The sequence below is a fragment of the Peromyscus californicus genome, unplaced genomic scaffold (assembly GCF_007827085.1).
Source record: "Peromyscus californicus insignis strain IS unplaced genomic scaffold, ASM782708v3 Scaffold_6__1_contigs__length_162567912, whole genome shotgun sequence".
In the NCBI taxonomy this organism is placed as follows: Eukaryota; Metazoa; Chordata; class Mammalia; order Rodentia; family Cricetidae; genus Peromyscus; species Peromyscus californicus.
Genome location: NW_026294584.1, coordinates 94,437,288 through 94,725,645, shown reverse-complemented (window position 1 = coordinate 94,725,645; position 288,358 = coordinate 94,437,288).

Here is a 288,358-nt window from a genome sequence, read left to right as displayed (position 1 = left end):
TCATGAATGTTTCATCTTTAGAATTTTCCATTTAATATTTTGCTCCATGGTAGACGGCTCTCAAGTAAAATTGCAGAAAGCAATCCTAGACTAGAGAGCCTACTAGACTGTATAATACAAATTCAGTTAAAACTTAACAAATGGGTAGGTTGAAAACAAAAGACTAGAAGCAGATAAATACCATGTGAAAAATTGACTGAACAAAAGTAGAAATGACTATTTTAATATCATCTGGGATATACATATGAGAAAAGAAAATAATTTAAAGAATTGCATTATTTAGAAAGAGCACATTCTAGGTGTGTGTGTGTTCAGAAGAACAGAACCTCAGTGCACATGGAACAAAAGTTGGTAGAGTTAAAAAGAAACTAAAGAAACAAAGAAGAAAAGATGACAAGTGTCCATTTTACATATTCCCCTTCTTTGTAATGGCTCAAATTTTAGAACACAATTTATTTTAAAGATGTCAACATTTTAAGCAGGACACCCAAGAGGTCTACTTGATATTTTTAGAACAATCTATTTAAACACACCACAATGCAGATATCCAAGTTCCATGTTCAGTAACTGGGCCATATTGTAGGCATAAAACAAATGCAAAAGACAAAAGAATTGAAAAAATACTGTATATAATATTTTCTGAAAAGCAATGAAACTAGAAACCATAACAAAAACAAAAATAAAGAGACATCTAAATCCTTGGAAATTGTGATTTGCCAATGAAAATCTCAAAAGAAAACATTGAATACCACAAAAATCAAAGTAACACATATGAAAATACATGTGATGTAAAAGTCAGCATGGAGATGGAAACATAGCACTAAATAGCTCAGAGAAAAGCACACTTTCTAGGCAGTCAGTTTTCCACCTTAATTATGAAAGGAAGTTCTGTGTTATTTAGCATTTTTGTTCATAAAAACAAAGTGGAGCTCAGGACATAATAAATATCCATGCATGTTTCAAATAAACTGAAAACAGTAAATTGATAAAATTTAATGGCACAGAGTCATTTGCTACTTGTCAAAAAAAAAAGTAGAAGAAGATACTAAAATTGATAAGTCTCCTGACCTTAGAAGGTATCTCAGTTGGCAAAGTGCTTTGTTTCTGAGCCCCTAAACTAATAGTTTCAAAATCCAGGTATTGTAACACGCATTTGTAACTTCAGTGTTAGGAAGTCTGAAAGAGGCAGACCCCTAAGTCTTTCTGGCAGCCAGTCTTCCCTCCTTAGCAAATCTCACACTACTGTGAGAACCCATGGCATAAAACAAGGTAGGAGTCACCTCAGAAATAACACCAGAATTTGTCTTCTGGCCATGCACATATATGTGCACAGGTGCACATGCATGCCCTCACATGTGAGCATGCACACACAATACACAAACACACACACACACACACACACACACACACACACACACACACACACGAACACACAGAGACACATGAACCTGAACACACATAGAAGAAAGGATTTTAATGATAATTCTCTAGTAAAATTGACAAAGATTGAAAGCAAGAATGTACAATGGACAAGCGTGAAGAATTAACAGGTCCACATCCCAACATTAGGCTTGTGAGAGCCCCCATTGTGCTCCTCTGCTCAAAAGCTCATCAGAAATAGGGTTGAGTTTAAAAATACAAACAAGCAGGACATGATGATGCATTAATTTAATTCCAGAACGCTGGAGGTAGAGGCATGAGAATCTCTGTGAATTTGAGACGAGTAAGGTCTACATAGTTATTTTCATGTCAGACATATATGGTGAGATTCCGTGTCAAAAGAAATTTAAGAAAGATAAAGTAATCTGAATTTTGTTAAACAATTAAAGAAATTTATTCCATAATTTAAGAGTTCATATAACAGAATTATTTGGAATTTCATGACTTCACTGGAAAATTTTATTTACTGTTTACAAAAGTATAATCAATATGATGCAATCCTTCCTAGAGTCAAAGAGAGCAGTTCAAACTCTTTAAATGAGGACAATACTAACATTGTCCCCAAAACCAGATAGTTTGAAGGATGGATGCTAAGAAAAAAGGAACTGTCAAAATAGCTGTGAACTAATATCTTGTAGCACAAATCTTAAAAGTTTTCAGAGAAACAGAACAAGCCACATCCAAGCTCACCTTGCCAATTCCTCAGCTGATTTTGTTTTCTCAGACTGAAAGCCTCTGAATTCTCAGCTAAATGGATCTCAGCTGAACTTCTGCTAAAAGCTAAAAGCTTAAAAAGCTAAAGTTCCTGGTCCTCATGCCTTATATACCTTTCTGCTTCCTGCCATCAGTTTTTGGGATTCAAGGTGTGTCACTATGCCTGGTTATTTCCAGTGTGGCCTTGAACTCACAGAGATCCAGATGGATATCTGCCTCCAGAATGCTAGGATTAAAGGCATGTGCTACCACTGCCTAACCTCTATGTTTAATATAGTGGCTGTTCTGTTCTCTGAGCCCCAGATGAGTTGATTGGGGTGCAAAATATATCAACCACATTTCCCCTTGTTTGCTTAAAATAAAAAAGTTATAACTAATAAGGAAAAGTATATACAATAAGTATATATAATATATACAGTCAAGAATTACATTAACAATGTCTATTCCACAAACATTTGACAGATTCAGACAAAATACTCCATTATATACATAAACAATGTCCAGGCCATTAATATTTGACAAATTCAGACAAAAAATTTCTTTAAGGTTCTTGTTTAAAAAAAAAGAGGATATAGATAAGAGGTAGATTATTGAATCTACTCTGAAAAAAAAGAGATGTAAAAATGATAGAATAAAGGGTAGATCATTGAATCTACTCTGAAAAGAAAAAAGAGAGGATATAGATGTGGTATAAGTAAAAAGGTAGATTATTAAATCTTCTTTTAAAAGACAACTACTAGTTGTATATACTTTACATTGGATTGGACTTTCATATATTGTATATGAAATATATATATATATATATATATAAAGAGAGATTGATATTGTTAGAAAATGCTGTATATATATTTCTAATCTAGTTCAGGATATTGTACCTATACAGTTCATTTAACAATTAATGCAATTTGATAATCCTAGAATGTTATTATTACCAACTATTAGCATATAAAGAAATGAAAGTTAGTAGTTAGACATTACAATCAAACTTGCAGTCATATTAGGTATGTTTTCATGGTCAAGCCGAGATGTATTTTAGATGGACAGGTCATCTTCAAATCCTTCAGAGATCTACAGAATACAGCATTTAAAATGTTTTAATAACATATTTTTTCTTTCTTTTTTTTATGACTATGAGATATGTCTGCTCCTAGCAGCACCAATCTACTTTAGAGAAGATATGGACATTGAAGAAAATGCATATGGAGTTAACTTTCATTGTGGCAAAAGTTAGCCACTGGGCAACCAAGTGCCCTCTAACTGATGACAGTATGCTATCTAAAATAGACAAACAGGACACAAAACAAAAGACTACCAATCCTTGACAAGACAAGTATCGTTGCAGCTTTGGCAACAGGCATCCTCTGAGGCCAGGACAACATGGCACCATTGCTGAAGTGGTTTTGCAATCCAGAAAAGGTACAATGTCCCTTTTCTTGAAGGAAGCTGAACAGGCAGTAGACCGAAGGCTTCTGGTGTACAGTGCAACTGTAGCTGAAACAGTTATTCTTGAAGGAGTAACTAGACTGACAGAGTCTAACCTCTCAATGGCAGACTGGCATTTAATAAAGGAGATGAAGGTACCCACAAGCCGAGAAGAATGGGCAGTCAAACTCCAAAAACACCAACAATTTCCAGAATTTAAAATGCTGAATCATGACAGGACACAGGCAGAATTCAAGTTTATCTGGTACATGGAATACTCACACTGAATGTGAGGTCAGACTGTAGGACTTGTATACATCCTACTTCACAAATGAGTTTGTCAGACACACTAAGCCTGTAGACTGAAGATGATGCCCCAATGTGCAGAGAAACCTCTGGTGACTGTCCAGGCAGCTGGCTGTTTCTGTCATAACTCATTTTTTGGAAGTCACTTGTTTGTACTTCCTGTTTTACTAGGTAATATTATTTCCTTCTCAGGAAATATAAGATAGTTTTCTGTTGGTAATATAAGTTAGGATAGAAATTGAATTAGGTACACTTTGGACTCACCAAAGTAGGATAAATAATGGAGTATTTTCTCTGAATTTGTCAAATTGTCAAATGTTTGTGTAATAAACATTGTTAATGTAATTCTTGACTGTATATATTTTATATACTTATTGCATATACTTTTTCTTATTAGATATAACTTTTTTATTTTAAGCAAAAAAGGGGAAATGTGGTTGATATATTATGCACCCCAATCAACTCATCTGGGGCTCAGAGAACAGAACAGCCACTATATTAAACATAGAGGTTAGGTAGTGGTAGCACATGCCTTTAAACCTAGCATTCTGGAGGCAGATATCCATCTGGATCTCTGTGAGTTCAAGGCCACACTGGAAATAACCAGGCATAGTGACACACACCTTGAATCCCAAAAACTGATGGCAGGAAGCAGATAGGTATATAAAGCATGAAGATCGGAACTTTAGCTTTTTAAGCTTTTAGCTTTTAGCAGCAGTTCAGCTGAGATCCATTCAGGTGAGGACTCAGAGGTTTTCAGTTTGGGGAAATAGGATTGGCTGAGAAGTTGGTGAGGTGACATTAGCTGTGACTTGTTCTGCTTCTCTGACCTTTCAGAATTCACTCCAATACCTGGTCCCAGAGTGTTTTCTATTAATAAGGCTTTTTAAAATTCGTGTTAAATTATCTCTTGTTATTACACACAAACTTCTCAACAAAACACTGATGAATTCTGTGGTAGAGATACTCAAACTGATTTAAACACCACACAGTGTATCCATTTATTGAAACATTACATGGGACTGCATAAATATCTACAAAGTTTAGATTTTAGGAATGAATGAAAATAATTGGAAACTGAAAAAAAATCAGATTACATCATGCCGTAAACTATGATGTTGAATTTCTTCAAAGAAATGAAACAGTTTAAATATACGGTTCACAAAGCATGCATAGTTGTCCCTAAATGTCAGTAATGAAGGATTTGATCCAGAGCTCCTTCAGGTGTCTGTCCATTATTGCTCAAATCTCTGATATAACATGACATCATATTTGCATATAGTCTACAAAAATTCTCCAACATCGTTTAAATCATCTCTAGAATAGTTTTAATATCTAATAAAAATGAATTTGCTATTAAATACTTGATATGCATATTTTAAAAGTGACAGATAATTCTAAAAAAATTCTATTAGGTTGAGTTCACAGATGGGTAACACAGGAATCTGAAAGACCAGCTGTCCTGAAACCTTAAAAGTGCTGTTGAGAAACATTTGAATCCAAATTTTAAAAACATAGTGTCTTCATAGGAAGATGTCACAATAAGGAGTTATTTCTCCCCAAGTCACTCTGGGAATTCAATGGCATTCCTATGAAAATCCCATAAGGTTGTATCTTTTTATTACGAGTTAGACAAACACATTCACAAACTCAGTGGGAAAGGACTTGTTCCAGACTATCTTAACAATGTTGTTGAAGAAGAATGATTTGTAAGGAATTTCTTTGCTCTGTTCATGACTCCTGTAGAGCTGACTATATTACCCTGTTGCAATCATATGCATGCATGGTGGCCGTGAACAGAATAGCTAGTCCAGCAACAGAGATTACAATTGGGGGTTACAATTTTTGCTCACTAACATTTTCCTAGTACACAGAGTCCACTGAAGAAGGAAGTAGCAGTTCTAGCAGGTACCACTGAAGCAATTATGTGCTCCCACCACAGGAGAGTAGCACAAGATGCAAGCCTCCATTCATACCATAAGGAAAAAAAAAAAAGAATAAACAGGTGTCAGGGAGGCACCTCGGCAGGGAAAGGCAGAGCTGTGAAGCCTGAGGACCTGAGTTTCATTCCTGGGACCCACATGGTGGAAGAAGAGAACCAACTCCCTCAAGTTTTTCTCTGAACTTTGCCCATTCATCACAGCATTTTTCATCTCCCTGCTACTACCCATACTAACAAACAAATGCAATAATTTTTAATATTAAAATATGAACACAAATCTTGAACTAAAGTGAACAATATAAAACTGACAAAAATTTGATTCTGTCCTTGGTACAGAGGTTAGACAAACACATATCTCACAGCAAATTAATTTACAAATAAAATAAACTCATTAATTAGAATGCCTACAAATTATAAAGCATAGAAGAGGAGAAGTCACAAGCTTAGAGAAAAAAAGACTTGCAATCTTTCTACCCAACATAGGATTAATATTTATAGAATTTAAAGAAATCTCAAAATTTAATCATTAAATATTGAAATTCCAATCAGAAAATTGCGGCAATGACTGAATAAACATTTTTTTTTTCTGAGCAAGACATATAGATGGTAACCATGAGAGGCCCTGAAGAATTTAACCACTGAATTAAGTGAAGTTCAGAGCATGAGGAAATACTGTTGTACACCTATCAGAAGGGCTATGATTTGCAAACAGTGAGCGGCCTTGGAACTGTCTCCGTGGTTAAAGAGTACTTGGAGCTTTTGTAGAAGACTCGTGTTCATTTTCCCATGTCTGCATATAGGCAAAACACATATACCCAAAATAAAAATAAATAAATATTAAAAATAAAAAATGTTTATACCTGATCCTGAAGGCATAAGAGAGTTAGAATCTCTCGCTCACTGCTAGTTTGAGTATAAAATGAATGTATCTCAGGAAATTATTTGGTGATAGTTAATAAAACTAAGCATGTCTTTTACTACTTGATTGTGCAATTGTACTTTGGGTTTTATCCCAAAGAAATGACAATCTATGTCCACATCCAAGCCTATAAATGAATATATTTCGTTTATTCAAGTAGCCCTAATCTGGCAACAGCCCTGTCATTCCGTGAGTGAATGGTTAAATAAATTAATTGTGGTATGGTCTGACCACATAATACTACTCAATGATAGTTGATTGTTCTATTCAACAGCATTAGATACATGTCAAAGACTGAATATTTAGTGAAAGAATTCAATTGCATGAGATTGTATATGGAAGGATTCCATTCAAACAACTCTGAGTGACAAACTTTTATTGATTGGGTGTCCAAATTTGGAGCAATCTAATGCTCTTCAGCCAAGCAATGGAGCAATAAGCTATGATATGTTCATAATAGGGAAAAGCCATAAGTAAAGAAAGGGTGAAGGGATTAAAAATGCATCCATCAGTGCAGAAGGATTATCATGACATATGCTGAACAAAATAGAAAATAAATGATTGAGACAACTGCATAGGTAAGCTATGCTTATGCTTATAAGAGGGGGGATATAAGAGTATGGAAAAGAATCAGTGAATAAAGCACTTGAAACAGAGATGTGTAGACAGGAATTCAAATACCCATCATCCACAGAGAAGCCTGCCAAGCAAAGATGTCCACAGAGTCCCAGTGCTAAGGAACTAGACACAGGGAATCTCAAGTGCAAATTGAACAGCTGGATTAGCACAATCAATAATCTCTGGCTCAGAGACACCTTGCTTTAGCATCTATATTTACAATATATATGAAGACTTATTCGTACTTACGACCTTAAGGATGTACTGCAAACATCCAAAGATAAATCTCTAGTTCCATACCAGAAGGACATTCACATCATAAGTTCTGATGTCATTCACACTGTCATTCTAGTGCCAACAAGATACAACTGCTGTCCTCAGTGTGCACCAGAGAAAACTTCCTTTCACATGACTTTCAATAGGCAAAAGGGAATCAATCCTTCAAAGACCAACTTCATAACTTCTCAGAAGACCTTAACAGAGAAGCTGGGACTCAAACACATTGAGGATCTCATATCATTGTTTTTACCTCCTTATATGTTCATTCTACATGGAAATCATGTGTGTATTTGTATTGAACCATTTGAATTTAGCCCCAATTCTATAGACAATTGTGTGGATCACTTTGGATACTTTCTCCTTTGATCTCAGCTTGCTCATGCAAACACATAGAGGCTTCCTGGGAATGCATTATGAGTTAAAATAAAAGAAGCTTTCAGAACAGAACTGAGACATAAAGAGTACACATTTTTCAGAGTAACTTGTAAGAATACTGAAATGAGACTCAGGTCCAAGTGTGACAACTCTGTTACTATGTGCAGGCAGCTGGAGGGGCAGATCTGTGTTTCTTGTACAGTGTAATTCCAGTGTGACCAATGTACTTCTTAGTGGCATAGGTACTTGGTTTCTATGAATAAGATATACGGTGATATTTTATTTGTATTAAAATGTTATTTGTATGTTAATAAATAAAGTTGCCCAGGGGTCAGAGCTACTAGTAAGCCATAGGAAAGCTGAGCGGTAGTGGCGGACGCTTGTAATCCCAGCACTTGGTAGGCAGAGCTAGGTAAGTCTCTGTGTGTTCAGGGATACAGCCAGCATTAGATACACACGCCTTTAACCTCAATAACAACCATAAGGGACCTGGAGGTCTGTACAGACAGGCAGTGACGAGGTGGTCATTTGGTTGGGTTCACAACCAATGAGAAGGCAGAACAGAAAGTCTATATAAAGACTTTAACACAGGAAGTAGCTCTCTTTCAGAGAGGTAGGACCACCGCAGGAGGAAGGGTAAGGTTTTTGCTCTTAGCTCTGACCTCTTGGCTTTCTTCTTTGCATTGGTTCTGTGTTTCCCTGAGGATGGCCATCTCTAAAGTACATCAACATTTCTAAAGAACAACACATCACTCTACCTTCTAAACCATAGATGATACAACTTTATTTATTCATTTTTGTACATATTAGTCTTGCCTACTAGTGAAACCATGGATTTTGATGATTATCTAGCACTTGTAAATACAAGTTGCATACAATATATGAAAAATAAATATATATTGACTGAAATTTTGTGAGATTATTTTTCTCATCTTATACATTTTCAGGATATGGTATTATTACTATCTGTTTACTAAAATCTCAGAGATTTTAGCAAGTTAAATATTTAACAAAATGTATTTATAATCATTCTCTGTTTTCCTAATTTACATGTTTTGCAGTTAAATATTGATTGCATCCTATGTTGTAAATACTGTTTTAAATTAATTTCTACTACATGTAATTACTTAATATAAAAAGAAAATGACAAAAATTCCTCTGACATTTTGTTTAGTTTCCAAACTCCAAGTATTGTACAGTTTGGAATGATTTAATGAGAAATTTTATAGTAATATACATGAGGAGAGAAATTCAATATAATTGACTCCTAGGAATTAAAGCTAAACATGAGCACTGTGAAGTAAAATTCTCAGAAGGAAGCTGCTCATTGAATTGGACTTCCGCCAGGCTCAGGAATGGATTAGAATTTACCAACTGTGAAAATATTGGAATGTTACAAGTCTAGAGCCAGACTGTCTTGAGCCATCTTTACTTCCTTACTAGCTGGTTGCTGCCCTCTTCTGTGTGTGAACTAGAAATGCCCATTAGGAAAACCTTTAGGATTACACAAACAGACAACTAGATCTATGTTCTAAGGCTCTGGCCACTCATATTTGGTGTGGTGGTTTGAATAGGAATGACCCTCATAGACTCCTGTGCTTGAATTCTTGGCCCATGGGGAGTGGCAGTATTAGGAGGTATGGCCTTGTTGGAGGAAGTGTGTCTCTGTGGCAGAGGGCTTTGAGGTCTCATATGCTCAAGCTGTGGCTCATGTGGCACACAATGTCCTTTTGTTGCCTGTGGATCAAGGTGTGGAACCCTCAGCTTCCTTTCCAGTACCATGTCTGCCTACCTGCTGCCATGTTTCCTGCCATGACAATAATGGCCTAAACCTGTGAACTATAAGCCAACCTCAATTAAGTGTTTTTCTTTATATTTCTATGGTCATGGTATCTCTTCACAGCAATAGAAACTCTAAAACAATTGGCTTCAAAATAAACTATTTTTATACCCCTTGAGGTGAGAGCTAAGTTTTGTGTAGACAGTGCATGCCACTTAAAACTCTCTATGATTACTTTGGGAAACATTATCTCACATGTTTGCAGCCATTTCCCATTTACTTCTACAAATCTCATGTTTGACATAATATTCTAATTCTACTCTATAATATATATGTTTATCAACGTTGTCTTCTGCATCCCACAGAAGAGATATCACTGACAGAAAAAGATAATTTTCTATGCATAAACTTTATTATAAGAAGTTAGTTCTATTCCTGTAGTTTACTATAAGAAATTTCTCCTCATTAGTAATCATATAAAGAGAAAGAAAATAATACAGATGTTTCAGGAAAATAGAAGTACACTGGCCATTGTGATGTGTCTGAGCATGGTGGTTATTTTTATGAGTCAGTCAGGAAAAAATTCTGCTGTACATTCAAGTCCTAAAATATATTGTTTGGATTTTATCAAGCAGCTCTGATAAAGCACTCTGATCAAAATCAGTTTAAGAGAAGAATGGGTTTATTGCATCATAGAGAGAAGAATGGGTTTATTGCATCGTAGAGGGCACTTTCCATCAGAAAACTTAGGCAGGAGCTTGAAGCCTTTGGGAAAAAGTGACTAGCTGGCTTTCTCAGAGGACCATGCTTAGTTGGCTTTTTTACATAGTCCAGCATGACCTTCCCAGGGAAGACAACCCCCAACACACATTCATGTTACAAGCCATTCTTATCTGGATAAATCATCAATTAAGAGTGCTTTTTCAGATGACTCTAGGTTGTATCAAATTGTCTGTTAAGGCTAACTATGACAGATATGTTTATCATACCAGAATAAAAATGAAATCATGGCTAGAGCACTGGAGACTACACACAAGCACCATTCTTTGATACTCAGAAAAGGCAGAATAAAAATTGATTTCAACATTTTTATTTTCCCATCATAATTGAGGAATAACTAATAAGTAAAAATGACATATTCTTCAGATCTATTATACAGTATAATATTCTGTTACACACAAAATTTTAATTCATACTGAATGAAAATTGTATTCTGCCTGCTGTGCCAGGGAAAGAGAAATAGATTCTACCTGGAATTTCATTTTTGAAATAATAGGACTGAATAAGGTTCTGGAGGAGTTCTAAAAATCCTCTGGGGAGTCCCCATGAGACCTCTGAGGGAAACACATATGAAAAACAATCAAGATCTCCATGCAATTTTTGCATGATGAACTTGTGGATAATGAGGCCTCATGGCAGATGTATAAATATCATTACAAATTATAAATGCATTAATTAGGTATGAAGCAAATATAGTTTGGATATTTTTAGCATCTCTGTTTTCTTGGCAAGTTTAGTTTTACTTTATTAGGAAAAAAATAACTGAAGAATGATTTTGTGTAGCAGAATTGTCCTCAATATTGCATTGTCTCTGGTTAGCTTGGTACCACATTTCATTAATGTAATCTCAAGACCAAACAGAAAATACTTATAAAATAATTCATTGTTTTAGTCATTCAGCCAACTTTTGGTTAACAAAATGTTAATCAAAGTATTGGTAACTGTAATATTCATCTTTCCATCTCTTCATAGAGTCTCCCAAGAATCATCTATTACTTTGATGGAGGCTGTACTGGCTGGTTTTGCATGTCAACTTGACACAAGCTAAAGTCATCAAAGAGAAAGGAGCCTCATTTGAGGAAATGCCTCCATGAGATCCAGCTGAAAGGCATTTTCTCAATTAGTGATCAGTGGGAGAGGTCCCAGCCTATCGTGGGTGGTACCATCCCTGGCCTGGCCATCCTGGGTTCTATGAGAAAGCATGCTGAGCAAATCGTGTGAAGGAAGCCAGCAAGCAGCACTGCTCCATGGCTTCTGCATCAGCTCCTGCCTCCAGGATCCTGCCCTGTTTGAATTCTTGTCCTGACATCCTTCAATAATGAATAGCAATAAGGAAGTGCAAGTCAAATAAACCCTTTTCTCTCCAACTTGCTTTTGGTCATGGTGTTTCATCACAGCAATGGAAACCCTAAGAGGCCTTGTGCTATCCATTAGGGAATGATCAGTTAATATGATATAATAATTCCTAACAGGAATTAAATCTGTGAAGCCATTGTTTTTTTTTTATTGAGAACAGTAGATTTTATTTAAAAAAAAATTATAGTATTTTTTATTTTATAATTAACTTAATTTAACATATCAGCCACAGATTCCCCCATCCTCCCTCCTCCCACCCCTGTTAGGAAATGGAGGGGAGTGAAAACCAAAGAGTGGAACTCAGACTATTCCCGAAGTCTAGTGAAGATATGATTATAATTTTCTTAGAACACTTACAAGTGGAAAGAATTTAATGAATTTCAGAAGTTCTGGTGATGGAACCAACATGACTGATTAAATAAAAGAATAATTCAAATGCAAAAAAAAAGAATTCCTTCCCTGGTGAGATGTAAACAATGCATATTTTCTAATTATACTGTTCTAATGATGAGTCAAAGTTTACCAAAGTTGACCCCTTGGGTAACCAATGAGTTCATTTGGCTTATGGGGTGGGGGAGCTTACTCACCAGACAAGAAAGGATTTCAAAAGCACAAATCTACCTCACTGGCAAGTGTTCATTCAGTATGGATGATGACTTCCCTATAGCCTCCTAGACAAAGTCTATTCAGTTAACCTTTCTCAACCTATATACTCTAGAACCCTCTGACATAGGTGACCATGTGCAATTAGGACAAAATATATACAAATAGATGCAAGCAGCAGCTGTAATCTCAGGTAAAGCTATAGTAATCATCTTTGTCACCTTCCTGTGAGGGAATGTCAACAGTCAACAACCCATTACTAATGGACTCTTATAAGCTGACATAGCCAATCTTAAGAAGATGGTGGGAATTTTGTTCAAAGATACATGTAGTCTAATAAATGGAAACCTAGACTTTAGTGAACTCTATTCTACAAACGCAATAAATATTAAGAGCACTAAAATTAATAGCAACACATTTTCTTTATTCCCTTTTGAGTGTATCTTGATAAACTTCTTACCCAAGCTATTTTTTGGTGAACTGTGGCATTTATATTATGTGAAACTCAATGTGTCTACTGTTTTGTTAAAATATTAAATCATAAGTTATTACAATATCCTGATTACAAAACAGAAAGTCAAAGAAAACACCACAGGTAATTTTGTTTTAATTTAAAATATAAAAAGCACATTAAATGCAGGACATAACCTCTTTTTTGTATCCCTTTGACACCACTCATCTAAATCCATCTTCTTTAACGCAGATTGGCACATAGCACCAGTTTACATAAATCTCTTTTGACCAAAAATAAGAGGTATATGTATACATCTGTAGCTGAGCTTGGCACAGACTCAAACAAGTGTGTCTTGGATTCCAAAGAAGCATAGCACAGGGAATGGAGATGCAGGCATTGATGGCACTAAGGAAAGGAAAAATAAAACAGAGCATGGGTCATAATACTCTAGCAGAAGGTAGTGAGCTGTGGCTGTCATGAATGTTAAGTTCCCAGTGCTAAAACTGAAGTGGTAGAATTTTGTCCAGCCTGTCTCCTCAGCTAAACTTGGCTTTATGCAAATCATACACCAATGAAGATAATAAAAAAGACAAATTCCTAATGCTAAATTTGATAAACAATCATACTAGCTATGAAGCTTCTTTAGGCCAGCCTGTACAAATGATTTTAATACTGATTTTTTATTATATTTGCATATTGTGTGTGATATGTGTGTGGATGTGGGTGTGCCACAGAGCACATGGAGGTCAGAGTAAAACTAGACTTTTCAGATATCACCTTAAATGTCTAAACTATTTATCTCAGCTCTGATATTGGTATTTTTGAGCTTTTGCCAGTTTAGGAGAGATTACTAACATAGCACTGACCCACCACCACTTAGTTGCCAAGTCTGAACTAGGAAGAGTGAAGCATTGCTCTTTCTAACTAACTGCCTCTATTTCTACAGTTAGTATTAGAAATGTTTAGCACATCCTTCCACATTCACAAGAAATCATGGATTCATACCAGGTCATCATTCAGTGAGTGAAATACTCCATCTGTGGTGGTTTGAGTGAAAATGGCCCCCATAGGCTTATAGGGAGTGGCACAATTTGGAGGTGTGGCCTTGTTGGAGTAGGTGTGATCTCATTGGAGGAAGTGTGTCATGATGTCAAGGTGGGTGGGTGAGGGCTTTGAGGTTGAAGATTTCTGCTGCCTGCCAATCCAGTTGTAGAACATTTGGCTACATCTCCAGCACCACGTCTGCCTGCAAGACACCATGTTTCTTGCCATGATGACAATGGACTAAACCTCTGAATTGTAAGCTAGCCCCAATTAAATGTTTTCCTTTATCAGGGTTACCATGGTCATGGTTTCTCTTCACAGGAGTAGAAACTCTAACTAAAACACCAAGAGAATTAAAATAAAGGAGAAATTTGCATAGATTAGACTAAGCTTATTTTGCAAGTGTAAAGTCCAGGGAGAAGTGAAAAACTAGAAACATTGTGGAGGGGATGTTTATGTGGAGACTCTTACCCTCCACCAATTCAATTGTTGTCGTATCGACGGAGACTAGAATATTTTCTCAAATAAAGAATTGCTCATGTATAGGACATGAGTCTCTTAGGGTGAGAATCAAAGAATATTTAAGAAAATATCAAAAAGCAAGTCAAATATCTATGTCATAATATATACAGATATGCAAGAACTTTAGGATTAATGACAAAGACCTTGGATTTTAAAAAATTATTATTTATTTCATGTAAGTGAACATGTGCAGGTCACAGCACACATGTGGAAGCCAGAAGATAATTTGCAGGTATTGGTTCTTTCCTTCATCATGTGGAACCTGAGCATCAAACTTAGATATCCAGGTAGGTACTTGCTGAGCTTTCTCACTGGCCACAGTCTAAATTATTGTAACATGTTATGAATATTATTAAAGATCAATTGTGTCCCTACCATATTCTAAATTGAATGGGGACATGAGGGAAGTATTTGTTTTTATACTTTATGAATTCAGAAACTTAAAAACAACATAAGATATCTTTAATAGGAGACAATAGAGGATCCATCTCTCTTTGGAGGTCTCAGGCCATTGTCTACAACCACCAAGGAATCCCTCACCAAAGTAAAGCCATGTAGATTCCTTGAAGGTGGACCTTTGAGTTTTCAAAATAATAGGAAATTATGCTTGTTATTTTAATCAAATAGTCTCTGATGTTTTGTTATGGCAGCATAAGCTTGTGGAGATGAATATCACTTTTATAGAAAAATAGTATCCTATACAATATTTACATAACAATGAATTTTAATGGAAATAAATTCTAAATTATTTTGTATATGCAAAGATTTTGAAAAAGTTTGGAAGACAAAATTAAATGTATGACAACCAAGGAATTGGGGGCAAGAGGTTGTCACAGTTATGATTAAAGTATATATCATTACTAATTGACTTGGGCAACAAAATCCTACATTTCAAATGGAGATGATCAATGCTGGCATTTATACTCAAGTTATGAAACAATACTAAGAATAAAGCCAGATATTTAACACTAATAAGTAAGGACTTGCATAAGTTTTTAGTTAAACACATTTGGTTAAGAAAACTGAAAAACCGAACTTGAGCAAACCTGTGCAGCCATCAGAGAAAGGTAATTGGGAATAAAAATTAAATACACAGCTAACATGATGGGAAGATGTAAATAAAAGTCCATCTTTTTCTGAACTGTAGATTGAGCAGTTTCTAAGCTAAGGTACAGACTACCCATACTAGCTTGTGATAGTAAGTGCTGAAATTATGAAAATAATGCTTCCATAACGTTTCACAGTCATGGAAAAGACATAGCCCTGAATGTGAATTTGTTCATTATGTCGTTACACTGAAGCTGCATCTATGCTTGTATCTAACAAGACTGACTAGTTGGTTCGTTTGCTATGGTGTGTGTTAGTCAGGAACTCAGTGAGGTGGAACCAAAAGAGTGTGTGTGTGTGTGTGTGTGTGTGTGTGTGTGTGTGTGTGTGTGTGTGTGAATTAACTTGGCTTTTACTGTGGGACTGGGTAGTCCAATAATGTCTGTCTGCTGGAGAGCTTGAGAATCCAGCAGCTACTCAAGCAATCAACCTGGATGTTTTGTCGGACTCCATATATTATTGAACCTGTGGACAGTAGTAGCAGCAGCACCAGAGTAGAAAGTCTCCAGGAACAGAGAAAGCTGTTTGTCAAAAGCAACCCAGCCTTTTCTTTAAAAGTCTTTATGTCATGACCACTGAAAGGTTCTAACAACTCTGGGAATCTCTCTCTCTCTCTCTCTCTCTCTCTCTCTCTCTCTCTCTCTCTCTCTCTCTCTCTGTTGTTGTTTGAGACAGGGTCTCACTATGTAGCCTTGGTTGGGCTGGAACTCAGTACGTGATTAGGCTAGCTTTGAAATGGGTAATTATATTTTAATTTAAAAAATTAGACAAATAATATTTTTTAAGGGTCAGTGTTAGAATAAATGGTGTCAACTCCTATGCAAGGAAAGAGGAAGTTACAGATGGAATAGCAGGAATGGTATCATAATCAAATAGGATTTATTACCCAAAGACAGTGTGGAAAAAAAAAAAAACTTGTTTTGAACTAAACCAAAGTGCATTAAATTGAACTACAAGAGAAAATAAGTCCGTGGCTAAATTCAGGCTAAAAGGTCATTATCTCAGTGTGCTGCAGGGCCTGAGGAGATTATTGAAATTAAGTAGCATCTGAATCAAAGTGGGCAAGTACAATGACAGGCACTGTCACAAATAAGCAGCTGAGAGCTCCTAGAGGAGGCGACTGGGAAAATGGAATGGGAGTGTTGGTAGGGAGCAGAAGTGCATTCCCACTTTCAGGAAGCAGAGAGGAGGACGAGGATTTCAAGGCCAGCCTCAGCTATAGAGCATGTTTTAGGCTACCCTGTGCTAATAAGACTCTTGCTCAATGACATCCCCCCATAATGCACACAAGAAAACAAATACAGTTAACTCTTGTGAGGAACTGTTACCCAGCATGCATTCTGCTGGCTCGCCTTACTCATCTCTCTTTCTCTCTTACACATATCTACGAGAGAACATGATACTCACTTAGGAGATTTCTTCCTTTCCTCTTTACCTTTCTCCTCTAACCCAGTATCACAAAGGGAAGCCTGTCTGAGAGTTAAGCGTTTTAGGCTCCACATTTGACTCTCTTTTTATGTCTGTTGGGCTTTTGTATCACAAGTTACTACTGGGCATCTTCTATTATTCAGATGTCTGATAATGAATGGCAAGTGATGAGGACTGCAAAATCAGTTTCTAAAACCTCTCCCCCTAATAGGATGAATGTCCTTTTATTATTTACCTCTGTGAGGTTTGGCCTTGAGAGGTGACAGTTCTTACAAAATCAAAGAAAAGGGATTATATTTTATAAACCATGAAAAAAGTATTTACTTTGACCATGACAAATTTTGATCAGGTGATTCAATTTTCTCAACAAGTAAGAGTTGATTTTCTAAGAGTTGCAATTCAAAATACTCAACAAAAGTGGATAATTTGGGTTTTCATTTTCTTTGGAGTAGATTGAATATATTCCCATAGCTTCTCTTAAAGTGTATGGTAAATTTTCCTCAGGAGGCATGAACAATGAATTGAGTATGTACCCCAGATTTGAGAAAAAAAAAGCTGGAAATGTACCAAAGACACAATTCTACCTACCAAAGTCTAGCTTAGTTTACTGGGTAACTGAAAAGAATATGATTAAGGATTTACTTACAGGATGATGGATGACTTAAAAGCAAGTGCACCATCAAAAACCCCGCCCTAGAACAGATGATGTCTCTTGAAAGGTGCAGACCTGGAATTCTCTGCACAACTTCCAGGCAACTCTGCTGAAAGGAAACTTCTGTAATAAATGAAGCAATGGTTTCACATGTTGGTAGATACAAATCTGGAAAGCAAAATCTGAGAATGAGATAGGTGTATTGCCAGCACCAGGCAAGTAGTACAAGAAGTTAATTCCAAAGTAATGTTATCCCTCAACAAAGGAAGTATGGGAACTTCATTCCGGGAGCCGGCACATATTCAGATAACCTGGCCCTACTAGTAAGCATGCTCAATTTAGAAGTACATTCTTGAGATTTCTCAGTTCATTCTCATGGTTCAATAGGAAGAATAGGCCCACTCTTGGGTGTGCCTACCTGTAAGTCACCAAGCACCTGTAAAAGATAAAAGTGACAGATAGGAAAGTCTCTGGGCATGCACAGTGTTGCACTGGAATGTTGTAGTGAAAAACAAGGAAAGAGAAATTTGAAGGCACATTAACACAGAAGTCGGCTTCTGAAGGTTCCTGCCTTACTTAGTCACTAGCATTCTGCCCAGTAGTTGTTATTCACAATATAATCTTAGAGAGGGTTATCTTGCAAATTCTTATCCACCTAACTACCAGGTATAATTGCTGCATTGTAGAATTCCCTCTTGAATTCTGGCTTTCCTCACTAGAAACCTCCTTCTGATAATGAAGTTCTTCTTCAACTCTCATTCTTTTATGGCATGCTACCTGCCCATGTTTCATTCATTATCAAATTCTGAAAAAAGCAACCCAAATGTGTTATTATTATGTCTATCGCCAGTGGCCTCTCATTTTCATAGAAATCTAAATTTCATTAGTGATTCAGGTGACAATCACAATAATTGTTTGTAGCTGGGGCAGAAGCAAGTAGTTGTTCTTTCATGTTTCTAGAAGTTTAAAAATTCTCTTCCCTAGGCATCCACTATGCTAGGTCCCATCATAAGCATCTCTATGCTTACCTCTCAAATACCATATTATATTTGAAAGAATTTATTTGTTAGTCTAACACTCACAGAACACAAGCTAATACTATACTTTCATAGGGTCCTTGATAAAAGCAAGCTTTTACTATTTATTCCTGAACTACCTGTAACAAGATCCCACACTCTTAACAATCAAGAAAATCCCCAAAAGCATATCAAATTCCTGAGGCACCTATTAAGTTTTGTAATTTTTGAGCTTAAATAGCAATGTTTCTGTGAATTTTCACTGTGACTTGAGCATTGTGTCTTAATCTGTATAACTCTAGGCTTACCTTCCCCCAACTGGATTGGGAAAAAAAATGAGAATTAGTTAAAATATGTACTTGTTACACAACATGTATTGCAATGGACATTTGCTTGTGACTGATTTATCATCACAAAATGATCCCCTAAGATCGGTTTGGAAAGTGTGAGTTACAAGCTAAAGCATTTGAGACTTTAAATTCCATCCCCAAACCTTTTGTTTTGATTCTGTAACCTGAATATGTTCTCCAACTCCTTCATAGATGAAGCTACCTAATCTCTTCATCCTGCAAATTACAGGTGTTGATGAAGCATATCCATTTTAATTGAACTGTTGACCCATGTGATAATTTCACTTATTTTTCTCTTAATGGCATTTATGTTTTCAGATTGTTTAGTGCCTTTGATTATTTAGAAGAACCCCTTATGGTTTATCAAGTCAAATGACATGATTAATGTTGTACATTATCCCTTCTTTAATATGATTTTACAAGTGGGAAGAAACATCTGGTTTTAATCACTAAATTACACTGAGCATCAGTGGTGCATGGAAAGCAGCTGAGACAAGCACTGGGTGCAGGATGTCTTTTGTGATTACATCAATCTACTGGCTATTACAATTTTAGGAAGATAGCCACCTTTTAGCTAGTTTAACAAAATTAACAAAGGGAGAATAAACACTGTTAAACATGATTAAAAAGATAAGGGACTCCTGTGTCTGTTATTTTATTTTTTTTTATTTTTAACACATACCCTTCAATTTTGCTAGGATAGAACGTTGCTCTAATTTTCTTGAAGAAAAGAAGTCTACAGCGATCCTCCCAGTTCACTAAAATGTTAGCTCTTTAGCATCTGCTCCACTTTCCTGCTCTGACATCTGTAGGTGTAGTTTTGGGGTTTGAATATACTTGCCTTTTTTTTCTACACAAAAACATATGTGGTTATTGATCGAAATATCTTAAAATCTGTCCAAGTACTTACTTGGGTGAAAGGCTGAAAATAAAGCAGTAATTTGTTGCACAGGTCAGAGTATATTCTTCAAAGTCAGACTTCCTTCTGTTCACTTTCTCTTTATTAGTTGTTAAGTCAGGATCAAATTATTCAGGATTCATAAGCCTCTGGTTCCAGTCTTGAAAAAATTCAGCAAAACGATAAACACTTCACTTGATGTTCTGATGAGTAAATGGTAAATTCATAGGGCATGTGCAGCACCATATCAGACAAATATTAATTGTTTTAAAGCCATTAACTGTTTGACTTATTGGAGCTAAGTATTCTTTCTTTTCTATCAAATAAGGTTGCATTTAGATGGTTAATATAGGGCTGGGGAGATGGTTCACCAATGAAGTGCATATACTGCTGACTTGGGTTCAGTGCCCAGCACCACACTGCTGTTGTGTGACCAAACTTTACCTGAGGAGATTCAACATACAATTCTACTCACCCAGGATAGGAAGGAAGCCCACGACAGGCTGAAGTACAGACACCACCAAAGTACAATGTGGTGAGCCAATTAGTTTTATCGGGATTTCTTACAGGAATATGGATGAGTGGTTACTTATAGGAACATAAATGACTCAAAGACAGATGCGTCATCAAAGTTCACCCTAGCCTAAGTGACAGCTCATAAAAGCTGAGAACATAGAACTTAATGCACAGCCTGCAGGCAGCTCAGCAGGTGGGTGAGCATCCTTTCCAGGTGCTACAGTTGGTCTAAACCTCTTCCTGTCAGCTGGTCTGGTCTGAGTCTTCTTTACAATTTGCTTGTCTGAGAATCTTCTTTGCAGCTTTGGTTTACTTGGTTGAGAAGAACTCTCATCCTTTATTGCTTAATCTGGCAGGGAGGGGTCTAGTGGACCTATTTAGTTTCAGGGACTTCTTGAAGCTATTTTGAGTTATTTAGCTTCATGATTAAGGAACTTGCCTACAGGATGGAATTTTTCAATCTCAGAGGAAACTGCTACACAACACTCTGTTACATAAAAGCTACAGTCTATAATTCTAGCTTCAGGTTATCCACACCTTCTTCTACTCTCTTCAGTCCCCTGCACTCATGTGCACATACCCCCACACCTATACATACATAAAAATAAATATCTCAAACAAATAAACAGTTAAATAAAACATAAATGTTTTAACCTACAATATCATTTTCATTATTAAAAAAATGAGTGCCTAAGCAAAGAAAACCTTTCTCTCTTAAAGTTTATGAACTTATATTTATATCAATAGAAAAATATAGAAAAAGTAGAGTTATAGGCATGAATTATAGGCATGAATGAAGAGTCCAAGAATTTATTTCTGCACTAAAATGTGAGTGAAATATATACTCAGTTAAAGGTCATAAAAAAAACCTCCTATGGCTGACCATGCAGAATGAAGCTGGTCCTACAAGTTCAAAGTGGGCAGGTTAGAGGGTCTGTGGAGTTCATGCCCCAGATTATCTGCTTGAGCATCATTCCCTTTGTTCTACAGGTTAAGACAAACAATAAGGTGCTTAAATAAATGGAGTGGTGTACTTATGATTGCATGAACTCTTAGATCCCAAGTGGGTATTAAATATTTCCCTTACTTCTGCATGGGGCTACCAACTGAAGCTATTGTGCATTTATCAGGCAAGTCAAGCAGTATTGTGTACGTGTCTTTTGCCCAGACACACTAATAGATAAAACAGCTTTTGAAAAGCAGAAATCAAGAAAACAAGGTAAGGGTTGATTTACACATAAACACACACATATGCATACATCACACACGGACGCACTAATATCCTATCACATACATACTGTTATGCATACATTATCTCACACACATACACAAACACATACATACACATAGTCAGATACTTACACTCCCCACAAACCCCACAAAAAGTAAAATTATACCATTCAATAGACATAATTGAATGTAAATTGATGGATTTTTTTTAGAAAACATATCACAGGGTTTCACTATTATAAAATATTTATAAACTGATACATTTTCTAGGATTTGAATAAATGATGGAGATAATTGACCTGGTGTAGACAGTCAAAGATTTTATAATCTCAGTCACATGTGGGATCTAAATATGGTGATCTCATAGTAGTTGTGATAAAATATCGGGTGTCAGGTATAGGGAAAATAAGAAGGGTGAAAATGTGGAGACATTTGACATGGGGAAAAGATCATAATAAGATAGGAGTTTTAGGGTTCTGTTGTATAGACATGTTAATACTAGCAGAGATTCATAGCATTTATGTGTTGTTTAATATAACTATTAGAACCTTCAAGACACCTACAAGAGAGTTATTGATTTCTTTACTGTAAAGAAATACTAAAATTTTGAGACTGGAATCACTGATTTGATCATTATATGAAGTACACATGACTCAAAACAACATATTTTAGGCATAAATCCATACAAATGCATGCCAATCAAAATGTCCTAGTAAATCATAAAAGGAAGAAGAAAAATGAACAAAAGAACAAAGTAAATGAATCTTTTAGTCGCTAAACCATGTGAAGAACTTACATTTAAAGCATTCCCACCATCCATCCAAGGCTTTTCGTGTGCTCAAAGCAAAGGGCAAGTTTTAATATAGCCCAAAGGAATATGAATCCTTTCTCATTAGTATCAATTTTATCATTGACTTCTCATTTTGTAATCCTTACATATGTTTTCTTGCATTATTCCACGATTTATTGTTCACAGTGTAAGAAAATTCCTTAGTATTTCCTTAAGTTTGCATAAGCTTTCTAATGTTTCCCAATGGTAGATATATAATTTTACCTATTTTTCCACTTTATATGCTAACAGATGATCTTTTTGCTATATTTCATGAGATAGGATGTTCTTAAATTATCAATATCTTTTTTTTTTCCTTTTTGTTTTTTGGTTTTTTGAGACAGGGTTTCTCTGTGTAGCTTTGCGCCTGTCCTGGAACTCACTTGGTAGCCCAGGCTGGCCTCGAACTCACAGAGATCCGCCTGGCTCTGCCTCCCGAGTGCTGGGATTAAAGGCGTGCGCCACCACCGCCCGGCCAAATTATCAATATCTTGCAAATAGTAAACTTAATGAATTACTGTTTTGCATTTTTTGATATAAAAGTTTTCTCCTTTAGTAGTTTAATGTAGTATATTACATTAATTTCTTACTGGATTATATATCTGTAGCTAGAGTTTTTCTGCCTGGCCCACAGTCAGGACAAATCTCTCTCACCTGTCAGTCCCACAGCCATCAGACCCGATCAAGTAAACACAGAGACTTAAATTGGTTACAAACTGTATGGCCGTGGCAGGCTTCTTGCTAACTGTTCTTACAGCTTAAATTAATCCATTTTTATTAATCTATACCTTGCCACGTGGCTTATGGCTTACCGGGACTTTACATCTTCCTTGTCCTGATGGCGGCTGGCAGTGTCTCTCCCACCCAGCTTCCTGTTCTCTCTATTCTCCTCTCTGTTAGTCCCGCCTATACTTCCTGCCTGGCCACTGACCAATCAGTGATTTATTCATTGACCAATCAGCAACACATTTGACATACAGACCATCCCACAGCATATATCAGTTGTTATGATCATGTAAATAATTATTAATGTCCTCAGAAAGCTGCTATTTGTCTTCAAATCAGTGCTACAATGACTAATAAGAACATTTCCCCTCATTTTACTTCATACCTGAGATCCTGCCAAGGTGATTATGCTTTCACAAATGTACCACAGCTTGAGTACTTCAAGTCCCTATACAAGGGTAGTAGAGTGAGATATGGTGCCACTTGGTTGCCATCCAGAACTTGATGTTAAAATCATATTGCCAAAGAAGCCACATGCTTGTCATAGAACATGGCGAAATCAGTCTGTTACTAACCTGTAAGCTTCATCCCTATCAGCTTTCATAGTGCTGGAGGGTGCTACACACACAGAGGAGCAAGTTAATTGGTCGAATAATTTCCTCACTCTTGATGCAGCAGAGAGGGGCTTGGTCCTGCCTCAACTGAATGTACTAGGCTTAGCTGTCACCCCTCCCCATGATGGGAGACTTACCCTTTTGGAGGAGAGAATGAGGGGTGAGTCAGAGAGGGAAAGGCAGAGTGGGGAGCGGGAGGAGGGATGAGAGGGGGATCTGTGACTGGTATGAAAAATAAATTTAAAAAGTTAAAAAAATATGTAGATCTCATCCATTTCTCCATCATTGTGCAATCCCCGTGTCTTTCTTGGGGTCCTGTTTTCCAGGTAGCCTCCCTGGTGATGTGAGTAGCAGTCCAGTCATCCTTGTTCCACATCTAGTATCCTCCTATGAGTGAGTAGATACCATGTTTGTCTTTCTGAGTCTGGGTTACCTCACTCAGGATCATTTTTTTCTAGATCCATCCATTTGCTTGCAAACCTCATGATGTCATTGTTTTTCTCTGCTGAGTAGTATTCCATTGTGTATATGTACCACATTTTATTTATCCATTCTTCAGTTGAAGGGCATCTAGGTTGTTTCCAGGTTTTGGCTATTACAAACAATGCTGATATGAACATAGCTGAGCAAGTGCTCTTGTGGTATGATTGAGCATTCCTTGGATCGCACAATGACGGAGAAATGGATGAGATCTACATGAACAGCCTGGACATGAGTGGGGGTAATGAAGGGCAAGGGTCGAGGGAAAGAGAGCTTGGGGGAGCGGGTGATCCCAGCTGGATCAAGAACAGAGAGGGAGAACAAGGAATAGGAGACCATGGTAAATGAAGACCACATGAGAATAGGAAGAAGCAAGGTGCTAGAGAGGCCCATAGAAATCCACAAAGATACCCCCACAATAGCCTGCTGAAAATGGTCGAGAGACAGCCCGAACTGACCTACTCTGGTGATGGGATGGCCAAACACCCTAATTGTCGTGCTAGAAACCCCATTCAACAACTGAGGGATCTGGATACAGAGATCCATGGCTAGGCCCCAGGTGGAGCTCTGGGAGTCCAATTAGCGAGAAACAGGAGGGTTTATATGAGCGAGAATTGTTGAGACCAAGGTTGGATAAAGCACAGGGACAAATAGCCAAATGAATGGAAACACATGAACTATGAACCAATGGCTGAGGGGTCCCCAACTGGATCAGGCCCTCTGAATGGGTGAGACAGTCGATTGGCTTGATCTGTTTGGGAGGCATCCAGGCAGTGGGACCGGGTCCTGTGCTCATTGCATGAGTTGGCTGTTTGAAACCTGGGGCCTATGCAGGATTGCTTGGCTCGGCCTGGGAGGAGGGGACTGGATCTGCCTGGACTGAGTCTACCAGGTTGATCTCAGTCCTCGGGGGAGGCTTTGCCCTGGAGGAGGTGGGAATGGGGGGGGGCCTGGGGGGAAGGTGAGGGGGGCCGGAGGGGGGAGAATAAGGGAATCCGTGGCTGATATGTAGAACCGAATTGTATTGTTAAAAAAAAAAAAGTTAAAAAAATCAAGCTTATGGAGCTATGAAGCACCCCACCTATAAGAATGATTGCCCTGGAAAGACAAGCCCACTGGTGCAATAGTGACTTGAACACAATGGGAGGAGCTCCATTTTTTCTGATTAAATTAACTCCCACTTCACAAGATGCAACCTATATATGGTACCATAATCTGGCCAAAAATCTAGTGCTAGCACAGGTCAGAGGCCTTAGGGGAGAACCTACTATTACTATGCTGCTCAATGAACATAGTGTTAAACAAACCTCTAGTGACTTATATCAATTCATCTTTCAACCCCCATCAGAGAAGTTTCTATTTGCAGTATATTGTGATTAGCATAGAGACTCACACGTGGCCAAGGTTCAGAGAATAAGAGACTGCAGAATGTTCTCCCGTGTGGGACATTCACATTACATCTCCTGCTACGCAGGATTAGGGATCATTGTGAAAGAGGGTTAGAGCCAGAGACTATGGTAGCCAGAAAACCATGACTTCTGCAAATAGCAGGGAAGCTGCACATACAAACTCATAACACTTTGACAGCATGCAAAGGCCTGTGCAATCTCAAATCAGACAAATATTCCAGCACAGAGAGGAGATGTGGTGCAAAGTGAGGAACTATTGGCAATTGGTGGCTGCTTAGAGGAGGAAAATCAGTTTTCTCCAAGGTGTGGGCCTTGGGATGAGGCCACATTCTAATGGAAGGCCACACATCCATGAGTTTATAGGCAACACAGATTGAATATAGTGGATCAGTTTAAAAAAGAAAGATTACAAGATTGGTAGAGGTAGGTCAGTGGAGTGGAATTGTATCCTCAACAAGTTTTTTTTTAATTTTTTTCCTTTTATTGAAGATAGATTCTATATTCATACAATATATCCTGATTATAGTTTCTCTTTCCTCTATTTTGCCAAGTTCCTTTCCACTTTTCCCTCCCTCCAGATTCATTCCCTTTCTATCATTAGAAAAGAGCAGACTTCTAAGAGATAACCAAATATGACAAAATAAAATACAATATGATAAAGCAAAAATTAAAGATGACAAGTTATTTTTTAATATCTTTTTAAAAGTACATGTATATGCATAAGGGTAGGAAGCATATATACATGCATTAAGGCAGTTGCTCACAGAAGCCATAAGAGGTCATCCAATTCCTGGAGTCACAGACAGTTGTGGGTTATGTGACCTAGGTTCTGGGGCCTCTGCAAGAGCAACAAGTGCACAGAGCCCTCTATCCAATCCTGCCTTACAACATCTTGACAAATAGCCTTTCACTGTAATTACTGCCTGTGAGATCAACTCAATTGTTACACCTATCAAAAGTTTTTTTGTTACTGATTAATCTTCCTTGAGACACATATATTTAATTTATTTAGCCAGTAAAGTACTACTAGAGAACAGCCTCCAAGATTATAAACAATAATGTAAAAGTTTTTGTGCCATGCAATTTATTTCTCTGGGGTGGTTTCCAAGAGAGCATTGTGCATTTAAATTTACAAAAACTTGTTAAAAGTTTTGAGTGGTTGTTGCCCTTCATATTGTTGCCAACAATACCTAAGGGATGAAATTACCCTGCGCTCTTGCCAGCCTTTGGTATTGTGTGTACTGTTTTGTTCTACATTTTAGTCAGTTTCCCGGTGTGGGATGATAGCTTTTGTGCCCTGCTACGCTGCATTTTTGTATTGGCTCATGTGCACAACCTATTTGCATATGGTCACCTAACAACTATCTCTATCCCTCAATAAATGAACAATTCGCATCTTTTGCCCATTTCCTGTTTTTCTATTTTTTTCCCTGTTCAATTTTAGGAACTTTTAATATATTCTAGACTCAGATTCTTTGTCACACATATGACTTACACGTATTTTCTTCCAATCTTTAGCTGTATAAACTTTTCACAGTCAAAACATTCTATTTTGGGAAAGCACTTTTCATCTGGATCTTTTATGGATTGTGGAAAGTTCTCTTGGCCTATTTCAAAGTATTTCTTTTATTTAACTTATATTGTGAAGTTTAAAGTGAGAACATTTGACTTTGCTTTGCTTTTGCCTATGGATGTCCAGTTGGACTGGTTTATTCAATAAAGCCATGACCCCTGCTTGAGAGAATGCTTGTGAAATATATGAAGGGGATAGTTCACTATGTGCAATGTAGATATTCATAGTTGGTCCCAGAGAAATATAGATGTGATATACTATACACACACACACACAAATATGTATACAAATATACATAATATCCTGAAGTTATTTTTTCAGTAGGAAAAAGAAATGAGTGTACTAACACAAAGGTTGACTGAGGAAGTTCTGTGACAATACTGTCAAGTAATTAAATTCTAGTCCTTTTGATATGCTCTAATCGGTGATATATAATTTCTGCTCTGAAATCAAGAACCAAAAATATATCTCCATTTTCAGGTGTGTGCAATTCAGCATGCTGCGAAAGAGGGTTTCTGTAAAGTTTGGTGTGTTCATGTGATCCTCTCACTCTCATATTTAAGGTTTCATATCAAGTGGTTCTTTGGTGTTTTGGACAAAAATCTCTGAAATAAATAAGCTAAGAAAATCCCAAAATGGTTGACTGATGAAAAGGAAGCAATTTATGAAGTTTTGAGATTAATGCTAGAAACCTAAACAGAATACACTAAATTAGACAATAGGCAAACAAAGATTAATAACTGAATATATCCACAGAATGCTGGTAGGAATGAGAAGCTGAAATTTATGTGGTTACACTATTTTTTTTTGTTTTTGTTTTTGTTTTTTAGGTTCCTGTTCTTTTAATGAAATGTATTTGGGTTTATATTACCCTCTTAGATCCAATTACTCAAACACAAAAGCCTCTTCAAAAATATCCGGGGGAACTTATTTTTCTTACACGTTTAGTTCCCAGCCACAATCAAATAATCATACCAAGTTGCAAATGAATGAATGGAGACTATTGCCTAACAAATTTGACTCATTTAAAAACAAATGTAAACAGAGCCTCCGAGATGTATTGGTGGTTAAAGTGCTTGCTACACGGCATGAAGACTGGAGTTCAAATCCCCAGAACCCACACAATGCTGTGATGGGAGTAATAACTTGCCTGCCATCACAGCACTTAGGAAAGAGAAAAGGGATTGCTGGGATAATATGGCTAGCTACAGAAGCCAAATTGGCAACCCCGGGTTCATTGAGAGACACAGCCTAAATGGAGAAGGTGGAGGGTAGTCAAGAAAGGCTTCCCATATCAAACCTGGATATCATCAGGTACAGGCACACACTTGGATCTGTATCTCCTGCACATCTGTCCTCATATACATTTGATAATGCATACGCACATGCACATACATCATGCACACATAGGCATAGGAAAATAATACTTAAATGACTTTTCTATTTTTTCCTATCAAGCGTTTTTTTTTTTTTTGATTACTTCATTTTCTTTGGCTTCATCTGAAAAGCTACATATTTCTTCCATTTATGATATTCTGTACCACATCTAGGAGCATCCTTGAAATTATAAAATGGTTTGATGTTATTTTGTTTTCACTTGTATATGTTTATGTGTCTTTGTGAGTTTATGTACACTGTGTGGGTGAAAATGCTTTAGGAGGTCTATAGAGGGTATAAGATTCCTTAGAGCTGTGTTTTCATGGGGCAGTGAGATGCCAGATTCAGGTGCTGAGAATTGAATTCTGGTCTGCTATGAGAACAGTAAGCACTCTTAACTGCTGACTTATCTCTTAAGTCCCAATTTTCCTGTATATTAACTATATATTCAGATGTTTTGTTATGATATTAAAAATCCTTATGAATATATTTTTATGTCTAACTCTTCACCATTTCATGTTCAGTTTCACCCTGTTTTACAATGATTGTCTGATCTGTTACAGACCATCAGAACTTGGATATCCTTTAGAAAACAGCTTGCCATTCTTTAGCTAGGCACACTTGTGCCAGTGAATTTCCCCAGTTGGTACATGACCATGCCAGACCTGGTGCTTCCCATACACACTAACATCAAATCTGTCATTCAATACCCTTTACAGAAATGATGAGCTTTTTTGGTAATTACTTCGAGGGGACTATAAGTTTTTAGAGACAGGAACTTTGCTCTATTCATTTGTAATGCAACACAGTCCACAAAGATTACAAGTACTCAGGTCTCGCCGACTGAATACATGAATAGACATCTTTTGACCTAACACAGGTTACTTTCTTCTTGAAAACAGATTTCTTTTGTTTCTAGACAAAAAAGCATAAATAAGAACAATTTCTGATTTTAGGCCAGTCTTTTCAAGATTCCAAACAGCTCATCTCTCTGACACTTTCATTTTTCAAATGCTTTTGCAAAACTACACAATCTTTCTGTATATCATTTTTTACCTTTATGTAATTTGGGCTTAGGTTGATTGAGTTCCTAAGGATCTCCACTTTCTTATTTTCAAGCTGAAATTATTTATGCATTTGATCAATATGGTTCTCAGCAGATGAGCTTATTAGTTTTAAACTCTGGTGACCTTTATATAGTCATCACAGCCAGTGAATAAAAAAGATATATGATTTAAATGTGCTTTCTGAATTAAAGTCAATTCATCTACGTATTTGAAAAAGTATAATTAATCCAAAAAGCCATACATTTAGAAACACAATACCTTTTGTTTATATGTGTGCATATGATCATATGTGAGTAGGAATTTGAGAGAGAGAGAGAGAGAGAGAGAGAGAGAGAGAGAGAGAGAGAGACTATTAGCATTGGATTGGGCATTGCTCCTCAAGTTCTCAGGAGATCTATGCCTTATTTTTGAGTCAGAGTATCTTACTGGCCTAGAACTTTGGCTAGGTTAGCTGGATAGAAAGCGCTAATGGTGTGATTGTCTCTGTCCCTCAGTGATGAGTCGCAGATGCACACAACCATACTGTTTATGTGCGTTTGGGGATCAACCTCAGATCCTCAGCCCTGTGCAATAAGAACTTACCCTATACCTAAAATGTGATATATGCGTATCCTAAAACTGAATAATCACCTTCACTCTCCTCTCCTAGCTTTGGAGCTGTGAAAAGAAATTTCTAATCACTGGCCTCACCGTGTACTGCATTGTGAGTAGTCTAGATTTGGAATCATTTCAGATTCTTAGTCCTTTCTGAGTCTGTCTAACTGGTCTCTCTTTTGATATCATTCTCTCCTGGCAGTTGGGTTGGGTGGATCCCCTAGAGCATTGAGAGTAAACTGTAACAGCTCTGGTGTTGAGCTTCAGCACGAATCAGTGATTCTTCTGCTGCGTATGGACTGGGTCACTGTATCAGTGCTCAATATTCTTTTTTTTTTTTTTTTTTTTTTTTTTTTTTTGGTTTTTCAAGACAGGGTTTCTCTATGTAGCTTTGCTCCTTTCCTGGAACTCACTTGGTAGCCCAGGCTGGCCTCGAACTCACAGAGATTCGACTGGCTCTGCCTCCCGAGTGCTGGGATTAAAGGCGTGTGCCACCACCGCCTGGCAGTGCTCAATAATTTACAACCTGTTTAATCTAGTTTTGCTAATATGATAATAGTGTCCAAATCATGGACTCAGAAATTTTCACCTATTTGTGTTAATCTAGGTCTAGGACATGTGACAGATCCTCTCTGCCTTCACGTTTCCTTCCCATCATTTCCTTGAACATGGGGCATGCATTCAGGGCTTCTATGGGAGTTGTTGAAATGCTCAGCAAATCTGAAAATTAGGCCAAAATCTTTAGCAAGAGTTATACTTTCCACATCAGGATTCAGTGGATGTAGCTTGGAAGCACTGAGTTCCCCAGGAACTCAGCCTTAGCTACTTGGTTTATTGGAATTTTTAAAACTATATTCTCTCTCCCTGTAGTTCTACCATGGGAGTGAAAAATAGAAGAAATAGAGACCATTAGTGGTTGCATCTGACTCTTACCTTCATGGCAATGTGCTATGACTCAAACCTAGTCTGCTCTCTCCACTTGCATTCTCCAAAAAGACCCTAATTCCATAAATAACATTATAGAGCTTCATGGCTCTGTTTCCTGGCTGGCTCAAATTTTAGAAATCAATGTTTATCTCTTAGAAGGGGCCCTCAAGATGATATCAGGTCCATGTAGGCTCATAAAAGAAGGGCTTGAAATTTTTCGACAAAAATTTCATTCTACATGGTATCAAGGATGTACTGATATCATTTAGTAAGGAGCTACATGGCACACATGTGTAGCTGACCTTATAGTAGTTGTACTGATTGTAATCTGTGAACTGGAGATCCTGTCCCACAGACAGTGAAGATGCCTTCACACCTGGGATGGGGGAGATAGACAACTTTCTGGTGTCAGGTATCTCTTTCCACCTTGCTGAGGTAGAGTCTTCCTTGTTTCTGCCTCCCTGTCCCATATTTTCCTCCCTCCCTGCCACAGAAGTGCTGAATTAGGGGTGAGTGTCACTACATTGGATTTTTGTTTTTTACCTGGTTCCAGGGTTTACTTCATCAGGTTTGCACTTCAAATAGTTTTACTCAGTATCATCTTCTCACTCCGCAGGTTCCCTACTCTGTAGCGTGCATAATAGTATAATATCTTACTCTAGTGAATCCTTCCTTTCTTGCTTATTGATAGATTTTCTCCAAATTCTCACCATTGTTCTCATGTCTGTGTCAGACTCTACTTTCTATGGAAATGTAGTGATAATCTAGATGCACTATTTGGCTTTAGGCATAGTAAAAAGAATGTAAAATTGCACAGGTGAACAGTTAAAACAATCCCATATTTTTTTTATTTTATGTTTTCATACTCTCCCAAGATAATAGCATTATAATCTCTGCTTTGCTTCAGTCAAAAATTGGGTAAACATAACAGGCAGTCAGGTAGCAGCATTTGTAGAGGACAGACCTTCAACATGTAATATTGGCTTGGATTTCTGGTGATCTCAGAAATATATGGATACATCAGTGTAGAGACAAAGAGTAAACAAGAGTAATAATAATCCAAGCACCATCTTTCTTGCAAATGTATGTTTGACTTGTTAGGAACACTGAACATCACTCCATAAAAGAAGTATGTATCTGAAAAAAAATCTATGCTCTAATATTCTGGGAAATATATTGCATATTGTCTAGAATATGGGTACTGCTAGCTTCTGCAGGTTAATGTCTTGAGGTGACAGAGTCTGAAATGCTAGCAGGCCAAGGACAGAATGCATACACAGGACACAAATGTGTAGAAACTAGAGCAAACAGAGTGGCCCCTGACACAAAGCTGGTCACACTACAAACCAACATGGAAATACATATAAATAAGTAAATCTTTAAGAAACTGTATTTCTTTATGTTTCTTTTAAAGTTAGCATGTGAAACAACACGTTTCATTTTTACAAACCATATATGAAATTTTGTTCTAATTGCTCCTCCCACCCACATATTCACCATACTCTTTTTATGCTACTCTGTATCAGTGTTCTACATTCATGACACATTCCATTTACATTTTATACCTCAAGTTCCCTCCTCTCCCCCAGAGTCCATGTTCTTTCACCACACATATATACATGCAATGTAACACACAAAAAACAGCACACACACACACATACATACATGCAATGCAACACCCATACAGCACACACACACACACACACACACACACACACACACACACACACACACACACACACACTTTGCACTTTTAACTCTAGACCTATGGCTCTAAAGAGAGCATGGTATCTTTCTTTTTTCTAGCTTATTTTTGAGAAAAAAAGTTCTCTGTTTCCACTCACTTTCTCAAAAATGTCATGGTTTCATTCTTCTGTATGGAGGAATAAAGTCCAATGTCTATAAGAACCTTATTTTCTATATCCACTCAACTCTTTGGAGATGTATAGCCTGTTTCTATTTCTTACTATTGTGACTAGTGCAACAGTAAAAACAGATGTGCATGTGCCCATAAGGTATGCTGACTTAGAACCCTTTGGGTACATGCCCAGGAATGGAATGCTGTGTCTTATGGTAGTTATATTGGTTTTAGGTTTGAGGCTAGCCATCACACTGGCTTCTGTAGCAGCTGCATCAGCTTGTGTTCCATCTGTTTTCCCTGAATCCTCCCCAGTGTTTGTTGTTGTTTGTTTTATTGATGAAGAAGGCACTCCATGGGATGACATGGAATCTTAAAGCAGTTTGTATTTGCATTTTCTTTGTTTCTGATCTTGGTACTTGTCTTAGTTAGGGTTACCATTGCTGTGATAAAATGCACTAACCACAAGCGACTTGAGGAAGAACGAGTTGATTTAGCTCACAATTCCACATGACAGTTCGTCACCAAATGCAGTTAGGGCAGAAACCCATTCAGGACAGGAACTTGGAGGCAAAAGATGATAGAGAGACTAGAGAGGGGTGCTGCTTACTGGTTTGCTCTCAACGGCTTGCACAGCATGCTTTCTTATAGAAACCAGTCTGGGATGGTACCACTCACAATGGGATGGGCCCTCCCCCATCAATAACTAATTTTAAAAATGCCTTACAGATGAATTTTGTGGATATATTTTCTCAGTTGAGGTTCCCTCCTTTCAGTTAACTCTAGTTTGTGTCAAGTTGACATAAAACCATTCAGCACAGTGCTGTGGGATGTTCTGTATGTCAAATGTATTGCTGATTGGTCAATAAATAAAACACTGATTGGCCATTGGCTAGACAGGAAGTATAGGCGGGACAAGGAGGAGAATAAAACTAGGAAGTGGAAGGCTGAGTCAGAGAGACACTGCCAGCCGCCACGATGACAAACAGCATGTGAAGATGACGGTAAGCCACGAGCCATGTGGCAAGGTATAGATTAATGGAAATGGATTAATTTAAGCTGTAAGAACAGTTAGCAAGAAGCCTGCCACGGCCATACAGTTTGTAACCAATATAAGTCACTGTGTTTATTTGGTTGGGTCTGAGTGGCTGTGGGACTGGCAGATGAGAGAGATTTGTCCTGACTGTGGGCCAGGCAGGGAAACTCTAGCTACAGCACAGTACTGTACTCTGTTTTCCAAATATTAATGGGCCATTTGTGCTTCACTTGAAAATCGTCTACCCAGTTTATTAGCCCATTATTGATTTGATTATTGCCTTTGATTTTATTTTTAGAGTTCTCCTTAATGATATGGATTAACCTCCTTTTTGATGTATCACTAGAAATAATATTTTCTAATCTGTAGGCTGTTTTCACTCAGTTGATGGTTTTTGTCAACATAGAGAAGCTTTTCAATTTGATATAATCACATTTGCCAATTCTTAAGATTATTCTGGTGCTATTGGAGTCTTTGTCAGAAAGTCCTTTTCCATACCTATATCCTAAAGGATTTTCCTACAGTGGTTTCAAAGTTTCAGTCTTATATTCAGTACTTTGGATTCATTTTAAATTTAATTTTGTTCAAGGTGAAAGATGTGGTCTAGTTTCATTTTTTTTCTTACAAGTATATATTGAATTTTTGTGTATCACTTATTGAGAAGGCTACCTTTTTCTCAACATAATTTTTGTCACATTTGCCAAAAATTAGGCAGCTATAGGTATGTGGATTTTTTTGCAATTTATTATTATGAAAATATCTCTTAGAATTTAAAATAATGGAACCATTGCTGGACCTCACAGTAAAGTTAAAAATACACCTTTAGATCCCTTAAGATTTAAAACTGATACCCTATTATGTGTTCATCCCATTTGTTTAGCCTACCATCAGATGAACAGTTTAACAAAAAAAAACTGACTTTTTTTGGATTCCCAATATAATCAATATTTATAACCCGAGCTAATTCATAGTTTAATCTTAAGATATATATTCTTCCATTATCCTGATCCAGAGAGCAATGTGTGTGAGTGTGTGTGTGTGTGTGTGTGTGTGTGTGTGTGTGTGTGTGTGTGTTTGCTATAATAATAATTTGATGACAACAGAAAACAGGAAGAAAGCAAGTTTATAAAATAAATATCCATCATGAATTTTGCAAGCTAAGCATGGATAGTGCTTGAAATCATTTTTTTTGTTATCTTGATCAACTTGTATCAGTAAAATTTCATCCCTTATAAAATTTGGTTAAAAATTTCTAATAGTAGCCGGGCGGTGGTGGCGCATGCCTTTAATCCCAGCACTCGGGAGGCAGAGCCAGGTGGATCTCTGTGAGTTCGAGGCCAGCCTGGACTACCAAGTGAGTTCCAGGAAAGGCGCAAAGCTACACAGAGAAACCCTGTCTTGAAAAACCAAAAAAAAAAAAAAAAAAAAAAAATTTTTTCTAATAGTATTCCTCATTCCTTCCTGTTATGATGCTTTTTTTGTGATATTCAATAAACACAGAACAAAAACAACTTCGTTAGGGACAGATTCACAAGACAGTGTTGAGGGAGGCACATATTCACACATTCAGACTCGTATGACAGACAGATAACAGACAGTCCAGAAACCATAAGTTACAGACAGATATAAGACACAGGGAGACAAGTGAAGAACACAGATTTGGGCTCCCTCTTGTTAAAGTTATTGCAAATGTAAATCCCTTGGTTTATATCCTTAATGAGGCAACAGCACATTTGGGTGCCTCTAGGGCTATCTTTAATGCATTTAATCTATGTGTGGATTTATTCTGTTTGCTTTATTTTAATGTGTTGACCTACATGTCTATTTTTGTGTAGTGTCATGCTGCTTTTTTAAATCCTGGTTCTGTAGTATAATTCCAGATTAAGTACTATGGTCCCCCCCTGTATTGATTTTTCTTTTTCACCTTGGATTGCTTTGAATTGTTGAGGTCTTTAATGCTTTCATATTAATTTTAAGATTGTTTCTTTTCTTGTTTATGTGAATTGTTTAAATGAAATTTTAATAGAATACATTAAGTCTATAGGTAACCTTTGGTAATATAGCAGTAATTTTTAATTCTTATTTTAAAATTTTTTGCATATTAGTGTTTTGCCAGAATGTGTAGTTGTGAACCACATATATGTCTGGTGCTTGAGGAGGGCAGAAGAGTTTATCAGATCTTCATGGAACTGGAATGTAGTTATAGATAATTCTGAGCTACTACCATGTGAGGGCTGTAGACCAAAACCATGTTCTCTTGAGAGCAGTAAGTGCTCTTAACCACAGAGCAATCTTCCCATTCTCTGTAGCCATACCTTTGATGTTGATTTTACTAAAGCAAGAGCATGAGAGAACTTTCCATCTTCCAAAGTCTTCTTTGTGTCTTAAATGTTTCTTTGGTTAAATTTCCTTGGTTAGTTTTATTTCTAGGTATTTCTGAAGTCATGGTTACTAGGAAATTTTTCTTTCTTTCTTACAAAATTTACTATTGTTACTAGAAAGGCTTTTGGGCTCTATATGTTGATATCATACCTTGCTATTTTGTTAACTGTTCAAAAAGTCTAAGGTTGTTATGGAAGAATCATTGGACTCTTAGTATAGAACCAAGTCCACCTTTAAAAATACCTAAGAGTTTTTGTTTACCATTTGTATCCCTTTTATTTCTTTGTCTTTCTCCATGTTCTATCTAAAAACTACACTGAATACAAATAGCAAGAGTGGACACCCATGTCTCATTCTTAATTTTGGATAAAATGTATTAATTGATATCCACCCTGTAGATAATATCAGCAGGCTCTGTGTTTGTGTTATGTAGCTTTTATTATATTGATATGTGTTCCTTCTATTCTTACTTTATTCAGAGTTCATATTTGAAACGGATATTGAGCATTGTTGAAGGCATTATCTGTATCTGTTGAGAGGATCATGTGATATCCATCCTTTAGTCTTTTCATGTGTTCTATCATAATAGTGATGTGACTAAAATTCAAATTTTCATCTCTAGGATGAAACTGACTTGAGCATGGTACATGATCTTCTTAACTTGCTTTTGAGATGATGTGAAAAAGGAAGAAAATCTATTAAGAATGCTCCTATCTATGTCTATTGCAAAAGTTTTCTGTGGTTTTCTTTTTTTTGATATATTATTAATAGATTTTGTTGTCAAAGTAAAACTCAAAACTTTTAGAATGAGTTTAGTAGTGCACTTCTCTTTAATTTTTGGGTAGAGCAGTAATAATATTAATCTTTCTGTAAAACAAAACTTCTGTATAGTTTGTCAACCTTTAGCATAGTGTCCTAGACAGATCTTTGTGGGAGTGTGTGTGTGTGTGTGTGTGTGTGTGTGTGTGTGTGTGTGTGTATGTTTTGTTTGCTTTTGAGACAGAGTTTTAAATTTCTTTTTTTTTTTTTTTTTTTTTTTTTTTTTTTTCTATTTGCTTTTACATTTGTTTATTTCTTTTTTTTTTTTTTTTATGGATTTTTTTTTTTCTGTGTATCAATTCCTTGTTTTTATTGATACCTGTTATCATATATAAATATCACCATCAAAAGACATTTTGCATATCACATAATATGATAGGTTATTACGCACTATATGAAAATATTTTTCTCCCCAAGAAGCTCAAAATTTTACAAACTTTTCCAAATATTTGGTTATTACCTTCTTTTCTCTAGTACAGTAGGAAAAGTATTTGAAATTCAGTTTGCAGGTTGTATGTCTATCTAAAATTAAGACCTATTCTAGGTAGGGAAGCTTAATTAATTCTACAGACAGAACCAAACCTGTTCTATCCAGTTAAGAGTGGCGAGTTGCTGGGCCTAACTTCCACCCTCCCTCTGCATGCTTTTCTTCTTCAATAAACTGCTGATTACTGATACTTGAAGCCATTGTTCTAAGACACTGCTTTCTTTTCCATTCTTTTTTTTTTCCCCCTTTTCTATTTTAATAAAAAGGAAAAAAAAGAAAAAGGTTATAACTAACAAAAGAAAAACTATATACAAAAGTACAATGACTATATACAATATATACAAGTAATAAATGTCTAAACAATGTCCCAGCTGGATCAACAACAGAGAGGGAGAACAAGGAATAGGAGACCATGGTAAATAAAGACCACATGAGAATAGGAAGAAGCAAAGTGCTAGAGAGGCCCACAGAAATCCACAAAGATACCCACACAACAGACTGCTGGCAGAGGTCGAGAGACAGCCTGAACTGACCTACTCTGGTGATGGGATGGCCAAACACCCTAATTGTTGTGCTAGAAACCCCATCCAACTACTGAGGGATCTGGATGCAGAGATCCATGACTAGGCCCCGGGTGGATCTCTGGGAGTCCAATTAGCGAGAATGAGGAGGGTTTATATGAGCGAGAATTGTTGAGACCAAGGTTGGATAAAGCACAGGGACAAATAGCCAAATGAATGGAAACACATGAACTATGAACCAATGGCTGAGTTTTAAATTTCTTATACTGACCTGTTCTTATCTCTATCTATGTCAACAAGAACAAAGTTGAACTACTTCACAGTTTACAAGAATTCACCACAATATCTCTTTACATTCAGTGCTGGTGATCAAACCCAGGGCTTTGTATAGGTTATGTAAGTTCTTTAACACCTAAATTCCACCTCTTGTCCCAGTAGTTGTACTTTCTGGAGTGAAATTAATAAATATACTATAATTTTTGACAAAAGTTGTATCTTTATAAATAAGGCGTTATTTGAAGTTCCCTAAAAATTCTAATTAGCTTCCAAGTTGAATGTATAGTTCATACAGCTATGAAAAGTCTTTTTCTCTGCCTTCTCCCCCTCTTCTTTTCTTCTTCTTCTTGTGTATTTTTGATACAAGGTCTCAAGTATCCAAGGCTGTCCCTGAACTCTTGATCTTCTTGTCCCTCACAAGTACTGAATTTTCATATATTTGCTACCATACTCAACTTGAAAGTTTTAGTCTTAAAATACCTTTTTATGTGTGCCAGAAGTGGAGAAGGAACAATTTCTTCACAGCAATATAGTAGAAAAAAACTGCATAGAATGTTAAATTTTTCCATCAATACCAATCATTTCATTAATTTTATTATAGCAATGTATTCAATATATAATATAGAATTTTCTCATTTTCCTATCATTTTATCTGAGTTATTTAGATTTGGCTAACTTTTGCATCTATTCACACATAAAAGCTTAAAACAAATATTGAAATGAAATTGTACTTCTATTCTTGTATTGCCTAAATTTGGGACAATAGGAAAGAACTATTAATATCAGTTATTTGTAGTAGGTTGTTTTGTTTTTTGAAAAAGGATTTTGTTATTTAGCCCAGATTGCCTTTGAATCTACTATATGTTATAGGGTGGCCTTGGACTTCATAATATTTTGGACTTAGCCACATGAATGTTAAGATTATGAGAATATATCACCATGACTGTACTATATTACTTGATGTGGTACATTCATGGAAAGAAACAGTTAAAAACCTTTTGGAAAATCATGTGTCAAAGCATAAATTCATCTTCAAGTTGACATTTAAGAATATTCCTATGCTCTTAAATAGAAACTGACATTCCCCTGTATAATGTTCTATTCATTAAAAATTCTTATTATTGTTCGTTACTGATATCATGTTGACAGGTAATGAGATTTTTAAATTCTTAATTTTATAAGAAATGGAATAATTTCCCATGACATATCAGATGCACACATTAACTTTCTTCTAAGGGAAGAAAGAACATGAGAACTATTTTCAGTAGCCCTGTACTGTAAAAGTCCAGACGTAAATAGGTGCTTCTATAACCCAAAGGCATGGGTGGGCAGAGATAGGAGGCTCTCAGAATATTGTTGACTGCTAGCCTAATTCTAGTTCCATGAGTAACCCTTTCTCAATAGAATAAGATGTAGACTGATAAAACAGGACCTACAAAATGCCCCTCTGCCCCATGCACATATATCACTTGCCTAAATCACTAATTTCACCTCACAACTTTACACATGCACAATCAAAAATAAAGATAGCTAAGTTGTTACTTTGTCATGAAGAAAAGACATTATTGTTTATATGCAGCATTCATTTCAATGTTCCATTCACTGTAATTAATGGCCAGTATTCTTTCCTCAAGTGTTAGAATCACCAGTCTTTGAGCATGCCTTCAAGAATATCATCATCTGTAAGAGGCGCAGGCATGTGTCAATATATAGTATTGCACATGTCACTGGAATTGTTGACAGACATCGTGTATTAGATAGTAAAGAAAGTCTTAAAACAGATGTACTAAAAATACAAGACAATTCTTTGCACATGGAACACTGTAAAGTCATTAAAAATGATATTTGGTTAGGACTTCAGGTTCTAGGCAACACATTACCAATCAGAACATAAGATATGTAAATATTGAAGTACCGGGTAAGATTATAATGTATGGCATTTTGAGTACTTGAAAATAATGAGGTAAAACTCAATGATGTATAATTATCTAATCAATATGATGATTTTCTTGGTATGTGACCAACTTTAGTCTTGAGATCAATTATAAAACTAGATGATAGTCAAATAAAATCTCTACTCTCTAAAGAAATTAAATAGTAGTCAATATATCCAGGACTTGAGGGGATCCTGAAGAATAGTCTTTCCCTATTGTTTTTCTTCTTGGGTTATTTTTTTATTCTTGTTGTAAACTTTGCACACTACCAGGAAACAGCTATATAGAGGCTACAACAGATACATGATGAATGTACTTCAAGGTTTAGGAAGAAGAAAATTGGGATCCAGGTCAATTAAAATTGGTGGGTCTAAGGGACAAGATTAAAGGACCAGAGAATAGTGAAGCACACATGCTAGCTAGACCTTCAATGTGAATTCAGACCTTGATTTATTATCAAATTCTGAGAAGGTGAGAGACATGGGAAGCAGCCATAAATCTGGCTTACAGACCTAAGAGAAATATAATGGAACACCTGGACTTGACAAGGAACATCATGCTTGGTCAGTGTGCCTGACAAGCTACAGCCTAGGAGTAGAGAAAATATGAGGAGCAGTGGCTCCTTCATCTTTAGTCCTATGCAGGCCCAGGACTTCAAGGGCTATAATTGCTGGTTGGACTAACTGGCTTCATAACCATGCCCTCCTCTTGTCCTCATAGCCACCCACTTAAACACTATGCTTTTCACAGAGACTTGAGCTGCCAACCATGGACTGTCATGCTCAATAAATTGTGGGCAGACCCCAAGCATCCCATATTTGAATGTAGAAAATACCATGCATGCTGCATCAAAAAATGTAATGACCATAAGCCAGGAGAAAGGACAAGACAATGTAAAAGCCACAAAAATTACAAGGATTTGTAATTATTAGACATGGACTTTCAGTAAACTAGACCTCATATGGTTCAGACATGAATAGAGAGAGCACAGGACAGAAACAGGTTCTTAAAGGAGATAAACAAGTTCACACCCACATCCTGGGTGTGCTGACACTGACTATACTGAAAACACTGAATCTAAACCTTCTGTTTGTCACTAAGTTTAGATTGATCAGTTTGTTATTTCTATCCATTTATTGCACACCCTTAATCTCCATATTTATATGTGATCTATAATATTTTTCTATATTATCTGAAAGATCATTCAATCACTTTTTGCATTTATAGAAGGAAATGAGATGATATTTAAAAGAGGCACAAGATATTATATGTCATGGTGCCATGAACACTTCTCCACACATTTGCATATGTAACTATATTCTTTAATAATTCTGATATTTTCATGAAATGTGATACATTTATTTCATAAAATTATGATTAATTTCCACTGTATATGTATCTAAAACATGTTTTCTTTATGTAAGAAGTTTAAAGAGAATCTTATATCTAAATTTGGAATGAAAATGATATTGATATCAAATGATTAAAAATTTGAATATAATTTGTGAATTCTACAAACTCATTAATTTAGTAGTTATTGAAGAATCAAAAAGTTCTTTCAAATACATGAAAACAGATTCCTTAGGAATTGTTATAACAATGTAGTTGTCCGAGAATGGAAGACTTAATCTAAGGATGGAGAAATTCTTCACTGAAGTGGGGGGGTGGGATGAATTTAAGTTAACAGACTCATGTGAACATCAAAGCACAGTCCATAGGTCATCAGATGTAATTAAGTGATTTTGAGTCCCTTACTCGTGTATGTATTTTTCTAAGTAAGGCCATAACTCTTGGCAAAAGAAGAGTGCAGAAGACCCTTCTAGAAAACATAGCAGGCTCCATGTGCCTACTTCCAAGGCACAAATGAATTTTATCTTTACAAAAGTGCAAGAAAATATAGTTTTAAATGTTTATTTTTAATTGTTATGCACGTACACATGTGTGTGTGTATGTGTATGTCTGTTCTGTCTGTCTGTCTGCCTGTCTTTCTGTCCAGTGTATGTGTAAATATAGGTACCCATGTATGTGTAAAAATAAGATATCACCTTTCTGGGAGTTGTAGTTACAGATGATGTGACTTACCCCAAGTGGATTCTGAGCAACAAACTCAGGTTTGAACCACTGAGCTATCTCTCCAGACAAAGATAATATAAATATTTTAAAATATTTAGTCATCAAGTTTTATTTGAAACAGGATAAGAAAAAAATCTTAGATCAAATTAAGCTTAATAGGTTGGGATATTTGGGTTACAATGGTTAGAAAAGTGTTTTCTAGTTAATTGCCACATATGGGTGAGTAGCCTATGGACACTAAAACAGTCTAATTGGTTGGAGTTTTGGGGTAGTTTTATTTTTATCACTTAAGAAATTTATTATGACTACTACTGGAGGCCGTGATAACATTATAACCACATGATATTTTACATGTTTATTTCTCAATTTCTAGAAAATTATTGTCTCAGTAGTTAAATTAACACATTTTCTAATCTCATGAGTTAATTATATTTAATCAGGAAAAAAAACAAAATAATAATTCTTGGAATGAACAGAAGAGGGCATATATGAGATGGATAATAAAAATATAAAGTACAAATTTTATATTTTCCATGGTAACCTAGGAAAGGAAATACTTGTAGACTAATTCTCAGGTTGCATAGTCCCCATAACTGGTGACAATAAGTATAATTTCTTTGGATCTTGCCTCAGTCCTTTTATTTTATCTCTTAGTAGAAAGTTTAGAAGAGAGACTATCATATGTGGCTGCGCTGCATCACATGAGGAATGTTGGTTTGTTCAAAAATATACATTTACAAACTAATTTTTCTACAAGATTGTGAAGCACCTGGGTACAGCTTTGGAATACTCTCCGATATTCCAAATAAATAACAACTTGGTTTTTTTAACCTCAGAAATAAAAGCTAGAATTTGAGCAAGTGTTAGATGTGTTGTGTCTTATGCTTCACTGTGGCTGTGTATCATGTTTATGAAGACATAATAAATAGTCATAATAGAAAAAGGGTAGTTGGAATAAAATAAAGTGGTCCATCAGGTGCTCAGCCCAAGTTTATTACTGCAATGGACTTGGGTTATAATTACCAATAGAGGAGAGAATAAATGTAAGTTATTTTTATGTAAAAAGCATATTATTCTAAGCCAACATAATAACAGAGTTTTTATGAACCACAATAATTGCACTGAAGAATCACAGAGGTGCATTCTCCTGAAAGACGAAGGTAGGTGTTGATAAGCTACTATAGAATTTTACAGGCACAATGAACAAAAATAATTGTCATGGTAAAATAATATAACACATTAACTTTTGTTGCAATGCATGAGAGAGATTAAATTATGAAATTGAAAACACTTATTAAGTAACAAGAAGCATTTATATCACTTTTAATGTCTACATTTTGAAATGACATGTTTTCACTGAAATTCTTATTTTCAATAATTTTTATTATCCTCCTTGGTGGTACTTGGGAAATGGTTTCTGTCATGAGGCTGTTTCTCTGTAATAGTTCAGTGAATTAATTTAGGAGACAATAATAGCTATAGGTGTTTATTTCAATATCCTCTTTATGGAGCCCTCAATACGATTTGATCTGAAGTCACTATGATTTTATCACTGTATCTAATTTTACCTTTGGAAATTTAGATTAAAGTCCAATGTTACTACCAACTAATGTCTTGTAATAAATAAGTAACCAATAATAATTACATTATATGAATTCACATTGGAAAGAAATGGCAGACTTTTAAAAATGAACCCAGCATCAGGCTTATAGCACATATCATACACACACTCACATACACGTATGTATTTATATATGTATGTATTTTGTAAACCATGTGTTGTTGTCCTCATTGCTATAATTCAAGAACAAAATGTTACATATTTTAATAAAGTTATATAGATTCCAAAATACAGCTATATAAAGATGAACTGTATGGGTTTGAAGTAAAATGACTAGCACTAGGTACTTGGATATATCCACTTGAATATAGGAAGTGTATACTGTTATGGATGAGAATACAGTGCACCATGAATCTGAGGCAAGGGGATCACAATTTTATGGTGACCAAATTTAAGGCTAGCTCATACTACATAGGCTCTGCCTCCGAAACTTATCAATTATGCAACAAATAAACAGAAAAAACAAAACCCAAAGATTTCTGACATATTGAGCTTGCAAATAGAAATAAAAACAGAAATCTATTTTTATGCCTATCTCTAAGAATATTTTCCAGGTAAACATTTGGAAACTCACTGTGATAAGCACTTGAAAGCTAGCACTGCTTAGGCATTCCATCATGACACTCCTCTAAACTTATGACTGAAAGGAAAATGGTGAGATAGTGGAATTGCCAGAATAGAAAAATACTACACAATGCTACTTTAAAAAATGTTCAGTGCCCACATAGAGGACTCAATCATATCCATGATGAAGCAAGGAAATCATGTCAGAACATAGATAAGAAGATTAAAACGTGACCAAAAGAATCAGCTATGTGGATGAGAAGTTCCAAAACACCAATGACTGTTTGAGCAAGAAAACTGAATCTGAAAAAGAAGCAGAAGGGTTGGATATGATGGGCAAGCCATTCAGTCAAATGGAAAATGCAGTGGAAGGCATCATCAGTAGATGACATCAGGAAGTTAAGTCATTCCTATCTGTAGATGTAATATACTGTACTTGGAAGACATATAGATACCCACAGAATACTGTTAGATCTGACTGGAACTTCTAAAACATAACAAAAGGATAAAAAATTCATTTATCTTTGTACCAATAAAAAACTTTTGAGAAAGATATAAAAGATAAAATTTCATAAAAATAGCTTAAATAACAAAAGATTTGATCATATATGACTGTGTACTAAAGGTAAACTATTTTCTTAACTACAGTCATTGTAAGTAAATACCAGTTTTATGCTCTTAAGATTTTTTAAAACAAATTAATTATATTGTTATAGTTGTGTTGTCGATTTTAAGAGACCTATAATCACCTTGGAGACAAGAATTTAGCCCACACTGTGAGGGATTATCTTAGTAAGGTTAGCCTAGTGATATGCCTGTAGGGAATTATCTTTGTGGGTTAAATGAGATGGGGACACCTTCCCTCTTTGCCTTGCCTCAGACCCTAGGTTGGGATTCTGAACTGTAGAAAAAGGAGGAAGTGGGTTGCATACAACATTCATTAGTCTCTTCCTGAGTGTGGAGGAATGTTTGTGTGTGCTTCTAGATCACGCTCCCTTGACTTCTCTTCAGTGTTTGGTATAGCCTTAAGCCACAATAAACTCGGTCTCCTTTAATTTCTTATCACAGCAACAGGATAAAAGACTAAGATATACATTTTTGGAAAATCTCTTTCTCAACTTTTTCACGTGTGCTTAATCCATTTTTAATTAGTATGTCACATTGTTATGCTTTGTACTTTGTGAGAGGAGAAACTTACAGTTATGGTGAACCTATTTACATCTATCAGGTCAACATTTCTATACTGCAAACAATGACACCTGTCATCTGCTTTTCCTGTTGTGCAAGTTACTGGTAGTTTAAAATGACATTCCTTGGTTTAGTTTGCCTTATATTTCTTTCATCTTCTCTATTTTTTCCTGCTATATGTAATGTGTACATACATATGTATAAATGTTTGCATATTTTTATGTCCGTTACTTCTGAGACTCTGATCCTTGCTTGATACTTTTTAGTTTTGAACTAACATAGGTCAAAAGGGAACAAGAAAAAAGAGATGGGGATTTTTTGTTCATAGTGACTAAAACAACATATTTGCATATTTGGATGGCATGTTATTCTAGACAGTATTGTACATTTGGGGGAAACTAAAACTAAACTTAGATAACTAAAAGTTATCTAAGAATTAAAATGAGGTTCTAATTTGAATGTATCTATGTATGATGTAAGAAGACTCAAGAAAGGCAAATCTGTGAGTTAGCATTCAGAAAAAGACCCAAAAGATAGGATAACAAGAAGGCTAGGTGTGTTGGAGAGGAGTAAGTGAATCAGGGCAAGAGCAAGAAGATCTGAGGTCAAAGGAGATGGTCTTTTAGAATGAAATTGAAATGGGACTCCATTGGAGGGATCTAAAAATTGAACAACGTGAACACTTGATCCAGTACATGCCTCGATAAAATTTGTGAAATTATTATATTACAATAGGAAACTAATCTTGAATCACAGTAAGCATTCATCAAATTAAAACAGAAAAATCTATGCAGCTTACTTATATTGGGGAAACTCTTGCAACGAATAGAGAAAGACACCTCCTTTCTTTCCTCTGTTTGATTTTTGAACTTAGAGTCTAAAAATTAAGCAAAAAAAAAAAAAAAACCTGATTCTATTCTTTCTGAAAGCATCCAGATAATTTTACTAGGAAATGAAGAATTTATTTGAAAAGAAGTTTTGCCAAGTGAAGTGAGGCGAGGATTTTAGACACTTATATAGAATTGATAGCATTTAAACATTTCTCTTGCCGGGCGGTGGTGGCGCACGCCTTTAATCCCAGCACTCGGGAGGCAGAGGCCGGCGGATCTCTGTGAGTTCGAGGCCAGCCTGAGCTACCAAGTGAGTTCCAGGAAAGGCGCAAAGCTACATAGAGAAACCCTGTCTCGAAAAACCAAAAATAAATAAATAAATAAATAAATAAATAAATAAATAAATAAATAAACATTTCTCTTTGTTGCTTTCTTAAAATACCAGAGAAGGGAATAATCTAGAAAGAAAAGTAATAATTATGTATACAGTATGATGTTTCTGCTAATAAACCTTTAAGTTTTCTGGGAGAAAAACCTCATAAAATTCTAGATATGAGCAGGAGTTGCATTAATGTTAGTTATCTAATAATGACAAGTAGTGTCACACTCATATGACACAGTGCATGAGTTCATACTCCTATACAGGGGGAAATAACCATCACTACCCCTGGGATTATGACTTACTGATTGCTTAGAGTCAAGGAGAAGGTCAATGTAAAAAAAAGGGAAAAATTATTTTGGTTTGTTTTCTGACAAATAAATCTACAATGTAAAGATTCTCTGTAGAAGATACATTAAGAAAATATCATTTATCTGACAATTACATTATAAATCCACTTGTGATTTCAAAGGAATGTATAGTCTACTAAACTAACTCAAAGACATGAATGGAATGCAATGACATGTGTGTGGGAAAGCAACATGTAATTTATTTTTATTATTTATAATGATAACAGACATCAAAAATTATATATGTAAACCAGGTTCTCAGTTTCCTAACAGAGTAATAATACATCTTCCACTATCACCATCCCTACAAAGTTTTGTATTTCTGGATAGATTTGTTCTAATTGATTATTTGGGTTTTTTTTTAATTTTTTAATTAAGAAATTTTGTATTTATTGTACATATCAACCACAGATTCCCCTGTCCTTTCTCCTCTCACTCTTCAGCCTTCACCCTCAATCCACCCCCCATTCCTACCTCCTCCAAGGCAAAGTCTCCCATGGGGAGTCAGTACAGCCTGGAACATTCAGTTGAGGCAGGTCCAAGCCCCTCCTCCCTGCACCAAGGCTGTGCAAAGTGTCTCACCATAGTCACTAGGCTCCAAAAAGCTGGCTCATGCACTAGGGACAGATCCCAGTCCCACTGCCTGGGGGCCCTCTAAAAAGTTCAAGCTAAACAACTGTCTCGCTTATCCAGAGGGCCTAGCCCAGCACCATGGGGTCTCCTTGGCTATTGGTCCCCAGTTCATGGGTTTCTGCTGGTTTGGCTAGTTTTCTCTGTACTTTTTCCAATTATGGTCTCGATATCTCTTGCTCATAGAATCCCTCCTTTCTCTTGTCTATTGGAGCCCTGGAATATACCACAAGGACACATGCTCAACTATGTTCATAGCAGCATTATTCATAATAGCCTGAACCTGGAAACAACCTAGATGCCCCTCAACTGAAGAATGGATAAAGAAAATGTGGTACATATACACAATGGAGTACTACTCAACAGAGAAAAACAATGACATCATGAGGTTTGCAGGCAAATGGGTGAAACTAGAAAATATCATTCTGAGTGAGGTATCCCAGACTCAGAAGGACAAACATGGTATGTACTCACTCATAAGTGGATGCTAGATGTAAAGCTAAGGATACCCAGACTGCAACCTACAGCTCCAGGGAGGCTCGCTAGTAAGGAGGACTCTAGGAAAGACACAGAGATCGCCCAGCGATGGAGAAATGGATGAAATCTACATGAGCAAACTGAGAGTGATGGGGGGGTAATGGAGGGCAAGAGACAGGGGAATAAGAGCTTAGAGGAGTGGGAGGTTCGATCTGTAATGGGAACAGAGTGGGAGAACAGGGAAAGAGATACTGTGATAAATGAAGGCACCATGGGAATAGGGAGAAGCAGAGTTCTAGGGAGGTTCCCAGGAATCCACAAAGATGACTCTTCCATAGACTACTGGCAATGGTCTAGAGGGTGCCTGAGCTGACCTACTCTGGTGATCAGATGGCTGAATACCCTAACTGTCATCGTAGAACCCTCATCCAGTGACTGATGGAAGCAGATGCAGAGATCCATGGCCGGGTCCCAGGTGGAGCACCAGGACTCTTATTGATTATTTGTATACATGCAACAGGGGCTGGACATGTGGCTTATCGGGTAGAGTGCTTGCTCAGCATGGAAGAGGCCCTGGCTTCTATTCCCAGCACCACTTAAACCAGGGGTGGTAACAATTCCTTTAATACCAGTATTTTGTAGGTGAAGAAGACACACAGAGGTCAAAGTCATCCTCAGCTGCATAATGAGTTTGAAATCAGCCTGGACTGAAAACACCGTCTCAAAATTTACATGTAAATAAATGGATGAACAAAGATAAATTAATAAATAAAAATACATGGTTTTTCATGTCTGAAGGCTATATTGAAGACCCCAGAATTGTGTGTGAACCTCCGTAACAAAGTATAATAAAGACATTAAGAAAAAAACTGTAGTTTAATGTTGAATTTTATTTATTCACCTCAAGGCTTTCAGAGATAATTTCATTGTGATAACTTTATTTTCATGAATTACATATATCAAACTTAGATTATCTATATTTATAAAGATGTATAGACATTTATTTTTTACCATAATAATGACAGTGCAACAAGGATTTTCTTATTTTACTTGTTCTGTCTTTGATCTTGGAAATACTTGGAGTACTCCCGTAAGCGTATGTGTATTTGCTTAGCTTTGTTCTCCATGACTCTGGTTTTCTATGTGTTCTGCTTCATCTTAAAATTAGCCAATTTTATAAGGAATCTTTATTGTAATTTCTTTTTGTATTTATGTGTATGTGCACTCATGCGTGTGGATGTGTGCAGGCATCTGGGGTGTGTGTGTGTGTGTGTGTGTGTGTGTGTGTGTGTGTGTGTGTGTGTTTTCATTTTGGGGCCAGAGATCAGAGATGGTGTTGGGTCCTATGTAGCTGGTATTACATGCAATTGTAAGATGCCTTACTGGGAACAGAGCTCTGGTCCTTTGAAAGAGTAGCAACCACTTTTAACCACAGTGTCATATCTCTATACCTCTGCAAAGAATCTTAATGGTTTTTATTAAATGATGATATTAGAAATCAAAAGCTGTGTACTAGATGAACTCATTTTCACAAGTTATAGTTGATTTCAGGTTTTCTAAGCTCACAGAAGACAGTGCAAGTGATAACATTTATGTATATGTTGTATACATAAGCAGCACCATCTCTTATGTGCTGAAAGGGAATTCACAGTGACACTTCCAGCTACAGGTTGTGACTTCATGGATTTATTCACTTTCCCTTATACATCTGTAATTTTTTTTTAGTGCAACTCCAAAGGTTTGGCTCCCTTCATCTATCATCCATGTATTCTGTGTTCAATTCAAGAACTTTAAAATCATATTCCTATGCTTATTATCTGTCCCTATCTATTTTTTCTCTTCAGTCTCACAGAACCCACTCATTCGAAGAAGACTTAGGTCAGCATTCTTTCACTCTAGAGCATCTTCAGTGTTTGTTTTATGCATCCATAATATACTTAGATTATTTTATCTGTATTCCACTCTCTGTTAAAGTCTGGCATCCTCTGATATTCTCAATGCTTTTTAAAAATTTGCATGCAATAATGTTCACTTTTCATGCTGTAAACTTCTATGGGTTATATAAAATGCAAAGCCCCATGGAGTCACTCAAATGGAACATCTTCACTGCCCCAGGAAATTTACATATTGGATGTTCCTTTCTCAGTGAAAACTTGAACCAGCTGCAAAACTTTGTACCTTGCAGAATGTGAGGTAATTAGAACTAAACAACATATTGCCTTTGTGGGCTGACCTTAGCATTATGCATTTAAGGTTAATCCGTTTATGTGATTTCATAGTGTATTACTTTTTATCAGGTAATTTTCTGTCCTGTAAATTCAAAATAGTATACTCATTAATCTATTGATACATTCATTAATCTTCTGGTATATTAATTGATGTATTGATTGATCAACCACGTTTTCTTACAAATACATGTGACTTAATTTTTTGATAGACATTATTACATGAAGCTTTTTACGGTATATGTTTGTGGGTAAGTTTATTTTCAATTACAATTTTTCTTTACAGATTTAGTTTTCATACAGGTACACATCTAAATATCACAGTCCATGAAAATGGAGTTATAGGTGTTTGTGAGCCTCTATTTGCATGTTGGAATTGGAACCTGGGTCCTCTGGAATAGCAGCCACTGCTCTTAACCACTGAGAAATCTCTCCAGCCTCCCTTCCCACAGCCCTGTGATAACCCACTTAGTTCAATTAGGGATGCCATATGTGCATATGTGGGCCATTCACCAGAGTATCTTCAAAGAATAATGATTCACCCTCTCTCAGTAAATATCAAGTACCAAGAGCTCTTCTTTAGAAAGCAGGGTGCTGAGAGCTCCTCCCCATCTATTGTAGAATTTTGGCTAGTTTGATCTTCTGCAGGATTTTTAAATTAGTTGGGAAATATCTTAAATTGTAAGGATGGATCCTCTGCTAAGTTCATGTCTAACTCTACAGGACACTGAAGCATCGTTTTCCAAAGAGTTTTCAATGTTTTGCTTTCTACTGTTCAGGGAATGAGATCACCTGTGGTTTCCCCATTCTCCTCAGCCAATGATACTGCTGTTGCTGCCTGTGTTGTGGGGTGATAGTGGTGATGGAGCTTCATGATTCTAATTAGTACAAATATGCACCACTGTTACTTTATTTAAACTTCTATTAGATACTTACAGAGATTTATAGGCCATCAGCATTTCCTCTGGAGAAGTATCTGTTCAGGATATTTGGAAATATGAGGATTTTTTATTGTTTAAGTAATATCTTATGTATTCTTTGAAAATGTCATACAAACATTCAATGTGTCTTGATTGTGTTCATCCTGAACTCTTCACCTCTAACACCGACTAAACATTCCCTACACTTCTTTCCTCCTACTTCCTGGTGTGTTTGTGTGTGTGTGTGTGTGTGTGTGTGTGTGTGTGTGTGTGTGTGTGTGTGTGTGTATAACTGAGCAAAATTACTGCTGGTCATATGTCAAAGTATATGGTGTCATCCCCTGTGGCATGGACAATCTACCTATGGCCAAACACCCAAGGAAAGTGACTCTCTAGTCCCTAGGAGATATCAACTCCCAATAGCTCCATTGATAGTTAAGGGACATGGGAGTCATTTGTGAACCCATGGTGGAATTTCAGTGGATTTGACCTTATATAGGTCTTGTACATATATACAAGGATCCATAGCACTATTAGTTTTCTTATATCTGGGATATAAGGTTTATTATTATAATGTATACTAAAAATGTTAACTCTCTGTCTGTGGTTGTTCTTCACTCTGCTAAGCAAGTAAGCCACAGAGCATTTTTTATTTAAAAATGTAACTTATACTTTCTTCTTTATTTTGTTATCATAATTTACCACCAATATCATGTAAATTTCCTAGCATGTTTCTGTCAAATGATTCATTTATACATTTCTTTTCACATGTAGATCGTTTGAGATAAATTTGGGATACATAACGTTCTTCTATTTATATATAGACAGTTTGTAGATAGATATAGATAGATATAATACAGAATGATGATAGATAAATAGAGATGAGAGGTAGATGGATGGGGTAAAGATGCAATACAGACTGATGATGGATAAAATCTCTTGCCTTTTGCCTCAGGATTAGACCTGCCCTACTGGTTATTAGTCCTATTCTTCTTAGACCACCCAGTTAGAAAGATTTAGAAAAAGCCAAGTGACAGTGACCCTGGTGATTCTAGAGAAGGCGCAGCTACATTTGCTAGGCACCTAAGTGTAAAGAGCCATCACGATTTTTTTTTTTTAGCTATAATCTTCTCAATCCATTCCACTTATTTCAATGCAAAATATTTTAGATCGTGTTGCTATACAACTATTTCAATATCAGAAGCTTAAGAAATGAGGCCTTTGTTTTTTGTTGTTGTTGCATTGTTTCTCTTTTTGGTTTTGGTTTTTCATTCCACACATGCATTGAGAAAGGAGGAAGGACAGTCACTGGTCTCTGAGTTAGCTTTCCTCTTGGACAGGGCAGAGCTACAGTGCAACATTCCATCCCACTGTTGCAGATGCTATGCTACTTTTCCTATTGTAGCTCAGCCATTTCATTTCTAAGTATAGGCAAACAGCACTAGTTGTACATCCCATGACCAGCATTACAGACATATACTCTGTGGCCAACATCTGTCACCTTGAACAAGTAAGAAGATGAGACTTTCTCAATGACTGTCAGATCAAGCACACACTATTTGCTTCTGGATTCCAGTCATGTTCCAACAAGCCAATTATTTTATGCACTTTTGCATACAAGGCAAACCAAAAGTGCTCAAGGGTGTTTTGCTAAAGATCACACATACAGTAAACTCTAGAATAAAAAGATAAACACAGATCTACTTCACTCCAAATTAGTTTTCATCACACTAAATCAAGTCACCTCTTGTAGGTCCCGTTGGACAGGCAGTTGTGAAATAGAATAAAGTTCAAATTACTTAGAAAATGACATACCAACCAGTCCATATTCTCAACTCTGACCCTGGATGTGTAATTTCTCCTCAAAGATTTCTCTCTTGATTCCAACTCTGTAAAAGTTCATAAATAAGTACAAGTATTTAATAATGAGAAACTGACCCCTTCAGAACAACACACAAGATAACTCTTGATTCAGTCAACCCTCTCACATCTCCGAAGGGCGAAAGTGTGTTAGTGTAACAGATCTGCATGCTATTAAATCATATCTGCATGTGAGGTTCATTGATTCTCATACTTTAAATAAATATTAGGACAAGTGAATATTAATTTAAATACGTGTTATAAATACAGCATTAGTTATATATATATGGGTTTCATTTCCCATAGATTATGTCTATGTATTTGAAAAATTAATATGTCATTGGTTTCCTTTATTGTCTTTATTTTGGATTTATTTATTTGTTTGTTTGAGACAGAGTCTCAAAATGGACTGGCTTCAAACTTGTTATGCAGCTGAATAAGGCCTTGAATTTATAATCTACCTGCCTTCCCTTTTCAGATGTTGAGATTAAAAATGAATATCATCGCCGGGCGGTGGTGGCGCACGCCTTCAATCCCAGCACTTGGGAGGCAGAGCCAGGCGGATCTCTGTGAGTTTGAGGCCAGCCTGGGCTACCAAGTGAGTTCCAGGAAAGGCGCAAAGCTACACAGAGAAACCCTGTCTCGAAAAACCAAAAAATAAAAAAAATGAATATCATCATGTTTTATTTTTATGGTATTGGAGAGAATACCCAGGTCATTGTGTACAATAGGCAAGTATTCTACCCACCAATTTTTAGTCCAAGTTACAGTCCATTTTCCAAATTTTGTTTCAAGTTGAAAGGTCATATTCTGTACTTAAGATGTACAACAAATATATGCATCTCTTCTATGAAGATAAATAAGCCAGAAATAACAACTGTAGCTTACAATACCACCATATCCCTTCAGTCACAAACATGTATTTAAAAAAAGTTATCCCAGTAGACAAACAGTAGTATTTCAAATGGTACTGAACTCTCTCTCTGGGCTACTTGGTATCTCCATGCTTACTAAGTTCATATTACCCCAAGAGCAACAAAGCAGAATGTTTTGAGCAACCATGTGTAGAAACTTATCCTCAGTGGTATGATAAATCCAGGTATTCTAAAATACACATTGAGAAGTAAGAAAAATGACTGGTCATGGATTTGTCAAGCCAGTTCCGAGCTGTTACAGGTGCCTTTTCTTACTGATGCTTGAAATGTGGCTTCTGTATCTGTAGCCATCTACTGTTGAATTATATCTATAAAATTATAGGAGAGAAACTAACATTAACTTTCTTATTTTTATTGAAAAATTGTCTTTTTGGACATTTGTGAGCACCTCTTACTGGTGATAATGGAAGTTATAGGTTTCAGTTGTGAGACTGATAAAATGATCAAATAATGACAAAAATTGACTAACAGTCCATACATTTTATTCACTATGGACACACTCACTAAGGGGGCTTGTAGAAAAGTGATGTGAACTTGATAGGCATCTGTCAGGTGCAAGGTGAATGACAATGACATGTAATATTAATTTAATTATTTAGAGCAAAACTAAACATTGTCATTGTGTCAGTTATAGTCTCTGTGTTGGAATTAGACCCACAGGAGTTCAGGGCCTAATTAACTAAAGTCATGAGGTTGGCAGGGATTCATTTCTTCTGGAGGACTCACGGTGAGATCTCTCTTTACGTTCAGCTTAAAGAACCTATTGCCTTTCTTGCTCCAGAATCATTCCTCCATATTAAAGGTGAGTAGTGCAGTCTTTGATGTTATCCTCATACCTTTGTCCTTTTCAATAAGAAGATGTTACACTTGAATCCATTGCCTTGTAGGAATTTCTGTTATTTTAATTAAAATCTTGCCATTCTGCCAATTGAAATTCCTCCTACTTTGATGTGTTTATTGTTTTTAAAATATAGAAAATTTCTGGTTCTATCACTTTAATGATTTTTTCAAATCTATTTAAATTTATGGTACAAGGAACATCTGTTCATTTTATATCACAGCCAGAATCAAAATGTACATTTTTAATTCCTTTTTCCCCATCTAACTGCTCCATTTATGAATCAGAATTTGGTAGAAGTCATCTGCAGCTTTTGTTCTGGTACTATTTATCATTAAGCTCTGCATAATCACACCATATTTTCAACATTTTTTAAAGATTTATTTTTATTTTCTTCGGTGAGTGTGTGTATGTATGAGGGGGGTGTCAGGTGTCGGCAGAAGCACAGAGGACAGAAGAAGCTGACAAATCTCCTGGAGTTGAAGTTATAGGTAGTTGCAAGCCTCCTAATTTGGGTGCTTAGAACCAAACTTGGTTATCTGGAAGAGCAGCAAGAACTTTTTTTTCTGGGCTATCATCTGACCCCTTCCACAACTACTTAGTCTATGGCAGATATAAATAATACTTGTATATCCATATGGAATCCACTATTTTAACATGTAAGAATTCATAAAATCTCAATTATAAGCTTCCAGAGAAACCTTTATTCCCCACTAAGTAAAACTAGTTCAGACCATTCTTAATTCGGGTTTTATTGCTGTGAGGAGACACCATGACCATGGCAACTCTTATAAAGGAAAACATTTAATTAAGGCTTGCTTACAGGTTTAGTTCAGTTTCACCATGGTGGGACATGGTGGCATAGAGGAAGACATGGTGCTAGAGAAGGAGTTGAGAGTTCTACATCTTGTTTTGAAGGCAGCAGAAGCAACGCTGTCACTGGCATAGCTAGACCATAGGAGAACTCAAAGCCCACCACCGCAGTGACAAACATCCTCCAGTAAAGCCACACCCACTCCAACAACACCACACCTTTTATAGTGCCACAATGTAGCATGAATTCTAACTGGTCTTACTAATAAAAACTCAGAGTCAGATATCAGAGTGAAAGATGAAAGATCAGAAAAGCAGAGCAGTCAGCCCAGCCACTAGAATAATTGCTTACCTCTAGAAATCATCAGACTGAAAGGGCTGAGTTCCTGTCTCCATCCTGCCTTATCACTTCATGTTTCCTCCTCCCAAGTGCTGGGATTAAAGGAGTGTGCCCTCCAAGTGCTGGGATCAAAGGCATGAGATCCCAAGTGCTGGGATTAAAGGTGTGTGACACTACTGCCTGGTCTATAGTGGCTAGCTCTACACTCTGATCTCTAGGCAATCTTTATTTGATAGAGCACAAACAAAATACTACCACATTTCCCTGTTTGTATAAAATAAAAAAGAATGAATGTTATAACTATGCATGTACAATAAGTGCAATAACTATATACAATATATACAGACAATAAATACATCAACAATTTCTAGTCCATAAACATTTGACAAATTCAGAGACAATAATATATTTTCTATCCTGACTCTTGGTGAGTCCAAAAGGTTGTTCCTAGTTCACTTTCTATTCTAACTTGCATTACCAAAGTTATCTTTTAGTGTCTCTCAAACTTATGTATTTTACACCTCTGTAGTGAATTTCTTTTCTGAATCTTGTAACAATGAAAACTATAACTATAACTGTAAAGCCTTCAATTCCATCAGAGCCCTGAGAAGGAAATAATATTATCTGAGTAAGCAGGAAGTACAAGCAATTGACTTCCAAAAAATGTGAGAAATAACAGAAAAATCTTGCTGCCTGCACAGTCACCCAATGTTCCTCTATAACATTGGGGTATCTATCTTCAGCCTATAGGTCTAGCATATCTGACAGATTTTTCTGTGAGAAAAAGATATTCTGAAGGACTTCTCTACCTTGTTTTGGCAAAGTTCGGCAGTCCTTTGTTTTGTGTCCTGCTTGTCCCATTTGGACAGCACACTGTCAGCAGCTGAGGCAAGGGCAGTTTCTAGCCCAGTGGCTAACTTTTGCCACAAAGAAAGTAAACTCCATGTGGCATTTCATTGATGCACATCATCTTCTCCTAAGTAGATTGGTGCTTCCAGGAGAAGATATGCCTCCTTGTCATTAAAAAAACAATTTGTTATTAAAACATCTTAAATGCCACGTTTTGTGTATCTCTGAAGTGTTTGAAGATGATCTATCTAAAATATATCTCTGTTTGACTTGAAAACATACCTAATATAACTACAAGTTTGATTGTAATAGATGACTAACTACTAATCTGCATTTCCTCATTATCCTAAACTAGTTTGTAATAATAACTTTCAAGGACTAGAAATTTGCATTACATCATTAACTGAGGTCTATAGGTACAATACCTTGGAAAGAGTAGGAATGCATGTACAGTAGGTTCTAACAAAAAACAATCTCAAATTTGTGTCAATTTTTAAAGATCCATATCAATGTAAAATATTTAAAACATGTAGCTGCTTTTTTAAAGCAGATTCAACAATCTACCCATTTATCCTATAACTTCTAAACACCCTTTTTTTTCAACACTAAAACCTCAATCTTAACACCTTTGTTCAGATTTTTTCCTGACCATTGCAAACAACTTGTGATCAAACCCCCTGAACAATGACAAATATCCATAGCCCATTAAATCACAAAAAATCAACCCACCCTACCTCTTGGGAATGTGGGCATTAAGTTCTCTAAATTTAACTCCTGCTATCTGGGGGTGATGACATCTTTAGTGCATCCTGAAAAGAAAATTTGGGTTAATTGTCAAGTTTTGGGAAAGGTAGCTATATCATTTGTTGTCCAGACTCTTTGTAAAGGGAAAGTGCAGGGCTTGTGGCTAGAATGGTCTGTGAGACTGGATCATCTCAGCTAGCCACCTTGAGATTGTCCTGAGCAGTTCATTGTCCAAAGCTGATTTTTAGAAGGTTTTTTTCAGCTTAGTGGCATTATCATATTCCATGTGGAATTATCATTGTGGGGTCCCATCCCTTTTGGAGACTTCAAAGTTTACTATTAAGCATGGTCATGGTTCATTGCACAAAACTTAAACATTTTAAGTGTCATATGCAGCAGATATCAAAGAAGATCAATATTTGATATGTACATTCAGAGTACAAAAACTTAATTTCTGGTTACCTGATGTGACTCAAACCTGAAATCATGTAAAGGAAGCTAGATAAACCTTTTTTATAATTAGTTAATATTCTATATGAACATTAATACTGTGACAAAAAGTTTAAAATATATATTAATCTTAAAATTTTGAGATAATATTAATACCTTATGAAAAAGTTTTAAAAAATCAAAACAAAAGCAAAGGATTGCGAAATTGGTGGCAATAAAATAGTCCCCAAATTTTAGTTTTTCTTCTATCTCATATCAGGTGGTCCTTCTGACATGAGACAGTGATTTAGGATTCTACTTTAACAAGCATGCTTGGAGTAAGCCACAATCCAACTCCAAAACCACCTTAAATTTTTAATTGGCCTAGGACTACAACAAGACCATTTGCATTAGGTGTCTGTGGTGAACAGCAGAAACAAACATTTGGGAAGATTTATGAAATTTTATCCATTTGGAGATGTGATATACCAATAGGACAATTTACTCTTCTTCTTGGGACATTTTTTCTGGATGATTTGTCCTTTATCTTCACATGTCTCATTTGTCCAGTGATTTTCAGATTCCTTAGCCTTCATTCTCCTGAAAAGACAAAAACAAAACAAAACAAACAAACAAACAAAAAACAAAAACAAAAAACAACAACAAAACCCAACTTTCCCCAGCCCTAGTTTTTGGGAGGTTCTCTTTTGGCAAGTTATATATGATCAAATGAAAAGCATCTGTTAGTTTTAAAGTTAGTTTAGATTGAACAGCCATGCTGATTGATAAACTATCATCTCGTCTAATTAAGAGGTCTCACTTGTTCAAATAGAACCTTTATCAATTTTGATGAAATCCATAGCTTTTGTTCTGGAAACAAAAGCAAAACCTCTTCCCCAATCCAACACATATCCTGGTTTCCATTCTGAGGTCAACACATTTTTATAGTATACAGGCTGATTTAACTCTGTGGTTTTTCCTATTATCCAATGTTTCTCCACAGCGTTATTCCTTTCTCATTAGCACTGAGAAAATTCAAAGTTAATAGAACATTAAGTAATTTATTTTTGGGGGAGGGGGTTGTTACCCCTTTCTGTTTATTTAGCATATCCTTTAAAGTTCAGTTTGACCTTTTTATAACCCCTTGCCCTGTAGGACTATGTGGTATAGCTGTAATATGCTTTATATTGTAATAAGCAAAAAAATGTTTCATTTTACTAGAGATATATGCTGTAGCATTGCCAGTCTGAATTTATACATGATGGCCATAACTTCTAACAAATGTATGATTACAGAATCAGACTTTTCAGAACTCAAAGCAGATGCCCGTTGAAATACTGAATAAGTATCAATGATGTGTTGTATATATTTTAATTTTCCAAATTCTAAGAATTGAAACACATCCATCTGCAAGATTTCTTTTCTTTGAATACCCTTTGGCTTACTTCCAGCAGGTAGTGGAGTTTGGTGTATAATGAATAAGTAGGACATTTCTTTATAATTTCTTTGGCTTGTCAAGTGATGGAAAAATCTTAAATTTTATTTCAAATCCTTTCTATTGATATGGATTTTTTGTGAAATTCTGAGACCTCTTATATATTTCCTAACAATAGTTGATCAATTTCATCATTACCTTGTGCTAGAGCATCTGGCAAAACCATATGGATGTGTGTTATATATAAGCAATGATTCCTATTCCTGATTATTTTTATAACTGAATAAGTAAATTCTGACTCATAAAGAATAAATTCAGCAGTTTCAATGTATAAAATAACTCTTTCCACATATTGAGAGTCAGTAAATATGTTAACAGGATCTGTAAAATCCATTAATGCCATCAGAATAGCATATAATTCTGATTTTTGGACAGAATCATAAGGGCTGTGCTCCATTTTACTTAAATTTCCTGATTTATAGCCTGCCTTTCCTGATTTGCTTGCATCAGCATTAAATATACAGCCTCCAGAAATTGGTGTTCCCCTTACAATATGAGGAAGAATCCAATTAGTTCTCTGTATAAATGTAACTCTCTCACTTTTGGGATATTTGTTGTTAATCTCTCCCAAAATATTACTGCAAGCTCTTTGTCAAGGTTCACTTTCTGCCCATAATTTGTCAACTTCATCATTAGTGAAAGGTACTACAATTTTTGCTGGGTCTATTTGACAGTGTCTCAATTTTCCTTTTAGAACCAACTCAGACTTTTCCACATAAGTTTTTATTTTTTTTCTCTGTTTATGTGGTATAAAGATCCATTTTAAGATAGTATATTCCCTCTGAAGTAATATTCCTGTAGGAGAATGCATGTGTAGAGGCTGAAATAATCAGACTGCAATCAAGCTTTGGATCCAAAGGATCCACATGTGCACCCTGTACTTTCTGTTCCACAAAAGACAATTCTCTCTCAGCTTCAGCTGATAATTCTCTTGGACTACTTAAGTCTTTTTCAGCATTTAAAGGTTTGAACAAATTACTCAGTTCATCATTTTTACCCCAATAGTGGGTTATAGATTGGAAATATTTCCTAGTAATCTTTGAAAGTCATTAAGAGTCCACAATTTGCACCTTTGGGGGTCTAATTTTTTTGTACATCTGTTTTATATCTTAAATAATTAGTAGAATCTGCTCTTTGTATTTTTAGGAGCAATTTGTAATCCCCAACAAGGCAAATTTTTCTTTACTTCTTCAAACATTCTTTCTAAAATATCTACATTTGAATGAGCCAGTAAAATATCATCCATGTAATGATAACCTCTAGATTGAGGAAATTGCTTATGTAACATTTACAATGGCTGACATACAAAATATTGCCACAGAGTAGGGCTATTCAACATGACCTGTGGGAGAATCTTCTATTGATTATTATACATAGGCACCTTGAAGGCAATTTTATCTCTGTGCTTTTGTTGTAAAGGTATAGTGAAGAAACAACCTTTTAAATAAACAATTCTCATAGGTCACCCTTTATGTAATAGGGAAGGCAAAAGAATTCCATACGGTATAGAGCCCATTGGTTGAATCACATTATTAAAGACTCTTAGATCAGTTACCATTCTCCATTTTCTAGATTTCTTTTTAGTAACAAATATGGGAGAATTTCAAGGGCTGGTTGATTCTTCAATATGCTGAGCATTTAGCTGCTCCTGTACCAGCAGTTCTATGGCCTGCATTTTTTTTTTATGTTAAAGGTCATTGCACAACCCACATAGGTTTGTCCATTAACCATTTTAAAGGTGGATTGTTAATGTTTTTGAAAAATCAACAGCTATTTTGCCTTGTTCTTATTCAACCTGAATTGTTGATAACTGTTCTTTATAATACCTTCTAAAATTTTTTGCAGAAACATATGATAATTATTGGTTTGTTTCTAAGATTAGAAGAATGTTATTCTGAGTATACCATTGCTGTAACAAATCATGTCCTCATAAATTTATTGCTATGTTATCAACATATGGCTTTAATTTTCTTCTCTGACACTCTGACCCTATACATTTGACCCATCTCATGTTCAGTTTTACCTGAGATAAAGTTCTAGTCACTAAAAGATGAGCATTTACCTCCTGAAGAAACCAATTTGGATGCCAAGATTCTGGTGCAATTATTGTTATGTAACACCTGTTTCTATAAGAGCTTTAATGAAGTCATTTATTAATATTTTTAATTTTGGTCTTTGTTCATTTATAGAAGTTTGCCAAAATATTTTCTCCTGAAATTTTGTTTTCTATTCTATATTCTATAGCTTTTCTATCATCCAGAGCAGTATGGCATTTTACAATAGGCATTAGGTACCCATTTTTTTTAAGATAAAGTTTCTTTGTATAGCTTTGGAGGTATCCTGGAACTTGCTGTGTAGACCAGACTGGCCTTAAACTCACAGAGATGCACCTGCCTCTGCCTCCCAAGTGTTAGAATTAAAGGCATGTGCCCCAGTTCCTGGCTGGTATTAGGTTCTTTAGTTGAATTTGTGCCCCCAAAATTGGATGCCAGATGAAGCACAAATTCTAATTGATCTTAATAATGAAAACCTGGAGTCAGATATCAAGGTTTCAGAAAGCTGAAAGATCAGAGAAGCAGAGCAGCTAGTCTCTAGAAAGACTTCTTATCTCTAGGAATTCTCAGACTGAAAGGACCAGGACCAGCTCCTGTCTTCATCCTGCCTTATCATTTCCTGTCCATGCCCAGCCATTTCACTTCCTGTTTCCTCCTCCCCAGTGCTGAGATTAAATGCATGTACCTCCCAAGTACTGGGATCAAAGGCATGAGATCTCAAGTGCTGGGATTAAAGGTGTGTGCCACCACTGCCTGATCTCTAGTGGTAGCTGCTCACTCTGATCTCCAGCCAAGCTTTATTTGTTAGTGCACAAACAAAATAACACCACACCATTGCTCATGGGGGCAGTTTTCTTTTCAACCACCACATTCAGTCCAACTTCAAATGTCTCCATAATCTATTACAATCTCAACCTCATTTAAGTGTAAAGTTAGTCTCTGCTGAGATTTATGCAATCTCTTAACTGTAATACCCTGTAAAATCAAAGTCAAAAAGCAAATCATATACTTCCAACATAAAATGGTGCAGAATGGACATTACTGTAATAAAAGTTTTCCTGGGTCCTGGCTGGCCAGCAGTTGGGACAAATCTCTCCTACTAATGTCCCCCAAGTAAACACATAGAAGTTTATATTAATTAAAACTGTTGGGTCACTGGCTCAGGCCTTCCATTGACTAGCTCTTACATTTAAAGTCAACCCACTTTTGTGAATCTATATGTCACCATATTTTCTGTGGCTTTACCTGTATGCCATTACTTGCTGTTCCCTGGACAGCAGGCTGGCATCTCCTGACTCAGCTTTCCTCTTCCCAAAATTCTCCTTGTCTGTTTAATCATGCCTATATTTCCTGCCTGGCAACATATCCTTAGATCCAAATTTTGAAGTCAAGATACCTTTAAAATATACTTATTAGTTTAACTGTGTAGGCTTTTTAATCAAATGTCTTTTACAGTTAAAAATCCCAAAGACAATATAATCTGAACACTGTGTATGATTTCCATCTTTACATGGCTAATTTTTTATGTTATCTTTACTGTCTCTTTAAAGACTTTATTATTTAAAACTATTTATTTATATAGCTGTCTATATTTAGTTTCTTCTCTCTTCCAAGCCTATATACATTTTTACACACACTGTAAACCATTTAAAATCTTATTCCATCTGAATCTGCCTTATTGTGAACCTATTGCTTTAACCTGCTGTGGCTAGTACTGAAGTAGCAGCCTTGACTCCTGACTCTGCCCATCTCAGCTTTTCAACATGGTGGAGATAATTCACTGCCAGCTCTGGGAGCCATGCTGTCCACTGACTCTGGGAGGCAGTGAGGCTATGATTCTATCAAAGCAGAATGTAGTCCAGAAACCTCTTGTTTTTTAGGAGCAAAAGCTGTATTCACCATGTACCATGTTGTGTGGCTTGCAGAAACCTCCCTGTAACTCAGCGAGGAATCTGCCAAGCTGTAGTTCCAGCCTGCATCCTGTGAACCTGCCATATCCAGGGGACACATAACTGTACCTATGCCTGCCATGAGTGACATGAACTAGGAAGGTGCTCTTAGCTACATTTATAATCTCTTCTTAACCTCTCTCAGGTTTTAGGTGGAAACTCTTGCCACCACATGTGAGTGCTGTTTGTAGCCAGAAGTTTTCCTGTGCCCCTCCTGGTCTGCAGCAGCTCAGACCCAAGTAAATACACAGAGGCTTATATTAATTAAAACTGCTTGGCAATTAGTTCAGGCTTACAATTGACTAGCTCTTACATTTAAACTCAGCCTACTTCTGTAAATCTATATATCACCACATTTTCTGTGGCTTTCCCTGTATGTTGTTACATGCTGCTCCCTGAACAGTGGGCTGGCATATCCTGACAGCCTTCCTCTTCCCAGAATTCTCCTTGTCTGCTTATCCCACCTATACTTCCTGCCTGACTACTGGCCAATCAGCATTTTATTAAACCGGTGTACAAAAGCATTATCCCACAGCACATTACCTTTCCAAAACATAGGGAAGGGAGTATGGTCATGAAATACTGGACCAAAGCAAGACAAAAAAACAACTGGGCAAACTCCAAACTCTGCATCTCCGGGTCTGATGTCAAAGTGCCCTTCAGATCACAACAGCTTTTCATACACATGTTACTTTTCCCTTCATATACTTGATTCTTATGTTATATTTATAGACTTTTAGTGATAGTTTGAGTAATAATTTTCTGCTGGACTATAGACTACATGAAAGTATTAGCTGTATTTCTGGTTTTCACTTTTCCCAGAAGTTCCTGCCACAAGACCAATTAGTGAGAAAACACTAACAGATATTTAAAGAAAAATTAAATATGTGAGTATAGAATGTTAAAAATTAGTTATTTTATAATTATACTTGAAAAAGCAAACTGTGAAGAATTTGAAAAATTCAGCCATTAAGTGTTTGAAAAGCAACTTGGATCTTTACTATATGAAAACTTTCTCTCCCTTTACTGTGGAAATGGATCTCAAAATGGGGACAGAAAATTACTCTTATTCTCCATAATTTGTACAAAAAGGAACACATATATTTATTATTTAGGGCATTTGAATTACTGTAAAAGGTATATTTTTTTTCTTTTTGATTCTTTTTTAGGTCTATTTTTAAAAATATCTTGAAGATAATTTTAGTTCATTTTGTCTTATTTTTTCCAAAGAGAGAGACATTACTCCTCATTTGAAACTTATAGACACACATACTATTCCTGGTGTCTTATGGCAACCTAAAAATATATGGGGGGCAGGGGTGGGCAGGACTACTTGCTTTCATCCTTTTAAATGTTTTCTCAAATAATTATTTCATAGTTATTTTCTAGATGTTGTTATTATTCAAATATTACCCCAATTAGCAAGATTAATTCAACTTTTCAAATATGATTTATAATAGTATTTTGAGGGGGCTTATTTGACCACAATGCTATTGAACTACTCACTGAGTTTTCTGATTGTATTACTCATTCATTTACTGCATTCCTTCACAAACTTGAACATGTACATATTCAGCTACAAATATATACTAAATTTTCTTACTTGTTGGATACTCTGGGAATCATTACAGAAGGAAAAAACACTAATTAGGACACACACCTAATTATGAAGTGTGTCCCATTTTGTTGAAATATCAATGTCTGAAGCCATTATATTTCTTACAGAAAGGAGTAAATTATTCTTACAGAACTGAAGAAGAGGACATAGAGCTGCTTCAAGTTAAGAATCAGAGGAAGGTTCCTTTGGAATAACTTTCAAATATTAGCAAGGAGAATGAATGAAAATTTGGTTCAAATCCAGAAGCATAATTTTATGAATGCTTTGTGCAGTATTTTATTTTTTAACAGGGATAAAAAATATTTATTAATTAATTTTATTGATTTATTTTACATACTGATCAGTTTCCTGCAGCTGAAGTTTTCCTGTGTTCCACCTGGCCCTCGGTCAGGACAAATCTCTCTCATCTGTTGGTCCTGCAGTGGCTCAGACCCAGATGAACACACAGAGGCTTATATTAATTTGGACTGTATGGCCTAATGGCTCAGGCTTCTTGCTAGCTAGCTCTTATATCTTAAGCTAACCCATTTCTGTAAGTCTATACTTTGCCATATGGCTCATGGCTTACAGGTACCTTTACACCTTGCTTTTTCTTCTGGTGGCTATCAGTGTCTCCTCTGTTCTGTCTTTCTTAACTCTTATCTTTCCAGTTAGAGTGTCCTGCCTAGCCTTATTTTGCCTCACCATTGGCCAAACAGCTTTGTTTATCATCCAACCAGAGCAAAACATATTTACAGCATACAGAACGGCATCCTTATCAGTTTCCCCTCCCTTTTCTCCCATTCCCTCCCTGAATCCCCCCCTCCCTCCCCAATCCACTTCATTTCTGCTTCTGTTCAGAAATGGGCAGACCTCCAATGGGTGTCAACAAAGCGTGGAATATCAAGTTGAGGTAGGACTAAATTCCTCCCCTTGTATTGAGGCTGCACAAGGCAACCCAGTATGAAGAATAGGTTCCTGAAAGGCAGCCAAAGCATTCAGGACAGGTCCTGATTCCACCACTAAAAGTCCCACAGGTAGATGAAGCTACACAACTGGCGCACACATGGGGGTGGGCCTATCTCTGCCCCATGCAGACTTTCTTGCTGTTGGTACAGAGTCTGTGAGTTCCTCTGAGTCCAGGTTAGTTGTTTCTGTGAGTTCCCTTGTGATGACCTTGAACGCCCTTACTCATACAATCAATCCTTCTACTTTTTCTTCAACAGGATTCCCTAAGCTCAGCCCAGTTCTTGGCTGTGGAACTCATGTTTCAATCTGTCACTGGATGAAGGCTTTCTGGTGACAATTGGGGTAGTTACCAATCTGATTACAGGACAAGGCCAATTCAGACTACCTTTCCATTATTGCTAGGAGTCTTAGCTAGGGTCATCCTATTAGATTCTAGGGAGTTTTGCTTGCACTAGGTTTCTACCTGAGTCCAAAATGCCGTCCATCAAGGTGTCTCTTTCATTACTCTCCCTTTCCATCACCCCCTTAGTGCAACCCCTCATGTTCCCATCCCTGCCAGCTCCTAGTTTACCCAGGAGATCTCTACTATTTCCCATTCCCAGAGTAATCTATGTGTCCCCATCCCCCTTGAGGCCCTCCTTGTTACCTAGCCTCTCTGGGGCTGGGGCTTGTAGCATGGTTATCCTTCACTTTACACGTAATATTTACTTTTGAGTGAGAACATGTAGTGATATTTTATTTGTGCTGAAATGTGGTGATATTTTATTTGTGCTTTAATAAATAAAGTTTGCTTGGAGATCAGAGGAAATAGGAAGCCATTTTAAGTAGACAAAGAAGATAGACATCGGTATCACATGCCCTTAACCCTATCACTTAGCAGGTAGGATCTCTGTGTGTTCAAGGCCACACTAAAAAACAGAGCCAAGCATAGTGACACATGCCTTTAATCCCAGTACCAACCATAGAGTTCAGGAGGCCTGTATAGACAGACAGAAAGTGACAGAGCTGTATAGGAAGAGGAAGTGAGGTAGCTGGATTAAGAGAGCCAATGAGAGGGCAGAACAGCAAGGCAATAAAGTGTGGGTAGACAGGAAATAACTCACACTTAGAAGCTGCAGAGTTGGTGAGGTAAGGTTGGCTGGTGGCTTTCCCTATTTCCCTGATCTCTTTAAGGCTTTTACCCCTTATAAGGCTCCGTGTTTTTTATTTAATAAGACCATTTAGAAAATTGTCTAGAAGAATATACCATGTTTGTCTTTCTGGGTCTGGATAAATTCATTGAGGATGATTTTTTGTAGTTCCATACATTTGCCTTCAAATTTGATTTTCAACAACTGAATAATACTCCACTGTGTGAATGTAAAATATTTTCTTTATCCATTCTTTGGTTGAGGGGCACCTAGGTTATTTCCAAGTTCTGGCTATTATGAATAATGCTGATAAGAACATAGTTGAACAAGTGTCTTTGTGGAATTATTGAGCATTCTCTGAGTATATGCCCAAGAGTGGTATTTACCCAGTGGGTCTTGAGGTAGCTTGACTCTCAGTTTTCTGAGAAAGCTCCATATTGATTTTGAAAGTAGCTCTACAAGTTTGCATTCTCACCAACAGTGGAAGGGTGTTTCCCTTATACCATATACTCTCCAGCATAAACTGTTAATACTGTTTTTGATCTTAGCCATTCTGACTGGTGTGAGATGAAATCTCAGAGTCATTTTGATTTCCATTTCCCTGATAGTTAAGGATGCTTAACAATTCTCTAAGTGTCTCTTGGCCATTTGAGATGCTTCTAATGAGAATTCTGTTTTAGTCTATACCCCCTTTTTTAACTGGATTAATTGTTTTTTTGATGTCTAGTTTCTTGAGTTCTTTATATATTTTGAAGATAAATCTTCTGTCACATGTGAGGTTGGTAAAGATCTTTTCCTCTCTCTAGGCTGTAGTTTTGTCTTATGAACAGTGTCTTTTGCATTACAGAAGTTTTTCAGTTTCATGACGTCTCACTTATTAATCGTGATCTTGGTGCCTGCTACTGGTATTCTGTTCAAGAAGTGGTCTCCTGTGCCAATGTGTTCAAGGCTCTTTTCTACTTTCTCTTCCATCAGGTTCAGTGAAATTAGATTTATGTTGAGGTCTTTGAAGGGTGATACATGTGCATTCTTCTACTTGATGATATCCAGTTATGCCAACACATTTGTTGAAGATGATTTCAGTTTTCCATTGTATAATTTTGGATTCTTTGTCAAAAATCAGGTGTCCATAGGTGTGTAGATTTAAGTCAGGGTCATTGATTTGATTCCATTTTCCACCTATCTTTTTTATGCCAATACCATGCTGTTTTTATTACTATAGTTCTGTAGTAGAGCTTGAAATCAGAAATGATAATACCCCAGGAAGTTCCTTTATTGTATAGGATTGTTTTAGCTATCTTCATTTTTTTGTTCTTCAGATGAAGTTGAGTATTGTTCTTTCAAGGCCTATAAAGAATTTTTTGTTGGTATTTTGATGGAGATTGCATTAAATCTGTAGATTAATTTTGGAAAAGTGGCCATTTTTGCTATGTGATTCTTTTAATTATATATTGTCTTCTTCATGAGGAATGACAATACAACCAAATAAATTGCTTTCTAATACTACAGCTAAGCTAAATCTATTTGCTTCCTAGGAAACTTACAAATTATTCATGAACTGATTGTGCTAAAACAACATGAATCTATTTTTAGAACGTTCTATTCAAAGATTTGAAATCAAGATTTTTGCAGAGGCTTATATCTGCTAGATGCCTCATGGGAAGATCTTTATTTGTCATATTCAAGTTGAAGAATCCATTGCATTCCATGGTTCTTTATCATCTCTCTATAGTCAAAGTGAACAATGCAGTCTTTAATTCTACCCTCATATCTACCTTTCTTATAGAAATATAACTCTGATTGATTCATCTTTAGGATCCTGTTTCCCACAATGGGTATGTCTGACTTTCTTCAAAGCATGCCTTTATCTCCCAACCTACATATTTAAGTTTTTCCTGAAATATCTTTAATAAAATTCCAAATTCTTCTTACTAAAATAATAAAACAATATGTTCTCCTGCTACTATAAAGACTGTTTTAGATTATGTATGCCCATCTGTCTTCTCTAGTAAAAATATCTGATCTCAAGCCCCATAGTCATTTATGCAAGTTCCTTGTAAGCAGCAAGGTAAATCATTCATAGGATTTAATGACTTTTTCATTGATATATTAGTGATCAACATTCAGTTTGCCAGGGTCTTCCCTTTGGCTCCACAAAATCCATAGCCATTTTTAAGATGAGCAGCTCAACTCTTTAGTTATTAATTCAGAGTACAAAAACTTGTTCAAGTATATGGATGTAGTGGAATACATAAGAAAATTTGCTTCACAAACATGGACCTGAGTTCAAATCTTCCGGTCTCATATAAAAAGCTAAGCATGGTGGACTATGGACCTGTAAACTTAGTGGTATGTGTCAGTGGAGAATGACTACTTGTGCTTGGTGGCTCATACCCAGCCCCTGTTTCAATGGGAGACCCTCTCTCAATGGAAGAAGACAGAAAATGATAGAGCAGGACACTCAACACCATACTAATTCTGTGGGGCAAAGATACACTCACCAACACCATACCCATTCATGCACATCCAGCACCACCCCCACACATAAAAAAGATCAATAAATATAAAACCTTGTTCAATTCCTTTTCAGAAATATGAACTTTCATCATTGAAGTCATGTAAATCAGGTATGTTTGGTACCCTTGTTATGAATCTGTCATGACCTACCAATGTATAAACCCACTGAAGATGGAACAGAAATTATCTGCTTTGCAATCAATGAGACCATCATAAGATACCCATTGCCGGCATCCTCACTAAATATTAGAGATAATAGGACAAGGGAAGTCACAGTCCCAAGCAATTTTAAAATCCAACTGACAAACTCTATCAAGTATAGAGGTCTAAGAAAAAGCTGTAGTTCTGGGTTCCACTCCAGAGAATCATGCTTTACACACTAAGCCTCAGAGCATGGGGTTCTTAGTTGATTCCCACAGGTGTGTGGTTCAGACCTCTGAAAAGGCAGGTCCAAGCCCCTTCCCACTGCAGGTCTTTGTACTTACTTATTTTCTCTTGATTGAAGGATGACATGTGTTCATATCTGTCATTTTTATCAGCCTGTCCCCCACATATTGGGATTTTGCTAATCAAGCAATTTCTTTCATTTTGTCCTTTTTATACCATTTCCAAACAAGGACAGAAACATTCCTCCTGAAATTTTGAAGAATGTTCTGGAATTCCCATGTATTTCCCAATGATTAGGCAAGAGGTATATACAGAATGGGGTACTTAGCATGGCTTTTGCCTTCTGCAGAGAAGGCCGAGGACGTAGAGGACACAAATGTGTGTGTGTGTGTGTGTGTGTGTGTGTGTGTGTGTGTGTGTGTGTGTGTGTTATAAAGTCATGAGCAGGGCTTGGAATCTTACTTTTTCAAAATGTCACAAAGCAGTCTTTGCAAAGCTGGCTGTGTGTGTTTGTGTGTGTGTGTGTGTGTGTGTATGTGTGTGTGTGTGTGTGTGTGTGTAAAGTAAAATGTCATTCATTTCTTATGTGGCTCTCAGCACTGTTTTAAACACTTCCCCACAACCTGATAACTCAGTAGTACAATTTTCCTTTTCATGAATATATTTATTCTTGGTTGCTCCTGCACAGTCTATCAATGCCCATATTTCTGTCTCCCTGTCTTCAAAACAATCCAGCTCTTTTCTATGATGCTTTTGAAAAAAATGTTCTAGAGCTTCAGAGATAGCTTAGTGATCAAAAGCACTTGCTGCTCTTCTAGAGGACTGGTGTTTGGTTTCCAACTCTAGCTCTAGGGAAGCTCATGCCCTCTTCTGGCTTTCTCCAGCATTTGTATGCACAGATGCATACAAACATGCAGAGACACACATGCATGAAAACCAAAATAATAAATATTTTCCTAATTGCTCTAGATTCTTCTCATACCCAATCTGAACTGTTCATGCATTTTACGCATTTATGTCACAGCACCCCATTTTCTGTTAGTAAAGCTTATATTAGCTTTCTGTAGCCCCTGTAACAAAATGCCACAAACGTAGTGGCTTAAAACAACAATTCACACATTTGTATTTTTAAAGCCGATGACACTATAATTATGACATTAAAAGATTTGCATTCCTTGGAGATAGAGGTAAAGCTCAGCACTTACAGCTCTTGCAGAGGACCAAGGTTTATATCTTAGCACTTGAGCCCAGTTTGGCTCATAACTGTCTATAGATCAGTTACAGGGAGCTGATACCATTTCTGACCTCCACAGGCACCAGACACTGACGTGCAAACACCTACACATATAAAATAAAATAGTATTAATGATGTGCATTCTTTTCAGAGGCACAGAAGAGAACCAATTCCCTCCACTTCTCAGCCTCAAGACACCTGAATTTCTTAGCTCAGATCTTCCCCGGTCGGTAAAGTACATATTTCCAGCTTCTAGTTCCATCATCACCCATTCTTTTTTGTTGTAGAATAACTCTCCCACTCTTCATAATCCTGGAGACACATATGAATTCATCAGTCTCACAGGAAGACCCCTCAATCACAAGATAGTTAACATAATCCATTTGAAAACTGAGTATTTTTCAAATAAGATAATTCATTCAAAGAGCACAGTGATGAAGGCATGGACATTTGTTGGAGAGAAACTTAGAGATATATATCCAGTATTTGAATAAATTCCATACCATCATTGGTAATTTAGATAAAAAATTAGAAAGTGTATTGACATTTAATGAGCATGTAGCATGTTATTAATATGTGGCAGTCATATTGAGTTCTATTTTAACATTCAGAAAGATCATGTGTTGTTAAGGAAATTTGTTTAACTTATGAAATATATAATCTCTGCTGCACATTTTTTAGTTCTCATAAAATACAATCAAGCAACAAGTATATACATAATGGAGATGGCAAAAGATGTGACACTATATTTTTAAATTTTAGCTATTATTTGACTGCTTTATCAAAAGCTTTGGATGCACTTTTCAGTATAAGAAAGCTAGTCATTATTAAAGTTAACATGTTTATGTAATAGCAAGTAAAGACTACTGAAACAGGAATTAGTCAAAGTTTCCCATATAAGTTAGTTTGTTTTTATTTTTCATTTATTTTAATTAATTAATTTTTCATTTTTTAAGCATGATCACAGTTTCCTCTCCCTCCCTCTTCTCCTCCTAGTGCCCCCCAAACTCCCTTCTTCCCCTACCCCCCAATCCACTCCTTTCTCTTCAGAAAATGGCAGGTCTCTCATGTATATCAGCCAGCCATGGGATATCAAGTTGCAGCAAGACTAGATACTTCATTTCCTATTGAGACTGGATGAGGCAACCCATTAGGAAGAAAGAGTCCCAAAACCTAAAGTCTGGTGAACTGGGCTCATACCACATTTTATAAAATTCATATTTGTTGGAAAAGAATATTAATTTTCTAATTAGAGATTATTTGGTTAAATTTTAGTAGCAAAATTACACACAGCCGTAATTAAAAATTAAATAAACAAATCCTAAGAACAGCAATATTGTTTTTGTCATATACATGTAAATATATACATGTCTGAATATTTCTAAATACAATGGAAGGTCAAATTCTTTGTACTCAGCAATACTGTAGTGTGGGTTAGATTTGACCTTCTGCTGATTTTATCAGATAACTTGTTGATGCTGTTCCCATGTAGAATAGATATATGCAGGCTCCTACACTCAAAGCAATTCACTACTAGTGAGAGGATAATGTCTACACATTGATTTAGCTCATAAACTCTTGGGGTTGACAAGGATGATATCAGTAGACTTTACATACCACAGTTGACATAGATAAGCAAATTATTTTAGAAGTCCCTAATAACAGAACATACTTTCATAGTTGTGTCTGGCTACTTCACCTGCAGCCAGTCATGGCTTGTACATGTCTTTGAAGATGCTTTTAGTGTATTTGAACATCCTGTCTTTCAGTGTCAATAGGAAAGTACCTTCTTTACTTTGTACAGATTTATTTATATTTCTTCAAATGTGTTATCTTACTTTGTATTGTATCATCTATTTTTAGTTTTCTGTAGCATACTGTTGAGAAAATCTAATAAATTTATATACTATACAAAAAATACTATTTAATTCTAGAACCTCTTAAGCTACAAATGTACATTTTTACCACAGAATAACATCAATTTAAAGCTTATATGAAATATTCATTTAGGTGATCATTCCATTTTCCTAAGGAAAATTAAAAACATAATAATTGGGTCTAGAGAGATGGCTCAGTATTTAAGGGCAATTGCTGTTTTTGTAGCACTTAATTTCAGTTCCCAGCCGCAAGTTGGGCAATTCACAACCTCCTGTAATTCCAGCGCCCAGGAATCTGATGTCCTTTATGAACCCTGTTGTGAGTTGCACAGTGGTACACAAGCACACAAACATACACACATTTTGATATGTATGTACATATCAAAACAATTTAGTAATTATTAAGATACTAATTCCATTCTCGATATAGGAAGGACTGTCCAACAAACTATTCCTCATTCGTTTGGACTGGAGGCAATCCGAGCAAGGCATAGTCCTTATCTGTCCCATATTGACTGTGGAGAAGAGTAAACACATCAGTGCTCCTCCACAGAACCTAATGCTTTTCATATGCTAATTGTTTTGGAAGAAGCAAGAAGTAATTTTGTTCCCTCTCCCTGGGTGTGGCCACAGAGCAAGCCTGCTGTGGCCCAGGGACAGGATTCTTTTTTTGCTGCTCAAGGTGAAGTTGGCTTTTAAACACTTCCTCACAGAGCTATATGGACAGAGTCACAGTCAGTTACTACTCAGCAGCCCTGTCACCCTTGCTTGCAGTCCTTCTACTTTTGATATTTACTTCGTTCTTATGATTTTTAAGTAAAGCTTTCAGGTTGACAGGCATTTGGCGTCCTCTGCTTCTTGGTCTCGCTCTTTCAGAAGAAGTTTTCAGGAAAGCCCTTAGCCTCCTCTGAGGTCTGCCATATGACTACTGGTTCATTGAAAAACACTGATCATTTTTAGTAATGTGAATGTAGCATGAGAGCTCATTTGTTGATCACATTTAAAATTAAATTATTTTAAATTAAATTAAATTAAAATATCTGCTATTAAAAATAAAACATCGATTACACTTTCAAAGATCAGCACATATGTCTTGGATATTTTTCTCTTCCTGTAATAAAATACCACAATAAAAGCAACTAAGGAAGAAGCAGTTTATTTTTGCTTACAATTTCTGGGGAATACAGTTCACCATGATGGGAAAGGTATGGCTGCAGCCAGGGAAGGCATTGGCGTCAGCAGGAGAAGGGGCTTGGCTGGTCACATTGTTTGTATACTCATGAATCAGAGACTGAATAGAAACTGGGATCAAGAGGTAAAGTCGCAACGTTCTCTATCAAAGTTCCACCTCCTAAAGGCTCCACAATATTCTTCAACACTGGGGACCAAGTGGTGAAATTAGGAGACTGTGAGAAACATCGCACATTTAGTAAAGCACAAAACTCAAATTCAAGCAGCTCTTCTGCCAGACGACAAGATCAACATGAACTGCAGACATTGTCCTCCATTTAGCATGGGTAATTGAAAGCAAAATAAACATCAATACTGATAACATTTTGTAATTTGTTGCCCATCTGTGTACGTACAAAGTAGTTATTGGGCCCTTATAATAAAAGAGAAGCTTTCCCTTCTAGGGCTAAACAAGAGATTTTATGGAGATGGTATGTTTTAAAAACCATTGTAACTCTTACTGAAATTGCTGTTTTAATGAACTGAGTGCATCCAGTTTCCAAGGATGCAAGAGAAGGGGATCTGGGGCACAGAGCTATAATTAACTGCATGTTTATTTTCTTAAATTAATGTGTGATTCTCACTTCCTTCTCAGAATGGAGTCACTGGAACTATCATTAGGCTGCAGTTACAATCCTATCATTACAGGAATAATAAGAAACACAAGCTGGAATCTGTCATTCTCTTCAATTTAGGTGTAATTTAGTGGTAGAAGCAGAAGTCATTTTTGGATGAATTCAGTAATCTGTACAACATGATACCTGCACACATTTGTAAATACACATGGTATATCTTTTCATTTTGAATTAAGACTGATGGTAAAGGTAGTAATTTGTATATAACTAGCATATTTTGTCTGGATTTATTTTTACAAATTTAATTATGATGTCATAGAACAGATCTCTTCTCTGTTTTTTTTTTTTTTTTTTAATTTACTCATTTTCACTACAATCTTCAAAATGGATGGTTGGTTTCTCTGAAAGGCACCTCTTTTGTGTGCTGCTTCTTAAAGCCCTTCTCCTTTGCCTGTCTTTCACTGGAAGCATTCTCTCACATTCCTAGCTTGTGACATTCCTGCATCTTCTCATCAACCATGGCTTTTCTGATATAGGATTACTCTTTGATGACTTACACACACACAATGAAATGTATAAAGCTTTATCTAAAGATCTCTTTAGATGAGTCTAAAGAGTCATGTCATAGAATATGAATATTTAATATTACCAGAATATAATACCACTTGGGCTGCAACAGTATAAAAGGAAAAATTAGGTTACAAACCAGAGAGATGTTTTATTTGTGAAAGAATGCAATCTGATGCATACGCAAAGGGGTGAAAAGAAAGAAAAAAAGTTTACAAAAAGAAGTCTGTGTTTGGGAACAAAAGAAAATGAGGGAAGAAAAGAAATAAACTTGGGCAATAGACTCTGCCAAATTGGCAGATGATGGTTTCATACCACGATGGGGATTCCATCTGCTGTGGTAAATGTGAAATACTCATTGTAGGCTCATGTGTTTGAACCCTTGTTCTCTAGCTGGCCAGACTGTGTTCAGATGTTGTGCAGCCTTTAGAAGATGGAGCCTTACTAAAGGATGTGGGTCAGTATGAGGGAAGGATATGATGCTATAGCTGATTACACTTCAAGCTTGAACCCCAAGTTTCCTAGTTCAAGACAGATATGTGATCAACTGCATCACAACCTCTCACCACCTGTGACATAGCTCCACTCTGCCATGTCTTCCTTGTCAGGGTGACTATAGCCCTCCAAAAATGAGTCAGAGTAAATCCTTGCTTCCTAATATTTCTACCAAAAATTTTGTTTCAAATGTTTGAAAAATAACTACTGTATCATATTGAATGAAATGGAGAATTTGGGTTGGTGATGCAGGCCTGTAATTACCATAATGTGAGCACTGGCATCTCATAAATCAAGATCATGAATCTGAGAGCAATCTGAGCCACACAGAGTTAGAGGTTAGTCTGAGCCATAAAGAAAAGTCCCTGTTTAAAAAGAAATACATTACAGGTCATGAAGAAAATTTTGAGATCAAGCCCTGTCTTGGAGGGAAGCACCTTAAAACACAAGATGTTCAAAATGTCAGTGAAATGTTTCATCCTACAGAGATATTCACTAAACTCAGGAATTAAGAAATTCAAAGTATTCAAGAAGTCCTTGGAACTGACTGGACTCACGAGACTCCTTTCTCTTCAAGCCCATAAGAGGAATAAGGGATTGGGAGACATGTTTGTTAGAACAGCAAAGGAGACAAAGACAGCAGTCTGGAGAGGGATATCATTTCTTGAAGGGAAATGGTTATGTTGACATGTGTTTCACAGCAGTAAATGATTTTAGAAAGGATGAGAAGAAGCTGTGGAGAACAAAGATAGAAATACTTCTAGATGTAGTTGTATTTGGAATTCTGTGGAAATGTAGCATTTCCCTGAACAAGCCACTGGAGGAATGTGCAGTCAGAAGGAACTGCAATTTCAGTGTCAGAGGTAATGACAGTGCAGAGGATCCTGGTCATAAATTACTAACTGGAATATTGGAGGGATCATGCAGGTTATAAGTTTAGTGAAAAAAAAAAGAAACACTACATGGAGCTGGAATTATCCCCAGTCCATCCATAAAGAAGAACCAGGATAGTTGTTCTAAGGATTTCATAATCAGAAATACAATTTGTGGCAACTACAGGGCTTATTAAGGGGCCCGAAGAAGATGCTTAGGGACACATAGCCTTGGTAACTTTACAGCAATAATGATGCTGGTTCTGGGTGTGGCAGTCCCATCTACCTCTCCTATCTTTTGTTCACTTTCTTTGGGAAGATAAATCCTATGTAACATCTTTTGCTGACACAGAAAACAGAAAGCTTAGAATGAAACATTTTAATTAAATTGATTTCTTGGTGTGTGTGTTTCTGTCTGTCTGTCAGTTTCTGTGGGCTCACAACAAACAAATTACCAGTGTGGAGACCAGAGGCTGTCTTTCAGGAATTTGTTCTCTCCTATCACTTGGACCCAAGGAGTGTGCTTCTCCTTCCTTGATGGTCATTGGACACTGGTGGAGGGTGGAGGGTGCAGAAGTGGGGAACAGGGTGAAGATGTCTGTGGATATTATGGAGATAGCTCTCCCAGAGATGATTCCAGTGAGACAACTCAGTTTTATTGCAGAGTATGGGAAATACATAGGATTGGGAACCCTGGGGACAAACCTTAATTTGCATTAGGTCACAGTCCTATCATATAGCTGTATTAGTGGAAGCACAGTTCTATAAAAATGTCTAGAGCTTATACATAACTACCATTTGGGCTGCCAGAGAACAGCATTTGCAAGGAACTAGGTCACGGGTCATCATTTGGATAAGTCAGGCATCTTGGCCTACAAACATCCTCCAAATAAAGGCAGGTAGAGAGTAGGAAGTCTGGATGAGGAGGGACTCCTTCATGTTGCCACACTTGGAGAAAGCTGCTGAACCATGGTAGACTTAAACCTGTGACCGGTAGGGACTCCCAACATCTCCCCTGTTTTATTTTTGTAATGGAGAGGTGTCATAGTAAGCCCTGAGGAAATTTTCATCTGTGTTGAAAGACTCCAGGGCCTGATAATGAACCATGACCTGATTGTTGGCAATTTTAGTAATGGTGGTAATCTGTCACTGGAGAAACTGAATAAGACAGGGGGCAAGCATCAAAATTAAACAGCATAATCAGAGGACTGATAAAGGGTATGAGCCAGGAAAAGAAGGGGTTATTGAACCAGCTCAGTTGCTCTATGGGCTGGAATTTTGATAGCATGACTTTGCAGAGTTTTTTAAGAATGTTGACATTAGTTTCTTCAATATCTGATCTGTTTAAATAGAAGCAACATTCTTTCCCCAATACCAAGCAAGTCCCCCATGTCCAGCAGTTATTAGATCCAGTGCTCTTCTGTTTTGGAGCACAACCCTGGCAAGAAAGTTAATCAATCAATACCGGAATTCAAGGCTGTCAGTCTTGGGTGTCATTGCATGATTGCATCTGTCTCTGAAGTCCTCAGCCAGATGATGTGTCTGGACCATGGCAAGTGTTGTAGCCCTGGCTGATCCAAGGGGGATGACAAGTCCTATCCCTACTAGTAAACAAAGAAATACCTCTCCTCTTTGGCTTATAGCAGCAGTGTTGCTTCTTCTTCTTCATGTAGACAGAGCTGTGGAACAATCACAACAGGGGTGCAAAACCCTGGCATGGGGATGTCTATGCAGGGGGTTATCTTTCCCTTACTCCAAAGAAGGGGAGGGATGGTGCATGTCAGTTTGAAATGTGTGATATTAGTGAGACATTAGCAATGAGTAGGCTTGTTCCAATTGGATATGCAAACTGGATAGTGGGACAGCTGGGCAAGCAAGAGAATATCTGATCAGCAAGAAACAGTGAAATTTTTGTGGTCCCCGGGTATCGGAGAACGGTATTAACCAATAGAGCTGTCTGCAGAAGTCTATTGCTGGATGTGCAAAATGCCCAAAAGAAACAGATGCATTAGGGTAGGTAGTGAAAGGGAGAAAGTGAGCAATGTATTGAATATGCTATAGCCAGAGTTGACTGAGCACTTCTTAGTTGTGTCTTCTGTTTAGAATATTTTTATGGGTTAGCGTGGACTGGGAGGCCCGCAGCAGCTGTTGAAAAATATGAATATCAGCAGAGGGGTGTACAGCATATCTAACAACATACAGTTTTCCCACAACTCCTGTTTTTTGTCTTTCATTCCAAGGGTCATCTATAACTGTGAGACGGATATTTAGGTTTTGAAACAGGAACATCACCCTGTTTGGGGCAGTCCATTGAACTAATCTCTTGGTTTTTGCCCTTGTAGGTTTCCTGAAGAAAAACAAAACAAAACAAAACAAAACAAAACAAAACAAACAAACCACGACAACAACAAAAAAAAGCCAGTGGCTGGTATTGGGTTGAGAATTAGGAGGTTGAGCAGTGGCATATCATGCCTGTAAGGGAGAGAGAGGGAGGCTTGAGGTGGGGGTGGAGGGGTGGGCATATGGTTTGGGCTGTAGCCACCAGGTCATGGGGTAGGGGGTTGGAGGTGGGGGAGTGAATAGGCAGGGGTTAGGGGGTTTGGAGAGCAGGCGGCGGGGATGGAACACAGTGGTAGATATTTGCCTGCCTCAGGCCCCCAACCCTATCTCCGGATTCAGTAATCACTGTTGAGGAATGCTGTAACATTTGGGGCACCACCACTCTGCCCCACTTTCACGGGAGGGCCTTCCAAACAGTCTCTTAGCCATGAAATGGTGGAAGTGCTCCCAGCTAAGACCAGTTGCCAGTGGACCCCACCTCCAGCTCTGCTTGCAAGGGGAATCACCTGTGGGCCTGCAGTTGCTGCAGTCAGGAAATAAGCTGTGCACTCCACTCCCACCCGCCATACCAACCCCCACCCTCAACCCTCCCATCCCCGTGACAATGGAGACATAGGCTTCGACCTGCAGGCATGGCAGCTGGGACACACAGGCTCTGACCCTTAGACTGCAGTCGCAGAGACAAAAGCTTGAACCTGCATGCATGCAAAAGTGAGCACAGTTGAGAACAGGTGTTCCCACCACAGGGGAACATCTTATCTTAGCTGATAGAAGCAGAATTTCCCATGACAGAGAACCAAAAGCAAAGGAGAGAGGAAGTGAGACTAGAAACTTGTAGGTCCTCTAGTAGAATAGCCAAGCAAAGAATGATGCTACCCCATGGCCAGGGTGGTATCCACAAACCCCTCATGCATCTAGAGAGTCCCTGTTCACCGGGCCAGCTGTGATTCTCCTTCTTCCTAGAGGGTCCTTGGCTACTGGAACACAAGGATGGAAGGAGCAGAAGCAGGGAGCAGTATTCCGAAGACTGTGACTATAAAGGAGTAAAACTCAGGGTATCAGGTAAGGCTTGGATGCTGTGGGATGTCCTGTATGCTGTGAATATATTGCTCTGATTGGTTGAAAAATAAAACACTGATTGGCCAGTAGCCAGGCAGGAAGTATAGGTGGGATAAACAGACAAGGAGAATGCTGGGAAGTGGAAGGTTGAGTTAGAAGATGCCAGCCCGTTGTCTGGGGAGCAGCATGTAACTGCACACAGGTAAAGCCATGGAACACATGACTACATATAGATGAACAGAAATGGGCTGAGTTTAAATGTAAGAGCTAGTCAGTGGTAGGCCTGAGCTAATGGCCAAGCAGTTTTAATTAATATTAGCTTCTGAGTGATTATTTTATAAGCAGCTCTGGGGTCTCTGGGGCTGGGCAGGACTGGAGAAAACTTCAGCCATACTTGGAGGCAAGTGCCATTACCCCATCAGCCATCTCATAAGCCCCCAAAGGCAGTGTTCTTTAAAAAACATCTATTGCTGTTTCTATCTTCTTTATCTCCCACCAATGGAAATGCTCAATATCGTGAGAACTTTTCCTCAATTCTTATATTCGTAGGTATCCTAAGACAGTCACTCTTTCTAATTCCCTGAACCTTGGATATTGTACATAGGAGTTATTTGCCTATTGTTCAGATATTTTATATGATTTAAGATTCCTTCAGTCCTCCATGGAAATATACCGCGGTGATCTCAGTACTTGGGAGGTAGAGGAGGATGATTAAGAATTAATGGCCAATGTGGACTACATAGCAAGATCCTGTCATTAAAAAAAGAAAAAAGGTGTATTTTCAACTCTGTGTGATCTAGTGCTCACTTCTTAAATGCAAGACCTACTTGACTTCTGTATCTTGAACTTAACAATTTAACTAGAGTGGTGGCCTGCAACCTCCTGTAATCATCCTGTCTCAGTTTCTCCAGTGCTAAGATTTCAGACACATGCTAGCATTTTACATGAATTCTCAGGATCAAAATTCAGGGCTTCATGCACGCAAAGCAAGTACAATACTGGGTGAGCCATCTTCTCGACTCAATACCTGCTAACTTTAATGCAGCGTGTGTCATTCTCTATACAGGATGTTTACAGAAAATTGGCTCAAAACTAAAGTTTTCCCAAGGAATGAAATGAGCAAATGAAAGAAGTTTTGAGAAAACAGTCTACTACATTGAACAAAATAATAGATTGAATAAATATAAGAAAATAATTAAAATAAGTCATAATTATTGTTCATTTGAGTAAAACACAGATGCACATTAAGTAATAGGAATAGTTAGTAGACCAATGACCTCTAAAAAGCCATCTTTGGTCCAGGTAATTCTCATGTGAAGCATACATTGATCCCATCTTTGTGTCCCACATTGGAGATTTAAGACACATATTTAAGGTCATTAAGCAATCCTTAAAAAAGCACCCAAAATAAATGAAGTTTCATGATTACACAGCCTTCCACACAGAAAAGTTATATAATAATGATAATAAGTCTCTCCTTTTCTAGAACATTTCTACAGTAAGTGCCTGCTGTCATTATCAAAATTATTTGTTCTCTAGTGATCATTATTGTAGGAGAAAGTCATCATTACTTCTCCCAGTCTTACCGATTGAAAAGAAAGGTCAAGTGATTTGTGAAGAGATTGACAGGGGATCTGAAAATAAAAGCAACCACTTTTGAAACCCTTAATGTGCAGAGAATGAAAAGTAAGAGTCCAAATAAGAAAAGTGTTATATCCCTGTTCAGATGGGAAATACTCCACTCAACTATATTATTATTATTGTTATTACTATACAGGAACCTAAAGCATTCCATTTGTTAAAATTTAAGTTTTGTAAAGGAAAATGGTTGCCATAGTCATACTGCTGTGGTTTCTAAAATATCTGGTTGCTTGAGTATTTCACATTCCTTTTCTAGATTTAGATAAAACAGCTAGCAACCCTCATAGTTCTCTTTGAAACCTATAACCCATCACATCAAAGAGAGTACAATTAATAAACTTAATTTTATTTTTTAAAATAAATCTTTCTTTATGCCTAGCTATATTATAGGCCCATATAAAAATCAACTCTAATGACAAAACTATACAAAAAATATGATCAAGAACTTGGCTTGTATAAAGGTTCAGGTGTAGTTATTAATATAAATGTAGGAATTTCAAGCAGTATTGCTTTGTAAATGTTGACACATGGCAGTGGGAAGAGGAACAGAAGCAGGAATGAACAGAAATAGTGAAAACAAGAGAAATCTCTGCACCGTAGGTTTCAAGTCATCCATTGCATTCCACTTTATTTCAACAAGATTTTACAAGGATCAAATTAATCATAAATCATAGAATTAAAAACCAAATATCAGTTGCTAAATTTGTGTATTTTTGTCCCTAGGAAATCAGAGAACTCAGCTGTGTAAATTCACACTTCATAGCACTTGCTGCCAAGGCTGATGACCTGGGGTTGATCCCCAGGACCTATATTATACAAGGAGAGAAACAAGTCCTGCAAAATGTCCTCTAATATCCACAATGAACTTGTGACATATTAGTGTGTGTGTGTGTGTGTGTGTGTGTGTGTGTGTGTGTGTGTGCCATACAATAAATAAATGCTATAAAATAAACTTGAAGAAATTTTTGAGTTGCAAAGAATTAAGGAGGTGTCAGGTACCTGATTTGTGCCAGGACAAAGAACTTCACATTATAAAATTGTTAAAGGAACACATCCTGCCACATAGTGGCAGTCCATGCCTTTAATCCCAGCATTTCGAGGCAGAGCCAGGCAGATCTCTGTGAGTTCAAGGCCAGCCTGGTCTATAGTGTGAGATCCAGGACATGCACCAAAACTACACAGAGAAACCCTGTCTCAAAAAACCAAATAAGTAAATAAATAGTAAGTAATTAAATAAATAAATAAATAAATAAATAAATAAATAAACACATTATATTTCCAGCCTAATTTTAATATAAAATGGTAACTACATATGTTGTGGGATATTCAGTCACACTGGGAAACCTAAGATTGTGTTAATAAAGTCAATCTTGGATTAGAGGGCAGAGCCAGCAACCAGTTGACAGGAATTAGCCATAGAGAGTATGAAGGAGTCAGGAAGATGGATAGAGAGATGCACAGAAAGGAGTAGAAAGGGACTTAGAGTTTTATAGTCTTTTTAGGACTGGAACAACTGGAAAGACTTTCTCTTACTGGGTCTCTAGGCAAAAAGGAGGTTAGTTGGTTAGTTCCCTGAAAAGTCTGAGCTATCAGGTTTTCACCTCAACATCTGACACCCGAGTCCTTAATGGTAAATAGAATGATAGAGACTTCATTAAATGATGCATTTGATGGCAGCAACAAAGCCGGGGCCAGTGGGACCAGAAATCCAACCAGGCCATGACCTGAGCAACAGGACACTGACAGCAGGGCCACAAACAGCAGTTAAAATATCAGTAAAATAGTAGCTACTAAGCCAAAGGAAAAACAACGCACTTATATGAAAGCATAAATAGATTAAAATTTTGCCCTTTAATTCTGCCAAGATAAAAACACACAAAAAATATATTTTATAGCATATTCTATGGAAGACTGTGTGCCAAAATTTATTGGAGAGAAGGCTAGAACACTTTGAGAAAAAATGTATTATTATGTAAAAGTTTATTACCACAATTGTTTGCATGTATATTAAAAAACACAGTAATGCTTAGCATTATAAAGAAGCAAAATATATAATAGTAAATAATAGGTCATATATATATATATATATATATATATATATATATATATATATCTTGAAGAAATAGTAATAAGCCAGGATATGAATTAAAGTAAAAACATAAGAAAAGAGGATTTTCAATGTTACAGCAACAGTATAGAAACTGAATATGCAGATAGGTAAATGTGTCTGTTATTTTAATGATTATTCCCAAACAAATGGAATGATAAAGGGTAATTTTGAAAATAATATTTCAATAAAAATTTTGAGTATATATTCATATTGATACTGAATAAACTATGGAAGTAAAAGCCTGTAAAATTTTAGAAGATAAACTAACATTATCTCTGTTCTCTTGAACAAGAAATAATTGGCTATTTTACAATCAACAAACTTTAAATTTTGCTTTTAACATCTATACATAATATAAAATAGAGAAGAAAACAAGGAATTAATAAATAGAAGTGTTAAAAGAAAAAGATAATTTGTTTGTAGAAATATAAAGTGATATTTCAAGTTTTTAAAGGAATAAGGAAAGAGTAAATCAGTTTTTAATTGAAATTAAAGTATATAAAATTAAGCATGAAATAGAAGTTGAGTGCTTATACAGTAAGAGCTGAGCAGCCAAACAGAACAGGAGAGCACCATGAAGGAAATTCCTATTCCAAAATCAAAATCATGCAAAAAATTGGAGAAATATGAATTAAACATAAAACTTGAACATACAAAGGAAAAATTGGCATGTGTGTGCACGTGAAAATTATTCAGTCAACTTATGTCACATTTGGTGCCCAGGTACCTGTGGCTAAATGAACTTTGGCAAGAAAATTGGAAATTTTAATGAGAATCGGTATGTGCAAAGAGGGATATTATCAAAATGACCAAGGAAAAAAGTATTTCAGACAGTGTTCATCAAGCTAATTCACCAGTCCTGAGATCAGGGTAAGAAGAAATAGAGTTCAGTACTAGAAATAAAGGCATTCTGGGAACTGACCATTGAGAGCACAGATAAAGCGTTGCTTAAGGATAATCTTCAATCAATCCTGCTCTATCTTTGTTAAGATTTAAGAAATACTAGAAGAAATGTGAAAGGCAAAACAACAACAAAACAAAACATAACAGCAACAAGACACCTAACCACTAGTCATGGCTAATAACACATATTGCTCTGTGGTGCACAAGACAGTAATAGGAGCACGTGAAAGGGAAAGACAGGAGGGTGGCTCTAAGTTTGAGTCTCTCCTGAGCCACACAGTCCGACTCTGCTTAGGTGCCATTTTCTTCAGTGCTGTAATCACCGACAAGTTGCCTTTGCCCCAGTGAGTAGCTTCCCACCTAAGCTGGGCAAGAAACTCGAATAAAACTCAGTGGAAGTAATGCAAAAAGAAAGATACCAAATTATGAGAGAATTTGCTGAGAACAAAGCTTCGATTAGGAGAGAGAGGTTATTGAGAGAGCATAATAAGGAATAATAGTGATTAAAATCCACTATATAAATTTATGAAGCTGTCAACCAGTAAAAATAGTCAGAAGTTAGCCAGGCAGGGGTGGCACACGCCTTTAATTCCAGCACTCGGGAGGCAGAGTCAGGAGGATCTCTGTGACTTCGAGGCCAGCCTGGTCTACAGAGTGAGGCATAAAACTACATAGAGAAACCCTGTCTCGAAATACCAAAAAAAAAAAAAATGGTCAGAAGTTACACCCATAAAATCTCATCAACAGGACTGCCTAAAGGATGAGCTGGACAAGGCCAACAGGGAGAAATTATGTAATTATATTATAATCTCAAAAATTAAAAAAATAACCAATATGTAGTATACTTTCAATTTTTGGTACATTAATAACATATTTGTAAAAGTCCCTGTCAAAACTTAGCAAATTATTTACTTGTTGGTGTATGCTCTTATTTTAATTGACAATATTCTATTTTATGAAGTGAAGTATTTAAAATTTTTAAGTATAGTTCAATTTACAAAAGTTCAAATATATATATATAACAATATATAAAGCTTAAATATATGTTAAATTTTTATATATCAATAATTTTTAATATCCTTAGATTGGTAAGTTAATGGTTACATACAACATTTACATAGAGTGAAACATATTTTACTTTGGGTCATTTAATTCAATATTTTGAAAACATTTTAATTTGATAAAGATATCTTACAATGTAATATATAAGTTTCAGATACACCCTAAATTTTATGCATAATTTGATTGTAAGACAAGAGAATATATACCTATACATATATATGTACATATATATACAGTTTGAAATATACATATATACACACATATAAACATATGAGATTATATGCATGAAAATATTTAATTTAAAACTTGTTAAAATTAGGCTATATTATTGATTGTCATTAAATGCTCAAATATTTGAGAGCAGTGAACTGTTTGCAATTATGATTGTAAAACATATATTCATTAATTATTACATGAATCAGGAAGCAAATTTTATTCTTCAAATCTGTTCATCTTTTGTGATCATTATTCTTCACAATTGTTTTTTTGACAACTTCATCCATGTATATCATATATACTGGTCACCCTCATCCCTCCACCCTCTCCCCTCCTCACACAACATCTTCCCCTTTCCTACCACCAAGTATCCCTACAACTCTCTCCATTTCTGTTTTGTTTCTGTTGTTGCTTTGTGACCCAATGAGATTTATCAGGGCTCCTCTCACAGCCATGAGTGTGAAGCTAGTCTCTGGAACATTTGTACATCACTGGTGGCTACATCATTGCAGACAATGACTTCTCTCCTCAAGGAATCCTCTACTGTCACTAGTTCCTCTAGCTGTGTGAGGCCCCATTGGCTCCTCCCCCATCTATGACTGAAAGTTGAGAGGCCCACTCTTGTGAAAGGCATGTGCCAATGACCAGAACAACAGTAAGATCAAAAGTGTCATGACCATATCATGACCATAAGACAGCAATTGATAGCCTTCCTTTCACAATAGTTATGACGTCCTTTCCACCTCATCTTCCACAATGTTCTGTGTGTGTCTTGGAGGGGATGGTATGGGTGTGCTATTTAATGCTTAGCACTCTGTTGTCACTTCTTTTCAGCATCATGACCAGCCATGAATTTGTGCATTAACTGTTCTTTGCTAGAAGGGAAGCTTCTATGACCAAGTCTAAGAACAGCACTAGCCAACTGGTAAAAACTAAATATTTAAGAAGCATTTTGACAGCACATCAATATAGCAAATTAACAGTAGTATGTTTATTCCTGGTGCCACTCCAGTTAAGAGTGTTTGATGACCAAGTAAAGGAATAAATATGATCATGCCTCGAACCCTATCAGAAATCAGTCATTTATCCCTGTAATAGTCTTGCCACTAAGCATCTCTCACCTGGCAAGTTGGTATTGTAGCTTCCCAGATCTAAAACTGGAGAAGTTCTTTGCTGGCTTTTGCCCCTGAAGACTGCATGGGAAATTGTAGCACTATGAAAGTTAGCCAGGAGGGAAGAATCTCTTAACTCAGTCCAAACATGGTTTCTCCATATTCTGTTACTAAGGTGTGTAAAGGAATACAGTGTTTTCAGCAACAGGGTCATATGATTATGTTTTAGTAGGCACCCAAAGGGAATTCCATAACTTGTATAGTTTTGACAGTCTTTGCAGTCTTCCTGAAGAAAAAAACCTCTGGAGATGCACCAGATTTGGCACTGGGAATTTTTTTAATGTTTTTAATAAGCCATGGCTTTAGGGAATGATATTATCCACACTGTCTGGTACCTCTACTGAGAGTTTGTTTATTTTGTTTTGCTTTTTGTTTTTATGTTTGTTTTTTTCTAAATTAGCGTGTGACTTCTTCACATGCACCTTTTTCTGGTAAACCCTTCAGCCATAGCCCTGTCTTCTAATAATCTCCTATCTCCATCTTGTGTAAACATTTTCACTCCAAGCATTCCCACCTATATTTTCATAGCACTCATGTTCTACCATAGTATCTGCTAATGTTGTGGGAGGCCTTGGCAGGTTTAGATCAAAGTGCTCCATAGTGGATGACACAGACCATAGAGAGAGAGAGAGGGAGAGAGACAGAGACAGAGAGAGACAGAGGGAGGGAAGGAGGGAAAGAAGGAGGGAGGGAGGGAGAGAAGGAGAGGAGAGAAGGAGTGAGGTAGAGGTATGTGCTACCTGGGGTAGTGGGGAGAGAGTAAAAAGGGAGGAGTTTTTTCTTAAAGGGGACTTTACATAACATGACATCTGGATGCTGGGTGGGTCCCCAAGAGGTAGGTCTGAATACAAACAGTCCCAACTTGAGGTTTCTTTCCCCCCAACCATGGCCCCTATCTCTCTTCTAGGTTTCTATAGGCATTCAATTGAAATGGAGAAATCTAAAATTTGAAAGCCGTGATCCACACATAAAGGAGAATATGTGACATTTGACTTTCTAGGCCTGGGTTACCAGAAACCAAACACAAAAAGAGCAGCAAGTGCTCTTACCCGCGAAGCCATCTCTCTAACCCTCCATGAATCTTTTAAAATATAAACAGTTGGTCCTTGATTTATCTGTTCTACAAAGTTGGATATTTAAATTTACTTCCTCGCAGGCAAGTACATCCTTCTCTGAATTTTATATTTATGTGCAACCCAGAAAAAGAAGTATATTCCTGTCAGGGATTTCAAGCGCAATAATAATTTACTCCTTAATATTTTAAAAAGTCCATATAAAAGTAAAGCAAATTACTACTTGTGAAGATGTGATGTGTTACTACAATCACTGAAAATGTTCTTCTCTTATATCAAAGGCCTGTTTGACATATTAACTTATATTTACATTTAAATGGGCTGCTTTTCTTACTAAATCATTCCCAATCTGTGGATATTTTTAGTATGCTATTAAATTAAGACATATAGCTTTGCAATTTTTACCCAAAGAAAGCCAACAAGAGACATAGACTATTAATATTATTCATTTTGTGACAATGTCCCGATCTACTTTTAGATTTTTAAAAGTACAATAAAATCTGTTTTATGTTCTTAAATCCTGTCTTTATCCTCTCCTGATCCATTTCTCAGATTTCTTTATATCTTACAGCAATAATGAACCATGCTGCGTGAATAAAACAAGATGGACATTTGTTTTATAACCATGTGCCTGCTCTTTAAATACATCCTCGCTCCCCAACCTGGTACATTCAATTACCCCAGGCTAGCCTCCATACTGCTGTTTTATTTTTTCTTAGATTAATACAATACCAATTTTATGAGGGCATTTTCATTCATATCCAAACATGAATATGCTTTATCTCAGATAAAATATTGTATAATTTGGAGTTGTTTTGATTTTTGTGTTAAAACTGAAGTTTTCTAAAGTAAGATAGCCCTGTCCCATGCTATACATGGAACTTGACCTAAAATTGTATTGTATTTTGAATTAAGTCTGGGAATCATAGTTATCACAATTCACTGAATTATATTGATGAGGAGTCATAGGTTAACAATTCTCATTTTAAACGACTGTGGTTGATTGTGCCATTTAAGTCATATAGTATCAGATTTTATGCACAGCAGGTAAAGAACTGGATTGAAATGAAGTCTCACCTACTAAATTATTATGAAAATATCTCTTACATTAAAAAATGGAGATTTTACTGGACCTCAACAACCAAGTTAATAATAGAGCTTGAGGTCATTTACTCTTCCCTGCCTTAAGGGAACATTGCAACAACCAACTTTACTTGTTTTGGAATTTCCCTGTAATCAGCTTTTATAACTGGAGCTAATGCTTAGCTGTAAGCTGTAATCTTAAATCATATAGTCTTTTAAAATCCTGATCCAAAAGTAATTCATGTGTATATATGTGTATTATCATAATAAATGCTGTAAACAGTGAGTATAGGATGAAGACATTAGAAAATGAACATCCACCATAAATGTTGAAGACAACATACAGCTATTACTCAATAACATTTTCTTGCTATTGTTATCTGGGTCAATTGGGATACACTGGAGTCATTAAAGTATGTTAAAGTTTTTGGTAATGTAACCCTCATTTCTGTACTGTATGATGCTTTTTGTACATCAATAAAGGAGAAAGATCAAATGCCATTATTAAGGACACAGACACACAGACACAGGGACAGACACATTTATAAGACATCCTTCAGTCAGGCACAGATTAGGACTCACACAACAGAAAGACAGGAGGGCTAAAGATATGAAGAGAAAGAACACTCAGATCAGGACTTATTGTTGGTTAAATAACAACATGAGGAATTATGTACTTTTACGTTTTTTCCTTATGTAGCACAAATGCATCATTGGTGACTCTGAGTTTATTAACCTGCAAATTGATGCATCTAGGTGCCTCATGTGAGGAAGCTCTTATGCGTTGTCTCGTATAAATATCTAAATATCTTAGTACATAACAGACACACATACTTTTTAAAAAATAAAATAAATTTTGCCAATGTAATTATGAGAAACTAGGAATAGAGGAATTACTGTATTCAAACATTTTGTGTATCATTATTTATAGCAAGGAAATAAAATTACTTCCTGTTTCAACATTTTAATACTATTGCTATAAAAATACTCACAGTCTTCAGAATTAGCTTGTGTTTTGTTTGTAAGTTTTCCTATGAAGGGAATAAAAGTTAAACTAGCAATATACATATTAATATATACATTTGAATATTTAAATGTGCATAATATGATATAATCATATTTTCTTTCAAAGTAGTCTTTAGAAGCTCATAGATGAATATTCATGAACAGATAGAAATAGAAATCCAGCCAATAAATAAATTGATCCATAAATAATCTCAAAAACAGATTAACAACTCAACATCTAAGCAGAATTAATATTGATATAGAAACGACAAAAATGCTTTCTAGTTTTTCCTTATAGCAAGTATGCTTTATTAGTGAGCCAGTGGTTAAGATGGCTCCTCTTCCCCATCTGTCTCCTGACTTACCAGCCTCAGGATGGCAACAACCAGGACAATGCATATATTCTTCCCTTCCATGTGGGATTTATTTTAAATCTCTGAAATACTATTGCATGGGTAGTGACTTTATATGCTAACTGAAACCCTAGAGAGATAGCATTTTGCTTAGAGATGTGATATCATGAAAACACTAGAGAAAACAACACAAAGCCTGTGGACATTAAAAATGTTATAGAACACTAGAAAGGGAGCATCTGTTAAGATCAGGAAAACTGCAGTTGTGCATTGAAGGAAGTAACATCTTCCATCATATTAGACATGGTATAGCTTTTGTAGAAAGAGAAATAGCTTGTGAGGTGTGTGTGTTGGTATTTTAGTTGAAGTGGAAAGAAGGAATCTCAGTTAAGGAATTGCTTCAATCAAACTGGCTTGTAAGCAAATCTGTTGGGTGTAGTATGAATTGTTAGAAGGTCTTATTAATAAAAAACAAACCTGGAGCCAGGTATTGGGGTGAATGCTGAAAGTTCAGAGAGACAGAACTGGCCACAGGTAACCTCACCTTGCTAACTTCTCAGCTGATCTTTTTTCCTCAAACTGGATGCCTCTGAGTCCTCATCCAGAATGAATCCCAGCTGAACTGCTACTCAAAAGCCTTAAAGCTTAACCAGGCTCTAGTTTCTGTTTGTTCATGCCTTATATACCTTTCTGCTTCCTGCCATCACTTCCTGGGATTAAAGGTGTGTGTTACTATGCCTGGCTGTTTCCAGTGTGGCTTTGAACTCACAGAGATCCAGACAGATCTCTGCCTTTGAAATGCTAGGATTAAAGGTGTGTGCCACCATTTTCTGGCCTCTGTATCTAGTGGCTGTTCTGTTCTCTGACCCCAGGTAAGTTTATATGGGTGCACAATATATTGGGGAACACAGTATCACCACAGTTGGGGTATTTTTCATGATTGGTAATTGAAGTAAGAAGTCTCAGCCCACTACAGATGATGTGATTCCTGGACATGTGATCATCATGGGTAGTATAAGAAAGCAGGGTGTGTAAGCTAAGGACAGTAAGACATATTCCCATGTTCCTTCATGGCCTTTTTTCAGTTCCTGCCTTGGTTTCTCTCAATTACTTCACATGACTTGGAATTATAAGATGAAATGAACCCTTTCCTCCCCAACTTGCTTTTGGCCAGTGGTTTCTATAGAAACAGAAAGGTAAACCTAAACGACATTAAGAAAGACAATCTGTGACCAAAAAAAATGATATGGATTCTGGATGAAAATGGTGGATTGAATTCATTGATTCTCTTTACCAAATGGACTTTCCAGTGCCAGAAATGAGTTACATTTAATTGAGTTGTTGGTCAAAGGGGACCCATGGGAACCCCCAAATAACCCCAGCTGTTACAAAAGTTGCTTTCCCCAAACTCCAAAAAAAAAAAAAAAGCAAGGCCCCATTGCTAAAGATAGCACCTACACAACTCATTGAATATTGATAAGTTGAGCTGGTACATACATAGAGCCCTCACCACTATGGTAGAGACAGGAAGGTACTCTGTACACTACCAAAGCAGAAACCTAAGCATTAACCCAGCTTCAAATCTTTTGTTTTACAATGGTGTCTTACCAGCAACATATGCTAATGCAATTGTGGCACAAAGCTAGTGGGGGTAACTAGCAAATGTCTGACTTGACCTCAAGCCCATATCCAGAGCTGCTTGGGTCTCCATGAACCTGGACTAGATATCCCAGGAACTTCAATTAAAACCCCAAACTACTGTTCTACAAAAAGATCTTAGTAATAAATTATTTCTAACAACATTCTGTTATAAATCCAGGTCAGTGCTTTATTAAACCATTATCAGAGAAGATTCCTATTGCAGCAGATGGAAATAAACACAGTGACCCATAGTCAGACCATGTGCAGAGGGTGTGAGACCTTGGAACATTCAGTCCTAATGAAATATCTCCAATCAAGTCCATCCCTCACAGTTCAGGGAACCCAACAGAAGAGCAAGTGGAAAGAGTGTAAGAGCCTTCGGGAAGGAGAATACCATAGAAACAAGGCCCTCAACATCAACAGGATTAATTCTCATATGAACTCACAGATGCTCGGGCAACAGGCACAGGGCCTAGAGCTGAAAGGCGATGTGGACGCATGCCCCATCCCTAACCCATAAGCTATCTCCAACTGAAAATCATTTGCAAATGAAAATTTAACATTCTCTAGGAAAAGTCTCAGTAGGGAAACAAACTACTCTTAAGGGTAGGCTGCATGCCCAGCAGTAGATGGCCAACATAAAATGAAGTCAATGACATCTCTGGAAGTATTTTGTCTCATGATATCATGTCTAAGCTTTTTCTTTCTCTACTATTTTATCTTTTATTTTATTTTTAAATTGTGTGTATGTTATTTGTTTTCTTTCTCTTTTTTAATCCTACAGGTCCCTTACATATATATTATTTCTTTCAGTTTTGTGTTTTGAGTGAAAAGGAACTGGGAGGAGTGGAGGAAAGGGAACCATCATCAGGGTATTTTATATGAGAAAAAATATATTTTTAAAAAAGAAAAGGTGTATGGATGATGTCTACAATGTCCTTTCAATAAGATCTAAGAAAGCCAGACTGGATGCATCATGAAGAAGATCCATAAAACAAGTCAAGGTGTTCTATAAGATTCTGAACTGGCTTCAACTTTGGGAAGTGTGATATACCTCAACAGTTCAGTTGTTTTATGGTGGGATGAAGACCAAACACTATGATCATGATCATGGCATTATCCTAATAATCATTGTGTATATAGTTTATTGTCATAAGCTGTTTAAAGGTCATTAGTTGAAGGCATCTTTCCCATTTCATGTTTGCAATAAATATTTTATTCTCCCTATGAAAGCCCATGGTATCTCATCACTCATGGTATTCATGACTAAAAACAGATTGAACACATTGAAGGACTTGAACTAGATTTTTAGCCCTGTGGTAAGGAATTTCAAAAGCTTTATTTGGAAAATGTGTTAAACAAGCTGAGAATAAGGTTTGAAGGAAAATAACACTCAAGATTGGGATGTTAATTGATTTAGTATTTAACCAGCTTGAACTCATCTACCTCTAGACATTATCATACATCCTGGAGGCTAGGCTCACTCTTCATTGTCTGTTATTGCACTGGGACTCTGAAAATCCTTAATCAACAGTTTTGTGTCTAGATTTAGCCAATGATCACTAACTAACTTGAAAGAAGATGCAAGATGGACGTAGTGCTAGAAATTATTTGTGTGCCTTCTGCATCATCATGAACATTTCCCAAGTTATCCAGCTGTGAGAAGAATTCTCTACCAAGCCCTAGACACATTAGCTCTTCACCTCCTACCCCTACCTACCTACAAATACATGAGAAAGGTGGTTAAGTCTCAGGAACATGAGTGAAGCTGCCAAACAGATCCAATCTAGTAAATTCATTCTTGATGACAGAAATCTTTTACATGTGGAACAAAGGTGTTCTGTTCTTATATCTAAAAATAACGGAGGTTTGTTACTCTTTTGCTTCTAGATAATGCTTCAACCATGGTATAATAGATGTCCTTCCTGACCAAAAGCCCTTCGATAAATGAAGAAGGAATAAGGAAACTGCATTAGTATTACTGCAGCAAGTGAGATTTAAAACTGAGGACACTTTTGATGTTTTCTTTGAAACCAAAAAAGAAAAAAAGAAGAAAAGAAAAAACAAAACTATCCTGTTATCTTCAGACTTGAGAGAATTTACTGCTAAGAATCAATGACATAATAACATTTTAAGTAATGAATGTTGAGTATGTATAAAAGCTCTTGAAAATTAAAATAAAAAATCACAGAAAGACAATGGAAGTTTTAGAGCACAAAATAATTTATAATTATGCAAAGGTAAGTGAAATGATAGTGTACTTAAAAACAAGAAATATAGAACTCATTGTTGCAAATGAAACAGACACTTCAGACCTACCTAGTTAGAAAAAATGGAAGGGAAATTTAAGTTCTGTACTGACTCGTCATTACTCAAAGAAACTTATCTTAATTCTAATTCTAAGTAAGTCAAGTTATAATTCTTTGCATGCCAAAATTATCAATTAAGTGTATTTCAGAATTAAGACAGTTTCAAAGAAAAAAAAAGGTGCTTAGTAAATATACTCAGCTGCAACTTTCCCCAGAACATGCAGTATATGCTGACTAAGTCAGACATAGGCAAGTACTAGATGTGAGAGAGAAAGAATCATCAGGCAGACTGTGAGTTACATGGTATTCATGGGATCTGGACACTTCAGAGGGGAGCAAGGAATAAAGAAAGACGCCCAAAACAGAAGAAGGCTAGGAACTCAAATCCTTAGAAAACCTTGATTTCCATAATAATTTGAATTTACAGCTACCTGGTTGAGTAACTGTAATTCTTACAATCATTAGTGTTATTGTTTGGAGATATGGTCTTAATCAGACTGATGTCAAACTCAGAAATGAAACTCAAAACTTTATTAAAGAAAAAGCTTATAATGACTTTTGTGTGCTTTAAGGAAATTTAATAAATTAAACACATTTCACTCACAACTTAGTTAAGAAAAGATGGGGAGATTAAACAATTTATTCAAACATTGATAAAACTATGAATTGGGGGAAATGCACTAGATATGTAGAAACAGTGAGTTGCTTGGATGAGAACATAATTGCAGTTCTTTCTCTAGGGGTGTCTTAGCCCCTGCAGTTCCAAAAAGTAGCACAATGAACACACATCTTGCATCCAGTGTTAACTCAGAAGGAAAACAAAAAGGGAAGGACTGGGCGGAAGAAGCCAAGCTTCAGTCCACACCTACAAACTCCATCACTGTGCTAACCCAGGAACCAAGAGTAAGTCCAGAGATAAGATGTTAGAGTTCTTTAGCAGTGTGTCCTCTGTTGAGTAGATAACCCCACACCCTTGGGCACATGGACATCTAATTATCCTTCAGTGAGTCATGGACAAAGATGAGGAGGAAGAGTAGGAGGAGGAGGATGATGATGAGGAGGGCATATGAAGTTAAGAGGGGATTGGGGGACATATATCCAGGAGAAATCAGGGCAGCAAACAAGTGAATATGATCAAAATACAGGCTATGCATGAAGGAAATCATCAAAGAATAAATGTAAAGGTATAAATTAAGTGCAAATGTTAGTCAGAAAGGAGAAACAAAATAAAAACCCCAAAACTACCATCTTCAGTGTCTAGCTCATGCATGATGGCAAACTAGGGATAGCCAGGCATTAATCTACAATAATGATAGATTTCTTTGGTCCAGGGTTTCATGGCTAAATGTATATCATGTGTGAAATCTGTGTCATCTTTCTATCACCATGAGGAGCATTAGTAATAAACAATTTAAAAGTTTGGCTCACAGTTTCAAAGGTGTCAGTCCATGGAGACACAGCCTTGTAGTTTGGACAAGCAATGCATAGTAGGTTGTGATGTGAACACATGGAAGAGGTAGATCAGGAGCAAAAGAATGTCAGAACTTAAGTCTTAAGACTTTCTTTAAGTGTGTACTGCCAGTGATCTAATTTCCTCCCACCATCACCCCACCATCTCATACAGAATCGTGCCATAGGCTTGGGTTTGAGGCTTTAGGATATGGGGGGCATTTAAGGTTTAAACTAGAAGAAAACCAAACTCTCTACTCTTCTACTTATCTTATTAATAACTTTGACATTTTATTATATTTATAGCTTTGTCCATAGTACTTATTACACTTCATTAACAAACTAAATCTGAGAAGATAAGCATTGGTAAGAAGTATCAAGAAGCTGGAGCTTATTCAACAATACACTTATTATTATCAAGGACAAGTATACACACACACACAGAGAGAAATAAAAGTAAAAACAAACCTCTTCAAAAACAAGTGCTTAGAGATATTCTTTTACTTCTAAGAAATACACAGAGATATTAATAAAAGAAGCAAAACAATATAGAAAACTGCTTCTAACAGATGCTGAGCAATGAAACTTCAAAGTAACACTTAAAATATTTGCAAAGAAAAAATCTCATCTTCATAAAAATACCTTTATAGATGTTAAAAATACTGATAGCCAATTTAAAAAATATTGTCAGAGACATGTATATTATTTTCATTTATGTCTACAGGTATGTGAATTCACCTTGTCTATATGTGTAGCACATGCAGGCAAGTGGCCAACAGAGGCCAAAAGAGAGTATCAGATGTCCTAGAACTGGACTTGAAGACAATTGTAGTCCACAATCATGTGAGTGCTTGCAAGTGACCTGAGTTCTTTGCAAGAATAACAAGTAGCTCAACCATTAAGCCCTCTATCCATCTTCATACTTTATATAAATTATATCACCTATTGTGTATCACAGAAACAATGTGTTTTAGATTTTTTACATGTAATTTTAGAGTGTCAATATTAGGGAAGTCTATTTTTGGGGGGCACAGGTATAGTTTATTACCTTGAACATTATAAAATAGAATCACAGCACACCAAAAGACAAGAAAGGGACAAATCCCCATCCCCTCCTTTTCTTCCTGTCTCTGTCTCTGATTCTGTCTCTCTCAATTTCTCTCTCTCTCTTCTGATTAATCAAGATGGTGTTACTCATGAAGCTACTAGCTTTTAGAGGAGAGATGATCTCTGCCAACACATGGACAGCCAAAGCACTTTCTCTAAGGCAGTGGGGTTCCATCCACCTTAAGAATTTCTCTTTTGATTTACAGCCATAGTTTTATAGGTAGCTGGTTCCACATAATTGACCCAAGGGAAGTAAGGATAACTGTGAGTCCCATTCATTTGTTTTCAAAGCTAAGATGTACAAGTGAATTCAGAAATGGGAAATCTACTTTGGAATACAAATGCTTGTAGTTAAAACCAGATCATCTTAGAGTGTCAAAGAATTTGGCTTGTATTATTATGAAATAATACAAAATAATTATTTTAAATCAAAAATTAAAATGTCACTAGGCAAACACATGGTTTAGGAATGAATATAATAACACACTCTTACTTATGATACTTATAAAAAAATTAAAACTTTTTAGTCTCTTTTTTTAATGTTATTGAAAATAGATTTTTTTTCTCTCACATATTATACAATTAAGGTTTCCCATCTGTCTACTCTTCCAAATTCCATTCCACCTTCCCTCCTATCTGGACCCACTCCCTTTATGACTCTCATTAGAAAACCAACAGACATCAGGTTGTAGTAGTGCACACCTTTAATCCTAGCACTCAGGAGGCAGAGGCCGGCAGATCTTTATGAGTTCATTGCCAGTCTAGTCTACAAAGTGAGTTCCAGAACATCCACAGAAGGCTGTTACACAGAGAAACCCTGTCTGGAAAAAAATTTTAAAAAAGGGAAAGGAAAAGTCCTGACATGACATTATCAAACAAGGAACCTCCAATGATGCCCCTGAATTCTTGTTGATTGGCCGTCTACTACTGGGCATGCAGCCTACCCTTAAGAGTACTTTGTTTCCCTAGTGAGACTCCTTTGAAGAAAATTAAATTTTCATTTACAAGTGGTTATCAATTGGAGATTGCTTCTGGGTTATGGATGTCTGCTAATCTTGCAACTCTAGGACCCCTTCTGGTGTAGACACATGAAAGCCCTGTGCATGCTGCCACAGTCTCTTCGAGCTCATATGTGTGTTCATCTTGTTGATATAGAGGACTTTGTTTCACTGATGTCCTCCAAACTACATGGCTTTTATACTCTTTCAACTTCCTCTTCTAAGTGGTTCCCTGTACCCTAATGGGAGGGCTTTGATGAAGATGTAAACAGTTTTTTTGTCCCACCCTATTCTGTAGCCCTTTCCAAATAATCACTCAGAGGCTTAATATTATTTACGAATGTTGGCCAGTAACTATGGCTTAGTACTAAATAGCTCTTACACTTAAATTAACCCATAATTATTATCTACATTTAGCCATGTGGTTTGTGGCTTATTGACTCATTTTTTTTACATGTCTTGCTTCCTCAGCAGCTGGCTGGCATCTTCCTGACTCCACCTCTCTTCATTTCCTTTGGTCTCTGTTTGGCTCTCTTGCCCATCCTTATTCTGCCTGGCTATAGGCCATAACAACTTTTTAATCAACCAATGCTAGGAGCACATATTCACAGCATACAGAAGGATCCTCCTACAGCATGAAGACTTAATCTTTAGGAAGGAATGTTCCAATTTCTTTCACCGACTGTATTTTATCTCCCTGTGAGTCTCCCATCAGCTGCAGGAAGATGGCTGAATAAGTCCCTCATCTATGAATGTAACAGGATGTCATTAGGAGTCAATTTATTGCTACTTTATTTCTTTTCAGAATAGCAGTTTTTTTGTTTTACTCAAAGTTCTTGGACTATGTAGTCTCAGTTTCATGGTCACCCAAGCAGCATTGTGTTGTGCTCCATCTCTTGGAATAGATCTGAAAACAAATAAGGTATTGATTTATTATTCCCACAAATTTGTGCCAACATTGCACTAGCAAGTGTTGCTTGCAGGACATCATTGTAAACCAAAAGGGTTGTGACTAGGTTAGTGCTTAGGTTTCTCCTTTGGTAGCATTCATAGTTCCTTCTCATATCATTGCCACTAGACCATAGGGGTGAAAGCTCTATGTGGGCACTAGATAGAAGACCTTCAGGTTCAGGAAGTCATGGCCTTGTTGCTTAGGCAATGAGGCCTTGTCATCAGTTTGTAGTGAGCAACCTATAGTCTTTGCAACAGCCTGGGTTGTTTGGATGTTTTCATGGGACCAACCTGACTAACATTGAGATTAGATATAACTCATCGCTTAGATATAATCCATTACCAGTTTTAGAAGCTTCTTTTAGTGACAAGAGATGACCAGTTGGGTCTTCAATTGAATTCCATTGATCAATATGTCTGTTTTGTGCCAATATCATGCTGTTTTTATTACTATAGTTCTGTAAGACATTTTGAAACTAGGGGCAGTGATTTCTCCAACAGTTCCTTTATTATTCTGGACTATCCTGGAATTTTTTCTTTCTTTTGTTTGTTTGTTTTTTTTTGTGTGGGTGTGTTTCCATATGAAGTTAGAGATTGTACCTTCAAGATATTTGAAGGATTGTGTTAGAATACTGATAATTAATTTGAATCTATAGATTGCTTTTGGTAGGATGGCCATTTTTACTATAATAATTCTACTGATTCATCAGCATGGCAGATTTTTCCATCTTCTAGTATTTTCATCAGTTTCTTTCTTCAATGCCTTAAAATTTTTACATACAAGTCTTTAACTTGCTTAGTTAGCATTGCTCAATATATTTGTATATTTTGAGGCTATTGTAAAAGGTGTTGTTTCCATGATTCCTTTCTCATTCCATTTGTCATTTGTATATAGGAGAGATACTGCATTATTTTAGTTAATTTTTTTTATCCAACTGTTTTTCTGAATGTGTTTGTCAGCTATGAGAGTTTCCTAGAGGAATTTTAGGGGTCACTTATGTATACTATCATATTGTCTGAAAATAAAGATATTTTTACTTTTTTCTTTCTAATCTGTATCTAGTTGATCTCCTTTGTTTGTCTTATTACTATATCTAAGACGTCAGCTATTATATTGAATAAATATAGAGAAAATGTCCAATGGCATCATGTTCAAGATTTTAGCAGAATTGCTTTGAATTTCTGTATATTATAGTTGATGTTGGCTATGTATTTGCTGTTAACTGCCTTCATTGTGTTGAGGTATGCCCCTTGTTTCTATAAGCTCTCTAGAACTTTTATCATTAAGAGGTTTTGGATTTTGTCAAATGCCTTTTCTGCATCTTCCAAGATGATCACACCCTTTTTTTTCTTTCTGTTTGTTTACATAGTGGATCACATTAATTGATTTATGTATGTTGACCCAACCCTGCATCTCTTGCATAAATCTTACTTGATCATGAATGGTCTTTTTGAGGTATTCTTAGATTTATTTTGCTAGTATTTTGTTGATAATTTTTGCATTTATATTCATAAGGGAAATTATTTTGTTGTTGTTGGGTTTTTATGTGATTTTGTTACCAGAATAAATGTGGCCTTGTAAAATGAGTTTGGCAATGTTCCTTCTATTTGGATTTTGTGAATAATTTGAGGAGTATTGGCGTTAACTCTTGAAAGTCTGGTAGAATTCTTTGTTAAAACCATCTGGTCTTAGGTTTTATTTTTGTTGTTTTTTTGTTTGTAGAATTTTAATTACTAATCATATTCATTAGGAGTTATAGATTTGTTGAAATTGCTTACCTGATCTTGGCATGTATTGAGAAATTTATCCATTTATTTTTGATTTACCAACTTGTTTGGGTACAGGTTTTTAAAGTATGCCTTTATGATTCTCTGGAATTCCTTGGTATCTGTTGTTATAACCCCTTTTAATTTCTAATTTTGTTAATTTGGATGTTATCTCTCTGCCTTGTAGTTAATTTGCATAAGAGTTTTTCAGTCTTTACAGATTTTCTCAAAGAACCATCTCTTTGTTTCAAGGTTTCTTTCTTTGTACTGTTCGTTTTTGTTTCTATTTTATTGATTTCAGCCTTGAGTTTGATTATTTATTGCAGTTTACTCTTTTAGTTATCATTTCTTCCTTTGCTCTGGAGCTGTCAGGTGCACTATTTAGTGTTAAGTTACTAGTATGAAAGTTCTTCAGTTTTTCTTATGTAAGAGCTTAGTGCTATGAACATGCTTCTTAGAATTGCCTTCATTATGTGCCCTAAGTTTTTGTGTGTTGTGTATTCATTTTCACTGAATTCTAGAAAGTCCTTAATTTGGATCTTAATTTCTGTTTTGACTTTTTATTTTTTTCACTAGTGAGATGTTCATTTTGGGGGAGCTTGTAAACTTTGTGTTTCTTCTGTTGATGATATCCAGCTTAAATCCATGGTAGTGATATAGGATGCAGGGTGTATTTTGATATTCTTTTATCTGTTGAGATTTGCTTTCTCTCCAGGCATATAGTAAATTTTTCATAAATTTCTATGAGGAGCTGAGAAGACTTACTATTTTGTGTTTGGGTGAAATGTTCTGTAAATATGTTAGATTCATTTAATTAGTAATGTCTGTTATCGCCAATATTTCAATGTTTAGTTTTATCTGGTGGCTTAACCATTGGAGAGAGTGGGGTATTGAAGTCTCCAGCTATCAATGTATAAGGAACAATATGTGAATTAAGCTATAGTAGTATTTATTTAAAAAACTTGCATATCCTTGTGTTTGGGGGAATGGATGTTAAGAATTGAAACATCATCTCAGTGAAATTTTTCTTGAGTATATTACCCTTGAGTATATAGTACCCTTCCCTATCTCTTTTGGTTAGTTTTGGTTTGAAGTCTATTTTGTCACATATTACAATGGCTACACCAGCTTGCTTCTTAGGTCCATTTGCTTAGACTATTTGTCCAATCCTTTATCCTTAAGTAATGTATATCCTTGATGTTGAGGTATGTTTCTTGAATGAAGCAGAAGATGGATCCTGTATTGTGTATTCATTCTCTTAGTCTAATTCTTTTTATTAGGGATTTGAGAATATTGATCTTGAGAGATAACAAGGAGCAGTGTTTTTTGATTCCTGTTAATTTGTTGTTGTTGAGGTGTGTGTATATGTGCGTGTGTGGTTGACATATTGTGCAACCAAATAAACTTATCTGGGGGTCAGAGAACAGAACAGCCACTATATTAAACATAGGTTTAGGCAGTGGTAGTACACACTTTTAATCCGAGCATTCAGGAGGCAGAGATTCATTCATCTGGATCTCTGTGAGTTCAAAGCCACACTGGAAATAGCCAGGCATGGTGACACAAGTCTTTAATCCCAGGAAGTGATGGCAGGAAACAGAAAGGTATATAAGGCATGAAGAGCAGGAACTAAAGCCTTTTTAAGCTTTTAGCAGCAGTTCAGCTGGGATCCATTCAGATGAGGACACAGAGGTTTCCAGTTTGGGGAGACAAGATTAGCTGAGGAATTGATGAGGTGAGGTTAGCTGTGGCTTGTTCTGTTTCCCTGATCTTTCAGTGTTCACCCCAATACCTGGCTCTGGGTTTGTTTTTATTAGCAAGACTTTTTAAGATTTATGTTATGTGTGTGCGTATGTGTGTGCGTGTGCATGTTTGTGTCTTTCCCCTCTTTGGATTTGTTGGCATGGGGTTATTTATTCCTTGCATTTTCTTGAGTGTGGTTAAACTCATTAGGAGGAGTTTTCCTTCTAGTACCTTCTGGAGGTCTGATTGTAGATAGATATTGCTGTAATTTTTTTTATTGTAGAATGTTTTATTTTTTCTATCTATTTGATAGAATGTTTTGCTGGGTAGAGTAGTCTGGGCCAGCATCTGTTATCTCTTAGAATCTATAGAATATACCTCCAGTTCCTTTTGGCTTTTAAAGTCTCCATCAAAAATTCAGGTGTTATTCTAATATGTTTCCCATTATATTTTACTTGATCATTTTCCCTTACAGGTTTTAATATTCTTTTTTTGTTCTGTATGCTTAGTGTTTTCATTATTATGTACCAAGGGGAATTTCTTTTTTTGTCCAGTCTATTTGGTGTTCTGTTTGCTCCTTGTACCTGGAGAGGTATTTCCTTTAGGGTAGGGCAATTTAATCTACTATTTTGTTGAAAATATTTTCTGTTCCTTTGTCCTGGGCTTCTTCTCCCTCATATATTCCTTTGATTTTTAGTTTGATCTTTTGATAGTGAACCATATTTCCTTTAATTTTTGTCTAGGAAATTATAGATTTACCATTTCATTTGACCAATCTATTTGTTACCTTCAATTCCTGAGAATCTCTCTTTCATAGACTGTATTCCTTTAATGAGGCTTGCCTCTGAAGTTCCTGTTTGAGTCCCTATATAGTTTTCCTATGTAGGGACCTTTATTTTCACTTTCATTCCTTGAACAGTTTCACTCACTCCCTTCCATTCTTATGAGTTTCTTTAATAGCTTTATTAATTTCCTTTTTTAAAACTTTGTCATATTCATAAAGACTATTTTAAGGGGCCTGGCAGTGGTGGTACATGCCTTTAATACCAGCACTCATATTCATAAAGACTATTTTAAGGGGCCTGGCAGTGGTGGTACATGCCTTTAATACCAGCACTTGGGAGGCAGAGCCAGCAGGCAGATCTCTATGAGTTGAAGGCCAGCCTGGTCTACAGAGCGAGATCCAGGACAGGCACCAAAACTACACAGAGAAACCCTGTCTCAAAAAAACTAAACAAAACAAAAACAAAAAAAGAAAACCACAACAACAAAAAATTATTTTAAGGTCTTTTTCTTACACATCAGCTATATTAAAATATTCAGGGTCTGCTGTGGTAGGGTTGCTGGCCTCTAGTAGATATATATTATCATGGATGGTATTAATTTTGTCTTTATGCTGGTGTCTAGGCATCTGGTTTGGGAAGACTATAATCCTAGGTTCTGATATCTGGTCTGGTCTTTGTTGGGTGGGTGTTTTCTTCCTTGGTTTCTGTTGTCTTCTCTGGTTCTTAGGAAAGTGTGGTATATATATTGCCTGATAGAAAATTTTTATGGGATCCTGATATGTGTTGGCCTTGGTGGTTCCAGGTAGACTGTGTTTCTGGGGATTGGGGTTGAAACTTAGGAATGACAATGGGCTAGGAGAGGCAGCTAATGGGAGGAAAGCAGGGTATTCCATGAGGATGTGATTTGTCAACTTGGAATGGAGGTAGCGTGAGGAGAGGCAACAATGGATGATCTGGTACAGAGCTTGGGATGAGACTTGGGGGTTGGATGAGGAATAGCAGAGAGCAAGGTGAAGATCTGCAGTTAGCTGGTCAAAGTAGCCTGAGAGTTCCCAGGGAATGTCTGTTGGGATTGCTCACTGGGGTAAGGCAATGAGTGGAAGTAAGGAAGATTGGAGGGGGATTCCTGTGATCCACTTAAAAAAGTGGCAGAAGAGTGAGGAGAGGCTGTAACATGCAGCCTGTTGCAGAGCTAGGAATGGTACTGAGAGATTGGATTTGGGATAGTTAAAGGAGAGGTGAAGATCTGCATGTAAATACCCCTTTTTCCTAACTGAAGTAGCCTCTGGGTTCCCATGGAATGCCTGCTGGAGTTGTGGGATGGGATAATGCAATGAGTGGATGGAAGGAAGATTGGAGGGCAAAATTTATGTGATCCACTGAAGATGGGTCTCGAGAGGCTGCATTAGATGTTCTGCTTCATAGCTGGAAAGATTTGGGGGTTGGACTTGGAAGAGAGGAGCAATAAGTGAAGATCCAAGGTTAGGCTACCTGCTTCCCTGGCAGGAATAGCCCAAGGGTTCACAAGGAATGTTGACCAGAGTTAGTGCCTGGACTAGAGCAATGAGTCAGGGCAAAAGTGTTGGAAGACAAAGAAGGCCTATGTAATCCCTTGGATATGGGGCAGGAGGTGAAGTGAGGATGCAGGAGGAGTTTTGTCACAGAACTGGGGATGAGACTGGGGGGTTGGATTTGTAGCAGAGAGAGAGTTGAAAATCTGCAGTTAACCTACCAGTTTCTCTGGTTGGAGTCTTGATTTGTTTATTTGCTTTTATGTGTCTGAGTTTTTGTCTGCATGTGTGCTCATGTACCACATGTGTGCAGTGCCTGAGGAGGCTAGAAGAGGATGTCATATCTCCTAAATGGAGGTAAGAAGGGTTGTGAGCTGCCATGTGGATATGGAGAACTAAGCCTAGATCCTCTGCTAGACCATCAAGGGCTATTAACCATTTAGCCAACTCACCAGCCTCCTTAGAAAATATTCTTGAATTGTGTAAGATTAAATGTAGATCTGACACTCTGAGATAACACAATCTTTCTTAAGAAACTGCTGCAATGTGATAACACAAACCTTCATGAATAGAAGTTAAAACATGAAAACAAAAGAAAGCTTGATGATTAGCTTAACTGCTAAGCTGACACTACCTGAAATAGACTAGGAGAAGTATCTCAATGGAGGTTGTCCATATTGGGTTGACCTGTACACATATCTGTGGGAGATTGTCTTAATTAAATTAGGTGATGTGAGAAAACTCGGCCTACAAGAGGCTGCAACGTTTCCTAGGCAGAGAAAGTCTTAAACTTTCTAAGAGTGGATACATCAAGCTGACCACAAGCAAGTGAGCAAGCATGCATTCATTTCTTACTGCTCTTGGCTGTAGATATGTTGTAACTTGATCTTTGAAGTTCTTGACTTGGCATCCCCACAGAAATGAAATGTAATCTGATGGCATAATCTGAAATGAATCCATTTATCCACATGCCTTCATCATCTCAGGATATTTTATCACAAAAACACAAATGAAATGAAAGGAGAGAGAAATTTTATGTGTGGCAACAGATTCAGGTGAGCAAAGAAAATTTAATATGTGACCAAAAACTCTGCACATTCACATCACAGCCTGTATTGGAGCATCAGATACCATTTAATTAGTAATGGAGGCAAAGTGAAATATAGAGGGATGTTTGAAAGATGCCATTCAATAGATGATGTTTCAGTTTATAAACTTGATTGTCCCATCTTTTATGCATAGCAATACATTTACTTCCAGGGTGACAGCATGAAAGCAGGTAGCAGGCATGACACCATAATGCAAAGGTTGAACTATGAGCATAGAGTGGAGAGGAATGGAAAGAGGAAGGGATCAAGAGAGGGAGGGGAGAAGAGAGGAAAGAAGAGGGGGGGAGCAGGCAAATAATAGTGTAAGGCTTTGAAACCTCAAAGCCCATTGTCAATGAGTACTTCCTCCAGCAAGACCACACCTCTGAGACCTCCCAAAAACAGCATTCAAGTATTCAAATTATGAGATTATGGGATATATTTCTCATTTACACCACTACAGAATTGTGTCAACACCCAAGTGAGTCATGCCTTCTGAATGGCAGGACCTAAGTATCCTTTCCCAACTTGGCTTATGATCACTATCAAGAAGGAAGCTTTCCTTTCAAGGCAAGACTGAAAAGCCTCCTCTTGAGGGAAATTGGCCAAAAAAGGAAGGTCATTCTCTTAGGACATTTCCAGTCTCTATTCTCCAGCCTCACACATGTACTTAATAATTATAATGAAAGCTTCATACTATCGTACTAACAATTTAGGAAAGCCATTAATGTGAAAGACAGAATAATAAATGGAAAGAGAAACTCAGAGGGCAAAGTCGCAATGCAAGTGAAGGCTAACAAATGAAAAATGGAAGTCCATTGTCATGTCGCTTCCCAAGATAATGGGATAAAATATTGCAAAACTGTACTAGATATTCTTTCAAGCCTGAAAGAAATTGTGCTATGTGTGGCATATACAGGAAAATGGAAGAAACAAGCCATGTAAGATAAATGTTAAAAAACAAAGTGAAGGTTTTAGAAAAAAATTCAATATATATAAAATCCTCAAATTGTGAGATAGCAATAAAATCGAAAGCAGGATTGCAGAATAAGAAACATAAACACATGCCTAAAAATGAACAAATATTTAGTACACATGCACTCCTTCCTTCATGAGTTTTCACAACATTTTTTAAAAAATTAAAAATACTCAACAATCTGTGAGCTTATTTTCATATATTCTGTAGGTGTCATTTTCTACCTCATGCTGTATGTTGAGAATTCTTAATTTCCTGATTTCCAAAAGAGTTATGATTATAATTTTATAGAAACAAATACAGAGATCTACATCCAGACATTATGCAGAAGGGGAGAGAGATCTTGAAACATACAGCTATAAATGGGGTGATTCCATCAAATCTTTCCCCTGAGAGATCAGGGGACCCTGTGGAAAATTGGTGGGAAAAGTGTCGGAACCAGAGGGCATGGATGGCAGTTACCAGGAGAACAAGGTCTTCTAATCAACTGAGCAAAGCTTACATGAACTTACAGAGACTGAAGCAGCAAGCAAAGAACCTACACAGGTCCGCACCAGATCCAAAGGGCCCTATGCTTTAGAACTCTGCATCAAGAATACCATCTACAAAGATCTTTGGAGAACAATAAATAATTAGGCTAATTTGGGAACCTGCAAGAAATGTTTTGTTTTAATTATGTTTGACCCCAGGTAAAAATAAACAGTAAAAACCACCTGAAAAATTCAGAATATTAATTATAAAAAGGATATAAATTTAGTTTTCTATTGATGTGATAAGACACAATGACCAAGGTGACTTATTGCAGAAATTGTTTATTGGAGTTTACAATATCAGAGGGTGAGTCCCTGACCATTATTGAAGGGAGCAAGGCAACAGGCAACAGATATGTAGATGAGAGCTTATACCTTTATCCACAAGCATCAAGGAGAGAGAAAGAGAGAGAGAAAGAGAAGAGAGAGAGAGAGAGAGAGAGAGAGAGAGAGAGAGAGAGAGAGAGAGAGAGAGAGAGAGAACTAACTGGATATGGCACAGGCTTTGGAAGCACTCTTACCATGACACAACTCCTACAACAAGGCTACCCTTTCTCCAACAAGGAAATACCTTCTAATGCTTCCCAAACAATTCCATCAACTGTGAGCCAAGTATTCAAATATATGAATCTATAGGACCATTCTCATTTAAGCCACCACAAACATGCAGAAAATTCTGTTATAAGATTCAAAAAGTGACACATTTTCTACTGTTTAGAAATCCCATGATAATTTAATTTGGACTTAATCTATGTATTTGTAATTTTCAGGTTAATAGTCTTGCTCTTCTAGATGAGTGATTCAAGTTGCTTCCAGGCACCCTAACAAAACACTGCAGGCTGTATCACTTAATCACAAACAAACAAACAAAACACCTACTCTATATAGCTTGGAGAGATGACTCAGTGGGTAAAACTACTTTCCATGCAAGAGTGAGGACCTAAGTTCAGGTGCCTAGGAGCCATATGAAAGTCACACCCAGCAATTGGATTGTAATCCAGATGCTCCTAAGAAAGATGAGATGGCAGGGAAAACAGGGTGTTCACAAACTAACTGGCTTGGCGTATATGGTAGGAAGCTAAAGACGAATGCATGGATCAAATACCTGTGATTGTCCTTTGACCTCTACCCATGCACATTGCACACATATGGCCCAAGTTACAAAGAACAGAATAATGAAAAGACATCTTTGCTGAGGTTCATCACTATGCAGGCTGTGAGATCAAGATGTATCCCATTTCTGGTTTCATGTTCAAATATCATTCTCTCAGAATGCATATCTGTCTTCTTTAACAAATCTATTTTTAATCAAATTCTCCTAAGTGCTATGAGTTAATTTGAGAAATCATAATCATGTATTTGAAATATTCTGACTTTATGTCAATGTTATTTTTCTTATTGTTGATGATCCTTCCTATCTGATTATTAGATCTTATACATACTTGTAGAAAATGGTATTTTTTATCCTTAACCATTACTTCCGCATTTACTATGTACCTTTATCTTTAAAATGTATGCATTGACAAAAGCATAGTGTATCAAAAGAAGCTTCTATGGTGAGGTTGAGAACTACCTGAGACTATGAAAATGTATAAGTGGTCAAAGTGCTGTGAAGAAGAGACAGAGTGCTCAGCTTCAAAAGGGACATCTGTATTAATCACACCTTCACCAAAGCTTGGGGAATAGCATGGAAGAAAAATGAGAAGGAACATAAGAGCTATCCAGAACTTTGGTGTAGATGGTGTGAGTGATTCTAGGCCCATTTATTGAGGTGCTTTATGTAAAACATGAGGTAGGATGTATGAGGAAAATGAGTTAAAGATATGATCATATTTAATTGTATACCTGCATGACATTCTCAGTAATAAATATGACTTTTAAAGAGGAATTAACACAGCATATGGCCTTTTATGTTTTGTTCTGTTTTTTTAAGCATGGCTGTGAAGTTTTTAACACATGAAATACTCCTAACATACATACAGTTTCCTCCAATATGCAGCAACAGTATTTAATAGGATAAAGGTTATCACTTTTTCACAGTAATATTGTGTATGCATAGACATTCATTATGTAACTAATTTAGTCCAAGTCCTTACTAAGTATCTTAACCCATAGACATACCAAGGTCAACATCACAAGTAGGGCCACTGAGTCGTTATTTTTCTCTTGGATTCATTTCCCCATGCACAGGGACTCATCCTTGGGTGCCCCCAGGATTATTTCTTCTCTGACATCTCCCCTACCCTTCTCCTGGCTTTCAGGTCAAATGGCTTTCCTGCAACCTCTGCTTTGCTTCTCTGAGCTTCCTGTAAAACTCTTTACCATTCCGTACCTGATTCATTTGCCCTTTCTTAGCCTAAAGACCTACCTATATGGAGAACAGAAACATAAACATTTCCAGTGAGATGGCTCATCAGATGAATGCAATTGCCTCCAGGCCTGACAACTTGAGTTTCATCCCTATAACCCATGTGGTGGAAGAAGAGGCTGGATCCCCAGGTGCTGTTCTGCTCTGACCTCCTGATGCCATTGATGGCATACACACCCACACATAAATATTTCCACTGTCACAAATAAATAAATGCAACTCCTGTCCCACGGGATCCAAAACCCTCTTAGAGATATATATGCAGGCAGAACACAAAAGTATATATATATATATATATATATATATATATATATATATATATATATATATATATATATATATGCAAATTTACAAGTCGGGTCTGAGGCTTACAACATTGCCCCTAAGTTTTCTGTGTATATTAGCAAGATCGTACTGTGTTAAAACACAAGCAATAGATGGTTGGTATTCTGACAAAATTAAAAAAAAAATAAGTTACACCAGTCAACAACTCTGGTCCAAAGTATATAAGGGCATCAACACATGTGCACCATTTAGACTTTCTTGACTGTTTTTAATTGTGTATTTGTGCATGAATGTGTGTGTGTGTGTGTGTGTGTGTGTGTGTGTGTGTGTGTGTGTGTGTGTTTATGTTTGTGGGGGTAGTGGTGGTCAGTAGCCAGTAGAGAGCCATGAACACAGCAGCTGAAGTTACAGTTGTTTATGAGCTTCCTGACACTGGCACAGGGAACAAAATTAAGATTTGTCTGCTGAAAGAGCATTCAGCACTCTTCACTGCTGGGCTATCTCTCCAGCCCTGTGTGCAGCATTTTAGAAAAAAAAAAAAAAACTAAATAGCTTCTTAGATACTGAAAAGAATAGAGTAAAACAAGTACTCTGTAAATTAAGATTGTGTCTTTACTTATTTTTATTAGTAAAGTTTCAGTTGCTACCATAAGCATTTTGTGCATTTCTTCCTAAACTTATATCTCCTATACATGTTTCATCGGGTATAGATTCATGAATATTGTACAGGAAATGTTTAGTCTTTTATATTATGCATGATATCTCTTTTACTATTCTCCCATATTCATTATAAGACATAAAATAATTACCAGTACTTTGGAATGCTCAATCTATTCTAGAAAAACAATTCAAAAGCATCTCATTTTTGCAATTTATAATGTTTTCAAGTATAAAACTAATGGTGGTAACTTTTATTATTATTTGCTACATATTATGAACTGTTATCACTATAAAAAAAAGTGTGCCAGGGTGACAGTCTCACAAAAGACTTCAAGGGAGCTGAGCAAGCTAAGAATCTGCCTCAAAGTTTTCATCTGTGTTGGGGGACAGCATTTTATCAGAGTTGTTGACTGGTATAACTTATTTTTTTTAATTTTGTCAGAATACCAACCATCTATGGCTTGTGTTTTAACACAGTATCATCTCGCTAATATACACAGAAGACTTAGGGGCAATGTTGCAAGCCTTAGACCCGACTTATAAATCCCACTTATAGCAGGTATGAATTTTCTGCTTGTGGAGAAGGCATGGCACTCACTGTGATTATACAGGTCCTTCCCAAATGCTTGCCTCAGGAAGATCTGGAGATAGTAGAAGAGGGTGAGAAACACATCCAATGTTGGTAAGGAAAGAATAAGTTAAGATGATCATTTTCTGTCTATACCAGATGTTGCTTCTATAAGACATTGCTCTCTAGAGGCCCTTCCCTAACATGAAACCTGGGGGAACCTCCATTACTTATTCTTCCCAGTGTGGAGTAAGGAGTCTTCAGACCTCACCACATTCAAAAATTAAATTTGTCTGGAGAATCAAGTTGATTATGCTCCATATAAGAAGTCAAACCATGGTTGACTCCCATGGTTCCTGTCACCACCAAAGTTTGTCTGGATTCTTGGGGTCTTGTTAGCCACCTGAGACCATGTTGGTGTCCAAGATTTATGCTGCTGCTAGAGTCCTACTAATTTGGGTGACCTCAGTTGCCATTGGGCCAAGGTGTTGTCCAGACTCAAGCTGCTGCCGAGAGCCATGTCTGAGTCTGTGATCCTGCTGAAGCTGGGATCTGTGTTGATGTCTATGTTCTGTGTTACCACAGGTAACATAAAAACCACGCATGATGAAATCCAAGATCCAGGCTGAGCAGACCCTGCCTTTTACTGGCCCTGGGAAAGCTGGCCCCAATGACCCAGGCACCTTCAAACTGGGCCCCTCTACTTGGGAGAGATGGCTCCACCCTCACTACTGGTGTGGGAGAGCTGGCCCTGATAGTGTGGGTGTAGGAGAGCTGGCTCTGCCCTACTCCTGAAAGGGAAGGCCCTAAAAACCAGGCCTGACCAGCTCTTCTACCACTCAAGCCCACATTCAGAGCATTGGATTGCCCTACCCTAACATCTACACCATCTGTCACCTACTAGAGCATGTGAGGGGACTGGTCTTGCAGAACAATACCCACAAGATCTCCATTACTTAAAGAAGCCATTGGGATATTCGAGAGAAGTTTCAAAGAGGGTCCAGAGATGACAGTGTACCAGAAACCAGAGGCCTCAAATCACACCAATGACTCATTACAAGGAACATTTGCAAGGAACGCTGATAGGACAAAAGGGAAGACTGCATGACACACTGTGGCTCTCAATGACACTAAGACAAAGGCAGAAGTGTTGGAGAGGCAGGAAAGATGGAGGTGAAAAGAAGTTTTTGCTGTTGTTGTTGGTTTTTATTTTTAATTTTTGAATTTTCTTTAGGAGGGAATGCTGCAAAGGTCAAGGTTAGATATGGAAGAATTGGGAAATGAATGAGCAGAATTGGGGTACAAGATGTGAAATTCCCAAAGAATCTGAGAGGACCAAGCAGACACCATAACAAACTGCTCAGTCTTCTCTCAGAGATCAGGCCTCAATTTCAGTTTCCTAAGACTGAGTAAGCAGTTTCTGAGGAAGAGTTACAAAGGACAATCAATCTCCAACACACACAACTGTAAGAGTGAGGAGGCCTGGTACATGCAGTGCCAAGCCTAAGCCAGTTCCCACAATCAGTGCATACTAGGCCAGCCAGCCTGAGACACAACAGCTCAATGTAAAAACCAAATAAGGAAAAAGCCTGGGACTTGTCCATGCCTTCCCCAAAATGGAAAAGCTGTAGCTTTAATCAGCCCCTGACTAGCCCTAGCCAACTAGAATGTACTAATATGATTGCCACTTGCTTAAGCCAATCATATCTAAAATGACCTAACTGCCCTAGGAACTCCCCTTAGCTGTGCTTAAGGAGCCTATGAGCTCCTCTCTGGGTCATCATGATTTTGCCTTTGTGTGGGATGGATAGCCCCAGCATGCTGGTAATAAATGCTCTTGTTGATTGCATTCCTGGATGGTGGTCTTTTGTGGGACTTTTCTAGGACTCTAACAGAGTCAATTAAGTAATTATGCTAAAAAAGAAAAAAAAATCAGTCCATGCACAAATGAAATGTTATAAGGTGTTATAAATTCAGCTCCTGAGAAGGAGTATTTGATATTATCACAAAACCACTTACCAACTCAGGCCGTAAAACCTCATGAAAATGTAAATAAAAATTCAGCTTGGTAGTAATAGTTCTTTTATTGAAAAACACTAGAAATTGACTAAACGGAGATTTAAAAAATTGCATGGAAAATTCAGTGATAGAGTATGTGTCTACAGCAATTGGCATCAGTGCCCACTTTTTAATTTTGTGTATTTGATTTTATCTTTTGACTTCGAATAATTTGTTATTTATAAATTTTCTTGTAGACTTAAAAATTATAAATTTGCTTAATGTAGTTGCCTCAGATATCTCCTAAGAGTTGTCTTTTTTTTAATGAAGGATTTAACAAAAAATTCTGACCATTGATTAATCAACATACTCTTGAAATTGTTCCTTCTCTTTTTGTTGAAAATAGACTTTTCCCTCTCATACTATATCCTGATTATGCTTTCCCCTCCTCTTACTCCTCTCACCTTTTTCTCCCCTCTTCTCCTAGCTGGATCAGCTCCCTTTCTGTCTCTAATCATAGACTAAATAGTTTTCAATTGAATAATAATAAAATAAAATATAACACAATAAAATAAAATATGGTAAGATAAAAAAGAACTAACACATCAGTTTCGAACAAAACAAACAAATAGAAAGAAAAGAGGCCAAGAAAAGGCAGAAGAATCAGAGACCAATTTGTTCACACTTTCAGGAATCCCATAAGAAGATTGAAGTAAAAATCATTCTGCATAAGCAGAGGGCCTGGTGAAGATCCATGCAGGCCATGTGTGTGTTGTCCCAATCATACGAATTCATACAAACTTTGACCATGTTTGAGAGCCTTGTTTCATGGTGTCCTTCATTGTCTCTGGCATTTAAACTCTTTCTGTCTCCTCTTTCTCTGGGTTTCCTAAGCAACAAGTGAAGGTATTTGATGGAGACATCCCCTGTAGGGCTGATTGTTCCAAGGTCTTTCACTATCTGCATAATGTCTGGCTGTGGGTCTTCTGCTGAGGGATATCTTTGTTGTTTCTAATTTCAGGATATTATGAACAAAGAAGCAATGAACATGGTTGGGCAATTGTCTCTGTATTAGGATCAAGCATCATTTGGCTGTATGTCCAAGAGTTGTATAGCAAGATCTTAAGGCATGTCAATTCCCATCTTCCTGAGTAAACAGCACAATGATTTTCATAGATTGTACAAAGTTTCCAATCCCACAAGCAATAGACAAATTTTCCCTTTGCTTCACATCCTCTCCAGCATGAGTGTCACCTGCTTTGTTGATCTTAGCCATTCTGACAGTTGTAAGAGAAAATCTTTATTGGTGAAATTATTAAGGCCACTCCACGTAGTTAAAAGGAGATTTATTTAATGGCATAACTTACAAATTAAGGGATAGGTAGGTTGCGGGGTCTGGGGAAGGTGTATCACAGTCCAGCGGTGTTCTCTGGAGCTCTGCTTGGTCCACCTCCACTATCCAGGGTCCCGGCCCCGAGCCCCGATTGGCGCCTGCCCATCCAGATCTCGGGTCCCCAGGCGCCTCCCTTGGCCCCGCCTTGTAGGCGTGACAGTTGCAGAAGTCTCAATGGGGGTTGGAACTTCCAGATCAAAGCTGGAATGGCTACCCACTACATCTCTCCCTTTTTGTCTAAATAAGAAAGTTCTAACCTAATACAAGACTATATACAAAGGAATGGTTATCAAATATTGTCCAGGAATAATGAGGGATAATGACCTAGATAAGATGGAACTACAACCAATGCAAACAATATCAAGCAAGAAACACATACTAAAATCCAGAGAAGTATAGAGCATAGGTAAATGGCATGTTACAAAGATCATTCCAAAAGGTGTCCTATCCTAAAGAACCTGAATCTAATACTTAAGATGTTCTATCTGCTAAGTTGTAAGTATAACTGCTAGTCTTCAATCCCATCAAAGACCTGAGAAGGAATATAATGGTACCTGAGAAATGGTAGATGGATGCAAGCAACTTTCGGGAATCTTGCAAGAGTAGACCAAGACAGCTGGCAGCCTGGACAGTCACCTAATGTTTCTCAGCATTGTTGGTGCTGGGAAGTGGAAGGCTGAGTCAGAGAGACACTGCCAGCCGCCATGATGAGAAACAGCATGTGAAGATGCCGGTAAGCCACGAGCCATGTGACAAGGTGTAGATTAACGGAAATGGATTAATTTAAGCTGTAAGAATAGTTAGTAAGAAGCCTGCCACAGCCATACAGTTTGTAACCAATATAAGTCTCTGTGTTTACTTGGTTGGGTCTGAGAGTCTTTGGGACTGGGGGGTGACAGAGATTTGTCCTGACTGTGGGCCAGGCAGGAAAACTCTAGCTACAAATGGCGTCCAACGTGGTGGCAAGAGTTTCCACCTAAAACCTGAGAAAAGATTCTAAAACGGAGCTAAAAACAGCTTCCTAATTGTCTCTCTCAAATGAGTGGCAGCTGCTGGTTTGAGCTACTGGTGGGTTCCTAGTTTGCATGCTCGACCTGCAGTATGGCGGGAATGAAGCTTCTGCAAGTGGCACATTAAGCTGCATGGTGGATTTAGCCTTTGCTAGTACAAAACAAAAAAAAAAGAGGTTTCTGGGCTACACGCTGCTTGGATAAAAGCATAGACCCACGATAGCTCCCAGAGCTGGCAGTAAACCACCGCCATGTTGGGAAGCTGAGGTGGGCGTAGCCAGCAGCCACAGTTGCTGCAGTTTAAAGCAACAGATTCACAATAAGACAGATTCAGATGTAATAGTTTACAATGTGTGTAAAATACACGTAGGCTTAAAAGAGACAAAAAAGGTGGTATATACAGTTAGATAAACAAATACATAGTTTTAAAAAAAAGAGTCTTTAAAGAGACAGTAAAATTAATATAAAAAATAAGCCACGTGAAGATGAGTATTACACAGAGAATCTGGATTATGTTGTCTTTGGGATTTTTAACTGCAGAAAAACATTTGATTGTAAAAGCTGTTGAGTTATGCCAAAATGTATATTTTAAAGGTACCTTGACTTCAAAATTTGAATATAAGGATATGTTGCTTTGGAAAAGAGTCTCTGCTTTTGTTCTCACAGAAAGCCAAAGGCTATGGATTTATTCCAGATTAAGATACATCAGGTTTGACCAACCAAGACCCCCTGAAAGGTCTCCGATGACACCATGGCCCAGATGATCCAACATCCAGAATGGTTTGAAGGCAGCTGGCTCAGACAATACACCCTCATGGACTATTCCATAATCCTAAAATTTTCTTTGTTTCCCCATAAGATACAGCGCCCCCTTCCAGCAGGAAGTAGTAAGAGAAGCTACACCCAAATTCCCAAATTATATGTAATTTTACTTTGTTAAGGTTAAAACCTTCCTTTTTGGGAAAAAAAGGGGGGGGGGAAGTGCTGTGGGATGTTCTGTATGGCAAATGTGTTGCTGATTTGTCAATAAATAAAACACTGATTGGCCATTGGCTAGGCAGGAAGTATAGGCGGGACAAGGAGGAGAATAAAGCCAGGGAGGAGGCTGAGGGTGGGAGCCACCCAGGCCTTTGGAATTTGCCCCACGTGAGCGCCAGATATTGGTGAAATTATTAAGGCCACTCCACGTAGTTAAAAGGAGATTTATTTAATGGTGTAATTTACAAATTAAGGGATAGGTAGGTCGTGTGGGGTCTGGGGAAGGTGTATCACAGTCCAGCGGTGTTCTCTGGAGCTCTGCTTGGTCCACCTCCACTATCCAGGGTCCCGGCCCCGAGCCCCGATCGGTGCCCGCCAATCCAGATCTCAGGTCCCCAGGCACCTCCCTTGGCCCCGTCTTGTAGGCGTGACAGTTGCCGAAGTCTCAATGGGGGTTGGAACTTCCAGATCAAAGTTGGAATGGCTACCCACTACAAATCTTTTTGTCCTAGTGGTTTTGATTTGTGTTTCCCTGGTGGCTAAGGATGATGAACATAACTTTAAGTGTTTCTTAGCTATTTAAATGATCTCTTTGAACATTCTCATTTATATATGTACCTCATTTTTTGTGCTTTTTTATCTTGATATCTGTTTTTTGGACTTCTTTATATATTTTGGATTGTTAACAGATAATAAGATAAAAATCTTTTTGCAATCTACAAGCTGCTACTTGGTCCAAATGACTGTCACTTGCAATGCTGAAACTTTTCAATTAAGTGATTTACCACTTATTAATTGTTGATCTTAGTGTTTGTGCTAAAAGTGTTGTGTTCAGAAAGTCTTTTCCTAAGCAAATAATTCCTAAACTCTTCCCCACTTTCTCTTCTATCAGGTCCAGTATACTTGGATTCATGTTGAGGCCTTTCTCCATTTGGAGTTGAGTTTTTTTTGCAGGATGATGAATATGGATCTGTCTGGTTGCTGCTACATCCAGCACAATTAGTTGAAGATGCTCTCTTTTTTCTAGTGTGTATTTCTGTATGTTTTTTTTTTAAAAATTAAGTGTCAATAGTTATTTAGATTTATGTCTAAGACTTCAATTTAATTCCTTTGTTCAATGATTCTCTCTGTTTTTGTGTCAATACCATGCTGTTCTTATTAATATAGCTCTACAATATCACCTGATACTGGAGTTAGTGATACCAGCAACATATCTTTTATTATTCAGAAAAATTTTAGATCTCCCGAGTTTATGTATTTCCATATGAAGATGAAAATTGTCCTTTCAATATCATTAAAGAATTATGTTGGAATTTTGGTGGGGATTGCATTGAATCTTTAGATTGCTTTTCATAGGATTACGATTTTTACTATGTTAATCCTATTGATTCATCAGCATGAGAGATCTTTCCAGCTTCTAGTATCTTCATCAGTTTCTTTCTTTAATGTTTTAAAATTTTTATCATATAAGATTTTTACTTGCTTACTTGGAGTTACCCCAAGTTATTTTATATTATTTGAGGCTATTGTGATGGGTGCTGTTTCCCTGATTTCTTTCTCAGTTCATTTGTCATTTGTATATAGAGGACTATTGGTTATTTTGAGTTCATTTTGTTTCCAGGCACCTTACAGAAAGTGTTTATTAGGTTTATGATGTTCCTGGTGGAATTTTTAGGATCCCTGTATAGTATCATATCACTGCAAATAGAGATATGCTGATTTCTTCCTTTCCAAATCATATCGTTTTCATCTCCTTCATTTGTCTTATTGCTCTAGCTAAGATTTCAAGTGCTATATTGAATAAGTATGGAGAGAGTGGACAACTTTGTCTAGTTCTAGATTTTAATGGAATTGCTTTGAGTATCTCTCTATTTATGTTGATGTCTGCTTTGGGCCAGATGTAAACTGCTTTTATTATGTTGAGATATGTCCTTATGTGCATAATTTCCCTAGGAATGTTATCATAATGGAGTGTTGGATTTTGTCAAAGTCCTTTTCTAGATCTAATGAGATTATCATGTGTTTTTTTTTCTTTTAGTTTGTCTAACTGTTGGATTACTATTATCAATTTACACATGTTGAACTATCTCTGCATCCCTTGGATGAAGCCTACTTGATTACTGTGAATGATATTTTTTATATGCTCTTAGATTTGGTTTCAAGATTTTTTTGAGAATATTTACATCTATATTCACAAGAGAAATTGATTTATATTATCTTTCTTTGTTGCATTTTTATGTGATTCAGATAACAGGGTAAGTGTAAACTTGTAATAGGAATTGGACAATGTAACTTCTGTTTATATTTTATGGAATAATTTGAGGATTATTGGCATTAATTCTTATTTGAAATTCTTGTAGAATGCTGCACTAAAACTATCTCATTTTGGGCTTTTTTTATTGGGAGAATTTTAATTATTGTTTCTAATTTATTAGGAATTATATGTCTGTTTAAATCGCTTATCTCTCCTTCATTTAATTTTGATATGTGTTATGTATTGAGAAAAATTACACATTCATTTTACATTTTTCAATTTTGTAAAGTATAGATTTTTAAAATATGCCTTTGTGATTCTTTCCTATCTCTTCTGATTAGTTTTGGTTTGAAGTCTGTTTTGTCAGATATGAAAATATCTGCACTAGCTTGATTCTTAGGTCTATTTGCTTTATATATCTTTTTTCTATTCCTTTACCCTTAGGAGAAGTTAAGGCTTATTTCTTGGTTGCAGATTAAGGACAGATGCCGTTTTTACATACATTCTATCAGTCTGTGTTTTAGTTATTGGGCTGAGACCACTGATGTTGAGAATTATCAGTGAGTAGTATTTGCTGATTCTTGTTAGTTTATTGTTGTTGTCAGTGGTGGTGGTGGTGATGTGAGTGTGTGTGTGTGTGTGTGTGTGTGTGTGTGTGTTGTGTTTTTCCTCTTTTGATACTTTTAACTGGGATTACTTATTCCTGTGTTTGCTTAGGTGGGGTTGAATCTTTATGCTGGAGTCTTGTTTCTAGTGCTTTCTGTAGCACTATATTTGTACAAAGATATTGCTTAAATTTGGTTTTAACATGGAATGTCTTATTTTCTCCATCTATTGTGAATGTAAGTTTTACTGTCTATAGCCTTCTGGTGTAGCATCTGTGGTGTCATACATTTTGCAGAACATCTGCCTAGTCCCTTCTGGCTTTTAGAGTCCCCACTGAGAAGTCCATGTAATTCTAATAGGTCTGCCTTTATATGTTACTTGGTGTTTTTCCATTGCGGCTTTTAATATTCTTCTTTTGTTCTGTAAGATTAGTTTTTTGATTATTATGTGGCAAGGGGACATTATTTTCTTGTCTAGTTTATTTTGTATTCTTTAGGATTCTTGTACCATGATAGACATCTTCCTTTCTTTAAGTTAAAGAAATTTTCTATGATTTTATTGAAAATATTTTCTGTGTCTTTGTCCTGGGTTTCTTCTCTTCTCTATTCCTATGATTGTTAGATTTTCATAATGTCTGAATTTTCTGGACATTTTTTCCAGAATGCTTTAGAGTTAGCACTTTTTTTGACTTAGATATCCAATTCTTCTATCATGTCTTAAATGCCTCAATTTCCCTCTCCCAAATCTCATATGAGGGATGAGGCTTGCCTCTGACATTTCTGTCTGAACTCCTAAATTTTCAGTATCCAGATTTTCCTCAAGTTGGGTTTTCTTTTTTTTTTTTTTTTTGGTTTTTCGAGACAGGGTTTCTCTGTGTAGCTTTGCGCCTTTCCTGGAACTCACTTGGTAGTCCAGGCTGGCCTCGAACTCACAGAGATCCGCCTGGCTCTGCCTCCCGAGTGCTGGGATTAAAGGCGTGCGCCACCACCGCCCGGCGTGTTTTCTTTATTGATTCTATTTCTACATTCATGTCTTGAAACTGTTTCATTTAATTCCTTCCATTGTTTGTATTTTCATAGAGTTCTTTAAGGGTTTTATTCATTTCCTCTTTAAAGACCTCTATCATATTTGGAAAGATTATTTCAATACCTTTGTCATTTCCTTCCACTATGTTATAATTTCAGGGCCAGTTACAGTAGGGTTTTTGGCCTTTAGAAAAAACATATTGTACTAGCTGTTATTGATTGTGTTTTCACACATGTATCTAGGCATCTGGGTATGGAAAGATTATAATTCTAGGTGCTGCTGTCTGGTTTTGCAGGGTGTGTACACTGTTCCTTAGTTTCTGTTGCCCTTTCTGGTTCTTAGAAGAGTGTGGTGCCTGTGTGTTGCCCTGGAGGAAATTCTTTTGAGATTCTCATATATGTGGCCATTGGGAATTCCAGATAAAATTTGTTTCTAGGTATTGGGAGCTGACACTTAGGAATGGGAATAGGCTGTGGTGGGCTGAAGAGCTCCCCAGGAGGGAGGAAAGCAGGGTGTTCCACAAGGATCTGCTTATCCCTGGGAATGGGAGCAGAGAGTGAGAAAAAGCAGCAAGAAATTTTCTACTGGAGAGCTAGGAATGACAATGGAAGAGGTAAGACATGAAATTAGCCTACCTGCTTTGCTGGCTGAAGTTGCCTATATTTTCCCATGGGATGCCTGTTGCAGTTGGAGACAAGAATAAAGCAAAGAGTTGGGTGCGGAGAATTGTGGAGGTAAAGATCTGTGTGATTTACTGGAGATGTGTAGTAAGAAGCAAGAATTGGGAAAACAGCAGGTCATCTATTGCAGAGCCAGAGAATGAGACTGGAGTGTTGGATTTGGAGGCGAGTAGGGAGAGTTGAAGATCTGCAGTTAGCCTATGTGCTTCCCTGGCTGGAGGGTTCCCAAGAAATGCCTGCTGGTTTTGGCTGCTGGGATAAAGCAATGAGTGAAAGAAGGAATGATGGGAGAGAAAGACTGGGTGATCTACTGGAGAAGGGGAGGGGTTGCAAGGAGTCTTGTAGGTCTTATAATTAATATCTTTTGTTTTAAAATCACTGCTTAATTTTAAGAAATTAGAGTGATGTAAAGGTACAGAAAGTTCGGTTTTTTCCTTTTTTCTTCCAAAACTGGTAGTGACCACTAAAAATAGTTTTTATTGTTTTTACTAATGCAACATAGAATATGGTGTATGTGCAAATTGCCTGTCACTAATCTAAACCATAGAAGAAAATATAATTTATAAAAGTATGTTATTATGAGTAGCAAAATCGTAGATGATAATATCTCTAAAAGTCACCTGACTGTTAATCATTCCAGTACATACAGGAAACTGAGACAGCTGAGGTAGAGAGCAGGTATATATTCAGCTTTTTAAGAAATCTCCATATTAATTACCATAGTAATGATAGTTATTTGTAGCAGAGACAATTGCACAATGCACATTCATTCAGGACATTAGCAATATGTAATTTCCAAAATCAACTCATAGAATCAGCAGAGTAACAGAAAAAGAAAAGGTGCCATATGTATCCATCAACCATTGTTCAGTTGTAAAGATTATGAAGAAATTATAACACATAAAAGAGATAGAAACTGTCCAGGGGAAAGAATAATGATAACGGTTGGGGTGAAAACTATAAGAACATTTGGTTTTAGTGAAATACATCCAATGAATATTATATACTCCCAGTGCCAGATACAGTAATACATGCTAATAAAATACAAAACAAACAGAAAATGAGTTACATAATCAAGTCACTATAGGAGAGAGCAAAGGGAGTGATTTAAGACAAAGATATAAGAAAATATTTTCAGAGAAACTATAAACAAGTATTAAGCTTGTCAACTCTAGCAATAAACATCCTAAAAACCAAAACAAGAAGATATGTATGTGCATAGATACATGTACAATATGTGCCCTGAAACATTTAAAGGAAGTTATTTTTGAATAAAGTCTGTAAGACAGTTACTATGTTTACTAAGACAGTTGCATAACGCTTGGATGTTTAACAAATTAAGGAGAAAATAAAGTATTGAAGAAAAATAAAAGAATTGTTAACTTGAAGAGTCACTACTGTGCCACACAGTTGTTCAATGTAGACAAGAATAATTTCACAGGTACCTATGAAATTATTATATCTCTTTTTCTAAAATATATAGCAAACTTGTATGTGCCTAGGACATTGTTCGCCTTATCTTGCCCTTGTTCTGTACAATTCTAATAAGGGCTGTTTGTAACCTAACACACTAAAGAATAACACAGCTTTAGTAGGAAACTCAGAGGTAAGGTGGGCTAAAAAAATTAAAATTAAAGACAAATGAAAGAATAGCATTAATAGGCAATGTTCTTACAACTTCATATATGAATCTATGTCTTTCCTACTTTTTCATTGTTACCCATGTCTTTCTTAGTTTTTGATAGTTACCCACATTATGAAAAGGCTAACTGAGGAATCTTTGCAACAGCCTTTATGGCCTAGGCAGCTATGTCTTAGCCCGCAGGTAGCTTCAGGAAGTGCCATAAACAATGATGTACCATCTCAAAGTCTCTCTGCCCAGTCTCCTGCTCCTGGGAGCTGCTCTATTTTTATGAAAACAGATTGACAGCTCCAATCTGCTGAACAGTAGTTGGTAAACATATCCTGTCAGACTTCTTAACAGAACAAGAAGCACTCACATGTTCTGATCAGATGCTGGATTTCTGATAATACTAGATAACACACTCTATCAGGCATGGCTAATGAAATGTGTATTATGAAATTCACAAAATTGCCTCATAAGATGTTTGCATAAGTGATACAGAAGGGTTACATTTGAAATATCTTCTTCCTTACATATCTATTTGGCCCTCTTCTGTGTTCACCTTAATATATGAGAACTGCTTTCAAATTCTTGGAAAAACTAACTCAAGCTACTGGTGATTTAAAAGATTTACTTTATTATTTATTTTTGGAAGTGTGTGTGTGTGTGTGTGTGTGTGTGTGTGTGTGTGTCTGTATGCACACCAACATGTGTGTGCATTGTGTGGATGGAATAGGGTGTTATATCTTCTGTATCTGGAATTACAGATGGTTGTGAGGCACCCAAAGTAGATTCTGGGAGCCAAACATTCAGCCTCTGGAAGAGCCACAAGTGCGTCATTGCTAAATGTCTCTTCAGTTCCCTGACTTAAAATGTTTAAAAAAACAACCTCATTATTTTATAAAAGTAGAAGAAATAAAAATGTTTGGGAGTGTTCAGCGCATATTTCTTTTCATTTTGGATTTAAGATAATCCTATTAAAAGGTATATCTCTTTGTTCTTCTCTGAACCCACTTTATGTTTAACATCTCATCCATCCTCTTTGATGTTCCTTCATAGAACATAATTATGCCCATTATCTAAAAATAAAATCAAAGAAAACAAGAAGTGTGCAGTTCTTTTCTTAATTTAATCCTAATGAAACACCCATTAAAATTTTGCCTCTGATCCACAGCATTTTCTAAAATGATTATGTCATGAATTTGTCAACCAATCATATTTTCTCAATTTATCCAAATGAATTTTTATGTTGATATTATTCATTACGTTTTCATGATAGTGAATCTTTTCTCACAAAATAGCAATAAATAACTGTGAAAGTTTTGTTTTAATTAACTTTTTTTAAAAAAGCTTTTTTTCTATCTTTAATTGTGTGTGTGTGTATGTGTGGGTGGGAGGACGGGGCATGTTCATATACCTGCAGTCTCCTGTAATGAGTGGAAAAGAGCATCAGATCCCCTGGAGCTGGAGTTGACAGGTGGTTGTGAGCTGCCAAAGGTGGGGTCTGGGAATGGAACTATGATCCTCTGTGAAAACTGCTACTCTTAGACCAGCCCCAGGCAATGAGGATTTTCTAATTATTTATGACTTTAGTATAAGGTATATATATATATATATATATATATATATATATATGTGTGTGTGTGTGTGTGTGTGTGTGTGTGTGTGTGTGTGTGTATACACACATATATATATATATACATATATATATATGTATATATATATATATATAGAGAGAGAGAGAGAAGCAGTTTTCAGAGGACTGTAATGTGATATATATATATATATATCAATGTGTGTGTGTGTGTGTGTGTGTGTGTGTGTGTGTGTGTGTGTGTGTGTGATATATTGTAGCTGGAGAGTTTCTCTCTAGCTCCCGCCAAGCCCCAGCAGTCCGACAGCCCACTTACAAAATAAACACACAGACTCTTATGTTATTTAAACTGTTTGGCCTAATGGCTCAGGCTTCTAGCTGTCTGGTTCTTGCATCTTAAATTAACTCATTTCTATAAATCTCTACCTTACCACATGGCTCGTGGCTTACTAGTATCTTACATGTTGGTACTCATGGCGGAGGCTGGCAGCACCTACTGACTCAGCCTTCCTGTTCTCAGAATTCTCTTCTCTGCTTGTCCCTCCTATGCTTCCCGCCTGGCTACTGGCCAATCAGCATTTTATTTATACAGAGCAATATCCACAGTTTTATATATATATATATATATCATATACCACATTTTACACATATACACATATACTGCAAATATATGATGTGAATTGGAAACCAATATACCCTGTTTTCCTTTGATCTTTTGATCTAAAAATTTCAATAACTACAACATTCACTGAAAAGGTTATTTTTTTCTCCAGTGGATTTTTGTTCCACTTTTTTAACTCAGTAGCTTGTCATGCAGGCCCATGCAGACCTGATTCTGGTTCTGGCCTTTTCAGTGAACTGTTTATTTTCGGTCAACACACACTACAACATTATGGTGTCTTTAATCTATCCTCGGAAATGAGACAGTTCCATCTACTTTACTCTCTGTTTTTCTTCATTATTTCTGTTTCTGGTTATCTAACATCTTTCTCTTTTCATGTAAAACTTCTAGTTAAGTATTTGTAATAAGTTAATACTTGTATAAAATAACTGTGGTTCTGATGAATTTCATAGTGAAGTGTAATTCAGGAAAATGGTATTCATGTTTTATGTACTGTGAGTTCCAAGTTCCCAGGTTTCCTTTTATTTGTTATGTGGGAATTTATCTAATTTTGCTATCAGTTTTAGGTTTTTATAAAGTTTTATTTGAGTTTGCAAGTTCAGTTTAATATAAATGACATAGTGTTTATACTCTGCTTTCCACATACCCATCATCTTAGTATTTCATTGTTAAATGTATTATTGAGTTTAGGGACTTTAGATCCTCTTCTTTAAGATCCTCAGTATTTCCTGTTTAGTTATTTGGTAAAGTATTCTTTTTTTAAAACTATGAAAGATGTATGTATATGAACTCAGTCACACCACTTATAATGTTTAAACATCTTATACTTATTAATTCAACTCAATAACATTTGATTAACAATTTGGAGGTTGTAGCCGGTCAATTTTGACTTTAGTGTCAGAGTCATACCAGTCCCACAAAATGGACTGGAAAGTGATATACTTTTCATGTCCTCAAACATTGTGTGAAATATGTGAATTAACTATAACTGATGTAATTGTCCAGTGAAATTTTAAATGAAAAAATAATTTCACATGTGTACTTAATACTTAAATGTATAAATGTATTAGTTACCTACATTATTTTAATTGAATTGTGATAATGCTTGTTTTTCCTTTTTATCAAATTATTCTACTTTTATTTTTAAAATAAACTGTATTTATTAATATACAATGATTGAATTTAAAATTCTTGTATGATAAGAAACCAAATAAGCAAATTTCTCAGTGTTTTTACATTCCTGGTAAGTTAGTCCAGTCAGACTTTGCTTTCGGCCACCAGCTCACAAATAATGGCATGGAGACATCTTATTAATTAGAAAATCTTGCCCTGTAGCTTAAGCTTTTCCTAACTATCTCTCATAACTTAAATTAACCGTTTTACATTAGTCTATGTTCTATCACCTGCCATTGCCTCTCTTCTAACTTTCATCCCTGTTTCATCTCAGTGTCTTCTCTGGAAACTCAGCCTTTCTTCTTCCCAGAGTTCTGACTTCCCAGAAGCATCGCCGACTTCCTGCCTAGGTATTGGCTGTTCAGCTTTTTATTACACTAATCATAGCAAATACATCTTCATACAATATACAAATATCCCACAACATGTTAGTCTTTGAGATTTAGGGACAATAAATCTTTATTTCCAAGTCTTCTCAGAGTTTTGAATTTTTCACATTGTGTCATGTCTATAAAATTGTATTTATCCCTCCTTCTGTAACTACTGAAATGTGATGGATTTTTTGTTTGGTTGGTTGGTTTTTCGAGACAGAATTTCTCTGTGTAGTTTTGGTGTCTGTTCTGGATCTTGCTCTGTAGACCAGGCTGGCCTTGAACTCACAGAGATCCACATGGCTCTGCCTCCTGAGTGCAGGGATTAAAGGCATGTGCCACCGCCACCCGTGGATTTTTTAATATGATTAATTAGGTAGATTTATCTTTCACACTCTCTCCCATGATATTTTATAAATCTTGATGGAAGTTTATTAAATTTTTCTCTTCACAGCCACATTTTTTTTTTAATTTGGTTTTTCTCTTTGCATTTGAAGCACAATAGCAAATACTTGGCAAATTGTAAAAAACAAGTATATTAGACCCAAATTTCTGGAGGCTGGTTAGTGTTTAAGTTGAATTTTCATCTCATTTTATTATAGTTATTGGAGCAAGAATTTAGATAATTTATTACATAGAAATTTAATTTACTTCATATAAGCATTTAGTGGTATAAATACTTCCACACTTAATGTAGAGAAACTAGGACATTTCATTAGATGAGATGCAGTTCTAGAATGTTCCCTTTCTCCAGTGGTTGTCAACATCATAATGACAGCTAATGTAGAAAACAAGGAAATGAAACAAAATCATGAATATTTATGTACACATTCAAGAAAGGAAAGAACAAAGCCACAATTCTTCACTGATGGCATGATTATGTATGTGGAAATTCTGAAACAATCAACAGAACCATGGGAATTGCTGGCTATGGATATATTTCAGGATCCCAGATTAATATAGGAATTTAAATGCCATTCTAAGAGTTAGCAAAGAAAAACTGGACTTAAAAATTAAAACTGTAATTTAATTTATAGAAAATTAAAATTTTGAATCATTTATATATAATAAAAGATATACAAAATGTACATGAAAAAATCTGTATTACTTGATAAAATAGACCAAACAAAGTGTATATTAATGCTCTGACTGTCTATGATTGTGGGCAAAAAAGTTTAAACTTCATGAAAATGTGAGGACTTCTTAATCTGATTGACACCTTCAACACAATCTTGAAAACAGTATTAACAAAACATTTTGTGGAGAGTACAAAAAATATTCTTCAGATTAAATGACTTAAAGAGTATTGATGTGTTTTCTCATAGTTCTATAATCTAGAAGCAAATATCAGGTTAATAGTCAGGTTGTGGTTTTTCTCTCTTTATAGACTGCAGATAATGAAATTTTTATTATTTGTTGATATGGCTTCTCTTCATTGGGTATGAAGAAAAGGGGGTTCTATTTCGCATTCTTTCATAGTAAATATTTTAAATTATGAGAACAGTTTTGTTTCTTTATGCAATTTAAACTTAAATTCCTATGTGTAAATGCAATCTTGTTTGGGCCTTCTCCAAATTAATTTGGGTGGAAGATATTATGGGCTGTTGCTCAGTCCTGAATAACACTGAGCTCTAAAAATTCCTGATAGAATTCTTAATGCAGATTGCTACACAAAAGAATGTATTGCAGAAATTAGCCCTACTATGTGATTTAAAGACAGAATACAGCCATAGAAAGAGTCATCTAGTTTTCTAGGTATTGTGGCATATGGAGAAAGCTGTCATTAGATGAACAGGCCTATTTAGAACAATCAAATTATTCTTTAAGTTACTCAGGTGGTCATTATTTGACTATGCATTTGGCCAAGCTTACAGAGAGGCATAACACATCACCATGAAAATGATGCAAGCTGTAGGCTTTGTTAACATTAGTTTATCAGTATAAGTTCATCAGTAACAACAAACTAATAAAAGACATCAATGTAAGACATTAGAAAGAGGAAGTTGTGTGAGGGAGACAGCGCTGGTGTATCTTATTTCTTTTCCCATTTTCATGCATATTTCTTTTTCCCTAACTCAAAAATTGCTCCAAAACTAAACACCTAAATTAAAAAATATAATGTATTTTGATAAAGGTAGAATAACTAACAGACATAAAATTTAAAAAATCATAGAAGCTATAAGTTCGAAGGCATTAGCAGCCATGAATGCAGGCAAGTACTCGACAGGCCCCCATAACCCTGTGACAGCATTGTACAAAGTTAGCCCTGCCTGCTCCTCAGATTGCTCCGGAGGATTCACTCTTGGACGTCGTGCAGAGGAAGTGAGCTCGAGCAGAAAATTGGAATCTTTCTTGGCCATGAAATCAGAGCTTGAGTTCCAAGGCTTCAAGAATAGCTGGAAATTGAGGTGTAATTTTGAAAAGGATTTGCAACTGAAAACAAGGGAGTGTGTCAAACTGCTTGTGGAGGGTGCACAGTTGAATTAGTTGATGCTTATTGTGCGCATGCCCCATCTAACTCTAAGCCCTGCCGGAGAAAACAGTGGCTTAAAAGCCTGGCAGGCCTTTTGGTTGCTCTTCTAATACAACATTGATACTTGTGCTCCAATCACATTAAAAGGATTCTGACAAATATTTCAGTTCTTCTTTAGAGATCCATTAAAGTCTGCTTTCTCAAGGCATGGTTCATTCTTTAAGAGCAAAATCCTGTAAGAGTAATTGCTGAAACCAAGGCTCAGGAAATATGTTAGAAGAGAGGGCAGAAAAACCATAAGATCCAGGAAGACTCCTACAAAATCCGCTGACAGGCTGATCATGCCCAAGTGGTCAGCGTCTCCCTCCCGCCCCACACCATTAATTGAACTCAGTAGGAAATACTTAAGTACTCAGGAAACAAGGAAGGAATCCTTAACAAAATTCTAAAACGATTGGTTGACAAGATCAGGAAGTGACAACTGGTATCTTTCATGAAGATAACATTTCATTCTCTTTATAAGAGAATCTCATCTAGAGTTTCTAAAATTATTCCTCTCTTCATTCTTCATAGCTAAAATAACGTAGAATCGCATGAAAACATTGTGAAGAAAAAATAGACAAATACAAACCAAAATAAAAAAAAAATTAAAAGCCAGAGGGGTGATGTTACCAGCAAGGTTGAACTGATGGTACATGACCAAAGGCTTTCACAAGAAGAATAACGTTAGGGCAGGCCAGATGGATATGGGGGTAAAGATACTTTCCTCCAAACCTGAATAGCTTTCAATCCCCAGGACCCACAGGGCAGAGGGAAGGAAACAATTACAACTCCAGGTTGTCTTCTGATCTCTACCTGAGTGCATTGGTGTATGTATTTGAACACACTCACAGACACTAAATAAATAAGTAATATGTTTAAAAGATAATTCTGAAACCATACATAGACAATAGACTCTTCCTGGGAACTAAGAGATTTATGTAGAGGGTGGAGGGACTCAAGAGGCTGCCAAGATTTATATGCTCATTTTGAAAGTACATACATGCAACTAGGTGGAAGAGCCATCTGGTATCTTCCTGGTCTGAAGCCTGGAAACGGTTCTGCTCCTCAGAAAGCTTGGCCACAGACTTGCTTGGTATTTTGGGTGCATTCCAAATTACCTGATAAAGTATTCAGAAGAAATTATGTGCACTGGTGTCTTGGCAGGTAGGCCCCTCTTCCTGTCAATAGAGATCTTGTCTAGGGGCCTGAAGGTTATCCTGGCTTTAGGCAGCTACTTCCTTTAGCTGTAGTTCTGACTTACTATTGCTTGTGTGGAGACCAGGGAGAAATTGGACAATTCCTAATACCCAAGGAGCTACTTATCATCTGAACCTCCATTTCTGACTTATCTGCTTGCACTCACAACCCATATGAGAAGGCCCAGTCTCAACTTGGCTTCTTCTTGCTGAAATAACTATGTTAATCATCCAGAACTTTGTCAGATACATGCCCATCTGAGCCATTAGTGCAGGGCCATGGATTTTTTTTTTTTTCAAAATAGGGTTTCCCTGTGTAGTTTTGGTTCCTGTCCTGGATCTTGCTCTGTAGATCAGGCTGACCTTGAACTCATAGAGATCCACCTGGCTCTGCCTCCTGAGTCCTGGGATTAAAGGTGTGCGCCACCACTACCCGGCTTGGGGTCATGGATTCTAGTCCACAACAAAGTCTATGGAGAATCTGAATTTGGCTTTATCCTCATTTTTTGCAAGATCCTTCTACATGTTATAGTAATTGTTGGAAGACTTCTACCAGTCTATATCCAGATAAGATCCAGTGGAGGCCAAATAATGGCATTCATTGAAAAGTGCAGCAGAAAACATAAAGGCAGAGCTGACTCAGCAGAGCATATGACCTTAAAGTATGCTGGGGAAGATACATAATCAAAGAAGAAAAAGTAATGTAAAAATGCTTAAAGATGATTTATAAGATATATGAGATGAGGTAGCATGAAAAGATCTATGCCTGGGTATTGGGAGATCAATAGGAACTGGAAGTAAACATGGACAGGGAAGAAGAGAAAGGTGTGAGGCTTTGAAACTGTCATTCAGCACTCCTCCGGTATTGGTTGGAAAGTTGGGAGTTCAAGGCTATCCAAGATACATAGCATGTACCAAGTCAGCCTGAGTTATATAAAACCATCTCTCAAAAAATCAAAACAGAAAATGAGAAAAAGAAAAATATAAAGGAGAGAAAGACATAGTGAGGTGATGAAGGGAGAGAAAAGATAGGGGGAGAGGGAATGAATGGGAGAAGAGGCATGGGGAGGAGGGAAGAAGGGTAAAGCTTATATAAAGAAATATTACCAGAAAACTTTCCAGTCCTTTGTACATATAGAAATATCTTCATATAGAAAAGGTTAAAAGTCACACTTGGAATTCAAACTTAGTAAAATCATTCTAAACATAAATGAATTATCAATGTCAAAGAGAAAACCAAAGGAGTAAAAGAAAATGAGAAAAGAAACAATGGCTCCTTTGAAACTTCCGGCGCCTCACTCACCAGGCTTCTATCCAGGAAGCACAGGAGAATTCTCAGATGCTGGTTTCCAACTTCTAAGAGAAGACAAGGTTGCTAAGCAGCAATATTTCCCATCATTCAGAAGCAGTGTTTTTCGAAACAAAGAAAAGTTATGAGGATTCTGAACCAGACAGACACTGTAAGAAAATCTAAATATATTTTGTTAATCTAAAAAGGAAAAAATGTTGATGGCAAAACAAATACATCTGAAGGTTTAAGACCCATGAATCCATACAGAGCCAAACCCAGAATATCCTTAAAATGAAATAATGTACACACATACATATAAATTAAAAATCATAAAATAACATTAAAAAATCAAGATTTGCATAAGGCAGAGTTCAGTTAAAATATAATTGTTTTCAATGCAATCTGTTTCATACAATACTGTTGTGATTAAAGTGTCTTCTCTCAGACTCATGGAAAACGTGCAAAAAACCCTGTAATTAAAAATTTAAGGCAAGAAATGAAAATAAATTACTACAAAAAAATCTGTTAATCACAAAGAATTACACTAAAAAGCAGAAGGATGGACTAGCAATACTCTAAAAAACCAAGAAATAAGCAGTTAAGTTATTAATAGTAAAACAGCAAAGTAAAGGAGAAATAAGTATACCATTTTCACCAATGAGTATATTAGTTAGGCTGAAACTGAAGAAGTTTCATAGAAACTAAAATGTATTTTTAGAATTCAAATGTTTCTCTGAGATAGTAACACAATAATCTATGTTAAAGTAAACAAGAGAAGATTCACTGTCTTCAACTGCTTATGGAACATAGTGCAAGATAGATTATGTATCAGGCCCCCAACTTCAAGTGATTGTTGAGATCAAAGGCTACAATAAGTGTCCTTTGACCTGAAGCTATAAAACTCACTGAGTAACAAGAGAGACTTAGGAAAGTTAAGGGAAAAAATGTAAAGTTTAACAGCCACTAATAGGTAAGCAAAGACTTTAAAATGCATCTTAAAAGTACATCATAAGAGAAATAAACAAGGAACTGTACCATCCTAAAAATGTTAAGACAAGGCAGAAGCAGAAGGCAAAAAAGTGTATGAAGAGAGAGAGAGAGAGAAGAGAGAGAGAGAGAGAGAGAGAGAGAGAGAGAGAGAGAGAATAGGAAATAGTATAAAAATATCACAAAATGTCAAAGGGCAAAAGATCCTGGGAAAGTTAAAGAAAGTCAGCAATCCTCTCTCAAGAACAAATAAATAAAAACTGAAAGCAGAGATGGCACAAAGCTCCTGTGAAGTCTGCACTGTACCAGACTGTTACAAACTCTTACATATCAGGGAGCTTCATAATGTTGAACAAATGTGTCAATCTCTGTTAACACACAAATTATCTGGGGTGAAGCCAAAAGAAATAGAAATAGTGGAAATACTCATAACAAGTTATCAGTCAGTAATTAAAAGTAGCCCAAGAAAGCACAGACCTGGGGCCAATGGGACACTCACTGTGCTTCTACTTAAAGAATATATGGCAAGTCTCTCAAACGACTTCAAAACATTGAAACCCATACTAGACACAGCCCCACAACCACAAAGGTAACTGTAACTCCAAATGCCTAGTGGACACAGGTGTAGTAGATCTCATCAACATAGCAGCAATTAAATGGCATATTTAATTGATAATAAGCAAGAACATTTACAATTCCTTTCCATAGTACAAAGGTGATTCGGTGATTTCAAACCAATAAACATAATAAACCACCATTATCATAAAAAGGAGATAAAAGCAAAGGATCTTTACAGAATATGCAAAAGAATTTGACACAATAAATAATCCTGTCTTTGTAAAAGACAAATTGGGTATATAGGAATTTGTCTAGTAACATTTTTTTTGACAGAGTTTCATCAGTAGAGCTGACCAAACTGGAATTCTTGGTGAAGACCAGGCTGACGTCAAACTAACAAAGAGCCTCCTGTCTTGGTCTTCTGGATGCTGAGCTTAAATTTCTACCATGTCTGGCAAAGTATTTGACTAAATACAGTAATGAAATATTCTTCTTTTAACTTTGTACTTTTATTATCTTTCTCTTTTTAATGTATATTCTATAGAATTTTGAAAGTCCCAGAATGGATAATCAAGTAATAAAATACACATTACATTGAAATTTGAAAGAAAGTATTTAAACTGTACCTGTCTAAAGATAGTGTGATTTTATACGTCAACATCTTAAAAACTCTACCAAAACATGGTGAGACCAATCAAGAAAATAAACCTAGTAACAAGGTATAAAACCAGGAGCCAAACACCATTAGCAAAAGTATGAATTTGCTAGATAAATGTTAACATCAATTTATCTGAAATAGAAATAAGAATATAATCTCATGTCAGTAAAAACCAAAATCACTTAAAATATATTTGATAAGAGAGAAAAAAATCTACAATTAAAAACTCTAGAAATGAATGAAGAGTTGGTGAAGACACCAGTAAATGGAAAAAGAGTCAATGTTTGTGTTGTAAGAATTAATAATTTTGTGTATGTTCACAATGTGCAAAGAAATTTACAACTCTTTATAATCATTCTCATAGTGCCAATGGTATTCCTCACCAAAATTTTAAAAGTCCTAGATTTTATAATGAACAACAAAAAAGCCAAAGCAATCTTGAATGAAGAGAATAAAGCTAGAAGCATTAGATTATTTGGCCTCAAAAAATACACGGTCATAGCTATCAAAGAACACAGAAATACAAAATATACAAGATTATAGCTACCTGGCAGCATAAATATCATCCACATAAACAAAGAATAATCCTCAGAAGTCATCTCATGTACTTGCAAGAAAACTGAGTTTTGATGAAGTTGCCAATGAACACAGTGCAGATTGGTCTATTCAATGAATACTGTTGAGATTATCAAAGGTCCACATACAAAGGAAGAGAATTAGGATTTTATCTCTAAGTATGTATAAAAGTAAACTGAAAACAAACTAAAATTTTAAATGTAAAAACCAAAATTAGTAAAACTTCTAGAAGAATTAATGCAGAAAACCTTTATGGATTTAGTGTAGATAAGGATGTTTTGAACAAGACCATAAAGGCATATTGATAAAGAGATGTACAGACAAAGCTGTCTTCATTGGTGCAAACCCTGAGCAATATTGCTTAGCAATACACACCTGTGGCCTTCTATTTAACCCTAAACATCATGCTATGCCCCTGAATATGTGTGTAGAATCAGAAAGTCATGGGATTTCTTTGATCCTCTTCCCAATATGGCCATATTGAATACTTTTCTACATTTCAGGAGGAGGAGAAACAAAAGGAAAAGAAAGAGACTAAATGGGACTAGGTAGGGGTGTTCACACCTTTAATACCAGCACTAAGTAAGCAGACATATGCAGATCTCTGTGAGTTCAAGGCTAGTCTAGTATACATGGCAATTTCCAGGACAGAGAGGGCTACACAGACCCATTTAAAAAAACAGCATTAAAAAACATGGAATTGGGAGAATGTGACTATATGGTTCCTATCTTAGAGTTAATAGCTGTATTAAATGAAAAATTAAAATATCTTATCAGCAAGAAACAAAATAATTAATTTGAGTTAGTAAAGGCAAAATTACAAAATAAACTGAGGAAAATAGTAGGAGTCTTAATTAGACTTTCTATTGCTGTGAAGAGATACCATGACCGTGGCAACTCTTGGAAGGAAACCATTTAAGTGAGGAGGCCCCTTACAGTTTCAGAGGTTCAGTCCATTATCATCAATGCAGGATGCATGATGACATGCAGGTAGACATGGTGCTAGAGAAGTAGCTAAGTGTCTAACAGGAAGTTGATTGAGACACTGGGTGGTATCCTGCGCATAAGAAACTGCAAAGCCTGCCTCAGTAGTGACATATTTCCTCCAACAAGGGCATAGCCATTCCGACAAAGCCACACCTCCTAATAGTGCCACTACCTGTGAGATTATGGGGCCAGTTACATTCAAACTACCACAGTAGGTAAAGACATCAACAGATTTTTTTTTAAATAATGATAAGCAAATGACCTAAAAATGAACAATAAAATGTTCAGCATTGCAAGTTATTAAGAAAGTACAAATCCAAACCATGATGACATAGTTAACAATGTTATCAAAAAAAATAAAACTAAAAAGGGATATTATTTAGTGTAATTTGTTTTATGTTCTATCATGATCATATTATTATATATGTTAAAATAGGTGGAAGAGTGTCATTACTACACACACACACACACACACACACACACACACACACACACACACACACTTCAGTAAGAGTCTAAGCTGATAGAAATACTAAGTTCTCCAACTGGGCCATTGAGAATTAGAGCCTATGAATATGCACAATTTTTTCGTGATAAATCAAATGTAAAATAAGGACACTGAACCACATTTCTTTAAAATACTGCATACATTTTGAACATACTGAATAATTTTCTAAAATCCACAATTGAGCCAGAAATTGTATTTCATAATAAAAGTTCCACTGTCTTTGATGTGGAAAAGAGGGATATGAAGTATATGACAAAATTGGATGTAGGTATGGGAGTGTGAGTGTGCTAAATTCAAAACTCACTTCTAGAGCAGAGTATTATGACTCTCTTTTCATCATTAAAAATTAAGTCACCTGTGTTTTCAGAAATGAGTTAGTTATATAGATCAAATCAGGTACCTAATACTATCTTGCTTAGATGTACAACATCTTTTAAAGCAGGCATACAAATGTATTTTCCTTTAAATAAAAATCCAGCATTAGTACAAGCTGTAACAGGCTAGGAAGGTCAAATTTGATCCTTGTCATCTGTGAAATCCCTCACACAAATGATGCTTTGATTTCAGAGAGGAGTGTCATTCAGGCCAACATGATGCATTTATGCACTGATGTGAGTTGCAAGCCAAGGTTTGCAAAAATGATTTTAAAAGTTGCATGTTTAATTCTCTCTAAATATTTACATATTTTGCTGGTATTTTCTCATAGCCAGACAATATTCAGGCTGGTGCCCTTCCAGAACCCTCAGCTCTCTGCAACACTGAAAGGCCATTGCATGTGATTAGAAGCAAGGGATAAGACCACTGGCCAAACAGATGGTGAGACTAGTTAATTGACCCACTTGAGGAGATGATGAGCTGCTCAGACTCTGTTTTCATTAAAGGAAATAAATAATAAATTGCATCTGTTTCCACAGCTTAAAAGTATGAAATGGTTTTTTGATTGGTTATTACAAAAAGTATAGCAAGGTATTTATTTGAGGCACTGCGTAGCTTGCATTCATTTATCCCTCCATTCTCAGAAAGCTTTTACAAACCTGTGATATTACTGCACTGATGTCACACCCTGAGAATCTGAAACACTGAATAATGAATAGGATCGCTCAAAGTAAGAAGTGAGCTGGGTCCTACAGTAGGCATGTTCTGTCCAAACATTTTATCTAGTCACACTGCATCCTGGCTTAAAATCCTGGAAAATTTTGAAACACAGATTTAATTAGAAAAGGTAAAGTGGGTCAGTTTGGAAAATATAAAATGATATGAAAACAAGGCAATAAATATATTCCTCCAATTACAAAAAAAAAATGTAGTTTCAGGTTTACTTGGTAAAGTACTTGTTGGACCAGCAGGTGGACCTGAGTTTAGATCGCCAGGACACACCTGATTCTGTGACTGTGTCCTACGGTGAGATGGGAGCCATGAGTGATGAAATGCCCTATCAAAAGCAAGGAGAAAGATAAGATTACATGCAAGGCTCTTCTCTCACTTCCACACACATTGCATAGCTCAGCATGCGTGACGTGACTCACAGATAGGTACACATATTCCATATACACACATACATAAAAGACCTTAAAAAGTATTTTATATTTAAAAATATTTTATGAAAGTTGTTTATGTATTTTATTCATTTATTATTTATTTATTTGTGTATATGGGTGTGTGTGTGTGTGTGTGTGTGTGTGTGTGTGTGTGTAAAAACCTGGACCAGAGAATGAGTTCAATCCCCAGGCTTGGCCTTTACCAAATGAGCATTCTCAGTAGCCCCCAAAAAAGTACTTTAAAATGGGTTTTCATCAAGTATATACATTTGATCTTTCATCTGTGTTCTTTCTTTTTAAACAGTGATTTTCTGGGGCTTGGAAATGGGCCAGTGGTTAAGAGCACAGGCTGATCTTCTAGTGGGCTCAGGTTTATTCTCAGCACCCACATAGTGGCTTACAACCATCTGTGACTCCATGTTCATGGAATCTTGTTCCATCCTATAGCCTCTGAGGGCACCAGGCACACACAAGGTACACAGGCATTCAGACAAGCAATACATCCATCCACATAAAAATAAACAAGCAATTCAAAATGAAAGAAATATATTTTAAAAGACTGAGTCTCTTACATCAAAAGAATAAGCTTTCTAGCATTTAGGTGTAATAGGTAAAGGGCCTCAAGGTGAAAACTACTGTTTTAACACAAGATAAACAGAAACATAGAAGTCAATGATGTTTCTGGAGCTCATCAGAAGTCTGCAGGAAACCCTGAACCTATAATTCTTAGGCACTGCAAAATGCAGAGAACAACATATAAAATCTGTTTATCTGAAACCAAAGCACTCTTACACAAAGAATAGTTTGGGCAACGTCTGGAGGCTGTGCTTGGTGCAGCATGGAAGGGGGAAATTCCTGGATGTTACAAAGCAGTGTGCAATGGTTTTCTGGCCTTTCCTTCTCTAGAATCAGAACAGGTTCTCATGGGTAAGAACCAGTGCGTGTGTGCCTCTGTGTGTTTGTGTATGTGTGTATGCATACATGTGTGAACATGTGTATGTGTGTGTCTTATGTACATGTGTGTGCATGTGTGTATTGTGTGTGTAAATGCCTGTTTGTGTATTTGCTCATATGTGTATGTGAACGCTTATATGCACATGCATATGTGTGTGCATGCATGTTTGTACATGCATGTGTGTGTGAATTGAAAGCCAAAACAAGACAAAAAGAATCCCATAAACACAACTATGTTTTTGAAAATGTGAGAGTTAAGCAAAAGGCATCATCAAGAGGCCAAGAAAGTTCTCTGCAAGCAGCACTACTCTCATGGAGGACAGGGTTTATAAAATTATTTCCAACCAGGAGGAGAGCTGTTAAAACCCACTTTCTTGTGGCTTTTCTGATTCACTTAAGAGAGAAAGAAACTGAAAGAAATATTTATGAAGGTCACAGCTCCAAGACACAAGAGTACTAAAGGAGGCAAGGTTAAGCATGGTGTTATGGAAAGCTAGCTCTCCCCTACATCAATAGCCTCTGAACCTACTCATCTACTGTATAGGAAACATGGTTGGCAGGAATGGGATTCCAAGGTTCAGATTCTTTGTAAGAAGGAATTCACAAAGGAACAGAATGATAAGGGAGGTCAGAAAAGTAGAGACAAGAGGCCTGTGGGAAGGTTTTAACTGTCCAGTGAAGAGTAAATCTGGTCCAACCTGTAGCTGAATTAACACAATCCCTGTGGTTCAGGCCTTTCTGTACCAGTTCGTGTTATCGGATACAATATACCCACAATTCCAAGAAATAAGTGAACTGTCTTTTTGAAAAGACTAGAAATTACAGTCTGAAGGGGAAAAAAAATCATGCCACTGAATGTGAGTTAAAAGTGATACATTGAGAGTCAGGGGGTGATGGCATATGCCTTTAATCCCAGCTGGAAGCAGAGGCAGGCAGATCTCTGTGAGTTCGAGACCAGCCTGGTCTACAGAGTGAGTTCCAGGAAAGGCGCAAAGCTACACAGAGAAACTCTGTCTCGAAAAAAACAAAAACAAAAAAATTACGAATGATATAAAGGACAGGTGAAACTAGGGAGTCTACAAGGACAGAGAGATGGAGACTTCAAGAATGTCAATTCAGAACATTAGGACTTGGGAGATGGTGCAGTATGTGACACTCAACTGCACTAGTATAAAGACCTGGCACAAGTTTGATCACCAGGACATATGTAAAAATTGCAAAGCACTCTAATGAATGACTTCATTCCTCAGGCTGGTGGCAAAGGCAGAAGGATCCCTAAGCTCTGGCCACCCATTCTAGCCTGACTGGTAAGTCCCAGATTTAGTGAGAGACTTTCTATCAATAATTAAATTGGAGAACACAAATGAGGATGCTTTCTGACCTGCATACCCTCAAGCATCCATGGGTATCTGCACATACATGATATAATGTGCATTTCAAGAGGATTTTTCCATTGAAATGCACATTATATTGAAATGCATATAAAAATATATACCCAACAAAAAACCAGACAACAAATGTAACATGCTGCACGGATACAATGTCTGTATGCTCCTGAGGATATATCAAAGAGGCTGATATTTTACGAATCAAGACTTACAAAAATAGCCAGGCTGTGGTGGCTCACACCTTTAATCCCAGCACTCGGGAGGCAGACAGAGCCAGGTGGATCTCTGTGAGTTCGAGGCCAGCCTGGGCTACCAAGTGAGTTCAAGGAAAGTCACAAAGCTACACAGAGAAACCCTGTCTCGAAAAATCACACACACACACACACACACACACACACACACACACACACACACACACAAAAAAAAAAAAAAAAAAAAAAAAAAAGACTTCCAAAAACAAAACATGAGACACTGAATGGTCTGTTGGTGAACTCGGCTTGATTCAAAAGCACTGGAGTGAAAAGGAATCACTGAAGTGGCCCATTTTAAGAATTTTGTCAGATTAATTAGGTGCCGAAACACAGATCCAAAAAATTAAACAATAAAACACAGTACTCAGTCCATATATAGGCATATCATGCTTGAACTTCAGAACACCCAAACAAGGGAAGAAATCCTTAATGGCTGGCATGCAGATCAGGGTAGGTTGCCTTCCTAGTGTGGAGGAGTGCTTGGGTTAACTCACTGTCCTAACAACAAACAAAAGCAAAACCAGTCTACTAGTGAACATTCTGGCCATCTGCCATAAGCTCATATGTATTACAGAAACTCTATTGCAGATGTGAAATACTTGTGAATTTATAATTATTTCAAGAACCCCATAATTAATTTCAGTGCATCTACACCATTTCCACCCATCCTTCCTCCATTTTCCCCTCCTCACTCTCAGATTCGTGGCTTCTTCTTGTTTAGTTACCGTGAACACATCTTATACATGTTGTATATGGATATATGCATGTATATGTTGATATATATGGCCTGCTATGTCAATATTTAAAGTTTATAAATAATGAAATCTGCTGATTTTCTCTCATCAGGACACTCTGAAGACTGTCCAATTTCTACTCTTCTCCTCACTATAACGAATTAGGTTATTTCTATGCATCAAAGAGGTGTTTGGAATTTTTTCCCTCTCTTAAATCTGTCTGAGAGATATAGCAGTACACACACCATTTCTTTTATTTTCATTTCACGGGTTACTTAAGCTGTTGCTAACATCTATTGATGATTAATATTTGCTGATCTGTTCTAAGCTTCTACCACTCTCTGCTCATTTGGTTCTCAGGGGGCTGTGGGGTGTACACTATTAATATTTTCATGTATGGATGAAGTTATAGTGACAGAAAATTAACTAATTTGGTCCTCACAGTTAGGAACCATTGGGTGTGATAGATGAATCTGATTTGTATTGTTATAGAATTTATGCTGTTGACGCATATGTATAGTTACTCCTCAGTTTGAGGTGAAATATATCACAATACTGTGTAGTCATTACTCATTTAATAAACTTATATAGGACATGAGTGCACAGAAGTAGCATGCATGAATGAATAATGCTGGTATTAGATATTTTTAATATGCCTTTTTATCTGAAACTGTGACATTTTATGGTGAATAATACTTTAGTTTTCACAAAAGTATGTCTTATTTTCTTCATTTTGTGAATGAGATATTATGTTGTATAAAAGTGACCCATCTCCACTGTTATATAATTGAAACTACATGGAATTTTTCATTTTTCAACTTTTAAAATCTGTTATTTGAGAGATTCATACATGTATAGACTGTATTTTAATACTCCCCATCACTTCCTTCCCTGCTTCCAATCTCTCCTAGGAATGTCTCCCTCCCAACTTCATATTCTTGTCTTTTTCTTTATAACCAGAGTTAGTTTGGATGAGGAGTCATTCACCAAAGTGAGGCCACTGTACAAGAGGCCACACTCCTGAAGAAAACTGTTCTCCATTTCCAAACTGCCAGTAGTTTTCAGCTTGGGGTAGAGTCTGATGAGTCCCTTTACAGTTGTTGGAATGCTCACTGTCTTGTTCTCCACAGGTCTTGTTTAGGCATCACAGCAGTTCTGAGTTCACGAGAGCAGCTGCCCAGTCAATCCAGAAGACACTGTTTCTCAACGGCTTGCCCTGAGCTCTGGATCTTATCATCTTTCTGTCCCTCTTTCCAGTTGACTCTTGAAATCTGGGTGGGAGGGGTGAAATAGATGTCCTGCTTCGGGTTGAGCACTCCACAGTTACTTATTCTCAGAACTTTGACTAGTGTGTGTCTCCGTCTTAACCATTGTCCACTGCAGCAAGTGGCTTCTCTCATAAGTGGTGAAACTTAGTTTTTTTTTAAGCATTCAAAGAAAAATCAGAATCTCCAGCATGTCACTGATTTTGTATGTATATATGAAACCATGTGAGCCAATGCATTCTGAGCTCCAGATGTTCTGAACTGTCACTCACGAGTACATTCTGTACATCTTTCTTGAGAGATCCATGCATGCTAAGGGAGTCAGATAGCTATATCTGTACAGGGAAAGATACTGGTTTTTTGGTCCATTTGGATTTTCTCTACAATACTGTCAATTTATCTTCCTGTTCCTCCTCATTCTTCTCTTTCTTATTCTCCTTTTCCTTTGTTTTCTCTTCTAACACTTTCTTGCCTTTAGAGCAGTTTGAAAAGTGAAAATCTTCTTAACTCACAAACAAAACAAGGAACATTTATTGGCTGTTCATGAGAGACATTCTATGCTCATGGTAGGAATGCTTTCAATGCCTTAAGGTACAGTGAAATTACACACTGTTCTACAAAGAACTTCAGAAGCATACTCTACCATGACACCACCTGGAAGCAGGTGATTCAGAGATTTTTCATTGGCAGTAGCCTGATATCCAAAGAGCTTATATGAATCACTGTCTTTTCCTATTAATTTTCAATTTGATCTCGGAAGACTTAAAACCCATGGCAAATAAGGACATTCTGGATTTCCAGTTCCCTGCATCTTGACATCAGGGACTGGTTACAAATTTTCTGAATAGAGGAGGAGTCTAGTCAGCATACAACTGGGCAGAAGGACATTCTCTTTCCCTTAATATCTGTCACTTGAATACAAGATCATCAGTGATACACTTTGAAGGTCAGTAGAAAGAGGAATCTAAACCTGTAAGGGAAGTCAGATCACTATAATTCTGTTTCATAAGATATATTGATGAACCTTAAAGTAAAGAATGGATTATAATTCACCAAGCAGTTCTCTCCTCCTTCCTCACGTTTTAAACATTGTAGTATCTCATTATGTAGCCCAGGCTGGCCTTGTGGTCTCCAACATCCTGCTTCAGCTTCCCAGGTGTAGGGGATTATTGATCTGTCCAATAATTGTCATTTATTTTTAGATTTTGTTTTATTTTTAATTGTGTGTGGGGGGGTATGTGTATGTGTGATAATATGCATATGAGTGCAGTACCCTCAGAGATCAGAAGAAAGCATTGGGTCCCCTGGAGTTAGAGTTACAAGTAGCATGTGACGTGGGTGCTGGGAACTGAACTTGGATGCCAGGCAAGAGCAGTATGGTCACTTAAGCACTGAGCCATCTCTCCAACAACATCTGTCTCTGTTTGTTATTTGTAAATCCTTCTATATTCTTACAACAGGCAGCCATTCTTGCTTCCTACATACTATTTTTAAATTATATTTACCTATATTCCATCCTTAGTATTTTAGGGAGGCTCTAATATCTTCATCTAAGTACGGCAGATAAGTCAGAAGTGGATCACAAATTTTAGTGGAAATTTTCTCCTTTATAAAAAAATAAATTTATAGATCTCACACTAGTATTGAATGATAAAGTGGGAAATCATGCTGCTGACAGTATGGATCTGGTTTAGTGGTAAAAAGGGACATACATAGTGGAAGCACAGACTGGACTTAAGCAATTTATCTCAGATCTTCACATGCACTAAATAAATAAATAAATAAATAAATAAATAAATAAATAAATAAATAAATAAATAAAATGTAAGATTGCAAAAAAGAAAGTGACATCAGGTTGTAGACAAAAGGGAAGCCTTATACGCTGCTGGTAAGAATGTAAAGCAGTCCAGCATAGTCTAAGTCAGTATTTGGTTTTTCCCCAAACTGAAAAGGAACCTAGTGTGAATCAGTTCTGCCACTCTTGGTTATTTACTCAAAAGGCTCCAAGTCATTGCTTACTTGTGAAAACCAGATCCATGTCTGATAAAAAACATATACCAATAACAGCTCTTAATATTTATTAAATTATGAATCTGTATCATCAAAGATTCTTGGTTTCCTAATTTATAACAATTTCAAACTACTTTAGATATCTGCATATTATTTGAAGACCATGCTTTTTTAATTTTAATTTTATGTGCATATATGTTTTGTCTGTGTATGTACACGTTCTATAGGCATGCCTGGTACCTGTGGAAGCCAGAAGAAGGTGTTAGAACAGCTGGAACTGGCGTTCTAGATGATTGTGGGGCACCATGAGGGTGTTGGGAATGAAATCCAGGTACCCTACATGAGCAGCCACTACTATTAACCACTGAGGCATAGCTCCATCCAAAAGATCTGACATTTAGTAACTATAGAAAAATTTTATTTTAACAACTCACAATAAAATCTTTACTCTTGTATTTTTAATTTTAAATACTTAATCCAATGTGTTGAAATAATAATAAAACTTATTAAATATATAAGACATGGCACTTAGTTAACTAAAATAGAAAGTTTTGGGAAGGTTATGCATATCTTCAATGTTCTAAAATTAAATTGTAAGGCAAATATTACATCAGAATTATCATGGCAATTTGTAACATCATCAGCATTTGTATTTCAGTTCCACCGTGAAAGTAGAATTAGCATCTATCCACATATCATGATTTTACCAGCTCTTGGTATATCTGTTTCTAAAAGGCTTGTCCTGCAAATGTGTTTACATTGAAAGCTTTGCTTACATGTGCAGTATAAATACAAGCTGAAACCAATGAGGAGGTGCCAATGTTTTATTCATTTCTATATTAGCAGCAATAGTTAAAATTTGTACTTTCACTGGAGATGATCAAATTTATTTATATTTTCTTTAAGTAGCTACATTTATCTTTGGACTTCTTCAGTTTTAGGAGTTATATTTTTGTTGATTCACAAATGATATATGTGCCTTAATTCTTGCTATGGAGAAAGAAATGAGAGGATTTTTTAAAAAAAAAAAATAACATTAGGTATTGAAAAAAAGTTCTTTTCTCATAAATTGCAAACACTAACATCCATTCACTCAAAATCAAAATGCCTACAAGAAGAATATTTGTGCTTAATTAACTTTACTGGTCACGAATTGTAACTTTATAGCAATTAAAAATAACTTACATCATATGTATGTTAAATCTGTGTCTTTATTTGTGGATATCTGTCATTTACTCTTAGAGAGTGACTTTTCCTGAGGATATAAAAGAAAACATTTACAGACTACAGATAGATCACCAATGACAGATCAAAGAAGCAATTCCACTCAAGTCCAATTAGTTGAAGAATTGCATTTATTGGGATTACTCACGGAATCATGGGTGACTGGAGCCATCACTACAGACAGATCATTAAAAATCATGGTGATAAGGAATAAAAACTACATCCCTGAGACTAGTTCCTTAACTTCAGGAAGCCCTCGAGCAGAAAGTCTTCTGTCATCATTACTTGGGAGAGAGGCCTTGGGGCTTTCATACTGTCTGAGATTCCAGGTTCCTGTTTTCTGAGATTCATCTGCTATGTAATTTTCATGGTCCTCCTCAGACTTATGAGCCTCTTTCCCAGAAGGAGCATCTCAATTCAGAGAAATTGCCATGCAGTGGTTTTATGTTTGATAACACAAGCTGAAATAGAGCTGAGAAAATTGTTAACTTTTTATAACAATAAATCTAGATGGCTCCAAATTTTTAAAGCATATAGCAATATGGCAGGATGGAACAGCCACCTAGTACTGGGCTACAAACCCCAAACTAAAATGTTGTGAGTTTGTTAATATCATAATGCCAATTGCTCAATTTGCAGTAGTGGATAAGATGCCTCAATACAGAACTAGACTGAATTGTACATGTAGCAAGGAGAGGTGATTTATCATTAGGGAGCACAATGGAAGAATCAGTGCATGTAAAATCATTAAGTGGTAACCTTAAGGAGAAGGATCCTGAGGATCAACAGAGTTCTTGCTGGATACTAACAAGGGTGAATAGATTTCACCATGTACAGGAGATTAAGGCTGAAGAGTCAAATTGCATGTTCCAGGTGATCAGGATTCGAAAATAGGCATCTTGCTAAAATGAGTTACTTAGACTAGAAATTTAGCACCCTAAATAAAGGTTTTAAAACTATATTTGAAATTGAGCAATTGTGTAGATTGAATGGTCCTGTGGTCACATTTGTGGTGATATTGTGTTCCCCAAAATATTGTACACCCTAATAAATTTATCTGGGGTCAGAGAACAGAACAGCCTCTAGATACAGAGGCCAGAAAATGGTGGCACACACACCTTTAATCCTATCACTTGGGAGGCAGAAATCCATCTGGATCTCTGTGAGTTTAAAGCCACACTGGAAACAGCCAGGCATGGTGACTCACACCTTTAATCCCAAGAAGTGAGCCTTTAATCCCAGGAAGTGAGGGCAGAAAGCAGAAAGGTATATAAGGCATGCAAACCAGGAACTAGAGCTGGTTAAGCTTTTAGGCTTTTGAGCAACAGTTCCGCTGAGAGGCATCCAGTCTGAGGAAACAGGATCACCTGAGGAATTGGCGAGGTGAGGTTTCTGTGGCTTGTTCTGCTTCTCTGATCTTCCAGCATTCACCCCAATAACTGGCCTCAGGTTTGATTTTATTAATAAGAACCTTTAAGATTCATGCTACACACATTTGTATATTAATTCATGTAAGCGTGCTCAGACCACTATTGGTGGCACCATTCCCTTGTGAAGTGGGCCTGAACTGTCTGCCTGCCAGTCAGTAAGCCTGCCTTCAAGCTCCTGCCGGATTTCCTGACTTAACTTCCCTGAATGATGGATCGTGACTTAGAATTTTAACCATATAAAATCTTTCTCTCTCAAAGTTGTTTTAAATCAGGATTTTTAATCACACCACAGAAATGAGACTAGAAAAAAATTTAAAAAGGCATTTTTAGCACCCTCCTGGTAACACGTCTGGTTGTGGAGACAAAACACTGGACAAAAGCAGATTAAGAAAAGGTTTATGTTGGCTCTGTGTTCCAAAGTTCAGCCTATTATTCTGAGGAGCTTGAGGCAGCTGGTCAGTTCTGAAGAAGAGGGAGATGGATGCTCATGTGCACCTGTCTTTCTCCTTTTTGTTTGTTGTAGGATACCAGCACATGGAGGGATATTGCCCACACTTAAAATATGTTTTCTCACTTCAATTAACATAATCTAGGTAACCTCTCATAGGCATGAGCAGAGGCTTGTCTGGTGGTGATTCTGAATCTGTCAAGATGACCATCATTATTAACCATTGCAAGAAACCTTTGTCATATTTTTCTATTTATATTTTTATTAAGGATCTTTTGCTTAGATTATCATTTCTGGTGCTGGACGTTTTCACTGTCACATTGACTTTTATGTATAACATTATCATTGTAATGCCTGTATACTTTCTATGCTTTCTCCCTTCTTGATTTGTGTGATTTTAGATGACCATTTTTATACTGCACATTGTAACCTTTGATTTTTCTACTGAGTATGGGAGACTATCAATTTACAACATTGTATAAAATGTTGACATTTATTGTTAGGGAAGTAGTGTTTGACTTTATAACTTTTGTTTATGCTTTGTAATGTAGCATGTTTTATTTGTTTTTTTATTTTTATTTTCTGTGTGGTTAATAATTGTTGCTTAAAGTTCCTATTTCTAGAGGTCATAAGCAGTTTAAAGTGCATATGTGCAGATAGATACAAATATTAATTTTCAGTTGAGAAATAATCAGCTTAGACCCATAAAATAGTGATGTTCTCAGTCTTGATGCTTCTTTGTGCAGAGGGTGATATTAAATGCAAAGACATGTAACATTAAAAAGAGTTGGAGAAGGGTGACTGCTGAGTGCTCAGTCTGGAATAGAACATACATCATCACCATATCCAAAAGCAAGGAATACTGTAGATCAGGGGCTTTCTTGGAAGAGAATTGACAGAAAATGCAGAAAATATGTAAGATTTGGAAAATGAACATGAGAGCTATGAGACACTGTCTTCTGGACATGACATGGCCATCGAATCATGAACTCATGGAAGCCATGGTTACCTGAATAAGACTTATGCCACAAGGGATGAAAGTGGGATGAGAAGTAGTTGAGAAGAGAGTTCAGCAGGGTAGGAGGCCAATAAGATAGGGCATGATGGGACAGCAAGTATGACCATACACATTATATAAATATATGAAATTATCAAAAATATAATGCAATAATCAGTTAAATGACCCCAAGTCTATATTGGGGTTTACTGTTGTCTTTGCTCTTTATTTAAGCTTAATAATTAGTCTTACATACTGCCTAGACATCAAGGAATGCATCTCTTTTTATCTTTTTTCCCTCAATTTGTCTCTTCATCCCCTTCTCAACTTGAATTATTATTTATTATTACTATTATTATATTAACAACATTATTATTTAATGCATTATCTCATACATAGTTTGCTGAGATCAAAGAACTTTTAGCTGTAAATACACCACTATGAATATGCTCAACTAGATTAAACAATGACAGCAGAGCCAAGAAAAATCTTTATATCAAGTCTTTATAACATTGTGTTCATAAAATTTCAAAACTCATTTACATCTTTACCAGTGAGACTTGAGTATTTCTAAAGCAAATTTCCTTTGATGGGAACATTACATTCCCATCACTAGTAAGTGCTTGTTAGATTCTTCACTATCTCCAACAGTTAACTGTTGATTATCACTTAGAAGGTTAAATCTTGCAGTGACATCCCATTCTGTTAAAAGGGAAAAGAATTTCTTTATTATAGACACTAATTATAGACTCTAATTAATTGCCAAAGTTTTAGCTGCATCTATGTTTCTAAATTAAATGATACATATCCTCAATTAATTTTCTCTGAGTCAATACTTGTCTAAAAGAAAATATTGTATAGCTTTTATTGGGAAAAAAATCTCTTCTATATTGCATTTTCCTCTCTCTCTTGATATGTCCTTAATTTGCATGTAAATCAAGCAGGTATCTCTGATGAACATGCTCCATATGTGGTCCTCAATCAAGAATAAGAATACTTTGAGCTTTGTCTATGAATGACATAAGTAATATTCAGGATGCATTAATGAATTATAAATGGAAACCTCCTGGAGTAGTTTCCAGAAAAAAAAAAAACTTAATGAGGATAACTAGATACAATATTTCTGACACATGAACCATTTATTTACTTTTTAATTGCATGCTATTCATTTATCTGTGCTTCCTTCAAAATATTCTGTTGCTTCTTTCACTCTTTGCTCTCCTAAAACTAGATAGGAATAAAAAATTGAGGTGTGAGGGTCATCGACTCGGAGGAAGCCTGACAAAACTGTGTGTCAAAAAAGGGTTTGTGAGAGCATTGTGCAAGCTCATACCAGACAAAATCCAAGGATAGGAAGAAGAGGTGGGTGTTATGGGAGATTGGATAGCACTGTGAATAGACTGTGTTAATAAAGTCAACCTTGGATTAGAGGGGGGGAGCCAGCAACTAGTTGACGGGAATTAGTCATAGAGAGTACACAGGTGTTGGGGATAGATAGAGAGATGCACAGGAAAGAGTAAGGAGGAACTTGGAGTTTTTACATCTTTTTTTGGTTTGAGACAATTGGGAAGAAGCTTTCTTGCTGGGTCTCTGGCCAAAAGGGAAGGTCAGCTGACTGCTTCTTGGCTTCTCTGAGCTAACAGGTATTCAACCCAATATATGACTTCAAAGTCTTTAGTGCTAAAAGAATGATAGAGACTTAGTTAAGAAACAACAGGTGGGCTTGATGTCCTACTCCCAACTGAGGACCAGATGTCAATTGATTGCTGATGAAGGACATAGAGTTAATTTTCCTTAAGGGTATGACCTCTGGTGTGTCAACCAATCTCCACTGGATGGTCACTCACCCAAAAATATATGAACAACACAAATATGACTCTGTGGTATTGAAAAAAATGAGGATACAAAATTTGTTTAGGAAAAAAGGAAGTGGGAGAAGGTTGGATCTGGAAGGAGTTGTGGAATGTTGAATCTATTCAAAACATATTGTATAAAATTCTCAGATTTAATAAAACTATATTAAAAACCAGTTACCAAGCTTTATTTACTCTCACCACGGACCTTCACCTTGAACTTTCCTCTACTCAGACATAGCATGTTTCTTTTATTCTAAACAGAGGAGGAGCCATGGATTCAAATACCATCGGGTCACCAGCCCATCCACTGGAATGTTGACTGAAATACCATGTATTGGTCTTGTGCAGTTTAATCAGAACCCTGAATGTTCTGATTACAATAGGCAATAGATGTGCAAAAGAAGCTGTTTCACAGGTTTCTTTCTTAATTTCTGGTTTCAAATTTTTCCATCCCTTTTCCATTACATTCCCTGAGCCTTGTAGGGATGTGAAGGGAAATGAGGGGGTGTAAGAGGAGTTGGAGGGGAAGAGCAGAGTGTGAATATGACCAAATTACATTGTATGATGCATGAAATTCTCAAAGAAAATATAAATAAAACCTGTTCCATGATCAGGACGCAAGTAAGAATATCTCTTTGTCTTTTAAAATGATTGTTATACACCAGTTATACATAATAATAGGTTTCATAATGATATTCTATGCATATTTGTAATATTTTTATGAACATAAACACTCCAATTAGCATTTCTTTTTGTTTTATTTAATTTTTATTTACATGCATTAGTGTCCATTTATGGGCACTATGTGTATACAAGTACCTGCAGGATCCAGAAGTGGGTGTTGGATTTCCAATAACTTGAGATTTAGGCAGTTTTGAGGCATCTGATGTGAATCGCAGAACCAAGGTGGGATCCTGTGCAGGAACAGTATGGATTCTTGCTTCCAAGCCATCTCTGCAGCTCCCATTACCATCTCTGTCCACCTCCTAGCCCTGCTCACTCTCTTCTTCACAATGGCCTCTTCTACTTTCACATCTTTTTTTATTGTGACCCAGCTAGTCCATTAGTGTTGCTTATGAGCATTGGTAAAGTTTCACCCTTTTTTTTCTCACATGTTAAAACTAAAGACTTAGGAGACTTATTAAAAACTATATGCATTTGTTTCACTTTCACATTTATGTCTTCTCTGAAAAGTAGCTGTTTTATAACTGGAAGATGCTTAGTAAGTTTAATTTAAAATAAAGACTATTTCTAAAACAGTAAAAATTTTAGTCATGTTTAGAAATATTTAAACAAATGAAAAATTTTTAAAATGAGTTATGTAAATTTGTTGTTTTTAATAAGCTTATCATTGGCTGACCTGTAGTAATGAAAATATAAGGAAGAGACAAGAAACCCCAGTAAGAGAAATTACTTCAATGAAACCCTGCAACTAGAGATCAAATTAGTCTATCTGTTAGACTCTTCGAGAGAGAGGTTCCATGATGATCTATTACTAAATTCCTGGAATCCAATTTGTAATAGCCACCCCTAAAGTAAAGATAATTAAACTATGAATTACCTCATGGAAACTTTCTAGATGGTTCAAAAGCATAGAGAAAGATACAAATCTGCTAAGCAGAACCAGAGAACAGAATGAAAACCTCATAAAATGACTGTCTTTGGGGAGTTTGATGTATACTATTCTGTACAATTGTTCAGCTTTTTGACTGAGGTGGTCTTGGTATATTGAACCTACACCTGTTGAGTATTTCACTCTTCTCCTTCCCCAACATTAATATTCCAAACTGTATATGGGTCCTGCACATGCAAGAGTTTTCCTTCACACTACATGTGATGTACCACAGACAATGCTACCATCACGGTTGTTATTATTCTTTAATACAGCAGAGCAGTTCTCAACATGTGGGTGGCAACCCCTTTGGGGGTTGAATGACTTTTTTACAGGGGTTGCTTAAGATCACTGGAAAACACAGATATTTACATTACAATTCATAACTAACAAAATTACAGCTATAAAGTAGCAACAAAAATAATTTTATGGTTAGGGGTCACCACAACATTAGGAATTGTATTAAAGAATTGCAGCATTAGAAAGGTTGAGAACCAATGCTCTAATAATACCTTGTTTGCATGGGGGTGTAGGAAGCTGTTTCTCACTTAGAGGAAAGACACGTACACCACACACATACAAACACTTGCACATGCATATACACATATATACAAAAAATCTTGCACAAAAATATACATACATACACTCATGTTACACACACTCTCTCTCTCTGTCTCTCTGTCTCTCTGTCTCTCTGTCTCTCTGTCTCTCTCTCTCTCTCTCTCTCTCTCTCTCTCTCACACACACACACACACACACACACACACACACACACACACAGGAGCACAACACATATACCTGCACACATTCATTCTCATCCCCTACTTAAAGAAGCACAGGTCTGAGAGGATCTACAGGTATTGACATTCAATCCATAACCCACTGTCTTTAACTCACAGAATAGAAGAAAAATTTTAGACCATATCAGCGTGTTCTCAATAGGAAGTGCTTTCTGAGGGAGGCTGTAATTAGGACTGCAGAAAACCATTTGATGTCTGAAAGGTTGGGCAGATTAACCTCCTGGGAGCTTCAGTTAGAGAGGTTTTCTGGCTACAAGCCACACATAATAATCTTTAGGCCCGTGGACTACTTAACCTTAAGCCCCTGCCAAACACTGCTATTAACAGAAATTTTAATTGAGCACCTCAAACTCAGAAAGTAAACAATCAATGCCCAGTCATACAAAGCGGAAATGTGCCTTTAAAAGGCACAACTACCCTCATTTGAATTTTGTTTTATGCACTTAAACTGGCGCACGCCTTTAATCCCAGCACTCGGGAGGCAGAGCCAGGCGGATCTCTGTGAGTTCGAGGCCAGCCTGGGCTACAGCGCGAGATCCAGGAAAGGCGCAAAGCTACACAGAGAAACCCTGTCTCGAAAAACCAAAAAAAAATAAAATAAAATAAAATAAAATAAAATACCTTAGAATTTATTTTGACTAAACAGTGACAATCACTTTTTAATACATTTGATAGAAACTCAAGAGAATACAATGATATTTTAACTTGATTTATTATAATTATCAGTGAATAATTCTTTAAAAGATTAGAATATATTTTGTTTATTTGCATTAGTGTTTGTCAGCATTTAAATCTGTTCCCTGTGTCCACGCAGTACCCATAGAAGTCAAAAGATGACACCAAATACCTGGAAGTGGAGTTATAGATGGTTGTGGGCCATGTGAGAGCTGAGAAACAAACCTGGGTCTTCTGAAAGAACAGCAAGTTCTATTTACTACTGAACCATCTCTCCAGTCCCCAGGTAATTTAACTATATTAAACTCAATTCAGGACCTGAAAAGAGGACTCAACAGGTAAGTGTTTTTGCTGCTCTTCTAGGGGACCAGGATTCTGTTTCCAGCATCCATGTCATGGGATCATAACTGCCTGTGGCTCCATTTGCAGGTGATCTGATAACCTCTACAAGTCTCCACATCACCTTCACTCATGTAGTGCATACACACTCAGAGACATGTAGTGCATACATGCTGAGAGACACAAATAAAATAGGAACTTAAAATCTAAAAACAATTAATTCAATTTCATTAATAAAATATGGAAACATGTGAGAAGGGTCAGAAAATATTATAAAAATGCCCCAACACAGAAGTCATCATTTTTCATAAAAGATCAATTTAAGTATGTACATAAGTGCTACAGTTGAAATTCACACTCACCTGCTTTATAAACATTTTTATTGTGTTATGGCTTTAACACACCCTCATGCTAGTAACTTTGTCCTTGTTTTAAGTGGTTCACATAGTTATCACTGAAATTGTTCTTAATTAAAAAGTTTCCATGTTTTCCATAAGAAAACTTATGTCTAAGGGAAAATCTAGTTTCCAGGATCTGTCACTTATTTTTTTTTAAGTAGAAAAGTAAAGTTTAAAAGAATACTGAGCTTGGGTCTTGCTGATTCTGTAACATCACCAGATGGGTTAGGAAAAGAGGTTGAAGGAAAAAGATGATGAGTAAATATGTTTATGCAAAATTAACCAAAGTCTGATGAATTGCTTATTTTTTTTCCTCATAAAACAAAGTAGTGTATCTCAACCACATGACAAAATTTGTAATTGGCTCTCACTTTGATAATTTCCTGGCGTCTATTTTTCCTGGGAGACTGTGCTTCTTCTTGTTCTAGAGCTTTCAGGTATGCTGTTAAGTCTCTAGTGTGAGATTTCTCCAACTTATTTATGTGGGCATTTAGTGCTATGAATTTCCCTCTTAGTACTGCTTTCATAGTGTCCCATAAATTTGGATATGTGGTGTCTTCCTTTTCATTGATCTCTAGGAAGTCTTTAATTTCTTTCTTTATTTCTTCCTTAACCCATTGGTGATTCAGTTGGGTATTATTCAGTTTCCATGAGATTGTAGGTTTTCTGTAGTTTTTGTTGTTGTTGAAATCCAACTTTAGACCATGGTGGTCTGATAGAACACAGGAGGTTATTCCAATTCTTTTGTATCTGTTTAGATTTGTTTTGTGGCCAAGTATGTGGTCAATTTTAGAGAAGGTTCCATGGGGTGCTGAGAAGAAGGTATATTCTTTTTTGTTAGGATGGAATGTTCTGTAGATATCGATTAAGTCCATTTGAGTCATGACATCAGTTAAGTCCTTTATTTCTCTGTTAAGTTTCAATTTGGGAGATCTGTCCAGTGGTGAAAGTGGGGTGTTGAGGTCTCCCACTATTAATGTGTGGGGTTTTATATGTGATTTAAGCTTTAGTAATGTTTCTTTTACATATGTGGGTGCCCTTGTGTTTGGGGCATAAATATTCAGAATTGAGACTTCATCTTGGTGGATCTTTCCTGTGATGAGTATGTAATGCCCTTCTTGATCTCTTTTGATTGATTTTAGTTTGAAGTCTATTTTGCTGGATATCAGGATGGCTACACCCGCTTGTTTCTTAAGACCGTTTGATTGGAAAGTCTTTTCCCAGCCTTTTATTTTTAGGTAGTGTCTATCTTCGAATTTGAGATGTGTTTCTTGTATGCAGCAGAAAGATGGGTCCTGCTTTCGTATCCATTCTGAAAGACACAGGGATCGCCCAATGACAGAGAAATGGAATGAGATCTACATGAACAGCCTGGACATGAGTGGGGGTAATGAAAGGCGAGGGTCGAGGGAAAGAGAGCTTGGGGGAGCGGGAAATCCCAGCTGGATCAACAACAGAGAGGGAGAACAAGGAATAGGAGACCATGGTAAATGAAGACCACATGAGAATAGGAAGAAGCAAAGTGCTAGAGAGGCCCACAGAAATCCACAAAGATACCCACACAACAGACTGCCGGCAATGGTCGAGAGACAGCCCGAACTGACCTACTCTGGTGATGGGATGGCCAAACACCCTAATTGTTGTGCTAGAAACCTCATCCAACTACTGAGGGATCTGGATGCAGAGATCCATGACTAGGCCCTGGGTGGATCTCTGGGAGTCCAATTAACGAGAATGAGGAGGGTTTATATGAGCGAGAATTGTTGAGACCAAGGTTGGATAAAGCACAGGGACAAATAGCCAAGTGAATGGAAACACATGAACTATGAACCAATGGCTGAGGGGTCCACATTGGATCAGGCCCTCTGAATGGGTGAGACAGTGGATTGGCTTGATCTGTTTGGGAGGCATCCAGGCAGTGGGACCAGATCTTGTGCTCATTGCATGAGTTGGCTGTTTGAAACCTGGGGCCTATGCAGGATTGTTTGGCTCGGCCTGGGAGGAGGGGACTAGACCTACCTGGACTGAGTCTACCAGGTTGACCTCAGTCTGTGGGGAAGGCTTTGCCCTGGAGGAGATGGGAATGGGGGGGGGGGCGTTGGGGGGAAGGTGAGGGGGACGGGAGGGGGGGAGAACAAGGGAATCCGTGACCGATATGTAGAACTGAATTGTATTGCAAAATAAATTAAAATAAATTTAAAAAAAAAATTTGTAATTGGTTATTGACTATTGCCTAGAAGTAAAGGTTATTTAATCAGTTAAGTGGTGAATAGAGAGCTAAACTTAATCTCTGAATAATCTATGCTTCTAATGCAATGTTGACCACTAAGCATTGCCAAGGTCCATTGAGTGCAAAGAATTCTGAATTAACTTCTCTCTCTGTCCTGGCCCCGCCCCCCACACACACACTCGTTTTTTCTGGTCATATGAGTTCCCAGTTCTGAATTTAAATCTATGACACTCTGATGCATGCACCAGGTGCTGTTAGCCTCTGGAGGATTTTTGGTTCACAGGAGCCATGTAGCATACTATTAGTGTGAAATGCATCCTTTGCAGCCACATGCAGTACTGGGATAATCTATCAGCCTCTCATAAACCTACTTGTCCTACTTTTCTTTCTGTTAATGTGATAATCTCCATGACAGACAAAAGCCACTTGGAAATAAAAGGGGTTTCTTTTGCTTACAGTTCTAGATCACAGACCATCACTGAGAAACTTCAAGGCAGAGACTGATTCAGAGGTCATGGAGGAGTGCTGCTTACTAGCTTGCTCCCATGGTATGCTTACCATGATTTCATGTAGCACTGGGGGCCTCATGTGTGACCCACCCACATGGGTTGGGCCCTACCACATCGACCATCAATCAAGAAAATGCATTATGAACTTTTCTACAGATAACCTAATGGAGGTGTTCCTCGGTTGTGGTTCTCTCTTCCCAGCTATGTCCAGATCAGTTAGGCATTGACAAAACCAACCAGCACACCACGTTCTCAGGTTCAGTGATTTCTGCTTGTGACAAAGAGAACCAAGTTTTCCCCACAAGTACTTTCTGCTTCATATTGTCTCACAAACTAAATTCACTGAGTGTTGGCCAGTAACTGTAGATGATTCCCCTTATGTGTACTTTATTCTATTTAGGGAATGACAGGAGTGACTTGAGCACTGTGTTTTACCTCAGTAATGTCCCTATGAAAACATTCCTTTCTTTCATTTTAGTTAATTATGTAATATATTTAGTGCAGCCATAAATTGCCGCATCTTGTCAATCTGTGTGTGTGTTTGTGTACCATGAAGTATGATTGAAAGTCAGAGAATGGCTTGTAGGAATTGATTGTCTCCTTCCACTGTGTGGGTTTGGAGACCTGAACTCAGTTCATCAGGCTTGGTGGCAAGCCCCTTTGTTTGCTGGGCCACCTTGATTTCCCATTGGTTACTTTTGTTAGAAAGTATTAAAGCACTAACTTAAATATTTTCCTTGAATATATTTCCTACTGAATTTTTGTGTGGAAAATTCTACCTATCAATTGTAAAATGATAGTGTCATAGAAGAATAGGAATAAATTAGCAGACTCTGAAATCCGAGTACAAATTGGCATTTCAGTTAACAATACTTGAAAGTGACATTATTAGAAAATGTTGGTTTGAGACAGTTTTGACATTTTATCACTAACTTGTCAAAACAGTATCATGAGCACATCCAGCCTGTATTTTCAGGAGCATTAGCTGACAGCTATTAAGTGCCTTTCTTGAGAGCAGACAAGAAATCAATTCTCTGATCAATATCACAACCCACAGATTCTGATTCAGCTACGAAGTAAGTGGGTTTTGTCTAAATACGAAGATTCACAGAAGTGTAATCATTAAGGTCATTAGTACAATCACTTGTAATCACATATGCTATCAATTATTTTAGCTCATTTTAAAAAAAAATTTCCATAAAAAGGTGATTCTTCTCAAATCCATGACTCCTGATCTTCTGAAATGGCATGTTAACGATATACTTTTTTGAAGTAGGAAATTTTGTATGACTCAGTGTGTAATGACTTCACCAGAATAGTAAATGCAAAGTTCCTGGTACACACAGAATGCCCAGTAAATGCTGGTTGCAGTTAAATACATTAACTAGAAATGCTCCTGACTGATTTGTTGTTTGTTTAATATATTGAATTTAAGGTTAAAAGAAATAACTGTGTTCTTATTTTTCCTTAATTAGGCATGTGTGTGTGTGTGTGTGTGTGCGCACACACACACACACACACACACGCTCCCATTTGAGCATGGATTTGTGCAGGGAATTCAGATGGTTGAGGAAGCCAGAGGCATGGAATCTCCTGGAGACAGTTATCGACAGGTATGAATCCTGTCCAGGACACTATGAGTTGAACTCTGTATGAGCAATATGAGCAATATGTGCTCTAAAATACACTGAGCAATCTCATCAGTCCATATAACTGATGTTAAAAAAAAAAAGTCAAAACATAGACATAGAGAAGGAATCAGACTAAGGTGTGTGGGGGGGGAATTAGCAGAGTTAAAATATGTGTAGAACATGTATTCTCCTGTTAGACGGGAGAGCTTGTTGACTAAGTATTTGGGGTGATGTTTCTAGGATGAAGGCACAAATATCAGGCTTATTTAAGCTCCTAAAATTATCCTACAAATTTCCTGAATTTTAAGAGTGGTTGTGGACAGAATTCTGGTGCAATTTCTTATATTAAGATTGGAGTCATTCAAATCATCTTCCAAATCAACTTGATAACCTCCAGATTCAGTGAGCTGCCTAACAAAGAGCAATTGGTTAATTTACCTGCCACTCTTTGTTGGGGGAACATTCAAAACTTTACTAATACATCTTCTCTGTTATTAATTTCTGCAGAGCACTTTTTTCCTTTGTATCTGTAACTTTTTTTCAAACCTGTTCTTCATCACCAAATGTTTAGGTTTGTCACAAATAAAGGAAAGTATTATCACTTTGATAATGTGACATACAATATCTGAATTAGAAATATCTAAACGTGATCAAACCCTCAGTATTTTTTAATAAATTCTTCACAGAAAAATTATCCAAGGTCATTTAGATACCATTATTTTAATGCATTTAATTTTATCCTAAACTCTGGTTTAAAAGCAGTAGGCTTTTGGGACCCTACTCACCATACTGGGTCGCCTTGCCCAGCATCAATAAATGGGACAGTGCTTAGTCTTACTGCAACTTGATATGCTATGTTTTTTGATACTCATGGAAGGTCTGCCCTGTCCTAAACAGAAACAGAGTAGGAGTGGTTTGGGTGGGAACAAAGGGGGACTTGGAGAGAAGGACTGGGAGGAGAGGAGGAAAGGAAAACTGTAGCCAGGATGTAAAATTAGTTAATTAAAAAAAATATCAACATAACCCACATAGCATTTGTATCAAGGAAATACACAGAGATCTATGGTAAAACTGGATTACAGGGATGCTCATCAAAATTTTGTAACAATATCAACCAAAAAACAATATAATTGGGTGTGATGAGAAGGCTCATTATATCAAAGCATTTGCCATGCAAGCTTGGGGACTCCAATTCACACACATGATCCATGGTGCAGGAAGAGAAGCATTATGTATTGTCTTTTGTACTTTGCAAGTAGTTCCCCACATATGCATGCTCATCATACACATAGAATAATAACAAATAAAATATTTCTGTAAACATTAGATAAGTCTTTGATAAGGTAAACAATGGAATGTAAAAGAAAAATGTGAAATTATTTGCTAGCAGTATGTGTCTGCACTGACTTAATACAAGATGATGTAAATAAAGTTGGAACAAAACAAAATGTATAGCTGAATTTATTAAGAAGAATGTAAGGTGACAAAAAGTAATAGAAAAATACTAGAAATTACGATGAGAATTTGTCATAAAGTCAGAACTGTTTATGTTTTGCATTTTTTAATTTAAAATAAGTTATATGGGAAATATACATTGAAGATGCACTAAGCTCACTCCTCAGCAGTGCTAAATGTCATCATTTTGAGACCTAGAGTTCATTTTTACCTTTTTCCTATCTGGACAAAAATCTATATATGTGGAGTGGTGGGGAAAGAAACTTTTCAAAGTTATCCTTACAAAATCAATTGCATCAAATTAAACTGTTTATAAACATGAAAGGGAAAGCAACCCCTTGGATAACTGAAGAGTGAAATGTCACCAGGATTTTTGACATTTTGAGATGATCATTGGTAATTGTTGTGAAAAGTTCCATAAATTTGTAAGCCAATGTACTGTAAAATGCTCATTATGCAAATCAGAAGGCTTACATCTTCACATGTAGCCGATGTGTTTATGCCCAAGTCTAAAGTATTCATTTTTTTTTCTCAACAGCAGAGCCAACTGCTCCTCCTTCTAATTGTCTGCATGTTGAGAAACTGTTCATACTGCCGCTCAAACAAACCCACCAAGGGAACATTAAACAAATGTGCCTATTCCCGATATCCAAGGGATATGGCAAGAGGAAAAAGTGTGAAGATTAAAAAAAATCTTGCACAAAATTTCAAAGTAGAGAAATAGCATTTAAAAAACTTGAAATCTAGTACTCAGGAAACCAAAAGTGAGAGAAAAATATTTCTCATGTAAAGCTTGGCACTTTGCAGACTAACTACAGTGTGGCTCCAGTGTGATCAGACATTCACCTATATGTTATATGTGAGGAAAAACAAATTTCCATTTCTTCTTGGATGATAACTACTCTTGAATCATGGGACAGAGCTGGCAGATACAGTGTGAATTATAATTGGTCTTATTAATAAAAACCCAGAGTCAGATATCAAGGTGAAAGCTGAGAGATCAGAGAAGCAGAACAGCCAGCCACTAGTTCTTACCTCTGTGAAATCTTCAGCCTGAAAAGACCTGACTCCTGTCTCCTCCACCTTAAATGCCTCTCTCAGCCTGCCATATCATTTCACATCTCAACCTCCTTAGTGCAGGGATTAAAGGCATGAGTGCCACAACTGCCTGGCTCTGTTTCTCTTTTAGACTGCATCAATCTTGTGTAGCCCAGGGTGGCCTTGAACTCACTGAGATCTGTCTGCCTCTTCCTGCATCCCAAGTGCTGGGATTAAAGGGGTGTGCCATCACTGCCTGGCCTCTATGGCTAACTAGTGGCTGGCTTTGCCCTCTGATCTTCAAGCAAGCTTTATTTGTTAGAGCATACACAAAATATTCCCACGAGCAGAGTCCTCCTGACATGCATCAATGCTCAAACTAACATGTGACCAGTTATTTGGACTCACAGATAAAATGATAACCTTAGCCTTAGAAACTGATTCTGCTCACTCTGTGGTGGAGTTTTACTTGCAGAACACGTGTGCTCAATCTTGACATGGTAATCACTATATGGTGAGTGGATTCGCCAACCTGACTTCATTTGCTGAAGAAGGCAAGTATCTTACACTCCTCATGACTTCTGAAGAGTCCATGAGACCTGTCAAGTGTGACCGCTCTCCTTTCCCAAGTAAAGATTGATGCCTCTCATGAATTGGTAATGTGATGTCATTCATTGGCAGAGTCCATGATTCAAACTACTTTCCTGGAGTAATAAATGAACCTACTGTAGACCTGCTCTGGTGCCCTTTGGGCACAAATTCCTTTTAGGGAACATTTTCTTAGATGATCAAGTAGGGAGATAATAATTTCTGGGCTATATCACGCTTCTAATCTACTAAAGAAGAGAGTTTTCTCTAGCAGTATTTAAAAGCTTAGTGAAACTGATAACATGTTAATATTTACACTTCTTCAAACTTTCAGTTTCCAGACAGTTTTCCTGGCAGGATGTATAGAAATGTGAATGGGGGAAATAATTTCAAGACGTTGACAGGAAAGGGATTAAGAAAGCAGACCACAGCCACAACAACAATAGGCATGGCATCCTACAGTGGTGGAAGTCAGAAGAAAGTGGATATTTACAGGAATCATAGAATCAGCTGGACACCTGTAATGAGGGTCCCTTGTGAGAGCTAAAGGATGGGTTTGAGTGGAAAAGAAAGGGCTGATTTTGAGAGCTCAGAAATGCAGCCATCCCAGATAATCACAGGAATTTTAGAATGAAGCAGCCCTGTGAGTCTTAGGAGTGCAGTGTCTTAAAGAATTAAGTTCACACATTGCATGCCTGTGAGAAGATTAACTCACCTGGTGTGATCAATTACTGGCTAGGAAGTGAGGAGAAGGACATCGGATCAGTTGTTAGATTGAAATCAAGAAATTCATGATACAGTAGAGCCAAAAAATCTATAGGGGGGAGCAGGGAGATGGATCAGTGGGTGGAGTGATTGCCAAGCAAATGTGCAGACATGCATTCTGATCACAGCACACACATGCACACAGCCTAGAGTGGTGGTCCATGTTTGCGACACCAGCACAGGGAGTCAGAAAGAGGAGCATCCTGGATATTTGCTGGTCCATAGGTGAGTGCCAGGTTCTGTGAAATACCTTGTTGAGGAACCATAAAGTGGATATTGATAGAAATAGACATCCAATATCAACCTTTGGCCTCGACACAAGCACATGTGAGCACACATATACACAAATACATGTAGCTAAAGTTTTCTCTAGTACCACCCGGCTCCCACAGTCCTGCAATCCTGCAGCCACTCAGACTCAAATAAACACACACAGGCTTATATTATTTTTAAACTATGGCCATGGAAGGCTTCTTGCTAGCTAGCACTATATATCTTAAATTAACCCATTTCTATAAATCTATACCTTGCCACATGGCTTGTGGCTTACTGGTACCTTTACATCTTATATCTCTAGGTGGTGGCTGGCAGAGTCTCCTTGCCTATCCTTTCTCTTCCTGTCTATCTATGTGGATTTTTGGCCTGCCTCTAAGCTGCCATGACATAGGCCAAATGGCTTTATTTATCAACAAATCAGAGCAACACACCATACAGAAAGACATCCACAGCAAATGTGCATATATGTACACAACACATGAAAATACTAGAGAAATCAATAGGTGAAGATAACTTTAAAGAAAAGAAAACTATATAAACATACAAAATAGACAAGAACATAAAAAAATTGTCAAAGAACATACAATTTCAAGTAAAATCTAAGATATATCTTAAGAATTGTGTACAATAAACAATATAATAGTGCTTTGGAAATACACAGGTCTATAGAAACTTTCTATAAGAACCTGATCATAAAATACTAAATTTACAAGCTTTAAAAACCAACATCTAGGGATAGCAAGTTAGCTCAGCAGGTAGAGGTACTTGCCTCCCAGCCTGACATCCTGAGCTCCATCTCTGGACCAGCATGTGGGGAGAAAGAACAGACTCTCTTATTCTGTCCTCTGACCTCGTTTTGGTCCTGGGTACACATACCCTCCCCACCACAGACACTAATAAACAATATAAAGCAAAGAACACCATTGCCTAAAGAATGTAGCTTATCTGAAGAAGCAATAGAGCCAAATAGATTCTCTGCAAACCAGTGGTCGACAGGAACCTACTGAAAGATGAAGGCTATCTTAGCTTAAACTTGAGTGAAAATCACAAGAAGTATAATGTAAATAACTGTGTGAACAAAGTGAAATCAAAGGAGTTTTTTTTTGTTTTTTTTTTTTTTTTTTTTAATGAGAAGCCATGTGTGCTGAGTCCTCCCTGGTGACTGTGTTCTGAAAAAATTGAGCTAGCTAGTAAATATCCTTAGCAATGATGGATGCCCGAGGCCCCAGGGTTTATTCCCATCAGACACTTTGGGTAACTTTCTGTACTCTGAAATCTGTGTAAATACGAATAACTTCTAGTTTATCAATTCTTTGGAAAATTTAGAGGAAAAAGCATGGAAAATAGATGTTTGAAAGAAACAATCATATGCATTTTACATAGAAGCAGTAAGAGTTTAAGAAACTATTCCCAAATCAAAGACATGACAAATTATCCTGATTTGACCATTGCATATCACACAAGTCTCAAACAGCCACACTATGTCCCATAAACGTGGCCACATATTTTGCATTAACTGAAGAGGAAGATGTCCTGTCAACTTCTAGCCTACAGGTTTTCACATCCTAGTAAAGTCCTACCATAGCAAGGACCCTTCTTTATAATTTAACCCAGTCATTTTCAACATATATGCATAAATGAGTTTACAAGTAGGTTGTATGAATTATAATGTACTGAAAATTGGCACATATCATGTCCCTCTAGTAAATGATATGGGTAGAGTCAATCCTGTAAGTGGAGAAAGCTCCACATACTGATATCAAGTAGCCTGACACACTGCAGGATGCTGGTCCACCTGCTGACAGGATCAAAGATCCTCAGTGTGGTGTGCCTGGGGGTGGCTTTCCATTTTCTTCTCAACTTTCTTCCTTGCTTCATGAGATGAGAGAGATGTGGGCTTTCGAATTTCTCCCTTCTGTTTCCACACATGCTGTCTAAGCTTAATGCATCCCAAGGCATGTCCCCTGGGCAGAGGCCCAGCTGTCTGCTTTGTTTCCCGTCCTCAATGCTGACAGCACACAGCAAGTGGAACCTACAGCATCTAGTCAGCAAAGCCCAATCATCTCCAGGCAGATGCTGTGACTGCTGAGTCCTGAGCACTTCTGTGTCCTTACTCTCATTGTATGAGCTTCCTTATAAGTGTTAAGAGTGTTATTTTAATATGAAGTTATTTCATCCAAGTTACTTTATCTAAAAAACAACGCATTGGTACCCATAATTCAATTCGGCTTTCGCAAACTGAGATTTTTAGTGTTGACATAATATTTTTAAACTCTTATGTATTTTTAATTGCATGTATGAGAAGTGTGGTGTATGTAAGTGAGCACAGGCCCCTTGGAAGGTAGAGGCACCAGCTCTCCTGGAGCTCTCATTATAGGTGGTTGTGTTTGACTTGGGTGCTGGAAACCCAACTCAGGTCCTCTGTTAGAGCAATGCACTCTCTTCACCGATGAGCCACCTCCCTCGCATAAGTTAAAAAAAATAAAATAAAATAGTATGCACATTTTTTTCACTTTTACCACCTTTCGATATCTTAATCAAGAATCCCTGGATTCATATTACCCTAGTGTCCATTGGGAAACACCATGTGTAAAATTTTTCAAAATTGGGCATATTACAGTTGATGCTGAACTTGCAGCTGGCATAGTTCCTTCCATAAGCCAGCTATGGAGTAATTAATTCTTTAATAACCAAATCAAAGAGATTTCTTTAGTACCAGCTGGGTATCCAAGTCATGGAAGCTTCTCTGTAGAGTCACTGAAGCAGGAATTTTACCCACTAATAACTGACCTCCGAGAGACATGTGCAGCTTGTTTCAGGTAATGAAAAACACAGAATCTTTTTTTATTTTGTTAGTGTTATACGGCTACTAAGCTATTTTAATGGTACAAATAACCCATAATTATATTTTACAACATTCATAGCACAATGTGATCTGCTTTAGGTTGCACTGTTGTGACTTGCTATGTTTATTTTGTCTCTTACTTAGATTCAGTTATGAGGAAATGCACTTGACAACTGTGAACAGTAGCCATTTTTCTATATCTCATTTTGAGTCTTTTATATATCTGCACTTAATTGTCTTTACCTTTGAAACAAAGATATCCCTTTCCTTTTCCATTCTAGTAGAAGTTGCAAACTATCAAAATCCTTAATAAAATTTTCTTTTACATTTTAATTACACAGCCAATGCCACTGGAACATGCTACAATTGCAACTTCAAGTTTTACTCCTTCATATTATGAGGTTGTCTTTCACATGGTGAAAATATTCAGGAATCTAACACAAATGGACTAATTATCTCCCAGTGTGCCATCCACAATACACACAGTAAAATAGGACTGTGTCAACATAAGTCATGGTGACATTCTTGGTATTTCATCATCTCAGATCTATCTTCCTCACCCCAGTTTCACTTCTGAAACATTCTTACATTGTCTCTTTCCTTCTTATACACTATGGTACCATTTTTTCCCTGTGGGTACAATAACAAAGGTCTATTCATCCTTAGCAGAGTATTGAGAACAGACCAAAAAAGCAATTACTCCTGAATCCATCTTGGAGAAATTATAATGAGCTTATAATAGTTACTTATAGGAACATGGTTAACTCAAACAGCTGTATTAAATAAACTGCCAACTAACAGGCAGCTCTCCAGTAGAGTCCCCTCAACACCAGAAATTGGTTTCTGCTTATATAACCTTAGGGACTGCCTTTACAAGTTTATTAGTCAGAATTCTCTAGAGTAGTACAGTTTAAAGGATGATCTCTCTCTCTCTCTCTCTCTCTCTCTATATATATATATATATATATATAGTGCACTCATTAGAATCCTTCCAGGCTATGGTCCAACTAATCCAATGCTAGTGGGTTTTGAATTGAAAGTCTAAGAATCAGGAAGTTGTTCAGTCCACAAGGCTGGATGTCTCAGCTGATCTTCAGTAGATGCTGGAATTCCAAAGAAGTAGGCTATAATGACAGTGAAGAAATGGATGTTCTAGCAAGGCAAGAACAAACAGGCAAAGAACAAAGGCTTCCTTCTTCCATGTCTCTATCTATATCAACAGGAATATCAACAGAATGTCCCTTTTCTAGAATAAAATGTCACCCAGATCAAAGGTGTGTGTCCTCCTACCTCAAATTCTCAGACTAGAAGTGAATTCACCCCCTTCAAAATAAGTAAAATCTCTGTCACTGGTGTGCCTTCCATTCCTGGATTGTATTCCAGATGTAGTCAACTTGACAACAAAGAATAGGCATCATATGAGGCTTATACCTTTCTGAGCTTCCTGAGCCTTGTAAAGTTCATTCTATTACCAAGTCTGATGAGTTTCCTTTACACTCCAGGAAGGAAGGATTCAGTTTGAAGGAGCAAGGTACACAATACCCTCACATAGACACATGTATAGATAAACATACACACAGAAAATAAAATAAATTGTTTTCGATTAAGGTCTAGTGCAATATGGCATTCTGGATCATAGCAGATTCCTTCTGCTAGAAATTCTAAAGTAGATGCATGGGGTGGATTAACTAATGGTCTCATTCTATTGTCTGTTTCCTTTCCAGACAGCTCAACCACTGAGAAATTAAAACATGAAAAACCAAAGAAAGAAAACCTCGCTAAAGCTGGTATTTATATTTAAAACACATATTTCACTGTACACTCTAATGAATTTTGGGGTCCCTACATTTGTAAATTTTCTTTTTTACTGTTTGGTTAAATTCTAAATACATGCTTTCTTCTGATCTGCATAATGAGTTAAACCACCTCGTGTTATCTTTATGCAAAAAGCTTCCACAGTGGATGCACTTCCCTTCACAACAGAGAGAACTGGAAATGTGAGGTCATGCTAATAGTCATAGGTACTTCATTTGAAAGTTAAATTGCTGGGCCTCTGAGTTTCTTTAGCCCTTTCAAGGGAAATCATGGCTACTAAACCAGGGAGTTTAGCTTTTCATATTTCTGGTATAATCTTAATCTGAACAGAAAAAGAATAAAGCTATGAACTTCCGGTGTGTGTGTGTGTGTGTGTGTGTGTGTGTGTGTGTGTGTGTGTGTGTGTGTGTGTGTAAGTACGTGGATAAAGGTCAGAGGTGGATCTTAGATGTATGGCCTCCAACTTATTTCCTCAAGACATTGTTGATCACTGAACTGTGGAAGGCCATTTTTCACCTGTGCTAGCTGGCCAAAAGCTACAGGAATCCTCCAGGATCTACCAGATTTCATATGGGTGCTGGTTTTCTGAAGTAAAATTTTATGTTTGCACAGCAAGATATTTTATTCACGCAACCATCAGCACAGACCCTAAACTTACAACAGTGGGTGGAGTAGTGCAATTAAGTCTTCATTTTGATATATGGTATTCAGGGTGCTTAGATTCGGGTCAGTGCCAGATGATTGTGAATGCACCTGGTCTGAGGGTTTACCTACCTACTGATACATTGTCCTGAAAGCAAAAATGTGCCCTTTTTGGCTCCTTCATAATTATCTTATCTCCTTTAAGTAAAAACTTAAAACACTGCTAGGATTTAATTTTACCTGTTGATTGCCTGGGGCAAGGCTGGGAACACCAGGGTTTTGTTGGAAAGAAGTAAAGGACAATACCATTTCTGGAATATTTAGATGTCTGATAGAACAAAAACCAGGGACATCACCCATGTGTCTTCTTACCCATTTGACCAAGGGTCATTAGTGAACTAGTTTCTGCTCTTCAGACCTCTGCTGATGTATCAGGACTTTCACTATTGATTGATGGTTACATTGCTATGTATGTGTGTTGTATTCTACAGTGGACCATGCAAATTAGATAAGCACATGTTAGTAATTAAATCCATACCTATTTGTGGCCACACAGCTTACTGGCTGATGTATTAGTTAATTTTCTCTTGCTGTGACAAATAGCTAATAAAAGCAACCTAGGAAAGATACGTTTTTACTGAAAGTTATGATGCAGTTCTATATGGGGAGGAATCATAACGGCAGAAGCTTCAGGCAGTTGACCACATTGCACCTACAGCAACAAAGTAGACACAGATGAATACTGTTGCTCAACTGGCTTTCTTTTAACTAAATTTGAAACCACATCCTATGGAGTGGTGCTATTTACGTTTAGGATGAGATTGTCCCAACCCTGTTAACCCAATCTAGATCATCCTTATGGACTTGCCCAAGACTTATTTCAAGTTGAAAATCCAGACTAACCTTCACAGAGGTATTACAGAGATGATGTTTACTATTTATTGTTGTCATCCCAGCATTTCTTTAATAATGTCCTAGGTCTTTGAGAAATTTATCTCACTGTCAGTTTTTAAGACCTGATTAATTCTACCCCAGCTTCAGCCATCCATGACTTTGGTATAATTTAGATTTCTTTCACTGTGACAATATATCAGAAAAAAATCTACTTCAAAGACAAAAGTTTTATTTTAATTTGATGTTTTAGAGGGTACAGAACATTCTCATTTGGCTCTGTGGTTTCTAGACTAGTATCAGGGAGAAAGAACATCCTGGTGTAGAAGGGGTGGTGGAGCAAAGATGGTCACTCAGATCCTAGCAGGTGAGAAGGCAGAAGAAGAGGAAGAAGAAGAAGAAGAAGAAGAAGAAGAAGAAGAAGAAGAAGAAGAAGAAGAAGAAGAAGAAGAAGAAGAAGAAGAAGTAAAGGAGGAGGGGAAAGAAGAGGAAGAAAAGTAAGAGGAGAGGAAAGAAGAGGGAGAAAAGTAAGAGGAGAGGAAAGAAGAGGGAGAAAAGTAAGAGGAGAGGAAGACAAGGAAAAATAGCAGGTAGCAGGGAGGAGAGAGAAAGAGAATATAAACCTCAAGAACAATTTCCAGTGTTTTACTTTCTACAAGTAGATTATACTTTCAAAAGTATCTGACACCTTCCAATAATCTACTCAATTATAAATCTACCAGTCTCTTGATTTGCTGATAAGATCTGAGTCCCCATGATCCAAAGAGTTCCACTTTCAACCAAGGTTGTAGTATCTGGCCCATTGGTGGCATTTTAGATCCAAACCAAAGACTCTTAATTCTCATGAGAATTATTAAGGCTATCTTTCAAACAATTGTTTATAAAGAGATATCTGGACTTGTGCTGACAGTTATGATCCTCAGATAACTCTCTGGGAATTTCCTATGTTCTGAAATTGGAACCTCAAGTCATCTAAGTTACAAGATTGCAAGCAATTCTGATTCAATTAGTCTTTCCATTCGTATTTCAGATTAGGAAATACTTACCTAGCCATGATCATCCCCAAATTATTTCACCCTCTAAATGTCAAACTCAAAAGCTGTATTCCTTGCCTTCTACCTCATAGTTTTATTTCTTCGTGTTCTCCACTCATGGACCTTAGACTGTGTGGAATAACACCCCTCCCCCTTTCTTGCTTCTCAAAGTAAAGATCAGTTGAACATCCATCTTTCTTGTCTTCTAAGGTTACCATTATGTATGTTTTTTAAAGTTTTTTTTCATTTTACATACCAATCACAGTTCCCCCTCCCTCCCCTTCTCCCATATTCCCACCTCTCTTAATCCCACTCTCATCCACTCCTCAGAGAGAGTAAGGCCTCTCTTGAGGAGTCAACAAGGTCTGGCATACTAAGTTGAGGCAGGACCAAGCCCCTCTTCCCTATGTCAAGGCTGCGCAAGGTATCCCATTCTAGGTAATGTGTTCAAAAAAGCCATTTTATGCACCTGCAATAAGTCCTGGTCCCACTGCCAGAGGTTGCCCAAATGGACTTAGCCACATAACTGTCACCCACATTGAGAGGGCCTAGTTCGGTTCCATGCATGTATGTTCTTACATACAGCTAAACTGCACTCCATGCTTTACTTGAACCACAAAGATGTGGATAAGAGAAAACAAGTGGAAATAGAGAAATCAAGAAAGCTTGCCTGACTCCTGGGACAATGTAGCTGCATTGTTAAAAAAAATAAACAGTCACCAACACACTTCCAGGTTTTCAAACCCGGTGCTGTCTTCAGTATCACTTGTTAATCATCTTCCATCTATTCTAAAAACGCAATTCACAGAATAAAAAGACCAATAAATGGAACCTCTAATATATTTTTTTCTAGTAGAAAACATCATCATCTCTCTTGTTTGAAAGAGAACTTGGCCTTTTGCATAATTTTCTACAAATGTTTATCCCGTGTACTAACTTAGAGCCATTAAGCCACATGCAGACTTTGTTGATAAGTGAGGCTAACATCTTCCTCTTAAATGTATCCATGGTTGTTCTTTCTGAGTGTATAGTTTTAAAGCTTTCTTTTTAGGAAGACAGACATTTGAAAATGAAGCACCGAGCGTCTTCAAACTGTATTTCTCTTAGTTTTTCTCGTAGCTGAGGGTTGACCTGAAGAAGGGGAGTCAGGGGAACTCAAGCCAATGAGGACAGCAGGATGAGATCTTTAACATTATCCCAGTTGTAGACCAGAGTCAGGTACCTGTAAGATGGCCTGCTTCCTAATACTGGGTTGTTTCTTCCCCATCCCCATGACCTCAGGGTCAAAAGCAGAACTTCAGGCTTGAGGGTAAGGCCTCTTACCCGCGATGCTATCCCACTGGCTCCTTTTAAATTCACTCTTTTTAACATGCATATCTGAATTGGTGACAACCAAAAATCCCAACTTCAATAATAAGAGCATACTTAATAGCAAAATAATCTAAGTAATTATATGACTGTATCTTTGCAATATCTCCCTGTTGGAAGAAACCCTAAAATGAGATACAGTACAAACATATTTGAATAAAGATAAATTAGAAATGTATTAAATGAGGGCCAGAGAGATGGCTCAGTGGCTAAAAGCAATTTTTCTTGCAGAGGAGACAAATCAGTTCCCAGAAGCCACTTCTCAGCACATGACCTTCTCTGACCCTCGTCCCAGGGGCTCAGCACCCTCTCCCGACCTCCATAGGAACCAAACGCATATGTCCTATGCAGACATGCATCGAGATAAGACACTGAAACATATAAAAATACCTAAAAGAAAATGTATTAAAAGTTATAGTAATGTTTATAATTACCACTTCTAATTTGGTCAAGTTACTTCTAAGTTCTAAATGTTGGCCTGTTCCTCTTACTAAGACTGTCTAAATTCTCCATGATAAATATGCATTACATTTGCAATGGGAAGGATAATTTGCATTTATAATGGATTACAGTTTGTTTCTGCTCATGTTTCAGTTCTTAATTCACATTGTAACTATCAAACAAAACCTTTTCCACTCTGATGTAATATAGCAGAACAAATTTTGTCAATGTCTCTTTACAATGTTAACATTTCTCTGGATTTTCTAGTTCATTACTTTAATAGTATGATGTCGACTATTTTTTAAAAGAAACATCTACCTTGGGTGTTTCATTCATGATGCGAAAGAGAAAAGGCATATTTCTTTCTGAATAGTATAAAACAATAGCTTGATTCTGAGTGAGAAAATGAGCTTGTTATTTTTTCATTTTTCTTCTCTTGTATGAGAAAATGCCAGAATTTCCAATATGAAGAATAAGGTGAAATACTGCCAGTCTCTTATTATATGATTTGAAATATAGTATTTAAAGCAGAATAATATGGTGGGAGTTACCAAAACGGAAAAACTAGGATTTAAGTCTGCCCTTCTGCAGCTGAGGATGCAGCTCAGTTTGCCTAGCAGGTTGAAGACTTTGTGTATGATCTCCTTAAAAACATATCCAAAATTCCTATACCAATGTCCCAGAATTGCCTGTGTAAAGTAATCAGCATCGAGTCATCTTTACGGGGGAAGAACAGAACCTAAAGTAGAGATGAACAAAGACTGATATAAATATATAATAATTAATAGTTATCATTAGACCATCTTGTCCTTGAGGCATAAAACACATAATTTCAGAAAGGAAGACATTTTGATAATGGGAAGCAAAGTCACCATATGCCTAGAGATTGAACTGTGTGGTGTAGAGTACTTCAGAATCAGTCTCTAGAGTCTGTCTTCTAAATTGGCCTTGAGGGGGTGGATTCATTATCTATTTCTGTATAAACTATTGGAACCAGTGTTAACCCTAGGTTATTGAGCTGTTGTGTAACTTTTCCTAGGTTGACCATTCATTCCACATAAGATTCCATGAGAGACCCAAGGACTTCCACTATTATCTAGTTTGGTGAATCAATGTGTACTGTGCTTACTTGCAGAAATATATGTGATTCAAGGGAAGCTTCGTCCCTGAAAGACCCAGAGTGTGGGTAAAGACTCAAGAAACTGCAACCCCACAACCCCTTTTACAACTCACAGGCAGTTCCACTAAACAGTTCCCCAGAGATTCCTCCTTGCTCATGCAACCTTGGAAACAGGCTCATGCAAATCTTGTAACATTCTGAGCTTCCTAGTTTTATTCTACTTCTTTGAGAAACAACATGACCAAAAACAACTTTGGAGAGGAAAGATTTTATTTGGCTTACCCTTCCAGTCCATCATTATAGGAAGTCAGGGCAGGAACTCAGACAGGAACTTGAAGCAGAATCCATGGAGGAACACTGCTTGCTGACTATTTTGCAGATCTGTGCTATTATTCCCACACAGTACAGGACCACCTGCCCAGGAAAGTGTCACCCATAGTGGATTAGGCCCTGCTATATCAGTTGAAAACCAAAGCAGTCTCTCAAAGACATACTCACATCTGACCTAGGCAAGTCCCCAGTTGCAGCTTCTCCTCTAGGAAAACTCTATACTATATCTAGTTCAGTTGGTCTCAAACTTCCTAATGCTCTGACCCTTTTATACAATTCCTCATGTGGTGACACCCAATCATAACCCTATGCTTTATAACTGTAATTTTGCTATGATTATGAATCACAATGCAAATACCTATGTTTTCTGATGGTCTTAGGTGACTCCTGGGAAATGGTCATTCGATCCTCAAGAGGAGTCATGACCCCCAGGTTGATGACCACTGATATAGTTGATAATTAATAAGTGATGTAGGGCTGCTCTCAGTAGGTTTTCTTAGTTTCTTGAGAGAGTTGCTTCCCACCAGCAAAAAAAAAAAAAAAAAAAAAAAAAAAAAAAAAAAAAAAAAAAAAAAAAAATTCAATTTGGAGGAAATAGCTACAGAACCTAAGCCAACATGAGCATTGCTCTTGGCATGATTTTGTGTTTCTCAGGATATTTTCCATGTACAGAATTCTGAAATGAGCTAAGACTTCTCACCCTAAAACTTCATTCTCTCCTAAACTGGATTATGTATCATGCATGCTAAAGCTTTGCCCAGAAAAATTCAGTGAAGATACTTATCAACTTGTCCCTCCTTAGAGTGTGTATGTTACAACTCTCCCACAGAATAACCTACCCTGCTAAACCTCACATCCATCAACACTCTTCTTTCTTTATTTTTGATATTAGAGTGATACTGTGTCTGAATAGCTTTCGTCTAAGCAGAGAGAATGAGAATGTCGCAGATTCAACAGCTTCATGAGTAGAAACATCCAGTGATCTGTGTGTAGCTGGCCCATTATCTCCATATTGTTTTAAACTGGTATTCATGCATGGAAGGGATTGGTTTTCTTTCATAAAGAAATCTTATTTTAGGAAATACAAACTTAATTGTCTATTATCCTGGCCTCTGCTACACCAAGCTCATAATTATATGGTTGGTTCATTATATACGTTCCTTTATTAATTATTAAAGATAGGAGTCTCATGTGACTTACTCTGGCCCTCAACCTTCTATGTAGCTGATGATGCCCTTGGACTTGTAATTCCCTGCCTTTACCCACTTAGTGTTGGAATTATGGGTAGCAGCAGCATCTCTGGTTTGTATACTGTTCAGAGTTGAACCTAGGGCTTCATGCAAGCTAGGCAAGTGCTCTATCCCAGGAAATATGAAAGGCTTTCTGGAGTTGTGTTTTCATGTGGGATATACTGACAGAAGATATTTTGAAGTCACTGTCCCTGGGTGGCTTGATTAATCTGCCACTAAAATGCTAATCTTTTTGGGATTATAATATAATTGACATAAAATTCTCATTTGTCCAGTGAGATAGAAGTGGCCACCTGATGTAAATAACACACTTGAATCAATTATCCCAATGATATGGATGGGATATTTGGATCTTCCTGTGACAGAGTTCAGCATTGCTCCAAGGAGTAGATAACTCAGAACCTCTTAGAGGCATAGAGCAGGTGGAGTCAAAGAAAGAAACAAAATGAATTCCATCCCTCAAGTGTTTTTAAAATGCAAGGAATATGCCGACATCCTAGTTATGAAAGTTATTCACCCTGTCAATTTTCTGACTTTAATATATTCAATATTCCAGGAAAATGCTGCTTGGTGTCTGGCACCTGTAAATACTGATTTCTTGAATTTATGTTTGAAGCTGGGTTCCAGAATTCTTAATTACAACAATTTCAAACAAGTGTTTGTGCTGACTGTTATGTTCCCTACCCTTTAAATTGACAAAGAAAGTATGTCTGCATAGCTATGTCACTGTCCAATTTTATGGACCTGTGAATCGAAAGAGGAATTTGAGGTGGCTTGTGAAAAGATAAAAATAAAAAACACTTGGATTATGCAACCTTTTCCATAGACTATGAATAATTTTGCTTTCAAAAAGGTCTCTGTCTAAAATGTTGCATCCATGGCATCACACATAAAATTAAAAAAATGGAGAAGTACAGGAGTTCTAAAATAGTTGATCTAGTTTATTTTCTATTGCTTTGATAAAGCACCCTGAATAAAAGAAGCTGAGGGAGGAAAAAGAGTGTATTTAGATTACAATTCCAGGTTAGAGTCCATCATTGAGAAGCCAGCCCGGATCTTTAACAACTAGTTACATCTTGTTCATATCCAGGAGCAGAAATGATGTGTGCATCCTTGCTAGGTGGTTATTGCCTGCTCTCAGCTAGCTTTCTATACTCTCAGACTGTTCAAGGTCCTAGTCCTTGAAAAGATGCTGCTGTCAAGGAGCTGAGTATTCCTACATCAATTAGCAATCAAAACAGTGCCCTACATACTTGCTAATGACCAACCTGATATAGGCAATCCGTTATTGAGATGCTTCCTGTGTGTTCTGAGTTAACAGTTAACACTCATCAGCACAGATTCATTGTTACTGATTTTTTAAAATACTCTCCTTAACTTTTTACATTTGGCTGCATATGACTTATTCTGTCTTTTTCCATATCATATTAAGTTTCCCTCACTTGTGGTCATACTACAAACTCTTTGAGCTGATTGTATTTGCTCCATGTTCATAAGAAACAACATTTTTATTTAATTTCCTTTTTTATGTTCATCGCAAATTCTATTTCACTTACTTACAGTTATAAATTGATTTATTTTCACATTACATTCTGTGTCTAAGAAATGACTAAAATTAAGCTTGTATCGACATCACTGATATCTTTCCTCAATCGTAAATGGTGTACGACTAAATTTTTATTTTATGAAAGTAGCTCAAAACTTTTTAAAATATGGTACTGAAGAGATGTCTCAGCAGTTAAGGGTACCCGTTATCCTTGCTGAAGACCCAAGTATAGTTGTAGCCCCAACATTACGTGATTTAGGACAGTCTGCAAGTCTGGATCCAAAGAAAGTGATGCCTCTCCAGGGTTCTGAGGCACACACACACACACACACACACACACACACACACACACACGCACGCACGCACACGCACACGCACACTCTCTCTCACACACACATGCAATGAATACACACATATGCACATAATTTTAAAAAAACTATAAATTAGTCTTTAAAGAAATGCAGTGTGGCTCATAATGCTGGCAGCACTGTGGAGATAGGATAAAGAGACATGTATGGTAGTATTGGGCTTGCTTTCCTCCTCTTTAGCTTTCTTTTCAGTGAGGACTTTGTCTGTGGTATGGTGCCACAAACATGTAGGATGGGTATTCTTACCAAAATCCCTCAGAGACATGTCCAGAGATTAGGTCTGTCTCTCCTACCTGATTCTAAATCCAGTCAAATGGACAATGTCTTAGTTATGGTTTCTATTGCTATGAAGAGACACCATAACTATGGCAACTCTTACAATGAAAAACATTTATTTGGGACTGGCTTACAGTTCAGAGTTTTAGTCCATTATGGTCATAGCAGGAAGTATATTGGCATGCAAGCAGACGTGATGCTGGAGAAGGAGCTGAAAATTCTACATCCAGATCAACAGGCAGCAAGAAGTAAATAGGCTTGAGCCTCTGAGATCTCAAAGCCCACCCCGTAGTGACACATTTCCTCCAACAAAACCACATCTACTCCAAGAAGGCCCTACCTCATAATAGTGTCACTCCTTATGAGCAAGCACTCAAACACATGAGTCTATGGGGGATATTTCTATTCAAACCACCATGATTATTAACTACACTGTTAGACAGACTACATCCATTTGACATATAAGAGAGGCTCATGAATTTCTTGGCAATTGGGTGCCAGCAGAAACACAGCCATCTTGGATTTTCAGAGTTATTACAAGATAAGAAAAGGCCACTTCACTCCAGGACCGAAAAGATATGAAGAGCATTTGATTCCAAGGCATCTTAATAGTTACTATTTCCCAGTTTTACACTAATCAATCTAATCATTATCAGCATGAGGAAAACATGTACATCACAGGAGACAATTCCTTCTTGAGTCTGGTCACTTATGTAATAGTGAAGTCAGTGGCCACAGGTCTGACTGATTTTTTTTCTTGTGTTTTGTCTAATTTATTAATCATCTTGTCTGACAATTGTCAGCTGAGCCCTCATTAGTTCTGGACAATTGTCAACACTTGAATTCCCTTTAAAAGAGGTCTTTGACTATATGAGCAATACGTCAATAAGTTTTCAATGAAAAGATGTTTTATGGACTGTATTTTATAGTCAATAAAAAAACAAAAGTGAAAAGTCATGAAAAGTATTTATCCTTTCAAACATATTTTTAAATGAGACAGTTTATGCCACTTTTTGCTTACAACTTTAGTAAATTACAACTAGTTCTTTCTCAGTCATGTAAATAAAATTTAAAAAAATATGTACACCAAGAAACATAATACATATGTATTTACAATATTGTAGCAACTTTACCTTAAAATATATGAATTAGACAGTGGGACTGGGTCCTGTGCTCATTGCATGAGTTGGCTGTTTGAAACCTGGGGCCTATGCAGGATCGCATGGCTCGGCCTGGGAGGAGGGGACTGGACCTACCTGGACTGAGTCTACCAGGTTGATCTCAGTCCTTGGGGGAGGCTTTGCCCTGGAGGAGGTGGGAATGGGGGGTTTGCTGGGGGGAAGGTGAGAGGGGCGGGAGGGGGCAGAAAAAGGGAATCCGTAGCTGATATGTAGAACTGAATTGTATTGCAAAATAAAAAAAAAAAATTAAAAAAATATGAATTGATAAGACAGTTGTTAGTTATAGATGGAAAAGAAGTAGATAAATAAATAAGTGGGTGTATGTATTTAAAAGTTACTATATACATTTTCAATTTTCTTATCTCCATTTTAGGCTATTATCTACTTTAATTTATTTTCTAACTCAGCTAAAACTAGCAAATACTCCTCAGGACTAAAAAAATGTTTCTAAAATCCAAAATAATTAAAGGCTAAAACTTCTGATACAGATGAAGCTGAGCAAATTTAAGGAAAAAAATCTCAATAATGCATGTTGAAGGGAAATCCGGGTCAATCAGACATCCAACAAATCCCATCTAATCAGAAGCCAAAGAATGAATCTTGCCATCTATTCTCTATGTTAAGAATAAACCCTTCATCCACCAGTTATAAATCTAAAACAGTCACCCCATGAGCAAAACCAATAATATCTTTTCTAGATGTCTTTCTGAGTTAACATTAAAATTATTCTAAAGTAATAGGAGTCTTATTCCATTCTCATATCTACATCTTGGGTTTTTAAGCCATAATCATAATCTGTATTATTATTTAAAACAATTTTTAAATTTAAGTATATTTTAAATTAAGTATATATTCTTCTCATCCCCCAAGCCCTCCTAGATCCTCTCCCTCTCCCTATCTACATAACAATAAGTTATTTCTCAAAAAAGCAAACAAAAACCCCATTACTGCAACAAACCCCCAAAACCAAGAAAACAAAATAAAACACCACACAAAAAGAAAAAAGAAACCCAAAGCAAACAAACAAAAATCCAAACAAATCTACAAAATTGTAAGCAAATTAAAGCACATAAAAATATTGTATAGTCCATTTTAAGTTGCTCAACTATTGAACATGAGGCCTGCCCTGGAGTGGTTGATATGCCCAGTGACACTCCATTGGAAAAAAATTGATTTTCTTTCTCCCAGCAGGTATAGATATTCAGTTGTTAACCTTTACCCTTAATGGCTAGGTTTTTACCCATTCATTCACTCATTCATTCATTCATTCATTCATTCATTTTTTAATATAACACAATAAAATATAATAAGATAAAACTAAAAGGATCACATCAAAGTTGCAAATGGCAAACAAAAAGAAGGAAAAGAGACCAAGAGAAAGCATGAGAATCAGAGACCCACTCATTCGTACACTCAGGAGACATCCCACTTAGGGCTCAGTGTTTCAAGGTCTCTCACTTTCTGTGTAATGTCTGGTTGTGGGTATCTATGTTTGTTCCCATCTGCTGCAAAAGGAAGCTTCTCTGATGATGGCTGCACTGCACAAGGCACTGATCGATGAGTATAGCAGAATATCATCAGGACTCATTTTCCTTCAGGATGATCCAAAATTCATAATACTCTTTCTAAGTGGAACACTTTCATAAGAATTTAATAATCAAAAAGTTTATTTCTAGTGTACATATTATGAAAATTGCTGATCCCAAACTCATCTAGATACTTTTTAAACTTTATATATTTATTTGTTTAATGTGTATATACATACGTGAACCTGCATGAGTTTATGTGTACCACAGGTGTGCAGGTACCTGTGGAGATCAAAAGAGGATGTTGAACCTCTACTAAAGCAGCGTACACTCTTTACAACTGAGCCAAATCTCCAGCCACTTCATCTAGACACACTTAAATAATTGGATCTTCTTGATCATAAAGTGATTAGAAATACTAATTTATATGAACTAGAAAAATAGTTTTATGAATTCAAATGGATCACTTATCTCTAATTATGTGAACTTATAAGCATTTTACCTTTTCTTGCTTTGTTTAGTTCTGTCTGAATTCTCTGAAGTCATTTAGCTTATACATATCTTCGATCCATTATATTCACTCACTGCATTACAACCATAGAAAGGATTCAGGAGAAATTTACTTTCCCTAAGTAAGAATGTTGCAGCAATGTTATTTTCTTTTCAAAATGTGAATAACCCATTTGTGAACTATCTGCCTTAAGCAAAGGAAGAAATCTCGTTATGTCAACCACAGATGATATCTTTTATTCAGTAACCACAGGGGCTTATTTCCTGTGCAGCAAGCAAAATGATTTTGTTTTCAAATTCATTTTCTATTAAAACTAGATTTTTATAAGCAAGTCAAAAGATTTCCAGGAAGAAGGACCTATTCTCATAAATATCTCCTTTGTTTATATAAATAATTCTTCATTCATTACAATGAAGACCTTTAATCTAGTCCAATCAGTTAAAAATACATAACGTTCCATTAGGTAATGTTATAAGAAGTACAACAGACATACTGTCATTTTTAATCTACCTTGATTTCATGAAAAATAAGAAAAAGTTAAAATGTATGAAGTAATTTATTTTGTGGGGAAAAAACCCACAGTTTTCTTACAAGAATCATTCTTTCAACCAAAATAGCTGCGAATCATAAGTAAACTGAAATTCCAAACTTTTACAAAATCTGGCAATAGAACTCATCAACTGAAATACATCTGTGATCAAATACAGACTAACAGCTGTGAGTTACACAATCTAAAATGATCCTTTTGACATATTCACATGGGCTTTACTTATGAGTTTTAAAAGAAGATTTGTTTTATTTTAAATTATGTGTATGTGTGTGGCTGGGAGTTCATATATGCTTATGTGAGTACAGTTGATCAGAGTCCAGAAGTGAGCAATGGATTCCTTAGAGCTGGAGTATTGCTTGTGAGCTACTTGACATGGGCCATGTGTTTCGAACCCTGGTCCCGTACAAGAGCAATATGCACTCTTTTTTTTTTTTTTCGAGACAGGGTTTCTCTGTGTAGCTTTGCGCCTTTCCTGGAACTCACTTGGTAGCCCAGGCTGGCCTCGAACTCACAGAGATCCACCTGGCTCTGCCTCCCGAGTGCTGGGATTAAAGGCGTGCGCCACCACCGCCCGGCTGCAATATGCACTCTTATGAGCCGTCTGTAGCCCTTAAGTGATAATAGCTGTGGATCTTTCCTCACGCATGTCCTCTATACTTGTACCATATATTATTTAATGCTGTTAAATGTATTTGTATAAAATATTAGTGACTATTACTAGTACTATTTCCTGATTAACATATGCCTTTAAAAAGAACTTTATTTAAAGTTTAAAAAAATTAAATAATGAAAATAACAAGTCCTTCCCAAATGTGAACAAAAAGGAATGTTTCCTTATTGCAATTATTTATTAAATTGCATTTATTTATTTGTGATTATTCATAGAAAAATAACACGAGTTAACAAAAAAAAAACCATCGAGAATGCCCCTCACATTTAAAGTTAACTATGATGAATACAAACATAGTAAAATCTATGGCAAAGTTATTGGAAGGAGGGCGAAACAGAAGTGTAGATTTACACGTTTCACCCCAATAGAAAAAGTGTTCGTGTCACCCAGGCTAGCAGACACAAGCAGAAAGCCAAGTGAAGTAGCCATGAATCTCCCTCAACAAGATCCATTGTCCTTTACTCATCAGCCTATGTTTTAGCAGACATTTTCAATAGCTGGCTTTGTGAGGAACTGGAATATATATATATATATATATATATATATATATATATGAAATTCTCATATTTTTCTCTTTGTTGTTAGCCTGTGTTAAAGAAAGTTATTAAGTCAGACTATGGAAATAAATCTTTAATACTCTGGTTAAGTTTTACTTATCCTTTTCTGCAAACAATGAATTTTGCTGAGTTGTCCTATCTTCCAAAATACAAAAAAAAAATATAAGTGAATGTGTCTAAAATCCAGCATTTATCATTTTTCCATTTTCACATATGACATCATAGTCTAAACATGCTCATAACTGAAAGCATAGTCTGAAGTATTTAGTCTTTTCAGAAGTATAAACAGTTAGATGATTTTTGGCATATGTATCAATCTATTAGCTCTGTCTTTAGAAAAAGTGTGGCCTGGGAACTAATGAAATAAGATCAGATATGCAGACATGTAGTGTGAAAAAACTGACAGATATTGAATAATCATTTTTATATTAGTGTGATTAAAAACAATGGATTTAACAAAATAAATTACCTTCAGGATGTCCAAAAATCAAACAGACTTGAAGTATACACAACACTCTGGATTCATAACTTTCACAGCATTTAAAAAGCCAACCACTATGATCGATATATGAATTAACCTTGTAAGAAAAAAACAAAGAATATGAATTCAAATTGGCCTCAATAGCTGTAGAGGCTTCATTGACTCTTAGGGTAGCCTGTCAAGGTCTGGTTACAGCAACACAGTGAGCAGAGGGAGGAAGAGCGCAGGTTAGAGGCTTCAAACTGGGTTTGGAGCAAAGGATAGAGAAGGGGCAGTGGTATTTCACCAAGTCCAGAATGGGCAAGATAGTGCTTTCCTCTAGATAAGCTCTGTTTGAAACTGCAGGGATCCATTTTCTGGGAGGGAAGGGTATGTTAAACAGCTTTTTCCTGCAATCTCAAAGAGGCTAGCTTTCTGGAAGGTTAGTTAAGCTTAGTTAAAGGCCTTTTTTTTTTTTTTTGAGGGTGAAGGGTGGGGGTCATTTGGTGAGATCAACATATTAAGTACTCATAGAGAGCTGGGTAGAATGGTATCTTAGTTAGGGTTCCTATTGCTGTGAAGAGACACCACAACCATGGCAACTCTTATAAAATAAAACATTTAACTAGGGTGGCTTGCTTAGAGTTCAGAGTTTAATCCATTATCTTCATGGCCGGAAGCAAAGCAGTATGCAGGCAGACATGGTGCTGGAGCTGAGAGTCCTTACATCTTGAGCCAAAGGAAACAGGAAGTAGTCTGAGACACTGGATGTGTCTATGAGACCTCAAAGCCCACCTCCACAGTAACACACTTGCTCCAACAAGGCCATACCCACTCCAACAAAGCTACACTACCTAATAGGGCCACTCCCTTTGGGATTGATTTTCTTTCAAACCACCACATTCCACTCCCTGGTCTCCAAAGAAATGGATTCAATCCAACTTCAAAAGTCCCCATAGTCTATCACAATCTCAACAATATTTAAATGTCCAAAGTCTCTATTGATAATCATGCAATCTCTGTCATCCTCTATAAATAAAAATCAATGAACATCACATACTTCCAACATGTAATGGCACAGGATATACATTACAATTCCAAAACTTAGGGAAAGGAGCATGGTGAGGAAATACTGGACCAAAGCACGACTAAAAACCAGCTGAGAAGATTCCAACCAAACTCTGTATCTGATGTCAAAGTACTGTTCAGATCCCCAACTCCTTTCAGGTTTCTTGACTGGAAGACACTTCTTTCTCTCAGGCTGTTTCCTGGTTATACTCCCTGTTAGCATCCTTCCTTAGCAGGTGTCTTAGGACTCTGCCATCCTGGAGTCTCCAAGGCAATCTAGACTTCAACTTCACAGCTTTACACAATGGACTCTCTAGGTCTCAAATCAGGGACACCCCTGACATATGCCTAGTCTTGATGGATTTCCTTAGTCTCAGAGGCAAATTTCATAACCCCTTTCTTATGTACCTTGACTCTAAAGCCAGGACCGTGTAGCCCAGGTGGCAAAGTCTGCTGTTTGTTGTAGATAGAGCATGGCCCCCTCATTCAATTACATCTTCATCAGCTTTCTGTTTTCCATAGTTACCTTCGATGCCAAAACTTGGCTGTCACTGATCTTGCTCTGTAGACTAGACTGACCTCAAACTCAGAGATCACAACCCTATGCCTCTGGACTGCTAGAATTAAAGGCATGGACCAACACACTAGGCTCTAAACTTGTCTTAATTCCTTTTGACAAATTGAAACTTAGCTGGGTGGGATCTTGCCCTGAGGTCATCACTTCTTTTATTCCATTTCTTGAGCTGTTTATCTCCTTGAACACAGAACTTAGTTCCATTCCAGTTACTGATGTTCCTTTCTCCTTAAATTTACATTTTGTAATTTACGTTGCTTAGTTTGCTCCTTTTCGTTATAAATCTTCATTGAAGTTACCACTAATAACCACATGACAGAGTCTATGCTAGGCTATTTGAGATTTCCTCTGCCAACACAATTAATCCCAAACTCTTCATTTTCAAGTAGGCAGACTTTCTGTCCAAGGGCAAAAGGCAGCCACTTTCTTCACCAAAATGAGACAAGAACAACGTCTAGGCAACATACAAAAAATTCTTGTCCTCTGAAACCCCTTGAGCTACCCTCCCACCGTTCAAATAATTCTCAACACCATTGTCTTCCATGTTTCTACTAGTATGGCTGTTTAGGCAGTGCTTAAACCATTCCACTGCTTTCCTAACCCAAAGTACCAAAGTCTATATTACTCCAAACATGATCTGGCCTATCATAGCAATACCTGAATCCCTAGTACCAACTTCTGCCTTAGTTAGGGTTTCTATTGCTATGAAGAGACATGAGAGATGAAAACTTTGAGAGACATGAGACATAAGAACTTGTTTATAAAAATTCAAGACCTTATAGGGAAATAAAAAGATATTCATTAATTTAAAATGAATTGTCTTCTTTGTAGAAAACCTAAATGCTTGCATAATTTATGATCAAAACATTTTTTGTACCACTTTGATTCAGAGGGATGGAATAAAAAACATGTCAACTATCAGGCTGATTCTCCAACTTTGGTGGTTTGAAAGAAAATGGTCCCAAGGAAGTACATAATTAGGAGATATGACATTGTTGGAGTGGGTGTGGCCTTATTGGAGGAAGTTTGTCACTGTGGAGGTGGGATGTGAGGTCTCATATATGCTCAAGCCATATCTGGCTACATGCTACATTGCTTACTGCTATGACAATAATAGACTAAACCTCTGAACTATAAGCAAGCCACTCCAATTAAATGTTGTCATTTATAAGAGTTACTGTGGTCACAGTGTCTCTTCATTATAGACAAACAGCCTAAGGCTTTCAAACACCCAACCTTAATCTATCCAGTCACCTTACAGGAACTGCCAAATGCTCAAGACTGTGTAAGAGCTGACTGGACTCCTGTGCAAATGTTAGATTTGAAGAAATTCAAAGAAGCTGTAGTATCATATGGCATGCATTTCCTATTTGTGAAGCAGATGTTAAACTTGTGGTCAATTTGTAATAGAATTATCCCTCAAGACTGGAGATATTTGGTTAGAGCTGTCTTAGAAGCTGGTCCCCAATTACAATGGAGGACCTGGTGGAAGGACGAGGCTAAGACATTGAACAATGAAGTAGGGCTAGAGATGTGGAAACCTCCCAAGATCAACTTCTTGGAGAGGGAGATTATGCTAATGTAGATAGGCAATCTCTATATGATGACCACACTCTGGCTTTATGACAAATGGGAGCCTTGAATGCTTGGAACAGAAATGAAAAATTAGGAAAATTGAGTCATTTGCAAAAGTTTTACAGGGCCCAAAAGAAACCTTCACTGATTTCTTACAAAGGCTGTCTTCAGCAGTAAATAGAATGATACCAAATTCAGAAGCTAGACAGATAATGACTGAATCTCTGGCTTTTGAAAATGCTGATGCACAATTGCAAAAGTGTAGCTAGGCAGTTAAAGGCAAGATCAGCAACCTTGGAGCAATGGATCTGAGATACAATGAGTGTTGAATCTCATGACCATTATGATACGTGGATAGGAGAGTTGATTTCCATAGGTTTGAAGAAAAATAATAATGTCAGATGTTTTGATTTTGGTAAATAAGGTACCTAAAAAGGGGCTGTAAACACGGCATTCCTAGAAACAATGTTTTTTTCAAAGAACAATAGCAACAGATTGCCCCTGTCTTCTGGATTAGGCAGAAGGTATGGCAAAGGCAAACATTGGACTAACAATAACAGATCAAAAAGGGACAGACATCATAATCTTTTACCTCTTGCAGGCCCCCATGTCAAATTCGGTTTAGTCCTTTCCTTCAATCATGGAAGAAACCCCTTCCCAGAACAATTAAAGAATCTAATGCCTATTGTAAAAAACAAACCATGGCCAGGTGGCAATGGTGCATGCCTTTAATTCTAGCACTTGAGAGGCAGAGCCAGGTGGATCTCTGTAAGTTTGAGGCCAGCCTGGTTTACAGAGCAAGATCCAGGACAGGCACCAAAACTGCACAGAGAAACCCTGTCTCAAAAAACCAAAACCAATACAAAACAACAACAACAAAAAATACTACTCTGGATGTTAGAACAGCTATAGAAGAGAGAATGAAAAATTCAGGAGAAACCATAAATCAAAATTCATTAAGATCAGATCTAGAATCTCCCTAAAGTTAGGGTTGGGGAAGGGTTTTGTTTTTGTTTTTCAGGAAAATTAAAAGAGCCATCTTGAAGAATTTAAAGATGTTTGAACAGATAAACATTCAAAGACGAAGAGAGAACTACCCAGAAAAAAGTTACCAAGAAAAAGAATAATCTGACAAAATTCGATCTTTGAAGTCTCCAAAAAGATAATGGAACCCCACAATCACAATTCCATCAGGATGATGATCATGCCACTAAGATGACAAACACCACCCAAAGATTGGCTTTGGACTACAAACTACTCAGGACAATTTCAAGATGGCTAGCTGAGATGATCCAGCCTCACAGACTACTAGAGGAAAGACTTGAGACAAGCCCTTGCACTTTCCCATTATGCAGAGACTGGACAAATGATACAGCCAACTCTCCCAGGACTTGACAATTAACCCTATTTTTTTCAGATGCGATTAAAGATGTGACTACCCCCAGACAGCAGGAAGTAATATTAAGAACACAATACCCACATTCCCAAGAGGTTGGGTGGGTGGTTTTTGGTCGGTTATTCAATGGATTATGGATAAGTGTCATTGTTTAGGATGTTTGGTTACAAGTAGTTGATTGATAATGGTCAATTTAAAAAAAGCTAAACAAGGTGATTAGACTCAGGGTTCTTGTTTGAAAAAAAAAGAAAAAGAAAAAAGAGGATATAGATAAGAGGTAGATATTGAACCTACTCTGAGAAAAAGAGATAGAAATAATAGAATAAAAGGGTAGATTACAGAATCAACTCTGAAAAGATAAAACAGGAGGATATAGGCATGTTAAGATGAAAAGGTAAATTATTGAATCTACTTTTAGAAAGCAACTACTAGTTTTAAATATTTCACATTGGATTGGATTTTTGTATATTTTATACAAATTATGTACATTGATACAAATTGGAGATTGATTTTGTTAGAAAATACTGTATATATATTTCTAATCTTGTTCAAGGTATTGCACCTATACAGCTCATTTAATAATGTAATGCAAATTGCTAGTCCTTGAAAGTTATTGTCCACTAATTAGAATATAAAGAAATGCAAGTTAGTGTTCAGTCACCTATTACAATGGAGCATGTAGTCATATTAGGCAAGCATTCAAGGTCAAAGGGAAATATACTTTAGTTAGACAGGTCATCTTCAAACACTTCAGAGATCTACAGAAAATGTCATTTAAGATATTTTAATAACATAGATTCTTTTTTTTTTAATGACAATGAGACATGTCTGCTCCTGGCAGCACCAATATACTTCAGAGAAGATGATGAACAATCAAAGAAACTCCATGTGGAGTTTACTTTATTCGTGGAAAGTTAGCCACTGGGCAAGAAATCGCCCTTGTCACAACTGCTGACAGTATGCTGTCCAAAATGGATGAGCAAGACACAAAAGAAAGGATTGTTGAACCTTGCCAAAACAAGGTAGGAAGGCCCTTTAGAAAATCCTCCTTCACAGATGAGTCTGTCAGATATGCGAGGCCTGTAGTTCAAACATGGATGCCCTAACAGTGCAGAGAAATCTTAGGTGACTGTTCAGGCAAACAACTATTTTTATCATTTCTCACATTTTTTGGAGGTTGCTTCTTTGCACTTCCTGCTTACTTAGGGAATGTTATATCCTCCTTAGGTCTCTGAGGGATTTGAAGATTAGGTAATTATGGTTTTGCTTGTTAAACAAATTCAGGAAAAAAAACTCACTGAAGAGGTGTAAAGTGTATAAGATTGAAAGACATCAAAAGTTATTTTTGGCTGAGAGTACAAGTTAGGATAGAAAGTGAATTAGGTACAACATTTTGGACTCACCAAAATAGAGGACAGAGCCAGTCACTAGATTAGACATAGATGTCAGGCAGTGGTGGCACACACCTTAAAGCCCAGTGTGGGGAAGCACATATATAAGGCATGAGGAAACAGGAATTTACTCCCTTTAGGCTGAGAATTTTGTAGAGGTAAAAACTGGTGGCTTGCTGCTCTGCTTCTCTGATCTGTCAGCTTTCACTCTGATATCTGGCTCTGAGTTTTTTGTTTGTTTGTTTGTTTGTTTGTTTGTTTTTTATTAAAAGACCATCCAGATTTGGACAACATTAAACATCACTTGAAACTACATTTTTATCCCCATATCAGGCCAGTACATTGAGGTTCAAATTTCTTACAGGATTCTCCTTTTGAGTGGGGATACAAAAATGAAATTTTGTTGTAAAGTTTTATATCTACATTAAAATCTTCATAGTAACTCTTCCAGTGTTTCTGTAATAATATTGCACTTTCAAATGGCAAGATATATGAAAAATACAATAAATTTAATGTTTTTCCAGTAGAGATGGTTAGTGCATGAGTTTTGATGAGCTTAACACATTTATGATAACATCAAAAGAAAGACATGATAATAATAAGTGGAGAAGCAGCATTTGGTGAAATATAAGGGTATTTTATGAAAGGAAAAAAGTATCAAACTAAAAATGGGAGACTTTTCCTCAGTGCAAGAATAGATTGCTTACAAATGACACAACTAATAGCCTTAATAGTGAAATGTTAAGTAGACTTAAAATATTAATTCAAATTTTCAGTAACAATCTTTTCTCCTAGGTTAAGTAACAAGAGAAGGCTCTTCATTTTTATACCTAACATTCAACATTTTACTTAACATTTCATCAAGAATAACTGGAAAAGAAAATGAAAAATAAAAAACCTTATCTGTTCAACATAAACAAATAAAATTGTTTCCATTGGTCAATTACAATTAGATAATTGCACACTTAATCCTCCAATTTCTCCAAGTGTTTCAAAGCTAAAATATAAAAACATCAAAATTTTCAGAAATACATCTGAAATGAACACTCAACAAAAACTTTAAGAAATTCCACTGAATGTAAGATTAAATGAGGAGGATCATTAGGAATAAGATTTAAAAAGAAGGTTCAAGATTAATTGGTGCCCTGAAAACTAGAAAATATGACTGCAATTAATAATTTAAAAATGTGAAAGAAACATAAATTTCAGTGTTAGATATCCATAAGAAACTAAACTATCACCATTTTCAGTGGACTTTCACAGGAAGCCTGGAGATTGACCTGCACTTTATTATTATATTATTATTATCATCATCTCATATTAAAATAAAACAAAAGTAAAACAATTTCCAATGTATAACCTAAAAAAATAAAATTTTGGAAATAATTCTGTCATTAAAGTATGTATTTTGTTAGCTTGAGGACTTGAGTTAAATTCCCAAATCCCATGTTTAAAATGTGGGGCATGATGGTGTGTATTTGTAGTTTAAGTGCTAGAAATGTGGTGAAAAGCACATCCCAGAGACTCACTAGCCAGCCAATGCAGCCTACTGAACCAACTCTAAGACAAGGAGACACACTCAAAACCACAAGGTGCATGGTGCCTAGGCAGACACTGTAGAGGAACCTTAGGCCTTGACATGCACGCAAGCATCATACACTTGTACCAGAACACAAAAATGCACCTACATATGCATGCACATGCATCTACACACACATATCCACAATAACAATAAAGTATTAAAATTCTTAGAAAAAAATGCAAAAATGAATCTTTATAAATGTGGATTGGGCAATATATTCTTTGATAGACTGCCAAAGGTGATATGGGTATGCTACATAAAATATTAATAAAAAGAAAAATACAAAATTGTCATTAGTCAAAAGCAAAATAAAGTGTTTCAGAGATGACTCAATGGTTAAAGACATGTACTTATGTTTTCTTCAATAAAAATATGGTTTAATGTCTTTTATGGGTTACAGTACATCAGTCAGAATCTATTTAAATGTCCATTTTTAAAAAAGTACTATAGCACATAATTGGAAAAGGCTTTTAATGAACAGATTAATCACTTAACTTTTTTATTTAATTGTACATGAGTTCTAGTATGAGCACTGACTAGATCCATTTCCTATGTAGAAATAGTTTGACAAAAATATTCCCTTAGTCATATTAAGTTATGTGCAGAAATATGGGTATAACTAAATGAAAAATCTACATTTTCTCAGCTTATTAGCTTTCATTTGCTGCATATATAACTAAGGCATTAAAAAATAGAAACTCCTTTAAAGAGCCAATGAAGGTACATCTGCTAGAAATATGGTTATGCAGTCTCAATAACAATAAGTTTATACATACTATTAAATAGGAAATCAAAGACTACATAATGTTTTATAGTGTTTTGTCTGTAATTATTTCCAAATAGATACAACTTTAGTAGTAAGATGTTTCTGGATTGAACTTAAGTGACCAATGCTATTGCAGTACAACTTGCTATGGAGTTACATAGGATAAAGATAGACAGACAGACAGACAGATATTTTTTCTTGTTTTGCAGGTATTTCTCAATGTTCAAGGCCAATGTCTAAATGGAATGCAATCACTAAATGAGTAATTTAATGTGCCCCCTAAAAGAAACTGATATTTTTAAAAAGATTTCTTGTGCTATTTTTACATACATGTGTGAGAGGGGACTGTTTGTGAACATGAGTAGTATATCTAGAGAGGCCAGAACTCATACCATCCCCATAAACTGAAAGTATAGGTGTTATGAGACACCTGAAGTTGGTGCTGGGAAATGAAATCAGGTCCTCTGCAAGAGCAGTATGTGCTCTTGTTACTGGGCTTCAAGGCCTGACTTCTAAACCTGGAACACACAATACTGAATAAGAAAACCAACTCTTTCAAGTTTTCCTCTTGCTCTATGTCTGGAACATCATCAGCCATATCTGGGACAGGTCTTGAACCCACTGAGACCCCACTGTGCCTCCACAGGACAAATGGTTGCCAGGGAGGAGGAAAGGTGGTGGAGATCCAAGATAACATCTTATTCACAGAATTTTCTGGTGAATAAGAAAACCAACTCTTTCAAGTTTTCCTCTTGCTCTATGTCTGGAACATCATCAGCCATATCTGGGACAGGTCTTGAACCCACTGAGACCCCACTGTGCCTCCACAGGACAAATGGTTGCCAGGGAGGAGGAAAGGTGGTGGAGATCCAAGATAACATCTTATTCACAGAATTTTCTGGGTTACCCTCAAGTTAGGACTTCAGCTAACATGACTCTAAAAATTTAATTTTTCAATTTGATGTAACAAGTCCCTCAGTGTTTTTTAATGGCTTGTAGTCATTTTGTTTTATGAAATACAGAGATGTTCCATCTATTTAATAAACAGCATAGTAAAATTTATGAGATTCCCTATTAGCAACCAATATGCTAATTATGTAAAACAAAAACAGCAGATATTGTAATGTCATGAAGAAAGAAAGCTAAAATAATACATCAGAACATTCTTTTATCATTAATTAGGTTTTAGTGTTGGCTGTCTATATATTAAAGTGATATATTTTAAAGATGGCATTTAGTATTAGTCTTTTTTTATTCATTTTACACAGTAATTGGAACAATGATGCCACAAGCATCCCAGGGCATGTCAGAAATGAGGCACTTTGCATGTGAGCCTTGTGGTAACACCTACTTAATAATGAGAAGTTAGATAATTTCTTCCAAAGATTAGTCACAAATAAGGAAAATGAAGTAGAATGTGAAATAAACTATATTTAAACACTGATTATTTACATAAAATATGTAAATAATTTTGTTTTCTATACGCAAATCTTCGAATATGATTATTTACATAGAAAACCCCAAAGTGTCAACAAATAAACTTTTGAAATGCAGAAAAATGCAGCTTATAAGATCACATGGCAAAACTCAGTTGCTTTCCTAGTTATCTCAATAAACAATTGAACCTTTGATTTTTTTTATGCTACCTTGAACCATGAATTCCCCTTTGGAATGTGGGACCCAAGGAATAGATTTTATCCAAATGTCTAGTTAAGGCTGACTCTGCAAATCTAGACATTGCTGATAGAAAAAGAATAGAGCCCTCTAACAATCCCTCTACAGAAACCATTGTTTCATATTCTTACATGCCTGGATCTTACTGCCCTTACCTTGTGCTTTCAGCATGGTAGCTTCCTAGTCCTTATTTATTTTGTTATTAGGTGAACCACATATACCGTAAGAATAACTATGTCAGAGTAGATTCATACTGCTTGTTGCCCTCACTGCTCCATGCAACCAAAGTTTCTATGTAATTCTAAACTATCATTTTCATCTCCCCCAAGATTAGACTTCAAACCCATTTGGCCTTTAATTGTCATTCTCTCAATCATACTGTATATGGAATGGGAAGTGACAATGTGTAATGTGCCCCAAAGGCTCCTGTGTGCTGCTGCTGTGAGGTGGCAGAGACTTCAGAGGTAGGAAGTCCTCAGGTAACCAAGGGCAACAACTCTTGAATGGAACTAGAGGATTCTCTTCTTTCCTTCTTACATCCTAGCCTAGAGGTGAAGAATTAGCTCTGCCCAGAATTCCTGACATATTTTGAAACTAAAGGGTCAAAATAAAAGGTGATCCCTTCCCACCTTCCCAGTACTGAGATTTCAGTGTCTAGCCCTAACACATAGCTTCAGTTTTAGCATGGGTTTTGGGGATTGAACTCAGAACCCTGTGCATGCATGGTAATCATATTGTCCACTAGGTCCTCCTTCCAGCTCCTACATAAGTGGAGAGATAACATCAATTTGTAGTCTGCTTTTTTTTTTCCTGTTAGCTTCTTTGTTTGTGTATGAAAGCAATAGTGGGTGATGTGTTACCTTCTTTTTAATGTCATTGGAGAAATCTGAAGAAGACTGGTGTTAAATGCCTTTAGGACTTATTAGGATGTTATTAGGATTCAACAGTGACACTACTGGTTGATTCTAGGCTTTTCTGTATTAAGTGGCTGACAACTACCAGGATTCTTTACTCGATGTGTATTCTGCTTCTCTGTTTCAATTGGTCAGTGGATTCCATGTGCTTCTAAAAGTGTGCTCCTTCATCTTCATATTGGTTATCTACTTTCGTAGTTCATATTCTATTAATTTTTATCTAAAATAATAATATCCTCACTCATTTCTGTCAGTAATTTAAGACACCTTGCTTTGATTCACAGTCTAAGTGATAAAACTATATATAATTTTGATATTTTAATGTACCAACTTTTGTCTGTTTCCCATTTTTTTCTCTGTCATATTTTCTTCTCTATCTTATCTGCTATTTAATCTCCTACTAAGGACTATTTTCACTATGCGTATTTGAGTCAGGCTAATATGTGCATGTAACTGCAGTGTCTGCAGAAGCTAGAAGAGAGGGTCACAATCTCTGGAGCTGGACATGTTTCCTAGGAATAAAACTGTTGAGCCTGTCAGCGGTGGCGCATGTCTTTAATCCCAGCACTTGGGAAGCAGAGCCAAGAGGATCTCTGTGAGTTCGAGGCCAGCCTGGGCAACAGAGTGAGTTCCAGGACAGGAACCAAAGCAGCACAGAGAAACCCTGTCTCAAAAAACAAAAAACAAAAAAAAAAACCCAAAAAAAACCCAAAAAACAAAAAGCCAACTGTTGCGTTCCAGCAAGGGCTCCTCTTTTTTTTTTTTTTTTTATTCATTTTACATACCAACCACAGATTTCCCTCTCATTCCTCCTCCTGCTACCACCTGCCGCCCATTCCTTTCCCCCATCCCCTCCTCCAACAGGGTAAGTTCTCCCACGTGGGGACAGTTAAGCCTGGTACATTCAGTTGAGGTAGGACCAAGCCCTTCCCTGCTTTATCCGATGTGAGCAATAGGTAATGGGATCCAGAAAGCCAACTCATGCACCAGAGATAGATCCTGATCATACTGTCAGTGACCCCTCAAGCAGATCCAGATACACAACTATCTCCCAGAGGGTCTAGTCCAGTCCCATGCAGATTCCACAGCTGTCTGTCTGAAGTTTGTGGGTTCCTTTGAGCTTGGTTCAATTGTCTCTGTGATTTCCCCATTATGATCTTGATGCCCTTTGCTCAAATAATCCCTCATCCCTCTATTTGACTGGACTCCCAGAGGTCAGCCTGCTGCTTGTTTGTGAATCTCTGCATCTGCTTCCATCAGTTAGTAGATGAAGGTTCTATGATGACAGGTTATTCACCAATCTTTATTAATGATTACCAGGGTAGGCCAGTTCAGGCACCCTCACACTATTACTAGTAGTCTAATCTAGAGTCATCCTTTTGGATTCCTGGGAATTTCTCTAGCACCAGGTTTCTCCCTTACCCCATAATCTCTCCCTCTATCAAGATATTTCTTTCATTGCTCTCCCACTCCATTCTTCTCCCAGCTTGACCATCCTGTTTCCTCATGTTCTCATCCCCTATCCCCTACCCTTTATTGCCTCTCCCACACCCAGTTTACTAATCAGGATCTCTTCTGTTTCCCCTTCCCAAGATGATCTGTATATCCCACTTAGGGTCCTCCTTGTTTCCTAGCTTCTCTGGGGCTGTGGGTTGTAGTCTGATTATCCTTTGCTTTACATCTAGTATCTACTTGTGAGTGAGAACATACCATGTTTGTTTTTCTGAGTCTGGGTTACCTCACTCAGGATGATATACCATCTTACACATGTCAGAATGGCTAACATCAAAAACACTGATGACAGCTTATGTTGGAGAGGATGTGGAACAAGGGGAACACTCCTCCACTGTTGGTGGGAGAGAAAACTTGTGCAGCTACTTTGGAATTCAGTATGGCTGTTTCTCAGAAAATTGGAAATCAATCTACCTAAGACCCAATGATATCACTCTTGGGCATATACCCAAGGAATGCTCAAGAATACCACAAGGACACCTGCTCATCTGAGTTCATACAGCATTATTTGTAATAGCCAGAACCTGGAAGCAATTTAGATGTCCCTCAACTGAAGAATGGATTACGAAAATGTGGTACATATGCACAATGGAGCATTACTCAGCTGAAAAAAAATGACATCATGAAATTTGCAGGCAAACGGATGGAATCAGCAAGTGCTCTCAACCTCTGAGCCACCTTTTCATCTTCTAGCAGTGATATTTGTATGCTGCTCTAACTGAGCTATGAAGTTACTCACCTACAGAGGACCCACTACAGGCAGAGTATGAAGTTCCCTCCCTCACTCTCCCCCATTCATGTCCTGCCTTATTATACTCCACTGGCAGTTTTCAATAGCACTTCCGTATTCCTTCAAAGTTTACACATCTCTCAATTCACACTTTAACACTGAACTTCGCAACTTTAAATTAATGTTCAGATGTCAAGTGATAAACTGTGAAATTAGCATATTATCCTGCCTTCCTGATTCTCAGATTTGTTGCATTGGGTTGTAGGGTCTGTTTCTGGTGCTTTCTTTACATTTGTATAACATCTGTGCTTTCTGTTGAGTTTCAGGGCAACAAGAATCTGACTTTTAGAGACGCTCACATCCTGCTATCAGAGTAGAATGGACATTTATGGAACATTGCACGTGTTTTTTCTTTTTTGTTCATTGTTCTTTGCTAGATTTCAAAGCACATTGCTGCTTTGGAGTCGAGTATTATTATTTTCTTTCCCAGTTGGTGTCTTTTTCTGTAGCTACCTCTAGAGTTATGTTCATTAGCTTTGCATTAAATTCAAATTTCTTTTATTCACCATTTATCATTTTTATAGTGGTAAAAGTGCCTATTTGAAATATAATACCTTAACTGTTTAAAATGGGTTGTAGTGTGCTGTTAACTAAATGCTTATGGTTGTGAGTTCAATTATGTAACTTTTCTCCTGCAAAACTGAAACCAGCACTTATTGGTAAATAACCCCATTGACCACTCTCCCCATAGCCATTGGTAAGAACCTCATTGTTTCTCTTCCTAAGCATTCTAGATCCCTGAAGGTAAAACAATTCCAGTTTTACCTTTTATGACCATGATATGCTTATTCTGCTTAGCATAATATCCACTGGATTTATATCTCAGAATAAATGACAGGATTTCCTCCTTTTTACAAGTGAGTAATATTCCATTATCTGTTCACACCCATTCTTATTATGCAGTAATCAGTCTTCAACATTCAATGACCTCCACCCCTTGACTACTTTTGAGTGACAATTCAAAAAATTTTAAGGTCCTGTTTCCAATTTGAGGGATATGTATTTCTTAATGGGACAGGTGGTACGCTAGTGTATTCCTATCAGTCTTATAATTTTTAAATGCCTATGAATGATCAAATGTACACTTTCTACAAATACAATCAACATATTGTTCTTTGTTCTTTGTTACTGTTGCTAGTGTTTTAAATTGGCTATTCTAAAGTGTGAGATAACTCATTTTGATTTGCATTTCCCTGGTTATTATGCTTGTTAAGCTTTTTAATCTGTGTTACTTGCTTAATATTTGAATTTGACTAATAGTTAATATTTCCATCTCATGAACTCTTTTGCTGAAAGTTGTCTTAAGCCTATATGTTTTCTCTTCCTTGGAGAGATTATTAATGCTGTGCCTATTTACTGTTACCACATTTGCATCTCTCACCCTCCTCCCCTGTTGCACATCATTAAGAGAGTGACTTCTCTCTGTCTCCTTTCTGTCTATGTCTTCAATTCTCTCTGCCTCTACTCTGGTTTGCTTTTTATTTCTGTGATAAAGACCATGATCAAAAACAACTTGAGGAGGAAAAAGTTTTATTTCAGCTACCCCTTTCAGGTAACATTCTACACTGAGGGAAGTCAGGGCAGAAACTCAAGGCATGAGGCTGGATGGTGGGAGGTGGGGTGGGGGAATTAGAGACAGCACTGTGTACAGTGAGCACACATACACACACATACACACACACACACACACACACACACACACACACACACACCCTCAGATCAGTCATTAATCAGGAAAATGCCTTACAGAATTGCCTACCGGCCAATCTGATGAAAGAAAGCATTTTCTGAGCTGAGGTTCCCTCTTCACAAAAAAGCCTCTAGCTTGTGTGAAGTTGACAAAAATACCCAACCAGAGTCTCTCTGCCTCATCTCTGTGTCTCTTCTCTTTGTCTCTCTATCCCTCTCTGTGGAAAAATTTCTAAACAGTCTAACTAAATAAGAAACATAGAGCCAAATACAGGGGTAATAGCCAAAGAAATCAGAGAAATAGTGAATAGCCACGACTAGCCTTAGCTTACCACCACGCTGTAGCTTTCCCAGAGAGCTTCTTCCAGTCTAAACTGTGCTTTTATTGCCTTCCTGTTCTGCCTTCTCATTGGCTCTAAGCCCAGCCACATCACTTCTTTGTCACTGCTTGTCTATACAGACCTCCAGGTCTCTATGGTTGGTACTGGGATTAAAGGCATGTGTCAGCACCCTTGGCTGTGTCTTTGACCACACAGAGACTCTGCCTGCCATGTGATTGGAATAAGGGCATGTGCTATCACTGCCTGACTTCTGTTTATGGCTCGCTATAGCCTCTGATCTCCAGGCAAATTTATTTATTAACATACAAATAAAATATCACATTTCAGCACAAATAAAATATCACCACACCTCTCTGTCCCCTTGTCTCTCTGTGTAGCACGAATCTTAAAAGTTCTTATTAATAAAAACAAACCCGGAGCTAGGTATTGGGGTGAATGCTGGAAAATCAGAGAAGCAGAACAAGCCACAGCTACCTCACCTTGCCAGTTCCTCAGCTGATCCTGTTTCCTCAGACTGGAAGCTTCTGAGTCCTCATCCAAAATGGATCTCAGCTGAACTGTGCTGCTCAAAGCCTAAAAGGTTAGCCAGTCAAATGCTTCTAGTTTCTGGTCTTCACACCTTATATATCTTTCTGTTTTTGCCATCACTTCCTGGGATTAAAGGCTCACTTCTCGGGATTAAAGGTGTGTGTCACCATGCCTGGCTGTTTCCAATGTGGCCTTGAACTCACAGAGATGCAGAGGAATTTCTGCCTCTGCAATGCTAGGATGAAAGGCGTGTGCTACCACTGCCTATCCTCTATGTTTAATATTGTGGATGCTGTGTCTCTGACCCCAGATAAGCTTATTAGAAGCATAATATTTCGGGGAACATAATACCACCACATCTCTGTCTTTCTTTTTTATCTTTTTCAACACACATGCTTTAATACCACTCCTTTCCTTGATTCCTAGTCACTTGAAATCTTCTCAATTCTAATAGTTCATATCAAACTTTTTGCATTCAAAACCCCATTAATTTACCCAGTTTTGTCTTTTCCTTTGGCTGCTTATTAGAAAGCTTAGTGTTCCGAGGAGTTAAAGAAAATGTGTTAATGTTAAGGTTGGTTTACAAGATGTCTTACTAACTCTCCAAATATATGTGCTGAAATAGAAGCTGTACTATTTTTTAATTGACACAAGGGACATTTACAAATACATGTATTTTAGAGGATTTCAAGAATCCTCTAAACCCCCAGAGATCTAATAGGTGGCACATATATTACAGTATTTTTATTTATATTAATTATTTAAATGAGCAAATTTCTAGAGTAAATATTGGTTATTATGCTATTCCAATATCAGTAGGTTCTCATCTATGTAAAAGTGTTGCAGCCTCTCTCTCTTTCTCTCCATGTACACAACCTAAAGTTTCTTTTTTCTATGACCATGTAACATTTTCTTTTACCTCTTGAATTGCTGCTAAAAGTAATACAATCAGTCATATTTTTTAGACGACAGCTTTTTTCTCCATCATATTATTACTAATATCTTACTAACAATAACTTTACCTATTAACTTTTTTTTTCTTTTCTGACCCTCAAGTCTAGAAACTGGATTAAGTGTCTTGTTCTCAGGAAAACTTTCTTTCCTCTTCCTAGAGTGATGTTCTGTTTTTGGACTATTTATGACATTCTTACTAGTTCTACTCTGAGTACTCAGAACAGCAGCAGCATGATAACTGCACACTGTACTGCAGTCTGTGCGGTTGTTACTGTGTCAGTTTTCTGTAAGTAATATATATATTACTTACAGAATGGAATGCTGCTGTATCAGCTTTTCCTGGAGAGATACAAGGGAATGTCCAATTGTCCACAACGCCAGAATGTATGACTTGGTGAGATGCATGAGTTTATTGGGCATTTTTCTGAACAGGTCTTAAATGCTGTGAGCATGCTACAAGCAATTGACTTTGGAGTGTCAATGTAATTTTAGAAAGTGGGTACAGTTGCACATAAACCCCAATTAGGTGCACCATCCCTAAGTCCCATCCCATCATGGATAGTCACCTCACAGAAACTGTATCACAGAATCGTGGTTTTAATCATTTTCTAATCCACATTGGCATCTTCCAAGATCACCTACAGCTAGGGGAAGCATTAAAGCTGTAATCCCAGGTAAGAATCTTGTGCTACTCTAGTTGTCAGGGTTACCTGGCCAAAGTGCAAGATGGCAACTTGTTATGATCAGAGAGAAAATCACCATACAAATGTCTATCATGAACAGTCATTAAATGCTGTGAGCATGCTACAAGCAATTGACTTTGGAGTGACAACATAATTTTAGAAAGTGGGTACAGTTGCACATAAACCATCAACAAAGAGTTAGGATTGAGAATATTTATTGTGTGGTAATGTACAACGTATCATAGACTTCAGGACTTTATATAAGAACAGGGCCTCTCATAAACCTGCAATGAAGCCCAGAATGCTTGAGTTTTACTCCATATTCCAATTTCTTTTTCTGATACAAAAAAGTGTTCATGCTTATACCCCAAGGAACTCTCTCTTACGAAATGGTATATGTCAATCAACTTAATGTTCATGTTAAGCTCATACCCATTTATCTCTCAGTTCTTGCTTTGATCTAAGACTCCATAGACACCATATAAATAAAATAAGAGCCAAAACCTACTGCAATCTGCTTCCTTCCCTAGTGGCTCCCAGCATATGCTTGGTATCAGGATGAACATGGCAATATTGTTCAAGCCCTGGAAACTTCTAGAATGTAAAAATAAAATTATGTACTCCCTCATGAGTAAGAGATGTAGAAATTCTACATGGTCTGGCTAGAATTTTATTTCCTCAGGGAAGAGATAAAAATTTTTGTTTTAATATTTGTATGTATTTTGGATGGCTTCTACTGTTTTACCCTCATGCTTCACCAAAATAGAAGGCAATAATGGTACTTGTGATCCTTAAGGACTCAGGTTACAAGCCTGCCTTAAGAACTCAACTTTCTACTCAATATGAACTGTTTTTTATTTGCACAAAGAACTTATTACATTTTTCTTATAGTAAAAAGTAGTATGGCATTCCCTTGCATATTTCTATATCTATGTCTACATTTATGAACTAATGTGTATTTTAATAATCTTTGTATGAATTTGGACTTCATTTTCACTTGCAACATTTTATTCCTCTGCTTTACTTTGAAATGGAACTGACTTGCCTTGGAAACCCACTATCATCCCCTATAAAGCACCTTATTAATATCAAGAAGGTCACTCCTCAGTCAACACCTTTCATTGTTGTATGTTCACAAGGTTCACATTTGCACTTGGTCCATATTCAGTGCTTTGGAAATAGGACTCTGGAAGAGCACCTATATCACACGGAGAGAAGTTCCTCCAAGACTAAGCACATTCAAGAATTAAAGAAACCACAGCTGGCATTCTGTTTCTATGGTCACAGTGTGTTGCATGTCTGCATTGTAGCTTAAAACTGTGCTGCATGTGTATGAACTTGACATGGCAGTGTTTTTAAAGTGGGAATAGACATGCATAACTTTCTCTAAATTTGTTTTCTACTTTTATTTTTGCAGGAGTTCAGTTGTGCTAATTTCTTTTTAGTTTTTTTGTTTTGATTATTTTATTTCTATTATAATACATTAAGTTTGCTTATTTATGACTCTTCTATATACTGTTAAATTATCTCTCTCTTTGGCCACCCTGCTCCAATGTTAAAAAACAATTTATTTGTGCATGGAAAGATAGCTCCATGATTAGAGGAATCATGTGCTGCTCTTGAGAAGAACTGAGTTTGGTTTCCAATACCCACTTTACAGCTCACAATAGTCTATAATGCCAACTTCGTGGGATCTGAAGGCACCATGCGCAAGGTACACAGGAAGACATGCTGACAAATGCTCATATGCATAGAATAAAAACAAACAAATCTATTGAAAAAGGGTTAATCAAGTTAGTATTTAGATATGAATGAAAGCACTGTAGTTGTGTGTTTTATATATAATGAATTGGAATTCATTGTGGAATGAACCTTCAGTTTTTCAATGGTAAGATCTCATTACTTGAGCTTATAGAGGACTGGAGCTTCACCAAGCACACTGAGTCCCTGTGGTGGTTTGAATAAGATTAGCCCCCTGTAAGTTCACATATTTGAATGCTTAGTCATCATGGAGTTGCACTACTTAGAAGGATTAGGAAGTGTGGCCTTGTTGAAGAAAATATGTCATTGGGGTTATGCTTTAACATTTCAGAAGCCCAAGTTGAGCCCAGTGAATTTTCTTCTCTTCCGGCTGCCTGCAGATCTAGACATAGAACCCTCAGTTAGCTCTCCAGCATCATGCCTGCATGAGTGCTGTGATGCTTTCCACAATGCTTATAATGTACTAAACCTCTGAAACTGTAATCAATCGAACCCCAATTAAATGCTTTCTAAAAGTTGCAGTGGTCATGGCATCTCTTAACAGCAATAGAACATTGACTAAGACAGCTAATATGTAAATTATACCCCCAGCATCATTTCTTCAACTGCCCAGTCTCTGATTCCATTTCTTTCAGGATGCAAGTAGGAAAATATCTTCTTTAAGTAAATGAATAAGTGCATGTGACAAGCACCAGGACTGAAACTTGGGAGGATGCACTTTCTCCCTCACAGCTGCTAGAATTTCTCTTTTATCATTATGATAAACACATCTAAAAATGACACTGTCTAGCTAATCCCAGGAAAACCAAATGCACAGCAGAGCCATCCAGATGAACCTCTCTTAAAGTAACCAGTCCCAGCTGACCTGCAAACCAGTGCAATCCTCATCCATGCATAGGATATAGCCATTGTGTTGTAATTGCTAGTTGGTACAAAAGAGTATTTAATCCACCTTTTAAAAAACCAGCCTGTAAAGCAAGGCCTGGAAATCATATAACAGATACAGATTATTGCTAAGTAATAAACATTAGTATTAGATGTGAGTCAGTTAAATCAGCAGCTTCAGTCTGCTACAACTTTAACTTTTGGCTTTTTGTTTATGTAAACTACATATATACAACTCAAGATCTTAGCACCAAAAACATTTCTCAAATCAGTGGTTCTCAACCTTCCTAATGCTACAGCTCTTTAACACAGTTCCTCATGCTGTGGTGACCCCAACCATAAAATTATTCTCTTGCTATTTCATAATTGTACTTTTGCTAATTTTATGAATCATAATGTAAATATTTGATATGCAGGATATCTGAAGGGGTCACAACTCACAGGATGACAACCACTGTCTTAGATGATGGCCTTCAACATTGTTGATATAACACACCCCAAATACCTATGTTATCTTGCTTTTAAAAAAAAGGAATAGGAAGTATGATTTTGAATTCAGTCTCAAATATCCACACATTCAAACACAAAGTATAAGCTAAAATGTAAAGTGTCATCATTTCTGCACAATGCATTTTTAAAAGTAAGTTCTGCATTGGAGTCTGGGAGATGGCTCAGTAGATAAATAACTTCCAGACTAAGACCTGAGTTTGATCTTGAGAACATGAAATGCCAGACGTGGGGGCATGCATCTGTAAACCCTGCACTTCTACAGAGACATGAGAGGTGGAGGCATGGAAATTCATAGAGCATAGAGGTAGAGAAAAGAGAGGCCCTGCCTCCAATACAGGGAGAGAAGTCATTGCATAAAAAGTTTTATCTGGTTTCCACATGTAGGCTTTGACAGGCATTCACCAGTACATACAAACAGAAGAAAGAAAGAGAGAAAATTTTCATTAGAGTTGCTTTATGAAGCTAAAACTTTATTTAAATTCAAGCATGATTGTGGTGGTATTGTGTTCCCCCAAAATATTGTGCACCCTAATAAACTTATCTGGGGTCAGAGACAGAACAGCCACTAGATACAAAGGGTAGAAAATGGTGGCACTCACACCTTTAATCCTAGCATTCCAGAGGCAGAAATCCATGTGTTCAAGGATACAGCCAAGCAAGTGACTCACGCCTTTAATCCCAGGGAGTGATGGTAGAGAGCAGAAAGGTATATAAGGCGTGAGGACCAGAAACTAGAAACATTTGGCCTGGTTAAGCATTTTGGCTGGTTAAGCTCTCAGGCTTTCAAGCAGCAGTTCAGCTGAGAGCCATTGGGATGAGGACATAGAAGCTTCCAGTCTGAGGAAACAGGATCAGCTGAGAAACTGGCAAGGTGAGGAAGCTGTGGCTTGTTCTGTCTCTTTGATTTTCCAGTATTCACCCCAACACCTGCCACGGGTTTGATTTTATTAATAAGAACTTTTAAGATTCCTGCTACACATGATTCTTTATTTACATTATAAATTATTGTTAATTGATAGGTTCTTACTGGAATTCAGAATACAATACATTTGGGAACTGACATAGAGTGTGTAGATAAGTACCTTAGTAAAAAGTCAATAAAATTATTTGTGTTAGTGCCTTAACTTCATAACATCTGGTTAGACAATACACATCCTCCCCCGTATTTCTAAGTTTTGCACAGGAATACTTTTTATAGATAGTATTATTACATGGTGCAACTCTAAAGAGACAGTTAAAATATTTTTGTAACATATAGTGTACCTTCAAGAAAGATTCTGTTTTGAAGATTTCTCCAAATAATAGCTTACTTAAATATCTCAGATGCAATTTAACCTTCATGGCACATGTAGATTTAGAAGGTTTTTGCCCCAGAAGGGAAACTCCCAGAGAGAGTGTTAACCTTTTAGGGGTAATAATAATCACACTCAGCCTTTCCATAAGAGTAACCTAGCTTTGGTGTCTGTTTTAAAGCACTCATGGACTGCTTAGTTAGCCTTGGCCAACTTAAAGTCCCTAGGGAGGGAAATTTTCAGTTGAGGAACTGGACATATCTGTGGGACATTTTATTGATTAATAATTGATGTGAAAGGGCTCAGCCCACTGTGGGTGGTTCTATCCCTGGGCAGTTGATCATGAGTTGTACAAGAAAGCAGGCTGAACAAGCCAGGAGGAATGAGCCAATAAACAGCACTTCTCTGTGACTTCTGCTTCAGCTCCTGCCTCCAGGAATGTGCCTTCATTTCCTGCCATGACCCCCCTCAGTAATGGATTATAATGTACCAAATAAATCTTTTCTTGACAAAGTTAATTTATGTCATGGTGTTTATCACAGCAACAGAAACACAAATTAGGAGAGCTCCTTTACTCTTTTTAATTTCTTAAAATGACTTTTCCTGTTTGGAACTAATTGCTATTATTGGTCATCAATGTTTCTTTCAGGTGTCAAATATTAAATTTATAATATTATGAAATGGTCATTAAAAATGTTAGCCTGATCAAACCCATTACTGTTCAAAGGACGACAGAGTTCAAAAGGTATCACTTACCACCCTTTTCAGTGTCCTCTCCTAGTAAGCAAATGTAAAAACACATTCAATCCCCATGTGTTAATTGTAGACCTTCTATGATTTTGTAGGCTAGTTTGGTCATTTTGTTACTGGCTTTATTTTCTCTGGATTCTGGGATGATCCAATACCTAGTTCACTCCATGCAGCTGTCTATCATCATACTAGAGCATTCTGTGTTAATGGTCTCTATTGTGTACTCACACTCAAGTTCTAAAGTTTAATTTACCTCTCCTCAACCAAAATGTTATAAATATCACATTCATCTGTATGAAAGTAATGCATATCTATTTTCTTATGTAAAAATTTCCTTATCATTATAGAGTATTGAAAGAACAGTCCCACAACCCCCACTATCTAACTACATGAATTGAATCATAAATGTATATGTCTAAATCCATTCCCATGAAGGTGAAAAAAGGTATATATTATCTTATATATTGTGTATGTACTCCATGTTGTATGTGTTCATTTCTAATATATACATAAATGCATGTATTATACATGGTTATACTGCAAAGTAAGCATAGTCTTATAAGAGTAAAATGTTCCATTCATTTTTAACCTTTCATAGTTTGCATTTAAAGACAAAACATGCTTTGTTGCCACATCAAATAACTCAATATAGTTAAAGGAAACTAATTTATATAAATAATTCTTAATTGTTTTGACAGGTATTTTACAACAAACATTTTTGTGTATGCACAGATGAGGAAGTATTTGTTGTTTTACATGTAAACAAATGTACATTTAGGTATAGAGTATAAAGAAAAGACAACAAAAAAGGCTAAATATTGGGGCATGAAGAGAGACTGAATGTAGGTAATGGAAATGAGTTATGAAAGAGGATATAAATCTAGTTATTTTTCTGGTCCTTATTCTGTCATGGATTTTTTGGTTTGAGTGGTAGATAAGTGTATAAGATATACTTGGCCAGGCAGTGGTGGCACATGCCTTTAATCCCAGCACTTGGGAGGCAGAGGCAGAAGGATCTTTGTGAGTTCGAGGCCAGCCTGGGCTACAGAGCGAGATCCAGGAAAGGCGCAAAGCTATACAGAGAAACCTTTCATTGTGAATGTGAAGTCTAACTATATAGATGTATACTGAAATGTATAGACTTTGGGTCTTGTTTATTTCAGTATGTGGTCCTTTTTAATTTGCAAGTTCATTTTATAATAACTTTTATAAAAAGTGAAAACAAATATAAACAATAAATAATAAAGGTATAATTTTAGAAGGTTTTTTCTCTTTTCTTTGTTATTCAACATTTCATTTGTATACAGGATATATTGTGATTGCAGTCATTTTCCACTGTGCTCGGGCTTCCCCATTCCTTACCTTAGACCCCTTTTACTTAATAGGTCCTCAGTAGCTACACCATTCAAGAAAATGACATACCTTCCTTCAACCAAAAGAGTCATTGTCTCCTAAGGAAAGAATTGATCCTCATAGGCATTTCTCTATTATTGGCGGGAAGTTGGAGAGCCTAATTGTGTGCAGGCATCCATAATTGCTGAGTGTCTATCACTGAAGCATGAATATGTTATCTTCATGGCCACCTTTAATGAGACTCTTCTAATCTCTGATTCCTAAATCCTCCCCAGCCCTTAAATTCCCTTGCCTTCCATCTAGGATGCTCCATGACCATTGAAAAGGCAGGGGGAGAGATGCTGATACAAGTGTCCCCATTAAAAACCAAGCATTCAGCATTGTGTTATTCTCAGGATCTTGATCAGCTAGAAGCCTTTGATTTGACTGTCACTCTTTATAGAAAGGAGCTTCTCTTCTCCAGGCTGAGCACCACTAGTCCGTGGGTATTGTTTTCTGTATGGGAATACACTGGGAGAGTATTTGTACAAATTTATAAAATATATTCATTAAGGACAAAAGCAGGGAACAAATAGCAATAATACTTTATATGAGCAAGGAATAAGTATGATGATGAAGATATTTTTGACATATTTTTTTCAATCTCTTTATCATGACATTTTTAAATTAGCAAAAAGTATGCAGAAATGTAATGCTGGGTCTATGCTTATCTACCAATATATGAAACACATATATTTGAAATATGAACTAGGATTCCAAGTATAAAAAGTACTTATTAACACTTAAAATGTGATGCAATCTCAATAGATTAATGAGTTGATTTATAAATTATAGGTCTTTACTTATATTTGTGAATTGAGGAGAATATCCCATAGGCTAGTATATTTGAACATGTGGTCTCCAGGTAGTTGCTCTGTTAGACAACGTCACTGAACTTTTAAGGGGTGGAAATTTACTGCTGAAGTGTGTCAGTGAAGGCAGTACTTGACATTTCATAGCCTGACCCTATTCTCTGCTTTCTCACTGCACCTATAATGTGACCAGCCTATGCTCCTGCTACCTACCATGACTTTCTCACTGCACCTATAATGTGACCAGCCTATGCTCCTGCTACCTACCATGACTTCACTGCCATGAAGAACAAAGTAGCTTCAGATTGTAAGTCAAGCAATCTTTCTTTTCTTGAATTCCTTGTCAATTATGTGGACAATGAGAACAATAGTTAACACACATACCCAAAAGGCAAAATATGGTACCTGAATAAACACTGTTTTTGCATCCATAAGAAATTTCAAACAATGACAGATTGGTAATGGAGGTGGTCTATTTGGAAGATATTAAGATTTTGTATTTTATACTGCGTGTTCTCTTTTTTTATTTAATTTTTTTATTTTTATTTTGCAATACAATTCAGTCCTACATATCAACCACTGATTCCTTGTTCTCCCCCATCCTGCCCCCCTCACCTTCGTGTTCTCTTAAGGAAAGCTGTTATACCTTCAGAGGTTCAGCCTACATTCAGAGTTTATTCAACCGTACCATTATGAATCAATATGTGAGTGGTGATGTTTACCTCTGCTCTATATTTTCCTGTTTTCTATACCAAGCTATATTATCTGGATGTCTTACAGTCAGCTGATTTACAATCTAAACTAAATAAAACAAGAAATGGCACAACAAACCCCTCCTCCTCCTTTCTGGAGCAGAGGAAAGTTGTAATACTCTACTGAGGAATGAAGAGATCAATACAATAGTCATTTCGAAGAGAATTTGCAGTTTCAGATTTGTCTATAGTTTCTCTTGAGACAGGAGAAAGGAATTTTTCTCAAGCCAAGTGATGCAGATTTTAATAGTTTCCTCAGCTGTCTTGACATGTTGAATCTTCAGTTTAGGGAACTTGTAGAACTCAGTGCCCCACTGAATCTTGAAAACAGAGTTATTTTGATGACAGATGTGGAACATCAAAACAGGAGCATGTTTTCTGTGCCAATTCAGTAGTGCACAAGTACTTCATTGGACACTACTTATATATTAATAAATAATAACACATCTAAAATTCATTAAATACTCATTGCTTCTGGTATGCAGAGATAATATTAGAAATGTCCTACTGGAAATCCAGAAGTAAGAAAAAGCTTCTCACTTTCCATTAAATATAACCTTGCTCATGCCAAATGTGTTTTGAACCAAGTTGCGAAATCATGTAAGGACTCACATTATCATGATAGGAAAGAAGAGAATCAGTGTTGGGTTTTGCCACCTCCAAAAGCCATCTGGACAGATTAGCATTTTGCTAGTTAGAAGTGCCATGTTTATATTTAATCTATCAAGTAATATCTCAATGATATTTTATCTTTCTTCCTTCAGTACCCTGAACTTACAAGAGCCTCACGCTGCAGTTATTGAATGGAAAGCCAGGAGCCAAGACAGACAGGACCACTCATCTCATAATCCATTTCACTGCAGGGTTCCCAGCTCAGTGTGGTCCAAACTGTAGAGGATAAACAAATGAAAATTTATTACTCCAGTATGACATTTATTAGGTTGTTTTACTGCAAATGATTGGAAGACTTTTATTGCTTGAGTCTGAGTGAGAAACTGCGGGCATTGCACAAATGTTTACAGAATATAAGATGCTGTGTGCTTACAAGCCAGACTGGATGGGCATTCCACAGAAAGAGGGAAGGTAAATTATGTTTACCAAGCTATGACTTTGCAAGAGTTCCATTGCAACTGTATTAATATCAGCAAAATTTATCTTAAAAAACATAATTGACCTCAAATACAAACTTGATCAAATTAAAGGATCACTGTATAGTTAATTGTGTAAAATATATTATGAATTAATCTTAACAGATAGTATCAGTATCGTTCTTTCAGATGACATAAATGGTCTCAATGACATGATAAGTGTGACAGGCTACATACATGTCAGTAGGATTAATTGCATATCTTTCGTTTAAAATTTTTCCAAAGCAGATGTTTCTGAAATTCCTTGTATGTATTTCATCATGTACCAGCTGATTTTATTTTCCTAGTTAGATATTTTTCATGCCTTTAAAACTGTACTAATGGGATTTATATCCATTGTATATAGTACATTATTAAAAAGACTCTCAGATGTTTCTTGTTTGCAAAACTATTTTTATTATTACATCATCTTGTAGGTGACTTTCAAATGCTACACTTGACTCGTTAAAGAAGAGTATGCTTGCCAGAGATCTAATGGCCTCATGACCAGAGAAAGCCAATAAAAACAAGAACTGGAAGGTATATTTTTATGTTAAGATTTTTATTGATTAATACAAATTCTATGGCCTATTACATAGTGTCTATCACAAAGAAATAAAATACTCTGAAAGAATAACAAGTTATCAAGTAAGTTATCAATAGTTTTATAACAGCAGGGGATTAAAGGTATTCACATATTTTAAAATTTATTAATTGTTCATCCTGAGTATAGTGTATACATGTTCATTTATATATATATATGTATACATATATATATACATATATATATATATATATATATGCACATGCATGTGTATGTTTGTGTGTTGTTTATGCTATGGTGCTTCTGTGGAGGTCAGAGGACAACCTGAGGGAGCTGGTTTTCCTTCTCTACTATATAGGTCTGAGGGATTGAACTCAGGTCACTAGACTAAGCAGCAATCTACTCTAATCCATTTCATAGGCCCAAGTATTTATCTTTTATTCAATGACATGAAGTCATATCTAATATTTGGAATTTACTTTTAATGCTATAATGTTGGATATTTTTAAAAGATTTTGTCTTTGTCAAGTGTGAGTGTGTATGTGTGTGTGTGCGTGTGTGTGTATACATGTGTGCCTACATTTCTGCATGTAAGAATTTCTGTCCATTGGAGCAGGAGTTACAGACAGTTGTGAGCTTGGTTCTAGGAACTGAACATGAGTCCTCAGGAACAGCAGCAAGCACTCTGTACAGCTCATTTTTCCAGACTATCCTCCAACTTTAATTTTTAAATGGAAAATATTTTCAAACTTACATTAGAGTTGAAAGAATTAATGTGAAACATTTATACAACTAACATTTGCGTTCTTATGCTAAGAATTTCATACTTTATTGCTTAAGAAACACAGGGGGAGTATATCTGGGGAAGAGGGGAGCTGGGGAAGAACTGGGAGGAGTGGAGACAAGGAAAATAAAGTGTATGTATCATTGGTTCATATGATTTATATAAAAATGAAAGGCATGATTATGTTCACATTACATATCATATATATACATATATATGGCAATTTACATATCGTGTGTGTGTGTGTGTGTTATATATCTAATGTCCATAAGCAATTACAAACTAGCTTACTTGTTCAATAACTTACAAAATTAGATTCATTGACCTTGTTTGTGTACATGGAAATTCTGTTTGTGAAGCTTCAATGATACTGATGCCTTGCTGCAACATTGATCAGAATTTTAAAATTTCTGTATGTGGACTATTTTAGATCCTAAATACAAGCATTCATTTGCCAACGTCTGACTAATTACACAGAGTATAATAGCATAACATTCTTCAGATCCATCCAACTCTTTGGAGACATTGCTTTTATTTTCTATTGAAGCAAGGACAATATTATACTTTATGGATATCTATGTATGAATGTCTGCTTATGCATACATATGCCTATATGTGTGTAGCTGGGGTTTTCTCCAGTCCTACTCAGACCCACAGCCACTCAGACCCAAATAAACACACAGACGCTTATATTATTTAAACTGTTCGGTTTAATGGCTCAGGCTTCTTGTTATCTATTCTTATATCTCAAATTAACCCATTTCTATTAATCTGTAAATTGCCACGTATCTTGTGGCTTACTGGTACCTTACATCTTGCTTCTCTTGGCGGTGGCTGGCAGTGTCTCCTGACACAGCCTTTCACTTCCCAGAATTCTCCTCTCTCCTTATCCCACCCACACTATACTTCCTGCCTGGCTACTGACAAATCAGCATTTTATTTATACAAAGCAATATCCACAGCAATTGTGAATATTTATTTATTATAAATATCCATGTGTCTGTTGGTAAGCTTTTAAACTGTGTTCACACCTTGGTTGGTATGGAAAAAAGAGGATAAATACCTTTATCTTCTTGATTTTATTTAATGTAGATAAACACATAACAGTAGAACAGATGTATCATATTCAATGCAATGGTTCCTTTTTTTAGTTTTATGATCTATTTTTTCTATGTAGTTTCTCTAATGACCACACAAAATTATACCTGTTCCAGGCAGTTCAATATCTTGAAACTCTTGACATATGTTTCATAGGATTCCTTCTGAAAGCTAGGAACTGAACTCATAATGATAAGTTCACAATGGTTTTGTGATTAATGGTATGAAGTATTTTCATGAGTGCATTGGATCTGTTTATGTCCTATTTTAACAAATGTCTACCCTGGTATATTGTCCATTTGTAAAAATTAGTTTACCTACTATTTTGTTTGTTTGGTCTGGTTTTGCTCCTTAGTTGTATTACTTCATCTTATTTTGAGTTATAAGTTATTTATTAATATACTATTTGTAAGCATTCATATCTGGCATGCTAAAAATATTAGTTCTATTTCTGGAAGCCCCAAATCTCATCCTGTTAGTTGTTTTGTTTGTTTTTGTTTTGTTTGTTTGCTCATTTAATCTCAGAGGTGTAAAAACTGTCAGTTAAAACACTGAATATTCCTGTTCCTATCCCCTTTGCTAAAATCTACTGGTTTCACCTTGTCTTATATTCTAGAGTTCTCATCAAAACAGGCCTCACAGAACCAGTCTGGTCTGTATTTTTTGACTTGGTGTTAACTTCATGGACTATTCCCGTTTATCTAACATTGCCTTCAACAGCTTTGTGACACATCCTAGCATCTGGATAGATGCTATCATGGGCTATTTGGGTTTAGGCACTCACGTTTTCACTTTCCCAAACTACTGGCTACCAGTAACAGAGAGACTCCTTCCCTGGGTTTTGCCTCCCATGAGTTGCCCTCTTATCAGCAGCCACCCACATCATGTGACTGTTCTACTTTTTAGTTCTAAGTTTGATGTGCCCCTAAATGGGGCATATTTCTAAAGGGTTATTCCAGGGTCAGAGCTCTACATGGCCTCAGTATGATGTGACCAGCTCTGTTTTTCCTCACTTAGTCTTTTATTGTCATTAGATATGTCCCAGTGTCTTCCTTTCCACTGCAAAAATCTCTCCTCAGTTTCTACCAAGCAGCTCACAGAAGACATTTAGATGCACAACCTTCTCTTCTAAAGTTTCATCACTTTCCTTTTTCTGATCCTGAAAACCCCAGTGCACTGGCCTTTGTAGGTATATACGGGAGTATTAGCATGTTTGTGCCTAATGGGAATTGTCTTATTTATCCTAAGAGTCATGACCTCTAATCACCCCAAGGATCTTGCTGCAAGAGAGTATTATCTCATTACTCATAAGCTTTGCTGTTAATGTTCAATGTGGTGATGTTTTATTTGTATTCTAATAAATAAATAAAGCTTGCTTGGAGATCAAAGGAAAAAGGCAGCCATTATAAGTAAACACAAAAGTCATGCAATGTTAGCACACACCTTTAATCTTATCACTTAGGAGGCAAGGATCTGTCTGGATCTATCTGAGTTCAAGGCCACACTGGGAACAGAGCCAGGTGTGGTGGCACACACCTTAAATTCCAACACTAGTTATCCATATAAATCTGAAGGTCTGTATGGACAGACAGGAAGTGACAGAGCTGGACCGGAAGAGGGAGTGATGTAGCTGGACAGAGATTGCAAATCAGATGGCAGAATAGAAAGGCACATAGGCGTGGGTAGACAGGAAGCTGCAAAGTTTGTGAGGTGAGGTTAGCATATAGCTGTTCCTATTCCTCTGTTCCTATTCCTCTGATCTCTCTCAGGTTTTCACCCCTATATCTGACTCTGTGTTTTCTATTAATAAGACTGTTTAGAAATTCGTCTACAGCTCAAGCTACAATTAAGTTGTAAAAAATACTCTGCCAAAATAACCTAATTCCTATTTGTCACTTTTTTTCTATGCAGTAAGTAAAGTCTAATTGCACCAATGAGATTAGTTTTCCACCATATTCTGATGATTCTAATCACTGATGTATGGTTAAAGTGTACACTGAATTTAAAATACAACATCAAAGATCATTAGTAAGAATGATGGTGGTTACTGATCAAATTGTATACCACTTTATATTAAATTTTATAGAATCTCTATTTTATATAAATAAAAATTAAACAAATGATGGAGAGGAAGAGGACAACTCAGCAGTTGAAAGCATTGACTGCTTTTCCAGAGGACTGAGGTTCAATTCCTAGCACCTCCATGACAGCTCACAAACATCTATAACTCCAGTTCTAGGGATTCTGATATCCTTTTATAGCCTCCAAGGGCACCAGTTATGCATACATTGTACAGATGTATGTACAGACAAAACATCCATACACACAAAATAGTAATTAAAAATAAATTAAATGAAGCAAATGGAAATAACAACAAATATCACCAGTTTTCACAGTTTTATATTGTGTGAAGTATCATTTTTTAAAAAAAAATACTATTTCCTTTGCTTTAAATTATGTGTCTGTGCCTGTGTGAGAGTATGTGCAAATGAGTGCAATTGCCTTAGAAGACCAGAAGAGGTGAAGATACAGGGTTGTGAGCACCCTTGTAGTTTTTGGAAACTGAATCTGATCTTTTGGAAGAACGGTAAGCGCTCTAAACCACTGAACAACCTCTCTTCCCTCAAAGGTTTTTAAGGTTTGAAGATACCTTTAAAAATATATAAAATGTCTGTAGAATTATTTGCTTAATCACTGTATTGTTTTCTCTGTGAACTACAAAATTCATGGTGTTTGCCTAAACACAGCCCCATGAAATGACATTTACTTTGCATGACAATTTTCAAATGACAAAACATAACAATTTGTTCAAAATTATGATGAACACGAAATCTGGCAAAATGCAAAATGTAATTAGAATATCCATTTGAAATATACTTATTAATAATCTTAACACCACATGGGAGTTTTCAGAATTTCAACACTGTAATTAAATTAACACTGTTTATGCTTTCAGTATTTAAACTCTGAAATTGCAAGCAATAACCATAAAATGAAGTAATAAATAATGATAATAACTAATTACCACAGAAATGGAACAAAACCATAGTAATGATTACAGTTTTTATTGACAACAGCTCCTTTATAGCACTCCAACTGACTGGGTGATTCTACAAAGACTATTTTTATTACCAACAGAACTTTTGGTCTCTATCATTAAATAGAACAAGCAGGGCCCCAACCACCTCCAAACACATGACAGTACTGTCAGTTTAAAAAAAGCACCAGGTCTCACTCATTTATTTTGTGACCTTCATAAAGACTCTAGTAAATGCAATGATTAAAGACCAGTTCAAAGCAAATCCCTTTAATAATATGTTATTCAAAGAATAATTGCTGTGATTTTAAAATCCAAGAGGAAAAAAAAGTGATTGTGCACACATAGACATGGACATACACACACACCCACACACACACACACACACACACACACACACACACACACACACACACACGTTCCATGATTCTCCCTTCACAACAGCCACAGAGGTTGTATTTTTGAACCACATATTATAGAACTATCCTAGAAGTCATGGAACTGTGAAATAAAGCTTGTAAGTTATAGATTCTTGGTAATGGAGGAATCTGTACAACCCCTGGTGAATGGTTTCCTGTTAGACAAAGAGAAGGCATTAGGGGAATCTATTATTTGAAATAGAGTAGGTCTGAAAAGCAATGTAATTCCAGGTATATTGCATATTTAAATGTGACAAGCAAAAGAGCAGTGTTTCTAGAAAAAAAATAGAATAAAATAGCTGTTACCTCAGAGTTGGTGATGATTTCTTCAATACAATGCCAAAACAACTAGCACTGAAAGAAATATGGCTAAATTTGATTATAAAAGTTTGAGACAATCAGTGCACCAACTCAAGGATAAAATCAAGAAACATATTATGAGAAAACATGTTAGCTGTGATACATACAGGAACATATGTAATGATGGTCTTGCTTGCTTGTTCAGTTTGGTTTTGGTTTGGTTTTTGATTCTTGAATGTGCTACACTCCATAAAAAGACAACACAACGTAAAGCAGAGGAAGAGACTCAAGCAACTATTTATGAATAATACAACATTTCCAATGTTAATAACCACTGGACAATTAACAAAATCTTATAAATACAGGGTATACTATAATGGACTCCAGCATGTATTTGATTGACCTAAGGATCCATGTGCACACTTATGTTACTAAGAGAGGAGAAAAACAAGTGCTCACAGAAGCTAAAAGGAAACATAAATTGCGGTGCTACCTTGTAAATTACTCAACACAATTCATTAACATTGATTATATATGCATATAATTGAATGGTGATTCTACTCACTAAAATAACATTAAAAATAATTACATTCCCATACTGGGTTGCCTTGACCAGCCTTAATACATGGGGAGGTGCTTGGTCTTACTGTAACTTGATATGCCATGTTATGTTGATAATTATGGAAGACATGTTATTTCCTAAACAGAAAAGGAGTGTTTTGGGGGTGGTAACAGAGAAGGTGGGTTTGGAAGAGGGACTGGGAAGAGAGGAGGAAGGGGAAACTGTGGCCAAGATGCTAAATAAATAAATAAATTTATGATGTAGTATTTTTTAAAAAATTAATTGCATTCTTATATATGCTAAGAGACAGGAACAAGGAGTAAATGATAGTGTTATTTATTAATATCTGAGACTGAAAAATAAAACAGAAAGTGGAAACAAATAAACCAAACTCAAAATCCATGTTGAGTGGACTTGGTAAATACATTGGGAAATAGATACGCAATGCAATAGTGTACTGCATTGAATTGTCTGTGAGTGTTGCATGTATAGGTATATACATGAGTGGATTTATTTGTTCATTCCCATGAACAGGCCAGTGGATGACATCTATAATTCTGCTCTATTATTCTCCATCTCATTTCTATGAGACAGGGTCTCTCATAGAACCCAGGAACTTACCATTTTATGGGTTGTTATAACTGTCCAGAAAGCTGCAGTAATCTTTCTGTCAACACACCCTTACTGGTGTAACTGGTTTGCTGACATTCTTGGCATGTGGGTGCTGTGGATCTCAATTCAGGTCCTCATGTTTTTTCCAACTGAGTAATCTCCACAGCCAGTACAGTGAGAATGAGTGACATATGACTACCCAACATGCAGAAACAATCTCACAACGTGTAATTTTGAGTGGATGACTCTGTAGGTGACTTGTCAAAAGAAAGTTTCAAATAACATAGCAAATAGCAGTGATGGAAGTTAGACCAATATTTTCTTTCTGTGTAGAAAAGCAGACTTTGACCCAGTGGAAATATCAGAAAACTTCTGGCTTTTTCAGAGCTGAGTGGTGGTCATTGAGTTGTTCATTTAAGTTATGGGCACCCTTTTCAGATTCATGTGCTTCAATACATATGATATTATTATATGTTTTAAATTATATCAATTTAAAACCTATATTTGTGACATACAGACACATTAATGAAAGGTAATGCACTCTAACCTTCAATATTCAATAAAATTCAATACCAGTAATCATATAGGCCCTGCTTGCTGATGATAAAAGAGAAAGAAAAAATATAGTACCCATTATTAAATACAAAGCTTGCTCTTTTCCATTCGCTTTGAAAAACATCATGTTATTTTTGAGTTAAGATTTATAGGTGAAATGTTCAATATTTCTTCTTTGCACCTACATAATATAAGAAACTAACCTAATGTTTTTAATTCTTTTTTGTTTTTGAAAACTAAAAATTGTCAATTATGAAAGTACTATGTGGTGGTTTGAATGAAAATGGCCCCCATAGGCTCATATGTTTGAATGCTTAGTCACCAGAAAATGGCACTATTTGAAATAAAAGAATTAAAAAGATTATGGGGGTTGCCCTGTTTGAGCAAATATGTCCTTGGGAGTGGGTTCTGAGATTTCAAAAGCCCATGACAAGCTCTGAGTCACTCTTTACCTATAGATCAGTATGTAGTTATCAGCTACTACTCCAGCACCTGCCTGCATACCACCATGATCATGTTGCCCACCATGATCATAATGGGGTAAACCTCTGAAACTGTAAACAAACCCCCAAATAATGGTTTCTTTCATGAGAGTTGCCTTGGTCATTGTGTCTCTTCATGGCAGTAAAACAGTAACTAAGATATGTAATTATATTGTGTTCCCCAAAATATTGTGCACCCTAATAATTTGTCTGGGGTCAGAGAACAGAAAAGCCTCTAGATATAGAGGTCAGAAAATGGTCGCACACACACCTTTGATCCTAGCATTCCAGAGGCAGAGATCCGTCTGAATCTCTGTGAGTTCAAAGCCTCACTGGAAACAGCTAGGCATAGTAACAAGAGCCTTTAATCCCAGGAAGTGATGACAGGAAGCAGAAAGGTATTTAAGGCATGAGGATGAGGAACTAGAGCCTGGTTAAGCTTTTAGGCTTTTGAGCAGCAGTTTAGCTGAGATCCATTTGGATGAGGACACAGAAGCTCTCCATTCTGAGGAAACAGGATCAGCTGAGGAATTGGCGAGGTGAGGAAGCTGTGGCTTGTTCTGCTTCTCTGATCTTCCAGCATTCACCCCAATACCTGGCTTCACATTTGACTCTATTAATAAGACCTGTTAAGATTTGTGCTACAAAGATATATTGTGAAATGTCTTATTTTGTAATATTAACTCTAATAGTGGGATTATTACATAAAATATCCTAACAAAAGAAGAAATGGTTTGGACTGACATACAATCTATGTGCACATTACATCAAGGTGATAAAGTTAACATTGGAGCAGCTTCAAGCAATTCTTCATAAAGCATCTGCAGTTGGAAAAAGGGAAACACGAGTGTTTGTGTTCATCTTACTTTCTCTTTTTAGGCAAACTAGAATCCTACCTCAAGGATGCCACCAGTGGGCAGACCTTCTCACTATAAATAACCCAATCAAGAAAATTCCCTGCTGTCATGCATAGAGTTCCTTGCACAGAGTGCATTGCTGGGAATTCTAGATCTCATCAAGTTGACAATTAAGATTAGCCAATGTAATTCAACTAAAATTAAGTGAATTTATGATACAGATAATGATTGTTGTTTTAATTAGGGTTTTCATTGCTATGAAGAGACACCATGAGCACAGCAACTCTTATAAAGAAAATATTTAATTGGGGTGGCTTGTTTACAGTTTCAGAGGCTCTGTCCATTATCATCATTACAATCAGGAGCATGGCAGCAGGCAAGCAGATGTGTTGCTGGAGGTGAGAGTGCTACATCTTGCAGGCAACAGGAAGTTGACTGAAAGCTACACTGAGGCAAGCTTGAGCAAAAGAGACCTCAAAATCTACCCCCAAAGTGACACACTTCCTCCAACAAGATCAAACTTCCTAACAGTGCTATTTTCCCCAAACCACCACATTACACTCACTGCCCCCAAAAAGCTTATAACCATATTATAATACAAAAAAAAAAATGCATTCAGTCCAACTTCAAAAATCCCCGTAGTCTATAACAGTCTCAAACTTATTTCAAAGTCCAAAATCTCATTTGAGATGCATAGTAATCTGTTAACTGTACCCCACCCCCTGTAAAAATCAAAATCAAAAAGCAGATCACATAATTCCAACATATAATGGCACAAGATATACATTACTATTCCAAAATACAGTGAGGAAATACTGGACCAAAATTAGACCAAAAACTAGCTGGGCAAACTCCAAAGTCTTCATCTCCATGACTGATGTGAAAATGACTCTGCACATCTCCAACTCCATTCAGCTATGCTGACTGTAACACACTTCTTTCTCTTGGGCTGATTCTACTCCCTATTAGTAGCTCTCCTTGACAGGTGACCACAACTCTGGCATCTCTAACGTCTTGAGTTCTCCATGGCGACCCAGGTTTCAATTTCACAGCTTCACAAAATGGTTTCTTTACTAGGGCTTCATTCAAGGCCACTGTTGACACATGCCCGGTCTCAGAAGCCTTCTTTAGATGCAGAAAAAAAACTATAACCCTTTCTTTTCTAGGTGCAGAAGCAAATTCTATAACCCATTTCTTCTATTCTTAACTCTAAAGCCTGAACCACATGGCTGAAGCCGCCAAGTTCTGGTGCTTGCTGGGGCTGGAACATGGCATACTCATTCAATTGTATCTTTATAAGCTTTCTGTCCTTCACTACTTGAGCTTGGCTGTCCTGAAACTTGCTCTGTAGACCAGGCTGGCCTCATACTTGGATATCCATCAGCATCTGCCTTCCCAGTGCTGGGAGTAGAGGTATGCCCTAGCACACCCAGCTCTAAGCTTTTCTTTAGTTTCTTTCCACAAATTTGAAACTTTGCTGCGTGGGATTTGAGTTCACCACTCTCTTTATTCCATTTCTTAATCCTTTTATATTCTTAAACATGGATTTATCTCTGGTCCACTTCCTAGTGCTTTGTTCCTCCTCAAAATTTACTTTTTATAATTTATTCTGCTGAGTTTGCTTTTTTTTTTTCATTATAAATCTTCATTAGAGTTACCACTAATATCCACATGACAAAGTTTATATTAGGCATTTTGAAACTTCTGCCAATGGAATTAATCTAAAATTCATCACTTTAGCCTCAGGCCAACTCTTCAGATAAGGACAAAAGGAAGTCACTTTATTCACCAAAACTTCACAAGCATGATCTCCAGGTAACAAACTAAAATTCTTCTCCCCTGAAACCTCTTGAGTGAGCCCCCTACAGTTCAAATAACACTTAGCACCACTGTCTTCCATGCTCTTACTAGTATGGCCCACTAAACAGTGATTAAAGCATTATGCTGCTTCACAAATCCAAAGTACCAAAGTCCAAATTCCTTCAAACAAACACATGGTCCAGCCTATCACAGCAATAGTCCAGTCCTTGGTACCAACTTCTGTCTTAGTTAATGTTTTTATTACTGTGAAAAGACACCATGACTATGGAAACTCTTATAAAGAAAGCATTTAATTGGGGTGGCTTGCTTACAGTTTCAGAGGTTTAGTCCATTATCATCATGACCTGGATCAAGGCAGCACATAGCAGATGTGGTGTTGTAGCTGAGAGTGCTACATCTTGCTAGGCAGGCAACAGGAAGCTGAGTGACTATCACACTAAGTGAAACTTCAGCAAAAGAGACCTCAAAGCCTGCCACCATACAGTGACATATTTCTTCCAACAAGGCCATACCTCCTAATTGTAGCTAGAGTTTTCCTGCCTGGCCCACAGTCAGGACAAATCTCTGTCACCCACCAGTCCCACAGCCGCTCAGACCCAACCAAGTAAACACAGAGACTTATATTGCTTACAAACTGTATGGCTGTGCCAGGCTTCTTGCTAACTGTTCTTATATCTTAAATTAATCCATTTCTGTAAATCTATACCTTGCCACATGGCTCGTGGCTTACCGGCATTTTCACATGCTTCTTGTCATGGTGGCGGCTGGCAGTGTCTCCCTCTGCCTTCCTGTTCTCTCAATTCTCTTCTCTGTTAGTCCTGCCTATACTTCCTGTCTGGCTACTGGCCAATCAGTGTTTTATTTATTGACCAATCAGAGCACATACAGACCATCCCACAGCACCTAATAGAGCCTAATGTGGGGATTTCACAAGACAACTCCACATAGTTAAAAAGAAGGTTTATTTTGGGGTAACTTTCAGCCAGTAAAAAGGTTGGTTACAGGATCCGGGAGAGGTGAGGTGCAGTCCAGCAGGGTTCTCTGGAGAACTCTGACTTGGTCTTCCATCCAGCATCCAGGATCACAAGGAACCAAGAGGCTCAGCACATCCAGATCTTGGGTCGTAAGGGCTCCTATCTCGGCCCCACACCAAGGACAAGTCATAGGTAGGTATGGCAGTTACCAGAAGCCTCACTGGAGATAGTACTTCCAAGTCAAAGCTGGAACAGATACCCACTGCAAGTGCTGCTCCCTTTGTGGGTCATTTTTTTTCACACTACCACAATTGTTTAATCTAGTCACTTTTTAAACATTTGAATCAAATAATTTTGTGTTTGATACTTGTGTGTAGGCATATGTGTGTGCATGTATGTGTGTGTGCATGTGTGTGTTTGTGTGCTATAATCACATGGGTACCTATGAAAAGCCAGAAGAGCATGTTCCATTTCCTTGAGCTGGAGTTGCCTGGTCTGTAAACTGGTAACTGGACTAGAGTTTTCTGTGATATCTCCAAGTCCTGTAAAACACTGCATCATGGTGGTTGTCAAATAGCACTTGGACCTCCCATCCTGATGGCTACCCACTGAGGATAGTACATGGATCATTTTGACAAATGGAACTATTTTCCAGCATGTCTTGTTTGGAGTAAAATATTCACAACTCAGAAAAAGTTGATATTGATATTATAATATTGATAATTCCTAGACATGAATGTGGTAATAGAATATTTAATCTACCCATGATTAGTAAATTGTAAGCTTCATGGCTTCTTTATTTAAATTTATGATATGGATTAATTTAGGTCCAGTATCACCAATAAATAACTTTTATAATTTTTACCTCCTAGTTTTACAGCGTTTTGCTTTTTTTATTGTTAACACTTTAGATGAAGATTTAGCTAATTTGTATGGATATAATTCTTATAGTTCAAAAGGTCACAAGTTTTCTGATAATCTCTACTTTAGCTTTTTAATTCTATTTCCATTCTAAAACCAATTTTCAAATCAAATATACTTTAAAATTATTCTTCTCAATTTAAAAATGTATGAAACTCTTCAACTTATTTATAATAAGGTCTTTTTTTAATTCTCACAAATATTTAGGATTATATACTTCTGTTTGTTTAAAAAAAGAATGTATTTTTGTCTAATTAGTAAATGGACTCTCCTAGAGTACATGTTTATTCTCACAAAATTCTCAAAAATATATAGCTTTGTCAAGAAATATACTTGAGTATAAATCAGTATGGAAATGTGAAATTAAGCCCCATTGGAACTCCTATCAGAATGACTTAAAGGATAATGATTGACAGTCCTCCTGATACGTAGAAACACAAAGCAGATCCTTCAGTTTGGATGCATGTGTCTGCATGTCTCATGTTACATTACGCTGCACTGCCTAGTATCTCACCAGAAGACAGGAAAATTGAAGAACATCCAGTGCCAAACAAAATGTAGTGTTTTGAAATTGGCAGTACAAACTTAACCCAGCTTGGAGGCAGGCATGTTTGATATCATCATTCCTGTGTTTAGAATGCTTGCTCATCTAAGATGTCTTATGCAATTGATGCCCAATATCTTTAAACATAAATTTAAAACTCAGGTTTGCAATTAAAGCTAGAGTCTTGTACAAGATAAACCTCTCTAGTTCACTAATACTAGAAACTTCAAACTCAAAATGTGCCAACTAGTCTTTAGTGGATAAATGTTGGCACATTTTTGTCTATCTCATATAGATTTTAAATCCACTTTTACATTTCCCATTTCTTTATAGGTTGCTGTTATTAAAACTTTTCTTCAACTACTTCTTCCATCTTAATAATTTACTTTTGCTTTGCCCATTTATTCAATCTTTATGCAATTTTTATACTAGGTGTTTCTACAGTCTTTATAATTTAAGTACCAGCTTTATAGCTTCTTTTTTCATCTTATAAGCCATTCAAATCCTCCTCTTCATTTTAACAGTGGTTGCTCTCAACTGTCTAATTATTTTTCATTAATTCACTTCCCTTAAAATGCTGAGGACACTACTTACATGCTTTTGGTGTATTTTAGGAGGAGGAGGAAGTGTTGTTGTTGTTGTTGGTGGTGGTGGTGGTGGTGTATGTATATGTGTGAATGTGTATATTTATGTGTGTAAGTGTGTGTTAATATTTCATAGACATAAAGTTTCCCATAGTTTTTCTACTATCTTTATAGCCTGGCAGGGGTAAACCTACTAACTGATTCTATTATATATTGTTTATTGTTATTTGTTAAAAAACTAATCAGTAGAGCTGGCAAAATGGAACACAGCACAAAGGAGCTTGCTACAAAACTGCATGACCTGAGTTTGATCCTCAGCACCCACAGGAGAGAAGGAGAAAACTGACTCCTGCAGGCTGTCCTCTGACCTACACGTGCATGCCATGTGGAACTAAATTAATAAATGTAATTTTATGCTCATCATCAGCTGTCCACACAGATGGTATGATGACCTTGATCTCTCATGGTCTGAGCCTAATAGAGGCTCCAGGAATATAAAACTAAAACTGTCTAAAACACATTTGATATACAATTTTACAATTAATCAAGATTTTTAAACTTTAGTGTGCTTCATAATTACACACTTATCTGAAACACATGTTTTGAAGTCTTAACACCAGACAGAACTTCTGGTTCTGAATTTGAGCCAGAGAATTTGCATTTCTTAAAACTTTCCAGGTGCTGCTGATGCTGTTTTTCATTACTAAAATAATAATTGAGTTTGACATTGGCACTGCCATTAGCACAACAGAAAGACAGCTTCATCTCAGACCAGGGTTTGCTTAGTGTCAGGCAAGCAGCTTTCAACAACATTGATTATCCAGTTAATTTCCCTAAAATAATTCCAACAGTTTTCACCACAATCAGCTTTATATAGCTACATGCAAATAACTGTACATGAATGCTTCATGAGAGAATTTTATTAAGTATTAAACCAAGAACTTTTTATTCAACCTAACTGAAATATACTTCCCTCAATTCCAAGCTACTCTATTCCCAGGAGACTGACACACAGCAGCTACTTCAGTCTGTTTCTTCACCATATAAATTAGTCATGATATCTGGAGCAAAGTAGCATATAGGATATCTGTCATCTAGCTACCCATCTATGTACTATCTGTTTATCATTTATCTATTTACATCATATATATATACATATATATATAGTCTCTAATCATCTATTAACTATTTACTATATCTATGCTGTCATGTGTACAGAGATATATTTTATCATCTATTATCTTCTCCTAATCTATCATCTATATTTCTGCCTTCTCTTCTTACTTTTCATGTATATATATATATATATGTGTGTGTGTGTGTGTGTGTGTGTGTGTGTGTGTGTGTGTGTAGCCAGCTCTCATATTATTTGTGTCAGTTAACAATTATCTATCATCTCTCTTGATATTTATCTTTCTTATCTATCATGTATTCAGCTGCCAACTACATATTTATCTATAATATACCAATTTATCAATATACCAATTATCTATCAATCAATCTACTTAAATCTTTCTGTATATATGGATTGTGTATGTGAATACACACACACATATATATAATATATACATAAATACATATATATACTATATTTGGTGAATGTAGTATATATGTACACATAAATATGTATATGTATATATATATATATATATACACACACGCAGGACTTATATATATAAAATCCTATGATCTGGCTTGTATGATTGTGAGGATTTGTGTCTTAGTACTATTATAACTATTGTATTGCTATAAAGAGACACTATAACCAAGGCAACTATTATTACAGAGGCATTTAATTAGGGGCTTGCTTACAGTTTAAGAGTGTTGCACACTCCTCCAACAAAGCTCAATCTCCTAATCCTTCCTAAGAGTTTAATAACTAGGAACTAATCATTCAAATATATGAATTTATGTGGGCCACTCTCATTCAAACCACCACATTGCATGCTCTAAACCCCACAGACTTTAGCCATATCAAAATGCAAAATGCATTCAGTTAAACTTCAAAAGCACCCATACTCCTTCACAATCTCAACAGTATTTAAAATTCCAAAGATCCAAAGTCTCCTCTGAGTTTAAGACAGTCTCTTAACTGAAATCGACCATAAAATTAAAACAAATTCCGTACTTTCAAAGTACAATGGCACAAAATAGACATTATCATTCCAGAAGGGAGGAAAGGGAGCATAGTGAAATATTACACCAAAGTAAGACCAAAAACCATCAGGACAAACTCCAAATTCTGCAACTCCATGTCTGGTGTTAAAGGGCTTATTAGATGGCTCTGCCCTTCCAATTTGCTGACTGTCACACAGTTCTCTCTCTTGGGCTGGTTCTACACCATTAGCAACTCTCTTTGGCAGATATCCAATGGCTCTGGCATTTCCAACATCTTGCGGACTGCAATGCAATCCAGGCTTTGCTTTCACAGCTTCATTTAATGGTTTCTCTGGGTCTCTCTTATGTACTCCCCTGCCATATACCTGCCTTGAGTGGCTCTCCTTAACTGAGGAAGAAAATTCCAGTACTCATTTACTCCTGTCTCCTTCCTGACTCTAAAGCCAGAACAACATGTTCACAGATATCACATGCTTTAGTTTTCTGGGGCTGGAAACTGGTCCTCTTCTTGAAATAGATTTGCATAAAATTCCTGCTTCTACTTAGTCCTAGTAAATCCCTCAGGCCTTTCCCTTTCATACTTGCTAGATTAGCTGGGTAGGTCTTGTCCAGAGATGACCACTACATTCCATTTAGTTTCAGACTCTTTAAACTTTTCATCTCCATGAGCACAGGACTTGACTACAACATTTCATTTCTTAGTGGTCTTTTCCTCTTCAAACTATACATTTTGTATTTCTCTTTGCCTTGCTTGTTTCTTTTCACTGTAGAACTACATAAGAGTGTCCACCAATAACTATCAATACTAGGATATCTTAAAATCTTCTCTATTAAAAACATTAATGCAAAACTCTTCAGTTTAGCCTCAGGTTTGCCAGGGTCCCAACAGACTACCGAACAGTCCTTGAAGGTAGGAGTGAGGATTAAGAAATGACAGATAGGAAAAATAGAGACAGAGGACATAAAAAAGACAGAGACACAGAATAGCACTGGGATGGTTCTGGGTCATTTGCACAGTCGCCTTCAGTTTATTCTTCATGGGATTGTTATATACCAGCAAGGGAAGAGGCAAACAACCTCCCTCTCTCAAGAACACTATGGTTCAAGATACAAAGTACAGACAAGTGTAAACACTTCCTTAATTCTAAAAAAAATCTAGTAGCCATGTCTTATGGCAAAATATCCTGTAATTAGGCCTCAAAGTATAAGACACCTGGTAACAATACTTTTAGCCAAAACATCCTATTATGCAGCCTTGTAGGGCAAAACAAGCTAGAACTGTCTGATCTTGAGTCAAGATGAAATAAGGCCACACTATGGAGTCTCTGGGGGCCCCCACAGATTCCCCCCTCTTTATAATATAAAGCGTCCCTTGGACCCCTCAGATGACTCTGCTTGTCTTAGGTCTTCTTCTTCAAACAGCCAGTCTTACACATCTTTGGCACATGAATTCCATCATTTATGCCCTGTCTAAGGTTGAAAGGTGGCAAAAAGGACTTACCTGTCTTTGCCTACCAGTCTCTGGAAAAATCTCAAATGAGGTGCAGAGTTTAACTCTATGCAGCTCTGATCAATTTTCCATCAAGAGTTCACAAGTAATTTGAATAATCATAGCAATACACATGCTCACATGGCTGCAATTTTCTAATAAAGAAGTAAAGGATTGACCAGGAATGGAACGACCTTTTTAAATTGGTCCAGGATGTCTACAGCAGTTTAAGCTGCACCAAGTCTTTTTGTAATCAGTAATTAGGACTTATTAGCATCATATCAAATTCCTCTCAGATGAGCCCTAACTTTTTTCTCATCTGGCAACACTTTCATTTTAAATAGAAGGGGCTACTCATATTTAGCATGGCATTTCAAATGAGTTCTTTAACCTTTGAACTTCTCCTAACAACTGTACTACTTCAAATAAAGCATTCAGCTTATGCTCCTTTTTTTTTAACATCAATATTTTCTTGAGTTCCCAGGATCATAGATTTATTTTGAGACACTTGATTCACATACCCTGCCATCTGAATAGATTGAGACAATTCTACTGCAGCATTAGTGGTGATAATATCAAGGAAATTAGGGCAATAATTTTGGCAATAACCCTTTGTCATCATACCATGGCTCACTAACATTAACAGGTTAACACCATGATTCTAGCATGATTATTAACAATGGACACACAATTGGTCAAATTCCAATTCTCACAAATTCAATCCAATCAAGGGACCAAAAAATGTTTTTGTCATGGGATAAAGTATGAGTAACTCCATAATTCTGAACCTTTTCTTTTCCCTCTCCGAAAATCCAATGCATTGCTGTCAGGAACTTCTAAAGATATGTTTGAGTTTTCCAGTCTCTGAGTACCAAGAACCAGCAGCAAAAACTTTATGCCAACTCCTCCTCATCAGCACATTTTAAAAAAATTAAAATAAAGAGAGCATAATGAGGTGACTGAGGATATAATTTCCCATTTCTTTATATATTTTTAAAGCTGTGTCTTGAGTCTGGGTAGAAAAACAGATTTCTCCTTTCCTATACAAAACAGTTCATGAGTCTCCACAGTTGATAAAGTATGCGTAGGTGAAATCAAAACCCCAATTGCCATTAAACTGCTCCTGCCCATCCCATTTCTGAGGTCTGAAAAGTTCAAAAAGCCAGTTCTAGTACCAGTTATAGCATTCCACTGAAAGCTCAAGATTAGGATCTGGTTTGCAAGCTGCCCTGAAGTCTGTGTAATGCAAGCCATTTCCATGCACCTTGAGCATTGTGCTCTTCAGTTTTGGGTTTATCCAAAAATGTACCCAAACCCCAAACATGAGGAGACCCACAAAAACTTGCCACAATTCTTTTGATTGTAACAACCCAGTTTAAATAAGAGTCTCTGAAACTTCACTCTCAGGTATAGTGGTGCTTTCTGGCCAGTAGCCTCCCCCTAGGAAATCTTCTCCAGAGCAAAGATGGTATCATAGTAGCTAGGCCGGTGCAGATAGTCCTGGTCCATCTGTGCCTCCTACTGCTGGCCTATCTGCCCAGAGCCCTGGTGTCCTGGGACCTGAAGGCTCTCTACTGCCTCATGCCACCAGGGTTCAAGGTGTAGCATAGCTGGGTCCTCTCCATTCAGTACCCCAAGTCCCATAGGAAACCTAGCCTCAGTGAGCCACAGCCAGTCATGGCTGCTACACCCTGGCTCCATTACCTTCTCTATTCATGGCCTTGCCTCATCTGTGCTGTCATCTATGGAGTCTCTGTAGGTCCCCACACAGGTAGTTTTAGGACAGGGGCAAAATGCAGCCACATTTTTTTTTTGTCAATGTATCACAAGAGTTGTTTCTAGACCAGCCAATAAAAATCTTCACATCTGAAATCACTTAATGGGTACTTGCTTACATGTGATATATGATATGATGGTAGACCTTCTTTTGCAATGGTGGCTGCAGTTACATGCTCCCTGTGATGGTTGATAATACATGAAACCAAATCTGAGGAGCCTTAAAATTCCAGAATGTCCAATTTCTTCTGTGCTTCTATGTGTTGTGAAGTGTCATGACTTCTTGATGAATGAGATAAACCATAAAAGTACAGGGAGACCACCAATTTCTTGTGAGTAGAAATTTAGTGCAATCTCTGAAAGTAGCATGCTACTGGCTGTTGGTGTGGGTGACATGAATGGAACTGAACTCAGCTCTCTGCCAGGGGTAGAGTAGTATTGTCTATATTGGGGAGGAACTGTCATGAGAAAATGCCAAGGGAATACTATCCTCTTTACTTGCCTCCAGTTTGACAAGAAAAGTAGAAGGAAAGGTGAAAATGGATGAGATGGACATAATGGCTTTTTTTATATTTGACAGGTTGATATAAGGGAGAGAGTATAATTGAATCTGTGCCAAAAATTTTTCATTGGTATCCAAAGGCTTGGAACCTATGGGAAAAATCAGATGAGGGAAGGGAGGAAGTGGAGCTGAAGTGATGAAAATATACCTATAAAAACACACATACACACACACACACACACACACACACACACACACACATACACACATATATTTCACTAGTACACATTGAATGTGGTACTGGGATATATAAGAATACTGTTATATAAGAATATAATATTCTTTGAGTATATCTGTCCCATTCCTTCTTTGCTTTTTCTTTATTAATGGTCTCTGACCCCTTTGGTGAAAGGCATTTTGTTTTATTTTATTTTACACTTTATTTCTAGTATGTGCATGTGTGGTCAGAGTACAACTTTCCAGCATCACTCTAAGAGTGCCATATTATACCCCAACAAAAGCAAGTGAGAGGGAAAGAGTCTGTAACTGTTCATAGTTCATGGGTAAAGTCCATCAGAGAAGGCAGGTATGATGGCAGGAGACTGAATCAGATTCTCACATAGTGTCTATAGTAGGGAAGCAGAGAAAATAGAATACTTAACTTCTGTTCTTTTTATTTGCCCAGGAATGGTTCCACCCAGAGTGAATGTGTCTTCTTACTTAAAATTTTCTAATCACTACAGTCCTTCTGTACCCAGAGACTTGTCTCCTGGGTTATTCTTGATGCCGTCAAACTGACAATCAAGATTAATAAGTTTGATAATCATACTAGAAGTTGAAAGTTTCTTCTATTCATACTGCTGTCCCAGCATTACTCTTTTGGTGGAAAGACTGATAGAATTAATGGAATATCTGTATTGGATCTTGCTACTTTTTATTTAAGTATAACCTTAGCTCTTGAATCCCAATTCCATTTGCTATTTTTTAAATAGACATAGGTTGAATCAGAGAATCTGTCCAATAAAAGTGAAAACTGTTCATTATATGAATGTCGTTATATAAAATTCTGAATTTCTTAATGCTTAAAGAATCATCTGAAAAAAAAAAACAGAAAAGAGCAGATAAGAAATTAAAAAGTCAGTATCAAGCACAGGGGGGCAGGGAATAGCACTTTGAAGATACATAAAATTGTTGGGTAAAATTCCTACTGCCAGGTGAGCTACCTCCCTATGTGTTGTTGGGCAGAGAGGCACGGAGCTCTCTTGTCACAGTAGAGGCTACTTTCACTGCTGTTAGTTACATTCATTAACTAAAGGGTAAGTCCTTATTATTGAAGACACTCCAAGCTTCAGCTGCAGAACATAGAAAAATAAAACCTGCACTGAGCTGAAAGCACTCTTCCTATTTGGATGCCCATTGTAATGTTAGATGAGGCAGGCTGCTCATGGAGAATTGTCCTTCAGAATCCTGTTTGGTTATGGACCTGTATACTTCACTACCAATATAGTGTATACTGAGATATTCTCGTGGGTACAGCAGTGGAACAACTGTTGTGGGTACAACACTTTAATTCTTTTGATATGTAAAACCTACCCCATGAATAAGACATAAGCAAAGGAACTGGAAGACAAGATCCTGTGGGTGAGGAAGTCATGATCCCCATGTGGAAGCTACAGCTATTGTATGATTTGTTAAACAGTTATAACATGACTGATAAATTGCCTTCTAAACATGTCTTTTCATACTAATAGATTATTGGTATAGTCAGCCAAGTTTATAGAGGAAAATCTCTTTTTGCTATGGGTCATACTAATTGTGAACACACAGAGCCAATCAAACTCCTGAGAAAAAAAATGACACTATGGTGATGTAGTGGTCCAATTCTTAGCCATAAATGAAAAACCATTGTCACACATCTTATCACCCCCTCCAAGGCCTAGGGAACATCAGAGAAGAGGGGACAGGATTATTGTGACAGATGGAGACTGTGGTAGAGTTCTGCATAGCTATTTTATCTAAAATGACACATTTCCTCCTAGAGAGGAAGAAAACTCACAGGAAGTTAATAAATGTTACATAATTCAGGAAGTTCACAGAACAATATACAAGAAGCTCAGAGGCTTGTATACTTCTTGAAGATACTTATCCAGTTTCTATATACAGGAAATAATTTCTGAGAGAGACTCTTCAGTGGAGATATTTGCTAGACAGGCAAGGAGATCCAGGGATGGAGCCAGCATGAATCTTCACTCTTGCTGGGTGGATGTTCTGGTGATGAAGCTGCTTTGAAGTCACTAAAGCTCCTTTATCTCTTTTATGAAACTCCAAAGGAACTCATTGGCCTACCACCTTAAGCAGACTCTTTAGATTGTCACCTGTGGTCTAGGGATTTTTAGATGATCATGTGTCCCATGAAAATTCATGCAGCACCCATGTGGGGCGTTTACCCAACCACCCTCACAGTTCCCCAGAGTTTTCTTGAGTGCGAGCAGCAGGAAATATTAGATAGTAGGATTTATTGTGGAGAATATTGTGGAGATAAACAGATAGAAAATAAAGGAGAGCCTCAAGAGGGCCTGGAGCCTATTCCAACGGGCCCCGACTGTCTCTGCCCCAGGGTTTTTATAGAGACGCCAAGGGATGCAGCAAAAGACCTCCTTCCCCAGCACAGTCAAGTGCAGACCATCTCAGACACCTGCACCCAGGCCCGTGGTCCTAATCATCCTCTATGCGGACCTGCTGGGTAAAGCCATGAGGAACCTGAGAACAGGCTCCCACAGGTCCCCCTTTCTTAATATATAAAAAATAACTATTAATGGCTTACAGCAATCTCCATAGCTGTTACACCTCCCAATATGGGAGTAGAGGATGATAAAGATGGCATTTCTGTTTTGAATTAGGTCCAAGGTGATTACAGCAGTCTTAGCTGCCTCAAGCCCTTTCTAAACCAAAAACTCTTAAGGCGACTACAAACTTAAAGAATCCCTTAGCTTCATCATTACCATTAACAGGTTAACATAAATATTGCTATACATAGTCACAATTCTCTCAGTCTTACAACTCAAAGCAAACTCTTAACAGAACCATTTGAATTAGCATATATGGTGCTATATATAGTTAACAATTTTCTCTGTCTTACAACTTTAACTCAATCATTGAATTTTCTTGCTAACAGAACATAGGAAAAGCTTCGATGTATTCACAAACAAATATTTCCTTAACTCCACAAAACCAGGGTGCATCAATATCAATAGGGTAAACATAATTTCTGCAAACATAATTCAACCTCATAACTCCTCCTTTTCTTTATAATTTTTTAAACAAAATCTCAAACCTAGTTAGAAGAACCCAAACTCATACAATTCCTACAAACCCATATTGAAAAGCAATCTTTTCAATCTAACCATTAACACTTTGAAAACTTAGCAAAACATCCAAAAGCAGTTTCTTAATAAAACTCTTTACACTTTAAAAGTAGTCTCTTAATATACCCCATTTGCATTCCTTACTAACAAAAACATGACATTAATCAACTCAAACAACTTTTGAAATTAGACTAAGGAATATTAACTCTCCCCCTTTTATTTATAATTTAAGCAAAATCTCAAGCCTAGTTAGAAAACCCAAACTTTTCCATTTAAACAGTTCCATTTGTAACACAAAACCAGTTCTGTAAGTAATTTCATTTTTACATACAGTTCCACAAAACAATTCATGAATCACCAATTAATAAAGCATATATGCATACACAAAACTGCATCTTGATTCTAGGTAGAAATAATAAATTTCTTCATTTAAACAGTTCCATTTTTAACCCAATTCCAGAAAACAGTTCCTAGGTCATTACTATAAGTAAACTCAAAATTGTCCCATTGCAATGAAATCTCTATTGTTCATTTCATTTCTTAAGTCCCAAAATTCAAATGATAAATTCTGGTACGAGCCTTCCAAATATGAAGAAATCCATAACCAAAATCTTTTTGTAGTTTTATCTCATTTTAAGTTCAAAAAGTTCAAACAGGGGCTGGAGAGATGGCTCAGAGGTTAAGAGCACTGGCTGCTCTTCCAGAGGTCCTGAGTTCAATTCCCAGCAACCACATGGTGGCTCACAACCATCTGTAATAAGATCTGGTGCCCTCTTCTGGCCTGCAGACATACATGCAGGCAGAACAATGTATACATAATAAATAAATAAAATCTTTAAAAAAAAAAAAAAAAAAAAAAAAAAGTTCAAACAAGAAATAAATTCTGGTATTAGGCTTTCATTTCAAAATATGAAGAGACGTTTTTCAACCAAAACTTTTTGAAGTTAACAATTTCTGTTCAAACAAGCGTCTCTGAACTTTTATTCTCAAGCCAGAGACCTTTTTAGGTACAGTAGTATTCTAAACCGCACCGTTTTTGATGTTAGCTCAGGTTTTTCTGTGTTGCGTCGATTTTCCACGGATCTCAGCTGCGGATGCCTTGTGCTGGTTCTGGCATCTGCCATTCTTAGCTTCTTAGCGGATTCTGGAGCTTTTGAAACCATTCAGACTGCCTACTTTGCAGTTTACTGGGACACTACCTTCTGTGTGTCTCAGGTTCTTTCACCATATACATTAAGAATAGATTCACACTTAACATTTACACTTTTTTACAAACTCACATATAACATATTTTGCCTTGCAAAGCATTTAGACTCACATTCAACATTTACATTTTTTTTTTACAAACTCACATAACATCTACTTATTTATACTCCTTAAGGAAACTCTAGAACTACTTTAGCAAATATATTTCTTATTACTTATATACTTATATTCATTCCATCTTATTTCTTATTTAAACTTACATTTACAACTAGCATCTTTACTTCTTACAAGCTTATAACTACATGTCTTAAGACTACCTTAGATATTTTTTGCAAGTTTATATTCTTAAAGGAACTCTATAGATCTATTTTACAAACTTATATAGGGCTACCATTACCATATATTTAACTTAGCAAACACCTAAAGATTTCTTAACACAGATCTAACAAGAGAATTTTTACAAACTCACATATCTTATTTTCACCTTTTTCTATTTCTTACTCTTAATTATTATCACTATCTCTATTAGAAAGATTCTCTTAACTAGACAGGAAGTACGTACATCATTTCTAAAGTTTAGAGTTTATAGTCAGCTTTGTTATAAAGCACTGGGATTTAGTGAGTGTTATTGTTATAGAATTGAGATAGTTGTTGCTAGGGGACTGTAACCTTCCCGGGATGATGCCACACTCCAAAGTTGCCAGTTCTCTCAGCCATTCAGGAACCAGCAGAGATGCACTGTCAGAGGTAAACAGTTTTTTAACTAGAGGCTGTCCCTTCACCCAAATTCATAGTAGTTCCCCTAACTACTTCAATTCAGACAAATGTTTCTATTACAGCAGTACTTTTCGTTTGTTCTACCAAAAAATTCACTTCATGCTGAGGGTGAAATTACCATATTTAGCTGCTGTAAAGCTCTTTGCCAAATACTGCACAGATATTAGGTGATATAAAGTATTTTTCTAAAAGAGCTAGTAAAGCCACAAGTGGCACAGCTCCGAACTGTATTTAGTATTTTCACTTCATTAGCTTTAACTTCTGATGTTATTAGCAGCTGTAATATTTAGCATTGATTTTTTATAAGGAACTTTCAGGTGAAGCAACTCTTTTGTAAGACAGCTAGATTTTCTGAAGTTTGTTTCCCGTCTATAAAGCAGTCATTTTTTGAATGCCTGTTTCCTTGTCTCCTTATTAGATTTGCAAAGGAATTACTCATTGCAGGCAGTTTGTTTAAAAGGTAAATAATTTTTAATTTCACATAAGTTTCTTCATATCTAAGACAACGTTCAGTGTATAAACTGCTCTCTCTTGCTTTCTTAAGGATTTTAAAGTGGCTTGTTTGCTCTTATAGGTAGCTTTCTGTCATCCAGCTAGGGTAAAAATTTGCACAGCTATTAGGGTAAATAAGGCATTTTACCAATGGAGCCCCAAACCGCGAAGCACCTAGTTCCAATCCTTTCAATTTTTCATTGGCACTGATACTTAAACTCTTAGATGATTTTCCTCCTTATTCTTTTAAAAGCTGTATTTTAAGTTTACCATGAACGTATTTTCGAGCTGACAAGTGTTTCAGGGCAATGTTGCCATCTTTAGCGGAAAAACTACCTTTCCCAGAATGCATTTCTCTTATATCAGTCCATAATAATATCAGTCCCATATCAGTCCCTTATATCATTCTCCTTATATCATTTCCCATCAGTCATTTCCCATAGTTCTTTTCGGGTCTGAGAGCCAACTGGTTCTCTTTTACCAGACTTGCTTGCAAATTTTCCCCAGGAGGTTTGAACAAAGTTTTTTGCTTTTGCAACGGGAGATTTGAACAAGCATTTTACATTTTCAATTATGGGACATTGGGAGGGTTCTGGTCTCTCCTTAGCTGGCTTTAACAGGTGTCTCTCCTTCATTTGACACTGGCCCGGATCAGAACCGCACCTGCCTCATTAGCCAGCATTGAGGCTGGCATTTCTGATAGCAACTTTCCTCAGGGCTTGTGTTTGTCTTAGCCAGTCAGTGAAAAACATTCACAACAGTTTTTCCATAGCTCCTTCGGAGAGATTTTCTCCCACTGATCTATCTCATTTTGCTTGTTCCTTCCTTCCCCAGATGCAGAGCTTCAGCTATCTGTCTGCAGCTCTGTACCTCTGCTAGCTGCCTTTGGAGGTAGGGGCTTTTTTTTCTCCCCCCAAATCTGCCTCAAATTCTAGCAGTTTTTTTCAGGTCATGCATTTTCTGGGGAGGATTTTGTCCCTTCTGTTTCTTCAGAGTCTTTCTCCAAGACAGTTCCCAGTTTGGTATCAGTTTATCCCCTCTACCCCAGAAATAGTTTCCAACACTACAGTGGCGACTTTCCCTGCTCCTGAAGGTAGGGGCTTTTTGTCCGTTTGTGTTTTCAGGGTCTGGTTTGCGTACAGACTGAAAATCTAACAAGGGAGTTTTTTGCCATCTCTAAACTCCCATTAAGACAGGTGTTTTGTTTCATTAGGCCTTCACCTGGCCCAGTCTCCCAGTGGGTTGTGTTTGTCTGGGTGCTCAAGGACAGAGCTTATGCCAGAGGCAATCACCCCTTAGGGCTACACTCCCTCATCTCAGGGAGTCAGTTGAAACAAAGCTTTTCTCAAAGAGATGCTTTCTCTGACAGAAAAGAAAGCTTTATTCCTGGATACTTCTGTTCTGCCCTGACTGGGCTCTTTCCCCAGACAGCGTTCTGACTCAGCAGCACAACTGCTTCAGACAGTTCAGCTTTACTGTTTTCCCAGAAAGGTCCTTACTCTGATAGGAAAGCTTTTTCTCAGATTTCTTTTTGCAGCTGTGGACCTATCAACCCGGGACTTGTAGGAAAGTGGACAACTGTGCCGTTCCCACTGGCTTTAGCTTTGTTCATTGGCAATCTTCCCCTGGGTCCTGCAGCTTCCTGCCTCAGCTCTGTGCTCCAGGAAGTTTACCACTGCAGGAACTCTTGTATCCCCAAAATGTACTCCAACTCAGAGAAGCTGGCCAGTCGCCTCTGGGTTTTTGCTTGAGGATACAATGCTAACAGTTTGCATTGCTTCAGTGGATCTTTGCATTAGGACGATTAGGAGCACATTTTCATTCTGAAAAGTTCACTCAGAAACAAAACCCTTAATGACTCAGCTGGTTGTAACTGAAAAGCTTGGCTTTTTTTGCTTTTCTCAGGTAAAGTTTCTTGCCCTTTTGGGCTCTCTGTAGCTCTTTACCCACACTCTCCCAAGCGTTTCCCTCAGGGGACTCTGACCCACTGTCTTTTACTAGCTTGAAGAGACAGAGCTTAGAAGAGAGGTTTTTAGGAAATTGTCCCTGCCTCCTGCATTGCAGGGAGGATTTTTAAAGCTTGAAAGAGAATTTAGAGAGGTTTGTTGTTTTCCCTTAGAGCTAATCACAGGTGGTCCTTATACTAATATCTTCAAGTGATTCTAATTTTTGCCCTTTAGAGAAAGTTAAAGGCTTTAGTTTTTAAGTTTGAGAGCTTTTAGTTTGAGAAAGATTAAGGCTTTTTAGAGAGATTTTTTCCCCCCAAGTTTTTCAAGAAAAGCTTTATAGTTAAAGATTTTTTTCCCCCCGGAGAGAGAAAGACCAACTTTTCCCAAAACTTCCCAACTTTAAACTTTGACTTCTTACACCCCCATTTTTGCCTCAGGGAGAAAACACTTTCTCCTGCTGCTTAGACTTAGCATTTCAGCTGTCCCCAGGTCAAAAGCTTCCATAGGAAACTTTTTCTTCCTCATAAGCTCAAAGAAGAGCTTTTTTACTACCCGTAAAGCCCAAAGAAAGATTTTTCCCCCAGTTTGCATTCAGAGCCCCCAAAGTTAGAAAATTGAGTTTTTCCATCTAGTTGCCTTACTTATTTTTTCCTACACAATCTTACACTTCTAAGTTTTTCCTACACTATATTACTACCCTATGACTTATACTTATTTTTCACAGATAGAAATTGAGAAAGGGATAGAAGATAGAAAATTTTGACAGAAGAGAATTTCGCTGCAGCATTGGACATCCTTCCAGTCCACTTTCCTTTTCTCTCGAGGATAAAACCCCTGCCTCTCAATAATATATATATATATATATATATATATATATATATATATATATATATATATATAATATATATTTTCCATAACACCGGCATGCCTTATCCACTGGCAGGGCTGACTCAACACTTTCGCCAAAAACTCTGTAATAAAACTATTATTTTCCTTTATCTTTAGTCCCTATTACTTTGTCTTTAGTCCCTGTTCATTTATCTTTAGACCCCCTTTTTTTAGTCCCCCCTTTTTTTTCTTTAGTCCCTGTTCATGGCGCCATTCTGTGGGGCGTTTACCCAACCACCCTCACAGTTCCCCAGAGTTTTCTTGAGTGCGACAGCAGGAAATATTAGATAGTAGGATTTATTGCGGAGATAAACAGATAGAAAATAAAGGATAGCCTCAAGAGGACCTGGAGCCTATTCCAACGGCCCGACTGTCTCTGCCCCAGGGTTTTTATAGAGACGCCAAGGGGTGGAGCAAAAGACCTCCTCCCCCAGCACAGCCAAGTGCAGACCATCTCAGACACCTGCATTCAGGCCCGTGGTTCTAATCATCCTCTATGCGGACCTGCTGGGTAAAGCCACGAGGAACCCGAGAATGGGTTCCCACACACCCACACATAACAGTGATCTTTATACCATCAAACACCAAAATGGGTTTATTCAATGATATGTTTTACCAGACAAGGGAGAGAGAATTGTAGTGGGTTCCAGCTTTGACCTTGAAGCACTGCCCCAGTGAGACAGCCGGTAACTGCCATGCCTACCTAGGACCTGCCTCTGGGGCATGGCAAGGACAGAAATCCTTAATAATGGAGATCCAGACATATTGGCCCTCTTGGTTCCTCATGATCCTGGATGCTGGATCATAGACTGAGCAGAGTTCTCCAGAGAACCCCGGTAGACTGCACCTTACCTCTCCTGGATCCTATAACCAACCCCTTTACTGGCTGTGTTACCCTAAAATAAACCTCTTTTTTAACTATGTGGAATTGCCTTGTTAATCCCCACAATAAAGAAGCAAGATGGTCTCAGAACTTCCTAGTCAATGCTTTCTCATCAACCCTTTAGACCCTGCAATGTGGGCTTTTGGAACATAAACACTATCTTAATCCATTTTTCCATGTTTATGTACCTCCATTCCCATGGAGGAGTGTGGCTGACTTCCCTTTTTCCCACATCTCTCACTCACATTTAGCATTGCACTGCTCTTCATGTCTTTCTAGCTGATTCTTAAATGCTTAGAAATAGTCTTTCTAAAACTCTCCTTGAATCTTCCCATGTGACCTACTCTCATTTTACTGGCTTATGGGCCCAGACAAAACAAACTATGGGTTTGGAAATTACGAGATTACACATGTGGATACTAAAATCACTAAAGAAAGGCTAAAGCAATTTCTCTCACTGTTTAAGCATTCCTATTTTGCCCCTGGAGACTTCAACAGTTCGATATAATTTCCAGGTTTACTCTTGAACCCTTTCCGTTTGCAGGGATATCATTTCCCACTCCTCAATGGGCTGTTAACACCATGAAACAGCCTAGATATTTGGGAGTTCAGCAAGTACTGATATTGAACTGAATAATACTACAGAAAATAGAAAATAATCTCCGATATCAAACTGCTTCAATCACACATTGCTCTGTTGGAAGTAAAAGACAGACTTTTCCCCGGGTCACAGTTGGTGTTGGTTATGCAGCTGTGAGAAGGAAATGTGTATTTGCTCACTTTCTTCAACATCTACCACTTGACTCCTCTAAACAGTAAATGTGTCACTTCTTGCATTATGGGATAGGACTGGTATAAGGAAAGCTTCGTCTGTGTCTATGTCAGGTTCATAGCTATGCACAAAAATCTCCGTCTCTCACCTATGCATGTCACAACCTCCCTCTTGTCTCAGTTCCTGACATGATGTTTTCCAGATTTTGAATTAAGAATTCTCAGGAAGAAAAGAACTATGAGTTCTATTTATATGTATTTTTTTTATATTTCTGTGTACATGTATATATGTGTATGCATCTGGTATGTAGGTAATATACACACAAATATGTATGTAGAAACATATGCATGTGCATGCTTGCAGGGGGCAGAGAAGAACATCAGGTGTCCTGATCCATTTCTGTCTGCCTTCTTCCTTTGGAGATATCGCTCCATGAAGCTGTAGCTAGAATGTCAGCCACAAGCACCAGAAATCCTGTTATCTCCATTCCTCATAGTGCTGTGGTTATGGGCTTACACATAGCACAATAGGCTTCTGATATGTATATGAGGATTTGAACTCAGGTCCTTACCCTTGTCCAGCAAGTGCTCTTACCCACAGAGCCATCTCTCCAGCCCCTTAACAGACAATGCAGCACATTAGAGTATCACAAGCTTAGACTTCACACTTATTGGATATTTCTTCTCAAAATACAGTTTATAAACCAACTAGCAGTGCTGTGGGATGGTCTGTATATCAAGTGTGTTGCTGATTTGTCAATAAATAAATCACTGATTGGCCATTGGCCAGGCAGGAAGTATAGGCGGGACAAGGAGGAGAATAAAGCTGGGAAGTGGAAGGCTGAGGCAGAGAGACACTGCCAGTCGCCAAGGTGGCAAACAGCATGTGAAGATGCCGGTAAGCCATGAGCCACGTGGCAAGATATAGATTTATAGAAATGGATTAATTTAAGCTGTAAGAACAGTTAGCAAGAAGCCTGCCACAGCCATACAGATTTGTCTTGACTGTGAGCCAGGCAGGGAAACTCTAGCTACATAGCATAGTCAAAAATTTAGTTATTTTTCCATCTGCACTAATTGAAATAATGATGACATAAAGACACATTTACAACATAGAATAGGAATAATCATTTCCCTATTTCAATAGGCTAAGGTAGCTTCCAGAGGTCCGAGATGAAATGAAATGCTGATCTTACATATAAATTTACATTTTTAAATCTGATGAAGACATAAAAACAAATGCTTCATAACTGTAGTTATTAGCTTGCTAGTGAAACTCTAGCAAAATATCATAGACTGTGCTTTAAATAATAAAAAGGAACTTTCTCATAAGTCTGACTGAGGAAGTTAACTGTCATGATAGGCACAGATGTAAGTCCATAGGGAACCCTTGGAGACAGTGAAATAAACAGACCAGTTTATCTAGGAAGAAAAAAGCACTCCTCAGAATGTTTGTGACTGAGAGATAGGATTGAACTGAAACACCAAAGTCTCATATGCAGAGAGGGCCCTGCATAGATCCTTCACATAGCATCTGCCTTTTGGATGGACTTTTCTCATACATGATCTATTTTTCTAGGTGTAACTCTGCTGAAGTTTTTCCAGGAACTTCTTTAATACATTAATATGTTAACCTGGATTTTTCTTTCTCCAGAAACAGTCTAAAAGAAATGTGTCCTTGGGCCTCACAAGGCCTTGCTGGTTGGATTAAATCTGCATCATCTGTAAATTTCAGTCTTTCCTGTGTGTGCATGCTTTCCCACTCTAGTCTTTCACCCAGATTTCCTCCGGGGGAAAAAATAAAAAGAAAAAAAGAATAACCCTGAAAAGGGCACCTATATGAACTTAGTATTACCACTTGTTTAAACACTGTGTTTTCAAGTGAGCCATCTTCTGAGACACAGAGGGTTTGGGATTCAATATGAATTCAAAATTCAGCATATACAGCTAGCTTGTGGATCTAAATTCTTGCCAGAATTGGGGTGGGGGGAGATACACAATGGAGACACAGAGGCATGGTGATTGTAGTTCTAGGTGACCCTGGGCTACAGAGTTAATCCTTGTCTCAAATAAGTAAATAAGTACATGAAATCAAACAAAAATCTAAAACAAAAAAACTATGCATAAAATAAATTTAAAAGCATAACATCTTTTCTGGGAGTTTTGGCCCATACTTCTGAGTGAGAAATTACTTACAGTGTTGTTCCTAGTTGGCAGTGTTACAACTTACAAAAGATGAAACAAAAGCTGGGGAATTTGCATATGCAGATTTAACACTGGGGTTCAATTACTGGACCTGAAATGGTCAGTTCCTGAGAGATTTATCTTTTTCCTGGTGGGTCATTTTCATTCCTATAGGAATCCTAATTCCTAGCCACCTTCTCTTATAATAGCCCTATGTATTTGCAAGGAAGAAGTACTTTCATGAGCTTGTTTGTGATATAGGGTTATAGAATGGATAAATTAAAAAATAATGAGCTGTTTTCCTACTGGGGTAAGTAGTTATGGCTCAGCAAGGATGCAGGTGTAACAGAACATAAAATTAGAGGGTTACAGTACTGTGAGTTTTGCTTATTTCTGTTTCACAATAGACATGCTTATATACAACCATTGTTTAGATAGATGAGAGGTAAGTAAGTAGATAGATATGTGTAGAAAGGTAAGTAAGAAGACAGAAGGATACATGGTGATAGGTAGAATGACAGATACACAGTTAAATGGATAAGTGACACATGATGATTAATAGATAGATGATAGGTAAATAAATGATTTATAAATGGATGACATACAGCTAATGGATGATAGATAATTAGATAATAGGTGATAGATTGATAGATGATGTATAAATAAATGATAAATAAATGTTAGAAAGGAAAGTGATAGATTGAGAGAGATGTTATAATATATAATGTAATGATCAATGATGGGAAAGAAATATAAAATGTAAATAAAAATAAGTGACCTAGATTTAAAATACTGAAATATACTTGATAAGTGGAAGAAAGTTTCAGACAATAAGGTGCATTGACACAGGTTGGCTGTTCTGAGTAACAAAGATAAGAGGAAGTTGGAATATTGCAAGTTCCTAGACAAAATATCTTGATCTGTCTTATGCCCCCATTAGAGCCATTTATTACCCATCCCTATATGTGATCTCATGTTTGTGAATATCAAGTAAATCCTTTGGAATAAATGAACAAATCCCTAGCTCCCACCAAACCCAAAGCTATGTTTGTTGACAGAGAACATCTCAGGTTTATAAAAGAATTCCCTGCTTTGCCACCTACCTGATGTTTCCCACAATATCTATCAAAAGTGTCCTCACATGATTTTTTTTATGTTATTATATAACTTCTGAAAACTATTACCATGTTAGAACAGGTATTTCAGGGAACTTGAATCTGTGTTCCTGTGTCTTACTCACCCACATTTGGCTCCAGAAAAAGAAAAAAAAAATCTATGTCATCTTTGATATAAAATTGTCTACAGATATAGCCTTGATGCTCATATAAATTATCTGTAGAACTATATACTAAGATACTATTAGCAGCATTGTAAAATATGTACAATGCTGATTGCCATCTTTGCTCCAGGTTCAGCCACGAGACCTTGTGGTAAAGAAATCAGGCAGAGAGTGACAGACCAAGAGATCCCAGGCTCTCCTCACACTTCCACCTATGCACATGAGTGAGCATACACACAAGCATTTCTTGATTGTAACTGGCTCTTTGAACGATGTTTGAATATATATCCTATGCATTTAAAACACATGCCAATAAAATATGCAGGTAATATGCATATACTTTTATAAAAATACAAAATCATATGCTATAAGAATAAAATTTGTGGCCCCAGACCCCATCCCTGGGCACCAGCCACTCCAGGGAAGACCTGCCCAACTTGGCCCCAGGTTCTGGCCACCCGGCAGGTTCCCTGCTAGCCCCACCGGGAAGGATCCCCTTCTCCAAGACCCCTGGCAGACCCTGCAGTCTCCACGCCCTGCCCCCACTCCCATCCCCCTGAGCCCCAAGCCTCTTCCTGAGACTTAGAGGCTGGCCCCCAGCTCCCATCTTGCTCCGGACTTCCCTTTTGGAAAACTGGTGAGTACCCTTCCTTGCCCCAGACCCCATCCCTGGGCACCAGCCACTCCAGGGAAGACCTGCCCAACTTGGCCCCAGGTTCTGGCCACCCGGCAGGTTCCCTGCTAGCCCCACCGGGAAGGATCCCCTTCTCCAAGACCCCTGGCAGACCCTGCAGTCTCCACGCCCTGCCCCCACTCCCATCCCCCTGAGCCCCAAGCCTCTTCCTGAGACTTAGAGGCTGGCCCCCAGCTCCCATCTTGCTCCGGACTTCCCTTTTGGAAAACTGGTGAGTGCCCTTCCTTGCCCCAGACCCCATCCCTGGGCACCAGCCACTCCAGGGAAGACCTGCCCAACTTGGCCCCAGGTTCTGGCCACCGGGCAGGTTCCCTGCTAGCCCCACCGGGAAGGATCCCCTTCTCCAAGACCCCTGGCAGACCCTGCAGTCTCCACGCCCTGCCCCCACGCCCATCCGCCTGAGCCCCAAGCCTCTTCCTGAGACTTAGAGGCCGGCCCCCAGCTCCCATCTTGCTCCGGACTTCCCTTTTGGAAAACTGGTGAGTACCCTTGCCCCAGACCCCATCCCTGGGCACCAGCCACTCCAGGGAAGACCTACCCAACTTGGCCCCAGGTTCTGGCCACCGGGCAGGTTCCCTGCTAGCCCCACCGGGAAGGATCCCCTTCTCCAAGACCCCTGGCAGACCCTGCAGTCTCCACGCCCTGCCCCCACTCCCATCCGCCTGAGCCCCAAGCCTCTTCCTGAGACTTAGAGGCCGGCCCCCAGCTCCCATCTTGCTCCGGACTTCCCTTTTGGAACACCGGTCTGGCTGAACCAAGTGTGCGGATAAGGCCAGTAAGGAAGCACAAGGAGATGGGCAGACGTCAAGGCAGAAACATATACAACAAAATGAATAGCAATACAGCATCACCAGGCCCTAGCCCTCCTCCAACACCTAGACCTGAACATCAGAAATTGGAAGAAGCAGAAGAAAACAGCCTTATGAATGACATCATGAAGAAGCTAGAGGCTTGTGTAGAGGAAAAGACAAAAAAATGTGAAGAACGCTGTAAACAACTAGAGGAAAGGGCAAACAAATTAGAAGAAATCAATAAAGTCCTGGAAGAAAACAATAAAATACTGAGAGAAAATCAAGAAAAATCAATGAAACAAATGAAGGAAACAGTCCAAGACCTGAAAAGCGAAATAGAAAAAATGAAGAAGACACAAACAGAGGGAATGCTGGAAATAGAAAATCTGAGAAAACGATTGGGAACTTCAGATGCAAGTATAATCAACAGAATGCAAGAGATGGAAGAGAGGATCTCTAGCGTTGAAGATACAGTAGAAGAAATACATTCATCAGTCAAAGAAAACACTAAAGCCAACAAAGTCATGAACCAAAATGTCCAAGAAATTTGGGACACCATGAAAAGACCAAACCTAAGAATAATAGGGGTCGAAGAAGGAGAAGAATACCAACTCAAGGGCACAGAAAATATATTCAACAAGATCATAGAAGAAAACTTTCCCAACTTAAAGAAGGAAATGCCTATGAAGATACAAGAAGCTTATAGAACACCAAACAGACTAGACCCCCAAAAAAAGTCCCCTCGCCACATAATAGTTAAACAACTAAACGTACAGAATAAAGAAAGAATACTAAGAGCAGCAAAGGAAAAAGGCCAAGTGACATATAAAGGCAAACCCATCAGAATAACACCCGATTTCTCAATGGAGACTTTGAAAGCCAGAAGAACCTGGACAGATGTAATGCAGACACTAAGAGACCATGGATGTCAGCCTAGACTAATATACCCAGCAAAACTTTCAATCACCATAGATGGAGTGAACAAGACATTCCATGACAAAGCCAGATTTAAACAATACTTATCCACAAACCCAGCCCTACAGAAAGCACTAGAAGGAAAATTCCAACCTAAGGAAGTCAGATACACCCTCGAAAACACAGGCAACAGATAAAGCCACAGCAGTAAACCCCAACGTATAGAAGTACCCACACATCACCACCAAAAAATAACAGGAATAAACAATCACTGGTCATTAATCTCCCTCAATATCAATGGACTTAATTCACCTATAAAAAGACATAGGCTTACAGAATGGATACGAAAGCAGGACCCATCTTTCTGCTGCATACAAGAAACACATCTCAAATTCGAAGATAGACACTACCTAAAAATAAAAGGCTGGGAAAAGACTTTCCAATCAAACGGTCTTAAGAAACAAGCGGGTGTAGCCATCCTGATATCCAGCAAAATAGACTTCAAACTAAAATCAATCAAAAGAGATCAAGAAGGGCATTACATACTCATCACAGGAAAGATCCACCAAGATGAAGTCTCAATTCTGAATATTTATGCCCCAAACACAAGGGCACCCACATATGTAAGAGAAACATTACTAAAGCTTAAATCACATATAAAACCCCACACATTAATAGTGGGAGACCTCAACACCCCACTTTCACCACTGGACAGATCTCCCAAATTGAAACTTAACAGAGAAATAAAGGACTTAACTGATGTCATGACTCAAATGGACTTAATCGATATCTACAGAACATTCCATCCTAACAAAAAAGAATATACCTTCTTCTCAGCACCCCATGGAACCTTCTCTAAAATTGACCACATACTTGGCCACAAAACAAATCTAAACAGATACAAAAGAATTGGAATAACCTCCTGTGTTCTATCAGACCACCATGGTCTAAAGTTGGATTTCAACAACAACAAAAACTACAGAAAACCTGCAATCTCATGGAAACTGAATAATACCCAACTGAATCACCAATGGGTTAAGGAAGAAATAAAGAAAGAAATTAAAGACTTCCTAGAGATCAATGAAAATGAAGACACCACATATCCAAATTTATGGGACACTATGAAAGCAGTACTAAGAGGGAAATTCATAGCACTAAATGCCCACATAAATAAGTTGGAGAAATCTCACACTAGAGACTTAACAGCATACCTGAAAGCTCTAGAACAAGAAGAAGCACAGTCTCCCAGGAAAAATAGACGCCAGGAAATTATCAAAGTGAGAGCTGAAATCAATAAAATAGAAACAAAGAGAACAATACAAAAAATTAATGAAACAAAGAGTTGGTTCTTTGAGAAAATCAACAAGATAGACAAGCCCTTATCCAAACTAACCAAAAGACAGAGAGAGAGCATCCAAATCAACAAAATCAGAAATGAAAAGGGGGACATAACAACAGACATTGAGGAAATCCAGAGAATCATCAGGTCATACTTCAAAAACCTCTATTCGACAAAACTGGAAAACCTAAAAGAAATGGATAACTTTCTGGATAGGTACCACATACCCAAGTTAAATCAAGACCAGATAAACTATTTAAATAGTCCAATAACCCCTAACGAAATAGAAACAGTCATTAAAAGTCTCCCAACCAAAAAAAGCCCAGGACCAGATGGTTTCAGCGCAGAATTCTACCAGATCTTCAAAGAAGAGTTAATACCAATACTCTCTAAATTGTTCCACACAATAGAAACAGAAGGAACATTACCAAACTCCTTCTACGAGGCTACAATTACCCTAATTCCTAAACCAAACAAGGATACAACAAAGAAAGAGAACTACAGACCGATCTCCCTCATGAACATTGATGCAAAAATACTCAATAAAATACTGGCAAACAGACTCCAAGAACACATCAAAACAATTATCCACCATGATCAAGTAGGATTCATTCCAGGGATGCAAGGGTGGTTCAACATACGAAAGTCCGTCAATATAATACACCATATAAACAAACTCAAAGAAAAAAACCATATGATCATCTCACTGGATGCAGAAAAGGCATTTGACAAAATCCAACACCCCTTCATGATAAAGGTATTAGAGCGATCAGGAATACAGGGAACATACCTAAACATAATAAAGGCAATTTACAGCAAGCCAACAGCCAACATCAAATTAAATGGAGAGAAACTCAAAGCAATTCCACTAAAATCAGGAACGAGGCAAGGCTGTCCACTCTCCCCATACTTATTCAATATAGTACTTGAAGTTCTAGCCAGAGCAATAAGACAACATAAGGAGATTAAGGGGATACAAATTGGAAAGGAAGAAGTCAAGCTTTCCCTATTTGCAGATGACATGATAGTATACTTGAGCGACCCCAAAGATTCCACCAAGGAACTGATACAGCTTATAAACACCTTCAGCAACATAGCAGGATACAAGATCAACTCAAAAAAATCAGTAGCCCTCCTATATACAATGGACAAAGAAGTGGAGAAGGAAATCAGAGATACATCTCCCTTTACTATAGCCACAAATGGCATAAAATACCTTGGGGTAACACTAACCAAGCAAGTGAAGGACCTATATGACAAGAACTTTAAGTCCCTGAAAAAAGAAATTGAAGAAGATGTCAGAAAATGGAAAGATCTCCCATGCTCATGGATAGGCAGGACTAACATAGTAAAAATGGCAATCTTACCAAAAGCAATCTACAGATTCAATGCAATCCCCATCAAAATACCAACACAATTCTTCACAGACCTGGAAAGAATAATACTCAAATTCATATGGAAAAACAAAAAACCCAGGATAGCCAAAGGAATCCTGTACAATAACACAACTTCTGGAGGCATCACGATCCCTGACTTCAAGCTCTACTATAGAGCTACAGTAATAAAAACAGCTTGGTACTGGCATAGAAACCGACATGTGGACCAATGGAATCGAATTGAAGACCCTGACATTAATCCGCACACCTATGAACATATAATTTTTGACAAAGAAGCCAAAAGTGCACAATGGAAAAAAGAAAGCATCTTCAACAAATGGTGCTGGCAAAACTGGATATCAACATGTAGAAGGCTGCAAATAGATCCATATCTATCACCGTGCACAAAACTTAAGTCCAAGTGGATCAAGGACCTCAACATAAATCCAGCTACTCTGAACCTGCTAGAAGAGAAAGTAGGAAGTAGTCTTGAACGCATTGGCATTGGAGACTACTTCCTAAATAGAACACCAGTAGCACAGACTCTGAGAGAAACAATCAATCAATGAGACCTTTTGAAACTGAGAAGCTTTTGTAGAGCAAAGGATACGGTCAACAAGGCAAAGCGACAGCCTACAGAATGGGAAAAGATCTTCACCAACCCCACATCTGACAGAGGACTGATATCCAGAATATATAAGGAACTCAAGAAATTAGACATCAAAATGCCCAACAGTCCAATTAAGAAATGGGCTATAGAACTAAACAGAGAATTCTCAACAGAGGAAACTCAAATGGCCGAAAGACATTTAAGGAATTGCTCAACATCCCTAATCATCAGGGAAATGCAAATCAAAACAACTCTGAGATACCACCTTACGCCTGTCAGAATGGCTAAGATCAAAAACACTGAAGACACCTTATGCTGGAGAGGATGTGGAGCTAGGGGAACTCTCCTCCACTGCTGGTGGGAATGCAAGCTTGTACAACCACTTTGGAAATCAATATGGCGCTTTCTTAGAAAATTGGGAATCAATCTCCCCCAAGATCCAGCTATACCACTCTTGGGCATATACCCAAGAAATGCTCAACCACACCATAAGAGCACTTGTTCAGCTATGTTCATATCAGCATTGTTTGTAATAGCCAGAACATGGAAACAACCCAGATGCCCTTCAACTGAAGAATGGATAAACAAAATGTGGTACATATACACAATGGAATACTACTCAGCAGAAAAAAACAATGGCATCATGAGGTTTGCAGACAAATGGATGGATCTAGAAAAAATCATCCTGAGTGAGGTAACCCAGACTCAGAAAGACAAACATGGTATGTACTCACTCATAGCAGGATACTAGACATGAAACAAGGATGAATTGTCTGCTACTCACATCACCAGGGAGGCTACCCGGAAAACAGGACCCCAAGAAAGACACAGGGATCGCCCAATGACAGAGAAATGGAATGAGATCTACATGAACAGCCTGGACATGAGTGGGGGTAATGAAAGGCGAGGGTCGAGGGAAAGAGAGCTTGGGGGAGCGGGAGATCCCAGCTGGATCAACAACAGAGAGGGAGAACAAGGAATAGGAGACCATGGTAAATGAAGACCACATGAGAACAGGAAGAAGCAAAGTGCTAGAGAGGCCCACAGAAATCCACAAAGATACCCACACAACAGACTGCCGGCAATGGTCGAGAGACAGCCCGAACTGACCTACTCTGGTGATGGGATGGCCAAACACCCTAATTGTTGTGCTAGAAACCTCATCCAACTACTGAGGGATCTAGATGCAGAGATCCATGACTAGGCCCTGGGTGGATCTCTGGGAGTCCAATTAACGAGAATGAGGAGGGTTTATATGAGCGAGAATTGTTGAGACCAAGGTTGGATAAAGCACAGGGACAAATAGCCAAATGAATGGAAACACATGAACTATGAACCAATGGCTGAGGGGTCCACACTGGATCAGGCCCTCTGAATGGGTGAGACAGTTGATTGGCTTGATCTGTTTGGGAGGCATCCAGGCAGTGGGACCAGATCTTGTGCTCATTGCATGAGTTGGCTGTTTGAAACCTGGGGCCTATGCAGGATTGTTTGGCTCGGCCTGGGAGGAGGGGACTAGACCTACCTGGACTGAGTCTACCAGGTTGACCTCAGTCTGTGGGGAAGGCTTTGCCCTGGAGGAGATGGGAATGGGGGGGGGGGGGCGTTGGGGGGAAGGTGAGGGGGACGGGAGGGGGGGAGAACAAGGGAATCCGTGACCGATATGTAGAACTGAATTATATTGCAAAATAAATTAAAATAAATTAAAAAAAAAAAAAAAACCCAAAAAAAAAAAAAAAAAAAAAAAGAATAAAATTTGTAAAATTATTGTTTCTGAACTCTGAATATTTATTTCAATCTTTTCTCTGTGTAATAAGATAGAATCATGATTTAAGGTATCTTAAATGTTCACAAGAGAAAGGATACTTAGCCAGTCAAATTTTCTTGTTTATTGTGAGAGTCTTAAAATTGTTTATAATAATAGATTGTTATGAAATTTGAAAAAAATAATGTATTTCAAACACATGAAGTATTCTAAAATTATTTTATTATTAAGCACAGAAATTATTCCTTTTTATTTTTGTAATATGTGATGTCTCATGTAGTCAAATACATTTCTTGTATCACAAAAATCTTATTTCCATAGTTTTATTTTTCCAACTTTTTTAAAGAAATGTAGGGTTGGGGTGTGTCTCCTGCTCTGACTATTGCTTTGTTAATCTGTCCCATTTGTGTGGGCTTACGGGAATGAAGGGAGGTGTTTTTGCTGTCACTTCTATTTTTCAGAGTTCTCCTATTTTGCCCTAAGCACAAATAGATTCTTAAGAAACATAGGTTTTTCTCAGTTGACCTAGACAGCAACAAAATACTTGTCTAATACATACAAAGAATCCTCTTATTTCGTACATTTCATAGAGGTACTCAAATTAGTGGCACTTTTACATTCCCATGATTGGACCCTTTCTGTTTCTTTTTTGAAGTTTGTTTGTTTGTTTACTTATTTATTCACTTTATGCATATGTGCCTGTATGTGTGAATTTAGATTTGCCACATACATGAAGGTTTCTTCAGAAGACAAAAGAAGGCATTACTTCCCCTGGAACTAGATAAATAGGCAGTCACGAGCTGCCTTGTGTTCGTGTTATGAACTGGGCCTTAGTCTTCTGAAAGAGTAGTGACCATGCTTGACTTCTGAGCCATCTCTCCAGGTCCCTTTTCTGATATTTTGTGGCAAAATATTTAGTAATTTCTTGAACATCAGATTTTCAAAGGTATTTTTCATCTTATAGGGATGAGAGGAGTACAGAGTACAATCATACTCTCAAATATTATGTATTCAATTGTTTTCTTTAGGCACTTAGACATTTGAAGGAATTATTTCATTAATACATAGAGGCCCATAACTTCATCATTATTATGATCTATCCATGAAATATTTCATTCATTTCACTTAATATACAACTGCAACCCTATCTGTGATCAATGCTGCTTTCAGATTTCCAAAACACAGTGATGTGTACTCTGTGTGTATGTGTGTGTGTGTGTTTGCATGCACGCTGGTTCCTGCCTGTCTTGGCATGTATGTAGAAGTCAGAGGATAATGGCAGGTGATAGTCCTCACAGATCACTTTGAGGCAGGGTTTCTTAGTTGTCTGCCCTGCATACATACGGCCACCAGGCCTGTGAGCTTCTGAGGATCATCCTATCTGTATCTGTCTTTCCATTGGAATGCTGGGATTATAAATATGCGCTACTGTGTCTAACTTTTCAAGCTGAGTTCTGGGATTTGAATTCAGAACCTCATGCTTTCACTGTAGACTTTTTACCCACTAAGCCATCTACCTAGGCAACAAGTAGTGTTTATAACAGAAACAAAATTATTAATGATAAATGTTAAAAACGGAGGCATTTTATTTTATTAATTTAAATAATTCTTGTTTCTAGAAAAGTGACACAATGACCATGTAACATTGTGAAAGTTACAATGTTACTTTTTGAGTTTATTACTCTGCTTAACATTTCATATTCTCCATGATAGGTTAATTGGTTCATCTCTAAGGATCCTTGAAAACCAACTATATAAAAAATGGACCTTGAGGGCTTTTAAAAAAATGTATTTTCTTTGTCATGACCACAATTTAATTTCTCCACTTATTGGGCTGATAAAGTTGAAGACAAACTTTGAAAAACATACTGGAAAAGAAAGTATGTATGTTCTTAGGACAAAAGTCATGTAAGTTACAGAATTGCTGATCCTTTTAGGGGACTTTTATTTATACAGATGTAATCCGTTTTGAAAACACATTTGGCATTCCTTATTTAATATAGAATGTTATTGTCAGCTGTTCATGTTGACCCCTTATTTCTTTGTTTTATATGCATCTTCCCTTAGCTTCACAAAACATTTCAACTTCTATAAATCACTATGGAAATACTGTGAATTTTTCAGTATTCATGCGTGTTTAATGCACTGTCAGTCAAGATGTCAAGTGGAATTATACATTGCATAAAATATGAATGCAAATCGTGGTAGTTTTATAAATCTTCCAAACTAGTTAGGGAGTAAGAAGAGCAGGTTATTTAATTACTATATTTTATGAAGTTAACTGCTCTTACAGAGAAGGAAGAGAACTAAAAGGGGTCATGACTGAAAAAGTTAGACATACCTGTTGTAATAATTAAGGTGAAATATGATGATGTGAACTTAGGTTTAGGCAATATAAACAGGAATTGCTGTATAAAGTCAAGCAATATTAAGATGAAAGATTGGCAGAAAAGATTGAATTAGGGCTTAAGAACGTATGAGCAAAAATGTCAGGATAGAGCAGTATTTCTGAGGAAGGTCATGGTGATATTAGCTGAAATAGATAATAAAGAGAAAAAAAACTTTGTAGATAGTTTGAAGACCATTGCTGTTTGGAGAACATAAATACTTACTACATTCTTTACTTGGATATATTTGTGTGTGTATGCCATATTACACAGCACACATGTGAGGATCCAAGCAAAACTTACTAATGTCTGTTCTTTCCTTTCACTACATGAGTCCCAAGGATGGAACTCAGGTGATAAGGTTCGGAAGAAAGCTCACTTACCATTAAGCCATTCTGATGGTCCTTCCAGATCTTTCTACTGCTTTTGAATTGTGTTTATCATGTCTGATAATTATTATTTTTATTTCCTTTGGATTCTATATGCATGCAGTACTTTAATTCGTCCCTTCATTTTTTTTTGCTTCTGTACTTAGAAATGGTTTCTTGTGTGTGTGTTGTGTGTGTGTGTTTGTTTGTGTGTGTGTGTGTGTGTGTGTGCGTGTGTGTGTATCTGGGTCTTTTGTTACTCTATATTTTAGTCAAAATCTTTGCTATTTCAATGTAAGATAATAATCAATGTGTACTATTCTTCAACACCTAGTTTTAATATTTTATCCAATTAATAAATTTTAATCAAATAATTAATGTTGTGCATATGGAAGCCAGAGAGTGACTTATAGGACTAGATCCTTTCCTTCCACGATGTAGATCCTAGTATATGAACTCTAGTCACTGGGCAAGGTTGCAAGGTCCCTTATTCATTGAGCCATCTTGCTGGCCATGCATACCTATTTCATGATGTGTTTTGTAACAGACTGTGATGTTTTGTTATTTTCATTCTTATAGTCAGTCTTCCTTTTGGACAAATGATTTGCTGTAGTAGTGTTTATTAATTCTCACGTACTAATTCTATTCCATTGTAGATTTTTGCTTCATACAATGCAAAAAATGTTGTATCAGAAAACACACGGAATCACTCACCTTCTAGTAATAAGGTAAGCTAAAGTTTTGAAGGATGTCAAAAACTTGTAAATAGAGCATTATAGAGGTCTCCCTAGATCAACATAAATTCTTCTCAACTGGTGCATGCATGAATTACATTCAGGGAATAGTGAATACCTAATATGATCTTTTGCAATTAGTATTAAGACCGTTTTCTGATAGTGATTCACATTCATTAAGTTAAAATGTTTCATTTTGCATCATTTATGTTCATGATAGTATTGGCATTTGTACCTGAACCACAGGGCTCCCATAATAGTTATTTTTTTTCGTATATGAAAGTTTGTATAAGAGAATGCTGTTAAAATGATAATACATTTTACATAAATACCTGTTTTAAGTTTATTTAGAAGCACTGTGTGTGTGAACAGGCTTTCTTTAAAAACTGTTGCTTTTAGTCTCTGAAAATAGTAGTTGGAAGCTTGAACAACCACAACAGATGGATAACTGATGGGCTAGGGATTTCCACAGGGGTAGTTATTGTTAAAGAGTAAATTTTTGTTTGGTTTGATTTTTGTTTGTTTGCTTGTTTGTTTTTGGATTTATATTATCAAGTTTAAGGCATTCTATGAAATATCGCCCTAGCATTTAAACACTCCAAAGCAGGCTGAAATTGGATTGCTGATAACTACATAATCAACATACACAGGCTTCTGATATTTAATACTAAAATAGACTATAAAATGAAATGTCATTCCTTAGTAACATACATGAGTCACAGAGCAAATCTGTACCATTATATAGTGAAGTGATGTCCCAAGAAGGAGGACAAGCATGGAGGTATCCTTACTCACCAGGTCAGGGAGACTCAATTGTTATAATTTTTTATGGATCATGAATTCATACGTGTAACTTATTCTCATCACTTTCTCCATCCACCCAGAGAAACAATACAAATGATACAGCAAGAGTGATTTTGAGAAAGAAAATTGTTTATGTGTTTAGGGGTTAGACAGTTGAAAGGTCACTGGTATGTTAGAAAATTACTTTCAAAACAAGAAAGGTTAGTAGTCTGGAAAAATGCCCTGCTAAAATGAATAGCTGTATTCTAGAGTACAACAGTCTACCAGAAACAAAGAACACTTTACATGGGCACATCAGAAATGCCCAGGGAGAGTGAATGTTCCATCACACTTGAAACTAAAAGTGACCCAGAGGAATTCAGGCTGGGTTTAGGTCTCCATTTGCTAAAGAATATCTGTCTGTCTGTCTACCTAGCTAAATATAAATTTATATTTATATGTATATATATATATAATCTCTCTGAAAGAGGAGAGAAAGATAGGTTATTTTTTGTTTAATTGTGTGTGTCTGTGTGAATGTGTGTATGGGAATGCACAGGATTATACACCTGTCCTTAAAATGTGAAGGCCATAGGTTTTTGCCCTTGTCTTTCTCCATCTCTTTCATGTTTTTTATTAGAAAGTGTTTCTTAGTGAATCCAGAGCTGACCATTTGGGCTGGGCTATTTGGCCAAGCTGTTAAAATTCTCCTGCCTCCACCTCCCACCAACCATATACCTGTCTGGCTCTCTTGTAGGTGCTGTGGTTTAGCAAGCACTTTATTCATTGAGTCATCTTCCTGAATTTCACAACTATTTTTTCTTTTTTTTTTCCCCAGATATTTAAAATACTTGGAAGAAAAACACTGAAGTCATGAACTGGCAGTGGTTTAGTGACAACGAAATCTGTAGAAACACAATCTCTAAAACTATTATTCAGTTTTTATTTAAGATGACTAGAAATCCAAATTCTGTTGCCAGAGGCATTACTGCTTCCTACCTAATCCTGAAGCCACTTCTAAAATATTCACTCAGAGGCTTAATACTAATTAAAAACTGTTTGACCCATTGCTCAGGATTATTACTAACTAGCTCTGACAACTTAAATTAATCCATTTTGATTAATCTATGTGTTGCAAAGGGGGCCGTGGTGTTACCAGTCTGCTGTCATCTTGCTCCTTGACTAGATGGTGTCTGCTCGACTCTGCCCTTCTTTCTCCCTATATTCAGTTTGGTTTTCTTGCCTAGTTATATGCTATTTTGCCACAGACCAAACCATCTTTATTCATTCACCAATAAAAACAACACATATTCACACCATACAGAAGGACATCCCACATCAGAATTCCATTTCTATTTTCCTTTGCATTAATCCAAATGATTACTAAAATACATACAATATTCCACCTATGCATTACAATAAAACCTTTAAATTCATCAAATCAGTTTGTATAAATATATACCACCCTTATAAAGTATAAATAAATAATTCTTCTTTTAAATATATTAAATTGATTAAGAGTGAAATATAATCAACTTCAGGACATTAATAATCTTAACATTCAGGATACTCTTATTTTTAACTGTGAAAACTGGCATAAATTTTACATTTTTGATTAAGGACATAAACAGAATCCCTAGGTCAAGAAGAGGTGTTGTTATTTTAAAACTGTCAAATAGCTTTCAAAAAATTAATCTATTTCACTTGGCAATATTTTTATAGAGATAATTAAGATGGAAAAATGAAGGTTCTTTTTAATTTATTTATTTTCTGAATGAAGATTGTTTTTACATTTCTTCATGTCTATAAAAGTTCTATACTTTGAGCACTGTCCTTTTTCTGTGATTCGGTATAATTTGAAATTTATTCATAAAAGTTTAGAAATGCACTTTATATCAAAGTACGCTTACCTTTAAGCTCCCTTTAAGCTCATAAGAAATACCATTTTAAATGTTTTGAAATTACAGAGCCTCAGGACTGCTTCCTTTCCTAGCATCGGACACCTGACATTAAAAACTGAGAGGAGCCGGGCGGTGGTGGCGCACGCCTTTAATCCCAGCACTCGGGAGGCAGAGCCAGGCGGATCTCTGTGAGTTCGAGGCCAGCCTGGGCTAACAAGTGAGTTCCAGGAAAAGGCGCAAAGCTACACAGAGAAACCCTGTCTCGAAAAAACCAAAAAAAAAAAAAAAAAAAAAAAAAAAACTGAGAGGAGACTCCAGGCTGGAGGGTAAGTCTTCCTCAGGATCTTCAAGAAGAGACATGGCAGATGAGAGCAACATGTGTTGTGGTTTCCACGTCAAATATCAATATGAATGTATTCTCTCAAATGATCCGTTTATCTTAGGAAGAATTTAATATGAATAGTGCATTATTCCTTTTTTCCTCTTCTCTAATACTTTCTCAAATCTACTCTGTTGATTCTTTTCTGAAGGAAATTGCCTCAGAAATACCAACATCATATAAAAGCTAAATATTCCTTCATTTTCATGGTATTAAAATATTCCTTTCCAGCCTCTTGATAAATGATTTTAAATAGCTCAAAACAAGCAATTTTATAGTAAACAATTAAATACAGATTATTGCAATACGTTGTGTTAATTAGCTCTCATAAGTTTTGTATTTTGTATTTGTATATAATATTGGAATTTTTCTCCAGATTATTTAAAAATGATCCACCAACTATACATTTCACATTTTAAGCTGTAAAAAACTTGATAAAGTTCCCCTTCATTCTTCATTTGGGTTATCATTCAGAATAATTAACAAATTATCATTTAAGAGGTTTCTGAATAGCTGGCTAAACCATTCTTTCCATTGATCATTTATCCTAAATTATAAAAAAAGTAAAACCTTAGAGTGAATTTTAGCTTCACTGTGAATATATAATATATAAATTATGGATATATCTAAAGAACGCACCATGAACTATGATAAAATATATTACCCAAGGGGAGACTTTACATCCTTGTTTTACATAAGGACACCCTTGGCCTTTGTCAGCTTCAGCTTCAGAAATATTCCTTATCCTCATGGAAATCTCAGGGTGATACATGCATCTCCATGAGTAAAATAGGGATGAAAGGGTGCAATAGAGGGTAGAAGATGGGGGATTAGTACATAAGGGAATGGAATGGTTGAGGTGGAACAGGGACGGAGTGGGAGAGCAATGAAAGATACCATGATAGAGGGAGACATTATGGAGATAGTGAGAAACTGGATGCTAGGGATGTTCCCAGGAATCCACAAGGATGACCCCAACTTAGACTACTAGCAATAGTGGAGAGGGTGCCTGAACTGACCTACCCCAGTAATCAGATTGGTGAATGCCCTAACTGTTATCATAGAGCCTTCATTCAGTAACTGGGGGAAACAGATGCAGAGGTCCACAACCAAGCCTCAGGCCAAGCTCCAGGAGTCCAGTCAAATCGAAGAGGGATTCTATGAGCAAGGGGCATCAAGATGGGGAAGACTACAGAGACACCCGAACCAAGCTAGTGAGAACTTACTAACTTTAGACCAACAACTAACTGTGGATCCTCCATGAAACTGGACTAGGTCCTCTGCATAGCAAGACAGTTGTGTAGCTTGATATGCTTAAGGAGCCCTTGGCAGTAGGATCAGGATCTATCCCTGGTGCATGAGCTGGCTTTTTTGGAGCACAGACTTGATGTAAGGGGAGAGGCTTAGACCTGCCTCACCTGAATGCACTAGGTTCTGCTGACTCCTCATGGGGTGCTTTACATTGTCTGAGGAGTTAATGGGGGCTGGATTGGTGGGGGGAAGGCTGGAGGTGGGACGAGGGAAGAGAGGGGGATCTGTGATTGTTATGTAAAATGAATAAAAAATTTCTTAATTTAAAAAAAGAAGAAATATTTCTTATCCTTTACAGTTGTTGTAGGAGGCAAGGTCGAGCATTCTCACCACTTTGACAACAGTGTGTTCATCAGGCAAGAGAGGGATTATTGTACTAATGCACTCTGGCCAATAACAATGAAGAAAAAGAAAACTCCTTTCAACATTTGCAAAGTAGAATTAAACGTCACAATAGTCTCTAGACTATAAAGCAATACAGCCATGCAAAGATATATTCCACTTAAGATTGTGAATAAAATGGCATTTTCTTGTTCTTTGGGTATAACAATAAATTATTAGGAGTCAGTTTAATACTACATCATTTTAGCAGAACAATACTAGTTTCTCCTATAGGAAAAAACAGGCTCTCCCATAGGAGAGATATCTATATCTTCTCTAGATATAGGTTCTAGGTCCTTATAAAGGTGCCAGTTATGGATTCTGTCTTGTAGAACAGGTATTAGTTCAGAAAATGGTTTTTTACTCACATGATGCTCATGCCACAATCACAATCATGGGTAGATCTTACCAGGCTTCTCAGCCCCAATCAGAGATGCTTCTATTAGCAATAGATAATGATTATAATAGGGATGGACAACTGGCAAAGGTTCAGAGTATAAGAGCCTTATAGAGCTCTGCCATAAATAGAACATCTATAGTGCACTCTATCCTTCCAAGGCACAGGTATTACAGATAAACTGAAGCTTGAAAGACTGGAAGAGGCAGAGGAGGCAACAAAGAAAAGAGTGCCTTCTGAACAAACAGGACAGCTACACATATGTACTCACAGTGATTGTGACCACACATACAAGCCCCATGCAAGCTCATGACAGATCAATTCCTAGCATGAAGAGTGTAGTTGGGAACAAAGTTCCACCACTAGCAAGGAACTGTTGGAAAATAATAAGTTTGAGGGAAGGGTAAATTTAATTTCTTTGAGAGGGTTGCCATTGCTAGGTGATCCACACTCAAGTGGAAAGCCACACTTCCATGAATATAAGTAGCATAATTTGGAAATTGGGCATGATGGGGGGAGAGAGAGAGTGAGAGAGAGAGAGAGAGAGAGAGAGAGAGAGAGAGAGAGAGAGAGAGAGAGAGAGAGAGAGAGAGAGAGAGAAGGAAGGGAGGGAGGGAGGGAAGGAGGGAGGGAGGGAGGGAGGGATGTACAGACAGACACACAAGTTCGTGTTTAGTGCTTAGGGAAGGTGAATCTAGTAGAAGTTTGTGGTGGGGTGAATACTGTCAAAATTTATTGGTATGAAATTAACAAAGAACTAATAAAAATGATGTTTTCTTGTATTGTGTAATTTAAAGGTACCAATGCAATTTTCCAAGAATTCTTTGTAAAAACAAAGAAAATCATTCTGCTCTCCAAACAATTCTGTTTTCCTATTGTCTCACATTTTATTTTTTCCCTATTACCTTTAACTTCATATGTGATCACAGTCTTAAGAGCAAGAGATATTTCATTATGTGCTCCCCATTAATATTTGTCAAGACTTCTTAATCAGCTCCTTGGGTTTACTATATTCATCTCATTGATATATACCACTGGAAAACATTTATAACCATGATGTGAATTCTATTAATGTTTATATTGCAATTGCAGTATTGTTTAATAGTAGATAGATAATAGACAAATAGTTTGATAGAGATATATGACAGAAAAAATAAAAGACATGATAGATAGATAGATGATGGATAGAGATAAGACATAGATGATAGAAATGTAGATGTATAGACTGGTACAGATATATAAAAAGATAAATAAAGAGATAGGAGAAATATAGATATAGGGAGGTAGATACAGCTATAGGTTGATATACATAAATAAAGCAATAGAAAGAGATGGTAGATAGGTGGTAGTTGACAGGTGTAGAAAGATATAAGTATAGAGAGATGCATATAAGTTTATATAGATAGAGTTATACAGATGATATAGACACACTCAGATATAGATAAATAGATGACATGTATATAGATAGGTAAATGTAGAAACATAGGAGATAGCTTTTAGATAGATATAACTGTAAAGAGATTGCTTTTTATTAGTTCTACATTAATCTTTAAGGGTTATAAATTAATATAGGTATATAAAGACAGAAGATTTATATGTATATAGTAAGTAGATGATATATTATATAGATAGATAGATGTAGATATAGATAAGGATAGATTGATAGATACATATATGCAAATTTTAATAGACAAAATAGAGATAGAGAAATACGTGTAGATATATACAAATAGATGATATAGACAGACAGGCAGTAGATTGATGAATGTTGTATACATACATATATAAATAGATAATGGATAGATAGATTTTGTTCTTTAAATTTGATTTTAAATGTTTTCTGTAAATTTTTGTTTTTTATTTTAATTGTATAGATTTTGGGGGTACATTGTTATAATTTCATATACGAACACTCTGCCAAATGACCCAATTAGGTTTCCTAACATTTTCACTTACTTTAAAATTTTCGTTTTTGTCAATACACAATAGTTATATTTAGTAATGGAGAAGAGTATGAAGTCAATTCATGTGTACAATGCTCTGATCAGATTAAGATTATTAACATATTAATGGCCTTAACATTTTAAGACATTGTTCACATAATATTTGTACATATTTATAAAACACAGGACATTTAAATCATGTATATAGTATGTTCCAAACCAGAGTAGTTAGTTATTATTTTTATGGTACTATTGTGGCATTGTCTTTGGAGATTCCAGGCTCATCTCTTCTACTTGTTTGTAACATATGAAGTGTTTATACTCAAATTTACTACTTCTACCCAAAGTGAATTACACATTATCCAACTATCCTTCTTCTCAGTAATATACCTCAGCCTTTACAAATGGTTAAAAATTCAGTTTTTTTCTTCTTTCTTTCTTTTTTTTTTTTATTTTTAACCATCCAGGGATGAAAGATAGCCTGTGGAATTTGGAATTTGTCTCTCCACATGAATGTGCCTTCTTTTCCTGACATAATATTTGGCATTTGTGTCCACTTTGTTGCAAATAATAGGCTGTCATACTTATTGCTGATTAATATCCCAATGTATAACATTATCACATTAGGACACTTTTATGTACTGCCTCTGTGTGGGGTATTTGTTAGAAGGCATCTTTTCAGGGGTTGGTATCTCGTTCCATCTTGCTCAGCTTTTCAGAAGGGGTCCCCTTTCTTCTGTTGCCATGCTGCTTTTGTGGAGCTTAGAAGAGATTACTCAGTTCCCATCGCCTGTCTCATCATAGGAGTGTTGGAATTACAAATGGGAGTCACCACTTCTGGCTCTTTTTTGATGAAGAAATGAAACATTCAATAAAACGTTACTTTTCAAACATACCAACTCTTTTGCTTGAGGTAGTATATGCCATACAAAGTCATGATTCAAAATAGTGAAATTACTTGGAATCTAAAAGATGATACTGTTGCACGAATCCTAAATGGCCTTATAATAAAAATCCAGGCCGGGCGGTGGTGGCGCACGCCTTTAATCCCAGCACTCGGGAGGCAGAGCCAGGTGGATCTCTGTGAGTTCGAGGCCAGCCTGGGCTACCAAGTGAGTCCCAGGAAAGGCACAAAGCTGCACAGAGAAACCCTGTCTCGAAAAAAAAAAAAAAAAAAAAAAAATCCAGAACCAGATATCAGGGTGAAAGCTAAAAGATCAGAGAAAATAAGCCACAGCCACTTCTCACCTAGCCAACTCCTCAGCAGAAAAGAGAAGATTCTGTCTCAATGAATGCTCAGACTGAATGCCTCTGAGTCCTCAGACAAAAGGGCCTATAGTTCCTGTTTCTGCCATATGCCTTTCTCCACCCAGCCGTTTCACTTCCTATCCCAACCTTCCTAGTGCTGGGTTTAAAAGCATGTGTGCTTCCCAAACACTGGAGTTAAAGGTGTGTGCCACCACTGCCTGGTTCTGTTTCCCTCCTAGACTGGATCAATCTCATGAGTTCCAGACAGATCTCTGCCTCCCTAGTGCTAGGATTAAAGGTGTGTGCCACCACTGCCTGACCTCTGTGGCTAAACTCTGAGGCTGGCTCTGCCTTCTTATCTTCAGGCAAGTTTTATTAAAGTACAACAAAATATCACCATGTGGTATGAATTAGGTTATCTCAGAATCTCTGCACAAAAGAAAAACAAAAATCTTATAGATCCTTTATATGTGAACCATATTAAATAAAATGAAAGATGTAAAATTGATGATATAATAACATTTTTATATGAAATTCTTGACTTCAAAAGTAACAAAAACTAAGAAAAATAGATTAAATATTTATGAAAACCAATGACCTTATAAAACAAAGTATTTTTCCATGGACAGTATAAAGATCTAGAACACAAATATGTAAGAATTTTCTAGATACTAAAAATATCTGAAGTATGACATTACAAAACATCTGAAGTGATAGATCAGAGAAAGTACTTTTGTTTCTGTCAGTAGAACACACTTCACTCTTATACACAATAAGAGTTCAGTGTTCTAGGAGAACATTGGTGTCCAGGGCAGGGCAGAGGTTAGGTGTCTGTATTTTAAAGCTTCAGGTTTTTATTATTATTTTCTGTCTGGAATGGGGCTTTGAGAAGACCCATTTTTATTACATCTCGTCTGCCACCTTTGGTCTTCTGACCCCTTCAAGGAGTCTAGCTTTTACTCAGTTCCAAAATCCTTTAGTCTTTCTTCCCCGCTCATATCCCCAACCCAAGAACTTCTCCTGATGCTCTAGTGAGTAATTTTAGTCATCAGTATCATCCTGTGTCTTCCTTTTTTTTTTTTTTGTAAGATCAAAATCAAATCCATGCAGGTGCCCATGGATTCCTGTGTTGGATCTCTGGGGCTGGAGTGACAGGCAGTTGTGAGGCATCCAGTGTGTATGGCGGGAATTAAACACAGGTCTTCTACACGAGTGGCATATGCTCCATACCACTGTGCCCTCTCTGCTGCCCCTGAACTTCTTTGAGGTAGATCAGTGATGTTTGCTTGCTTTCCCTCCTCCATATATGAAGGGTCTTGGAAAGGAAAGTCAGAGATTGCCTGTCCTCTCTGGTTAAGCTTGCACATTCACTTTCCTCTGTGTTTAAACCTCCAGCTCAGACAAAAGGCATGCCAGTGAGATCATTCAGATGACCGGTTTTCATTTTCATGGTCTCCAAAACTTGGGTGTTCCGGTCTCATATTTTGGAGATTTCAGCTTAATGTTTCTTCTCCATCCGTGACTATTGTGCTTTAACCCTTTCAATTATCTGCATTTCCATCCTACCTTAACCATTTTTCCCTTGAAAAACAATTAATTACCCAACATCTTTTAAATCTCATTTTTCTCAAATTCAGATGAGTTTTAAGCAATGTCCCATTTATAATATCCATTTCTGTTGAGAACCGAGAAACAATAACACACAAGATGATAAACGTGGGACCCTTAGAAACACCAGTAATAACACAGCTTTGGTGGCTCTCCCTGTGCTGACACAAAATGGAAATCTAAAACCAAATAGTCTTCAACTATCATCTGTGAGGTATCAAATCTACTCTTCTTCATTTCATGCTAAATCAAAGCTATTGGAATTTTCTGATTAAATCAAACTTCCTCATGTAGAAAAGACATAAAGAAAAAAATGAACCAAAGTTATGTACAAAATTAAGCTAAAATTGTGTATTGTTGACAGGAAAGTTACATTGACAGAATGGTATTTCCTTTGCCAATGAGAGATGTCTTAAAAATGATAGGCAAGTCTGTAAACGTATGTTTCATTGTGGGGAAAGACATACTAGTTTAGGCACTAAGGTGAGTGTATATTATTTTTTTTGCATAGTCGAACATCTTAGCATATCCATCTATTTAACAGTACTTAAGCCAGGATGTGGTGGCAGATGACTTTTATCCCAGCACTCCGGAGGGAGAGCAGATGGATCTCTGTGAGTTTGAGGCCAGCCTGGTCTACAGAGTGAGTTCTAGGACACCCAGAACTGTTACACAGAGAAACCCTGTCTTGAAAAACAATTAATCAATCAATCAATGAAACCACATTTAAACCAGAATAACCATTTCTATATCTGCTAGCTTGGTCACCATGCTTCCTCACTTTCATACTGTGAACAATCATTAATATGAAAACTAAACACAATACAGCTGTGAAATCAATGAAACTATAGTCAGAAGGCATTTCCTTGTGATATAAGATCAAACAGATACAATGAAAAGATAGGAGCCATTAACTTTGGGACTTTATACTTAATAAACATACTTTAGTATTCAAGTTGTTATACACAACCAACTCTCAAATATAGAGGTAATGGGAGACAAGAAATATTTGTGGAAAAATAACTATGCACTTGAATAAATTCATGAAATTACTGGGATTATGTATCTTATGTTTGTTAGATTGCCACCTAATGGACCTTATCTTTTTTCTCAGGATTAATGTTACATATGGTGTATCTACCACAGAATTTTTTAATTTTTAATACCTTTCTGTGTTCTGCCTATGAGTCAGCTGGTTTATCCCAAAGGCATTTAAGCTTATATCTGGGATGGCAGAGCTGAATCCAAAGAAACTGACTGCCATACAGGTCATAAATATTCTAGAATATGGATAATCCTAAGAACTTCTTTCTGGAATTGATTCTTACATTTGATGCATGTCTAAATAGCTTCCTTCCATTGAGCTGGTGTTATTTTTTTCAGTGTTCTTTTATTGAGAAGAGCAATAAAACACATGGTTATTCTTTTTCTTCTCTTTCATTATAGAAATGGCAGTCCCTAAGAGGACTATCCTTAAAATAAAAGTGGGGATAAGCATGGTGGCACAGGTCTGTAAAGCCAGTGGTTGAAATCCTAGCACAAGTTGTATCAGAAGTTCAAGGTCATCCTTGGGAATCTAGAGAGTTTGAGACCACCATGGTCTATGTGAGTGTCTGGTTCAAAAAAACCAAAGTGGTAATAGTAATAAGAGTAATAATAATAATAATGCACAGATACCATGTATTTACTTATGTTTATAATGATCTTTCTATATAAATCATGAAACCACCTTCCCAAAAAAGGTATTTTGAGCTATTCTATCAACTGGACATTCTAGTCTACAGATCAAGAGGCATATTATTCTTTTTCTGCCATGAAAAATTGAAACCTAGTTTTAATTTAATCATTGAAGATAATCTTTTTAAGTACAAACAAAACTATAAAAATAAATTTGAAATACTAAGAAACAATTATCTACTACACAACCACTCACAAATGGTGGAAGAAGCAAAATGGAAAAGATATTATGGCCAAGTTTTTTAAAGAATATCATGCATAAAGAACTATTTTGACAGTAGCCATTCTACCTGGAGTGGAGTAGTACCCTGAGGTTTAGATTGCATTGTTATGTGAGTAGAGCTATTGTATCTGCTAGATTGGGTGGTATAGGCAAGTATGAGCCTATCATGTGGACCCTGGGAACTACACTCATTTCCTCTGAAAGGTCTACACACTATTCACCCCTGAACTACCTCTACAGTCACTCATTTAACTATTTCTTGCTAAATATGTCACTTGTTCAAAGACTTTCTCAGTTACACAAAAGCTTAACAAAAGATACTAAAGAAAGTGTTCAACTATATAAGAAATTTAATAGAAATAGGATTGCTACTTCAATGTGTATATAAATGTAAAATGTGGTTAACTGTGGCAATCTATTTTCTTTGGTGGTTCCCCTACTTCTTTCCCAAAAGAGTTTCCTTAAATTAGAATTTGCAGTATTATTCAAAAGAGTAAAATCATTATGGTGAAGCCAAATGTGCAAGTGAAAATAAATGGTGGCGTTAAAGCAAAATGAGAAACAAAAAGGCTTGCAGCTGTGTGTGAAATGGGCAAGCCGGCCAGGTAAGAGGAGCTACCTCTCTGAATGTTTTCGAATCCAGTACATCTAATTACAACTGACTAAACTGAAAGGATGCCATCTAAGAAAGCCTCCACTTGTTACATTTCTGCTCCTAAAGGTTTCTACATGAGCCTCTAAGGTTATACATACCTCTAATGATGACTTGGGCAACCTGCTAACAGTCACGGAAATGTTGGTATGGTTGACTAATGTGTAAACATATTTCAAGTTTCCTTTGACCCAGGCAGCAGGGGACTGGGCTTGTTTTCCACCCTGCCACTGATGGCAGCAGCAAGGCTAGAAGCCATGATTGCCTGTGGCATTCCCTAACACCCACTTCATGAATATTCATAAATACTATAAGCAAGTCTATAAGCAAGTACTCACTGTGCTGGTCTTGCCTTGGGAAAGCCCTATGCAATCTCTCTTCAGTGTTTACTTGGTTTAGCTTTGCTAAATTAACTGCTAAACCTCTCTCTTGACTGACTCTCTCCTCCAGAAGACCAGAACCACATGTCCCCACTCCACCCAACATTTGTCATATCGTCACTGTAATTCTGCTTTGTGTTTCCTTTTACATAAAAATAAAAGTACAGTGCATTTTCCTGAGTATAAGAATCCTTTTTCAATTACTTACCCATGCTGTATTTTCTACAGGATTTGAATATTTTTCTTTTGAATTTCTATTAATGGCTTTTATATATCACTGACATTTATATTGTTTAGAGTTTCTGTCTGATAAAAGGTATAAATGTTATATTTTAGTTCTATTATTTAATATGGAATAATATGTTTTGGTACCATTTTATAATATTCCCTTATTATGACAATCACTTTTGTTATTCTGATAAGGGTATATTTCATTTAAAAGTATTGCTTATGGAAGTTGTCAGGCAGAAACTGTGCCTTCAGTCTAAACTTCCTGCAAGCCTAGTGGATGGATTAGACCTTCAGTGACAGTGTGTGGGGGGGTTGGGGTGGCAGGGTTAGAATCATACTGCAGGTCCAAAGCCTAGTTATCTTGAGCCATCATTAGCTGTCATATTAGTCATCCATTACTCTCCTCTGTGTCTGACCTAACAGCTTTATAACTATAGGTAAGTCATTTCGAACATACAAACAGAAACCTACTTTTTTTGGAATGCATTAACATGGAAATCCATTGGCTTCCCCTAACTCAAGATGTAAGCGTGTCATCAGACAGCATCTGAATCTTATCACAAAGGTTCCTCACTTTGCTGTCTCTGATGTCTCCACCATTGTATCTAACACTTGTCTTGATTTCTGACCTTCTTTGTTTCATTATTTCAAAAACTTCATAAAACTGCTTCCACGTGGGAACATAGAGTTTACTACAGTGACCTGAATCTGTGTTCTGGGTTATTGTGACTTGAATCTGGTTCTGAGCCATGGCAACTTACAACTGGCTCTGGAGTAAAGTATTTCCTCTCCCATTTGAAGTGTGACCTGTGCTTTTGTGTCAACAGTATTGTCCATAATTTAACTGTATTTTAGATACAAATGGTTGATGCATTCAGATATTAGGCCGTTACATAGTGTAAGTTCCATATATGGTTTCTCTACTATTCTATAATTTGTGGAAAGTATATCTCCTCACTACAAAACTAAACAATTATGATCATTAAACACCAATTTATTTTTTTTTTTAGTTTGGCCTCTCTACACCAGTTATGTTGGTATTTCATACTTGTGTAACTTATATGACAACGTTTGTATCAGTTACTTCTACTGCTGTGGTAAAGCACCATGACCAAAAGTAACTTGTAGAGGAAAGAGTATTCTTGGCTTACACTTTCTGATTACAGTCTATCTCAAAGGGAAGTCAGGGCAGAGATTCAAAGAAGGATCCTGGACAAAGGAACTGAGGCAGAGACCTTGGAGAAACATGGCTTACTGGTTTACTCTTCATAGTTGCTCAATCTGATTTCTTAAATAACTCAGTATCATCTGCCCAGAGGTAGCACTACCCACAGGGGGCTAGGTCCTCCTTCATCTGTCATTAATCCAGAAAATGTCTGAAAGACTGGCCCACATCCCAATCTGTTGGAGACCTTCTCTCAACTGAAATTACTTTTCACTAATAAGACTGCCTTGTGTCAAGTTAAACAAACAAACCAACCAGGACACTAGCCCACCTCATCCTCTACTTCTAACTTTATTACACATGTTTATGTGTGTGTTTTTGTGTGAACATGTGTACACACACACACACACACACACACACACACACATATATATATATATATATCAGTGTGTCTGTGCATGTATATGTATATATACATACATACTTATATATGTATGTATATGTCTGTGTGCTTGCATGTGTGTGAAAATTTGTGCCTATATATGTATATATTATTTTCCCATTTGAATTACATTCTATCTCTCCACTTTCTCACTGTTATTTATTGCTGTTCTTTGCAATGATAATGGCCAATGCTGTCATTATCTGGTGCTCCATCCATACTTCAAATGGCTTATTCTTTATAGCAAATGTCATGATAATTAGTATTCCATGTTATTTTACTGAATTTAGAAATTATGAATGAATACTAATTATCATGAGGAAACTAGTTTCCTTTTAATGTCACCAAATATTTTCATTCTGAAAACTTTATGTTATATCTCAGTTATACAGTATAGTGCTTTGTATTTCAAAGGATATGCCTATATTATCTGGGGTTAGTAAACTTTCTCCTGAAGTCCTTCTTGTTCTGTTTATTTTAGACAGCCTCATTGTGCCTCCTAGGATGGCCTGGAATTCATATGTAACTCTTCTAGCCTCTGACTCCTGATCCCTCCTGGCTCTAACTCTGAGGGCAGACTTTGTGTCATTGCCCAGTTTTGACAGAAACCCTAATACCTTTTAAGTTTTCTGGTATGATCACATGTTTGAGATTTGTGATTATACTGATCTTATATTTCTTAGAAAAGTATTGTATTTTGTTCAATTTACCTGCATACTAAAGGATTGTGTTTGGCTTTCTTGTTGTGTGTCATATTTCCAGTGACAATGTGAACAGTGAAATTGGCTGAATTCTTCCACTTTTAGAGCAGCTGTAAATTTTTATGCACTGCTTTTTTAAAGTAGTTCACCAATGAGTCTCTGAAGCCATAAATGGATTCATATTATTTGAAAAGGTAATACTGCTTCTGGGAAGTGATCCCAAAGTAATAAAACAATGTAAGTGAAAAAGCTTAGAAGTGGAGTTATTCATTTCCCCATTATCCATTATAGTGAAAGATCAGAAACAACAGAAAGATGTCACTGGTGGTCACAAAACTTTCAACATGTTTGTTTATCAACTGAATTGCACATTATTTACATTATGCCCCAAGGACTCTCAAGGGAGATAATCGGTCTTCAAAAGTACTATACTTCATGTCCATCCCTGGTAAGCAACTATACATTACATGGGAGAATATATTTTTGCATATTAATTTTCTTTATTGAAAATAGATTCTTCTCTCATTCAAAATATCCTGACCCCAGTTTCCCCTTCCTCCACTCCTCCCAACTCCCACCCATTTCCTCTCTCCCCCAGATGCACTCCTCCTCTATTCCTTCTTCAGAAAAGAGCAGGCCTTCAAGAGCACAGCCTGGGTAGTTTTCTTTTTCTTCCTTTTTGTTTTTTGCAGGTGGAGGGGTGCAGAGTCTCTAATGTAGCTCTGCCTGGTCTGCAACTCCCTGTGCAGACCAGGGTGCCCTCAAGCTGAAAATTATCTGCCTGTCTCTGCCCTGGCCTCCTGAATGCTGAGATGAAAGGCATGATCAACCATCCCCAGCCTTTCCAGGTGCCTTTCCAATAGAAAATAGTCATATCTGCAAGAAAATGTTTCAGTCAACTATGGACATATGACCAAGGAAAGTCTCTTAAGATTATTATGGGGTAGAAATTTCTGTTATCTGATGATAACAGCAGTGCTTCAATGTGATAGTATGATACATTATTCTGATGCATGTGGTGATACGGGAAAAAAAATAACCTATTCCCTTGCTAGTTACATGAAAGTCTAGCATGCAATCACATGTAGCATAAGAAAACTGAAGTGCTTTTGTGAGTGTGTGTTACTGGTTTCTATATTTCTTACACTATGCATTTAACACTATTTTGTGTTCTACTTACACATTAAAGTTAAATGTAAAGGAGAGTGCTCCATCAAGCTGGTGGCAACCTCATACATCTTGTGTTTAGCACTGTCCCTTGGTTGCATCAAGCATCCACTTTGGGTGATTGACTGGTAATGTCTAGATTCTTGTCATATTTACTCCATCATGTTCACCAACACTAGGATCTTCTCAGTAGCTCCACTTCAACAATGCATGGCTGTATAAAGAGGTAGTTATCATCACTAAGCATATTAATCAAACGGGCTTTCAGTGTTTATTTAAAGCAGGAGGCTTGGAAACACCAATCACTGTTAGATGAATATTCATAGGAAGTATCAGACTGACAGAGACGTCTTCATCATCATCCCTGCTATGAGCTGTGACACCTCTTCATTTCCCTGTGTAGGAAGTAGTTCAGTTAAGACAAACTTCAATGAGTAGAAGGCACATTCCTTATGCACACCCTTTGTGGTGTTGAGGATCAATCCTGAAGACCTCTGCTTGCCAACCAACTTCTTTACTCCTGAGCTATATCTACAGCCAATGTATTCTAATACTGTCATATCCACTGAAAACTGGAGAAGTATATATGAGATTTGTGAATCAGGCACTGAAAATCTATGAATAAAATCCTGTTTGAATAGCCTATACTCCATATAAATTCAGAATACAGTACTTCTTGGCAGAGAAGGTTCTAGGTCACCATTTACACATCATATTGGTGTCTTTCCAACAAGCTTGGGTGATTGTTTTGTGTCTTGAAACCAGTGTTGCCATGGTATGAGATTATAGCAAGTTTATTGACCTTGAATATTTTCTTCTGAATGTACATACTGTACTTTAGACAGGGCAAAGTTTAATTTAAGATAAGATGCTTTCTTTATTTCTGAACTTTCCTATGGATAAATGGACCAAAGTTCATGCTAACTGAATCTCAGCTCTTGCCGTTTTAATTGTTTTGTAGCCATGACAGCAAAGACATCTTATGTTCATTGTTATTATCAACTCATTTTCCGAGACTTAAAATACTTTGCATCTAATTTGATGTCCATCATATAAAATTGCATTTAATTTTATTTTGAGAATTTCTTGCATGTATGCCTGAAAGTCTAAGTAATAGCCTTTCAAACCTTGATTATTTGAACTTCTATGTCTTTACTATTCTCATTGGTGTCTCACATTTATTTGAAATTCAATGTGTGAATTTGGAACTTTCTTATTTTCTTACTTCCAGAAAATATATTTTCAAGCATCAAATATTTGTAAATATTTTATGTATGTCTGCCAGAAATAAAAGGAAAAGGAAGGAAGGTTGGGGTGATAAAAGGACCAAATACATAAGACAGAAAGGGAAGCAATGAGTACTTAGAACCATTCACTTTTAGATCAAATAGATGAACAGTACACAACTTATGTTAAATATATTGAAATCCAAAAATAAATGTTAAGAAACAATGAGCATTTTGTTCACAAGCACCTATCATCTGAATATAGCATTCAAATAATACTCTTCAGAAATACTATTTATTCTCCAAACTATAACACATATTGTAATTTTCAACTATTGTTTTCTGGAAAGATGTTATTGTCTGCTTAAAAGGATTTTCAACTCCTAGTTATTTAGTAAGTCTCATGCCTTTACTTTATTTTTATCACTTATTCTGCACACGCGTAGTGTAGGTGTTAGATGAATAGTTACCCTTTGTTAAATTTAAGTATATAATTAACCACGCAACTGACGTTACCAGCCGGGTTGAGCATTTAGGATTATAATATGTGCAATACTGTCTGATCTGTGAGTTAGTTATAATTTCTACCTGTGTAGAAAGTATATTCTTATTATGGTGAATATTTGTAGTGTCATTGGCATAAAATATGCTAGTTAGATATGTTAAGAAGGTAGAAGATGTACTGTGTGTTACCTTGAACAGATCATTGTTTAATGGAAGGGTATAACTAAGGAGTTCGTCTATTATTTTGTATTATCTAGTACTCTGATCATCTAATCAAAAGAACACATTATTTGCATAGTAATGAGGACATATGCTCTGGGAAGGGCATTAAATCACTTGCTCACATTTGCTTCTTTTTCTATAGACATCTAGCTCAAAATTCCTCCATAAATAGATGTGATATGGTGAATTATAAGAAATATTTGGCCATTTTAATTCCCCTCAACATTTTAATTTCAGAAAATGTCTATTTTATCATTTAAATAATCTCATTGGTATCATCTACGAAACAGTTGCCACTGACAAATGTGGGGCCCTTGAAAGATGGAAATGATAAAGACACCTGGTAAACTCCTGAGAGAAGAATGCAAACTGTATAGTCAACTCTAGTTCAAAGGAACCTTCTAAATTAAAGTCTTGGTGATGTGAGAATTCAAGATGGGGAGCCAGGCAGTCAGCTTGAACAATGAAGCCAAGCCAAACTTTATAACACAGTAAGGTTTCCCAGGCGGTTCACTGACAAACATGTGACATAGAGAATGAGCTCAGATCCTTATTCTGCTCTGTCTACCCTGGAGAAAATACAAGAAGATCCATAGAATTTTTGTTTAAGAAGTTCTATAAAACTCTTAGGAATTACTGATGGTGACAAAAAATGAATTTTATTACTATCTAGATAATTCACAGTTTCAAGCAGTATAAAGAAAGTCAAATCGATTTATACATGCACCTGAACCAGACTTGCTGCAATAGGAAAATATAGAAATTAAAGCAATGTGATAAATCTGTTCTAAAAGGTGATGAGGGAAACAAACCGCTATAAAACATAGTTGGACAATAAAGAAAAAATACAGATTTGATGCCTAGTTAAAGACAACAAATTCTAGACTAGAACAAACCCACACAATATCTGAAACAGGACCAACAATGGTCCGGATTATGAAAAAGGAGCAAGAGAATGTAGGTGGAGATGGAGGGGCTGAAGTCAGGAAATGAGGTCATGCCACTCTCCCCTGTGGGTTTAGCACACCTGGAATTGCTCAGTTTTCATAGGTGCCCATAAAACTACATTTATAAGATATGTACATATGTACCGAAACTGTTTTCATCAAATTAGTAATATACTGTTTTGCAGATATAAAGTTTTTTCTAATTTCCAAAAGAATGCACCATTGGATTTCCGGTGCCATTCAAGATAAAATTTTCTGTGAAGTTTCTTCATCTAGCAGAATATGACTAAAATTCCTACACAGAATATGAAAAGCAACACTTAAAGATGGTAGAAATATGGCAAAACCATAGTCCCTGGACAGAGAAGTTACATTTGAATAAAGTTGGCTCAAATATAAGATGATTTTTATCTTGTCGTGGTATTTATGTCCCTTATTTCTGCTCTACGAAGCAGATAGCATTCAGAGGACATTCTTGGGGACAGGAGACACAACATAAAACATACAGGAAAGAAGGAAGGAGGAAAGGAAGGAAGGAAGGAAAGGAAGGGAAGGGAAGGGAAGGAGGAAGGGAGGGGAGGAAGGAAGAGAGGAGGGTGGGGAGGAAGGGAGGGTTGGACAGAGGTAGGGAGAGAAGGAGTTAAACAAAAATGAAAGAGGAAGGAAAAAGAAGAGAAAAAAGGCAAACAAAAACCAAAAACAGATCAACAGAGCTTAAGAAAATAGGGCTTATTTTTAAAAGAAAAATGTATTTAATGAGGGCAGTATTAATTTGATTTAATTGTAATTAAAGACTATTAATAACAATGGTCATGATACTAGAGAAAAATTAACATTTTGGAAACTATTGGAGAGGTCTCCATTCTGAGCAACTTTAGAAAAATGTTGTTGATATTTTTGGGCTTCAATATAAGTACAATAATGATGATGTTTCTCAAGATGGTACCAAACAGAAAATAAAGACAGAAGAAAACATTAATGAACTAGAGGTCTAGGGTACAGAAAGTAACCTGAAGAAAAAGAAGTGGACATCACACTTACAGAGTTCACTGGATGTGAGCACAATTTTAAATAACTTTGATCTAGATTCCCAAAGATATATGAGAAATTGGTGTGCTTGTAGTAAATATTAAGAAAACTTAACAAAGTTATGACATTCAAAATAAAAAGGCCCAGGAATCTCTGGAGAATTAAAAAAGACCATCTTAATGAAATTTCTGAAAAGGAAGATGAAGAAAAATATTACATACTGCTGACAGAAAAAAACATGAAACACAGAAAGGAAGAGGATACTATTCTTTGGCTGCAAAATAATCCACATATAAATTGTGGAATACTATGTTTAGTATACTATATTTATGAGAAAAACTGTTAACATTTGTAAGTTTTTATTATACATATATGTGTACATATGTACATGTAAATTTTCATGTATGTAACCTACAAAATAGAGATTTCATGATTTAGGTAGTCCTAAACAATCAATTTGTAAATGGCTATACTGATTTAATTTTATGTTCCCAGTATATAGGACTTGACCTTTATCTTCATAGTCATAGTAGTCTATGTATATCCAATTGTCATTTTTTTCACCATTACATATATAAATGAAACATCATCACATCTGTGTTTTCAAACATTAAGATAATCTATAAACAAAGTCATGTGGCCAGGCAGCAGTGACCCATGCCTTTAATGCAAGCACTTGTGAGGCAGAGCCAGTCAGATCTTTGTGAATTTGAGGCCAGCCTGGTATATAGAGGGAGATCCAGGACAGACATCAAAACTAAACAGAGAAACCCTGTAGCTGGAAGTTTTCCTGTGTCCTGGCTGGCTGGTGGTTGAGAGAAATCTCTCCCACTCACATCCCCCAAGTAAACACACAGAGGATTTTATTAATTACAACTGCTCGGCCATTAGCTCAGACTTATTACTGACTAGCTCTTACACTTAAATTAACCCATAATTCTTATTTATGTTTAGTCACTTGGCTTGGTAACTTTTCTCAGTTCTGCCTTGTCATCTTGCTTTCTCTGTGTCTGACTGGCGACTTCTGACTCAGCCCTTCCCCTTCCCAGAATTCTCCATGTCTGCTTACCCTGCCTATACTTCCTGCCTGGCTACTGGCCAATCAGCATTTTATTTATCAACCAATCAGAACAATATACATTCACAGCATACAGAATGGTATCCCACAGCCAAACCCTGTCTCAAAAAACAAACAAACAAACAAACAAAAAACCAAAAACCAAACCAAACCAAAGCAAAAGAAACCAACAAAAAAGAAAAAATAACAAAGTCAAATAATGGATTGATGCATCCCACCCAATTCATTACAGATTTACACATTTTCTACTGGGTTCAGGGAATTTATTTCCTGACATCCCACAGTGTTTTATTGAGTCGATTTTAAATTTATTTATGTACACTAAAGCAATTCTATGTATTTGATATTACATATTCAATGTGCTTTTTCCTGAAGGATCACAGCATGTAATGACACAAATTCTTCCTACTTGCACTAAAATTAATAAAAATTGTCTTTTTATTTGTAAAGTTATTGTATTGAATTATTTCATTAAGAAGTAATTCAGACATCTTGAAAATTCAATTACACATGTGTTTATTTTTATATACCAGTCAACAGTTCTTACATTTTCAATAGTAAAATGTGTCTATACATTGACTTAGACATTTGAATTATTCTTTTTATTTCATTATTTTATGTGTTCGGGTATTTGTTTGCATGCATAAGTACTACATGTGTGACTAGCACCTGCTGTGGCCAGAAGAGTGCATCAGGTCCTCTGGAACTGGAGTTAAAGATGGTTGTGGGCCTACAGGTGGGTACAAGATTTGAACCCAGATCCTCTGGAAGCAGTCTTAACCACTAAGTAATCCATCTAGTCCCTCAGTATTTATTTGCATTTTCATATTTAAAACCATCAGTCAATAATCTGATGAAATGTTGATAAATCACCAATACTCATCACTCAGCCAACTTTTGACAATGGAATATTCCATAGCTTGTCTAATTTTAATAGACAACAAGATCTGCAAGAAATCCAGCTCTCTACTGATGACTGAACATATTTGGATTTTTTTTATAGTAGTTGAATATCACCTGGAAAATTTTCATAACTAAAGAATAGAAAGCAAATTTAATTTCTGTACAAAGAATACCTTTGCTTAGTAGCCTTTAGTTAAAAGGAAGGAATATACATGTTTTACAAAGTCAAAGTAGAATTATTTAACAAGTGACTCCATAAGTAGTGTTTTAAATATTGCTATAGGGAAGCAAATCCAGTGAAATTCTTCTCTTTCACATTGATTTTTAACATAATGCTTTGAAATGAACTACTATCTAAGAACATAAGAAATATTTTATCATTTATTTTTATCTTATATTTAAATCTTTCTCTTTATTATTAATACGTAAACAACAATAGACCTTTTATGCATGTATTGAATGAGATTGATGAGCTATTAATTTTGTCTTGTATTTGCATCAAGTATTTTCAGCAATATTTCTTGAGAATTTTGCTCTAATTTCATTGACCAGCATTGTATATAAGAATGACACACACACATATTCTTAGAAACAAATAAAAATGAAATTACAACTGATGACTTCCTCTGCCACAAATCTAAGGTGTCCTAAGATAAACATTTATAGCTTTGAGTACTCACAAAAAAAAATCAGAGTGATTTCAAAAAGGTAGCCTAAGAACACATTTATGACTCTCAGGAAACAAGAAGCCACTTCCAACCAGACTGAAAAACCAAACAGACTGAAAAATTAAGAGTAGAGAATAAACTACTGTAATAGAGAAAACAAGAACAAGACACATGATCAACCAACCAAAGAACCCTTTGAAAAAGTTACAAGATTGATAAACCATTACCTGCATTTATCAAAGGAAAGAGAGAGAGTTAACCCAAATAAAACAAGAAACAAAGGAAGGCATGAGTCTATCCCTTATGGAAATTGCAAGGATTCCATAGATTACTTTAGGTTATATGACCATTTCCACAATATTTATTAAACTTTATCTGGGAGGCTTCACAATGTCTCCAACCTCTTGTTTCTATTTCTTTATTTTATGTCCAAAGAGTTTACTTCCTTTTATTTCAATTCTCATTAGGTTTATTCCAACACACTTTATGGGATAGGGAGAGTTATTGTGAATGGAATGTTCTGTGATTATTTTTTCAGCAAGTTCATTATTATTATATGTAAATACAGAGCGTTGTCAAAGCACTTAGTTTTTGTTAAGGTTGGCTTTATGGTGTACTATGTTATCAGTTTTGAAGATGACTTCATGTGCTTCTGATAAGAATGTGTTCTATGTGTTGAATGAATGTTCTGTAAATATCTCTCAAAGTCAGTGGATGTGTATTGTAATATAACTCTGGTGTTTCTTGACTGATTTTTATCTTCAAATATGTATCTAGAGATGACAAGGAGTTTAAGGTAGAAATTATTACCTTGTAAAAAGATATACTTTATGATCTACAAATACATTGTAGATAGATAAAAACTGGTTATATTTGTTATGTATTCAAATTCATTCAAGATAAAGGAATAAGGCCTTTTTAGCATTTTCATCATACATTCTAATAACATTCAACTACAATCATCAGACATTTGCAAGTTTTTCTACAAATAAGAGAATAAATGAAGGAAGGCTGTTAGATTCTTTCTAAATTTGAAGACATTTTATCCAGAAATCATACACAAGCTTAACTCTAAAAAGTTTTATTTTTATATGTGTAGTGATGTAGTGACATCTACAAGAATTTTTCATGTATTTTATATGTAACTGGGATGGTCTAAAAAAGTGTCTTTACCTGATTCTACTCCACATTTGTGTCAGATACGACTCAGACACACAATTGATCTGGACAAAAATAACGAAGAATAGAGATTATCAGAATTATTAAGAATTATATTGAAAATACTATAAAGCTCATCTCACAGGATATTATTTTGACTTAAATGCTGTATTTATCACTTTGCAAAGAAACAGAGCTTCTGTGAATATCAGAGAACACTAATTTGATTTGGATACACTACAAAGATGTTAATGAGTTTGGAGATTGAAATCAATTTATGTCTGGAAGGCTCATTAAAAGTCATTTGTTACTTTTTCTCCTAATGAATTATATTAATAGCAATAATCAGATATCCTACAGTGCTGTGATCAAAGAATATTCATTTTTTCCTAAAAATAATTTAAGAGAGCAGTAGATCAAATTGTTCATTCTGATGACAAAATGTGTTTTTAATATGTTGATGCTCATACATTTAAAGGATTGTGTGGCATTGTATGAAGTAAAGAGTAAAATTTTAAAAAAAAGACTGCATCATTACCTGCAGGCAGACTTTGCATTTCCAATAAAATCATCAAGAAATATAAAATAAGTAGAAATTGTGGTGGTTTACTTTTACTTATCACTTACAATTTTGACATTAACAAAAAATATTTTTTCCAAATATAAAACTGTTAAAGATTCTAGGTACAAAGTAACCAGTCCCTTACAGCTAAAGTTGAATTTTACAATTTAGCAAATTTGTGAGGGGTTCCCTACAGGTGTCATACAGGAAAGCAGACCACACGAAGAGCTAAAAAATGAAAACCCAGTGCAGAAAGACTTTGTCAACCACTTGTAAACAAAAAATAAGTTTCCTCCAGGGAAGTCTCACTGGAGATACTCTTAAAGGCAGGCTCCATGGCCAGTGCTAGATGGCCAACACAACAAGAACAAAGATCTCTGACACTGGCCTGCTTCCTTCACAAGATATGTCTACAGTACTTAGTTGCTCCAAATATCAGTATGAATGTCCCCTGCTCTCAACTGTGGGAACATTCGATGTTCCATGAATTAGTCAACATACATGTATTATCTTGTTGATAACTTGACAGTTGAGCAGATATCATCAAACTTCATGCTCAAGTTTTCATTTATCTATAATTAAAGTAATAATATACAGCTCTATGGAGAACAACTTTACAATGCACATTGTGATAGTCAAAGATTATACATTTCTTTTCCATTTATGTTTTCTGTTATAATTTAGCTAAATACCCTAAGAACGTTGTCAATGCATGAAAATAGCATGGAAAGAGATAAGAAAATGAGAGGCTTTAGGAGAGATGAAATCAACAAGAGCCTCAAATGCTAACTAATGAGTAACCTTCATGGAGGAGAAAGAAAGATTCTTGGGCCAACAAGGTTGCTCAGCAGGTAAAGATGCAGGAAGCACAATTCTGGACACCTGAGTTCAAAACCCAGATCTCACATCAAAGTAAGTAAACTGACTCCACAAAGTTGTCCTCTGACATCCACACACAAACACAGATGCAATGACATCTGTGCCCATATATACATGTCATAATACATTTTTGAAAGAAAAGAGAAGAAGGATTATGGAGGGAATGCATAGAACTATAAATAATTCTGTATATTAATACCAACATTGGGATCAGTGACTTTACTACCTAATTTTTCAATTTCAGGATATGCAATGCAATGTTTAAAGAAGAAATGGAGTAGCAAACCAATCTCAAGGCTATAATGCTTCCTAGTATAACCAGGAAAAAACTTGCCAGCAACATTCCTATGGACCATAGTTTAGAAGTTCAATTAGAGACAGAGAGATAATGAGCAAAAATAGGTGTCAGGACTTGTGCAGCAATGGAAGAAGGTAATTTAACTAATTTTGAGTGCTTAATATTTCATCATGCCAGGCCTAAACATCAATACTCAATTTGTTGTGTGATCATCTTTGCTTGGGGAAAAATATGGTTAGCAGTGGGGGCACCTAAGATCTCAGAGTCATTGGCGTAAGCAGGAATGTTTCCAATTTAACAAAGTGAAACATCGGCTGATCGGGTTTATAAGTCCACTCTGTCTCATCAGTGACAGATGCATTCGACAGAAACAGCTTAGCAAGGAACAGCCATCCTGCAGTCACACCCTTCCCCAAAGATTTCACCAGGTTTTTCTCTCCGTCACTAGTTATTTCATCCAAGTCACTGTTGGTAGGCAGACTCTATTCTTTGTAGCTTAACAACCCGTCACCCTGTTCTCTTCCTTCCTTTTCTTCAGGTGTCGCCTTTGGAACCTTAACATCTGTCTTCCACAGGTAACATTAGTCTTTCAGCTGTCCACACCGACTTTTTGGCACCCTAAGGAAAAAAACACAAAAACAGCCTTGACTCCTGTGAGTCGATACTGGAGCTGGGCCATTCAACTGGTCAGACATAACATCTTCCCAAAGGACCATGACGTTGAATTTTTTAAGAATTGCCCAAAAATGCTCTGCGACAGCGGGTCCATTCTTGCCTAAATTTAAATTTTTCATCTGCATAAAACAGAAGATAAAATATTGTGAGGATTAGCCATTCAACCTTACCCTCCCTTTATTTTTAAATAACATTTAAGTTGTTCATTAGTTCTTTCCAAAAAAGACTGATCTTGAGGGTCATATGGAATGCCTGTGATATGACATGAGTAATATGTAACTGTTGACAAAATTTTTGAGAAGTTTTGGCAGTGTATAAAATAGTAAAAGCCAGTAATAAATTATCTGGAGTACTTAACAAAAACACGAGTTATATAAATTTAATGTATTAATCTAATTTTTATTTTTGTAAAGAAATCTTTTAGTATCTTATTTTTTTTTTTAGAAAGCAGTATATTAATGAAATTTAGAGGAAACATTGTTTTTCAGCTCTCGTTAAAGCAGTGGTCACAAACTTTTGATATCAAGTTTGGCTATTTATTATTTTTCACTTCTTTTATCCTTTTTGAATGACTGCCAACATTTGGGGCACTGTGTGCCCCTGGAAGCCTGTAGCTAGAGGTAATCTTTGATTATATGAAGGTATTTGAGTATATCAGCATAAAGGCAGATGTAATCATTAATATCTCTCCCCCCTTTCTTTTCTAAAAGAACTGATGGCAGTTTGGCATGTAGCATTAGCATTCTCATATGCCAATTGCTTAACAATATGCATCTTTGCCTCTCAGATTGACTGCCTGTAAAAAAAAAATGAAAAACAAAATCTTGATATGGCTTGTTAGGCCCCTGTCCAATTTCAGAAAGTTCCTCTGCCTTTTTTTTTTTTCCCAAAATTTGGTATCTTATGCCATACCTGTAAAGCCAAAGTATTGATTTGTCCATAAGTCTCAGGAGGATATATAATCTATCACTGAATATCACTATACATGCCATCTCTTATTAACATTTCTAAAGTTATGGGCAGATTATTTTGTGATTTTTGAATAGCGGGACCCTGATATCTCTTTTTTTTATAAGAATTTTTTACTCATTTACATACCAACCACAGATCCCCGTCTCTTCCCTCCTCCCGTTCCCCAGCCTTCCCCCCCAACCCATCCCCTACTCCCTCCTCTGGAAAGGTAAGGCCTCCCATGGGGAGTCAGCAGAGCCTGTTACATTCATTTGAGACAGGTACAAGCCCCTCCCCTTGCACAGAGGCTGTGCAAGATGTCCCACCATAGGTAATGGGCTCCAAAAAGCCAGCTCATGCACCAGAGATGGATCCTGATCCTACTGCGAGGTGACCCCTTAAGCAGATCAAGCTACACAACTGTCTCGCTTATGCAGAGGGCCTAGTCCAGTCCTGTGGAGGCTCCACAGGTGTTGATCTAAAGTTCATAAGTTCCCACTAGCTTGGTATAGTTGTGCCTGTAGGTTTCTCTTCATCATGATCTTGATGCCCCTTGCTCATAGAATCCCTCTTTTATCTCTTTGACTAAACTCCTGGGGCTTGGCCTGGTGCTTGGCTATGGATCTCTGCATCTGGTTCCATCAGTTACTGGATGAAGGTTCTATGATGACAATTAGGGTATTCACCAATCTGATTACTGGGGTAAGCCAATTCAGGCACCCTCTTAGACTATTGCTAGTATGTGGTGATATTGTGCTCTCCAAAATATTGTGCACCTTAATAAACTTATATGGGGTCAGAGAACAGAACAGCCACTAGATACAGAGCCCAGAAAATGGTGGCACACACACACCTTTAATCCTAGCATTCCGAAGGCAGAGATCCATCCGGTTCTCTGTGAGTTCAAAGCCTCACTGGAAACAGCCAGGCATGGTGACTCACACCTTTAATCCCAGGAAGTGATGGCAGAAAGCAGAAAGATATATAAGGTATGAAAACTAGGAACTAGAGCTGGTTAAGCTTTTAGGCTTTTGAGTAGCAGTTCAGCTGAGATTCATTCTGGATGAGGACACAGAGGCTTCCATTCTGAGAAAGCAGGATCAGCTGAGGAATTGGCAAGGTGAGGAAGCTGTGGTTTGTTCTGCTTCTCTGATCTTTCAGCTTTTACCTAATACCTGACTTCAGGTTTGTTTTTATTAATAAGACCTTCTAATGATTCATGCTACACTAGTAGTCTAAGCTGGGGTCATCCCTGTGGATTCCTGGGAACTTCCCAAGCACCCAGTTTCTCACTGTCCCCATGATGTCTCCCTCTATTATGTTATCTCTTTCTTTGCTCTCCCACTCTGTCCCTGTTCCAGCTCAACCATTCCATTCCCTTATGTTCTCATCCCCATCCCCAACACTCTATTACCCTCCCACCCCCAGTTTACTTATGGAGATCTCATCTATTTCCCATTCCCATAGTGATCCATGCATCCCTCTTAGGGTCCTCCTTGTTAGCAAGGTTCTCTGAAGCTATGGGTTATAGTCTGATTATCCTTTGCTTTACATCTAGTATCTACTTATAAGTGAGTATATACCATGTTTGTCATTCTGAGTCTGATTTACCTCAGTAAGGATGTTATTTTCTAGTTCCATCCATTTTCTCCTGACATCTTTTTGAATAATCAATCTTCCAAAGTAAATGTTCACCACCACCACCCCAGTAAGACAAGCCTTTGCTAAGATCCTCCAGACAGAGAGAAGGAAAGCTTTCCCAGAAATAGAATCAAGGAGAAACAATGGAAAAGGAGCAGTTGGTCAAAATTGAGCACAAGCTTGCTTAAGATCCTTAAGAGTCTCAAAGGAAATGGACATATAATTTCTAATTTGTTGCCCCTTGTAGCTAGAGTTTTCCTGCCTTGCCCACAGTCAGGACAAATCTTTGTCACCCACCAGTCCCACAGCCGCTCAGACCCAACCAAGTAAACACAGAGACTTATATTCATTACAAACTGTATGGCTGTGGCAGGCTTCTTGCTAACTGTTCTTACAGCTTAAATTAATCCATTTCCATAAATCTATACCTTGCCACGTGGCTTGTGGCTTACCGGCATCTTCACATGCTGCTTATCATGGTGGCTGCTGGCAGTGACTCTCACTCAACTTTTCACTTCCCAGAATTCTCTCCTCCTTGTCCCGCCTATACTTCCTCCTGCCTGGCTACTGGCCAATCAGTGTTTTATTTTTTAACCAATCAGAGCAACACATTTGCCATAGAGCACATCCCACAGCAGTCTCTGGTTATTAGGATTGGGTATTTTGCTCACTGTTAAAGGAGACAAATATTTCCATATCTTCTTCCATCTCTCAGGCTTGATACAAAGTCTCTTGGCTAGAAGACCTGTACCATGACTTAAAGGAGTTAATTATTTTGTGGAGGGTGAGAAACATCCCTAACAACCTCAGAAAGGAAATAAGCAAAGCAGAGAAAAAAATTTCATCCTACCAGGTATTGCTATTGATGGATAGGTTTTAGGAGCAGAGGAAATTAGAGCGGGAGGTGGGGTAGGAAAATCAGCACAAAGAGGAGGGAAACCCTCAACCTCATCTCACACTGAAACAACAGATAATATATCTGGAGGTTTTCATTTTTCTGCTGTTCTCAGTGTTAGTTCTGCTTTTTTTCTGATCACAGTTATTTTTTAATTTTAACTGTGTCATTTTTATCTATTACTGTTTTTACTTCTCTCCAAAGCTGAAAAGCATCACTAAGAATTTTTTTCTGGTCATTTTGTGTCTATTTCTCCCTGAATTACTCTGCTTAACCAGGACCAAATTTAGGGATCCAGAGACCCCTCTTCAGGGAAAGAAGGCTGAAGTTCACTAATGAGCTCCAGGAATTTCATCCACTGATGGTTTCCTGCTTTCACTCTTTCCACCAGCAGCAAAGATTTCACAAAGAGAAACACAAAGCAGTCTGAATCCTTCACTGCCAGAGGGAGTGTGCCAGTCTCTCAGGATTGGAAGACACACAGTGCCCGAGGAGCCATGGACTCTAACCTGAAAAACCAACAACACATGCTTCTCAAGGCAGGTGGGCCAATCCAACTACGTGGTTCCCTGCAACTACTGATTGGTTAGCCTGAATTTCTACTAACGCACCTAAGTTTTCGTTCTTAAAATTGGTTATTGTTTTACTTTAAAGTTTTTTTATAACTAAAGACAGATAGTTACATGTCTATATAAGTATGCAGATATGGACATTTATATCTATCAACTGCATATCATCTATCATCTATCTATATGCATCATCTATCTATATCTATCTGTATCTGTGTATCAGCCCATCTCACTGGAAATAAATATAAATTCAACACTACCATGGGAACTAACGAGATAGTCCAACAGCTAAGAGAACTTGTTGCTCTTACAGAGGACCTGAGTTTGTTTTCCAACACCCACATAGAAGCTAAGAGCCATCTGTGATTCTAGTTCCAGGGAGTTTCTAGGAAATGCAATGTTTTCTCCTGACCTCCGTCAGGCACTGCACATACATGATGCACTTACACACATGCAAAACACTCATACTCATGAACTAAAATAAATCTAAAAGAAATGGAAGCACTAATAATACATAGTAGAAAACATGACAGAAGCATCTTAGTTCCTATTATTGCTGTGACTAAACGCAAGTAAGGGAGAAAGGGTTCATTTTGGTTTCCAGTTTTATACAGTTCATCATGGCAGAAAGACCAGGAAGAAGATGGCTTCATGGGGGCACGGATGCATATCTGGGACTCGATACTTCTCATCTTGGCACAACCAGTACAGGAAGTAGATGGGAAGGGAAAAGACATTGGAGTGCAAGACCTCAAGACACCCCTTCAATTCTTCCAGTAGGTCTCCTTCTTCACAGTTTCCACAGCCTGCTGAGATGGCACCATCAGCTGGAGATAGCCTGTGGGACATGCCTAGCATTCTGACCATAACAGGGGTGTCTCAGAAAAAAAAAAGAAACTACAATGAGAAATCCAATAACATTCAGTAATCTGATCTTTGTGAAAAATACCTTGAGTAGGTTAAATTAATATGATAAAAAGACATATATATTGTTAACAGTAGCAAAAGTAACAAAACTGTGTATCTAGAGATGGAGATGGAGAATTGAGTCTTTTTAGGAGAAATTATTTCTACCTAAATTTTATTGGTGAACTTGGGGAAGGAAGGTACTATGCTAAGCCAAATGAGCCAGCAGAAAGTGAATGGCTGCCACCAATGTCAACAAAAATAATATCAACTGTTCCATAGTTTCAGTTGATTTCTTTCTGGACAGTTTTATCATCAGTTAGGGAGAAGGACTGAGCTTTAGACTTCTACTACACAGCACCATAACAAAATTTAGCTACGATTATCTTTCTTCATAAGTCATTTAGGAAGGTTCCCACTGCTAAAAATGGCAAGCCAACAAGATAGTGCCTATATTCATTGGGAATATATTGGGTAAATGATGCAAAATTAGTTGGAAAGAAGAAATAAAGAGATATTCCATGCATCACAGTGGCTATAACTAATAAAATCACATTGTGTACTTGAAAACCATGCAAGAGTAGATGTTGCCTCCATTAAACAGCTAAATTACTTGATGTACCACATTATAAAATGCAGAAGCATCATAACCATATGTAAATTTTTTTAAGATTTATTTTATTTTATTTTTATGAGTCTTAGTCTGCATTCACGTACGTGCATCACAAATATACCTGATGCCTGTGTACGCCAGGGCCGTGTGGACCCTGGAACTGGAGTTAAAGATGGTTGTGAGCTGCCATGTGAGTGCTGGGAATGAAACCTAGTTTCTCTGAAAGAGAAGCAAGTGTTCTTATCCATGGAGCCACCTCTCTTGCCCTAATATACATTATTAAAGTGAAAACAAAATAAATAACATACACTTAAATGAGCAGGCAGTGAGTGGCAGAATGGCTTTGAGCTCCCTGGGGTGCTCTGCTGCTGTAGGTTTTCAAATCTGATTTGGCTTGGCAGCTCCCCCACAGCCTCAACTGCACAGACTGTGTTGACTTGATCTGAGCCAGAACTCACAGTAAACAGGTTTTATTCCAGACAACGTGTTGACAGGAATCAGCAGCAATATTTCAATATCACAACTGACTGAGCCAGTGATGCCAGTTAAGGAAAATGGAAGGATAAAGAAAGCACTTAAAACGAACATTAGAAAATTCCATCCATCAAAGTGTTTGTAAAGTTCTGATGGGCCTTTGAAGAACAGCAAAATGATGCGTGGACAAGGATGTGTGCATGGTTAGGAAGACCCACAAACTCCCTAACATTTCAACTAGGCAGCCCTCAAAGTTGTAGCCAGAGTGAACCCTGTGGTAGAATTTTAATCTGGAGGAGTAATAAAAATAAGGCCCCCAATATGTACATATGACCTCTCAGAAGAGATGCATTTTAGGAAACATTCCCACTTAGTTATTCTTGCTACTGTACATAGACTTCAGGGCAATTCATGAATGACAGCAAAATTCATGGCTAGTTCAAGAATTTACTAAAGCAAATAAATGGCAATGACAAGTAATATCTGATAAGAAACTGATAATCTTAGTTTATATAGTTTCTATAGAACAGAAAATTCTTGTTCCAATTTCTAGTATTTGAAAACAAATATGAGACATAATAATAGATGAGAAAAGTAGTATATATACTTGGGAAGATAAGTTAAAATAAATGTCCACAGAAAATCTAGGTTGATCATTATTTGTAAGGATTCATATTGGCTGTCAAGCACTTGTTAAAAGGATCTGTACCGATGGCTTGGCAATGCTGGTCTTGCAGAGGATCACAGTATGGATTTCAGAACCCATACTGTGGAGCTCAAACTGCAGGAGATCTGACACCATCTTTTGGCTACCAGGAACGCCCACACACATCTGCAAAAACATTAATAGTGAAATACTTTCAAACTTTCAAAACAAAATCACAATTAAAAGTAAAGGCTAGTTACAAGTCCTACATAGCAGTATTTACTAAGGAGCTTTTGTAAAGTGTGAAAATTTTGCCTTTCAAAATGGGAAATTATAATAAAGTGAGAAATTACAAAGAAAGTTATAAGTGTGGAGAGTGACAACCATAGCCATTAAAACGAAACATTCACAAGAAGGGCTCAACTTTAGAATTAGCCTGGCAGAAAGAAATATAAAAAGCATTTTGGTAAATCACCAGTGCTTATTGAAGGTGGGTAGTAGAAAATTTAAAAAGGGGAGGAGGTATTAAACTAGCCCTAAAGACATAAAGGGAAAGACCATTACACTAATAT